Source organism: Pelobates fuscus, chromosome 9 (assembly GCF_036172605.1).
Source record: "Pelobates fuscus isolate aPelFus1 chromosome 9, aPelFus1.pri, whole genome shotgun sequence".
NCBI lineage: Eukaryota > Metazoa > Chordata > Amphibia > Anura > Pelobatidae > Pelobates > Pelobates fuscus.
In genome coordinates, this window is record NC_086325.1 from 171,155,940 (window position 1) to 171,444,297 (window position 288,358).

Here is a 288,358-nt window from a genome sequence, read left to right on the forward strand (position 1 = left end):
GGTTCAAGGCCCCGTCGTAATGTCAGGATATACAATTACCCAACACGCAGTGTCTAAGTAAAACTATATATAATGTAAACTCTAATATACATATTAACGAGCCTTAAAGTGACCGGACTTAACGCAAATATAGAATGGTCTAAAACCAGGCAAGGTCATGGATACAGAATGAGACAGGAACGTGTAGACATGTCAATAGATCAAGGATACCAGTAATACGAATAGTCAATAACAACCTGAAGCTGGTTTAGAAAGAGACAAAGGGGCTGGTGTAGAAAGAGAAAGGGGTTGGAGGGAGAAAGAGACACAATAGGAATAAATGGGGGATAACATATACTAAAGGGGAGGATAAGAAGCACAGGTGATTGACACCGTGGCCTGTTTTTCCAGAAATCCTTTGACCGGCCCTGTGTAATGTGTGCTGTGTCTGTCTCTACAGGGTGTTTTGTTGTCTCTCATACTTTCACTTTCGATCCTGCTGAACGAGTTGTTTCCACCCGCTGCTCTCTCTTTGCTCTCTGGATGTTGGTGAGTGTGGGTACATTGTGGGCTCTGTTTTCTCTGTAGGATCTGGACCTGTTACATTGTGTATAGACTGGGGCTTGTGTGAATATATAGCCCAGTACTTGGAATGAGTGAAATGTCAGATTCATTGAGCTGGCCATGCACTGTGAAGGTAGGTAGCCGGATGTTGGTGGGTGCACAGTGAAGGTAGATTGCAGGATGTTGTGGCTCCCCTGGGGCATCCAGCCTCTCTCTCCCTAGGGAAGATACAGCCCAAGCAGTTTTTGACTATCTGGGGTAGAAATACTAAGTTAGTACATAGTAAGTAAAGATTGCTTTGGATTTAATTATATTAATTACACGCATTTTACACTATTTTCAATATCCAGTGGTGTTCAGACCCTACTGAAGGTAGATTGCATGATGTTGGTGGGTGCACAGTGAAGGTAGGTAGCCAGATGTTGGTGGGTGCACAGTGAAGGTAGAGAGCAGGATGTTGGTGGGTGCACAGTGAAGGTAGATAGCCGGATGTTGGTGGGTGCACAGTGAAGGTAGAGAGCAGGATGTTGGTGGGTGCACAGTGAAGGTAGATAGCCGGATGTTGGTGGGTGCACAGTGAAGGTAGAGAGCAGGATGTTGGTGGGTGCACAGTGAAGGTAGATAGCCGGATGTTGGTGGGTGCACAGTGAAGGTAGGTAGCCGAATGTTGGTGAGTTCACAGTGAAGGTAGGTAGCCTGGATGTTGGTGGGTGCATAGTAAAGGTAGATAGCTGGATGTTGGTGGGTGCACAGTGAAGGTAGGTAGCCAGATGTTGGTGGGTGCACAGTGAAAGTAGATAGCTGGATGTTGGTGGGTGCACTGTGAAGGCAGATAGCCGGATGTTGGTGGGTGCACTGTGAAGGTAGATAGCTGGATGTTGGTGGGTGCACAGTGAAGGTAGATAGCCGGATGTTGGTGGGTGCACTGTGAAGGTAGATAGCTGGATGTTGGTGGGTGCACAGTGAAGGTAGATAGCCGGATGTTGGTGGGTGCACTGTGAAGGTAGATAGCTGGATGTTGGTGGCTGCAAATGGAAGGTAGGTAGCCTGGATGTTGGTGGTTGCACAGTGATGTAGGTAGCCAGATGTTGGTGAGTTCACAGTGAAGGTAGGTAGCCAGGTGTTGGTGGGGCACAGTGAAGGTAAGTGCTCTCTGTATTGGAAATGTTTTCCATTCTGTTCAGCCTTATGTAACCCCCTCCCATATCTCCTATCTCCAGGAGACATGAGTCCATCACACAATGTTTCCTCCCAAGCAGAATAGGATGGAGCCTGTGGAGGACGATGAGACAGTCAGTGCAGCTATGTTACCTATTGGGAGGTCACAGGAGGGAACCACAAACTGGGCTGCAGGGAACCGGTACCAGACAGAGATATCAGAACACACCAATGATTTCCACACCCTGCGATCCGACACAAATGAATTAATGTCCCAATCAGAACTGCAAATATCCTACTCAGCAACACTCCCATTCCAGAACTCCTCTCCGCCAGGTAAGTGCTTCCATGTAATACACACTCTCCCCATTTAATACACATCTCATTCCAGGTAACACACCCAGATAATATACCCACTGCCCTAGGTAACACACCTCCCCTCAGGTAATACACCCTCATCCCAGGTAATATACCCTCTCCCCAGTAAATGGATCCTCTCCCCCAGGTAATATGCCTTCTCTCCACATAGCACACCTCTCACCCCAGGTAATGCACCGCTCCCCCCATGTAAGACACCTCTCTCCAGGTAACACAACTCCCCCCAGGTAATACACTTTGCGCCTCCCAGGTAATACACTTTGCGCCTCCCAGGTAATACACCAGTCCCCAGGTAATACACCGCGCCTCCCAGGTAATACACCGTGCCTCGCAGGTAATACACCATGCCTCCCAGGTAATACACCAGTCCCCAGGTAATACAGTACATCTTCTGCTTTTTTTGTTTGTATTTTTTCTAGGATTTCCAGATATTCTCTGGTCACAGAATGTTCTTGCAGAATTCTCAAATCTAGCGGATTTCACTCATTCTGAGGCAGCTTCACTGTGCACCCTACTTGGGAACCCAGCGGTATGTTCTAGTCAACCGAATGTCTGGTTAATGGGGTGTCTGTCTGGTTACTCTTTCTCTGAATGTCTGTTTGGTTATTATGTCTGGTTAATGGGGTGCCTGGTATCTGTTTGGTTACTCTATCTGTGAATGGTCTGTGAATGTCTGGTTACTCGGTCTCTGCATGTCTGGTTAATGGGGTGTCTGGTTACTCTGTCTTTGAATGTCTGGTTAATAGGGTGCCTGGTGTCTGTCTGGTTACGATTGTGACGGGGCCGCTGCCTATTCGTGATTTGCTAGGAAATGTGAATTATGGGAAACCCTGAGGATGGGTGGTGGAAACAAGGGACAAAGGGATTAGAGTTCCGTTTCTGGCAGGGGACCCCTGGGAGTGGGAGGGAACACTGAGTGACGGGAACAGGGGATTTAAGGGACTGGGGTTCCGGTTCCGTTTTACGACCCTCGGGGAGGGGAGGAAGGATCCTGGGAGGGGACATTGAATCATGTGTGTTCCACCCCTTGCATGGGGAAAGTATAAAGCCGTCTGTGGCCATAAAGTGGTTGTTGTACACCTGGAACTGTGTGTGGTCCAGTTACTGGGGAAGATGGGTCTCCTAATTCATTTATAGCGGGGGTAACCAGTCAGGTTACCCAGGGCCCGCTACAACTGGTGGCAAGTGGCAGGATCCTACATCCCACCCAAACAGTCCACCCATGGACTATACGTCTCTAACAAGACCAACGTTACAAGATTTATGCAAAGCAAGAGGGATAACCCCTAGATCACCCAGCTCTTCATGCTGGAACAGTTATAATGGGCTCCCCAATGAAGTACAAGAATGGCTGAGAGACTGCCCAAGACCCTCACCGAGGCAGTGCAGCGGGCCGATGAATATGTCGATATCCTGTGGCCCCAGCACCCAGCTGCCCGTTACCCACTGACCCCCCCATGCCCCAGCCTATTACCCACCGTATCAAAGCACACCGGCAGCAGCCCCCCCCCCCTCCCCAGAGGAGGATGGCACAACCAGCCTACCCATGCTTCCGCTGCCGACAGCCTGGCCACTACAAGAAGGAATGCCCCCAGCTGAATAACACCCGCTGGCGTCGCTCCGTAGTTGGACAACCACCAAGGGCCGCAGCTCACTCTTACCAGGCGGTCCCCACTGCCCCCCCAGTGAGAATACCTACTCCGTCCTACACATGGCCAACCCCATCCAGGCTGCCAACGACAACAGGGCACACCATCGACATCCAGTCAAATCGAATGGACGTGAGGTCCAGAGGCTACGAGACACTGGGGCCACTCTGACTCTCATCTAAAGCCAGCTTATCCATGAAGCCGACCAGAATGGAGGAACAGTGGCTGTCCGAGTGGCCGGGGACCACGTTTACAACCTGCCCACAGCCTATGTCCACCCTGATTAGGGCGCCGGAGACCGGGAGGTAGAAGTGGGACTCATGGATCGGCTACCCGCCGAGGTGCTACTCGGCAATGACCTGGGACCCCTCATGTCAACTTTTTTTACCCACTCCACACCCTGCAGAGAGCTACCACGGGATGACCCGGCAGCAGGCTCGCATCACCTAGGGCGGCTCACACTTTGAGGCTCAGGTAGGCACACGTACCCCTTCCCACACCCCAAGGTCCCGTAGATGACCCCACAGATGAGCCCCCCCATGTCTGTCCCTCTCTCCCTGGGCGCCATTCCCGTCGCTACACTCAGGCCACCCGTACTAGTTACCTGGCTCCAAAGCCCCGGGATCCTACCCCTGCCCCGGTCCCCATAACCTGCAATACCCCAGTGGAATTCGAGAGGGAGGTAGCCTCCGAAACGACCCTACAGGGTTATAAAGACAAGGCAGCCATGGGGGAGGTAGGGAAGGAGGAAGAAAAGGAAACCAACTCCAGCTCCTATTACCACCAAGAAATTGGCGGTGCTTAAGAAATATCGGTACGAGCTGCTGAAGACAGCTTATGATATCCCCTTTGCAGGGCATTTGGGAAGGAGTCTTACGGCGTTTCGGCTTACCCAAAGTTTCTTCAGGCCAGGCATTTCCAAGGATCTGAAGCAGTACTGCCAAACCTGTGATGTCTGCCAGAGAGTGGAGAAGCAGGGCGACCGATACAAGGCCCTGCTCCATCCCCTACCCGTTATTGATGCAGAAGCAGAGTGGCTATCGATATCATAGGTCCCCTAGCTAAGCCTAGTCCCTCTGGGAAGAAGTGCATTCTGACCATCGTGGACTACGCGACTCGGAATCCAGAGGCAGTAGCCCTGAGCAATATTCAGACAGAGACCATGGCTGAAGCTCAGATGGGTTTTACCCGGGATATCCTCTCGGACCAGGGCACCCAATTTACTGCCGAAATGGCCCATCAACTGTGGAAGTTGGCATCAAACCGATTTTGAGTTCCCCTTACTACTTCCAAACCAATGGCCTGTGCAAGCGCTTCAATGGGACGTTGAAGCGAATGCTCCGTACCTTTGCAGTGACTCGCAAGGATTGGGAGAAATTCCTGCCCCATCTCCTTATCGGGATGTGCCCCAGGAATCTACTGGGTTTTCCCCGTTCAAACTGATCTTCGGGCGGAGAGTTATGGAGCTCCTAGACCTAGTCCGGGAACACTGAGAGGGAGCTGGGGATCAGGAAGGAACCCCCATCATCCTCTATGTGCTGGAGTTTAGAGCCCAACTAGGGGAACTCGCCCATCTGGTGTGGGAGAACCTCCAGGCGGCCCAGAAGCACCAGCGCACATGGTATGATCGGGGTGCCAGGAGCCGTAGCTTTCAAGTCGGGCAAAAGGTTTTGGTGCTGAAAGCTGTCCAGCATGATAGGCTGCAGGCTGCCTGGCAGGGCCAATACTGGGTAGTAGAACAGAAAGGGGACACTATCTATGTGATCAGCACGTGCTCAGGTACCGGAGTCCGACGCCTGTTACATGTAAACATCCTTAAGCCCTACCACGAGCAGACAGAGGATGTTGCCGCCATCTGTGCGCCAGCCTCGGAAGATTACGATAATCTTCCCCTGTCTGATCTCCTGGAGGATGGTGTCCGTTTAGGGGACCAACTAACTGAGAAAGCAGACAGGCACAGCAGATGCTGCCAGGGTATACCCTCCTGGCCACCCATAGAGTGGAAACCCCCAAGCAACAGCCTCTGCCGGGTACGGGAGGCTATGCGTGGAAGTATGCTGCAGGAAATCCAGGAGATGCTCAGCATAGGCGTCATCGAGCCGTCCATGACCCCTTTGACTGCTACCTTAGTTGTGGTCCCGAAAAAAGACGGGACTACTCAGTTCTGTGTGGACTACAGGAGGCTCAATGACAAGACGGTCTCAGACGTCCACCTACGTCACCCACTTTGGCCTGTACCACTTTAAGGTAATGCCATTCGGGATGAAGAATGCTCCGGCCACTTTCCAGAGGATGATGGACCGGCTGTTAGATCGCCTCCAGGACTATGCCTGTGCCTACCTGGACGACATCGCCACATACAGCGATACTTGGGAGAACATTTGGTATATGTGGGAGCTGTACTGGACAGGATTAGAGAGGCAGGATTGACCTTGAAGCCCAGTAAGTGCACCCTGTAGATGGCGGAGGTACAATACCTGGGACATCGGGTAGGGTGTGGGACACAGAAGCCCTAGCCAGTCAAGGTTGAAGCAGTAGCTAGCTGGCCCAGTCCCCTCACTAATACCCAGGTGCTGGCTTTCCTAGGGATGGATGGTTATTATAGGACATTTGTCCCCAACTACAGTGCCATAGCTAAGCCCCTCACGACCTGACCAAAAAGACCTTGCCCAGGCAAGTACTCTGGACCCCAGAGTGTGAGCATGTGTTCCAAGCTCTTAAGGATGGTCTTGGTAGATGCCCCATGTCCTGGCTGCTCCTAATCCCAGAAAACGTATTCTCGTCCACACAGATGCCTCCATGTTTGGGTTAGGGGCGGTGCTGAGCCAAGTTGGGGACGATGGCAGAGAACACGTGGCTTACCTCAGGAGGAAGCTGTAGCCCAGGGAGGTAAGCTACACCGCCATTGAGAAAGAATGCCTGGCGGTGGTGTAGGCTCAAGAAGCTGTAGCCTTACTTGTATGGACAGCAATTCACCCTGTTCACGGATCACAACCCGTTGTTATGGCTTAACCAGATCTCTGGGGACAATGCCAGGCTGCTATGGTGGAGCCTGGCCCTACAACCGTATGACTTAACTATTCACTACCAACCCCGTAAGCAGATCGGCAATGCTGATGGGTTATCCAGATAGCCGGCCCTAGATAAGTGATCCATGAGTACTTCCATGGACATCCCCAAGCCGATCCGTTGTGATCAGACTGTGTATGCCGGCATGTGATTAACCCCTTAAGGACCAAACTTCTGGAATAAAAGGGAATCATGACATGTCACACATGTCATGTGTCCTTAAGGGGTTAAGAGGGAGCTGTGTGGCAGGACCGCTGCCTATTCGTGAATTGCTAGGAAATGTTCCCTGTGTTTTCCCCTGTATTATGTTGTATTCATGTGTTTTACCTGCTCCCCCAAGAAACCTCATTTAGAATGTTGTCTTAGAACATTCACACCTCATAACGAGGTGTGAAAACCACTAACAGCAAGGGAAGCCTCGGCGTATGCCGACCCTGGGTAGCGGCCCATTCGTTAAACGAACGCCATCTAGTGGAGCATTAGTGGATTGCTTCCCACCCTGTTTGGTTCCCGAACGGGGACCTCCCCAGTGTCCCTTGGAGTGTTCACACCAATCAATTAGAACGTTGGCAACTTACAACATAAGTGTGAAACCGCAAGGGAAGTAATTAATGAGTACTTCCCTGGGTGGCCGCCATTCGTAAAGGCGGGCGGCGGCCAGGGGAAGCATTCGTGTTCCGAACAGAGACACTTCCCTTCCCTGGTTTCACCCAGGGACCCCACGAACAGAGGCGGTTACCATTCTGGGGGCCCCCTGAGATTGGTGGGGACAATGGTGGTTTGGCGGGCTTCCTGTGGATGGGATTCCCAGGTACAAAGGCTCATGGGATGGGAAACACTGAGGATAAGTAGCAGGAACAAGGGACAAAGGGATTGGAGTTCCGTTTCTGGCAGTGGACCCCTGGGAGTGCTAGGGCCCTGGGAAGGGAGACTGAGTGGTGGAAAAAGGGGACAAAGGGACTGGGGTTCCGGTTCCGTTATACGACCCCCGGTAGAGGGGGATCCTTGGAGGGGACATCATGTGTGTTCCACCCCTTGCATGTGTAAAGTATAAAGCCACCTGTGGCCAATAAAGTGGTTGTTGTACCCTTTGAACTGTGTGTCGTCCAGTTACTGGGGAAGATGGGTCTCTTAATTCATTTATAACGGGAGTAACCAGCCGAGTTACCCATGGCCCGCTACAACAATGTCTCTGAATGTCTGGTTATTGGGGTGCCGGGTTTCTCTCTGGTTACTCTGTCTCAGTGTCTGGTTAATGGGCTGCTTCAGGTCTGGTTAATGTAGTGTCTGTCTGGTTACTCTGTCTCTTAATGTCTGGTTAGTATGGGGTGTCTGTCTGGTTACTCTGTCTCTGAATGTCTGGTTAATGGGGTGTCTGTCTGGTTACTCTGTCTCTGAATGTCTGGCTACTCTGTCTCTGAATGTCTGGTTAATGGGGTGTCTGTCTGGTTACTCTGTCTCTGAATGTCTGGTTAATGGGGTGTCTGTCTGGTTACTCTGTCTTTGAATGACTGGTTAATGGGGTGCCTGGTATCTGTCTGGTTACTCTGTCCCTTAATGTCTGGTTAATGGGGTATCTGGTTACTCTGTCTTTGAATGACTGGTTAATGGGGTGCTGGGCTGGTTACTCTGTCTCTGAATGTTTGGTTAATGGGGTGCCTGGTGCCGAGCTGGTTATTCTGTCTCTGAATGTCTGATTAATGGGGTGTCTCTGAATGTCTGGTTAATAGGGTGCTGGACTGGTTACTCTGTCTCTGAATGAGGTGTTTCTATGGTTACTCTGTGTCTAAATATCTGGTTAATGGGTTGCCTGGTGACTGTCTGGTTACTCTGTCTCCTAATGACTGGTTAATGGGGTGTCTGTTTGCTTACTCTGTCTCTGAATGTCCAGTCATGTGGCTGGTTACTGGACCTGTGGTTATCATGGAACCATTCACATTGCTGGTTCCTGGACCTTTGGTTGTCATGGTGCCAGTCACATTGCGGGTTCCTGGACCTTTGGTTGTCATGGTGCCTGTCACATTGCTGGTTCCTGGACCTGTGGTTATCTTGGGGCCATTCACATGGCTGGTTACTGGACCTGTGGTTGTCATGGTGTCAGTCACATGGCTGGTTACTTGACCTGTGGTTATCGTGGTGCCAGTCACATGGCTGGTTCCTGGACCTGTGGTTGTCATGGTGCCAGTCACATGGCTGGTTATTGGACCTGTGGTTGTCGTGGTGCCAGTCACATGGCTGGTTACGGGACCTGTGGTTATGGTGGTGCCAGTCACGTGGCTGGTTACTGGACCTGTGGTTATGGTGATGCTAGTCACATGGCTAGTTACAAGACCTGTGGTTATCGTGCTGCCAGTCACATGGTTGTTTATGGGACCTGTGGTTATCGTGATACCAGTGATGAGGAAGATACAAAGCTGGGCAGTGGGATATTTTTTAGGGTTATTTTAAGTGATGACAAAAAGCTTTGAATTTAGCCCAACTTTGCTTAAAATGCTCACCCTGTGCCCACAATACTGCCAGTAACACTGTGTGCTCAGTGGGAGCCTTGCCAGTTTTATTTTCTGTTGCGGTTTGGCTCAGTCTGTGACTGTTTACAGTAACCGTGAAGAGGAACCAAGCGACTGTGAGCAACATTCATTGTTATTCTCCCACAATGACACAGTGTGCAACATTCATTGTTATTCTCTCACAATGACACAGTGTGGGACATTCATTGTTATTTTCTCACAATGACACAGTGTGGGACGTTCATTGTTATTCTCTCACAATGACACAGTGTGCGATGTTCATTGTTATTCTCCCACAATGACACACTCTACTCTACTACTACTCTGTCTCTGAATGTCTGGTTAATGGGGTGTCTGTCTGGTTACTCTGTCTCTGAATGTCTGGTTAATGGGGTGTCTGTCTGGTTACTCTGTCTCTGAATGTCTGGTTAATGGGGTGTCTGTCTGGTTACTCTGTCTTTGAATGACTGGTTAATGGGGTGCCTGGTATCTGTCTGGTTACTCTGTCCCTTAATGTCTGGTTAATGGGGTATCTGGTTACTCTGTCTTTGAATGACTGGTTAATGGGGTGCTGGGCTGGTTACTCTGTCTCTGAATGTTTGGTTAATGGGGTGCCTGGTGCCGAGCTGGTTATTCTGTCTCTGAATGTCTGATTAATGGGGTGTCTCTGAATGTCTGGTTAATAGGGTGCTGGACTGGTTACTCTGTCTCTGAATGAGGTGTTTCTATGGTTACTCTGTGTCTAAATATCTGGTTAATGGGTTGCCTGGTGACTGTCTGGTTACTCTGTCTCCTAATGACTGGTTAATGGGGTGTCTGTTTGCTTACTCTGTCTCTGAATGTCTGGTTAGTGGGGCCAGTCATGTGGCTGGTTACTGGACCTGTGGTTATCATGGAACCATTCACATTGCTGGTTCCTGGACCTTTGGTTGTCATGGTGCCAGTCACATTGCGGGTTCCTGGACCTTTGGTTGTCATGGTGCCTGTCACATTGCTGGTTGCTGGACCTGTGGTTATCTTGGGGCCATTCACATGGCTGGTTACTGGACCTGTGGTTGTCATGGTGTCAGTCACATGGCTGGTTACTTGACCTGTGGTTATCGTGGTGCCAGTCACATGGCTGGTTCCTGGACCTGTGGTTGTCATGGTGCCAGTCACATGGCTGGTTATTGGACCTGTGGTTGTCGTGGTGCCAGTCACATGGCTGGTTACGGGACCTGTGGTTATGGTGGTGCCAGTCACGTGGCTGGTTACTGGACCTGTGGTTATGGTGATGCTAGTCACATGGCTAGTTACAGGACCTGTGGTTATCATGCTGCCAGTCACATGGTTGTTTATGGGACCTGTGGTGGTTATCGTGATACCAGTGATGAGGAAGATACAAAGCTGGGCAGTGGGATATTTTTTAGGGTTATTTTAAGTGATGACAAAAAGCTTTGAATTTAGCCCAACTTTGCTTAAAATGCTCACCCTGTGCCCACAATACTGCCAGTAACACTGTGTGCTCAGTGGGAGCCTTGCCAGTTTTATTTTCTGTTGCGGTTTGGCTCAGTCTGTGACTGTTTACAGTAACCGTGAAGAGGAACCAAGCGACTGTGAGCAACATTCATTGTTATTCTCCCACAATGACACAGTGTGCAACATTCATTGTTATTCTCTCACAATGACACAGTGTGCGACGTTCGTTGTTATTCTCTCACAATGACACAGTGTGGGACATTCATTGTTATTCTCCCACAATGACACAGTGTGCGATGTTCATTGTTATTCTCCCACAATGACACAGTGTGCGACGTTCATTGTTATTCTCCCACAATGACACAGTGTGGGACATTCATTGTTATTCTCTCACAATGACACAGTGTGCGACGTTCATTGTTATTCTCCCACAATGACACAGTGTGCGACGTTCGTTGTTATTCTCTCACAATGACACAGTGTGCGACGTTCATTGTTATTCTCTCACAATGACACAGTGTGCGACGTTCGTTGTTATTCTCTCACAATGACACAGTGTGCGATGTTCGTTGTTATTCTCTCACAATGACACAGTGTGCGACGTTCAATGTTATTCTCTCACAATGACACAGTGTGCGATGTTCGTTGTTATTCTCTCACAATGACACAGTGTGCGATGTTCGTTGTTATTCTCTCACAATGACACAGTGTGCGACGTTCGTTGTTATTCTCTCACAATGACACAGTGTGCGACGTTCGTTGTTATTCTCCCACAATGACACAGTGTGCGACATTCATTGTTATTCTCCCACAATGACACAGTGTGCAACATTCATTGTTATTCTCCCACAATGACACAGTGTGCGACGTTCGTTGTTATTCTCCCACAATGACACAGTGTGCGATGTTCAATGTTATTCTCTCACAATGACACAGTGTGCGACGTTCATTGTTATTCTCTCACAATGACACAGTGTGCGACGTTCATTGTTATTCTCTCACAATGACACAGTGTGCGACGTTCATTGTTATTCTCTCACAATGACACAGTGTGCGACGTTCATTGTTATTCTCTCACAATGACACAGTGTGCGACGTTCATTGTTATTCTCTCACAATGACACAGTGTGCGACGTTCATTGTTATTCTCTCACAATGACACAGTGTGCGACGTTCATTGTTATTCTCTCACAATGACACAGTGTGCGACGTTCATTGTTATTCTCTCACAATGACACAGTGTGCGACGTTCATTGTTATTCTCTCACAATGACACAGTGTGCGACGTTCATTGTTATTCTCTCACAATGACACAGTGTGCGACGTTCATTGTTATTCTCTCACAATGACACAGTGTGCGACGTTCATTGTTATTCTCTCACAATGACACAGTGTGCGACGTTCATTGTTATTCTCTCACAATGACGCTGTGTGCGACGTTCATTGTTATTCTCTCACAATGACACAGTGTGCGACGTTCATTGTTATTCTCTCACAATGACACAGTGTGCGACGTTCATTGTTATTCTCTCACAATGACGCTGTGAGCGACGTTCATTGGTATTCTCTCACAATGACGCTGTGAGCGACGTTCATTGGTATTCTCTCACAATGACGCTGTGAGCAACGTTCTTTGTTATTCTCTCACAATGACACTGCGAGCGACGTTCTTTATTTTCCCACAATGACACAGTGTGCGACGTTCATTGTACCCTTTGCTGCCTTTAAAAGTTTTCACGAAACAGAAGGAGAAATAGATGGGTACCTTGCAGATTTCAAAAGACAATGCGCTTTACACCGGGTACCTACCAACGAATGGGTTACCATCTTGGCTGGGAAATTATCAGGGAGAGCTGCAGAGGCGTTCCGGGCTATCCCTAATGAGTAGATCCAGTTCTACACTGCTGTCAAGGAGGCTGTTACGGTTACCCTTAGGCTAGCTGAGAGCTGGACCGTTTAGTCGTCTGGACTCCTAGTTGCTGAAGAGGGGAGAGCCGATTTCCATAGTATTCCATACGAGTCCTGTAAGTGTAGAATCATCCCACTAGCTATAGCATAGCTAGGATACCTTTCTACCCACAAAACGAGTCAAAGCAGCGATTTGAGGGTCAAGTAAGAACTGAGGACTGGGCTGACCAGCCTGCTTTTTATTGTGGTTACATGCAAACAGGATACTCCCAGGGGGAGGCATAAAATCACCAATCACATATTGGGTACCTCCCACACATCTCCTCCCCTCAGATAAACAGTTAACCCAATTATACAGTACATATTTTTAACCAAGTTCTGGATGTACCCCAAAACCAGGGGGTACCCCTTTAAATCCTACACCGCTGTACAGATCTTGTTCAGGGGAGCAACATATCCGAAAACCAACCCGTTCGGATGAACGGTTCGGGAGTTAGGGGTTTTCAAAGTTTTGACCGACCGCACAGACTTTCTGGCCGAAAATAGTTCCACACGTTTAGGCCTTGCGGTCGGTCTCCGTTCGTACGGTAAAACTCCACGAACCCATTGCCATCCATAGTTATCCTGGGGGTCGCTGTACTCCCCATGCGAAGAGTAATCGTCCTACCGAACGGTGGGCCGTTCGGTAGGTCCAGCACGAAGTTATGCTATCCTGGAGGTCTCAGCGGTGTTCGCCTGTGTGCGTCTCCGTTTTTAGTTCCAGACGATTGCTGGCAAACACCGCTGTTCGTACGTAAGATGGCCGCGAACACGTGCAAAGTCCCGAAATGGCGGCCACCTATACGTTTACACAAAGGATTCGTGCTGAACCATACCAACGACTGCAAATAAGTCAGAAAGGCGAAAATAGCATTTAAAGGCACACCGTGCAATAAGGTTTTTGTAACAGTTTTTGTAACAGTGCTCCCTTTTTGTGGAACACTCTGGCAGACACCGTCTGACCCCTTTTCGGGGCAGACTAAGGCTGTCCAGACCGCTGGTTATGCTGGGCTGAGGTCCGTTTGTCTGGACAACCCGTCCGCATTGCCATTCTGTTTCCCGGGTCGGTAGGAAATGGTGAAATTGAAGGGTTGCAATGATAAGCTCCAACGTAATAACCTGCCGTTATCTCCAGAGACCCGGTTTAGCCACACCAACGGGTTATGGTCGGTGACCAGAGTGAACTCTTGTCCATATAAATAGGGAGTCAATTTCTTTAATGCCCATACCAAGGCCAAACACTCCTTTTCGATCGCTGCATAACTGACTTCACGGGGCAGGAGCTTCCGGCTGATGTAGGCCACTGGATGCTCCCCTCCATCTTCACCTACTTGGCTAAGGACGGCTCCCAGCCCGAACATGGAAGCGTCTGTATGGACGATAAAACGTTTATTAAGGGCTGGGGCCGCCAAGACAGGAGCATTAACCAAAGCATTTTTGAGGGCCTGGAAAGCCGTTTCACAGTGGGGAGACCACAGGACCTGTCGAGGTAAGTTTTTCTTGGTCAAGTCAGTCAGGGGTTTGGCAAGTGTGCTGTAGTCGGGTACAAATCGTCTGTAGTACCCTGCCGTGCCCAGAAAGGCTAAAACCTGGGTTTTAGTGATGGGGGTGGGCCAGTTGGCAACAGCTTCTATCTTGGCCGGCTCTGGTCGCTGTTTTCCGCACCCCACCCGATGACCCAGGTACTGTACCTCGGCCATCCCAAAGTGACATTTTTCTGGTTTCAGAGTCAGGCCAGCCGCCCGGATCTGATCCAGAACCATTCCTACATGAGCCAAGTGATCCTCCCAGGACTCACTGTGAATCGCTATGTCGTCCAGGTATGCACAGGCAAAACTCTGGAAGCCATCCAGGAGTCTATCCACCAAGCGCTGGAATGTAGCTGGGGCGTTCTTCATCCCAAACGGCATTACCTTAAACTGGTATAGGCCGAATGGGGTGACGAATGCCGACTTGGGGATAGCCTCCGGGGCCAGGGGAATCTGCCAGTAACCCTTACAGAGGTCGATAGTGGTCAGGTAATTTCCCCTGGCTATGCGATCAAGTAGCTCGTCTACCCTGGGCATAGGGTATGCGTCTGTCACTGTTTTTTCATTGAGTCTCCGATAGTCTACACAGAACCGGGTTGTCCCATCTTTCTTGGGTACCAGGACAACCGGGGAGGCCCAGGGACTATCGGAGGGCTCAATCACCCTGAGTTGGAGCATCTCATCTATCTCCTTCTTCATTCCGGTTCTAACTGCCTCGGGGATGCGATACGGGGGTTGGCGTAAGGGTGTTTGTCCGGGGGTATCGACCTGGTGGGTAGTTAAGGTGGTGTACCCTGGTTTCTGAGAGAACGTGAGGTGCTTGGACTGGAGGAGGGTATTGAGCTGCTCCCTTTCAGTGGGGCTAAGTCGGTCTGCTATCTGAACCTGGGTCACTACCCCTGTGGGTGGACTCTTTTCCAGTAAGTCGGGAATGGGTAGACTGTCGGGGTCTTCCTGGGGAGGACAACATACGGCGGTCACGTTCTCGGGTCGCTCCAAGTATTCCTTGAGCATGTTTACATGGAATGTCTTCCTAAGGTTGTTGTCGTGACAACTGGCTATAACATAAGTGGTGTCGCCCCTTTTTTCTACGATCTGGTATGGGCCCTGCCATGATGCTTGTAATTTGTCGGTCTTCACCGGCTTAAGTACTAACACCTTTTGTCCTACGGTAAAGATTCTCCTTCGGGCCCCCCTATCGTACCATACCTTCTGTCTTCTCTGGGCCGACTGGAGGTTAGCCTGCACTGATTTGGCTAGCTGCTCCATGCGGTCTCTGAGTTCCAATACGTATGGCACAATGGGGACACCGTCCGTTTCCGTCTCTCCTTCCCAGTGCTCCCGGATCAGGTTTAGGGGGCCCCGTACCTTTCGTCCGTAGAGCAACTCAAAGGGAGAGAACCCTGTCGTTTCCTGGGGCACCTCCCGATACGCAAATAGGAGATGCGGCAGGAAACGTTCCCAATCTCGGTACTCCTGTGTGAACGTTTTGAGCATTTGTTTGAGGGTTCCGTTAAACCTCTCACAAAGTCCGTTCGTTTGGGGGTGATAGGGTGAGCTCAGGAGGGATTTAATTTTGCAAACCTGCCAGAGTTGTTGGGTCAATTCTGCTGTGAATTGGGTGCCTCGGTCGGATAGAATTTCTTTTGGAAATCCTACCCGGGAGAACACTTGTACTAGGGCATTCGCTACCGTATCCGCTTGGATGTTGGATAGGGCGACCGCCTCGGGGTACCTGGTAGCGTAGTCTACTACGGTAAGGATGTAGCGCTTACCGGAGGGACTAGGGGTGGCCAGTGGTCCTACTAGGTCAATAGCAACCCTGCTAAAGGGTTCCTCTACAATGGGCATATTGACTAGATGGGCTTTAGGGTGATCGCCTCGCCTTCCCACTCGTTGACATACATCGCAAGTATTACAGTAATTCTTAACATCAGCGTGTACTCCTGGCCAAAAGAATGTGTGGGTAATGCGGTGTAGCGTACGTGTTATAGCTAAGTGACCTGCCAAGGGAATGTCGTGTCCTATTTTGAGGATTTCCCGACGGTATTTGTGGGGTACTACCAGCTGTCGCCTACGTTGTCCCTTTTTCTCTGTCAGGCGGTATAGTTTCCCTTTTTCCCATAGAAAAGTTTCGTTATCTGCCCCGCTCCCCCCGGTCTCTGCTCGTTCCCGGTATTTTTATAATGTCGGGTCAGTCCTAGACTCGGTCTCGAAAGTAACTGGGGTGTCCCAGGGTATGGGGTCTAACAGGTCAAGAGAAGTCGGGGTTGGTCTTACCTGGGTCTCCCGCACTGGTGAGGGTTCTCGGTCCGTCCGGGCTTGTGCTCGGGTAGTCACTGGGTTCGCTTCGTTGTTATATGCTGGCGCATAGGCAGAAGTCATGGGGCCCAAATCGTTGCCCAGTAGTACTTCAGCAGGTAAATGGTCCATTATACCCACGTTCACAGCTCCTTTCCCCGCTCCCCAATCAAGATGTACTTTAGCGGTCGGAACTTTGTACACATCCCCTCCCGCCACTCTAACGGCTACGGTCTGCCCTGACCGCTTGTGTTCTGGCACCAAATGACTCTGTACCAGTGTTATGGTAGCCCCTGTGTCTCTCAACCCCTCGGTAGATCGCCCTTCGAGCCATACCTTCTGCCGATGGTGCTGTCGGTTATCCGAAGCCGCATATACCGGGTCTGCCTCGTGAAGCGGCCCCAAATATTCCTCCATAGGGGCCTCCTGGTTAACACAGAGGGCTCGGGCAGGACGGTATGGCCCAGAGGGGTAATTGTAATTCCTGGGCGTCTGGTGCGGGCCAAGAGGGCAGTTAGCCATGAAATGCCCTGGTTGCTTGCATCGGTGGCAAGTGGGCCTAGAACGATCAAAATTGTTATTGGGTGACCCTGAGTGTCTGGGGGGCCCGGCGGGTACCGGGGCCCGGAACTCCGTACGAGGAGGTGCACGGTAAACCTCTCTGGGCTCAACCCGTGCTGGAGCCCGGTAGTTTGTTGACTCGTGAAGACGTGAGTCATAGTGTTCATCAGCTAATTTGGCCGCTTCGTGGGCCACTCTCTGGTGGGAATCTGGTGCAGGGCGCATTGCCTTTCGAAGTCTGCCAAGTACTCATCAATTCCTGTCTCGCTCTGCAGGAAGGATCGGAATGCCGCAAAGGGTATTTTGGGCTTCCCAGTAGTTTCAACAGGAACGATTACTTGTGGGGCTTCAGCAGTGCGCTGTGCGTTGGCCATTTCAATGTTGTAGGCTCTATTGGGTCTTTTGTAAATCCGCGTCTGCCTCCACCATCAATTGCTGTATCAGTTCTATAGATGGGTTTGGCCCGTATAAGGGAAGCCTCCCCCGAACAATTCTTGCCTTTGCATCATCATCCGTGATTGGTGTTTCCGCCATTGTGGAGCTTTGATCCAGTTCTGTCAATTCTGCGATCAGTTCCCTCTTTGGCCGGTTGCTGGCGTGCCTTCCTCTGCTTTCCAATAAATCTTTCAGGGTTGTACGTTTCAATTTCGTGTAGGTGCTCTCCATCCGTTCCGTGCCTCTCCTAGGATATCCAGAATCATCCCACCGCTGCCACCAAATGTTACGGTTACCCTTAGGCTAGCTGAGAGCTGGACCGTTTAGTCGTCTGGACTCCTAGTTGCTGAAGAGGGGAGAGCCGATTTCCATAGTATTCCATACGAGTCCTGTAAGTGTAGAATCATCCCACTAGCTATAGCATAGCTAGGATACCTTTCTACCCACAAAACGAGTCAAAGCAGCGATTTGAGGGTCAAGTAAGAACTGAGGACTGGGCTGACCAGCCTGCTTTTTATTGTGGTTACATGCAAACAGGAAACTCCCAGGGGAGGCATAAAATCACCAATCACATATTGGGTACCTCCCACACATCTCCTCCCCTCAGATAAACAGTTAACCCAATTATACAGTACATATTTTTAACCAAGTTCTGGATGTACCCCAAAACCAGGGGGTACCCCTTTAAATCCTACACCGCTGTACAGATCTTGTTCAGGGGAGCAACATATCCGAAAACCAACCCGTTCGGATGAACGGTTCGGGAGTTAGGGGTTTTCAAAGTTTTGACCGACCGCACAGACTTTCTGGCCGAAAATAGTTCCACACGTTTAGGCCTTGCGGTCGGTCTCCGTTCGTACGGTAAAACTCCACGAACCCATTGCCATCCATAGTTATCCTGGGGGTCGCTGTACTCCCCATGCGAAGAGTAATCGTCCTACCGAACGGTGGGCCGTTCGGTAGGTCCAGCACGAAGTTATGCTATCCTGGAGGTCTCAGCGGTGTTCGCCTGTGTGCGTCTCCGTTTTTAGTTCCAGACGATTGCTGGCAAACACCGCTGTTCGTACGTAAGATGGCCGCGAACACGTGCAAAGTCCCGAAATGGCGGCCACCTATACGTTTACACAAAGGATTCGTGCTGAACCATACCAACGACTGCAAATAAGTCAGAAAGGCGAAAATAGCATTTAAAGGCACACCGTGCAATAAGGTTTTTGTAACAGTTTTTGTAACAGAGGCATTGCTCGCCAAGTACGCTGTCACCCCCGAGGCGTACCGCCAGGCGATTCCGAGAGTTCAAGAAACAGGGGAACGACTTTTACACCGAATGTGCCTGCCACCTCCATCGAACAGCGTCCTACTGGGTTGCAAGGCTGTATCCGGAGAGGATGTCCTGCAATTATTTATCTTGGAGCATTTCTTCAGTACCCTGTCACCTGACCTCAGAGAATGGATGCGTGATCGGTGACCCCTTACCCTATCCGAGGCACCTTGCCTCACCAATGAGTATACAGATGCCTGAAAGACAACCACCCACAGTAAAACCAACTGCTCGGCCGGATATTCAAGCTATGGTACCCTCTCACCCTACCTCTTACAGGGGACCCCTCAAGCATCAGCCTGCCCCACCAAGAACCGGACCCCAATGCTACAGGTGCTAGCAGATAGGGCACCTCCACACCAACTGCCTTTGGAGCCTCCTCGACAGTTGTGGGGGCGTACCAACAGTGTGCCACCCCATCAGCCAACCCCAGCCGCTCACTGCCTAGAGACAGAGCCTCATTTGGATGAATACTGGAGGGTACTTCATGAGGCCGACCCTATCCAGGCAGCCACCCAGGACAACCGTCAGCAACATCAACAAATAGTACTGGTGAACGGGCAGGCTGACAAGGTCAGGGTAGCTCCAGTGTGGTTACAAGACACTGGAGCTACCCTGACTTTAGTAACACGCAATCTAGTACGAGAAAACGAACACACTGTGCAAACCGTGGCTGTCCGGGTAGCTGGGGGAGCTATTTACCGTTAACCTGAATTGGGGAGTCTGATCCAGCCAAGTGAACATGGGTATTGTAACGGACTGTTTTGCACCCAAGAGGTTAAAAACCGTTTAGGCGATATTCCCCTTTCAGATGCACAGGCAGCTACTGCAATCACCAATCTCCGGAACTGCAAACACACAAATTTTCCAACTCCCGAACTGGAACCATATGAATCCTCCAACTCCCGAACAGGAAACACACGAATGCTGTAAACAACAGGAAAAACCATACAAACAGCTTACACTCCTGGCAGTCACACTGTAACAGCATACAATCCAATTCCCCCCAAGAACGAGACGACACTTCGTTTGAGGATCAAGCAGAACTGATTTATTAGGGCTACCTGCCCAGCTTTTATGCAGGTCTCCCACCTGGTGGACAGATGGGAAACTGGGACACAAAGGGTAAAAGGACCAATCACAAGCTTACACCTTTAAACAAATCCCACAATGCATTATAATCCCTCCTCTCTGTCCTGAAGATAATTGGGAAGTAATCCAATTATCTCCAAGGACAGAGGCAAACTCCATTAGCCACATGTTAGTAAAAATATATAAAATTGCAGTGTTACAATTACTACATAAAACATATACATTCAACATATCCCCAGATACCTTAGATCTGAGCGCACATTATTACCGAATGGTGCTCAGATCACATACATACAGTTCAATTGCCATGGAGCCAAAGTCTTTCCCATAGTCTTTCGGTATACGAATGGGCTACATGGCATAGCTATCTGGGGTAACACTGCTCACATAGGAAAAATAAAAGGTTTTTAATGCAAGGCCATAGTCCAGCGGCAAGAGGTGGGCAACCAGGATCCTTTAGGAGCGGTTAGTTGGATTGGGAGCTGCCAATACAGGAGTGTTAACAAGTGCCTGTTTCAATTGTTGGAATGCCTGCTTACACTCCGAGGCCCAGAGTACTGTACGGGGAAAGTTTTTATGGGTCAAGGGGTTTGGCCAGGGCGCTATAATTGGGTACAAACTTCCTATAGTACCCTGTGGTCCCTAGAAATGTTAGTACTGTGTCTTCATCCTGGGGGTTGGCCACTGGGCCACTGCCTCAATCTTAGCAGGCTCAGGCTTCTGCTGCCTGCATCCAACTCTGTGAATGAGGTACTGTACCTCGGCCATACCTATATTACACTTGGCGGGCTTAAGGGTCAAGCCCGCTTCCTTAATCTTATCTAGGACCGCTCCTATTTGGGCCAAGTGCTCCTGCCAGGTATCGCTAAAAATGGCGATATCTTCGAGATATGCGCAGGCATAGGCTTGGAACCCATCTAGGAGAAGTCAGTCCACCATCCTCTGGAAGGTAGCCGGGGCGTTTTTCATCCCAAACGACATCACCTTAAATTGGTAAAAGCCAAATGGGGTGACAAACACTAAATTAGGGATGGCTTCCGGGGCTAGGGGGATCTGCAAATACCCCTTACAAAGATCAATTGTAGATCAAAGATCAATTGTAGTGAGGTATTGGCCCCTAGCCATCTGGTCTAACAGCTTGACCCTCAAAACTGAGCCTTGTCTCGTTCTCGGGGGGATTTATTGTATGCTGTTCCTGTTTGACTGCTAGGAGTGTAAACCTATTTGTATGGTTTTTCCAGCATTCATATGTTTGAGAGCATTCATATGCTTCTCCGGTTCGGTGGATTGGTGTCTACAGTAGCTGTGCCTGTGTCTCTGGAAGGGAAGATCTACTAAACGGCTTTTAACCCCTTTCTATGCCTGGGGGTGCCGTTACAATTGGTGGCAAGCGGTGGGATCGTTCCCACAGCCAGAAGGACAGCTACAGGAGACACCATTCCATGGATTTACAAGTTGGGGGCAACGCATGTCCCAGTACAGCAACCCTAAAAGCAACAGAATGGAACCAGCAGTGTTATACGAGGAGGAGGACCTGGATGGCCGGTATGCATTAAGTAAAGGAATCTGGTACCAGGCCCTGGATAATGTACAATACCAGCGGGGTGAGAGTCTCCCCAGTGAAGAGCAGCGGTTGCAGAAGTAAGTGGCCCTGCAGATGCCCTTCCTGGGAGAGCAGCCCCTGGAGGAATGGGTGAAGGAACTGGAGCACCGGGTATGGCAGGAGCTATGGCTGGAGGATGCCTACCAGGCGCTCTGGTGGTATATTGCACAGTATATACCCTGGACAGCCGAGCATTACAAGCCAGAGGGAGAGGAGTTTGATGGTCCTGGCTTGTTATGGGAGTCCTTTGCAGAGCCTGACTTCGGGAGCCCTGCGCAGACCAGACTTCAGGACATTTTCTACGAGAGGGAAGCTAGGCATGACTGGGTTGACCCCCATGAGCAAGACCTGGCTCACCTAGCAACCCTGGAGTGGGAACTGGAGCAAGACTACCGAGATCTCTTCCACTCCATTGGGAAGGCTCAGCAGGACAGCAAGGTGACAGACCCAGATCCAGACCCCTTCAGCTGGGAAGATACTGTAGAGCTTTACTGGGAGGAACCCCAGGCGGCAGGTGGAGATGGGACTGAGGTCTCTCCACCGGCCCTACAGGGATGCTGGGCGGTCAGCCCAGATCCCCAGCGGCAGATTGATTTGCAGGGAATAGAGAGCAGTGTCTCCATTCCCCAGCGGCAGTGTAATCTGCAGGGAATAGGGAGCCCAGTCTCCATTCCCTAGCGGCAGAGTGATTTATTAGGAATTGGGAGCCTAGTCTCCATTCCCCAGCGGCAGGCTGAGTTACAGGGGGCAGAGACAGCTGGTACTGTCCCCCAGCGGCAGAGTGAAATGCAGGGAATTGGGAGCCCAGTCTCCATTCCCCAGCAGCAGAGCAATGTACAGGGAATTGGGAGCCCAGTCTCCATTCCCCAGCGGCAGGGCAATGTACAGGGAATTGGGAGCCCAGTCTCCATTCCCCAGCGGCAGGGCAATGTACAGGGAATTGGGAGCCCAGTCTCCATTCCCCAGCGGCAGGGCAATGTACAGGGAATTGGGAGCCCAGTCTCCATTCCCCAGCAGCAGAGCAATGTACAGGGAATTGGGAGCCCAGTCTCCATTCCCCAGCGGCAGGCTGAGCTACCGGGGGCAGAGATGGTCGGTCCTGTCCTCCAGCAACAGAGCTGTTTAGCCAAAGGGGAGACAGTCGGTCTCCCCCTCCAACAACCAGGCTCCAACCAGGCTACTTCCGTGGTAGCGCTGGCACCAGGGCAGAGTACCGCTGGTCTCTACCCACTCAGCAACCCACCAAGGCAGCTTACCAGTACCCAGCACAGCCGTGGTGAGGCACCTGGACAAGTTTCTCCTCTACCCAGGTGTAGTAACCAGTTATTGTGGGTGGGCTGTATTGCTGATTGTGTTTTGTGGGTGGGCTGCTGGATTAACCAGGGCACTAACCGGCAGGAGGTCAGATACCCTGTTAGTCTGTTTGGAAAAGGGGAGAGATGTGACAAGACCAATCTCGCCACTGTGCATTGGAGGAGCCTGGTTGCCCGTCTGCTGCCTTTAGACTATGGCCCCATGTTGAAACGCTTGATTTTCCCCTGCAAAGACATGAAAGCCGGGTCCTTCGGTACTTGCCCTATTTGAATAGTGATACCCCAGATAGCTATGCTGTAACAGATATATTTTTATGTATTTTATTGTCTTTTGCTGCCATGTGTTCAATGGAGTTTTGCCTCTGTCCTTGGAGATAATTGGATTACTTCCCAATTATCTCCAGGATAGCAGACTCTGTGGAACTGGTTTTGGGCAGAAAAGCCATGCTTCATTTGGTCACAAAGGACTACGATCTATCTTTTGACCCACTGGACCAATTTGTATGATTTTGACGTATGTTTGTATTTGGAGTATGCCGAAAATGTAAGTTTTATGTAAATGTGATGCATACTTTTAAAGTTATGAATAATGTGGAAAAACTGTATTTCTCTGCTTGTGATAATTACATTACCCATTGTGTAAGGTAATTGTATCACAGGCAGAGGGGAGGATTTTGTGTGGGAGTGTCTGAGTGTATTTTACATGTTTATTGGTTGTTTTCCAAAACCCTGTGGGTGGTACTAATGTGTATATAAGAACAATAAACCCACAGCTCTAGCTGTTCCTGCTTGCCCCTCAAAACGGAGCCTTGTCTCGTTCTTGGGGGGATTTATTGTATGCTGTTCCAGTTTGACTGCTAGGAGTGTAAACCTATTCGTATGGTTTTTCCTATTCGGCTGTTTACAGCATTCGAATGTTTGAGAGCATTCATATGCTTCTCCGGTTCGGTGGATTGGTGTCTACAGTAGCTGTGCCTGTGTCTCTGGAAGGGAAGATCTACTAAACTGTTTTAACCCCTTTTTATTCCTGGGGGTGCCGTTACAGACGCTGTGTGCGACGTTCATTGTTATTCTCCCACAATGACGCAGTGTGCGACGTTCATTGTTATTCTCCCACAATGACGCTGTGTGCGACGTTCATGGCTATTCTCTCACAATGATGCTGTGTGCGACGTTCATGGTTATTCTCTCACAATGACGCTGTGTGCGACGTTCATAGTTATTCTCTCACAATGACGCTGTGTGCGACGTTCATTGTTATTCTCTCACAATGACGCTGTGTGCGACGTTCCTGGTTATTCTCTTACAATGACGCTGTGTGCGACGTTCATAGTTATTCTCTCACAATGACGCTGTGTGTCATTCATTGTTATTCTCCCACAATGACGCTGTGAGCGACAGTCATTGTTATTCTCCCACAATGACGCAGTGTGAGACGTTCATTGTTATTCTCCCACAATGACGCTGTGTGCGACGTTCATGGTTATTCTCTCACAATGATGCTGTGTGCGACGTTCATGGTTATTCTCTCACAATGACGCTGTGTGCGACGTTCATAGTTATTCTCCCACAATGACGCTGTGTGCGACGTTCATGGTTATTCTCTCACAATGATGCTGTGTGCGACGTTCATGGTTATTCTCTCACAATGACGCTGTGTGCGACGTTCATGGTTATTCTCTCACAATGACGCTGTGTGCGACGTTCATAGTTATTCTCTCACAATGACGCTGTGTGCAACGTTCCTGGTTATTCTCTCACAATGACGCTGTGTGCAACGTTCCTGGTTATTCTCTCACAATGACGCTGTGTGCGACGTTCATAGTTATTCTCTCACAATGACGCTGTGTGCAACTGTTACAAATTGCTATTTGTAACTGGCCCTTTAAATGAGAAATTGCCCTGCTTCCCCGGATTGTGGAGAAGCATGTTTGCCAGCCTCCTGCCTCATGACTATGGCCCCTGGAAGATTGTGCCCCTGAAAATGTGTTAACTTTTATTGTGTGTGTATGGCCCTTTAAGAACCGTCTGGGGACATATTGTGACTTTGGTGAACAATGCCCCTTTAAGACTATGTCCCCAGACCGGTAAAATAACTTGCCCCTGGCTTTCTCCCACTTGGTTCAGTAAATAGGGCTTACTGAACCAAGTACCACACAGGCGGACCACCCAGAAGTTAAAGTGTGCAGGCAATTTACCTCCCAGGCTGTGAGGTTACTGCAGGTTAATTGCCGAGCGCTGGGTGGCCGCCATTCGGCAGCCGAACACGTGGCGGCGGCCATTTTGGTCATTCGAATGCGGTCAGCGGTGTATGCTAAAGATTCTGTGGAACTGAAATCGGCTACACATTTTGCCGAACACCGCTGACCCTTACCTTCTTCCATACTGAACTTGCAGCTCCAGAGACTAAGTCCCGTTCGAAATGAGACTTAGTCGTTTTTTCGCATGAAATTGACCGACCGCACAGCCCAAATCTATGGAACTGTTTTGGGCAGGAAATTGTGCTTGCGGTCGGTCATAAAGGACTTCCAGCTAACTTTTGATCCACTGGAGGGATTTGGCTGATTTTTGGAAGGGTTTATGTTTGATGTATGCTGAGTCTGAATATGCAACTTTTATTGAAATTGAATGTATGGTTTTAAAGTTACAGTGTGTGTGTGAAAACTGTATTTTTTATTGTATGTAATAATTGGTTTAACTGTTTATCTGAGGGGAGGGAACCTGTGGGCTGTACTATGCTGTTATTGGTTAATTTCATCCTCCCCCTGGGAGTGTCCTGTGTGTACCTTATCCTAATAAAAAGCAGGCTGGGTGTTCCAGTCCTCAGACCTCTTCTGACCCTCAATACGTAGCCTTGTCTCGTTATTGGAGGGAACTGCTATATCACACTGGGGATTGCTATGCTCTGCATATTCCCCTGAGCTCTTAATCACTTAGCCCTTTTAAGAGCTTGTTCCAGATACGCTCTCCTGGAGGAGAGGTCTTCCCCACACGGTCCTGGAGGACAGAAGCCGATCCAGGGTGGAAGGAAGACGGCGCGGCTCCAGTTAAGCTACGGCGGTTGTGGAGTCTGCGGTGGTTGTGGTGTCGTCTGCAGTGCTTGGAGTCCTCTGAGAGCGCTAGGAGCATCCATCAACGGAGGGTACTCGGTCGGAGTACACGGAGCTCCGTTACAGCAACGTTCCTGGTTATTCTCTCACAATGACGCTGTGTGCGACATTCCTGGTTATTCTCTTACAATGACGCTGTGTGCGACGTTCATAGTTATTCTCTCACAATGACGCTGTGAGCGACAGTCATTGTTATTCTCTCACAATGACGCAGTGTGAGACGTTCATTGTTATTCTCCCACAATGACGCTGTGTGCGACGTTCATTTTTATTCTCCCACAATGACGCTGTGTGCGACGTTCATGGTTATTCTCTCACAATGATGCTGTGTGCGACGTTCATAGTTATTCTCTCACAATGACGCAGTGTGAGACGTTCATGGTTATTCTCTCACAATGACGCTGTGTGCGACGTTCATGGTTATTCTCTCACAATGACGCTGTGTGCGACGTTCCTGGTTATTCTCTCACAACGACGCTGTGTGCGACGTTCATGGTTATTCTCTCACAATGACGCTGTGTGCGACGTTCATGGTTATTCTCTCACAATGACGCAGTGTGAGACGTTCATGGTTATTCTCTCACAATGACGCTGTGTGCAACGTTCATGGTTATTCTCTCACAATGACGCTGTGTGCGACGTTCCTGGTTATTCTCTCACAATGACGCTGTGTGCGACGTTCCTGGTTATTCTCTCACAATGACACAGTGTGCGACGTTCATAGTTATTCTCTCACAATGACGCTGTGTGCAACGTTCCTGGTTATTCTCTCACAATGACGCTGTGTGCGACGTTCCTGGTTATTCTCTCACAATGACGCTGTGTGCGACGTTCCTGGTTATTCTCCCACAATGACGCTGTGTGCGACGTTCATTGTTATTCTCCCACAATGACGCTGTGTGCGATGTTCATAGTTATTCTCTTACAATGACGCAGTGTGAGACGTTCATTGTTATTCTCTCACAATGACGCTGTGTGCGACGTTCATAGTTATTCTCCCACAATGACGCTGTGTGCGATGTTCATAGTTATTCTCTCACAATGACGCTGTGTGCGACGTTCATTGTTATTCTCTCACAATGACGCTGTGTGCGACGTTCATTGTTATTCTCTCACAATGGCGCTGTGTGCGATGTTCATTGTTATTCTCTCACAAAGACACAGTGTGCGTGAAGGTTAACGACAAGATTCATTATGGGGAACGATTTGCTCGTAATGACGGTCAGGGTTCAGAATTCCACTATCTACCAGCTATTAGCAAGTGATGAGTCAGCCCTGGCCAGTAAGAGTTCATAGCTGGACCCAGAATGCGTGCAGTGGCGAGTAACGTTTAAGGCCTGGCTAGTAGCGTAGGATATTACTATCTGTCCATAGTACATACGTCATAGTCCCGGTTTGTTTTCCCTCCAGGATGACGGTTTAATGAAAGTGAAGCAGTTTCTCAGAGTATTCCAGAGCCAGCCTGCAGCTTATCTAAAGCTCCGAGAGTTAACACGGCTACTGAAGCACCTGAAGAGACAAGACGTACTTATGAAAATACGTGAACAGACAAACCTAAGGCGCTGGCTTGGTGAGAATCTTTAATGTGTTTTAACAGAACCCTACACTCCTAGAGGCTGCCTGCCCCGTAAAGAAAAAACACCATTTTTATTATGTAAAATAAGAGCTTGCTTTGTAGCCTGACTGAAGACACTTGTTCAATAATTCTGACATAAAGTGCCTTATAAAGGCCCTCCAGGATAGTGTCAGACTTCAGAGTGTTTAGCAGGTAAGTGGGGACACCTACCTAAGAGAAATTACGATGGCCACTTCCACAGAGCAAGTGATAGGCAGGAGTTTGTCTAAAGAGAATTATTCTAGATATGTATTGAGAGATAATGCTGTGTTACACGTAATAAGAGAAAGTAATGTTTAATAATTGAACCTTTGTGCAACACTGCGTTCCTGAGACTATAGAAACTACCAGGATTCATTGAGAAATAATTACTGTGTCCGTCACAGAGCATAAAGGAGAAATTGCTTGTTTACTAATCGATTCTCCGCCTTGCCCAGCTTAACCAATAATACATCTCTCAATGTATAATCCTTCACTAGGCTGGGAAATAAATTGAGCCAATGGGCAGGTGTTGTATAGACAGCGCAGGAGGCGGACATGCTCTCTTTAAGTGACAGTCCACACTGGAGTTTGTATTCTAGAAATCATGCAGTAAAACAGACATGCTTGTGTCCTCAGGTCCCGTTTTACCGGAGGAAATTCGAATTAAAGACATGACGGTTTCCCACAGGATCCAGTTCACAACTGCACTGAGCATCACGGATTCTGCCGGTGAGTGATCACTCCACGGTTATATTATCGTTAATATGTAGGAGGAAGATTTTAACCACTTGCTGTGTTTTCCTGGGTATTAACCCCACATGCCGCGGGGCCTGAATCCCACATACTGCAGAGCAGCACTTTTACAATAAGCCCATCAGTGATCTGCGTCCCGCAAGGTTAAATGGTGGCTCTGGTAGTCTGGATACATTACTTAGAAGGCTCCATGTTTCATATATATATATATTTTAATAATGAAACCAATTTACAAATCCTTGTGAGTGATTTAGTGGGGGGCAGAGCGGATTGTTAAAGTGATATTACCTCTGCAGCAGCCGCTGCGATTTACTCACCCATTTTCCATTCTGTAAAGAGCTTTTCTTGTTCAGGTAATGACTGGAGGCTCCTGGCACACATGTTGCATATCCCACGGACCCACGTGGAACTGTGGCAGGAACGGAGCAAAAACCCAGCGGAGATGGTGTTGAAATCCTGGGAGGTATTCAAATTTTATTCCTTAATGCCATTACTGCACTACTTGAACCTATTCTCTCAGTTAGGACTAAGAAACCTGTAACCTTTCTCTCCAATACTGTACTGAGCTGTGACATTTACATTCACAACATCCTAGATCACCTGGTCTCTTCTCCAGTGGACATCATTAAACCAGGGCTCAGGCGGGTCACGCCGGCGCCATGTCTGATAAATCATTAAACTGGGGCTCGGGCCTGGTCGCGCTGGGTGCCATTCTGTGGCGGGACCGCTGCATGTTCGTAAATTGCTATGTGTGTTATATTCCTGTGTTTTACCTGCTCCTCGTTCGGGAGAGCCAATACGAACAAGTTATAGATGTCCTCGCCCAGACAGACCAGAGAGAGGTCCCCAGAAGGTCCGACCATCCCTGCCCGAAAGCCCAAGTTGTCCTTTGCTGCCTTCAAAGAGTTCAAGGAGGCAGAAAAGGGCATCGACGACTTCCTGCAGGATTTAGAGCACCAGTGTCTATTGCAGGAAGTCGCCTCTGCAGAGTGGGTCACTAGTTTGGCTGGGACCTTAACGGGGAGGGCGGCGGAGGCCTACCGAGATGTACCCGCAGACAAGATCTGGGAGTACGAGGCTGTCAAGGAAGTCTTCCTAGCCCGGTATGCTATGGCCCCGGAGGCGTACCGCAGGAAGTTCAGGGGCACCAAGAAGGGGGAGAAGGACTCCCATGTGGAGTGACCATGCCGCATCGTCCGAGCCACCCAAAGCTGGATTGCCTCTCAACAAGCCAAGTCTCCCGAAGAGATTCTCCAGTTGTTCATGCTCTAACACTTTTATAATGGGCTCCCCACCGAGGTGCAGGAATGGATGAGAGACAGACGGGCCAAGACCGAGACAGAAGCAGCCAAATGGGCTGATGAGTATGCAGATACTCGCCGGTCCCAACACCCTGCTCCCTCTCCCCACAACCGACCCACCATCCCCAGACATCTGCTACAACCCAACCCCACCACCGCAGCCCCCTTTGTGGCTTCCTAGTCCGGTCACCCCCCCAGGGAGCATTCCCCAGGGCAGACCGGCGAGGTTTCCAATGCAACCAGCACAGCCACATCAAATTGAATTGTCCCCAAAACCAGGGCCGAACGCAGTGGGTCACCCCTGTAGTCCCTACTGGCCCGCGAGCAGCAGTCCTCTGCTACCAATGTGATCCCACAGATTTCCAGAGCCCCAACGAAGAAGACAGGACCATCCTGCATGAGGCGAAGCAAGGAAGCCCCCCAACGTAAGTCACCCCCCAGGCTAGTCCCCCCACACCAGATCTCAGTCACCATAAACCAGTCCCCAGTACTGCCCCACACCCCAGCACCCCTTCCCTGGGATACCCTGGCCGAGTATGAGAGGGAGGTAGCGTCCGACCTGACCCTCCAGGCATGTAGAGACAGGGCAGACACGGATCGGGTAGGGAAGGAGGGGGAGCGGGGACGACTGTACCGCATAGCGAAGAACAATAAGTCAGGTACAGCTGGAACTACCACCAAGCAGTTGGTGGCACCCAGGAAATATCGACTTGAGCAGCTGAAGATAGCTCACAATATTCCTCTGGCTGGGCATTTGTGAGTCGGCTCATCCAAAGCTTTTTCTGGCCAGGCATCTCTAAAGATCTGAGGCAGCATTGCCAGACCTGTCATGTCTGCCAGCGAGTGGGGAAGCAGGGTGACCGGCGCAAGGCCATGCTCCAACACCTCCCCATCATCAAAAACCCCTTCGGCAGAGTAGCTGTCGATATCATCAGCCCCCTGGCTAAGCTTAGTCCCTCTGGGAACAAATACATTCTGAACATTGTGGACTACGCGACTCGGTACCCTGAGGCAGTCGCCCTGAGCAACATTCAGGCAGAGACTGTGGCCGATCCCTGATGCAAGTGCTCTCCTGGATGGGTTTTCCTCGGGAGATAATTTTGGATCGGGGATCCCAGTTTACTGCAGAAATGACCGTCCAACTGTGGAAGTTATGCGGCATTAAACTGATCCCGAGCTTCCCTTACCACCCCCAGACCAATGGCCTGTGCGAGCGCTTCAATGGCATGTTGAAGTAAATGCTCCGTACCTTTGCAGCGACTCGCAAGAATTGTGAAAGATTCCTGTTGCATTTCCTGTTTGCCTATCGGGAGGTCCCCCAGGAATCTACAGGATTCTCCCCATTCAAGCTGATCTTGGGACGGAGAGTGAGGGGCCCCCTAGACCTGAGAACACTGGGAGGGAGCTGGGGATCAGGAAGGGACCCCCATCGTCCCATATATGCTGGAGTTTAGGGACCGGCTGGAGAATTTCACTCACTTGGTATGGGAGAACCTCTAGGCGGCCCAGAGGCGCCAGGAGCCGTAGATTTCGGTCGGTCAAAAGGTGACTTTTTCTGAAGCCCGTCCAACGTGATAGGCTGAAGGCTGCCTGGCAGGGCCCATACCAGGTGGTGGAACAGAAATGTGACACTACCTATGTGATAGGCCCACATTTGGGTATCGGAGTCCAACGCCTGTTGCATGTCAACATGCTGAAGCCCTACCATGACCAGACTGAGGACGTAGCCACCATCTGTGCTCCAGCCTCTGAAGATTTTGACAATATTCCCCTGGCCGACCTCCTAGCGGAGGAAACTCAGGTAGGGTCCATAGATGAGGTACACTTAGGGGACAGGCTAACTGAAGAACGCAGACAGGCTCAGAGGATGCTGTCGGCAAGGAAGGAGACGTTTTCCAACATGCCCGGGTATACCCCTCCAGCCACCCACTGGGTAGAGACTCCTGACCAACAACCCCTGTGGCAGACCCCCTACCGGAGGTATCGGAGGCTGTGCGGGGGAACATGCTGCAGGAGCTCCAAGGGGTGCTCCGGTTAGGGGTAATCGACCCTGTCGTGCTGGTCCTGAAACGAAACTACCAGATTCTGTGTGGACTACAGAAGGCTCAACGACAAGATGGTCTCCGACACATACCCCATGCCCCGTTCAGACGAGCTGCTAGATAGGATGGCTCGGGGCCGGTACCTCACCACTATAGACTTGTGCAAGGGGTCCTGGCAAATTCCTCTGGCGGCAGATGCTGTCCCCAAGTCGGCCTTTGTCACCCCATTCGGCTTGTACCAATTTAAGGTGATGACATTTGGGTTTAAGAACGCCCCAGCCACCTTCCAGAGGATGGTGGACCGGCTACTGGATGGCCTCCAAGAGTTTGCTTGTGCATACCTGGATGACCGCCATTTACAGCAATACTTGGGAAGAGCACCTAGTAATTGTGGGAGCTGTGCTAGACTGGATTAGGGAGGTAGGGTTGACCCTCAAGCCCAGCAAGTGCCACCTAGGATTGGCAGAGGGGCAGTACCTAGGACACCGGGTTGGGTGTGGATCCCAGAAGCACAACCCAGCAAAGATAAAGGCTGTAGCTAACTGGCCCCGTCTTCACACCAAGGTCCAAGTGATGGCCTTCCTGGAAACTGCGGGTTATTACAGGAAATTTGTCCCCAACTACAGTGCCCTAGTTAAGCCCCTCACCGATTTGACCCAAAAGACCTTACCCCGACAGGTAGATTGGGCCCCAGAGCCCTCAAGAACGCCTTGGTGAATGCCCCTATCCTGGCTGCTCCTAATCCCAGAAGACTTTCTCCTTCACACAAATGACTTCATGTTTGGGTTAGGAGCGGTACTAAGCCAGGTCGGCCATCGAAAAGGAATGCCTGGCGGTAGTGTGGGCCCTCTATCTTTCCCCTCCTCCCTCTTTTCCCTGCTTTGTATATCTTCTTTTCCGTCCTACTTGCTATGCCCTTGGTTTCCGGGGGTCTTATAAACAGACATTCAGGTATCTTGGATGTCTCCGGTTCTTTTTCTTATTTTTACTTTGGTTTTCTTTAATCTCTCTCTTATTCTTTCCTTACTCAATCAGGCCTGATCATATTGGAGGAGAATTGGGGGAGCCTAAATTACAAGCTTATAGGGTCAGCGTTTGGGCCCCCTCTTAGGTCACACGGCCTGGTCATAAAAAACAAAATCCCCGATAGGAGGCGTGTGATATAGATTCTAGAAAGTGGCTTGTCGTGGGGGCTGATGTAATTTATTATGTATACACAATTGTTTTTTGCTATTTAGGCTTATGCGCAAGCCTCACAGTTGTATTTTTCTTGCCTTACCTATCGTGCGCAACTATACAGAATAAAAATTCTAGGTGGGAGGCAAGTGATGTAGAATTTATAGCGAGGCTTGGCAAGTAGGCCGATGTCAAATTTTGGGTTTACGAAACTGTTCTTTTGCATTTTGGCTTCTGCGTAAGCCTCACAGTTGTATTGCTCTCGCTATGCCTATCGTGTGTTAAGCTTAGAATTTTAAAGGAACACATAATCCTCGATGGGGGCGAGTTATGTCGAATTCATACCGAGGCTTGTGATCTAGGCTACTGTCAATTATTGTGTTTACAAGACGGATTTTTTTGTATAACGGCTTCTGCGCAAGCCTACAAGTTGTACTGTTATTGCCTTACCTATCGTGTGCAAAAATAAAGAATTAAAAAAAATAAAAAATAATAAGATTATATGAATTGGAACTAATCAAAAAGGCAGAAGGAAAGAGAAAAAGGAGTAGATAGATAAAAACCCACAGAATGCAATACAAACCAAAGAAGCAAGAAAATTGTAAATTAAACAAAACTGTGAAGACATTGGCTAACATCGTAACTAATAAGAAGACAAAGCAAAATTAAACGAAGATTAAGATTAAAGGTTTAGTGGACACTTAATGAAGTGTATATATCTCTTCTGTATATTATAGAGATATTCTCATAACATTGGGAATCAAAATAACTTGAAAGGAGTTACAATGACTATAACACTAAATAAAGGGGGAAAGTAATTGTATTGAAAAGCAATAGGGGGATGTGGGAGGGACCAAGAGAGGGGTAGTGAATTTTATTTGTAACATTTTTTTAAATTAATTTTACATAACACACACACTATTATAGGCCCAACACTGTGCACAATTATGCCCAGACATACCAAATCTCATATCATTATCCCATTACACAACACTAATTACACAAGTTATACTTTATTCTGCTATTTATATTTATTTTGTTATTTACACATTAATTGGCACATTATATAATCACTTTTTTTCTTGCACAAATATTTGACACAGTTTACACTCACACATACACAACACAAATTTACATACATTTAGAGATCTGTTTTCTATTTCACCTCTATTATTTACACATTTTCCAATTGTATATTTTACACGTATTCTCTTTTTTTCTCCTCTCTCTCTTTCCTCCCTCCCCTTTCCCGAGGAATAAGAAGGCTTTTCCTTGCTTGTATATTATTTTTTTTTTTTTTTAGAAAGAATTGATAACTCTATCCAAGGGATCAGAATAGTGTATAACTATAAATATTAGCAGGTGTAGAAGGATTGTAAATTTTATTATTTTTTTCTTTTCACGTATTTTTTTTTCAATATATTGGCTCCACACTCCTTCATATGCCTTACAGAAGGTTTTAATATGTTTAAATGTATTTATGAAGAGAAATAGGTAAAAAAAAAGACCTACACGTACCAGGAGATCCCTAAACCAATAAAAAATAGAGTTTAAAAGACAAACTGATTAAATAAAATAGTGGGAAAATGAAACAATATCAAACATATGGATGAAGTGCAATTATAAAAATGGACACTAGATGTCAGCTAAATGCTAGGTGGTCTCCCATAAAAAAGGGGGATGTTCACTAAACCATCAATAATCTGTAAACATAAAATGTAAATGAAATAAATCCAAATAAATCACAATATTGGCCTGAATGGTCTATGGCTAGAATGCAGCTCTATGCAGTCTCATTAATAAAATGAATCCAAGTGTGTGATAGAACAGTAAACAGTCTGTGACTCGTGTTCTAGATGCCAACGTTCAGTTGATACAGGAATTTAACCTGGTATGAATTCATTTCGCTGTCACAGCTAGCACATTTAGTAACTATCCATTAAAAAAGATAACATGCATGTGCCAGACTGTAAATACAGTATAACCGATATTGGTAAAATGAATGCAGAATATGCTACATAGTTACATAGTTAGATAGCTGAAAAGAGACTTGCGTCCATCAAGTTCAGCTTTCCTCATATTTGTTTTTTGCTGTTGATCCAAAAGGCAAAAAAAAAAAAAAAATACCCAGTTTGAAGCACAATTTTGCAACAAGCTAGGACAAAAAAATTCCTTCTTGACCCCAGAATGGCAGTCAGATTTATCCTTGAATCAAGCAGTTATTACCCTACATTGAAAGATTATATCCTTGAATATTCTGTCTTTGCAAGTATGCATCTAGTAGCTGTTTGAACATCTGTATGGACTCTGATAAAACCACTTCTTCAGGCAGAGAATTCCACATCCTGATTGTTCTTACAGTTAAAAACCTTTCCTTTGCCTTAGACGAAATCTTCTTTCTTCCAGTCTAAACGCATGGCCTCGTGTCCTATGTAAAGTCCGGTTTGTGAATAGATTTCCACACAATGGTTTGTATTGGCCCCGAATATATTTGTATAATGTTATCATATCCCCTCTCAGGCGATGTTTTTCTAAACTAAATAGGTTTAAATTTGTTAAAGTGTTGCATAAACAATAATAATATTACTCACATACCACTGTATCAAGTATATGGTAAGTAACCAATCAGAGAGTTAGGAGTCAAATTACACAGCGTGGGAAAATTCCAAAGAACTTCCCCACGCTGTGTAAAATGACACAGAGCACTCTGATTGGTGGATTTCAAACCTGTCAGTCTCTTCACTTACCTGTCAGAGCACTCTGATTGGATGGCTTAAACCCACCAATCAGAGTGCTCTGAGCCCAATTGCAGGGCGGGGCAAGGCTTCCCCCGCCCTGCAGAGCTCAGTCTGCGCGGAGCCCTCGCCGGGTGAAGGATTTTTTGTTTGCGCTCTTTGTTTTTTTTTTCATTGCGTCGGTTATTATGGTTTTTTTATTTGCCCTTTTTTGGGGGCTGAAAAAATAAGATTTTAGAAGAAAGAAAACATTGAATGGTGTTATTTATTTTATTTTTTTACAGGTTCTTATTTAAAGGTCCCCCCCTCATTATTTTTAGGGTGAGGGGGATCATTTTTTTGGGGGGTGGGGGGGTGGGGGGAGGGGGTGACTAGGGGTTTGGGGACCCCTAGTCACCTTAGGGGGGACATTATTTTTAGGGACCCCACCAGCCGCTCAGGGGTGGGGGCTGGGGGGGGGGGGGGGAGGACAATAGGTCCCCCTCTATTTAGGGCCCCCACCCGCTGCTCAGGGGTGGGGGCCAGGGGCCAGGACATTAGGTCGTCCCCCCTTTATTAGTATTTAGGGCCCCCACCTGCCGCTCAGGGGTGGGGGCCAGGGGGGAGGACCTTAGGTCCCCCCCCTTTTTAGCATTTATCGGCCCCCACCCACCGCTCAGGGGTGGGGGCCGGGGAGGAGGACATTAGGTCCCCCCCCTTTATTAGTATTTAGGGCCCCCACCCGCCGCTCAGGGGTGGGGGCCAGGGAGGAGGACATTAGGTCCCCCCCCTTTATTAGTATTTAGGGCCCCCACCCGCCGCTCAGGGGTGGGGGCCAGGGAGGAGGACATTAGGTCCCCCCCCTTTTTTAGTATTTAGGGCCCCCACCCGCCGCTCAGGGGTGGGGGCCAGGGAGGAGGACATTAGGGCCCCCACCCGCCGCTCAGGGGTGGGGGCCGGGGGGGGGGAGGACAATAGGTCCCCCCCATCATTTTACTTAAGGGCCCCGGGCCTATTTTTTTTTTTATACAGTGAGCAGCCACTCACTGTATAAAAAGTGCCGAAGTCCCGAATTGCGAAAATTCAGAATTTCGGAATGCCGAACCAAATGAAAATTTACCCCATGCACATGCCTATTCCTCGGCAGTAATAACATTTTATTTTTGTTGGTAATGTTTTTGGCTATATGTTTTGATTTGTATTTGTGTATATTTATGTATGCCACGAAATTGGTACGTATTTTTGAAAAAATGAAAAACCCAAATAAAAAGAATTGAAATGAGAATGTTGGCAACTTGCAACATAAGTGTGAAACCGCAAGGGAATTAATGAGTGCTTCCCCATTTAGACGAACGGTGGCCTGGGGGAGCATTCGTGTCCCGTAAGGAGACACTTCCCTTGCCTGGTTTCACCCAGGGACCCCACGAGGGGAGGCGGTTACCATTCTGGGGTCCCCGAGATTGGTGGCGACACTCTTCGGGACAATGGTGGTTTGGTGGGCTTTCTGTAGCTGGGAATCACAGAGGCTGGAAACTTTCCCACACTGGGACTCCCAGCTACAGAAGCTCATGGGATAAAGAGCCCCAGGTCCCCGGAGGTGGGAAACCCTTAGGATGGGGGGCGGGAACTGGGGACAAAGGGACTGGAGTTCCTGTCACACGCACAGACCCCTGGGAGCGGGAGGAACCTGGGAGGGGGCATGGAGTGACGGGAACAGGGGACAAATGGATTGAGGTTCCGGTTAAGTTATGCAACCCCTGGGAGGGGATATTGTCATTGTGTGTGATCCACCCGCTGCATGGGGAAAGTATAAAGCAGAGTGTTGCCAATAAAGTTGTTGTTGTACCCCCAGGCCTGTGTGTTGTCCAGTTACTGGGTGGGAAATGGGTCTCTCTGTGTTATACCTAAGCAAGGACAACCGTTCGGGTTGTCGGCAGGCCCGCTAAACATGCCTGATACATCATTAAACCGGGGCTTGGGGTGGGTCACGCTGGGTGCCATGAATGATACATCATTAAACCGGGGCTCGGGCACGTCACACTGGGTGCCATGCCTGATACATCATTAAACCGGGGCTCGGGCACGTCACACTGGGTGCCATGCCTGATACATCATTAAACCGGGGCTCAGGCACGTCACGCTGGGTGCCATGCCTGATACATCATTAAACCGGGGCTTGGGGTGGGTCATGCTGGGTGCCATGCACGATACATCATTAAACCGGGGCTCGAGCGGGTCACGCTGGGTGCCATGAATGATACACCATTAAAACGGGGCTCGGGCACGTCATGCTGGGTGCCATGCCTGATACATCATTAAACCGGGGCTTGGGGTGGGTCATGCTGGGTGCCATGCCCGATACATCATTAAACCGGGGCTCGAGCGGGTCACGCTGGGTGCCATGAATGATACATCATTAAAACGGGGCTCGGGCACGTCACGCTGGCTGCCATGAATGATACATCATTAAACCAAGGCTCAGGGTGGGTCACGCCTGATATTAAACCGGGGCTCGGGGTGGTTCATGCTGGGTGCCATGCAAATAATACTAATAGCTGTTCTCATTGCACAGGTAAAAGTGACGGAAGCCACAGTGGGACGGCTCTTTGATCTAATGACAGAGATGAGACGAGAAGACCTGGCTGCCTTGTTATGAATGAGTATCTATATTTCAATCCTGCCAGTTAAACTACAAATCTAAGAATCCTTGGGTAGCTCTTAAGGCAGGGAGAGGATTGTGTGAATTGGGGTGACAGAATTTGCTACATTGCTGTGCTGTCTGATCAATACAACAGCAATAAGTGTTACAAGGGATAACGTGAACAATATAACCAAAATAAACAGTTCAGAACCAATAACTGGAACCATTTTATTTTAAGAAATTTAAACAGAACCTGTGTGAAAATAAGACTGGGTCATAATACTGACACCTTCTGCAAAGTTAGGGCTAAAGCAATCTGTCTGGGAGCCCTGAGCAGCATACAGTCCATGAGATAACCGGCTCTGCCATCGAGGATCCGCAGCCGGTCTGCATCTCAGAGCAGATTTATCCTGTCTCCATGACTGGGAGCTGTGCCGGCTGGTTATTATCCCTACACCAGCAGCCTTACTGGAAAGGGAATAAACTAAGTGCTTTGCTCTAGACTCCTGTGAGGAATCCATTCTGGAAACGTTCAGTCCGGTCTGCCCGCTGGGCCCTACCAGGCAGGGGAGTGGTAGAGTATTTTGGAGGGTAGCGAATGAAGAGCCGGTCTTCTTCTTTCTTTATCCAGCGCAAAAGCTTGGTTATCACGTTAATGGCACCCACCTTGGTCACCAATGAGCTGAATGCAGTGTATAGTTCAAATTTACTGGTCACCTGGGGAGGAGACAACAACAAGCAAATGCTGAAATCTAAGAGCCTTCTCAACACCTCACAGGTCAATTCACTCCAGTGTGACCTGCTGTCAATTCTTAGCCACTTTCAAACGTTAAGCTACAAACAGTAGAACTGAAAACCTGGTTGCAGGGCCGGACTGTGAAAAAAACTAGCCCCGGGCATTTTTTAATCAGAGCGGCCCCCTAAGAAGGGGGCGGGGCCAGAGAGGGCGTGTTTTGTCATCACTAACGACAAACACGCCCCCCTCAAAGTGAGCATGTTGGTTCAATGCTCAGAGCCGCGCTATAGAGCTCTAGCATTAGAAAAAGGCCCTGAATTCGTTCTGCGCAGCGCAAGCAAATTTAATAACATGCTTGCGCTGTGTTGGCTTTTAAATTGTCTCTGGTGTCTTCACAAGTGGGATACCAGAGGACAAAAGGGCCAGGAAAGTGTATGGTGCATGTGTTTGGAGCCTGCTTGTGGGATTGCGTGTGTGTAGAGTGTGGTGTGGTATTGTGTAAATAGGTCAATTTCATTTGTGTTTGTGGTGTAATATGTGTGGCTAGGGGCTGTAGAGAGTGTGTGTATAGGGGGCATAGTGTTACAGGGGATGTAGCGAGTGTGTGTGTGTATAGGTGACGTAGTGTGTGTAGGGGTTGTAGAGAATGTGTATTTAGAGAATGTTGTTTGCGGACAAGGAATGTAGTGTGTGTGTGTAGGTGGTGCAGTGTGTGTGTGTGTGTGTGTGTGTATAGAGGATTAAGAGTGCATATAGAGTAAGGGATCTAGCGTGTATCTGGAGTGTAATGTGTGTAGTGGTGCTGTTGTGTGTGTGTGTGTGTATAATATATATATATATATATATATATATATATATATATATGTATTGTATGTGTGAGGGGTGCAGTGTGTGTGTATGTAAGAGGGGTGCTGTGTGTGAGGGTGTTTTTATCTGCCGTCAAATTCTAAGTTTCTAATTTTCTTTGTTAACTCACTGAGGGTTATTATATATACACATGTGTGTGCGAGGGTGCTGTCTGTGTCTGGGGGTTGCGGTGTGTGTGTGTCTGGGGGTTGCGGTGTGTGTGTGTCTGGGGGTTGCGGTGTGTGTGTGTCTGGGGGTTGCGGTGTGTGTGTGTCTGGGGGTTGCGGTGTGTGTGTGTCTGGGGGTTGCGGTGTGTGTGTGTCTGGGGGTTGCGGTGTGTGTGTGTGTCTGGGGGTGAATGTATTAAAAAAAAAAAAAAAAAGTTATATTCCCCCCTCCCTTCTTACCTTAGCCTGGGAGGGAGGTGGGGAGCCATTCTGCCATGAGGAGGGGGACCATGCTCCCTTCCCTGGTGGTCCAGTGGTTAGAGCCTGCAGGCTAGAGTTCACTCTCGCGAGATCTGAGCGTTGCCATGGTTACCGCGGCAGCGCTCAGAATCCCGCGAGAGGACCCGGCGGAGCTGCTGGATAGAGCTCCGCCGGTCCTCTCTTCCCTCCCTCACACCCCAGCAAGCGGCCGCATCTGAGTGCCTGTGGGCCGTTGAGGGAGATCTTTGATCTACCCACCGGCCCATGATAGCACACAGCGGGGCTGGCGCTCGGATAGTGCTGGGCCTGCAGGGGCGGCCGCAGGGATCCTGTGTGCCCGATGGCCAGTCAAGGCCTGGCTGGTTGACTTGTACAATCTTTGAATAGTATGGGTTTATTCACTGAACTCGGAATTATAGTGGCTGGTCTGGAGCCATTCTCCGCCGTGACGGGTATCAGAGCCATGTCAGCCCCAATGTGACGCTATAATTCAGAGTTTAATGAATCCGTTCCTTCCAATTCCACTCACAGCTGTGGAATCGGATAACCACCTCGCTGTTAGCATACTCACCCAGGCCAGTAAAGTCTCTTTCTCAGCCACGTGATAGATGAGCCGGAGGGGCCGTGCAGAGTTGTGGATGCGACAGTGAAGATATCTGTATAAATCAAAAAGCCTCTGCCTCTCGCTTTCGCTGGAATAAGGACCATCTGCCAGAGGGCTGCAAGAATAGCAGGCACCATAGTCACAAATTAATAATTAATACACATAACCCCTCCTACAAACTACAGTGCATGTCAAATCAGAATAACAAACTTCATTACTAAACCAGTGGTTTTCAAGCAGTCTGGTGTATTCCAGAATTCAGACCTTATAATATCTCTAAATCAAAGGTCAACATCAAAATTGGGCTTACCACGTCAGTTAATCAAAAATTATAAATTTTGACTAGAACTCCTTTTACTAACCCGTGGTACGCTTACCCCCAAAGGAACAATCCAGTGTCAAATCTAAGTGCAGGCGGCCCTTGCAATTAGGACCACCTGATGGGCCATGGGGGGCCCTTTTGTGCAATAAGGACCACCTGATGGGCCATGGGGGGGGCCCTTTTGTGCAATTAGGACCACCTGATGGGCCATGGGGGGCCCTTTTGTGCAATTAGGACCACCTGATGGGCCATGGGGGGCCCTTTTGTGCGCTGCGGCACTTTAACAGCGCGCCTGTGCCCCTTCCGACAGGAAGTGAGAGTAAGCCAAGCACTTCCTCCCGGCTCAAACATACACACCTGCATTTGTGTGTCTCTTTGTGTGTATCAATGTGTCTGTGCGCCTGTATGTGTGACAGGGTTTGCATTTGTGTGTGTGTGTGTGTGTGTGTGTCTCAGCATGTGTGGCAGTGTGTGTGTCTGCCTGTACATCTATATGCATATGTGTATCTGTATCAGTCTGTCAGTATGTGTATCAATGTGTCTATGCAACTGCATGTGTTTTAGTGTGTGTGTGTGTGTCTGTATCGCTGTAAGTCTGTGTATCTGCATGTGTGTCACTGATTAATCTGTGTGTCAGTATGTTTGTGTGTCTGTGCAACTGTATGTGTGTCAGTCTTTGCGTCTGTATGTGTATCTGCATGTGTGGCAGTGTTTGCATCTGTGTGTCTGTACATCTGTATCAGTAGGTCTGTGTATGTGCAACTGTATTTGTGTTAGTGTTTTCATCTCTGTGTGTTTATCTGCATTTGTGGAAGTGTTTTTATCCGTGTTTGTAGATATGTATGGGCCAGTGTGTCTGTGCAACTGTATGCGTGTCGGTGTTTGCATCTGTGTCTGTGTATCATTATGTGTGGCACTGTTTGTGTCTGTCTGTACATCTCTATGCGTCAGTATGTGTGTGTCTGTGTGCCTATATCTGTATGTGTATCAGTGAGTCTGTGCAACTGCATGTGTCAGTATGTTAGTGTGTATGTCAGTTTGTATATCTATATGTCTGTATATGTCAGTGTGTGTATCTGCACAACTGTATATGTATCTGTGGCGAAACCAACCTCGCCGCTGTACACTGGAGAAGCCTGGTTGCTCGCCTGCTCCCTTTAGACTATGGCCTTGCAGTTCAAACCTTTATTTTCCCTGCAGAAAGGCTTATTCGTGCCTTTCTGCCGGGGTGTTCGGTAGATTCAATCTACCGGACAAAGTAGCGATCTAAGGACCACCTGGGAACTGGAGTGTGCCATCAATTGACCACCCAGCAGCTGCGGTTAACCGCAACTTAATTGACGAACGCTGGGTGGCCTTTGTTCGTCGAAACGAACACGTGGCGACGGCCATCTTAAACTCCCGAACAGCGGTGTTTTGCCGTCGAGTGTCTGGAACTAAAATCGGACACTCGACTAGGCAAACACCGCTGAGACCTCCAGACTTCCGTGGATTTGTGCCTCAACTACCGAACGAGCCGCCGTTCGGTAGAAAGACTAATGTTCACATGGGGAGTCTAACGAACACAAGGAAACCCAAGGATGGCAAGCCGTTCGGGACTTTTTAATACGTTAACAGAGACTGACCGCAAGGCCAAACCTCATGGAACTATTTTCGGTCACTTTGCCTGTGTGGTCGGTCAAAACTTTAAACCTCCATAGCTCCCGAACTCCTAGTCTGATCTGGGTGATTTTTGAGTATGTTGCTCACCCAGATCAGGGCTATCAGGGGATCCCCTATTTAGGACTGTACTCTAGGTATTTGGGGTACATCCAGAAAATGGGGAAGTAATGCACATGATTAAAGGGATTATGTGTCATGCTGAGGGGAGGAGATGTGTGGGAGGTAATTCATGTGTGATTGGTGCATCGGGTAATGACTGTAAATCCCTCTCTTGCATAGGAGAATCCTTTATAAGCCAGTTGTGTTAATAAACGTGAGTTCCTGCTTAACCCTCAAAGTGAAGTGTCGTCTCATTCTTGGGGGGATTTGATTGTATGCCGATTGCCAGGAGTGTAAGCTGTTCGTATGACTTTTCCTGTTCGGCTGCTTCCAGGGTTCGTGTGTCTCTTGTTCGGGAGTTGGTGAATTTGTGTAGTTTGCAGTTCGGGAGATTGGTGATTGCAGTAGCTGCTGGTCTATCTGGAAGGGGATGAGCGAAACGGTCCGTCACAGTATAAGTGTGTGTTTCTGTATGCGTCAGCTTGTGTATTTGTACATCTGCATGTGTGTCGGTGTTTGCATCTGTACCTGCATAGGTGTGTTTCTCGCCGCTATGAGAAGCAGGAGGGAGCCTGGGGCAGAAGGTAGGCAGGGGAGCCTGGGGCAGAGAAATATATATCAATTTGAAATAACAGTAACTAAATTCATCACAAATATTTTGCTAATTTGAGGGTCACAATTTATGGAAATGGAATGCCAACGAGTACTCAAGTGAAAAAAGGTTGGGAAGCACTGGACTAAAAGTATGAACGTCTCTCTAGTAACTAGGACATTTACAGTATGACTGATGAATGATAGAAAGAAGGAGGGGTGCGCCTTATTGAAGTGTGAATCGATGCAATTACCAAAAAAGGTACCGCCCTCTCCTGGATTCCAGGGTGCAACCGGGCCTGGGATTGGCCAATCCTCACAACGTAATTTGCATTAAATAAATGATGGTCCAGGTACTCAAGGTAAATCCAATGACAACGTTTATAGGAGCAGATGAAAAGCAACATGTCGAGCTTGACTAAGGCCCTGTTGTGCGCCGAAAATGTTGCTTTTCATCTGCTCCAGTAAACCTGCTCATTGGATTTACCTTGAGTACCTGGACCATCATTTATTTATTAAAGTGTGCAGGCTGGGTACCACTGTACTAAATCTCAAGCTGCTGGCTCACACAATGCCCATTATGATCGTACAACGCCAGGCATGATATTCTACAGTCTGTCCAATGCCCGGTGTGATATTCTACAGTCTGTCCAATGCCCGGTGTGATATTCTACAGTCTGTCCAATGCCCGGTGTGATATTCTACAGTCTGTCCAATGCCCGGTGTGATATTCTACAGTCTGTCCAATGCCCGGTGTGATATTCTACAGTCTGTCCAATGCCCGGTGTGATATTCTACAGTCTGTCCAATGCCCGGTGTGATATTCTACAGTCTGTACAACGCCAGGTGTGATATTCTACAGTCTGTACAACGCCAGGTGTGATATTCTACAGTCTGTACAACGCCAGGCGTGATATTCTACAGTCTGTACAACGCCAGGCGTGATATTCTACAGTCTGTACAACGCCAGGCGTGATATTCTACAGTCTGTACAACGCCAGGCGTGATATTCTACAGTCTGTACAACGCCCGGTGTGATATTCTACAGTCTGTACAATGCCTGATGTGATATTCTACAGTCTGTACAATGCCCGGTGTGATATTCTACAGTCTGTACAACGCCCGGTGTGATATTCTACAGTCTGTACAATGCCCGGTGTGATATTCTACAGTCTGTACAATGCCCGGTGTGATATTCTACAGTCTGTACAATGCCAGGTGTGATATTCTACAGTCTGTACAATGCCCGGTGTGATATTCTACAGTCTGTACAATGCCCGGTGTGATATTCTACAGTCTGTACAATGCCCGGTGTGATATTCTACAGTCTGTACAATGCCCGGTGTGATATTCTACAGTCTGTACAATGCCCGGTGTGATATTCTACAGTCTGTACAATGCCCGGTGTGATATTCTACAGTCTGTACAATGCCCGGTGTGATATTCTACAGTCTGTACAATGCCCGGTGTGATATTCTTCTCTATCTCAGCATTATCTGAAAGTTACTAATTCACCTTCTACATTAAAGTGCCAGAGCTCTGATCACAGAGAGTAATAACTCTGTCCGGGCAGATTCCGGCCCTGCTGGGGCTCGGCCATGAGAGATACTGAAGAAGCAATAATTAAGCTATGAATAAACCAACCTTGTAAACTGGGGGAGCTGGCGGTAAACATCTGGCACATCCATTGGCTTGTACACAAAGTGAAGCAACTCAGGAACTCCTAGTGAAGTCACACTGTACACAGAGGAGCGCATGGCAGAAGAAAGTGCAGACAGTGAGTTTTGGGCTTCCATGGCCAGTTGGATCTTTTTCTTGCAGCCAGACACAGCATAGAAAGACTCTTTATCGGTGGAGAGCAGTACCAGACACACGGTGCACTCAGGGTCCAGGTAGGAGATATAGGCGTAGAAGTAGCCATCTGGATTGAAGCGAGGAAGGCAGATAGGTGTCCAGATCTCCCCTGCCTGGAATGCAGAAGATGCCCCAATGAGGTTCAGAAGGAGATGCAGGTCAGTGGGGTCCAGGCGGCAATCCTCAATGACAGCCCGCTCCTGCACGACGGTAACCAGCTGCTGCTCCGCCACCAAGATTGAGAAGACTAGATTTGGAGTGATGGACTTTGTGAGAATGGAGCTGAGAGAGTCACGCAGGGGGCAAGGCAGAGCCACACAGCGGACAGCCCCTAACAAGAAACCTGGGTCTGAATCCAACAAGTCTAAGAGGCTGTCTAGGATCTTCTCAGAGCCAGCCAGCAGGCGACGCAAGTCATAGTTCTTTTTACGCTCAAAGATTCGAGCCACGCTGGCCTGGGTCAACATGCTAATAATCTGGAAATACACGTACTGCAGCTCCCTTCTCAGCTGCTCCTCAGTCTGCGGGGCGCGGGACACTGACACCAGCACCAGGGGCCCCTGTTGCAGGAAAACCACCTTCTGATTATCTATATTTAAAAAAATAATATAAATAAATAAACCATCACGGCTCGAACTGGCACATAGCGTCACGTGAAATACTAGGGACAAGCCGTACGAACACGTGCGGCATTTATCAAATCCCATTCATCACCTTCCAGTAATCCAGGATCAAAAGTCTGTAATAAAATTTGTAATAAATAGCAGCGAACACGTTTTGGCATTTAAGCCTTCTTCTACTGGAAGGTGGTGAGTGGTCCCTACTGTGCAATATATATTAAAAAATAAACCTCACTATGTTTTATTTGTTTTTTATTCTTTGTCAATAAACAGATCTGAGGTGGAACTAGTTGATGTCCTGTATCCTGTAGCCATGAGTGGCAACATTGAGCCTTTATTACAGAGCCTGATATGGCTCCGTGTCATGTGAGTGACATTTCAACCCCACCCTTATATGGTTTTACCATTCTCACCATGTTTGTTGTGTTTCTTTGTTTTATTTTAGACATCTTCTACTGATTTGTGATATCAATCATAGCAAGTAATTGTTTGGATTTTAGAATTTATCCCTGTGACATAAGGTTTTTTTACCGATGTATATATTGGTTTGTTTGATTATGAACAGAAATGAGCAATTAAATTCATATTCACATCGCTCTGCGTACTTCCGCACAGCCTCAACCCTCTAGACTTGGAGCAAACATCCACAAAATGAGTCAAGTAATAGGGATGGTATCGGCAAGCTTGTTAATAAAGACGTGCATAGAACAGAACCCCGATCAGAAATCTCATTCAATGCCACTACAAGGAATCTAGAACGATATACTATGAAAAGCTTAATAAAATATAGTCTATAGGCTGTAAGCTCGTTCCTATAGTCTGTAAGCTCGTTTCTATAGTCTGTAAGCTCGTTTCTATAGTCTGTAAGCTCGTTTCTATAGTCTGTAAGCTCGTTTGAGCAGGGTCCTCTTCAACCTATTGTTCCTGTAATTTTTCTCGTAATTGTCCTATTTATTGTTACATCCCCCCTCTCAAAATATTGTAAAGCGCTACGGAATCTGTTGGCGCTATATAAATGGCAATAATAATAATAATAATAAAATACAGCTCATCTATAAACTGCGGCAATACTCCAGGTCACACACGCACTGCGGTCTTCACCAATTTGGGAAGTGGAAGGAACGGACCAGCGAATTGGGAGAAATAGCAGCATAACCCAGAATGATTGGTAAACTATAACGTGAACTGTGGTGAAATAAAAAATACAAAAACAAATTGTGAAGTTTAGGCCAATATAACCATGTGGAAAAAATCTCCAGCTCAGATTACGGCCACAGCCAGGGGCTGCTCTGTTCACGCTCGTGGTGTCTGCCAAACCAGAAACTGACCAGGGAATATATAAGACAAAATAGTCACGTTTGACAAATTCTCAAAATCTGCAGTATTTTACACTCCTGACAGTATCACTGCTGCTTATTGAGGAATCTATGCTCCGTGTGCATTGCGTAATACCTGAATAGATGGAGCGGATGGAATTATTCCCACTCTGTACAAAGCTCACCAACGCCATCATGACACCCATGGTGGACGACAGAGCCTCTTCGTTACCATAACGAGAGTAGATGGGTTTTCCTGCCTCACTCAAGACAAATACATGTTTCCTCCGGGCACGCCAGCCGTCGGCAGTGATGTCCTCATCACGCTGAATCTGAGCTGGTGACATTTCTGATGGGACATTTACAACCACCGATGGCAGAGAGGGAAAATCTCCACAGTCTTCCAAAGTGGAATCGGACAGTTTAGAGCTGCCATCGTCATGTTTCTCGTCTGAAAGTCCAGTAGATTTCAGCTCTAAATTCAAGTCTAAAGGGAAGGTTGAATGTCCCTCTTTTAAGTCCCCATCAGCAGAAACCCCTTGAGTGGTCTTCTCAATGCTCTTTATTGCTTCATCGTCCACGTTATATCCAGAGTTCTCACATAAAGTGTCTGCACCAGATATCACATTAAAGGGCTTTCTCTGAGGATTTCCCCACAGCTTCTGCTGCAAACACTCCTCCGGTGCAGTGACTGAAGGTGTGTGGTCCCCATAGGTGCTAGAGTCTGAAAGCACTGGAGCTACCTCTGTTCTCACTACTTGTTCTGGGGATCGAGGGCTTTCAGAATGATCACAAACTGTTTTTTCCACCCAGCTGTCAGGGATCAGCCGAGCTACATCCACATTGATATTTAAGGCTTTAAGTGATTCTGGAACATCATCCCCCAGGACAAAGTCATGTGACCCACTCTGTGCTGATTCATCACACGGATAGATGGAGACATCAGTCTTCTCCTCAGGGGTCCCATCAGATGGACAAAACACAGCACTGCAGGATGGGCTCTCCTGGTCCTCTACAGCATCTGTTGGCATAGAACAGAGCACACTGGTGGATGCTAGTATAAAGATGCACAGGAAATGGCTTATATTACATAAAGGCCACTCTCAATCTTAACCTACACCCATCAGACCTTGCCGAATAGACAAGCCGGATCTTATCCCGGCAAGAGACCCGCTGGCCCTGACCTCGAAATAGACCCATTGGGCCTGGCCTCTGCTATCTCTAGAACCCCCTCCATTTAGTCACTGTTGCCCTCTCTAGAACCTTCCCATCTCCTACCTGTGGCTCTCTCTTAAACACCCTCTATCTTGTACCAATGTCTCTCTCTACAGCCACACCTCCATCCAGTACCCGTGTCTCTCTCTAGAACTCCCCTCCATTCAGTACCCGTCGCTCTTTCTAGAACTCCCCTCCATCCAGTACCCGTGGCTCTCTCTAGAACTCCCCTCCATCCAGTACCCGTGGCTCTCTCTAGAACTCCCCTCCATCCAGTACCCGTGGCTCTCTCTAGAACTCCCCTCCATCCAGTACCCGTGGCTCTCTCTAGAACTCCCCTCCATCCAGTACCCGTGGCTCTCTCTAGAACTCCCCTCCATCCAGTACCCGTGGCTCTCTCTAGAACTCCCCTCCATCCAGTACCCGTGGCTCTCTCTAGAACTCCCCTCCATCCAGTACCCGTGGCTCTCTCTAGAGCTCCCCTCCATTCAGTACCCGTGACTCTCTCTAGAACTCCCCTCCATCCAGTACCCGTGGCTCTCTCTAGAACTCCCCTCCATCCAGTACCCGTGGCTCTCTCTAGAGCTCCCCTCCATTCAGTACCCGTGGCTCTCTCTAGAACTCCCCTCCATCCAGTACCCGTGGCTCTCTCTAGAACTCCCCTCCATCCAGTACCCGTGGCTCTCTCTAGAGCTCCCCTCCATTCAGTACCCGTGGCTCTCTCTAGAACTCCCCTCCATTCAGTACCCGTGGCTCTCTCTAGAGCTCCCCTCCATTCAGTACCCGTGGCTCTCTCTAGAGCTCCCCTCCATTCAGTACCCGTGGCTCTCTCTAGAGCTCCCCCCCATTCAGTACCCGTGGCTCTCTCTAGAACTCCCCCCCCCCCATTCAGTACCCATGGCTCTCTCTAGAACTCCCCTCCATTCAGTACCCGTGGCTCTCTCTAGAACTCCCCTCCATTCAGTACCCGTGGCTCTCTCTAGAACTCCCCCCCCCCCCATTCAGTACCCGTGGCTCTCTCTAGAACTCCCCTCCATCCAGTACCCGTGGCTCTCTCTAGAACTCCCCTCCATTCAGTACCCTTGGCTCTCTCTAGAACTCCCCTCCATTCAGTACCCTTGGCTCTCTCTAGAACTCCCCTCCATCCAGTACCCGTGGCTCTCTCTAGAACTCCCCTCCATCCAGTACCCGTGGCTCTCTCTAGAACTCCCCTCCATCCAGTACCCGTGGCTCTCTCTAGAACTCCCCTCCATCCAGTACCCGTGGCTCTCTCTAGAACTCCCCTCCATCCAGTACCCGTGGCTCTCTCTAGAACTCCCCTCCATTCAGTACCCGTGGCTCTCTCTAGAACTCCCCTCCATCCAGTACCCGTGGCTCTCTCTAGAACTCCCCTCCATCCAGTACCCGTGGCTCTCTCTAGAACTCCCCTCCATCCAGTACCCGTGGCTCTCTCTAGAACTCCCCTCCATTCAGTACCCGTGGCTCTCTCTAGAACTCCCCTCCATTCAGTACCCGTGGCTCTCTCTAGAACTCCCCTCCATTCAGTACCCGTGGCTCTCTCTAGAACTCCCCTCCATTCAGTACCCGTGGCTCTCTCTAGAACTCCCCTCCATCCAGTACCCGTGGCTCTCTCTAGAACTCCCCTCCATCCAGTACCCGTGGCTCTCTCTAGAACTCCCCTCCATCCAGTACCCGTGGCTCTCTCTAGAACTCCCCTCCATCCAGTACCCGTGGCTCTCTCTAGAACTCCCCTCCATCCAGTACCCGTGGCTCTCTCTAGAACTCCCCTCCATTCAGTACCCGTGGCTCTCTCTAGAACTCCCCTCCATTCAGTACCCGTGGCTCTCTCTAGAGCCCCCCTCCATTCAGTACCCGTGGCTCTCTCTAGAGCCCCCCTCCATTCAGTACCCGTGGCTCTATCTAGAACTCCCCTCCATTCAGTACCCGTGGCTCTCTCTAGAACTCCCCTCCATTCAGTACCCGTGGCTCTCTCTAGAACTCCCCTCCATCCAGTACCCGTGGCTCTCTCTAGAACTCCCCTCCATCCAGTACCCGTGGCTCTCTCTAGAACTCCCCTCCATTCAGTACCCGTGGCTCTCTCTAGAACTCCCCTCCATTCAGTACCCGTGGCTCTCTCTAGAGCCCCCCTCCATTCAGTACCCGTGGCTCTCTCTAGAGCCCCCCTCCATTCAGTACCCGTGGCTCTCTCTAGAGCTCCCCCCCCCATTCAGTACCCGTGGCTCTCTAGAACTCCCCCCCGCCCCCATTCAGTACCCGTGGCTCTCTCTAGAACTCCCCTCCATTCAGTACCCGTGGCTCTCTCTAGAACTCCCCTCCATTCAGTACCCGTGGCTCTCTCTAGAACTCCCCCCCCCCCATTCAGTACCCGTGGCTCTCTCTAGAACTCCCCTCCATTCAGTACCTGTGGCTCTCTCTAGAACTCCCCCCCCCCCCATTCAGTACCCGTGGCTCTCTCTAGAGCCCCCCTCCATTCAGTACCCGTGGCCCTCGCTAGAACTCCCCTCCATTCAGTACCCGTGGCTCTCTCTAGAGCCCCCCTCCATCCAGTACCCGTGGCTCTCTCTAGAGCCCCCCTCCATTCAGTACCCGTGGCTCTCTCTAGAGCTCCCCTCCATTCAGTACCCGTGGCTCTCTCTAGAGCTCCCCTCCATTCAGTACCCGTGGCTCTCTCTAGAACTCCCCTCCATTCAGTACCCGTGGCTCTCTCTAGAACTCCCCTCCATTCAGTACCCGTGGCTCTCTCTAGAACTCCCCTCCATTCAGTACCCGTGGCTCTCTCTAGAGCTCCCCTCCATTCAGTACCCGTGGCTCTCTCTAGAACTCCCCTCCATTCAGTACCCGTGGCTCTCTCTAGAACTCCCCTCCATCCAGTACCCGTGGCTCTCTCTAGAACTCCCCTCCATCCAGTACCCGTGGCTCTCTCTAGAACTCCCCCCCATTCAGTACCCGTGTCTCTCTCTAGAACTCCCCCCCATTCAGTACCCGTGGCTCTCTCTAGAACTCCCCTCCATTCAGTACCCGTGGCTCTCTCTAGAACTCCCCTCCATTCAGTACCCGTGGCTCTCTCTAGAACTCCCCTCCATTCAGTACCCGTGGCTCTCTCTAGAACTCCCCTCCATCCAGTACCATTTGCGGTGTTTCTACATGGCCCCCACTTAGAACTACTGGCACGCTCTGGCCCTCCTCTACTCAGTAGTATAGTCTCTCTCCCTAGATCCCATCCATCTATTACTGTTGGTTTCGTTCTCTCTAGAACTGTCCTTCCCTCACGCCTAGCACTCTCTTCACAACCCTATTCCCATAAATCAGTAGAGATTCTCTAAGTCTAGATCCCCCCTCCATTCAGTATATATGCCCCAACTCATTACTCTGCTGGAGGGATTCCTGCTGCTCACCTCTGTCATTGTCCTCACTGGTCGCATCCTGACCGTCCATCACCACATCTCCGTTAATTCCTGGAGTCAAGAATAAAAGAAATGAAATATAAAATGAATCTCCTACGAGTAGATAATAAATGTCTCAAGATGCAGGATTATATGATAATACCCCACCCTGCACTGATCAAGACCCCACCAGCACACTGGACACATGATGTGACATCACATGGCTCGTTACGAGCCTGAATCCAAGAATCACATGGACTATCAGCACCTGATACTGATTTACACCGACAATCTTCGGCTAACACTGTACATGAATGGGTTATTTACTAAAGAATGTGATGTCAGGAATCCAAAGCCAATTTAACATTTTAGGTTAAACTTACTGGATGACAATGTGAAACTACTTTCAATAAAATAATCAATAATAATCAATATCAATTATAATCGCCAATATCAAAAATATCAATTAAATCAGTCTCTGAAATACCAGCATTACCTCCCCCCATATAAACAATACCTCCCCCTCCCCCCCATACAAACACTACCTCCCCCCACTACCTTCCTCCCCCCATAAAAAGACTACCTCCCCCCACTACCTTCCTCCCCCCATATATAAACACTACCTCCCCCCATATAAACACTACCTCCCCCCACTACCTTCCTCCCCCCATATAAACACTACCTCCCCCATATATAAACTCTACCTCCCCCATATATAAACTCTACCTCCCCCCCATATAAACACTACCTCCCCCCACTACCTTCCTCCCCCCCATATAAACACTACCTCCCCCCCATATAAACATGACCTCCCCCCCAATATAAACACTACCCCCCATATAAACACTACCTCTCCCCCCCATATAAACACTACCTCTCCCCCCCATATAAACACTACCTCTCCCCCCCATATAAACACTACCTCTCCCCCCCATATAAACACTAACACACACCCATATAAACACTACCTCTGCCCCCCATATAAACACTACCTCTCCCCCCATATAAACACTACCTCCCCCCATATAAACACTACATCCCCCCCATATAAACACTACCTCTCCCCACCATATAAACACTACATCCCCCCATATAAACACTACATCCCCCCATATAAACACTACCTACCCCCATATAAACACTACCTCCCCCCCATATAAAAACTACCTCCCCCCCATATAAAAACTACCTCCCCCCCATATAAAAACTACCTCCCCCCCCATATAAACACTACCTCCTCCCCCATATAAACACTACCTCCTCCCCCCATATAAACACTACCTTCTCCCCCCATATAAACACTACCTTCCCCCCATATAAACACTACCTTCCCCCCATATAAACACTACCTCCCCCCCATATAAACACTACCTCCCCCCCCCCATATAAACACTACCTCCCCCATATAACCTACCCCCCCCCCCATATAAACACTACACCTCCCCCCCCATATAAACACTACCTCCCCCCCCATATAAACACTACCTCCCCCCCATATAAACACTACCTCCCCCCCATATAAACACTACCTCCCCCCCCATATAAACACTACCTCCCCCCCCATATAAACACTACCTCCCCCCCCATATAAACACTACCTCCCCCCCATATATAAACACTACTCCCCCCCCATATAAACACTACCTCCCCCCCCATATAAACACTACCTCCCCCCCATATAAACACTACCTCCCCCCATATAAACACTACCTCCCCCCCATATAAACACTACCTCCCCCCCCATATAAACACTACCTCCCCCCCATATAAACACTACCTCCCCCCCCATATAAACACTACCTCCCCCCCATATAAACACTACCTCCCCCCCATATAAACACTACCTCCCCCCCATATAAACACTACCTCCCCCCCATATAAACACTACCTCCCCCCCCATATAAACACTACCTCCCCCCCCATATAAACACTACCTCCCCCCCCCATATAAACACTACCTCCCCCCCCCATATAAACACTACCTCCCCCCCCATATAAACACTACCTCCCCCCCCCATATAAACACTACCTCCCCCCCCATATAAACACTACCTCCCCCCCATATAAACACTACCTCCCCCTCCCATATAAACACTACCTCCCCCCTCCCATATAAACACTACCTCCCCCCATATAAACACTACCTCCTCCCCCCATATAAACACTACCTCCTCCCCCCATATAAACACTACCTCTCCCCCCATATAAACACTACCTCCCCCCCCATATAAACTACCTCCCCCCCCCATATAAACACTACCTCCCTCCCCCATATAAACACTACCTCCCTCCCCCCATATAAACACTACCTCCCTCCCATATAAACACTACCTCCCCTCCCATATAAACACTACCTCCCCCCCATATAAACACTACCTCCCCCCCATATAAACACTACCTCCCCCCCATATAAACACTACCTCCCCCCCATATAAACACTACCTCCCCCCCCATATAAACACTACCTCACCACCTCCCATATAAACACTACCTCCCCTCCCATATAAACACTACCTCCCCTCCCATATAAACACTACCTCCCCTCCCATATAAACACTACCTCCCCCCCATATAAACACTACCTCCCCCCCCATATAAACACTACCTCCCCTCCCATATAAACACTACCTCCCCCATATAACACTACCTCCCCTCCCATATAAACACTACCCCCATATAAACACTACCTCCCCCCCATATAAACACTACCTCCCCTCCCATATAAACACTACCTCTCCCCCCATATAAACACTACCCCCCATATAAACACTACCTCCCCCCCCATATAAACACTACCTCCCCCCCCATATAAACACTACCTCCCCTCCCATATAAACACTACCTCCCCTCCCATATAAACACTACCTCCCCCCCCATATAAACACTACCTCCCCCCATATAAACACTACCTCCCCCCCCCATATAAACACTACCTCCCCCCCCCATATAAACACTACCTCCCCCCCCCATATAAACACTACCTCCCCCCCCCATATAAACACCTCCCCCCCCCATATAAACACTACCTCCCCCCCCATATAAACACACCTCCCCCCCCTATAAAACACTACCTCCCCCCCCCATATAAACACTACCTCCCCCCCATATAAACACTACCTCCCTCCCATATAAACACTACCTCCCCTCCATATAAACACTACCTCCCCCCCCATATAAACACTACCTCCCCCCCATATAAACACTACCTCCCCTCCCTATAAACACTACCTCCCCCCCCCATATAAACACTACCTCCCCCCCATATAAACACTACCTCCCCCCCCATATAAACACTACCTCCCCCCATATAAACACTACCTCCCCCCCATATAAACACTACCTCCCCCCCATATAAACACTACCTCCCCCCCCATATAAACACTACTCCCCCCCCATATAAACACTACCTCCCCCCCCATATAAACACTACCTCCCCCCCATATAAACACTACCTCCCCCCCCCATATAAACACTACCTCCCCCCCATATAAACACTACCTCCCCCCCCATATAAACACTACCTCCCCCCCATATAAACACTACCTCCCCCCCCATATAAACACTACCTCCCCCCCCATATAAACACTACCTCCCCCCCCATATAAACACTACCTCCCCCCCATATAAACACTACCTCCCCCCCCATATAAACACTACCTCCCCCCCCATATAAACACTACCTCCCCCCCCATATAAACACTACCTCCCCCCCCCATATAAACACTACCTCCCCCCCATATAAACACTACCTCCCCCCCATATAAACACTACCTCCCCCCCCATATAAACACTACCTCCCCCACCCCCATATAAACACTACCTCCCCCCCCATATAAACACTACCTCCCCCCCATATAAACACTACCTTCCCCCCCATATAAACACTACCTCCCCCCCCCATATAAACACTACCTCCCCCCCCCCATATAAACACTACCTCCCCCCCATATAAACACTACCTCCCCCCATATAAACACTACCTCCCCCCCCCATATAAACACTACCTCCCCCCCTCCATATAAACACTACCTCCCCCCCCATATAAACACTACCTCCCCCCCCATATAAACACTACCTCCCCCCCATATAAACACTACCTCCCCCCCCATATAAACACTACCTCCCCCCCATATAAACACTACCTCCCCCCCCCATATAAACACTACCTCCCCCCATATAAACACTACCTCCCCCCATATAAACACTACCCCCCCCCCATATAAACACTACCTCCCCCCCATATAAACACTACCTCCCCCCCCCATATAAACACTACCTCCCCCCCATATAAACACTACCTCCCCCCCATATAACACTACCTCCCCCCCAATATAAACACTACCTCCCCCCCATATAAACACTACCTCCCCCCCATATAAACACTACCTCCCACCCCCCCACACATATATAAACACTACCTCCCCCCCCATAAAACACTACCTCCCCCCATATAAACACTACCTCCCCCCCCCATATAAACACTACCTCCCCCCCCCCATATAAACACTACCTCCCCCCATATAAACACTACCTCCCCCCATATAAACACTACCTCCCCCCCATATAAACACTACCTCCCCCCCCCCATATAAACACTACCTCCCCCCCCCATATATAAACACTACCTCCCCCCCCATATAAACACTACCTCCCCCCATATAAACACTACCTCCCCCCCCCCCATATAAACACTACCTCCCCCCCCCCCATATAAACACTACCTCCCCCCCCATATAAACACTACCTCCCCCCCCCATATAAACACTACCTCCCCCCCCATATAAACACTACCTCCCCCCCCATATAAACACTACCTCCCCCCATATATAAACACTACCTCCCCCCCATATAAACACTACCTCCCCCCCCCATATATAAACACTACTCCACCCCCATATAAACACTACCTCCCCCCCATATAAACACTACCTCCCCCCCATATAAACACTACCTCCCCCCCATATATAAACACTACCTCCCCCCATATAAACACTACCCCCCCCCATATAAAACACTACCTCCCCCCATATAAACACTACCTCCCCCCCATATATAAACACTACCTCCCCCCCCATATAAACACTACCTCCCCCCATATAAACACTACCTCCCCCCATATAAACACTACCTCCCCCCCCATATAAACACTACCTCCCCCCCATATAAACACTACCTCCCCCCCCCCCATATAAACACTACCTCCCCCCCCATATAAACACTACCTCCCCCCCCATATAAACACTACCTCCCCCCCCCCATATAAACACTACCTCCCCCCCCCATATAAACACTACCTCCCCCCCCCCATATAAACACTACCTCCCCCCCCCCATATAAACACTACCTCCCCCCCCCATATAAACACTACCTCCCCCCATATAAACACTACCTCCCCCCATATAAACACTACCTCCCCCCCATATAAACACTACCTCCCCCCCCCATATAAACACTACCTCCCCCCCCATATATAAACACTACCTCCCCCCCCATATAAACACTACCTCCCCCCATATAAACACTACCTCCCCCCCATATAAACACTACCTCACCCCCCATATAAACACTACCTCCCCCCCATATTAACACTACCTCCCCCCCCCCATATAAACACTACCTCCCCCCCCCCATATAAACACTACTCCCCCCCCATATAAACACTACCTCCCCCCCCATATAAACACTACCTCCCCCACCCCATATAAACACTACCCCCCCCCCATATATAAACACTACCTCCCCCCCATATAAACACACCTCCCCCCCATATAAACACTACCTCCCCCCCATATAAACACTACCTCCCCCCCCCCATAAAAACACTTACCCCCCCCCCATATATAAAACACTACCTCCCCCCCCATATAAACACTACCTCCCCCCCCATATAAACACTACCTCCCCCCCCCATATAAACACTACCTCCCCCCCATATAAACACTACCTCCCCCCCATATATAAACACTACCTCCCCCCCCATATATAAACACTACCTCCCCCCCATATAAACACTACCTCCCCCCACCCATATAAACACTACCTCCCCCCCATATATAAACACTACCTCCCCCCCCCCATATAAACACTACCTCCCCCCCTATATAAACACTACCTCCCCCCCCATATAAACACTACCTCCCCCCCATATAAACACTACCTCCCCCCCATATAAACACTACCTCCCATCCCATATAAACACTACCCCCCCCCCATATATAAACACTACCTCCCCCCATATAAACACTACCTCCCCCCCATATAACACTACCTCCCCCCCATATAAACACTACCTCCCCCATATAAACACTACCTCCCCTCCCATATAAACACTACCTCCCCCCCACCCATATAAACACTACCTCCCCCCATATAAACACTACCTCCCCCCCCATATAAACACTACCTCCCCCCCATATAAACACTACCTCCCCCCCATATAAACACTACCTCCCCCCCATATAAACACTACCTCCCCCCCCATATAAACACTACCTCCCCCCCCATATAAACACTACCCTCCCCCCCCATATAAACACTACCCTCCCCCCCCATATAAACACTACCTCCCCCCCCATATAAACACTACCTCCCCCCCATATAAACACTACCTCCCCCCCCATATAAACACTACCTCCCCCCCATATAAACACTACCTCCCCCCCATATAAACACTACCTCCCCCCCATATAAACCACTACCTCCCCCCCCATATAAACACTACCTCCCCCCCCCATATAAACACTACCTCCCCCCCATATAAACACTACCTCCCCCCCATATAAACACTACCTCCCCCCCCATATAAACACTACCTCCCCCCCATATAAACACTACCTCCCCCCATATAAACACTACCTCCCCCCCCATATAAACACTACCTCCCCCCCCCCATATAAACACTACCTCCCCCCCCCCATATAAACACTACCTCCCCCCATATAAACACTACCTTCCCCCCCATATAAACACTACCTCCCCCCCATATAAACACTACCTCCCCCCCCCATATAAACACTACCTCCCCCCATATAAACACTACCTCCCCCCCATATAAACACTACCTCCCCCCCCCCATATAAACACTACCTCCCCCCCCATATAAACACTACCTCCCCCCCCCATATAAACACTACCTCCCCCCCCATATATAAACACTACCTCCCCCCCCATATAAACACTACCTCCCCCCCCATATATAAACACTACCTCCCCCCCATATAAACACTACCTCCCCCCCCATATAAACACTACCTCCCCCCCCACATATAAACACTACCTCCCCCCCATATATAAACACTACCTCCCCCCCATATAAACACTACCCCCCCCCATATAAACACTACCTCCCCCCCATATAAACACTACCTCCCCCCCCATATAAACACTACCTCCCCCCCATATAAACACTACCTCCCCCCCATATAAACACTACCTCCCCCCCATATAAACACTACCTCCCCCCCATATATAAACACTACCTCCCCCCCCCATATAAACACTACCTCCCCCCCATATAAACACTACCTCCCCCCACCCATATATAAACACTACCTCCCCCCCATATAAACACTACCTCCCCCCCATATAAACACTACCTCCCCCCCCCCATATAAACACTACCTCCCCCCCCATATAAACACTACCTCCCCCCCCCCATATAAACACGACCTCCCCCCATATAAACACTACCTCCCCCCCATATAAACACTACCTCCCCCCCCCCATATAAACACTACCTCCCCCCCCATATATAAACACTACCTCCCCCCCATATATAAACACTACCTCCCCCCCCATATAAACACTACCTCCCCCATATAAACACTACCTCCCCCCCCCATATAAACACTACCTCCCCCCCCCCCCATATAAACACTACCTCCCCCCCCATATAAACACTACCTCCCCCCCCCATTATAAACACTACCTCCCCCCCCAAATAAACACTACCTCCCCCCCCCATATAAACCTACCTCCCCCCCATATATAAACACTACCTCCCCCCCATATAAACACTACCTCCCCCCCCATATATAAACACTACCTCCCCCCCATATAAACACTACCTCCCCCCCATATAAACACTACCTCCCCCCCCCATATAAACACTACCTCCCCCCCATATATAAACACTACCTCCCCCCCATATAAACACTACCCCCCCCATATAAACACTACCTCCCCCCCATATAAACACTACCCCCCCCCATATATAAACACTACCTCCCCCCCCATATAAACACTACCTCCCCCCCATATAAACACTACCTCCCCCCCATATAAACACTACCTCCCCCCCCCATATAAACACTACCTCCCCCCCATATAAACACTACCTCCCCCCCCCCATATATAAACACTACCTCCCCCCCCATATAAACACTACCTCCCCCCATATAAACACTACCTCCCCCCCCCCATATAAACACTACCTCCCCCCCCCATATAAACACTACCTCCCCCCCCCCATATAAACACTACCTCCCCCCCCCCATATAAACACTACCTCCCCCCCCCATATAAACACTACCTCCCCCCATATAAACACTACCTCCCCCCATATAAACACTACCTCCCCCCCATATAAACACTACCTCCCCCCCCATATTAACACTACCTCCCCCCCCATATATAAACACTACCTCCCCCCCCATATAAACACTACCTCCCCCCCATATAAACACTACCTCCCCCCCATATAAACACTACCTCCCCCCCCATATAAACACTACCTCCCCCCCATATAAACACTACCTCCCCCCCCCATATAAACACTACCTCCCCCCCCCCATATAAACACTACCTCCCCCCCCATATAAACACTACCTCCCCCCCCATATAAACACTACCTCCCCCCCCCCATATAAACACTACCTCCCCCCCCATATATAAACACTACCTCCCCCCCCATATAAACACTACCTCCCCCCCATATAAACACTACCTCCCCCCCATATAAACACTACCTCCCCCCCCACCCATATAAACACTACCCCCCCCCCATATATAAACACTACCTCCCCCCCCATATAAACACTACCTCCCCCCCATATAAACACTACCTCCCCCCCCCATATAAACACTACCTCCCCCCCCATATATAAACACTACCCCCACCCCCATATATAAACACTACCTCCCCCCCCATATATAAACACTACCTCCCCCCCCATATAAACACTACCTCCCCCCATATAAACACTACCTCCCCCCCATATATAAACACTACCTCCCCCCCCATATAAACACTACCTCCCCCCCCATATTATAAACACTACCTCCCCCCCCCATATAAACACTACCTCCCCCCCCATATAAACACTACCTCCCCACCCATATAAACACTACCTCCGCCCCCATATAAACACTACCTCCCCCCCCCATATAAACACTACCCCCCCCCCATATATAAACACTACCTCCCCCCCATATAAACACTACCTCCCCCCCCATATAAACACTACCTCCCCCCCATATAAACACTACCTCCCCCCCCCCATATAAACACTACCTCCCCCCCCCCCATATAAACACTACCTCCCCCCCCCCCATATAAACACTACCTCCCCCCCCCCCATATAAACACTACCTCCCCCCCCCATTACCGGACATGGGGGCTCCGTGCCCGCGCTCCGCCCGGCTCAGACTCGGGAACGCGCATTAAGACACTAACACAGCTGACAGTGGGCGGAGAGAAATCTTCAGCCAATCACATTTCGGGGGCGGGGCTCACTAGAGCGACAATCTTTTCGGCCGTTGTGAGTTCTAAACCTGGAAAATTTTGCGGCGCACGCGCAGTGGTTCAGCGTCATCGGAAATCCCGGGCTCCGGGAACATGGCGGCTACAGCAAGGAAGTGTCATGTATGTCTCTGGTATTTAGAGCTCACACTGCGGCCTGTGTTTGCGGATGGTAGAGGTGGAGTTTGGTTTATGTCGCCTTCATAGAGGGCGGCCATTTTATTGACAGGGCAAAACCCCATTCTGTATGGATGTCCTGTGTGCTGGATGGGCCCCTGGGAGCCTCAGTGGGCTACTGAACTTCTCATACATTTATATTTACTAAACAATCTGATAAATTCAAAACATTTAATCTGGTCTGTCTGAGCTAAATTAATAATAATAATAATAAATAATAATAATAAATTTATCTGTGAGCTAAATTAATAATAATAAATAGTAATCATAAATCTATCTGTGAGCTAAATTAATAATAATAAATAGTAATAATAAATCTATTGTGAGCTAAATTAATAATAATAATAAATCTATCTGTGAGCTAAATTAATAATAATAAATAGTAATAATAAATCTATCTGTGAGCTAAATTAATAATAATAAATAGTAATAATAAATCTATCTGTGAGCTAAATTAATAATAATAATAAATCTATCTGTGAGCTAAATTAATAATAATAAATAGTAATAATAAATCTATCTGTGAGCTAAATTAATAATAATAAATAATAATAATAAATATATTGTGAGCTAAATTAATAATAATAAATAATAATAATACATCTATATGTGAGCTAAATTAATATTAATAAATAGTAATAATAAATTAATACTAATAAATAATTAATCTATATGTGAGCTAAATAAATATTAATAAATAGGAAAAACAAATATACTGTGAGATAAATTAATAATAATAAATAATAATAATACATCTATATGTGAGCTAAATAAATATTAATAAATAGTAATAATAAATATACTGTGAGCTAAATTAATAATAATAAATAATTAATCTATATGTGATCTAAATTAATATTAATAAATAGTAATAATAAATATATTGTGAGCTAAATTAATAATAATAAATCTATATGTGAGCTAAATAAATATTAATAAATAGTAATAATAAATATATTGTGAGCTGAATTAATAATAATAAATGTATTTGTGAGCTAAATTAATATTAATAAATAGTAATAATAAATATACTGTGAGCTAAATAAATAATAATAATTAATCCATATGTGAGCTAAATTAATATTAATAAATAGTAATAATAAATATATTGTGAGCTAAATTAATAATAATAAATCTATATGTGAGCTAAATTAATATTAATAAATAGTAATAATAAATATACTGTGAGCTAAATAAATATTAAATAATTAATCTATATGTGAGCTAAATTAATATTAATAAATAGTAATAATAAATATATTGTGAGCTAAATTAATAATAATAAATCTATATGTGAGCTAAATAAATATTAATAAATAGTAATAATAAATATACTGTGAGCTAAATAAATAATAATAATTAATCCATATGTGAGCTAAATTAATATTAATAAATAGTAATAATAAATATATTGTGAGCTAAATTAATAATAATAAATCTATATGTGAGCTAAATTAATATTAATAAATAGTAATAATAAATATATTGTGAGCTAAATTAATAATAATAAATCTATTTGTGAGCTAAATTAATATTAATAAATATATTGTAAGCTAAATTAATAATAATAAATCTATATGTGAGCTAAATTAATATTAATAAATAGTAATAATAAATATATTGTGAGCTAAATTAATAATAATAAATCTATATGGTAGCTAAATTAATATTAATAAACAGTAATAATAAATATATTGTGAGCTAAATTAATAATAATAATAAATCTATATGTGAGCTAAATTAATATTAAGAAATAGTAATAATAAATATATTGTGAGCTAAATTAATAATAAATCTATATGTGAGCTAAATTAATATTAAGAAATAGTAATAAATAATTAATCTATCTGGGAGCTAAATTAATCATAATAAATCTGTCTGTGAGCTAAATTAATAATAATTATAATAACTCTATGTGATCTAAATTAATAATAGTAAAAAATATATCTGTGAGCTAAATTAATAATAAATAATAATAAATCTATATGTGAGCTACATTAATAATAATAAATAATGCTAATAAATCTATTTGTGAGCTAAATTAAAAATAATAATCTGTCTGTGAGCTAAATTAATAATAATAAATCTATCTGTGAGCTAAATTAATAATAATAAATCTATCTGTGAGCTAAATTAATAATAATAAATCTATCTGTGAGCTAAATTAATACTATAATGGTTTGTAATTGCCCCCGAATATATTTGTATAATGTTATCAGATCCCCTCTGAGGCACAGTTTTCCCAAACTAAAGAGATTTACATTGTGGCTGAACCAACCTCGCCACTGAGAACTGGAGAAGCCTGGTTGCTAGCCTCCTGCCCAGTGATTATGGTCCCTGGGAGATATTGCCCTTTAAGGGACTGAATTGGGGCTTATGGACTGCTACCATAATGTACTGACCCTTTAAGAACTACATTTGGGCATGTTTTAGTTTATATTGTTGCTGCTACTGGCCCTTTTAGAATCATCCGTGGACATATTGGGACGTTTGGGAATAATGTCCCTTTAAGACTTTGTAACATATCACAGTAATACTGTCTTAAATATTATGTAGGTATTTATGTGTTCAGTTAAACTGGGGATATGTAGAAATGTGTGTTTTATGTGTTAAATGTATCAGTATGTAATTTTATGTCTTTTACTGTCTTTTTGTCTGCCATGTGGGTAATGGAGTTTTGCCTCAGTCCTTGGAGATAATTAGATTCCTTCCCCAATTATCTCCAGGCCAGAGGGGAGGGATTGTGAGGCATTGTGGGAGGTAACCAGTCTGAGCTGGAAAGCTAGGGGTTTTAAAAGATACTATTACTAACTTTTGAACCCCTGGTCTGATCCATGCCATTTTTTAATATGTTGTTCCCCTGAATGGATTGATTGTGGATATGTAATTTTGTGTGAATGTGATGTATGATGTTTTGAAGTTATAAATATTGTGTAAAAAGTATATTTTAAACTGTATGAATAATGGGATTATGTGTCACACTAAGGGAAGGGGATGTGTGGGAGGTAACATCTAAGTCATTGGTTATTTTATGCCTCCCCCTGGGTGTGGCCTGTATGTGTGAGTTGGAAATAAAAGCCAGGCTGGATGAGCCAGTCCTCAGTTCCTGCTTAACCCTCAAAGCGATGTGTCGTCTCGTACTTTGGGGGAATTGGATTGTATGCTGACTGCCAGGAGTGTAAGCTGATGTCTGCTTTTCTTGTTCAGCTGTTCCAGTGTTCGTGTGGTTCCAGTCGGGAGAGTGGTGTTTGCAGTAGCTGCCTGTGCATCTGGAAAGGGGGATATCGCCTAAACTGGGTATTATCCTCCTGTAAGTGAAACGGTCCGTTACAATTACCACTAAGGGGGTGGGGGGTAAGGGAAGGTCTACTAAGGGGTTTCGGAGAGGGAGGACCACTAAGGGGGGAAGAGGGCAAGGACCACTAAGGAGAACTTGTTAAGACACTCACAGCTTAAATGGATGAAACCGCCGTTTAGCCGATCTTCCCCCTTTTCAGAGACACAGGCTCTATTATAGTAGACCGCCAAACTCCCGAACGGAGTGCAAGGGAACGCGGTAAATCCACGAACCAAGAATCTGGCGAACTCCTTCCACGGCTAAAACAGGCAAAATAAATATTTCCAAGTAGCAATCCCCCCAAACACGAGACCAAGCTCCGTCTTGAGGGTCAAGCAGTGGTCTGTTTAATGAGGGCTACCTGCCCGGTATTTATGCAGGTCTCCCACCTGGTGGACACTGCCCTAGGGGACCAGATGGAAGACTGGGACACATATCGTACAGTAGCCAATCACAGTGGCTCAGGTTTAAGCGCTCCCCTTTACATGCATAAATCCCTTCTCTCTATCCTGGAGATAATTGGTAAGAAACCTAATTATCTCCAGGGATAGAGGCAAATCGCCATTTTACATGGTATATTAAAAACATATAAAAATACATAACTATACAAATACCGAATACGTTGGATTTGTGTAACGTATCCCCAGATAGCCTGGATCTGAGTGCATATTTCTACCGAATAGCGCTCAGACCCAATGCACACAGTTCAATCACATGGAGTCAAAGTCTTTCACATGTCTTTCGGTATACGATTGACTCCATGGGATGGCTATCTGGGTTAAGTCCATTCGTATCATCCAAACTCCCGAACGGACTGGTGTTCGTATGCCTTGACGAAAAAGGAGGGCGATCGGCAGTTTCAGCGGTGTTCGGTAGGAAAAAGTGTCCGTTTATAGTTCCATGAGTTCTTTGTCGAACACCGCTGTTCATTTGCGTGTTTAAAATGGCCGCCACCTCGTGGTCGGCATACGAACGACGATCACCCTGCATACGGTTAGATTGAAGAGGTGTCTGCGGTTAAGCACAACGTTCTAATTGGGGCCAAAATGTTAACCAGGAGCACACTTCTCTTCTGGGTGGCCGTCCGTTCGGTAGTTTTGTTCGGTATAATCCTGCAATAAACGAACAAGGGCATACGGACAGGTAATTCCACGAATGGAGATAAAACAGACGAACCAGCAATAGTAGTTATACAGATGGATCTGTCACACGGCTCCCTCCTTGTGGGACACTCCGGCAGACCCGGCTTGACCCTTTGGCGGGTCAACTTGGGGATGACCGGACTAGGAGGTGGGAGGGATGTCAGTTTGCCAGGACAATCCATCAGCATTCCCGTTCTGCTTACCGGGTCGGTAGCTGATGGTGAAGTTATACAGTTGTAGGGCTAAACTCCACCGCAGCAGTCTACCATTGTCTCCTGGGAACCGGTTAAGCCAGACAAGGGGATTGTGGTCCGTTATAAGGGAAAATTCCTGTCCGTATAAATAGGGGCTCAACTTCTTCAATGCCCAGACCAGGGCTAAACACTCCTTCTCCACGGCCGCATAGCTCACCTCCCGAGGTAGTAACTTTCTGCTGAGATATGCGACAGGGTGCTCTCCTTCATCTTCCCCGACCTGGCTCAGCACAGCCCCCAGTCCATACATGGAAGCATCTGTGTGGACAAGAAAGCGTTTGTTAGGGACTGGGACAGCCAGCACAGGGGCATTCACAAGAGCCTGCTTTAGTTCCTGAAACGCGGCTTCACAAGCTGGAGACCACAGGACCTGCTTAGGCATATTCTTCTTAGTAAGGTCAGTCAGGGGCTTGGCGATAGTACTGTAGTCAGGGACAAAACGTCGGTAGTACCCTGCCGTCCCCAAGAAAGCTAACACTTGGGTCTTCGTGATAGGTGTGGGCCAGTTAGCCACTGCCTCTACCTTGGCTGGCTCTGGTCTCTGGCTCCCACACCCCACTCGGTGACCCAGGTACTGTACTTCAGCCATGCCTAGATGGTCTGGTTTCAAGGTCAGGCCAGCGGCCCGAATCTTGTCCAGAACCACCCCTACATGCACCAGGTGTTCCTCCCAGGACTCACTGTAGACCGCAATGTCATCCAGGTATGCACAAGCAAATTCCTGAAAGCCATCGAGAAGCCTATCCACCATACGCTGGAAGGTAGCCGGAGCATTTTTCATCCCAAATGGCATGACCTTAAACTGGTACAGGCCAAATGGGGTGACAAATGCCGACTTGGGGATAGCATCCTTGGCCAGGGGATTTTGCCAATAGCCCTTACACAGGTCTATGGTGGTCAGATAGCGTCCCCTGGCAATAGAGTCTAATAATTCGTCTACCCAGGGCATCGGGTAGGCGTCAGTGGTGGTCCTCTCGTTGAGCCGCCTGTAGTCCACACAGAACCGGGTGGTCCCATCTTTCTTAGGCACTAGGCACTTTCAGGCGAGGCCCAAGGGCTGTCAGAGTGTTCAATAACTCCAAGCCAAGTCATCTCCAGTATCTCCTTCCGCATTCCTTCCCGGACTGCTTCAGGGATACTGTTACGGCTGCTAATGTGGTCCAGCATGCAGAAACTATGTAAACATATACATAAGAAAGGAAAGGAAAGAAAAGGACCTTAGAATGGCCGGACTAATACGCTAGAGACAGAGAATGGTCAAAGGGAAAGCCGAGGTCAAGGAAGCCAGAAATACACAATACCGTTTACACAAGCCAAGTCAGGGAAACCAAAATTCGGAATAACCAGGGAAAAGCCAAGATCAGTATGCCAGGAAATCAGATTCACACAGATAAACGCACTCTCAGGAAACCAGGAACAGGAAACCACGACAGGGCAATGCACTGGGGTGAGTTAGGGATTTAAATATCCCTCTCTATGCTCTGATTGGTCAGAGGGCGACCTCTGACCCCAGAACGTGTGTGTGTTGACGTTGTGACGTCACGTGCACGCTAGTATAATTTTCGGGGGCGGAGCCCAGAAGACCTAGAGGAGCGGTTGCCGGATCGCCGACGAGCAGGTAAGCTCGGGATGTCGGCGGGGCCGTGCCGATCAGGCACGGCTGTGCCATGCGGCGGGCCAGTGACCGCAACAGTACCCCCCACTTGAAGACCGCTCACCGGGCAGGAAGGAGCGGGCTTAAGAGGTAAGCGGTTGTGAAGCAACCGGACAAGACGGGGCTCATGAACCCGGTCAGCAGGAACCCATCAACATTCCTCTGGACCATACCCAATATAGAACGAACTTAATATTCCTCCTGGTCACCCACTACCAAGGGCAGAGGAGGAGCAGTCACTCGATTGTATCGATTGCAAGTAAGAGGCTTGAGCAAAGATACATGAAAAGAACTGGCAATCCTCATATGGGAAGGGAGTGCCAAGGAATAGGTCACCGGGTTGATACGTCGGAAGACCCGAAAAGGATCTATGTACCGAGGGGCAAATTTCATGGAAGGAACCTTAAGTTTGACATGACGTCTGGTTTTACCACACCTTGTCTCCCGGTTGATAGACAGGATTGGCACCCAGTCTCTTGTCAGCTTGGACCTTCACACGTTTTGATGCCTTTTGCAGTGCTGAATGAACGGAATTCCAAGTGTCATGAATAGAATCCAAATGAGTGTTCAAAGCAGGAATGTCCGTGTCCGAAAATTCAGAAGGGAAAACCGTGGAGTGATAACCCTGATTTACAAAAAACCCTGATTTACAAAAAATGGACTATGATTAGAAGATTCATGAGTCGCATTATTCCTGGCGAACTCAGCCATGGGTAAGAGCTCATACCTGTTAGACTGATTGGCATCAATAAAACAGCGTATATACGATTCTAAAGACTGATTGTCTCTCTCTGCTGCGCCATTAGTTTGAGGGTGGTATGCTGAGAAAAATGAAAGTTCGATACCCAATTGCTTACAAAAGGTACGCCAAAACCTAGAAATAAATTGGGTACCTCTGTCAGATACTATGTTTTTAGGCACTCCGTGCAACCGAAAGATCTCTTTCAAGAATATTTGTACAAGATCTTGAGCAGATGGTAATTTTTTAAGAGGTACAAAATGTGCAATTTTTGAGAATCTATCGACGACCATAAGGATTGTATTAAACCCGTAAGGGTAAGTCCACAATGAAATCCATGGCTAAAGGGGTCCATGGAGCATTAGGTATGGGCAGTGGTTGTAACAGTCCAGGAGGTGATCTGTGGGAGACTTTAGAAACGGCACATATTTGACATGCCCCTACATAATCTTTGATGTCGTTCCTAAGTGTAGGCCACCAAAACCTTCTGGAGATAGCAGATAGAGTTTTATGGACTCCAGGATGACCTGCTGTTAGATTATCATGGAATAAATCAAGTACCTTTTTTCTTAATGGTGGTGAAACGTACAGTTTATCCAGAGGTTTCTCCACGGGTGCCTGAGTTTGATCTGCTATTATGGCACAGAAGAGTGGAGAAGAGACTTCGGAAACTGTAGTGGCAATAAGGCATTCTGGAGGTATGATAGGGATTACCTCTTGTTCAGGGGCTTCATCTGTCTCAAACTGTCTAGACAGCGCATCTGCCTTATTGTTTTTGGTCCCAGGCCTATATGTAATTACGAAATTGAATCGGGAAAGGAACAATGACCATCTAGCCTGACGAGAGGACAATCTCTTAGCGTCCCCAATGTAAGCCAAATTCTTGTGATCGGTAAAAATCAGAAGTGGCTCTTTGGAACCTTCCAAGAGATGCCTCCATTCCTTAAAGGACCACTCTAGTGCCAGGAAAACATACTTGTTTTCCTGGCACTAGAGTGTCCTGAGGGTGCCCCCACCCTCAGGGTCCCACTCCCGCCCGGCTCTGGAAAGGGGAAAAGGGGTAAAACTTACCTTTTCCAGCACTAGGCGGGGAGATCTCTGCCTCCGATCCTCCTCCGTTCCACCCCGTCGGCTGAATGCGCACGCGCGGCGAGAGCTGCGCGCGCATTCAGCAGGTCGCATAGGAAAGCATTTACAATGCTTTCCTATGGACGCTTGCGTGCTCTAACTGTGATTTTCACAGTGAGAATCACGCAAGTGCCTCTAGCGGCTGTCAGTGAGACAGCCACTAGAGAATTAGGGGGAAGGCTTAACCAATTTATAAACATAGCAGTTTCTCTGAAACTGCTATGTTTATGAAAAAATGGGTTAACCCTAGAAGGACCTGGCACCCAGACCACTTCATTAAGCTGAAGTGGTCTGGGTGCCTAGAGTGGTCCTTTAACCCCTTAAGGACACATGACATGTGTGACATGTCATGATTCCCTTTTACTCCAGAAGTTTGGTCCTTAAGGGGTTAAAGGTTTTTTTTGTTTTTTTTTATTCTTTATTTTATTTGTGCTTGGAATAACAGTAAGCGTGCAAAGCCACAACAGCTGCTGCAAGCGTAGTCGTAGCATTGTACATTGCGGCATTTTAAAACAGCACATTTTTTATAATAAGGAATTAACAAGTTCTGAGGTATCATCGCTTTCTAGTGATTAATAAACATGCTATAATACGAAGTAATCGAGCTAGGCAATCTTGGTAGTTAAAAGTAAGTAGCAAACACGCCAACATGCTAGACTAGGTATGTATACAATAAAAGTTGTTGCTCTTAGGATTATGCATCTGAGAAGGCCTTTCTATATATATAGAGGCCTAACTGGGTAGTCGGTAGTGCGTCAGCAGAGACAGTAGAGTCACGGAGTAAATATGCTCAGTCAGCTATGTCAGTAACTCTCCAATGTCGATCAGAGTCAGACCACAATATATCAGACTAGGTTAATTCTATCTATTTAGGCGGCAGTAGCGTTAGTAGTGAGTCCACTAGGCTGCGCGTATGGCTTTGTAGTTGCAAGAACTCTTAATGAATTTGCGGTAATAATTTGCAAAACCTATAAAGCGTTGTGTAGCTTTGAGACCCTTAGGCAATGGGCCATTGTAAGACTGCTTCCAACTTACGTGGGTCCATTTTGAAGCCTACAGCGGTTTTCTTATAAGAAAAAGTAACTCTTATAAGGAAACGGTTCTTAGTCAATTTAGGGGACATATACATCACACCTAAGGTCGGTCCCCGAACGTGCCTTAGGTGCGCAAGTTTTCCGGCCAGACTGGACATGAAAATCTTTGATGTCCTCTCTTGCCACAATATAAACACAACCCCTCATTGCGTCTGTGTTGTCTCTCTGCCTCAGTGAGTTTAGCTATGCCCAGATCCATGGGTTCAGGTTCTGGAGGTGGAGCATGGCTAGTAACCACTGGGTTAGAGAAGTGAGGGGCTATATAGATAAGTTAGGACGTCTAGTACGTTGTTTGTTTTTCTCTCTTTCTCTGAGCCGGTTAGCAATGTCTATCATGTACGCAATAAAGTCATTAAGGTTAACCGGAAGATCTGGCTGCGGTCTCGTCCTGTACATTCTCTGCTAAACCCTCGGAGAAAGCAGCCACCAAACCACTATTGGTCCAGTCAACCTCAGACGCCAATGTTCTGAACTCTATGGCGTAATCAGCTACCGAGCGGCTACCTTGCTTTATTCTCATTAGGGCTCTGGCAGCGTTCTTTTCTCTTCCTTTTGGCTCGAAAGTCGCTTTAAATGCTGTGAGGAACGCATTGTAATCACGGGCTACTGGGTTTCCACTTTCCCATAAGGGGTTAGCCCAGGTTAAAGCCTTGCCTGTTAATTGGTTCATTAAGTAGCCAATTCTCGATCTATCCGTAGGGAATGAACCAGGGGAAGTTTCGAAGTGGTTTTAAATTTGGTTTAAAAAACATCTAAATTCCTTAGAATCACCTCCAAAACGAGGGGGAGGTGAAAGGGTTATGGACGGTGGTTTGTGTGCCACAGGAGCCACTACAGGTGGCGGAGCCACAGCTGGTACAGGTGGTGCCTCTAAATAGGCAGTCCTCTGGAGCAAGGTCTGAAATGCCTGGGCAAATTGGTCTAACCTGTGGTCCATATCCTCCACCCTACTCTCACAGGCAAGCATATGTTTGCATAGTTCTGCAGGATCCATGGCCCTGTCGTAATGTCACGACTACTAGTGTGGTCCAGCACGCAGAAACTATGTAACCATATACATATATAAGGAAAGGGAAAGGAAAGGACAGAGCGTAAACCGGACCTTAGAATGGCCGGACTAATACGCTAGAGACAGAGAATGGTCAAAGGGAAAGCCGAGGTCAAGGAAGCCAGAAATACTCAATACCGTAAACACAAGCCAAGTCAGGGAAATTAGTGTGGCAAACCTAGCCACTTCTGTTAACTTAGGGTGAATATTTCGTTAACTGTTGCTATGCTCGTTTTATATGCAGTGTGTAGCATTCGTCTGAATATTATATCAGTTATGTATTTTTATATAAAACTGTATGTTTTGCTGTACGGAGAGATAATGTGATTGACAGTACATTCTTGCACAATTATCTCTCCTGTACAGCAAGGCATGCTGGGAAACAGCCTTGCGGGCTAAGTTCCCCACACAGTCCGCTGTAGTAAAACCCCTGCAATGTCATTCAGGAAACCCCTTGCATGGGGTCTTGCATAAATACGGTGACCGTGGAATAAAATGACAGTTGGCTCCCAGACTGTGTGTCGTCTAGTCCTTGGGGAAGGGGGATTATTATTACGCTGCCTGTGTTTTACCTGCTTTATCCTGACTACCAGCGGAGATACCGTGGACTATACTGCTACTCCGCCACAACCAGAATTCGGAATAACCAGGGAAAAGCCAAGATCAGTATGCCAGGAAATCAGATTCACACAGATAAACGCACTCTCAGGAAACCAGGAACAGGAAACCACGACAGGGCAATGCACTGGGGCGAGTTAGGGATTTAAATACCTCTCTCTATGCTCTGATTGGTCAGAGGGCGACCTCTGACCCCAGAACGTGCGCATGCGTTGACGTTGTGACGTCACGCGCACGTTAGTATTATTTTCGGGGGCGGAGCTAGAAATGGACGCGACCACGTGGTCAGCGCCATCTTTGATTTGAGCGCGACGCCCAGAAGACCTGGAGGAGTGGTTGCAGGCTCGCTGACGAGCAGGTAAGCTTGTGATGTCAGCGGGGCCGTGCCGGTCTGGCACGGCTGTGCCACGTGGCGGGCTGGTGACCGCAACAGATACGGTAGGGTGGCTGTCGTAAGGGGTTCTGTCCAGGGGTCTCTAGCTTATGTACAGCTAGGGTAGTGTAGCCTGGCTCTTGGGAGAACGTCGCCTGCTTCTCCCACAGAAGCTGCTTTGCCTGTACATGAGCACTTCCCTCTTTCTACTGCTAATACCTCTCCCTATACAACCAAGCATTCTGCTAGCATTTCCTGCTGCTCTATTACATTGTCTGCCTACCTTTAAGTCATCAGAAATAATCACCCCTAAATCCCTTTCCTCAGATGTTGAGGTTAGGACTCTATCAAATATTCTGTACTCTGCCCTTGGGTTTTTACGTCCAAGATGCATTATCTTGCACTTATCCACATTAAATGTCAGTTGCCACAACTCTGATGATTTGTGACAGATTTGTGATTTGTGACAGGCGCTCAGATGCAGACTATCCGGGGATATAATATTTGTGGGGGCCTCCAATATGTGCTATGTATTTTGGGGTATTTTATGCTTTATGATTTGTACCTCTAGTGCCTGGGAGATAATTAGTTTAAGTAAAGTACACTAAATTATCTCCCAGACAGACGCCTGGGAGTGTCTTGGGCTTGTTGTGGGAGTGTTCTACTATGTCTTTGCTTGAGACCCCATGCTCGGGGTCTGTGTATATAAGTGGGCCTCCTGGCCATAATAAAACATTCCTGTTGTACCCTTCATCAAGTCTCGACTGATGTTTTGGATAGGTGAATGACGAACTGCTTGAATTATTCTCATGACCAGCTTGTATCTCGGGAAAGTACGAATCAGCGTACTATGCGAACGGGCTATAATCACTACGTTTCTAGCATTTCGGGAGTGTGCGAACGAACGTACTTCACAAAGTACCTGAGGAATGTTAAAACAGGCACTAACCGACACACACACAGTGATACATACAATCAATGACACATCTACTCACCGACACACACACAGTGATACATACACATACAAACAATGACATGAGCATTCACTAATAAACACATTCACTGATATAGGCAATCACTAACACAGGTACTAACTGACACACTCACTGACACACACACACACTGACACACACACTCACTGACCCTTTATTCTTAAATGAGACACAGTGGTAGAGTATTAGTATTCGTGTTACACAGAGACCACAATTTGTGGTTTACTGAATTCAGAATTACAATAAAGGGAAGCAGGTTGTAAACTTATTGTCACCTTGGTCACTTCCCGTTTTACTGCATTGTCTGCACTTCCTGCGTCCTGTTTTTCGTTTTAAAGTCCAGATGAATGTATAGCAAACCGTGATATATTTACCAAAACCAAAACATTAACATATTCTTGTACATTCAGTATGGTGGGCTAACAGGAAGTCGTACAATCAGTATGGTGGGCTAACAGGAAGTCGTACAATCAGTATGGTGGGCTAACAGGAAGTCGTACAATCAGTATGGTGGGCTAACAGGAAGTCGTACAATCAGTATGGTGGGCTAACAGGAAGTCGTACAATCAGTATGGTGGGCTAACAGGAAGTCGTACAATCAGTATGGTGGGCTAACAGGAAGTCATACAATCAGTATGGTGGGCTAACAGGAAGTCATACAATCAGTATGGTGGGCTAATAGGAAGTCGTACAATCACTATGGTGGGCTACAATCAGTATGGAGAGCTAACAGGAAGTCGTACAATCACTATGGTGGGCTACAATCAGTATGGAGAGCTAACAGGAAGTCGAACAATCATTATGGTGGGCTAACTGGAAATCGTACAATCAGTATGGTGGGCTAACAGGAAGTCATCAATCACCATGGTGGGCTACAATCAGTATGGAGAGCTAACAGGAAGTCGAAAAATCAGTATGGTGGGCTAACAGGAAGTCATACAATCAGTATGGTGGGCTAACAGGAAGTCGTACAATCAGTATGGAGGGCTAACAGGAAGTCGAATAATCAGTATGGTGGGCTAACAGGAAGTCGAACAATCAGTATGGTGGGCTACAATCAGTATGGAGGGCTAACAGGAAGTCGAACAATCAGTATGGAGGGCTACAATCAGTATGGAGGGCTAACAGGAAGTCGAACAATCAGTATGGAGGGCTAACAGGAAGTCGTAAAATCAGTATGAAGGGCTACAATCAGTATGGAGGGCTAACAGGAAGTCGTACAATCAGTATGGTGGGCTACAATCAGTATGGAGGGCTAACAGGAAGTCGTACAATCAGTATGGAGGGCTAACAGGAAGTCGTAAAATCAGTATGGTGGGCTACAATCAGTATGGAGGGCTAACAGGAAGTCGTACAATCAGTATGGTGGGCTAACAGGAAGTCGTACAATCAGTATGGTGGGCTACAATCAGTATGGAGGGCTAACATGAAGTCGAACAATCAGTATGGAGGGCTAACAGGAAGTCGTACAATCAGTATGGTGGGCTAACAGGAAGTCGTACAATCAGTTTGGTGGGCTACAATCAGTATGGTGGGCTAACAGGAAGTCGTACAATCAGTATGGTGGGCTACAATCAGTATGGTGGGCTAACAGGAAGTCGTACAATCAGTATGGTGGGCTACAATCAGTATGGTGTGCTAAAAGGAAGTTGTACAATCAGTATGGTGGGCTAACAGGAAGTCGTACAATCAGTATGGTGGGCTACAATCAGTAAGGAGGGCTAACATTAAGTCAAACAATCAGTATGGAGGGCTAACAGGAAGTCGTACAATCAGTATGGTGTGCTAACAGGAAGTTGTACAATCAGTATGGTGGGCTAACAGGAAGTCGTACAATCAGTATGGAGGGCTAACAGGAAGTCATACAATCAGTATGGTGGGCTAACAGGAAGTCGTACAATCAGTATGGAGGGCTAACAGGAAGTCGTACAATCAGCATGGAGGGCTAACAGGAAGTCGTACAATCAGTATGGTGGGCTACAATCAGTATGGTGGGCTAACTCAGTATGGTGGGCTACAATCAGTATGGTGGGCTAACAGGAAGTCGTACAATCAGTATGGAGGGCTAACAGGAAGTCGTACAATCAGTATGGTGGGCTACAATCAGTATGGTGGGCTAACAGGAAGTCGTACAATCAGTATGGTGGGCTACAATCAGTATGGTGGGCTAACAGGAAGTCGTATAATCAGTATGGTGGGCTAACAGGAAGTCGTACAATCAGTATGGTGGGCTACAATCAGTATGGTGGGCTAACAGGAAGTCGTACAATCAGTATGGTGGGCTACAATCAGTATGGTGGGCTAACGGGAAGTCGTACAATCAGTATGGTGGGCTACAATCAGTATGGTGTGCTAACGGGAAGTCGTACAATCAGTATGGTGTGCTAACGGGAAGTCGTACAATCAGTATGGTGTGCTAACGGGAAGTCGTACAATCAGTATGGTGGGCTACAATCAGTATAGTGGGCTAACAGGTCTCTTCACATTTTGGAGTCAGAAAATCGTTTTCCCCAAATTATTATTTTTTGCAAAATAGAAAATTGCTTTAAATTGGGGTTTTCAACTTCTGTCGAATCAAAAGAAAAAACAGATGAAAAGTCTACAGTCTCTCTCTCTCTCCCATAGCAGTGAGTGCAGTCTCTCTCTAGGTGCAATCTCTCTCCAGGTGCTCAGCAGAGGTGCTCTCCCTCTCTTTCCCATAGCAGAGTGTGCCGGTTCTCCAGGTGCTCTCTCTCTCCCCTAGCAGAGTGTACTGTCTCTCCAGGTGCTGTCTGTCTCTCTTTCTCTCTAGTGAGTGTGCTGTCTCTCCAGGTGCTGTCTGTCTGTCTGTCTCTCTCTCCCCCTCTAGTAGTGAGTGCAGTCTCTCCAGGTGCCCTCTCTCTCTTTTTCTCTCTCCAGGTGCTCTCTCTCTCTTTTTATCTCTCTCTTTTTCTCTCTCCAGGTGCTCTCTCTCTCCCCTAGCAGAGTGTGCTGTCTCTCCAGGTGCTGTCTGTCTCTCTCTCCCCTCTAGTAGTGAGTGCAGTCTCTCCAGGTGCTGTCTGTGTGTGTGTGTCTCTCTCTCTCTCTCCCCCCTCTAGTAGTGAGTGCAGTCTCTCCAGGTGCTCTCTCTCTCTCTTTCTCTCTCTCCAGGTGCTGTTTCTCCCCCCCCTCCCCCTCCCCCAGGGGGAAGGTATGGAGCTGTCACATGAGGTGTCTTGCTGTAATATTCCCTGTTTGGACACTTCCTCATAGCACTCTGAGTGTGACGGTCCCTGATCGGTGACAGCGGGAGCTCAGTGTGCGAGAGGGGGGCTGTCACCATGAGCCTCATGGCCAACAATCTCAGGGCTTTCCTGGACAGAGTCAGCGCAGCCAAAGGCACCGACTACCAGGAGATTCTCACAAAGGAGTTCCAGGTGAACCCATAGCTGTACCGTCCGTCTGTCTGTCTGTGATACCCTCATACACACTGCACATTACTGTGAGTTTTATTACTATGGAGCTCTGTGATACCCTCATACACACTGCACATTACTGTGAGTTTTCTTACTGTGGAGCTCTGTGATACCCTCATACACACTGCACATTACTGGGAGTTTTATTACTGCGGAGCTCTGTGATACGCTCATACACACTGCACATTACTGTGAGTTTATTGCTGTGGAGCTCTGTGATACCCTCATACACACTGCACATTACTGTGAGCTTATTGCTGTGGAGCTCTGTGATACGCTCATACACTGCACATTACTGTGAGTTTTATTGATATGGAGCTCTGTGATACCCTCTTACACACTGCACATTACTGTGAGTTTTATTACTGTGGAGCTCTGTGATACCCTCATACACACTGCACATTACTGGGAGTTTTATTACTGCGGAGCTCTGTGATACGCTCATACACACTGCACATTACTGTGAGTTTATTGCTGTGGAGCTCTGTGATACCCTCATACACACTGCACATTACTGTGAGCTTATTGCTGTGGAGCTCTGTGATACGCTCATACACTGCACATTACTGTGAGTTTTATTACTGTGGAGCTCTGTGATACCCTAATACACTGCACATTACTGTGAGTTTTATTGCAGTGTGTATGAGTGTATCACAGAGCTCCACAGTAAAAAAACTCACAGTAATGTGCAGTGTGTATGAGTCTCACAGAGCTCCACAGCAATAAAACTCACAGTAATGTGCAGTGTGTATGAGACTCACAGAGCTCCACAGTAAAAAAAACTCACAGTAATGTGCAGTGTGAGTGTATCACAGAGCTCCACAGTAAAACAACTCACAGTAATGTGCAGTGTGTATGAGTCTCACAGAGCTCCACAGCAATAAAACTCACAGTAATGTGTATGAGTGTATCACAGAGCTCCACAGCTATAAAACTCACAGTAATGTGCAGTGTGTATGAGGGTATCACAGAGCTCCACAGTAATAAAACTCACAGTAATGTGCAGTGTGAGTGTATCACAGAGCTCCACATCAATAAAACTCACAGTAATGTGCAGTGTGTATGAGCGTATCACAGAGCTCCACAGTAATGTGCAGTGTGTATGAGTGTATCACAGAGCTCCACAGCAATAAAACTCACAGTTATGTGCAGTGTGTCTGAGGGTATCACAGAGCTCCGCAGGAATAGTCCTGGTGTAGTGCCCATGTTTATTTCTTACTGGAATTTATAAAGCACCAACATATTCCGCAGCGCTGTACAATTGGGAAAAAGACATTGACAATAATAACTGACCGATACAACAGGTAGAGGACCCTGCCCGTGAGCTTACAATCTGAAGGTTAAACTGGGGAGATGAGACAAGAGGTAGCAGAGGGATTTGTATGTGATGGCAGAGAGAGTTAAGATTCTAGCTGCAGCAGCTGATAGCATGTGAAGGGAACGAGGAGGTGATTGGCTGCTGGGAGAGCATGCTATATAGTTCGAAGGAACCAGGGGGATGATTTACCCCTTGGCTGTCTCCGTTACCCCTCCTGGCTGTCAATGTCTGTTATTTGTCTGTTATTTGTCTGTTATTTGTCTGTTATTTGTCTGTTATTTGTCTGTTATTTGTCTGTTATTTGTCTGTTATTTGTCTGTTATTTGTCTGTTATTTGTCTGTTATTTGTCTGTTATTTGTCTGTTATTTGTCTGTTATTTGTCTGTTAGTGATCGTGTTGGGATTTTGTCTGAGGATATTTTATGTTTTCAGGATATAAAGACTCAGGCTGCAGCATTCAAACAGAGCACTGATTATTCCACCAAAGTTGGAGAAAGTCTAGAAAACCTGAAGAAAAATCGATATAAAGATATTTTGCCATGTGAGTACCCGGTAGATGATGTGTAATAAAGGGTGCCATGGAGTGAGTGAAGGGTGAGGGTGCCACGGCGTTTGTGAGAGGTGGGGGTGGCACTGAGTGAGGGGTGAGGGTGCCAAGGTGAGAATGCAACAGCGTGAGTGAGAGTGCCACGGGGTGAGAGTGCCACGGAGTGAGTGAGGGGGTGAGGGTGCCACAGCATGAGTGAGGGGTGAAGGTGGCATGGCGTAAGGGGGGAGGGTGCCATGGCGTGAGGGTGCCACGGCGTGAGTGAGGGGTGAAGGTGGCACGGGGTGAGGGTGCCACGGCGTGAGTGAAGCGTGAGGGTGCCATGGCGTGAGGGTGCCACGGAGTGAGTGACGGGTGAGTGCCACGGGGTGAGGGTGCCATTGGGTGAGGGTGCCACAGCGTGAGTGAGGGGTGAAGGTGGCACAGGGTGAGGGTGAAACGGCGTGAGTGAAGCGTGAGGGTGCCATGGCGTGAGGGTGCCACGGAGTGAGTGAAGGGTGAGAATGCCACGGGGTGAGGGTGCCATTGGGTGAGGGTGCCACGGAGTGAGTGAAGGGTGAGGGTGCCACGGAGTGAGTGAGGGGTGAGAATACCATGGAGTGAGTGAAGGGTGAGGGTGTCACTCTGCCAATGATTGTGAGTGGAAACATGACAATATAAATGGAATGAATTTCAGGTGATTCCATCCAATCAGAGCACAGAGCCCGCTGGCTAGCACTGGAAAAACTGCACCAGCTCTGTGCTAACTGGTTTCTTTCTTCCCTTATATACGGGAAACTGCTTTCCTTATCAGTGGTTATAGTGCGCTCACATTTAGACAGGGTACCGTCCACTATTCTATAAACTCCTTTTAGTCATAAATTCTGACATTACGGAGCTCTCGCTGCTCCCCGTCCCTGCTTACCGAGCTCTCGCTGCTCCCCGTCCCTGCTTACCGAGCTCTCGCTGCTCCCCGTCCCTGCTTACCGAGCTCTCGCTGCTCCCCGTCCCTGCTTACCAAGCTCTCGCTGCTCCCCGTCCCTGCTTACCGAGCTCTCGCTGCTCCCCGTCCCTGCTTACCGAGCTCTCGCTGCTCCCCGTCCCTGCTTACCGAGCTCTCGCTGCTCCCCGTCCCTGCTTACCGAGCTCTCGCTGCTCCCCGTCCCTGCTTACCGAGCTCTCGCTGCTCCCCATCCCTGCTTACCGAGCTCTCGCTGCTCCCCGTCCCTGCTTACCGAGCTCTCGCTGCTCCCCGTCCCTGCTTACCGAGCTCTCGCTGCTCCCCGTCCCTGCTTACCGAGCTCTCGCTGCTCCCCGTCCCTGCTTACCGAGCTCTCGCTGCTCCCCGTCCCTGCTTACCGAGCTCTCGCTGCTCCCCGTCCCTGCTTACCGAGCTCTCGCTGCTCCCCGTCCCTGCTTACCGAGCTCTCGCTGCTCCCCGTCCCTGCTTACCGAGCTCTCGCTGCTCCCCGTCCCTGCTTACCGAGCTCTCGCTGCTCCCCGTCCCTGCTTACCGAGCTCTCGCTGCTCCCCGTCCCTGCTTACCGAGCTCTCGCTGCTCCCCGTCCCTGCTTACCGAGCTCTCGCTGCTCCCCGTCCCTGCTTACCGAGCTCTCGCTGCTCCCCGTCCCTGCTTACCGAGCTCTCGCTGCTCCCCGTCCCTGCTTACCGAGCTCTCGCTGCTCCCCGTCCCTGCTTACCGAGCTCTCGCTGCTCCCCGTCCCTGCTTACCGAGCTCTCGCTGCTCCCCGTCCCTGCTTACCGAGCTCTCGCTGCTCCCCGTCCCTGCTTACCGAGCTCTCGCTGCTCCCCGTCCCTGCTTACCGAGCTCTCGCTGCTCCCCGTCCCTGCTTACCGAGCTCTCGCTGCTCCCCGTCCCTGCTTACCGAGCTCTCGCTGCTCCCCGTCCCTGCTTACCGAGCTCTCGCTGCTCCCCGTCCCTGCTTACCGAGCTCTCGCTGCTCCCCGTCCCTGCTTACCGAGCTCTCGCTGCTCCCCGCCCCTGCTTACCGAGCTCTCGCTGCTCCCCGCTCCTGCTTACCGAGCTCTCGCTGCTCCCCGCCCCTGCTTACCGAGCTCTCGCTGCTCCCCGCCCCTGCTTACCGAGCTCTCGCTGCTCCCCGCCCCTGCTTACCGAGCTCTCGCTGCTCCCCGCCCCTGCTTACCGAGCTCTCGCTGCTCCCCGTCCCTGCTTACCGAGCTCTCGCTGCTCCCCGTCCCTGCTTACCGAGCTCTCGCTGCTCCCCGTCCCTGCTTACCGAGCTCTCGCTGCTCCCCGTCCCTGCTTACCGAGCTCTCGCTGCTCCCCGTCCCTGCTTACCGAGCTCTCGCTGCTCCCCGCCCCTGCTTACCGAGCTCTCGCTGCTCCCCGCCCCTGCTTACCGAGCTCTCGCTGCTCCCCGCCCCTGCTTACCGAGCTCTCTCTGCTCCCCGTCCCTGCTTACCGAGCTCTCGCTGCTCCCCGTCCCTGCTTACCGAGCTCTCGCTGCTCCCCGTCCCTGCTTACCGAGCTCTCGCTGCTCCCCGCCCCTGCTTACCGAGCTCTTGCTGCTCCCCGCCCCTGCTTACCGAGCTCTTGCTGCTCCCCGCCCCTGCTTACCGAGCTCTTGCTGCTCCCCGCCCCTGCTTACCGAGCTCTTGCTGCTCCCCGCCCCTGCTTACCAAGCTCTCGCTGCTCCCCGTCCTTGCTTACCGAGCTCTCGCTGCTCCCCGCCCCTGCTTACCGAGCTCTCGCTGCTCCCCGTCCCTGCTTACCGAGCTCTCGCTGCTCCCCGTCCCGGCTTACCGAGCTCTCGCTGCTCCCCGTCCCGGCTTACCGAGCTCTCGCTGCTCCCCGTCCCTGCTTACCGAGCTCTCGCTGCTCCCCGTCCCGGCTTACCGAGCTCTCGCTGCTCCCCGTCCCGGCTTACCGAGCTCTCGCTGCTCCCCGTCCCTGCTTACCGAGCTCTCGCTGCTCCCCGTCCCTGCTTACCGAGCTCTCGCTGCTCCCCGCCCCTGCTTACCGAGCTCTCGCTGCTCCCCGCCCCTGCTTACCGAGCTCTCGCTGCTCCCCGCCCCTGCTTACCGAGCTCTCGCTGCTCCCCGCCCCTGCTTACCGAGCTCTCGCTGCTCCCCGCCCCTGCTTACGGAGCTCTCGCTGCTCCCCGTCCCTGCTTACCGAGCTCTCGCTGCTCCCCGTCCCTGCTTACCGAGCTCTCGCTGCTCCCCGTCCCGGCTTACCGAGCTCTCGCTGCTCCCCGTCCCGGCTTACCGAGCTCTCGCTGCTCCCCGTCCCTGCTTACCGAGCTCTCGCTGCTCCCCGCCCCTGCTTACCGAGCTCTCGCTGCTCCCCGCCCGTGCTTACCGAGCTCTCGCTGCTCCCCGCCCCTGCTTACGGAGCTCTCGCTGCTCCCCGTCCCTGCTTACCGAGCTCTCGCTGCTCCCCGTCCCGGCTTACCGAGCTCTCGCTGCTCCCCGTCCCGGCTTACCGAGCTCTCGCTGCTCCCCGTCCCTGCTTACCGAGCTCTCGCTGCTCCCCGTCCCTGCTTACCGAGCTCTCGCTGCTCCCCGCCCCTGCTTACCGAGCTCTCGCTGCTCCCCGTCCCTGCTTACCGAGCTCTCGCTGCTCCCCGCCCCTGCTTACCGAGCTCTCGCTGCTCCCCGCCCGTGCTTACCGAGCTCTCGCTGCTCCCCGCCCCTGCTTACGGAGCTCTCGCTGCTCCCCGTCCCTGCTTACCGAGCTCTCGCTGCTTCCCGTCCCTGCTTACCGAGCTCTCGCTGCTCCCCGTCCCTGCTTACCGAGCTCTCGCTGCTCCCCGTCCCTGCTTACCGAGCTCTCGCTGCTCCCCGTCCCTGCTTACCGAGCTCTCGCTGCTCCCCGTCCCTGCTTACCGAGCTCTCGCTGCTCCCCGTCCCTGCTTACCGAGCTCTCGCTGCTCCCCGCCCCTGCTTACTGAGCTCTCGCTGCTCCCCGCCCCTTCTTACCGAGCTCTCGCTGCTCCCCGCCCCTGCTTACCGAGCTCTCGCTGCTCCCCGTCCCTGCTTACCGAGCTCTCGCTGCTCCCCGTCCCTGCTTACCGAGCTCTCGCTGCTCCCCGTCCCTGCTTACCGAGCTCTCGCTGCTCCCCGTCCCTGCTTACCGAGCTCTCGCTGCTCCCCGTCCCTGCTTACCGAGCTCTCGCTGCTCCCCGTCCCTGCTTACCGAGCTCTCGCTGCTCCCCGTCCCTGCTTACCGAGCTCTCGCTGCTCCCCGTCCCTGCTTACCGAGCTCTCGCTGCTCCCCGTCCCTGCTTACCGAGCTCTCGCTGCTCCCCGTCCCTGCTTACCGAGCTCTCGCTGCTCCCCGTCCCTGCTTACCGAGCTCTCGCTGCTCCCCGCCCCTGCTTACCGAGCTCTCGCTGCTCCCCGCCCCTGCTTACCGAGCTCTCGCTGCTCCCCGCCCCTGCTTACCGAGCTCTCGCTGCTCCCCGCCCCTGCTTACCGAGCTCTCGCTGCTCCCCGCCCCTGCTTACCGAGCTCTCGCTGCTCCCCGCCCCTGCTTACCGAGCTCTCGCTGCTCCCCGCCCCTGCTTACCGAGCTCTCGCTGCTCCCCGCCCCTGCTTACCGAGCTCTCGCTGCTCCCCGCCCCTGCTTACCGAGCTCTCGCTGCTCCCCGCCCCTGCTTACCGAGCTCTCGCTGCTCCCCGCCCCTGCTTACCGAGCTCTCGCTGCTCCCCGCCCCTGCTTACCGAGCTCTCGCTGCTCCCCGTCCCTGCTTACCGAGCTCTTGCTGCTCCCCGTCCCTGCTTACCGAGCTCTCGCTGCTCCCCGTCCCTGCTTACCGAGCTCTCGCTGCTCCCCGTCCCTGCTTACCGAGCTCTCGCTGCTCCCCGTCCCTGCTTACCGAGCTCTCGCTGCTCCCCGTCCCTGCTTACCGAGCTCTCGCTGCTCCCCGTCCCTGCTTACCGAGCTCTCGCTGCTCCCCGTCCCTGCTTACCGAGCTCTCGCTGCTCCCCGTCCCTGCTTACCGAGCTCTCGCTGCTCCCCGTCCCTGCTTACCGAGCTCTCGCTGCTCCCCGTCCCTGCTTACCGAGCTCTCGCTGCTCCCCGTCCCTGCTTACCGAGCTCTCGCTGCTCCCCGTCCCTGCTTACCGAGCTCTCGCTGCTCCCCGTCCCTGCTTACCGAGCTCTCGCTGCTCCCCGTCCCGGCTTACCGAGCTCTCGCTGCTCCCCGTCCCGGCTTACCGAGCTCTCGCTGCTCCCCGTCCCGGCTTACGGAGCTCTCGCTGCTCCCCGCCCCTGCTTACCGGGCTCTCGCTGCTCCCCGCCCCTGCTTACCGAGCTCTCGCTGCTCCCCGCCCCTGCTTACCGAGCTCTCGCTGCTCCCCGCCCCTGCTTACCGAGCTCTCGCTGCTCCCCGTCCCTGCTTACCGAGCTCTCGCTGCTCCCCGTCCCTGCTTACCGAGCTCTCGCTGCTATTTGTTTGTTGAGGAGCTCTCAGCGCTCGGTTTTGTTGCAGATGACCAGACTCGAGTCCCTGTGACGCTGTTGGCAGAAGATGTCGGATCGGATTATATAAACGCCAGCTTTATCCAGGTAGGTGCCTTCCCTGCATTATGGCCGCCCCATGCCTGCTGTGATATTGTGGCCTCAGGCGGCTCCGCAGAGTATTTACTAAATTACAGGAAGTGCTAAACGTGGAGCAGTCTCCATGGAAACCATTAGGATGTTCCTGTGATTGCTCCACGTTCAGATCCTCTGGATACAATGACCACATTGCTTCACCATGAGCACTTACTGAGAAACTCGCGGGAATGACGTTTGCTATCTAGTAACATCCTGCATTAAAAAAGGAAATTCTAACCGTTTATTTCCTCCCAATAAGGAACAGATTATCATTCTAACCTGAACGTTTCAGACTGGGAATGTATTCGAGAATATTCGGTTTTTATTTATTGTCCTCACTCATAACAAGATCCTATTTAAAGGACAAAATGTTACTCATTTCGCAATTTTCCAGTTACTTAAATAATGAAAAAAGCATTAATGACACGGAGTCTAACTACCACGAGCCCTCTTTATATTATATTTTGTTAAAGGTACATTTCAAGCAGCGATAATGCATTTGATAGAGTTGGCCTCGTGAACATGCTGGATTTTGAAATCTCTTTTTGTTATTAAAAATGTTTTGCAGAATACTGCACCATTAGCCAAGCCCCCTCACTCCAGAAAAACACCTACTTATCAATGTACGTACACAGCCACTGACAGTACTGAGTGGGCAGCTATTCATTCACAGCCTGGCTTTAGACAGTCAGATAAAGTACAAACCGGTCCGGATATCCTTCCGATAATGCCGGTTGTTTTGTTCAGATCACTCTGTACTGACCGTGACTGAGCTGTGTACGTACACCGATAAGGAAGTCATTATTTGCACCCTGAAGGGGTGTGGCTTAGGAGGCCGGGTTATGGTGCAGCATTCTACAAAACATTATTTTTTTGTACAAAATCTATAAAGATTTGAGCATGCAAAAAATAAAGCATATTAATGTGGCCAAACCTATTAAATGCATTTAAGTTGTATTGGTGCCCGGAGTGTCCCTCTTTAAGCACTAACATATTCTGTTGCGCTGCACAGAGGTCAGGATTTAGCATTGAATCCTACATTCTCATTTCCATCTTTTTTCATCCATGTCTTACTAAAAAACTATTTTAATTTCTGACTCTTCCTGCAGGGATGGGACAATAGGCCACGGTATATTGCCACCCAGGGACCTCTGGGTCACACGGTACTGGACTTTTGGAGAATGATTTGGCAATATAACGTCAAGGTGAGAGAATTACAATAATTGATTATTTACCCCATTAAATACAGCAGCTAACTAACCAGCCCTTTGTATATATCATATATTCCCAATTCCATGTACCCACTACCCATTAAATCCAGCACCCCTGTGTTGTGTGAGGGATGGAAGGACGGCCTGAGTGTTACCTGCGTGGTGTTAGGGATGGGAGGATGGCCTAAGTGTTACCTGCGTGGTGTGAGGGATGGAAGGACGGCCTGAGTGTTACCTGCGTGGTGTGAGGGATGGAAGGACGGCCTGAGTGTTACCTGCGTGGTGTGAGGGATGGAAGGACGGCCTGAGTGTTACCTGCGTGGTGTGAGGGATGGAAGGACGGCCTGAGTGTTACCTGCGTGGTGTGAGGGATGGAAGGACGGCCTGAGTGTTACCTGCGTGGTGTGAGGGATGGGAGGACGGGCTGAGTGTTACCTGCGTGGTGTGAGGGATGGGAGGACGGGCTGAGTGTTACCTGCGTGGTGTGAGGGATGGAAGGACGGCCTGAGTGTTACCTGCGTGGTGTGAGGGATGGAAGGACGGCCTGAGTGTTACCTGCGTGGTGTGAGGGATGGAAGGACGGCCTGAGTGTTACCTGCGTGGTGTGAGGGATGGGAGGACGGGCTGAGTGTTACCTGCGTGGTGTGAGGGATGGAAGGACGGCCTGAGTGTTACCTGCGTGGTGTGAGGGATGGAAGGACGGCCTGAGTGTTGTGAGGGATGGAAGGACGGCCTGAGTGTTACCTGCGTGGTGTGAGGGATGGAAGGACGGCCTGAGTGTTACCTGCGTGGTGTGAGGGATGGGATGGGAGGACGGGCTGAGTGTTACCTGCGTGGTGTGAGGGATGAGAGGACGGGCTGAGTGTTACCTGCGTGGTGTGAGGGATGGGAGGACGGGCTGAGTGTTACCTGCGGGGTGTGAGGGATGGAAGGACGACCTGAGTGTTACCTGCGTGGTGTGAGGGATGGAAGGACGGCCTGAGTGTTACCTGCGTGGTGTGAGGGATGGGAGGACGGGCTGAGTGTTACCTGCGTGGTGTGAGGGATGGAAGGACGACCTGAGTGTTACCTGCGTGGTGTGAGGGATGGAAGGACGGCCTGAGTGTTACCTGCGTGGTGTGAGGGATGGAAGGACGGCCTGAGTGTTACCTGTGTGGTGTGAGGGATGGAAGGACGGCCTGAGTGTTACCTGCGTGGTGTGAGGGATGGGAGGACGGGCTGAGTGTTACCTGCGTGGTGTGAGGGATGGAAGGACGGCCTGAGTGTTACCTGCGTGGTGTGAGGGATGGAAGGACGGCCTGAGTGTTACCTGCGTGGTGTGAGGGATGGAAGGACGGCCTGAGTGTTACCTGCGTGGTGTGAGGGATGGAAGGATGGCCTGAGTGTTACCTGCGTGGTGTGAGGGATGGGAGGACGGCCTGAGTGTTACCTGCGTGGTGTGAGGGATGGGAGGACGGGCTGAGTGTTACCTGCGTGGTGTGAGGGATGGGAGGACGGGCTGAGTGTTACCTGCGTGGTGTGAGGGATGGAAGGACGACCTGAGTGTTACCTGCGTGGTGTGAGGGATGGGAGGACGACCTGAGTGTTACCTGCGTGGTGTGAGGGATGGAAGGACGGCCTGAGTGTTACCTGCGTGGTGTGAGGGATGGGAGGACGGGCTGAGTGTTACCTGCGTGGTGTGAGGGATGGGAGGACGGGCTGAGTGTTACCTGCGTGGTGTGAGGGATGGGAGGACGACCTGAGTGTTACCTGCGTGGTGTGAGGGATGGAAGGACGGCCTGAGTGTTACCTGCGTGGTGTGAGGGATGGGAGGACGGGCTGAGTGTTACCTGCGTGGTGTGAGGGATGGGAGGACGGGCTGAGTGTTACCTGCGTGGTGTGAGGGATGGGAGGACGGGCTGAGTGTTACCTGCGGGGTGTGAGGGATGGAAGGACGGCCTGAGTGTTACCTGCGTGGTGTGAGGGATGGGAGGACGGCCTGAGTGTTACCTGCGTGGTGTGAGGGATGGGAGGACGGGCTGAGTGTTACCTGCGTGGTGTGAGGGATGGAAGGACGACCTGAGTGTTACCTGCGTGGTGTGAGGGATGGGAGGACGGGCTGAGTGTTACCTGCGTGGTGTGAGGGATGGGAGGACGACCTGAGTGTTACCTGCGTGGTGTGAGGGATGGAAGGACGGCCTGAGTGTTACCTGCGTGGTGTGAGGGATGGGAGGACGGGCTGAGTGTTACCTGCGTGGTGTGAGGGATGGGAGGACGGGCTGAGTGTTACCTGCGTGGTGTGAGGGATGGGAGGACGGGCTGAGTGTTACCTGCGTGGTGTGAGGGATGGGAGGACGGGCTGAGTGTTACCTGCGGGGTGTGAGGGATGGAAGGACGACCTGAGTGTTACCTGCGTGGTGTGAGGGATGGGAGGACGGGCTGAGTGTTACCTGCGGGGTGTGAGGGATGGAAGGACGACCTGAGTGTTACCTGCGTGGTGTGAGGGATGGAAGGACGGCCTGAGTGTTACCTGCGTGGTGTGAGGGATGGAAGGACGGCCTGAGTGTTACCTGCGTGGTGTGAGGGATGGAAGGACGGGCTGAGTGTTACCTGCGTGGTGTGAGGGATGGGAGGACGGGCTGAGTGTTACCTGCGTGGTGTGAGGGATGGAAGGACGGGCTGAGTGATACCTGCATGGTGTGAGGGATGGAAGGACGGCCTGAGTGTTACCTGCGTGGTGTGAGGGATGGGAGGACGGCCTGAGTGCTACCTGCGTGGTGTGAGGAATGGAAGGACGGGCTGAGTGTTACCTGCGTGGTGTGAGGGATGGAAGGACGACCTGAGTGTTACCTGCGTGGTGTGAGGGATGGAAGGATGGCTTGAGTGTTACCTGCGTGGTGTGAGGGATGGAAGGACGGGCTGAGTGTTACCTGCGTGGTGTGAGGGATGGAAGGACGGCCTGAGTGTTACCTGCGTGGTGTGAGGGATGGGAGGACGGCCTGAGTGTTACCTGCGTGGTGTGAGGGATGGAAGGACGGCCTGAGTGTTACCTGCGTGGTGTGAGGGATGGGAGGACGGCCTGAGTGCTACCTGCGTGGTGTGAGGGATGGAAGGACGGCCTGAGTGTTACCTGCGTGGTGTGAGGGATGGAAGGACGGCTTGAGTGTTACCTGCGTGGTGTGAGGGATGGAAGGACGGCCTGAGTGTTACCTGCGTGGTGTGAGGGATGGGAGGACGACCTGAGTGTTACCTGCGTGGTGTGAGGGAGGGAAGGACGGCCTGAGTGTAACCTGCGTGGTGTGAGGGATGGGAGGACAGGCTGAGTGTTACCTGCGTGGTGTGAGGGATGGAAGGACGGGCTGAGTGTTACCTGCGTGGTGTGAGGGATGGAAGGACGGGCTGAGTGTTACCTGCGTGGTGTGAGGGATGGAAGGACGGCCTGAGTGTTACCTGCGTGGTGTGAGGGATGGAAGGACGGCCTGAGTGTTACCTGCGTGGTGTGAGGGATGGAAGGACAGGCTGAGTGTTACCTGCGTGGTGTGAGGGATGGAAGGACGGCCTGAGTGTTACCTGCGTGGTGTGAGGGATGGAAGGACGGGCTGAGTGTTACCTGCGTGGTGTGAGGGATGGAAGGACGGGCTGAGTGTTACCTGCGTGGTGTGAGGGATGGAAGGACGGGCTGAGTGTTACCTGCGTGGTGTGAGGGATGGAAGGAGAGGCTGAGTGTTACCTGCGTGGTGTGAGGGATGGGAGGACAGCCTGAGTGCTACCTGTGTGGTGTGAGGGATGGAAGGACGGCCTGAGTGTTACCTGCGTGGTGTGAGGGATGGAAAGACAGCCTGAGTGTTACCTGCGTGGTGTGAGGGATGGAAGGACGGCCTGAGTGTTACCTGCGTGGTGTGAGGGATGGAAGGACGGCCTGAGTGTTACCTGCGTGGTGTGAGGGATGGAAGGACGGGCTGAGTGTTACCTGCGTGGTGTGAGGGATGGAAGGACGGCCTGAGTGTTACCTGCGTGGTGTGAGGGATGGAAGGACGAGCTGAGTGTTACCTGCGTGGTGTGAGGGATGGAAGGACGAGCTGAGTGTTACCTGCGTGGGGTGAGGGATGGAAGGACAGGCTGAGTGTAACCTGCGTGGTGTGAGGGATGGCAGGACGACCTGAGTGTGTTACCTGCGTGGTGTGAGGGATGGAAGGACGGGCTGAGTGTTACCTGCGTGGTGTGAGGGATGGAAGGACGGGCTGAGTGTTACCTGCGTGGTGTGAGGGATGGAAGGACGGGCTGAGTGTTACCTGCGTGGTGTGAGGGATGGAAGGACGGGCTGAGTGTTACCTGCGTGGTGTGAGGGATGGAAGGACGGGCTGAGTGTTACCTGCGTGGTGTGAGGGATGGAAGGACGGGCTGAGTGTTACCTGCGTGGTGTGAGGGATGGAAGGACGGCCTGAGTGTTACCTGCGTGGTGTGAGGGATGGAAGGACGGCCTGAGTGTTAACTGCGTGGTGTGAGGGATGGAAGGACGGCCTGAGTGTTACCTGCGTGGTGTGAGGGATGGAAGGACGGCCTGAGTGTTACCTGCGTGGTGTGAGGGATGGGAGGACGGCCTGAGTGTTACCTGCGTGGTGTGAGGGATGGAAGGACGGGCTGAGTGTTACCTGCGTGGTGTGAGGGATGGGAGGACGGGCTGAGTGTTACCTGCGTGGTGTGAGGGATGGGAGGACGGCCTGAGTGTTACCTGCGTGGTGTGAGGGATGGAAGGACGGCCTGAGTGTTACCTGCGTGGTGTGAGGGATGGAAGGGCGGCCTGAGTGTTACATGCGTGGTGTGAGGGATGGAAGGACGGCCTGAGTGTTACCTGCGTGGTGTGAGGGATGGGAGGACGGCCTGAGTGTTACCTGCGTGGTGTGAGGGATGGAAGGACGGCCTGAGTGTTACCTGCGTGGTGTGAGGGATGGAAGGACGGCCTGAGTGTTACCTGCGTGGTGTGAGGGATGGAAGGACGGGCTGAGTGTTACCTGCGTGGTGTGAGGGATGGGAGGACGGCCTGAGTGTTACCTGCGTGGTGTGAGGGATGGAAGGACGGCCTGAGTGTTACCTGCGTGGTGTGAGGGATGGAAGGACGGCCTGAGTGTTACCTGCGTGGTGTGAGGGATGGAAGGACGGCCTGAGTGTTACCTGCGTGGTGTGAGGGATGGAAGGACGGCCTGAGTGTTACCTGCGTGGTGTGAGGGATGGAAGGACGGCCTGAGTGTTACCTGCGTGGTGTGAGGGATGGAAGGACGGGCTGAGTGTTACCTGCGTGGTGTGAGGGATGGAAGGACGGCCTGAGTGTTACCTGCGTGGTGTGAGGGATGGGAGGACGGCCTGAGTGTTACCTGCGTGGTGTGAGGGATGGAAGGACGGCCTGAGTGTTACCTGCGTGGTGTGAGGGATGGAAGGATGGGCTGAGTGTTACCTGCGTGGTGTGAGGGATGGGAGGACGGCCTGAGTGTTACCTGCGTGGTGTGAGGGATGGAAGGATGGGCTGAGTGTTACCTGCGTGGTGTGAGGGATGGGAGGACGGCCTGAGTGTTACCTGCGTGGTGTGAGGGATGGGAGGACGGCCTGAGTGTTACCTGCGTGGTGTGAGGGATGGAAGGACGGCCTGAGTGTTACCTGCGTGGTGTGAGGGATGGAAGGACGGCCTGAGTGTTACCTGCGTGGTGTGAGGGATGGAAGGATGGGCTGAGTGTTACCTGCGTGGTGTGAGGGATGGAAGGATGGGCTGAGTGTTACCTGCGTGGTGTGAGGGATGGAAGGATGGGCTGAGTGTTACCTGCGTGGTGTGAGGGATGGAAGGACAGCCTGAGTGTTACCTGCGTGGTGTGAGGGATGGAAGGATGGGCTGAGTGTTACCTGCGTGGTGTGAGGGATGGGAGGACGGCCTGAGTGTTACCTGCTTACTCTGCCTGTCTTTTCCAGGTAATAGTGATGGCCTGCCGAGAGGTGGAGCATGGGAAGGTGAGTAAATATTGTATCATACATATTGTGCTTTGTTGATGGTTAGAGATTTTGGGTACTTCATGGTTGAAGCTGGGGTGTGCGATTATAATTGAGATCCTTGTTTAAAACTTGGTTTGCATTAGAGTTAGAGCCAGGGTTTGTGGGTAGGATCGTGGCTCCTGCTTAGGGCTTTGTCCTTAGAAACAAGGTTTGGTCTTTGTTCTGGGATTTAGTGAAAAATTAATCATCTTCTACTGTGTTCTAATTACTCTTCCATAGAAAAAGTGTGAGCGTTACTGGTCTCTGGACGAGGGGCCTGCACAGTTTGGGCCATTCTCCATCTGCACGGTAAGTGTCTCTTGTCTGCTACATAGCTCTTGGTGAATAGAACAGTGAGGCGCTAACAGTCACTCAGACAGCTGGGGTGGATTCTGTGTCTTCCTTCTCCACGAGCTGTAAAAAAATGAATACAGATTCAATGGCGCATTGATTTCAAATGTCTCGAATGACCATGTGACTTTGGCAGGATTTAATAACTATTCACTTGTTGTTATTAAATCTTGACCATGTAAAATCTCTGACCCGAGACTCTCCCAGCTCCATAATCAGATTCTCTGCTCTTTTAACAGGCAGAGACGATTCAAGTGAATGCAGAGGTTGTGTGCCGAAATCTCCATGTCACATTCCAGGATGTGAGTATAAGTTTAAATGGTAGAGGGACTGAGCTCCCCCATCCTTGTAGGAGGCCGGATACAGAGCTCCCCTGTAACCGCAGCTGGTTCCCCTATTTACCACTATAACGTCTTACGGCATTGAACTTGGCAGTGACGGACCGCCTTGCACCCCGACTGTGTGCCTCTGCCAATCACTGCTTCCTAGATGTCGCTGAGTACCATAAGCACCGTAGCCCCTTAGCCGCCGCAGCTTGGCTGGGGTCTCGCCGTCCCTTCTCACCCTGGATCCAGCTCCCAGTGAGAAGACCTCTCCTCCAAGAGAGTATTGCAGTGTAGCTCTTACAAGAGCTAGTGATTGGATCCAGCTCCCAGTGAGAAGACCTCTCCTCCAAGAGAGTATTGCAGTGTAGCTCTTACAAGAGCTAGTGATTGGATCCAGCTCCCAGTGAGAAGACCTCTCCTCCAAGAGAGTATTGCAGTGTAGCTCTTACAAGAGCTAGTGATTATAGAAATCCAAAGAACAATCCCAGGAGCAGGGATTATAGCTGGTATAGTGGTTTCCTACAAGCATGAGATGAGGCTCTGTGTTGAGGGTGAACTGTTTTTTTGGTAGCCACAACTGGCCTTCTATGCAGGTTCCCATGAAAGGCGTTTACTTTAACCTATTCCATGGGCATTCCCCACTGGACCTGAGAATAGACCATGACAAAGTACATACTGTATTTACATTGGCTCTCAGGTCCAGGACACGCCCACACAAAACAGGATAATCCCTCCTCTGTGCCTGGGAGATAATTGAGTCAAGCACTGTATTAACTCAATTATCTCCAGACACAGAAAACCCCACAAAAGTGACATCTCTGATAGCCCTGTTCTGGGTGACCAACATATCCAAAAATTACCCAGATCAGAGCAGGGGTTCTGGAATAACTCAATTATCTCCAGGCAGAAAAAACACATATTTTTTATAAAACACAAAATCCCCACAATTATTACATCCCCTGATAGCCCTGATCTGGGTGACCAACAGCCAAAAATCACCCAGATCAGTTCAGGAATTCTATGGAAGTCACATTTTGACCGACCGCACGCATGGTCCCATGCCCAAAACATTTCCAGAGTATCAGGGCTTGCGGTCGTTTTTAGTTCGGTAGTTTGAAAACGAATAGTCTTACCCCGGAGTGTGTTCTCCTCATCTAGACTAATGATCCCACCGAACATTGCCCTTCTAAGTTGTATAGAACCGAACGCAGGCAATGATGGAAGTCCAGTGGTGTTCGGGAGTTTCTGTATCCAATTTTTAGTTCCATGAGAGTCATGCCCAAACACCGCTGCCTGCGTTCATGCGAACAAGATGGCCGCCACCTTGTGGTTGTTCATAGGAATTGCGGTCACCCAGACGAACAATTAGAACACTGCGGTGAGAAACGTTCCAAGTGTTAACAAGCTCCAGGGTGGTCTCTGGTTCGTGCGGTTGTTCGAATGCTGCTTCGTGAGTTCAAAGTGTCACTGAGTAAGTAATGTCAGAAGTCCAAAAGACACAAACAGTGGTTTTAACCAGGTTTTATCACAGGGGCCATAGTCACAGGGCAGGAGGCTGGCAAACAGGCTCCTCCAAAAACCAGTGGTAAGGTTACTTACACCACTGAACTCGATGACCAAACACTGCTGCCTGCGTTCGTGGGAACAAGATGACCGCCACCTCGTGGTCGTTCATGCAAACAGCGCCCACCCAGACGAACACTTGGAACATAGAATGTGACGGCAGATAAGAACCATTCGGCCCATCTAGTCTGCCCAGTTTTCTAAATACTTTCATTAGTCCCTGGCCTTATCTTATAGTTAGGATAGCCTTATGCCTATCCCACGCATGCTTAAACCCCCTCACTGTGTTAACCTCTACCACTTCAGCTGGAAGGCTATTCCATGCATCCACTACCCTCTCAGTAAAGTAATACTTCCTGATATTATTTTTAAACCTTTGTCCCTCTAATTTAAGACTATGTCCTCTTGTTGTGGTAGTTTTTCTTCTTTTAAATATAGTCTCCTCCTTTACTGTGTTGATTCCCTTTATGTATTTAAATGTTTCTATCATATCCCCCCTGTCTCGTCTTTCCTCCAAGCTATACATGTTAAGATCCTTTAACCATTCCTGGTAAGTTTTATCCTGCAATCCATGAACCAGTTTAGTAGCCCTTCTCTGAACTCTCTCTAAAGTATCAATATCCTTCTGGAGATACGGTCTCCAGTACTGCGTACAGTACTCCAAGTGAGGTCTCACCAGTGTTCTGTACAATGGCATGAGCACTTCCCTCTTTCTACTGCTAATACCTCTCCCTATACAACCAAGCATTCTGCTAGCATTTCCTGCTGCTCTATTACATTGTCTGCCTACCTTTAAGTCAGTCCTCAAGTCCTCACACTGTGGTGGAAAGTGTTACAAACTGTCAACTAGGTTTACCAAGCTCCCGGGTGGTCTCTGGTTCGTGCGCCTGTTCAGTTCCCAGACCAAATATAAAATCCCACGAACCTCCTTGTAGGAGGCCAGGTACAGAGCTCCCTCTCCTTGTAGGAGGCCAGGGACAGAGCTCCCTCTCCTTGTAGGAGGCCAGGGACAGAGCTCCCTCTCCTTGTAGGAGGCCAGGGACAGAGCTCCCTCTCCTTGTAGGAGGCCAGGGACAGAGCTCCCTCTCCTTGTAGGAGGCCAGGGACAGAGCTCCCTCTCCTTGTAGGAGGCCAGGGACAGAGCTCCCTCTCCTTGTAGGAGGCCAGGGACAGAGCTCCCTCTCCTTGTAGGAGGCCAGGGACAGAGCTCCCTCTCCTTGTAGGAGGCCAGGGACAGAGCTCCCTCTCCTTGTAGGAGGCCAGGGACAGAGCTCCCTCTCCTTGTAGGAGGCCAGGGACAGAGCTCCCTCTCCTTGTAGGAGGCCAGGGACAGAGCTCCCTCTCCTTGTAGGAGGCCAGGGACAGAGCTCCCTCTCCTTGTAGGAGGCCAGGGACAGAGCTCCCTCTCCTTGTAGGAGGCCAGGGACAGAGCTCCCTCTCCTTGTAGGAGGCCAGGGACAGAGCTCCCTCTCCTTGTAGGAGGCCAGGGACAGAGCTCCCTCTCCTTGTAGGAGGCCAGGGACAGAGCTCCCTCTCCTTGTAGGAGGCCAGGGACAGAGCTCCCTCTCCTTGTAGGAGGCCAGGGACAGAGCTCCCTCTCCTTGTAGGAGGCCAGGGACAGAGCTCCCTCTCCTTGTAGGAGGTCAGGGACAGAGCTCCCTCTCCTTGTAGGAGGCCAGGGACAGAGCTCCCTCTCCTTGTAGGAGGCCAGGGACAGAGCTCCCTCTCCTTGTAGGAGGCCAGGTACAGAGCTCCCTCTCCTTGTAGGAGGCCAGGTACAGAGCTCCCTCTCCTTGTAGGAGGTCAGGTACAGAGCTTCCTGGCAGAATGATCTAAAGAGGCGGGAAGTTATGTTGTTAATGAAACTCAGAATTATCTTCTATCAAATGTAGGAGCTGCGGGAGCTCCAGCAGTTTCAGTACGTGGCATGGCCTGATCGTGGAATTCCAGACTCCTACACCTGTTTCCTAGAGATGATCCAACTGGTACGCCAGTATCAGGGAGAGACATGCGTGCCAATGTGTGTGCACTGCAGGTAAGTGATTGTGAGGTGGGTGAGTGCAAGAATCTCTATTCTATTTTGTAGTAATAGCTGGATAATAAGAATATTTTTCATTTCAAACTTCCATTTGTTTCAAGGCACGGAGTATGATGTAATTATTCTGTATGGCACAGAGTATGATGTAATTATTCTATATGGCACGGAGTATGATGTAATTATTCTGTATGGCACAGAGTATGATGTAATTGTTGTGTATGGCACGGAGTATGATGTAATTATTGTGTATGGCACAGAGTATGATGTAATTATTGTGTATGGCACAGAGTATGATGTAATTATTGTGTATGGCACAGAGTATGATGTAATTATTGTGTATGGCACGGAGTATGATGTAATTATTCTGTATGGCACAGAGTATGATGTAATTATTGTGTATGGCACAGAGTATGATGTAATTATTCTGTATGGCACAGAGTATGATGTAATCATTCTGTATGGCACAGAGTATGATGTAATTATTCTGTATGGCACGGAGTATGATGTAATTATTCTATATGGCACAGAGTATGATGTAATTATTCTATATGGCACGGAGTATGATGTAATTATTCTGTATGGCACGGAGTATGATGTAATTATTCTGTATGGCACGGAGTATGATGTAATTATTCTGTATGGCACGGAGTATGATGTAATTATTCTGTATGGCACGGAGTATGATGTAATTATTCTGTATGGCACGGAGTATGATGTAATTATTCTGTATGGCACGGAGCAGGATGTAATTATTGTGTATGGCACAGAGTATGATGTAATTATTCTGTATGGCACGGAGCAGGATGTAATTATTCTGTATGGCACGGAGTATGATGTAATTATTGTGTATGGCACAGAGTATGATGTAATTATTCTGTATGGCACGGAGTAGAATGGCTTTAAAGGGACACTATAGTCAGCTGAACAACTTTAGCTTAATGAAGCGGTGTTGGTGTATAGAACATGCCCCTGCAGCCTCACTGCTCAATCCTCTGCCATTTAGGAGTTAAATCCCTTTGTTTATGAACCCTAGTCACACCTCCCTGCATGTGACTTGCACAGCCTTCCATAAACACTTCCTGTAAAGAGGGCCCTATTTAGGCTTTCTTTATTGCAAGTTCTGTTTAATTAAGATTTACTTATCCCCTGCTATGTTAATAGCTTGCTAGACCCTGCAAGAGCCTCCTGTATGCGATTAAAGTTCAATTTAGAGATTGAGATACAACTATTTAAGGTAAATTACATCTGTTTGAAAGTGAAACCAGTTTTTTTTTCATGCAGGCTCTGTCATAGCCAGGGGAGGTGTGGCTAGGGCTGCATAAACAGAAACAAAGTGATTTAACTCCTAAATGACAGTGAATTGAGCAGTGAAATTGCAGGGGAATGATCTATACACTAAAACTGCTTTATTTAGCTAAAGTAATTTAGGTGACTATAGTGTTCATTTAAATTGGATGCATGCCAGTAACATGTGCTTGCTCCCCTTCTTGCAGTGCAGGGTGTGGACGCACCGGGGTGATCTGTACAGTTGAATATATCCAGAGTCTTCTGCAACAACAGGTAGGTGAAGATTAAGTTCTGGTAAAGAATTTGGCGTTGCTGCATTACTGGAGGGAGGCTCTCCTGCTCATCTTTGCGTTCTGATCCATACTAACTAGTACTCCTCTGTATTTGGTCTGAACCCGAGGGACTTGCTCTGTTTGCCATGGTTGGGCACAGGATTTTCAGGTGAGAGGCAGTGATCTAACAGAGGGATAGGAAGAGGTGTATTACCAGACCATAGTGTCCGGGCTAGCGTAAAGCAGGAATTCGGAAATAGTAGGATTAGAATAAGAGAAGGCTACAGGCCAGGAAAGGAGCACAGAGGAACGTAAACAGGCCGGGTTAAGTACACAAGGGCAGGAGAGCAGAAGGGAAGTCAAGGCAAGCCGGGTCAAAATAACACTCAATGAACACGTACAAAATAGCACGAAGTACTCGGGAACAAGAAAGGCCCGGAGCAGCACTTTAAATAGTGATTGAATAAGACGTAACTGTAGCAGGCCTACTGACCACTCGCCTGGTTGTCCTTGTTCAGTCACGTCAGTTATAGTATGGAGAGACCCATTTCCCACTCAGTTACCGGACGACACACCGTTCCAGGGGTACAACAACAACTTTATTGGCCACACTCAGCTTTATACTTTCCCCGTGCAAGGGGTGGATCACATATAACGACAATGTCCCCTCCCAGGGTCCTCCCCCTCCCAGGGGTCTCCAGTAACTTTGTACCCTGTTCCCGCCACCCATCCTCAGGGTTTCCCACATCCGGTGGGTCTTCATCTCATGAGCCTCTGTACCTGGGAGTCCCAGCGCGGGAAAGCTGCCCACCTCTGACTCCCTGCCACAGAATGCCAAACTGCCATTGTCCCCAAGAGTGTCCCCACCAACTTCAGGTACACCCAGAACGGTAACTGCCACAGGGTCCCTGGGTGCCTCCTCTCGTGTATGCGTGTATGCGAACGGCAGCTGACCACTTATTAATGACTTCCCTTGCGGTTTCACACTTATGTTGCCAAGGTGCAATGAGGAGGTCCTCGTTCGGGAACCAATCCACAAATACTACCCCTAGATGGCGTTCGTCTAACAAAGGGGCCGCCACCCAGGCTTTCCTTGCGGTTTGTGGTTTCGACACCTCGTTACAAGGTGTGAACGTTCTAAGACAACCTTCTAAATGAGGTTGCTTGGTGGTCCCCATTCGGGAGGTGAACGGAGCCTAACGGGGAGCAGGTAAAACACAGGAATACAATACCATACAGGGGAAAACACAGAGAATATCTCCTAGCAATTCACGAACAGGCAGCGGTCCCGTCACAGTAACGAGGAAACAATCTTGAAATCTTCCCAGAAGAGCAAGTTTCACAGTCGCACAGCATTGAAGGAAACCTATTGTAAAACCGTTTTAGAGGGCATATACCTCCTGTGCAGGAGTCATAGACTCCTATATCTTCCAGTGGAACTGTGGACTGTTCAGTGTGCAGAGGCAGAAACTGTCAGGACGGGGAAAGCTCCTCGCCAATATTGCCAAATTGCCCTATGGCCAATGCTATCCTGCATCTTTGCACCGCCAAACTTATTGCTCTGTATAAACTCTGGCTCCCCGGGGGCATTGCTCTGTATAAACTCAGGCTCCCCGGGGCCGTTGCTTTGTATAAGCTGTATTGGCTCTCCAGCATTGCATTGCTCTGTATTGGCTCTTTGGCGTTGCGTTGCTCTGTATAAGCTGTATTGGCTCTCTGGCGGGGTCGTTGCTCTGTATTGGCTCCCCGGGGGCATTGCTCTGTATAAGCTGTATTGGCTCTCTGGCGGGGTCGTTGCTCTGTATTGGCTCTCCGGGGGCATTGCTCTGTATAAGCTGTATTGGCTCCCCGGCGTTGCGTTGCTCTGTATAAGCTGTATTGGCTCCCCGGGGGGGCTGTTGCTCTGTATTGGCTCCCCGGCGGGGCCGTTGCTCTGTATTGGCTCCCCGGCGGGGTCGTTGCTCTGTATTGGCTCCCCGGCATTGCATTGCTCTGTATAAGCTGTATTGGCTCCCCGGCATTGCGTTGCTCTGTATTGGCTCCCCGGGGGCATTGCTCTGTATAAGCTGTATTGGCTCCCCGGCGGGGCCATTGCTCTGTATTGGCTCCCCGACGGGGCCGTTGCTCTGTATTGGCTCCCCGGCGTTGCGTTGCTCTGTATTGGCTCCCCGGGGGCATTGCTCTGTATAAGCTGTATTGGCTCCCCGGCGGGGCCGTTGCTCTGTATTGGCTCCCCGGCGGGGCCGTTGCTCTGTATTGGCTCCCCGGCGGGGCCGTTGCTCTGTATTGGCTCCCCGGCGGGGCCGTTGCTCTGTATTGGCTCCCCGGCGGGGCCGTTGCTCTGTATTGGCTCCCCGGCGGGGCCGTTGCTCTGTATTGGCTCCCCGGCGTTGCGTTGCTCTGTATTGGCTCCCCGGGGGCATTGCTCTGTATAAGCTGTATTGGCTCCCCGGCGGGGCCGTTGCTCTGTATTGGCTCCCCGGCGGGGCCGTTGCTCTGTATTGGCTCCCCGGCGGGGCCGTTGCTCTGTATAAGCTGTATTGGCTCCCCGGCAGGGCCGTTGCTCTGTATTGGCTCCCCGGCAGGGCTGTTGCTCTGTATTGGCTCCCCGGCGGGGCCGTTGCTCTGTATTGGCTCCCCGGCAGGGCTGTTGCTCTGTATTGGCTCTCCGGCGTTGCGTTGCTCTGTATTGGCTCCCCGGGGCCGTTGCTCTGTATAAGCTGTATTGGCTCCCCGGCGGGGCCGTTGCTCTGTATTGGCTCCCCGGCAGGGCTGTTGCTCTGTATTGGCTTACCCTGTGTGTTTTTCAGAGGGTTCCAAGTGATTTCAGTATTTATTCTGTTGTGATGGAAATAAGACGTCAGAGGCCATCAGCCGTGCAGACTAAGGTAATTCAATTTCTGTCACTGCACCCCGTGTGTGTGTGTGTGTACCCCTCCGTTATGACCAGTGTACGTGGTTCAAGTCTCTCACTATAATTCTCTCACAGGAACAGTATGACTTTCTGTATCACGCCATCACTGAAATGTTTGAAAAGCAGCTGAAGGTGAATCCGAATTATGAGAATCTGACCTCGGTGAGCTCCGTGAACAGAAATGTCACAATGGGCTCCGATAAAAGTGACAATAATAAAGAAAAGGGTTCATTTAATTTTCTTATATTCCAGGGTGTCCCACGCAGGGTTAATGTGACAGTATACTGATAGAGAGCGGGGTGTCCCACACAGGGTTAATGTGACAGTATACTGATAGAGAGCGGGATGTCCCACACAGGGTTAATGTGACAGTATACTGATAGAGAGCGGGGTGTCCCACGCAGGGTTAATGTGACACTATACTGATAGAGAGCAGGGTGTCCCACGCAGGGTTAATGTGACAGTATACTGATAGAGAGCACGTTGGGCCCACGCAGGGTTAATGTGACACTATACTGATAGAGAGCAGGGTGTCCCACACAGGGTTAATGTGACAGTATACTGATAGAGAGCAGGGTGTCCCACGCAGGGTTAATGTGACAGTATACTGATAGAGAGCACGTTGGACCCACGCAGTGTTAATGTGACACTATACTGATAGAGAGCAGGGTGTCCCACACAGGGTTAATGTGACAGTATACTGATAGAGAGCAGGGTGTCCCACGCAGGGTTAATGTGACAGTATACTGATGGAGAGCATGGTGTCCCACGCAGGGTTAATGTGACACTATACTGATAGAGAGTGGGGTGTCCCACACAGGGTTAATGTGACACTATACTGATAGAGAGCAGGGTGTCCCACGCAGGGTTAATGTGACAGTATACTGATAGAGAGCAGGGTGTCCCACGCAGGGTTAATGTGACAGTATAGTGATAGAGAGCAGGGTGTCCCACACAGGGTTAATGTGACAGTATACTGATGGAGAGCATGGTGTCCCACGCAGGGTTAATGTGACACTATACTGATAGAGAGTGGGGTGTCCCACACAGGGTTAATGTGACACTATACTGATAGAGAGCAGGGTGTCCCACACAGGGTTAATGTGACAGTATACTGATGGAGAGCATGGTGTCCCACGCAGGGTTAATGTGACACTATACTGATAGAGAGTGGGGTGTCCCACGCAGGGTTAATGTGACACTATACTGATAGAGAGCAGGGTGTCCCACACAGGGTTAATGTGACAGTATACTGATAGAGAGCAGGGTGTCCCACGCAGGGTTAATGTGACACTATACTGATAGAGAGTGGGGTGTCCCACGCAGGGTTAATGTGACACTATACTGATAGAGAGCAGGGTGTCCCACACAGGGTTAATGTGACAGTATACTGATAGAGAGCACGTTGGGCCCACGCAGGGTTAATGTGACAATATGCTGAAAGAGAGCACGTTGGGCCCACGCAGGGTTAATGTGACAGTAGACTGATAGAGAGCAGGGTGTCCCACGCAGGGTTAATGTGACAGTATACTGATAGAGAGCACGTTGGGCCCACACAGGGTTAACGTGACAGTATGCTGATAGAGAGCACGTTGGGCCCACGTAGGGTTAATGTGACAGTATACTGATAGAGAGCAGGGTGTCCCACACAGGGTTAATGTGACAGTATACTGATAGAGAGCAGGGTGTCCCACGCAGGGTTAATGTGACAGTATACTGATAGAGAGCAGGGTGTCCCACGCAGGGTTAATGTGACAGTATAGTGATAGAGAGTGGGGTGTCCCACACAGGGTTAATGTGACAGTATACTAATAGAGAGCGAGGTGACCCACACAGGGTTAATGTGACAGTATACTGATAGAGAGCAGGGTGTCCCACGCAGGGTTAATGTGATCGTATACTGATAGAGCGAGGTGTCCCACACAGGGTTAATGTGACAGTATGCTGATAGAAAGCACGTTGGGCCCACGCAGGGTTAATGTGACAGTATACTGATAGAGAGCAGGGTGTCCCACGCAGGGTTAATGTGACAGTATACTGATAGAGAGCAGGGTGTCCCACACAGGGTTAATGTGACAGTATACTGATAGAGAGCAGGGTGTCCCACGCAGGGTTAATGTGACAGTATGCTGATAGAGAGCAGGGTGTCCCACGCAGGGTTAATGTGACAGTATAGTGATAGAGAGCAGGGTGTCCCACACAGGGTTAATGTGACAGTATGCTGATAGAGAGCAGGGTGTCCCACGCAGGGTTAATGTGACAGTATAGTGATAGAGAGCAGGGTGTCCCACACAGGGTGAATGTGACAGTATGCTGATAGAGAGCAGGGTGTCCCACGCAGGGTTAATGTGACAGTATGCTGATAGAAAGCACGTTGGGCCCACACAGGGTTAATGTGACAGTATACTGATAGAGAGCAGGGTGTCCCACGCAGGGTTTATGTGACAGTATACTGATAGAGAGCAGGGTGTCCCACGCAGGGTTAATGTGACAGTATACTGATAGAGAGCAGGGTGTCCCACGCAGGGTTAATGTGACAGTATACTGATAGAGAGCACGTTGGGCCCACACAGGGTTAATGTGACAGTATACTGATAGAGAGCAGGGTGTCCCACGCAGAGTTAATGTGACAGTATACTGATAGAGAGCAGGGTGTCCCACGCAGGGTTAATGTGACAGTATACTGATAGAGAGCAGGGTGTCCCACGCAGGGTTAATGTGACAGTATACTGATAGAGAGCAGGGTGTCCCACGCAGGGTTAATGTGACAGTATACTGATAGAGAGCAGGGTGTCCCACGCAGAGTTAATGTGACAGTATACTGATAGAGAGCAGGGTGTCCCACGCAGGGTTAATGTGACCGTATACTGATAGAGAGCAGGGTGTCCCACGCAGAGTTAATGTGACAGTATACTGATAGAGAGCAGGGTGTCCCACGCAGGGTTAATGTGACAGTATACTGATAGAGAGCACGTTGGGCCCATAGGGTTAATTTGACAGTATACTGATAGAGAGCAGGGTGTCCCACGCAGAGTTAATGTGACAGTATACTGATAGAGAGCAGGGTGTCCCACGCAGGGTTAATGTGACAGTATACTGATAGAGAGCAGGGTGTCCCACGCAGAGTTAATGTGACAGTATACTGATAGAGAGCAGGGTGTCCCACGCAGAGTTAATGTGACAGTATACTGAAAGAGAGCAGGGTGTCCCACGCAGAGTTAATGTGACAGTATACTGATAGAGAGCAGGGTGTCCCACGCAGGGTTAATGTGACAGTATACTGATAGAGAGCAGGGTGTCCCACGCAGAGTTAATGTGACAGTATACTGATAGAGAGCAGGGTGTCCCACGCAGGGTTAATGTGACAGTATACTGATAGATCGCAGGGTGTCCCACGCAGGGTTAATGTGACAGTATACTGATAGAGAGCAGGGTGTCCCACGCAGGGTTAATGTGACAGTATACTGATAGAGAGCAGGGTGTCCCACGCAGAGTTAATGTGACAGTATACTGATAGAGAGCAGGGTGTCCCACGCAGGGTTAATGTGACAGTATACTGATAGAGAGCAGGGTGTCCCACGCAGAGTTAATGTGACAGTATACTGATAGAGAGCAGGGTGTCCCACGCAGAGTTAATGTGACAGTATACTGATAGAGAGCAGGGTGTCCCACGCAGAGTTAATGTGACAGTATACTGATAGAGAGCAGGGTGTCCCACGCAGGGTTAATGTGACAGTATACTGATAGAGAGCAGGGTGTCCCACGCAGGGTTAATGTGACAGTATACTGATAGAGAGCAGGGTGTCCCACGCAGGGTTAATGTGACAGTATACTGATAGAGAGCAGGGTGTCCCACGCAGAGTTAATGTGACAGTATACTGATAGAGAGCAGGGTGTCCCACGCAGGGTTAATGTGACAGTATACTGATAGAGAGCAGGGTGTCCCACGCAGGGTTAATGTGACAGTATACTGATAGAGAGCAGGGTGTCCCACGCAGGGTTAATGTGACAGTATACTGATAGAGAGCAGGGTGTCCCACGCAGAGTTAATGTGACAGTATACTGATAGAGAGCAGGGTGTCCCACGCAGGGTTAATGTGACAGTATACTGATAGAGAGCAGGGTGTCCCACGCAGAGTTAATGTGACAGTATACTGATAGAGAGCAGGGTGTCCCACGCAGGGTTAATGTGACAGTATACTGATAGATCGCAGGGTGTCCCACGCAGGGTTAATGTGACAGTATACTGATAGATCGCAGGGTGTCCCACGCAGGGTTAATGTGACAGTATACTGATAGAGAGCAGGGTGTCCCACGCAGGGTTAATGTGACAGTATACTGATAGAGAGCAGGGTGTCCCACGCAGGGTTAATGTGACAGTATACTGATAGAGAGCAGGGTGTCCCACGCAGGGTTAATGTGACAGTATACTGATAGAGAGCAGGGTGTCCCACGCAGGGTTAATGTGACAGTATACTGATAGAGAGCAGGGTGTCCCACGCAGGGTTAATGTGACAGTATACTGATAGAGAGCAGGGTGTCCCACGCAGGGTTAATGTGACAGTATACTGATAGAGAGCAGGGTGTCCCACGCAGGGTTAATGTGACAGTATACTGATAGAGAGCAGGGTGTCCCACGCAGAGTTAATGTGACAGTATACTGATAGAGAGCACGTTGGGCCCACGCAGGGTTAATGTGACAGTATACTAATAGAGAGCGAGGTGTCCCACGCAGGGTTAATGTGACAGTATACTGATAGAGAGCAGGGTGTCCCACGCAGGGTTAATGTGACAGTATACTGATAGAGAGCAGGGTGTCCCACGCAGGGTTAATGTGACAGTATACTGATAGAGAGCACGTTGGGCCCACGCAGGGTTAATGTGACAGTATACTAATAGAGAGCGAGGTGTCCCACGCAGGGTTAATGTGACAGTATACTGATAGAGAGCAGGGTGTCCCACGCAGGGTTAATGTGACAGTATACTGATAGAGAGCAGGGTGTCCCACGCAGGGTTAATGTGACAGTATACTGATAGAGAGCAGGGTGTCCCACGCAGGGTTAATGTGACAGTATACTGATAGAGAGCAGGGTGTCCCACGCAGAGTTAATGTGACAGTATACTGATAGAGAGCAGGGTGTCCCACGCAGGGTTAATGTGACAGTATACTGATAGAGAGCAGGGTGTCCCACGCAGGGTTAATGTGACAGTATACTGATAGAGAGCAGGGTGTCCCACGCAGGGTTAATGTGACAGTATACTGATAGAGAGCAGGGTGTCCCACGCAGGGTTAATGTGACAGTATACTGATAGAGAGCACGTTGGGCCCATAGGGTTAATTTGAAGTGTAAAAGAGGAAGAGAGATTTCCTGACGTTGCTCGATGATTTTGTGAGACGCCTCCCTCTCACCATTTCTCTTCCCACAGAATCGAGCTCCGTTCTATGACGATGCCTGCAGCTCAGTGAGCCAGCCACGCACAGTGACCAATCCACAGCAGGTGCTCAGATCAAGGTAGGACACGCTGCATGCTGTCACAGAGCTGGGCATTCGGCGTCATGGAGCACACACTGATAATTTGGGAATGTCTCTCTCTTGTGCTCTGGGGCCTCAGAACGTCACCAGCTATATTGGGCTGAATGTCGCAGTTCAGATTTGAATTAATGTTTTATTAACGTGTGTGTATAATGTTTCCCTATTTAAGCCCACTGCAGTGGTTATGGTGCCAGCCTATCCCTTGTGCAGTCCTCTCGTTTTGTTTTCAAGTAGTGGAACAAAAACTGAGGTTGTCTGGGCGTCCGCAGCCCCTTTTTCAGACTCTTGCTATATTTCTTTAATACTATAAATTTTGTGTGAATTTGTGTGTCGTTCATTGGCTGAGCATGTCAGGTGACCATCAACCATCAATGCCATTTAGCCCTGGACAAAATGGACACTGTAAGTAGAGCAATATACAGGGTGAGGCGTTCGGTGAGAAGTGGTTATGGTGATTAGTGTCCCTTTAAGGATGTTTTCGTATCATGGTAGGATCTTTTATCTCCATGTTGGGACTACGAGTCCTATTCATTGTTCTATTTAATGAATGTCTCCACTTGTCTCTACAGCTTCTCTCTGCCCCTGGACCATCAGTCTCCAGTACACCCTGTGCATTCGGCCATGAGCGAAACATACGCCGTGATACGCCGTCCCACAGCTGCTGTGAGCCCCCCTGTGCCCCAAGCCCCCCGTGCTGCCTTGACCACAGAATATGATAATATCAACCAGTGCATGACCCCCCCAGAACTGAGCAATCCTGTGTACAGCATTGTGGTGCCCAAGTCTAACCGGGCCTCAGCTCTTGTTTTGACTCCATCTACAGCGTCCATCTCATCGTCCTATGCGTATGCTGAAATGCCGAGTTCAGCAGAGGTTACTACAGCTGAATACACCCACGTGGCAACACCCAGCACAGGTAACAGGTCTCACCCCACTGCTAATGAGCTCATTGTGCTACTTTTTACCAGGGGAGGTGGAGTAAGACTAAGGATCAGGCTAGGTCTGTTTGGCATTAGTAGCTTTATTGAAGAATCGCTACGGTTACCAAGGAAACATGGCACCAGGATATCACGGCGTGGGGCCTATCTCCAACCCCTCCGTTATCAGCAAGGCAGCCAGTGTGTCCCCTCTGAAAATCCAGCATTCTCAGGGTTATGTTACTACACAGAGAATTCAAAGTCAATTTAAAGGGCAAAATAGCGAAAAAATGAAAACTGAAAAAATTATCTTTTTAGACTATATAACCGTGCGGGAGGAGACAAATCTGGTTATAATAAAACCGTGCAGGAGGAGACGAGTCGGGTTATAATAACACAAAGTGCGGGAGAATACAGGTAGGGATATAACGCACAATGTGGGAGGAGACAGGTAGGGATATAACGCACAATGTGGGAGGAGACAGGAAGGGATATAACGCACAATGTGGGAGGAGACGGGTCGGGTTATAATAACACACAGTGTGGGAGCAGACCGGTCAGGTTATAATAACACACAGTGCGGGAGAAGACAGGTAGGGATACAACGCACAATGTGGGAGGACACAGGAAGGGATATAACGCACAATGTGGGAGGAGACAGGAAGGGATATAACGCACAATGTGGGAGGACACAGGAAGGGATATAACGCACAATGTGGGAGGAGACAGGTAGGGATATAACGCACAATGTGGGAGGAGACGGGTAGGGATATAACGCACAATGTGGGAGGAGACGGGTAGGGATATAACGCACAATGTGGGAGGAGACAGGTAGGGATATAACGCACAATGTGGGAGGAGACGGGTAGGGATATAACGCACAATGTGGGAGGAGACGGGTAGGGATATAACGCACAATGTGGGAGGAGACAGGTAGGGATATAACGCACAATGTGGGAGGAGACGGGTAGGGATATAACGCACAATGTGGGAGGAGACGGGTAGGGATATAACGCACAATGTGGGAGGAGACGGGTAGGGATATAACGCACAATGTGGGAGGAGACAGGTAGGGATATAACGCACAATGTGGGAGGAGACGGGTAGGGATATAACGCACAATGTGGGAGGAGACGGGTAGGGATATAACGCACAATGTGGGAGGAGACGGGTAGGGATATAACGCACAATGTGGGAGGAGACAGGTAGGGATATAACGCACAATGTGGGAGGAGACGGGTAGGGATATAACACACAATGTGGGAGGAGACGGGTAGGGATATAACGCACAATGTGGGAGGAGACGGGTAGGGATATAACGCACAATGTGGGAGGAGACAGGTAGGGATATAACGCACAATGTGGGAGGAGACGGGTAGGGATATAACGCACAATGTGGGAGGAGACAGGAAGGGATATAACGCACAATGTGGGAGGAGACGGGTCGGGTTATGATAACACACAGTGCGGGAGGAGATGGGTTGGGTTATAATAACACACAGTGCAGGAGGAGACAGATCTGGATATAATAACGCACAGTGTGGGAGGAAACAGGTTGGGTTATAATAACACACAGTGCAGGAGGAGACAGATCTGGATATAATAACGCACAGTGTGGGAGGAAACAGGTTGGGTTATAATAAAACACAGTGCGGGAGGAGATGGTGTGACAAACTGCCATTTGCCACTGAGCATTGGAGAGGACTGATTGCTAGCCTCCTGCCCTGCGACTATGGCCCTGGTATGTATTGCCCTTTAAGAACTGTATTTGGGTATAATGGAGTTTTATAATGCTGTTCCTTGCCCTTTAATTACTTTGGAGCAGGTTTGCAACTTTTAAACTGGCACTTCAGATGCAGTCGAAGTGCCGAAGTTGTCGAAGTGGCCGCCATTCGACTAACGAACACGTGGCAGCGGCCATTTTAACTTATTCGAACGCAGTCAGCGGTGTGTGCAGCCAAATCTATGGAACTGTGTTTGGCTACCCAATTGCACGAACACCGCTGGCCCGTACCTTCTACGCTTCTTCAACACCGCGGCTGGAGACTAAATCCCGTTCGAAGATTCGAACGCTCGTTCAAATGGGACTTAGTCACTTTTGACCGTCGGTCTATTTTACTCCGAGAAAATTACTTATACCTATCTCCCAAACGGCTGAAGGGATTCGAATGATTTTTGGGTATGTTTGTATTTGGAATGTGCTGATTAATAATATGTAGTATTTATTAATATTGGATGTATGGTTTTAGAGTTATGAAAGTTGGGTAGAAAGTATGTTTTAAACTGTATGGATAATTGGGTTACCTCTCAGGCTAAGGGGAGGGAATCTGTGGGATGTAACCATTGTGTGATTGGGTAATGTATAATTGTATGTGGGTATGTGGGTGTTGCATAAAAGCAGAGTGTGTGCCATTAAACCTGAGTTCTTCTTGACCCTCAACACGTAGTCTTGTCTCGTGATTGGAGGGTACAGCTATATTCACACTGGGGATTGCTATGCTCTGCATGCTCCCTTGGGCTTTAATCACTTAGCTCTTTTGAGAGCTTGCTCCTGTTACGCTCTCCTTGGAGGAGAGGTCTTCCCCACACGGTCCTGGATGCTGGAGGTTCATACAGGGTGGAAGGAAGACGGCGAGACTCCAGTTAAGCTACTGCGGTTGCGGAGTCTGCAGTGGTTGTGGTGTCTGCTGCAGTGCTTGGAGTCCTCAGGAAGCGCTAGAAGCATCCGTCAACGGAAGGTGTCCGTTACAGATGGGTTGGGTTATAATAACACACAGTGTGGGAGGAGACAGGTCGGGTTATAACGCACAGTAAGAGGGGAGATAGGGGTTTTTAATATGAGGGTCAGTCAGTTTTTAGGGTACATTAATCAATACATGGTGGTTATGATAGTTATTACAGGTAAATGTGTAACTGCTGTATAACATTCTGTGACTGTCTCCCTCTTCCTGTAGTGGACACAAACACGTATTCCAATACCACGAATTCTAAAAATGAAAACAAATGGTGGCCGCATGCTCAGAACGTGAGTATCAGAGATTGAACCTACCTTCCTGACACACCAAAGCTTGTACATACCTGGAAGCAGTCTCACGTTAATAAAGGGAAACTCCAAACACCAAAACAACTTTAGCTTAATGAAGTGGTTTTGGTGTATAGAACATTCTCTGCCATTTAGGAGTTAAATAATCACCAACTTATTTACTAAAGTGAATTTCTAATTTAAGGGTATGTTTACAGTTCAGATATTTTGGTATAAAATGTAACATTCACTTTAGTAAATAATGCTGGTTATGCATTTATAGTCACACCTTTCTGGCGGAGACTCCTGACTTCCTGTAAAGAGAGATTCAATGTTCACACTTCCTTTATTGCAGTCTGCTTTACTTTAGAATTTATCTCCTGCTTTGTTAATAGCCTACTAGACCCTGCAGGAGCCTCCTGTGATTAAACTTCAATTTATAGAGCAGGATATAAAGGAAACTGTGGTGGGACTGCTGGCTGTCCATGAATTGCCCTCTTCTGTATTCGTAGATTTCCTATTATAAAATGTGTGTGTTTCCCCATGTAGTTTTATTTTAACTGTGTAACAGGTCTTTTGACCGCGCTGGGGCGCTCCGGTGCACGGAGTCCATGCGCTTCCCGAACGAGGACCATTCTGGTGCCCCATTACAACGTTCCTACCAATTAATCAGAACGTTCACACTTGCAAAATGAATGTGAAACCGCAAGGGAATTAATTAATTAGCGCTCCACTGGGTGACCACCAGGGGCAGCTTTCGGATCCCGAAGAGGGACGCTTCGCTTGCGGGGGCTTTGCACCGGGACTCCAGGGACGGGTCCCTGATGTTGGTGGGGATATTTTCTGGGGTACTGGTGGTCCGAGTCACTCTAACCTGCTCCTAGAGGGGCCAACATCACTGTTCCCCTACCTGGGGGCTGCGAGGCCAGGCTCGTAGCTGCCCAAAGAGTGCTCCCCCCGGGGTCTGCCGCAGTTGGGCTGCGAAACCCCTCTCCTCCCCAAGCGCCGATTGGTGCAACAGAGTTTCACGTCTTTCAGCTGATTGGTTGTTGCTTTGTTTAGGCGCAAAGTTTGAATGCACCGGACTAAACCAAGCAAATCCCTGGAACTAATTTCGGGGATGTACAGAGCCTCGAGCCCCAGATTTTGGTTTATGATGATTTCTCAGGGCTCTGTATATCCGATAGCCCTGTTATTTGCAGGGATCCCAGAGGGGACCCGGGGCTATCCAGTCATGTGTCGGATATGTGTGACCCTCTTCCCTTCCTGGGGTGCGGAGTCCCTAGGTGTTCCCCCTTGTATGTACTATGTTTTAATGTGTGCAGGGGTCTATGCATAAAAGAAGCCTGTTTTCAATAAAGACTGTCAGAGTTGTACCTCCAGAACTGTGTCTTGTCCAGTTACTGGGGGGAAATGGGTCTCTTTGTATTTTAAATGGTTCCTGATCGGCTGAAGGAAGGGAGTTAGTGGAGGTAACTGGTCGGTTTACCAGGTGGTCCAGAAACATTCTGTGCTGTAAACTCCGAACCAATATTTTTATATATGTATATATGTTTATGTTCTATTTTGTTTACTTGTGAGTCAGGGTTCTGGGGCTGCATAAACTAACAGGGTTATTCTCTAAGGTGAGACTTCAAAATTAATTTCAAAGATTAATAGCTCTAAATCAGCTTCTAGTTCGGAAACCCTGGCCTTAAAATAGAAATTCACTTTGAATTCTCCCTTTTGTGTGGTGTATATGAGAATACAACACAATATCGTGCAGTATATTCTGTATAAAATAGTTAAGAGTAAGAAGTGATGTTACGCAGTGTAAAGCTCAAGTAGTACCTACTATATAGCGTCTGGGCGGTATGCTCCCCACCACAAAATCATAAAACTGATAAAAGGAGTAATAAGTCAATCCACAGACGGTATGCTCCCCACCAAGGACAAGGGTATCCGGGCTCCAGCAGAAAGGATCGGGTTATTCCAGAAAATGTTTAAAAATAAACCACTAATTTATTTGACAAAATATGTCTATATTTACCACCTGGATCGATTTTTTTTTTTTTTTTTATTATATATTTATATTGTCAAAGCCTCTCTGTGACCACAGTCACATCACACCATCTCCTTCTCACCACGCGTGGCCCATCATAGTGACCAAGGTCAGATCACAGCATCTCCTTCTAACCACACGTGGCCCATAACAGTGACCAAGGTCAGATCACAGCATCTCCTTCTAACCACGCGTGGCCCATCACAGTGACCAAGGTCAGATCACAGCATCTCCTTCTCACCATGCGTGGCCCATCACAGTGACCAAGGTCAAGTCACACCATCTCCTTCTCACCACGCGTGGCCCATCACAGTGACCAAGGTCAAGTCACACCATCTCCTCACCACGCGTGGCCCATCACAGTGACCAAGGTCAGGTCACACCATCTCCTTCTCACCAGACGTGGCCCATCACAGTGACCAAGGTCAGATCACAGCATCTCCTTCTCACCACGCGTGGCCCATCACAGTGACCAAGGTCAAGTCACACCATCTCCTTCTCACCACGCGTGGCCCATCACAGTGACCAAGGTCAAGTCACACCATCTCCTCACCACGCGTGGCCCATCACAGTGACCAAGGTCAGATCACAGCATCTCCTTCTCACCACGCGTGGCCCATCACAGTGACCAAGGTCAAGTCACACCATCTCCTTCTCACCACGCGTGGCCCATCACAGTGACCAAGGTCAAGTCACACCATCTCCTTCTCACCACGCGTGGCCCATCACAGTGACCAAGGTCAAGTCACACCATCTCCTCACCACGCGTGGCCCATCAGAGTGACCAAGGTCAGGTCACACCATCTCCTTCTCACCAGACGTGGCCCATCACAGTGACCAAGGTCAGATCACAGCATCTCCTTCTCACCACGCGTGGCCCATCACAGTGACCAAGGTCAAGTCACACCATCTCCTTCTCACCACGCGTGGCCCATCACAGTGACCAAGGTCAAGTCACACCATCTCCTTCTCACCACGCGTGGCCCATCACAGTGACCAAGGTCAGATCACAGCATCTCCTTCTCACCACGCGTGGCCCATCACAGTGACCAAGGTCAAGTCACACCATCTCCTTCTCACCACGCGTGGCCCATCACAGTGACCAAGGTCAGGTCACACCATCTCCTTCTCACCACGCGTGGCCCATCACAGTGACCAAGGTCAGATCACAGCATCTCCTTCTAACCACGCGTGGCCTCTCACAGTGACCAAGGTCAGATCACACCATCTCCTTCTTTGAATCTCAGTTGTGACACGGCTGTTAGCCTTCACTAATTGAGTAAACCATATTGAGAGATATATAAATGTAATTGCTTGAATCATTTTAATTGCTTGAATCATTTTAATTGATTGTTAAGACACTCACAGCTCAAATAGATGAAACCGCCGTTTAGCCGATAATCCCCCTTTCCAGAGACACAGGCTCTGCACGGCCGACCGCCAAACTCCCGAACGGAGTGCAAGGGAATGCGGTAAATCCACGAACATAAAATCAGCCGAACTCCTTCCATGGCTAAAAAAGGCGAAATAAATCCTTCCAAGTAGCAATCCCCCCAAACACGAGACCAAGCTCCATCTTGAGGGTAAAACAGGAATCTGTTTAATGAGGGCTACCTGCCCGGTATTTATGCAGGTCTCCCACCTGGTGGACACTCCCCTAGGGGACCAGATGGGAGACTGGGACATATATCCCTCCTCTCTATCCTGGAGATAATTGGGAAGGAATCTAATTATCTCCAGGGATAGAGGCAAACCGCCATGTAATACAAGACAGTAAAAACACATAAAAATATATAACTACACAAATACCGAATACATGGGCTTCGTGTAACGTATCCCCAGATAGCCTGGATCTGAGTGCATATTTCTACCGAATAGCGCTCAGATCCAATGCACACAGTTCAATCGCCATGGAGTCAAAGTCTTTCACATGTCTTTCGGTATACGATTGACTCCATGGGATGGTTATCTGGGTTAAGTCCATGCGTATGATCCAAACTCCCGAACGGACCAGTGTTCGTATGCCTCGACGAAAAAGAAGGGCGATCGGTAGTTTCAGCGGTGTTCGGTAGGTAAAGTGTTCGTTTATAGTTCCATAGAATCTTCGCCGAACACCGCTTGTCTTTCGCGTGTTTAAAATGGCCGCCGCCTCATGGTCGGCATACGAACGACGACCACCCTGCATACGGTTAGAATGGAGAGGTATCTGCAGTTAACCACAACGTTCTAATTGGGGCTAAGAGGTTAACCAGCAGCACACTTCTCTCCTGGGTGGCTGACCGTTCGGTAGTTTCAATCGGTATCTCCTGGAACAAACTAACAGGGACATACGGACAGGCAAATAAACGAAAAGGGGCAAACAGACGAACCAGCAGTATCAGTTTATACAGATGGATCTGTCAAATTGTTTAATTTTGTTAATCACTTGTATTCCTATAAAAATGGATTTGCACATGCATTTGATAGCTTGACAAAGACACTGTAGGTCGAAACGTTGCAGTGGGTTCTAAAAATGTGCCCTTATGTATCCTGAGAGTGCCTGGACTTCTATTTTTTCTCAAGTGACCAAGGTCAGATCACACCATCTCCTTCTAACCACGCGTGGCCCATCACAGTGACCAAGGTCAAGTCACACCATCTCCTTCTAACCACGCGTGACCTCTCACCGTGACCAAGGTCAGATCACACTATCTCCTTCTAACCACGCGTGGCCCATCACAGTGACCAAGGTCAGATCCCAGCATCTCCTTCTAACCACGTGTGGCCCATCACAGTGACCAAGTTCAGATCACAGCATCTCCTTCTAACCATGTGTGGCCCATCACAGTGTCCAAGGTCAGATCACAGCATCTCCTTCTAACCACGCGTGGCCCATCACAGTGACCAAGGTCAGATCACAGCATCTCCTTCTAACCACGCGTGGCCCATCACAGTGACCAAGGTCAGATCACACCATCTCCTTCTAACCACGCGTGGCCCATCACAGTGACCAAGGTCAGATCACACTATCTCCTTCTAACCACGCGTGGCCCATCACAGTGTCCAAGGTCAGATCACAGCATCTCCTTCTAACCACGCGTGGCCCATCACAGTGACCAAGGTCAGATCACAGCATCTCCTTCTAACCATGTGTGGCCCATCACAGTGTCCAAGGTCAGATCACAGCATCTCCTTCTAACCACGCGTGGCCCATCACAGTGACCAAGGTCAGATCACACTATCTCCTTCTAACCACGCGTGGCCCATCACAGTGTCCAAGGTCAGATCACAGCATCTCCTTCTAACCACGCGTGGCCCATCACAGTGACCAAGGTCAGATCACAGCATCTCCTTCTAACCACGCGTGGCCCATCACAGTGACCAAGGCCAGATCACACCATCTACTCCTAACCACGCGTGGCCTCTCAGTTACCAAGGTGGGATCACACAGTACCCAAGCGCATAATCATTAACTTTGTGTTGTTGCTGCTTCGTGAGTTTTGAACTATTATTTTATTTACTAGGCAGACTGTGGGGAGCGCAGATTAAAGGACCACTATAGTGCCAGGAAAACATACTTTTTTTCCTGGCACTATAGTGCCCTGAGGGTGCCCCCACCCTCAGGGCCCCCCTCTCTAGAGGCTGGATTAACCCATAGGTAAACATAGCCGTCTCTCTGAAACTGCTATGTTTACAGCAGGCAGGGTTAATCCTAGGTGGACCTGGCACCCAGACCACTTCATTAAGCTAAAGTGGTCTGGGTGCCTATAGTGGTCCTCTAAAGCTGGGGGTTTGATTTTATTGAGGGAATGAAGCATTAGAACAGGTTTAGTATTTGGATTGCAAGGTTTTAACCAGCAGTAAATCAGGTAAAAAGCGAATGAATAACCAAATTCCTGGTAAATTTGTGTCTTTGTCATCCTGGTGACAGCCCTAGAGTTCCTTAATTCTGTATCTGGAATCCGCATGTTTCAGAAATTTCACCAAAACAGATTATTTTCTGTCTGTTTAAATTTTGTCTGTTTTTTTCCTATAGGAATTCCCTGCCGTTCCCGGTAAAAAACGTGAGTATTTGTTCTCGATGTAAATCAAACCATAGCACCCTTCAATTTAGTCATGTCCCCACCTACTTATATCCTGCTTCGCCCCTCCCATAGTAACCTGCCCCACCATGCCGTAACCTCTCACCATCCCATAACCTGCCCCACCATGCCGTAATCTCTCACCATCCCATAACCTGCCTCCGCCCTCCCCATTGTAACCTGACCCACCATGCCGTAACCTCTCACCATCCCACAACCTGCCTTCGCCCTCCCCATTGTAACCTGCCCCACCATGCCATAATCTCTCACCATCCCATAACCTGCCTCGCCCCTCCCTTCATAACCTGCCCCACCATGCCATAACCTCTAATCATCCCATAACCTGTCTCCGCCCTCCCCATTGTAACCTGCCCCACCATGCCATAATCTCTCACCATCCCATAACCTGCCTCGCCCCTCCCTTCATAATCTGCCCCACCATGCCATAATCTCTCACCATCCCATAACCTGCCTCGCCCCTCCCTTCATAATCTGCCCCACCATGCCGTTATCTCTTACCATCCCATAACCTGTCTCCGCCCTCCCCATTGTAACCTGCCCCATGCCATAATCTCTCATCATCCCATAACCTGCCCCACCATGCCGTAATCTCTAATCATCCCATAACCTGTCTCCGCCTTCCCCATTGTAACCTGCCCCACCATGCCATAATCTCTCACCATCCCATAACCTGCCCCACCATGCCGTAACCTCTAATCATCCCATAACCTGTCTCCGCCCTCCCCATTGTAACCTGCCCCACCATGCCATAATCTCTCACCATCCCATAACCTGCCTCGCCCCTCCCTTCATAATCTGCCCCACCATGCCGTAACCTCTAATCATCCCATAACCTGCCTCCGCCATCCCCTTGTAACCTGCCTCGCCCCTGCCACCATAACCTGCTTCAGCATGCCATAATCTCTCTTCATCCCCTAACCTGCTTCCGTCTCCCCCCCCCATGGTAACCTGCCCTTCAATGCCGTAATCTCTCATCATCCCATAACCTGCCCCGCCATGCCATAATCTCACATCCCATAACCTGCCTTGCCATGCCATAATCTCTCACATCCCATACCCTGCCCCGCCATACCATAATCTCTCATCATCTCATAACCTACCTCGCCATGCCACAATCTCTCATCCCATAACCTACCTCGCCATGCCATAATCTCTCATCCTCCCATAACCTACCTCACCATGCCATAATCTCTCATCCTCCCATAACCTACCTCACCATGCCATAATCTCTCATCATCCCATAACCTGCCCCACCATGCCGTAACCTCTAATCATCCCATAACCTGTCTCCGCCCTCCCCATTGTAACCTGCCCCACCATGCCATAATCTCTCACCATCCCATAACCTGCCCCACCATGCCGTAACCTCTAATCATCCCATAACCTGTCTCCGCCCTCCCCATTGTAACCTGCCCCACCATGCCATAATCTCTCACCATCCCATAACCTGCCTCGCCCCTCCCTTCATAATCTGCCCCACCATGCCGTAACCTCTAATCATCCCATAACCTGCCTCCGCCATCCCCTTGTAACCTGCATCGCCCCTGCCACCATAACCTGCTTCAGCATGCCATAATCTCTCTTCATCCCCTAACCTGCTTCCGTCTCCCCCCCATGGTAACCTGCCCTTCAATGCCGTAATCTCTCATCATCCCATAACCTGCCCCGCCATGCCATAATCTCACATCCCATAACCTGCCTTGCCATGCCATAATCTCTCACATCCCATACCCTGCCCCGCCATACCATAATCTCTCATCATCTCATAACCTACCTCGCCATGCCACAATCTCTCACATCCCATAACCTACCTCGCCATGCCATAATCTCTCATCCTCCCATAACCTACCTCACCATGCCATAATCTCTCATCCTCCCATAACCTGCCTTGCCATGCCATAATCTCTCATCCTCCCATAACCTACCTCACCATGCCATAATCTCTCATCATCCCATAACCTACCTCGCCATGCCATAATCTCTCACATACCATAACCTGCCTCGCCCATCTCGTGGTAACTTGCCCTGCCATGCCATAATCTCTCACATCCTATAACCTGCCCCACCATGCCATAATCTCTCACATCCTATAACCCGCCCCACCATGCCATAACCTACCTCGCCCCTCTTGTAGTAACCTACCCCATCATGCCGTAATCTCTCACATCCCATAACCTGCCTCGTCCCTCCCCATATCGTAACATGCCTCATTCCACCCATTGTAAATTGCCTCACTCATCATAATCTGCCCCTCCCATGTAGAGGGTTGAGACCCTGAATGTCAGTCACACAGTGCAGCACTGCCCCAGGAAGCACCTCTAGCAGCCATCTGTGGAATGGCCAGTGGATCCTCAGTGTCTCAGAAAAGACAGTGTTTACTCCAAAAAGCCTGAAGGGAATGATTATACTCACCAGAACAAATACATTAAGCTGTATACCGTACAATAAGCTGCCATTGTTCTGATGACTATAGTGTCCCTTTTAACTTTGAAATTCTCAGTTTAGTAAATCATCTTTTTGTGAATGGATGGCATTGTGTTCCCTGTGACGGAGGTATTTTATAGAATTAGGGAATTACACTCATAGAGGGTGTGAGAGCTAATAAGGTCTGCACAGTGAAGTAGAAATAATAATCCCTGTGGCCAAAACATTGACCTCACTGCTGCACGAACACAGGTGGAATGGATGTACACACAGAGCGATGGACCCTGCCATCACTTACCGGTCTGCATGTTGTAGGTTCTGTGACATGATCTCTTTTCATACAGCCTCTCGGGATGATTATGAGGACGTGAATGACCCGTCCAAGAGGATTCCGGCTGGGACATCTGGGGGACTAGGTAAGGGGCTGGGATACCGGGGGGACTAGGTAAGGGGCTGGGATACCTGGGGGACTAGGTAAGGGGCTGGGATACCTGGGGGACTAGGTAAGGGGCTGGGATACCTGGGGGGACTAGGTAAGGGGCTGGGATACCTGGGGGGACTAGGTAAGGGGCTGGGATACCTGGGGGGACTAGGTAAGGGGCTGGGATACCTGGGGGGACTAGGTAAGGGGCTGGGATACCTGGGGGGACTAGGTAAGGGGCTGGGATACCTGGGGGGACTAGGTAAGGGGCTGGGATACCTGGGGGGACTAGGTAAGGGGCTGGGATACCTGGGGGACTAGGTAAGGGGCTGGGATACCTGGGGGGACTAGGTAAGGGGCTGGGATACCTGGGGGGACTAGGTAAGGGGCTGGGATACCTGGGGGACTAGGTAAGGGGCTGGGATACCTGGGGGGACTAGGTAAGGGGCTGGGATACCTGGGGGGACTAGGTAAGGGGCTGGGATACCTGGGGGGACTAGGTAAGGGGCTGGGATACCTGGGGGGACTAGGTAAGGGGCTGGGATACCTGGGGGGACTAGGTAAGGGGCTGGGATACCTGGGGGGACTAGGTAAGGGGCTGGGATACCTGGGGGGACTAGGTAAGGGGCTGGGATACCTGGGGGGACTAGGTAAGGGGCTGGGATACCTGGGGGGACTAGGTAAGGGGCTGGGATACCTGGGGGGACTAGGTAAGGGGCTGGGATACCTGGGGGGACTAGGTAAGGGGCTGGGATACCTGGGGGGACTAGGTAAGGGGCTGGGATACCTGGGGGGACTAGGTAAGGGGCTGGGATACCTGGGGGGACTAGGTAAGGGGCTGGGATACCTGGGGGGACTAGGTAAGGGGCTGGGATACCTGGGGGACTAGGTAAGGGGCTGGGATACGGTGGGGGGACTAGGTAAGGGGCTGAGATACCTGGGGGACTAGGTAAGGGGCTGAGATACCTGGGGGACTAGGTAAGGGGCTGGGATATGGTGGGGGGCCTAGGTAAGGGGCTGGGATACCTGGGGGACTAGGTAAGGGGCTGGGATACCTGGGGGGACTAGGTAAGGGGCTGGGATACCTGGGGGGACTAGGTAAGGGGCTGGGATACCTGGGGGGACTAGGTAAGGGGCTGGGATACGGTGGGGGGCCTAGGTAAGGGGCTGGGATACGGTGGGGGGCCTAGGTAAGGGGCTGGGATACGGTGGGGGGCCTAGGTAAGGGGCTGGGATACCTGGGGGGACTAGGTAAGGGGCTGGGATACCTGGGGGGACTAGGTAAGGGGCTGGGATACCTGGGGGGACTAGGTAAGGGGCTGGGATACCTGGGGGGACTAGGTAAGGGGCTGGGATACCTGGGGGGACTAGGTAAGGGGCTGGGATACCTGGGGGGACTAGGTAAGGGGCTGGGATACCTGGGGGGACTAGGTAAGGGGCTGGGATACCTGGGGGACTAGGTAAGGGGCTGGGATACCTGGGGGACTAGGTAAGGGGCTGGGATACGGTGGGGGGCCTAGGTAAGGGGCTGGGATACCTGGGGGGACTAGGTAAGGGGCTGGGATACCTGGGGGGACTAGGTAAGGGGCTGGGATACCTGGGGGGACTAGGTAAGGGGCTGGGATACCTGGGGGGACTAGGTAAGGGGCTGGGATACCTGGGGGACTAGGTAAGGGGCTGGGATACGGTGGGGGGCCTAGGTAAGGGGCTGGGATACCTGGGGGACTAGGTAAGGGGCTGGGATACCTGGGGGGACTAGGTAAGGGGCTGGGATACCTGGGGGGACTAGGTAAGGGGCTGGGATACCTGGGGGGACTAGGTAAGGGGCTGGGATACCTGGGGGGACTAGGTAAGGGGCTGGGATACCTGGGGGGACTAGGTAAGGGGCTGGGATACCTGGGGGACTAGGTAAGGGGCTGGGATACCTGGGGGACTAGGTAAGGGGCTGGGATACCTGGGGGACTAGGTAAGGGGCTGGGATACCTGGGGGACTAGGTAAGGGGCTGGGATACGGTGGGGGGACTAGGTAAGGGGCTGGGATACGGTGGGGGGACTAGGTAAGGGGCTGGGATACGGTGGGGGGACTAGGTAAGGGGCTGGGATACGGTGGGGGGACTAGGTAAGGGGCTGGGATACCTGGGGGACTAGGTAAGGGGCTGGGATACCTGGGGGACTAGGTAGGGGCTGGGATACCTGGGGGACTAGGTAGGGGCTGGGATACCTGGGGGACTAGGTAAGGGGCTGGGATACCTGGGGGACTAGGTAAGGGGCTGAGATACTGGGGGGCTGAGATACTGGGGGAGAGGGTTGCAATATCTGGGGTCTAGGTAGAGGGCTGATATAACAGGGGCAGAGCGAGTAGGGGCATTCGGGGGATATCAATCTCCCTTATGCTATTATGGGGGTCATATGTGAGGGAGGACATGGGGGGGGGAGCACTGCTCTCTGACGCTTCTATTTTTACATTTTACAAGGGGGGAGCTGCGTGCTGGTAGCTCCCTCCTTGTAATAAACTGAACAAATTAATACCAATATTCAGTGTTTGTTTGTTCATCTGACATTTCTATTCATGCATTCGTCTTTCTGACGAATGAATGAATAGATGAAATTCCTGTTCGCATGCCCAAGTGTTTAACTAGGTCCAGGCAGAAAATAAAGATAAGAAAATAGGAAATATGGGGGCTTGTGGCCATTTGGAGTCGGGAGGGGGGCGTTAAAAAAAAAAAAAAAAATACAAGAAAACCGGGATTCGGCCAGGACAGTGCTGCTTTAAGATCCTTTAACCTTTCCTGGTAAGTTTTATCCTGCAATCCATGAACCAGTTTAGTAGCCATTCTCTGAACTCTCTCTAAGGTATCAATATCCTTCTGAAGATAGGGTCTCCAGTACTGCGTACAATACTCCAAGTGAGGTCTCACCAGTGTTCTGTACAATGGCATGAGCACTTCCCTCTTTCTTCTGCCAATACCTCTCCCTATACAACCAAGCATTCTGCTAGCATTTCCTGCTACTCTGTTACATTGTCTGCCTACCTTTAAGGCATCAGAAATAATCACCCCTAAATCCCTTTCCTCAGACGTTGAGGTTAGGACTCTATCAAATATTCTGTACTCTGCCCTTGGGTTTTTACGTCCAAGATGCATTATCTTGCACTTATCCACATTAAATGCCAGTTGCCACAACTCTGAACATTTTTCTAGTTTACCTAAATAATTTGCCATTTGGGTGGGGGGGCTAGGTAAGGGGCTGAGATACCCAGAGGGAGGGCTAGGTAAGATTGTTAAAGGTCTTGTATAAAGGGACATGGGCAATGGGCTGTATATTTGGAGCAAGGTAAAGAGCTGGGATATTTTGGGGAGCACAGTGTGGAGGTAGGATATTTTGGGGAGAACGGTGAGGAGCTGGGATAGTTCGGAGAGCAGGGTGAAGTTCACTAATGGCTTATAACCCATTTATCTCCTCTTCCTTGCACTATGGTGTTAATTACTAGACTTTTACTCTGCAGGATTTAACTGCCGCATTGCGAAGCCCAAGGGACCCAGAGACCCTCCTGCGGAGTGGAGCCGCTAGTTACCAGCAGATGGAAAACTGAATCGAAGAGCCCTGGAATCATCCAACTAACAAATTCGAGACCAGTCCCCATCCTGAACCACAGACAGTCCAACAGCCAACTACAAGCCGACCTTCAATAAGTCACAGATTGTTATTAAATAGGCACGCTAGGTACCATAACCACTACCGTGTGTTGTAGTTATGGAGTCACGGTTGCCATGGTTTGACAGTTAGCTTGATGTGTTGGGTGCTCAGTCATTCCAGTCTGAGCTGCTCTTATAAAGCCAAGTATTAACGACTTGACAGAATACTGGTGAATGGGAAAACCTGGCACTATAACCACTACAGCTCACGGCAGAAGATAAGGTGCCTTAAGTTTTTCTTTAAGGGTTATTTGAAGATGTACAGTGGATGTGGGTTGCCTGCACAATATAGATTGGGGATGTGCAGTGTGTAAATGACTTTTATTCACATTTATGTGAATAGAGCATGTTATATGTTACAAATTCTCTTTGTTAATAAAGATTGTCATTTACTGCTGATTGTCGGCTGAGCTTGGAAACTGCCCCAGTGCCCGTTACATCTGCCAAACTGGGAACCTGCCCCGTGCCCCCTCCATCCGCCAAACTGCCCATGTGCAGTTAAAGTTGGTCATAATTCAAGTAACAGAGCTGGAGATGAAAGCGTCTAAACTAAACACACTGTGCTGTAAGTGAAACTCCCCCCTCCCCCCAATCCAGGCTGTCTCAGTCACAGTCAGGAGTGGCAAGGGCTACAGCAACAAAATTGATTTAACTCCTCAATGGCAGAGAATTGAGCAGTGAGACTGCAGGGACATGATCTATACACCTAAACAGCTCCATTAAGATAAATATGGTTTAGTGTCGCGGCTGATAATAAAACCGGTCAAACAACTAAACTTAACAATGTAAAATATTTACAATTTCTAATTCTCATGTTACTGTTCCAATCCTATGCCATTAAAAGTCTCCATGTTACCGGACTCGTACGGTGTACTTTAACATGTGATTTGGTTGTAGCGGAGCACACTGATAGCTGGCCCCTCACTCCAGGAAATTCCACTGACGTCATTATTGGGTTATGTAAAGAAGCCAAGAAAGAAAAGAAGGTACTACTGCAGCCTATCTAAATCCAGGGTGACCTCACTACCCTCGGTACCCAGACTGTGCTCCGACATCGAGATAAAGGCTGTGTAACCGGCAGTCCTTCTATAGTGCCCTACATGCCCCATTTAAGTTCACGGTCATATTGTCAGCTGTAGGAAAAAACTCCAAGTTAGTTTGTGGATCAATTTGACATAAAATCACTAGTTTTATTCCCCGGCTGGGAATTACAAACTGTTGCCAAACTAACAGCGTTGGAGAGTCTTCTTCCATTTTGTTTTCGTTTTAAGCGACAATTTGTAAATCTCGATTTAGTTCTTCACAATTTCTAACTTGGAGAGAGATCTTTAATGAGGGAAGACGCGCTATTTAGAAATAAACCTTTTATTTACATGGCACGCACACATACACACACTATTCCACGCTGAGGAACTTCCTTTTCTTGGCCGTGTTTGTGTACGGATGCCAGCGCCACTCCACCTCAGCTGTGTTCTCGTTCTCCAAGGTGCCCAGTTTGATCATATACACTGGAAAACATTATTGAGTAAAGTGAGAATGTCTGGAGACGGAGGGATACAGACAGTAATAAATAACAAACACTTACACTTCATCTCAAAGCGAGGGCCCACTTCAGACAGCTCAATATTGCGATGATCAGTCTTTTTATATACATGGTGCCTGGAAAAAGAATGGGGATGTTCAGTTATACCCTACACACCCAAACCAAAGCCCCGAAGAGAACGGTGACTGGCAGATACCTAAATGAGATGTAGTCCTCTTGATTAGCAAAGGTGATCACTCTCTTGCTTTCCTCTTTGGGAACCGGAAACAAGTATTTCAAGATGTTGGATACCTGAAATGTAAACAGAGAGTCAGCACAGTAATATCCGACATCAGGTTACTGGAACAGTGGAATTTAGCACAGATTAACGCACCCTCTGTCCCAGCCTGGAGGTAAAGTTGTGGAAGATGAGGTGGGGGAATGCTTCGGACATGGTCCCAAGATCAGGAATATCATGTCTCATAACCACATTACAGAGCGTGAAGTATGCAGTGGGTCCGAAGGGAAGGTGACACACGATGAGCCCATCTGGGAAGCAAACATTTTCGATTAACAAGGGCCTAGCAGTCAGATAAAATCACCTGCGACAGAGACATAATTAAGCAATTCCTTAAATCAAGTGCGTTCCCCTGGGCTGAGAGGAAGAGGGAGCACTCAATAAGCAGAATATTTGATCTCGAAATAAAACCATATTTAAATTTGGTGCATCCTTGGCGCCGATGGATGTTTAAGGGGATTGGGTTATTAACGTAGAACTGACCTGGCATCCCTCTGTGTTCGTGCACAATTAAAAGGTCTGTGACGTCATTAGCCTTGCACGCTTGTACCAGGGCGCCAACCTCGTGCTTTCCTCTGTTCATGCGCTGTGCATTAGGAAAAGTCAGCTTTATTTCCTGATTGGGTAAGAAAAATCAATGAACACAAAGAAACCCAAACAGACAATCTGTCACATCCCGAATAGCACCAAGCTGCATCCACTAACAACCCTGTAAGGAATGAGCCATTACAGGACAGTAAGAACAGATCACCGCTCTATGGGTCCCATTGATTGTTAACCTGGGCACAGCCGTGAGCCATTTACACCACAGAAAATGCCATAGAACTTGTCTTAACCTTGAGATGTTCTGTTTTGGCTTAATAATGTAGCAAATGACCTCACAATCCAGTTCAGACAAGGCACGGCAAGGGCACACATTGTAAATGGAGAGAATAGAGACATTGTGTCATTTTCTCCGTATGCTCCCTCTAGGCCGAGTGCCAGGAGCTTATAACAATGTCTGACAGGGAGCCAAGATGGAGGGGGCCAGTTTCAAACATCTATAACATAAAGGGAGAAGGAAACCTTAAAAATCCAGTGTGTGACAGGGCGTGTAACCAGTTGGACAGCTGAAGATTAAGGGAAAACTAACCAGACACGTCCCGCGAAGGTCATACAACGACCGGGCAATACAGCTGGTTATGGTTCACTATAAGGCCTTTGAGGAATGGGTTGGATCTTGCGTGTGACGACTTATACAATGATTTATTAGAAAGGAGTTTATTTCTGGGGTTAGAGGTGAAGAGCTGGGGTAGCCCAGTGACTATGGAGCTGTACGGGGCCCATTAATACAGACAGCATTACAAAGGGATTCTGGGAGATAGTGGCCCGAAATGTACTTCAGCAACTCTTACAGTAAACGGTAAAATACTTCCTGCAGATACCGACTGTTAATAACGGGTTTATGGATTGCAGGAAAGGATATAGCCACCTTTGAAGTAAACGCTGTTTCTTACATTGAACACCAGGGAAAGTCTGGATAAATAGGGTGTAAGGACTTGGGATGATTTGTGTAGAAGTGAGAAGACGGTGGGTGTTATATTGAGAGGTTCAGTGACATTAACAGGGTGGAATAAGTGTCAGTACAGAGTCTGCAATCCGTACCTTGGCGAACATTTTCAGACGAGAACTTGGATCCCTGGATGTTGTAATCATGATTTTGGGGTCCTCCACGCCAGCCCACTTGTATTCATTGTCCACATGAGAGGAAATACCTAGAGGATTCACAAATGTTTGAAGCTGAGAACACGAACCTTTGTTTAAGGGTTACATTAATGCACTATTAAAGGGACGCACCACTGCCCAAATACAAAATCAGTATCGTTTAATAATGAGAAGTCTTTGCAAGCAGGTGCTCTGGGCAATTGTTGCCTCTTCAGTTTAAAATGTACTGAGCAAAACAAAGCAGGAAGTAACAGGACCGGGTGTCTCTACATTCAGCCACTCCAGTCTCAGCCCCAAATCTAATCTACGATAGCACCTGATAATATTCACCTTCCTGGCCTTCATCATCAAACTCTATCTGCTGCTGTAAGGAGAGAGCCTCTTTCCGGATCTCGGTGGGAATCAGACGGTTCTCTGGAACAAGAAACAGAACGGACAGGTCGGATTAGAATTATTGCCATTTATATAGCGCCAACGTATTCGGCAGCGCTATGTAGTATTATAAATTGAGAAATGATTCTACATTACCCCCAGTACGTTCTACCCAATCACTAACCTTCTAGAGCTCGCTTTAACCGCTGCTTCTTGTCCTCAATGCTGTGCAGCTTGGCCTCCTGGGCTTTCTTGTAGAGATACTCCCTGCGGAGCCGGGCTTCCCTGCGGAGCTGTACAAAGTTCACTTACATTACCCTTCCTGAAACACTCTGACTAGAGGTAAGTAGTATAGAGGAGTCCTGAAACACTCTGACTAGAGGTAAGTAGTATAGAGGAGTCCTGAAACACTCTGACTAGAGGTAAGTAGTATAGAGGAGTCCTGAAACACTCTGACTAGAGGTAAGTTGTATAGAGGAGTCCTGGGTTAGAGGTAAGTAGTATAGAGGGTCCTGGGTTAGAGGTAAGTAGTATAGAGGAGTCCTGAAACACTCTGACTAGAGGTAAGAAGTATAGAGGAGTCCTGGGTTAGAGGTAAGTAGTATAGAGGGTCCTGGGTTAGAGGTAAGTAGTATAGAGGGTCCTGGGTTAGAGGTAAGTAGTATAGAGGGTCCAGGGTTAGAGGTAAGTAGTAGAGGGTCCAGGGTTAGAGGTAAGTAGTATAGAGGGTCCAGGGTTAGAGGTAAGTAGTATAGAGGGTCCAGGGTTAGAGGTAAGTAGTATAGAGGGTCCAGGGTTAGAGGTAAGTAGTATAGAGGGTCCAGGGTTAGAGGTAAGTAGTATAGAAGGTCCAGGGTTGGAGGTAAGTAGTATAGAAGGTCCAGGGTTGGAGGTAAGTAATATAGAAGGTCCAGGATTAGAGGTAAGTCCAGTCAATATTTAATATATACAGTGATCATAGGGGGTCCAGTCAATATATAATAGGGGGGCTAGTAACCCCGATATATAGAATGATAATAGAAATCCCCTAACTCTCTCGCTTAGATGGGTTTAAGTGCCGTGTTATTTATAAAATTATCTACAAAATATTTCAGCAATTTGGCTATGAATAACATGAGAAGTAACAGATATGACGGATGCACCAGTTATTCATAGCCAAATTGCTGAAATATTTTGTAGATAATTTTATAAATAACACGGCACTTAAACCCATCTAAGCGAGAGAGTTAGGGGATTTCTATTATCATTCTATATATCGGGGTTACTAGCCCCCCTATTATATATTGACTGGACCCCCTATGATCACTGTATATATTATATCTGGGTTATTATCACTGTATATATTATATCTGGGTTATTATCACTGTATGTATTGTATATATATATGGGTCATTATCACTGTATATATTATATATCTGGGCTATTATCACTGTGTGTATTATATATCTGGGTTATTATCACTGTATGTGTATATATATATCTGGGTTATTATCACTGTATGTATTATATATATCTGGGTTATTATCAATGTATTTATTATATATCCGGGTTATCATCACTGTATATATTATATATCTGGGTTATTATCACTGTATGTATTATATATATCTGGGTTATTATCACTGTGTGTATTATATATATCTGGGTTATTATCACTGTGTATATTATATCTGGGTTATTATCACTGTATGTATTATATATATCTGGGTTATTATCACTGTGTATATTATATCTGGGTCATTATCACTGTGTGTATTATATATATCTGGGTTATCATCAATGTATATATTATATATCCGGGTTATCATCACTGTATATATTATATATCTGGGTTATTATCACTGTATATATTATATATCTGGGTTATTATCAATGTATATATTATATATCCAGGTTATCATCACTGTATATATTGTATATCTGGGTTATTATCACTGTATGTATTATATATATATATCTGGGTTATTATCACTGTGTATATTATATCTGGGTTATTATCACTGTGTATATTATATCTGGGTTATTATCACTGTATGTATTATATATATATATATGGGTTATTATCACTGTGTATATTATATATCTGGGTTATTATCACTGTGTGTATTATATATCCGGGTTATTATCACTGTGTATATTATATATGGGTTATTATCACTGTGTATATTATATATCTGGGTTATTATCACTGTGTGTATTATATATCCGGGTTATTATCACTGTGTATATTATATATGGGTTATTATCACTGTATATATTATATATCTGGGTTATTATCACTGTGTATATTATATATCTGGGTTATTATCACTGTGTATATTATATATGGGTTATTATCACTGTGTGTATTATATATCTGGGTTATTATCACTGTGTATATTATATATGGGTTATTATCACTGTGTATATTATATATCTGGGTTATTATCACTGTGTATATTATATATCTGGGTTATTATCACTGTGTATATTATATATCTGGGTTATTATCACTGTGTATATTATATATCTGGGTTATTATCACTGTGTATATTATATATGGGTTATTATCACTGTGTGTATTATATATCTGGGTTATTATCACTGTGTATATTATATATGGGTTATTATCACTGTGTATATTATATATCTGTATTATCACTGTGTATATTATATATCTGGGTTATTATCACTGTGTATATTATATATCTGGGTTATTATCACTGTGTGTATTATATATCTGGGTTATTATCACTGTGTATATTATATATGGGTTATTATCACTGTGTATATTATATATCTGTATTATCACTGTGTATATTATATATCTGGGTTATTATCACTGTGTATATTATATATCTGGGTTATTATCACTGTGTATATTATATATCTGGGTTATTATCACTGTGTATATTATATATCTGGGTTATTATCACTGTGTATATTATATATCTGGGTTATTATCACTGTGTATATTATATATGGGTTATTATCACTGTGTATATTATATATCTGGGTTATTATCACTGTGTATATTATATATGGGTTATTATCACTGTGTATATTATATATCTGGGTTATTATCACTGTGTATATTATATATCTGGGTTATTATCACTGTGTATATTATATATCTGGGTTATTATCACTGTGTGTATTATATATCTGGGTTATTATCACTGTGTATATTATATATGGGTTATTATCACTGTGTATATTATATATCTGGGTTATTATCACTGTGTATATTATATATCTGGGTTATTATCACTGTGTGTATTATATATCTGGGTTATTATCACTGTGTGTATTATATATCTGGGTTATTATCACTGTGTGTATTATATATCTGGGTTATTATCACTGTGTGTATATTATATCTGGGTTATTATCACTGTGTATATTATATATCTGGGTTATTATCACTGTATATATTATATATCTGGGTTATTATCACTGTGTATTATATATCTGGGTTATTATCACTGTGTGTATTATATATCTGGGTTATTATCACTGTGTGTATTATATCTGGGTTATTATCACTGTGTATATTATATATCTGGGTTATTATCACTGTGTGTATTATATATCTGGGTTATTATCACTGTATATATTATATATCTGGGTTATTATCACTGTGTGTATTATATATCTGGGTTATTATTACTGTGTATATTATATATCTGGGTTATTATCACTGTGTGTATTATATATCTGGGTTATTATCACTGTATATTATATATCTGGGTTATTATCACTGTGTATATTATATATCTGGGTTATTATCACGGTGTATATTATATATCTGGGTTATTATCACTGTGTATATTATATATCTGGGTTATTATCACTGTGTGTATTATATATCTGGGTTATTATCACTGTGTATATTATATATCTGGGTTATTATCACTGTGTATATTATATATCTGGGTTATTATCACTGTGTGTATTATATATCTGGGTTATTATCACTGTGTATATTATATATCTGGGTTATTATCACTGTGTGTATTATATATCTGGGTTATTATCACTGTGTGTATTATATATCTGGGTTATTATCACTGTGTGTATTATATATCTGGGTTATTATCACTGTGTATATTATATATCTGGGTTATTATCACTGTGTATATTATATATCTGGGTTATTATCACTGTGTGTATTATATATCTGGGTTATTATCACTGTGTGTATTATATATCTGGGTTATTATCACTGTGTATATTATATATCTGGGTTATTATCACTGTGTGTATTATATATCTGGGTTATTATCACTGTGTGTATTATATATCTGGGTTATTATCACTGTGTGTATTATATATCTGGGTTATTATCACTGTGTATTATATATCTGGGTTATTATCACTGTGTGTATTATATATCTGGGTTATTATCACTGTGTGTATTATATATCTGGGTTATTATCACTGTGTGTATTATATATCTGGGTTATTATCACTGTATATTATATATCTGGGTTATTATCACTGTGTATATTATATATCTGGGTTATTATCACGGTGTATATTATATATCTGGGTTATTATCACTGTGTATATTATATATCTGGGTTATTATCACTGTGTATATTATATATCTGGGTTATTATCACTGTGTGTATTATATATCTGGGTTATTATCACTGTGTATATTATATATCTGGGTTATTATCACTGTGTGTATTATATATCTGGGTTATTATCACTGTGTGTATTATATATCTGGGTTATTATCACTGTGTATATTATATATCTGGGTTATTATCACTGTGTGTATTATATATCTGGGTTATTATCACTGTGTGTATTATATATCTGGGTTATTATCACTGTGTATATTATATATCTGGGTTATTATCACTGTGTATATTATATATCTGGGTTATTATCACTGTGTGTATTATATATCTGGGTTATTATCACTGTGTGTATTATATATCTGGGTTATTATCACTGTGTATATTATATATCTGGGTTATTATCACTGTGTGTATTATATATCTGGGTTATTATCACTGTGTGTATTATATATCTGGGTTATTATCACTGTGTGTATTATATATCTGGGTTATTATCACTGTGTGTATTATATATCTGGGTTATTATCACTGTGTGTATTATATATCTGGGTTATTATCACTGTGTGTATTATATATCTGGGTTATTATCACTGTGTGTATTATATATCTGGGTTATTATCACTGTGTGTATTATATATCTGGGTTATTATCACTGTGTGTATTATATATCTGGGTTATTATCACTGTGTATATTATATATCTGGGTTATTATCACTGTGTGTATTATATATCTGGGTTATTATCACTGTGTGTATTATATATCTGGGTTATTATCACTGTGTGTATTATATATCTGGGTTATTATCACTGTGTGTATTATATATCTGGGTTATTATCACTGTGTATATTATATCTGGGTTATTATCACTGTGTATATTATATCTGGGTTATTATCACTGTGTGTATTATATATCTGGGTTATTATCACGGTGTATATTATATATCTGGGTTATTATCACGGTGTATATTATATATCTGGGTTATTATCACTGTGTATATTATATATCTGGGTTATTATCACTGTGTATATTATATATCTGGGTTATTATCACTGTGTGTATTATATATCTGGGTTATTATCACTGTGTATATTATATATCTGGGTTATTATCACTGTGTGTATTATATATCTGGGTTATTATCACTGTGTATATTATATATCTGGGTTATTATCACTGTGTGTATTATATATCTGGGTTATTATCACTGTGTGTATTATATATCTGGGTTATTATCACTGTGTATATTATATATCTGGGTTATTATCACTGTGTATATTATATATCTGGGTTATTATCACTGTGTGTATTATATATCTGGGTTATTATCACTGTGTGTATTATATATCTGGGTTATTATCACTGTGTGTATTATATATCTGGGTTATTATCACTGTGTGTATTATATATCTGGGTTATTATCACTGTGTGTATTATATATCTGGGTTATTATCACTGTGTGTATTATATATCTGGGTTATTATCACTGTGTGTATTATATATCTGGGTTATTATCACTGTGTGTATTATATATCTGGGTTATTATCACTGTGTGTATTATATATCTGGGTTATTATCACTGTGTGTATTATATATCTGGGTTATTATCACTGTGTATATTATATATCTGGGTTAATATCACTGTGTGTATTATATATCTGGGTTATTATCACTGTGTGTATTATATATCTGGGTTATTATCACTGTGTGTATTATATATCTGGGTTATTATCACTGTGTATATTATATCTGGGTTATTATCACTGTGTATATTATATCTGGGTTATTATCACTGTGTGTATTATATATCTGGGTTATTATCACTGTATATTATATATCTGGGTTATTATCACGGTGTATATTATATATCTGGGTTATTATCACTGTGTATATTATATATCTGGGTTATTATCACTGTGTGTATTATATATCTGGGTTATTATCACTGTGTATATTATATATCTGGGTTATTATCACTGTGTATATTATATATCTGGGTTATTATCACTGTGTGTATTATATATCTGGGTTATTATCACTGTGTATATTATATATCTGGGTTATTATCACTGTGTGTATTATATATCTGGGTTATTATCACTGTGTATATTATATATCTGGGTTATTATCACTGTGTATATTATATATCTGGGTTATTATCACTGTGTATATTATATATCTGGGTTATTATCACTGTGTGTATTATATATCTGGGTTATTATCACTGTGTATATTATATATCTGGGTTATTATCACTGTGTATATTATATATCTGGGTTATTATCACTGTGTGTATTATATATCTGGGTTATTATCACTGTGTGTATTATATATCTGGGTTATTATCACTGTGTATATTATATATCTGGGTTATTATCACTGTGTGTATTATATATCTGGGTTATTATCACTGTGTGTATTATATATCTGGGTTATTATCACTGTGTGTATTATATATCTGGGTTATTATCACTGTGTATATTATATATCTGGGTTATTATCACTGTGTGTATTATATATCTGGGTTATTATCACTGTGTGTATTATATATCTGGGTTATTATCACTGTGTATATTATATCTGGGTTATTATCACTGTGTATATTATATACCTGGGTTATTATCACGGTGTATATTATATATCTGGGTTATTATCACTGTGTATATTATATACCTGGGTTATTATCATGTGTATATTATATATCTGGGTTATTATCACTGTGTATATTATATCTGGGTTATTATCACTGTGTATATTATATATCTGGGTTATTATCACTGTGTATATTATATATCTGGGTTATTATCACTGTGTGTATTATATATCTGGGTTATTATCACTGTGTGTATTATATATCTGGGTTATTATCACTGTGTATATTATATCTGGGTTATTATCACTGTGTATATTATATACCTGGGTTATTATCACGGTGTATATTATATATCTGGGTTATTATCACTGTGTATATTATATACCTGGGTTATTATCACTGTGTATATTATATATCTGGGTTATTATCACTGTGTATATTATATCTGGGTTATTATCACTGTGTATATTATATATCTGGGTTATTATCACTGTGTATATTATATATCTGGGTTATTATCACTGTGTGTATTATATATCTGGGTTATTATCACTGTGTGTATTATATATCTGGGTTATTATCACTGTGTGTATTATATATCTGGGTTATTATCACTGTGTATATTATATATCTGGGTTATTATCACTGTGTATATTATATATCTGGGTTATTATCACTGTATATATTATATATCTGGGTTATTATCACTGTGTATATTATATATCTGGGTTATTATCACTGTGTGTATTATATATCTGGGTTATTATCACTGTGTATATTATATATCTGGGTTATTATCACTGTGTGTATTATATATCTGGGTTATTATCACTGTGTGTATTATATATCTGGGTTATTATCACTGTGTGTATTATATATCTGGGTTATTATCACTGTGTATATTATATATCTGGGCTATTATCACTGTGTATATTATATATCTGGGTTATTATCACTGTGTATATTATATACCTGGGTTATTATCACTGTGTGTATATTATATACCTGGGTTATTATCACTGTGTGTATTATATATCTGGGTTATTATCACTGTGTATATTATATATCTGGGTTATTATCACTGTGTGTATTATATATCTGGGTTATTATCACTGTGTATATTATATATCTGGGTTATTATCACTGTGTATATTATATATCTGGGCTATTATCACTGTGTATATTATATACCTGGGTTATTATCACTGTGTATATTATATACCTGGGTTATTATCACTGTGTGTATATTATATACCTGGGTTATTATCACTGTGTATATTATATATCTGGGTTATTATCACTGTGTATATTATATATCTGGGTTATTATCACTGTGTGTATTATATATCCGGGTTATTATCACTGTGTGTATTATATATCTGGGTTATTATCACTGTGTGTATTATATATCTGGGTTATTATCACTGTGTATATTATATATCTGGGTTATTATCACTGTGTATATTATATATCTGGGTTATTATCACTGTGTATATTATATATCTGGGTTATTATCACTGTGTGTATTATATATCTGGGTTATTATCACTGTGTATATTATATATCTGGGTTATTATCACTGTGTATATTATATATCTGGGTTATTATCACTGTGTATATTATATATCTGGGTTATTATCACTGTGTATATTACATATCTGGGTTATTATCACTGTGTGTATATTATATCTGGGTTATTATCACTGTGTATATTATATATCTGGGTTATTATCACTGTGTGTATTATATATCTGGGTTATTATCACTGTGTATATTATATATCTGGGTTATTATCACTGTGTATATTATATATCTGGGTTATTATCACTGTGTGTATTATATATCTGGGTTATTATCACTGTGTGTATTATATATCTGGGTTATTATCACTGTGTGTATTATATATCTGGGTTATTATCACTGTGTGTATTATATATCTGGGTTATTATCACTGTGTGTATTATATATCTGGGTTATTATCACTGTGTGTATTATATATCTGGGTTATTATCACTGTGTGTATTATATATCTGGGTTATTATCACTGTGTATATTATATATCTGGGTTATTATCACTGTGTGTATTATATATCTGGGTTATTATCACTGTGTATATTATATATCTGGGTTATTATCACTGTGTATATTATATATCTGGGTTATTATCACTGTGTATATTATATATCTGGGTTATTATCACTGTGTGTATTATATATCTGGGTTATTATCACTGTGTGTATTATATATCTGGGTTATTATCACTGTGTATATTATATATCTGGGTTATTATCACTGTGTGTATTATATATCTGGGTTATTATCACTGTGTGTATTATATATCTGGGTTATTATCACTGTATATTATATATCTGGGTTATTATCACTGTGTATATTATATATCTGGGTTATTATCACTGTGTGTATTATATATCTGGGTTATTATCACTGTGTGTATTATATATCTGGGTTATTATCACTGTGTATATTATATATCTGGGTTATTATCACGGTGTGTATTATATATCTGGGTTATTATCACGGTGTGTATTATATACCTGGGTTATTATCACTGTGTATATTATATATCTGGGTTATTATCACTGTGTATATTATATATCTGGGTTATTATCACTGTGTGTATTATATATCTGGGTTATTATCACTGTGTGTATTATATATCTGGGTTATTATCACTGTGTATATTATATATCTGGGTTATTATCACGGTGTGTATTATATATCTGGGTTATTATCACGGTGTGTATTATATACCTGGGTTATTATCACTGTGTATATTATATATCTGGGTTATTATCACTGTGTGTATTATATATCTGGGTTATTATCACTGTGTGTATTATATATCTGGGTTATTATCACTGTGTGTATTATATATCTGGGTTATTATCACTGTGTATATTATATCTGGGTTATTATCACTGTGTGTATTATATATCTGGGTTATTATCACTGTGTGTATTATATATCTGGGTTATTATCACTGTGTGTATTATATATCTGGGTTATTATCACTGTGTGTATTATATATCTGGGTTATTATCACTGTGTGTGTATTATATCTGGGTTATTATCACTGTATATATTATATATCTGGGTTATTATCACTGTGTATATTATATATCTGGGTTATTATCACGGTGTGTATTATATATCTGGGTTATTATCACTGTGTGTATATTATATACCTGGGTTATTATCACTGTGTGTATTATATCCGGGTTATTATATGACAGACACCCTCCTGCTCCCTCTCTGAGTATTTTCAATGTTTGATATTATTAGTAAATATCGCTCTATGCTCCGGTATGGACTCACCATTCTGGTTGCCGGTGGTCCTCACGTGGCTCTCCACCTTCCAGTAACACGCTCTCCTATTGGCTGCCCTTTCCCTTTCCCTTAGTTAAGATGGCGCCGGGAGAACACGTCATCACTGGGCAAACCCGGAACTGCTGGCAAAGTCATGTGACCCAAAGTCTGCTCACAGCACAGGAGGTCACAGGACCTGGGTGAGTGTCTGAGCTGTGTATTATTATTATTATTATTTATATAGAGTGTGATCTGTGTATTATTATTATTATTATTTATATAGTGTGATCTGTGTATTATTATTATTATTATTTATATAGAGTGTGTCATCTGTGTATTATTATTATTATTATTTATATAGTGTGTCCTGTGTATTATTATTATTATTATTATTATTTATATAGAGTGTGTCCTGTGTATTATTATTATTATTTATATAGAGTGTGATCTGTGTATTATTATTATTATTATTATTATTATTATTATTATTATTATTATTTATATAGTGTGATCTGTGTATTATTATTATTATTATTATTTATATAGTGTGATCTGTGTATTATTATTATTATTATTTATATAGTGTGATCTGTGTATTATTATTATTATTATTTATATAGAGTGTGTCATCTGTGTATTATTATTATTTTTATTTATATAGTGTGTCCTGTGTATTATTATTAATATTATTTATATAGAGTGTGATCTGTGTATTATTATTATTATTATTATTATTATTATTATTATTATAGAGTGTGTCCTGTGTATTATTATTATTATTATTATTATTATTATTATTATTTATATAGAGTGTGTCCTGTGTATTATTATTATTATTTATATAGAGTGTGATCTGTGTATTATTATTAATATTATAGAGTGTGATCTGTGTATTATTATTATTATTATTATTATTATTATTATTTATATAGTGTGATCTGTGTATTATTATTATTATTATTTATATAGTGTGATCTGTGTATTATTATTATTTATATAGTGTGATCTGTGTATTATTATTATTATTATTTATATAGAGTGTCATCTGTGTATTATTATTATTATTATTTATATAGAGTGTGTCATCTGTGTATTATTATTATTATTATTATTATTATTTATATAGTGTGATCTGTGTATTATTATTTATATAGAGTGTGTCATCTGTGTATTATTATTATTATTATTATTATTATTTATATAGTGTGATCTGTGTATTATTATTATTATTATTATTTATATAGTGTGATCTGTGTATTATTATTATTATTATTTATATAGTGTGATCTGTGTATTATTATTATTATTTATATATAGTGTGTCCTGTGTATTATTATTAATATTATTATTATTTATATATAGTGTGTCCTGTGTATTATTATTATTATTATTATTATTATTTATATAGGGTGTGAGGGCCCTGTGTATTATTATTATTATTTTTATTATTTTATTATTTATATAGAGTGTGAGCGCCCTGTGTATTATTATGTTATTATTTATATAGTGTGTCCTGTGTATTATTATTATTATTATTATTATAATAATAATTTATATAGGGTGTGAGGGCCCTGTGTATTATTATTATTTTATTATTTATATAGGGTGTCCTGTGTATTATTATTATTATTATTATTATTATTATTATTATTATTATTTTATTATTTATATAGAGTGTGAGGGCCCTGTGTATTAATATTATTATTATTTATATAGGGTGTCCTGTGTATTATTATTATTATTATTATTATTATTTATTTATATAGGGTGTGAGGGCCCTGTGTATTATTATTATTTTTATTATTTATATAGAGTGTGAGGGCCCTGTGTATTATTATTATTTATTATTTATATAGTGCAGGGGTAGGCAACCTTTTAGCAGCACTGGGCCGATATAGGAGGGTGATGTCCTGTAGCGTGCCAGTCCTATTTTTTTAAATTGAGGTGTGTATGCTGTCGTATTCTGCTTGTGTTATTTATACTGCAGTTGTTTTGTATCGTTGTATTTGTGTGTATATAAGCTATTATATTGTATATGTTCATTATGTTCATTCATGTGGTATCGTGTATGATACATATGAATGTGGGCGGTGTACAAGGGATGCTTGTGGAATTGTGTGTGTGTGTGGATGGATATGTCACATTGTGTGTTTGGTAGTGTATGTGTGGGGCTGTTTGGAGTATTGTGTGTGTGTGTGTGTGGATGGATATGTCAATGTGTGTTTGGTAGTGTGTGTGTGGGGGGGGGCTGTTTGGGGTATTGTGTGTGTGTGTGTGTGTGGATGGATATGTCACTGTGTGTTTGGTAGTGTGTGTGTGTGTGTGTGTGTGGATGGATATGTCACATTGTGTGTTTGGTAGTGTGTGTGTGGGGCTGTTTGGGGTATTGTGTGTGTGTGTGGATGGATATGTCACTGTGTTTGGTAGTGTGTGTGTGTGTGTGTGTGGGGCTGTTTGGGGTATTGTGTGTGGATGGATATGTCACTGTGTATTTGGTAGTGTGTGTGTGTGTGTGGGGCTGTTTGGGGTATTGTGTGTGTGGATGGATATGTCACATTGTGTGTTTGATAGTGTGTGTATGTGAGGGGCTGTTTGGGGTAGTGTGTGTGTGTGGATGGATATTTCACATTGTGCATTTGGTAGTGTGTGTGTATGTGTGGGGGCTGTTTGGGGTATTGCTTGTGAGAGGCTGCATCGGGGTTGTGGGCATGTATGTGGATTGTTAGTGGTGTTACGTTTGTGCGGATTGTGTGTTGTGTTTGTGTGTGGGCTGTTCATATTATTTGTATGAGGGGGGCTCAGTGTGGATTCACATTCACAAGTGCTGGAATGAAGTGATCTGAGATCACTTCCTCTATCTGCTGCAATGCATAAATTGAGGATTGTCCTTTACCACCTTTTCGTATTAGCAGATATCTGAAGTTTCACTGGGACTCCTGATAGGCCAGAGCCTGTTTGGCTCTAGCAGCCTTGAGTGCCGTGCAAAGACACCTTGAGTGCCGTGCATGGCACTAGTGCCGTAGGTTGCCTACCCCTGATATAGTGCGTGAGCGCCCTGTGTATTAATAATAATAATATTATAGAGTGAGTGTGACCTGTGTATTATTTTTATTTGTATAGAGTGTGAGGTGTGGGTGTCTTGTGTAGTGGTAGAGTATCAATCCTATATAGTGTTATATATATTTATATATATATATATATATATTAGTGTTATATAGCGGCCTATATATCCTGCTCCGTATAGTGTTAGCTGTATATATTGATATATTTTATGATAGGAGCCTGCTCCGTATAGTGTTAGCTGTATATATTGATATATTTTATGATGGGAGCCCGCTCCGTATAGTGTTAGCTGTATATATTGATATATTTTATGATGGAGGCCTGCTCCGTATAGCGTTAGCTGTATATATTGATATATTTTATGATGGGAGCCTGCTCCGTATAGTGTTAGCTGTATATATTGATATATTTTATGATGGGAGCCCGCTCCGTATAGTGTTAGCTGTATATATTGATATATTTTATGATGGGAGCCCGCTCCGTATAGTGTTAGCTGTATATATTGATATATTTTATGATGGGAGCCTGCTCCGTATAGCGTTAGCTGTATATATTGATATATTTTATGATGGGAGCCTGCTCCGTATAGCGTTAGCTGTATATATTGATATATTTTATGATGGGAGTCTGCTCCGTATAGCGTTAGCAGTATATATTGATATATTTTATGATGGGAGCTTGCTCCGTATAGTGTTAGCTGTATATATTGATATATTTTATGATGGGAGCCCGCTCCGTATAGTGTTAGCTGTATATATTGATATATTTTATGATAGGAGCCTGCTCCGTATAGTGTTAGCTGTATATATTGATATATTGTGTGATGGGAGCCTGCTCCGTATAGTGTTAGCTGTATATATTGATATATTTTATGATGGGAGCCTGCTCCGTATAGTGTTAGCTGTATATATTGATATATTTTGTGATGGGAGCCTGCTCCGTATAGTGTTAGCTGTATATATTGATATATTGTGTGATGGGAGCCTGCTCCGTATAGTGTTAGCTGTATATATTGATATATTTTGTGATGAGAGCCTGCTCCGTATAGTGTTAGCTGTATATATTGATATATTTTATGATGGGAGCCTGCTCCGTATAGCGTTAGCTGTATATATTGATATATTGTGTGATGAGAGCCTGCTCCGTATAGTGTTAGCTGTATATATTGATATATTTTATGATGGGAGCCCGCTCCGTATAGCGTTAGCTGTATATATTGATATATTGTGTGATGGGAGCCTGCTCCGTATAGTGTTAGCTGTATATATTGATATATTTTATGATGGGAGCCTGCTCCGTATAGTGTTAGCTGTATATATTGATATATTTTATGATGGGAGCCTGCTCCGTATAGTGTTAGCTGTATATATTGATATATTTTGTGATGGGAGCCTGCTCCGTATAGTGTTAGCTGTATATATTGATATATTGTGTGATGGGAGCCTGCTCCGTATAGTGTTAGCTGTATATATTGATATATTTTATGATGGGAGCCTGCTCCGTATAGTGTTAGCTGTATATATTGATATATTTTATGATGGGAGCCTGCTCCGTATAGTGTTAGCTGTATATATTGATATATTGTGTGATGGGAGCCTGCTCCGTATAGTGTTAGCTGTATATATTGATATATTTTGTGATGGGAGCCCGCTCCGTATAGTGTTAGCTGTATATATTGATATATTTTATGATGGGAGCCCGCTCAGTATAGTGTTAGCTGTATATATTGATATATTTTATGATGGGAGCCTGCTCCGTATAGTGTTAGCTGTATATATTGATATATTTTATGATGGGAGCCTGCTCCGTATAGTGTTAGCTGTATATATTGATATATTTTGTGATGGGAGCCCGCTCCGTATAGTGTTAGCTGTATATATTGATATATTTTATGATGGGAGCCCGCTCTGTATAGTGTTAGCTGTATATATTGATATATTTTATGATGGGAGCCCGCTCCGTATAGTGTTAGCTGTATATATTGATATATTGTGTGATGGGAGCCCGCTCCGTATAGCGTTAGCTGTATATATTGATATATTTTATGATGGGAGCCCGCTCTGTATAGTGTTAGCTGTATATATTGATATATTTTATGATGGGAGCCCGCTCTGTATAGTGTTAGCTGTATATATTGATATATTTTATGATGGGAGCCCGCTCCGTATAGTGTTAGCTGTATATATTGATATATTTTATGATGGGAGCCTGCTCCGTATAGTGTTAGCTGTATATATTGATATATTTTATGATGGGAGCCCGCTCCGTATAGCGTTAGCTGTATATATTGATATATTTTATGATGGGAGCCCGCTCCGTATAGTGTTAGCTGTATATATTGATATATTTTATGATGGGAGCCCGCTCCGTATAGTGTTAGCTGTATATATTGATATATTTTATGATGGGAGCCCGCTCCGTATAGTGTTAGCTGTATATATTGATATATTGTGTGATGGGAGCCTGCTCCGTATAGTGTTAGCTGTATATATTGATATATTTTATGATGGGAGCCCGCTCCGTATAGCGTTAGCTGTATATATTGATATATTTTATGATGGGAGCCCGCTCTGTATAGTGTTAGCTGTATATATTGATATATTTTATGATGGGAGCCTGCTCCGTATAGTGTTAGCTGTATATATTGATATATTTTATGATGGGAGCCCGCTCCGTATAGTGTTAGCTGTATATATTGATATATTGTGTGATGGGAGCCTGCTCCGTATAGTGTTAGCTGTATATATTGATATATTGTGTGATGGGAGCCCGCTCCGTATAGTGTTAGCTGTATATATTGATATATTTTATGATGGGAGCCCGCTCCGTATAGTGTTAGCTGTATATATTGATATATTTTATGATGGGAGCCTGCTCCGTATAGTGTTAGCTGTATATATTGATATATTTTATGATGGGAGCCTGCTCCGTATAGTGTTAGCTGTATATATTGATATATTGTGTGATGGGAGCCTGCTCCGTATAGTGTTAGCTGTATATATTGATATATTGTGTGATGGGAGCCCGCTCCGTATAGTGTTAGCTGTATATATTGATATATTTTATGATGGGGGCCTGCTCCGTATAGTGTTAGCTGTATATATTGATATATTTTATGATGGGAGCCTGCTCCGTATAGTGTTAGCTGTATATATTGATATATTTTATGATGGGAGCCTGCTCCGTATAGTGTTAGCTGTATATATTGATATATTGTGTGATGGGAGCCTGCTCCGTATAGTGTTAGCTGTATATATTGATATATTGTGTGATGGGAGCCCGCTCCGTATAGTGTTAGCTGTATATATTGATATATTTTATGATGGGAGCCCGCTCCGTATAGTGTTAGCTGTATATATTGATATATTTTATGATGGGAGCCTGCTCCGTATAGTGTTAGCTGTATATATTGATATATTTTATGATGGGAGCCCGCTCCGTATAGTGTTAGCTGTATATATTGATATATTTTATGATGGGAGCCCGCTCCGTATAGTGTTAGCTGTATATATTGATATATTTTATGATGGGAGCCCGCTCCGTATAGTGTTAGCTGTATATATTGATATATTTTATGATGGGAGCCTGCTCCGTATAGTGTTAGCTGTATATATTGATATATTTTATGATGGGAGCCTGCTCCGTATAGTGTTAGCTGTATATATTGATATATTGTGTGATGGGAGCCTGCTCCGTATAGTGTTAGCTGTATATATTGATATATTGTGTGATGGGAGCCCGCTCCGTATAGTGTTAGCTGTATATATTGATATATTTTATGATGGGAGCCCGCTCCGTATAGTGTTAGCTGTATATATTGATATATTTTATGATGGGAGCCCGCTCCGTATAGTGTTAGCTGTATATATTGATATATTTTATGATGGGAGCCTGCTCCGTATAGTGTTAGCTGTATATATTGATATATTTTATGATGGGAGCCTGCTCCGTATAGTGTTAGCTGTATATATTGATATATTTTATGATGGGAGCCCGCTCTGTATAGTGTTAGCTGTATATATTGATATATTTTATGATGGGAGCCTGCTCCGTATAGTGTTAGCTGTATATATTGATATATTTTATGATGGGAGCCTGCTCCGTATAGTGTTAGCTGTATATATTGATATATTTTATGATGGGAGCCCGCTCCGTATAGTGTTAGCTGTATATATTGATATATTTTATGATGGGAGCCCGCTCCGTATAGTGTTAGCTGTATATATTGATATATTTTATGATGGGAGCCCGCTCCGTATAGTGTTAGCTGTATATATTGATATATTTTATGATGGGAGCCCGCTCCGTATAGTGTTAGCTGTATATATTGATATATTTTATGATGGGAGCCTGCTCTGTATAGTGTTAGCTGTATATATTGATATATTTTATGATGGGAGCCTGCTCCGTATAGTGTTAGCTGTATATATTGATATATTTTATGATGGGAGCCTGCTCCGTATAGTGTTAGCTGTATATATTGATATATTTTATGATGGGAGCCTGCTCCGTATAGTGTTAGCTGTATATATTGATATATTTTATGATAGGAGCCCGCTCCGTATAGTGTTAGCTGTATATATTGATATATTTTATGATGGGAGCCTGCTCCGTATAGTGTTAGCTGTATATATTGATATATTTTATGATGGGAGCCTGCTCCGTATAGTGTTAGCTGTATATATTGATATATTTTATGATGGGAGCCTGCTCCGTATAGTGTTAGCTGTATATATTGATATATTTTATGATAGGAGCCCGCTCCGTATAGTGTTAGCTGTATATATTGATATATTTTATGATGGGAGCCCGCTCTGTATAGTGTTAGCTGTATATATTGATATATTTTATGATGGGAGCCTGCTCCGTATAGTGTTAGCTGTATATATTGATATATTTTATGATGGGAGCCTGCTCCGTATAGTGTTAGCTGTATATATTGATATATTTTATGATAGGAGCCCGCTCTGTATAGTGTTAGCTGTATATATTGATATATTTTATGATAGGAGCCCGCTCTGTATAGTGTTAGCTGTATATATTGATATATTTTATGATGGGAGCCTGCTCCGTATAGTGTTAGCTGTATATATTGATATATTTTATGATGGCAGCCTGCTCCGTATAGTGTTAGCTGTATATATTGATAGATTTTATGATGGGAGCCCGCTCCGTATAGTGTTAGCTGTATATTTTGATATATTTTATGATGGGAGCCTGCTCCGTATAGTGTTAGCTGTATATATTGATATATTTTATGATGGGAGCCTGCTCCGTATAGTGTTAGCTGTATATATTGATATATTTTATGATGGGAGCCCGCTCCGTATAGTGTTAGCTGTATATATTGATATATTTTATGATGGGAGCCCGCTCCGTATAGTGTTAGCTGTATATATTGATATATTTTATGATGGGAGCCTGCTCCGTATAGTGTTAGCTGTATATATTGATATATTTTATGATGGGAGCCTGCTCCGTATAGTGTTAGCTGTATATATTGATATATTTTATGATGGGAGCCCGCTCCGTATAGTGTTAGCTGTATATATTGATATATTTTATGATGGGAGCCTGCTCCGTATAGCGTTAGCTGTATATATTGATATATTTTATGATGGGAGCCTGCTCCGTATAGTGTTAGCTGTATATATTGATATATTTTATGATGGGAGCCTGCTCCGTATAGTGTTAGCTGTATATATTGATATATTGTGTGATGAGAGCCTGCTCCATACAATGTGAGGATTGCACAGTATGCCATTGTATGTTCCAGCTCTTCCTGGCAGTATGGCACCAGCCCCCGAGGAGAAGATGGCCACGGTGTGCCAGGAGCTTGATCTACTCACTCTCAGGCTCATGGACCAACTGGAACTACTCCGAAATAAGAGAACGTCCCTGAACCAGCTGATTGAGAAGGTGAGATGGCGCTGTCACTTTGCAGGTTATGGTTTTAATTACTCCATTTTGTCCCTCTATTTCTTGTTTTTATTTTTTTGAAATTCAACTTCGTGTTTTTAGATATAGATAGATATATATATTATGAAAAAGTATGGACTGCTATTTTTCATGGGGAGCGTGATGTTTCGCAATGGGCGGAGTCTAAGCAAAATTCAGTTTTAATTGCTAATTTACCCACAATCCATCAGTCACAGGAATCTAACTGAAGGCAAACCTACAGTCGCTATGCAGAGAGGAAAAGAAAATGGCAGCACCCCGTTAAGTAGAGATAGTAAGTAAAGGCAGAAGGTAAAGAGGGGAGTAAGTAAATGAAGACATGACAGGGTGTCTGTGACGGAGTCCCCTGTACCCCCACTGGGTTCCGCTGCCAGGGAACGGATAGGGGATTAGTTCTATGCGCTCCTAGGGGCTGGACGACACACATCCGCAGCGACCAATCGGCACTTGTGCCAACTTATCAGGAGAATGGTGCGAACCCAGTTTGAATGGGCGCTCCTTCTCCCATTGGTCGGCACTGACTTCCAAGCGGCCAGTGGGACGCCTGAGGCTGCAAAGCTGACTCACAGCTCCAGGAATTCTGCTTCTCTCTCCGGTCGATACCTCCACTTGGGTAGCACTCGAGAGAGCGCTCTTTGGGCAGCTACAAGCCTGGCCTCACAGCTCCCAGGTAGGGAGAGCATTGATTATAGCTCCGTTAGGAGCAGGTAGGGCTATCCGAACCGCCAGTACCCCAACAGTGTCCCCACCAACCCCAGGGACCCGTTCGTGGAGTCCTGTTGCGAAGATCCCGCAAGGGAAGCGTATCCTTTCGGGATACGAATGCTCCTCCTAGATGGCGTTCACCTATTCGAATGGCGGCCACCCAGGGGAGCCCTCATTAATTACTTCCATTGCGGTTTCACGCTTATGTTGCAGGTGCAAACATTCTGATTGGTGTGAACATTCTAATAGGGTACCGGGGTGGTCCACGTTTGGGAGACGAACGGGTTCCGATCACGTGAGCTCTCCTGAACGGTCAACAGGGTATACAACACAAAATACATGGGGAACCGTACATTACACAGGAGGCTAGTGGGCTAGTACAGCAAGGGTTATTCAAACCAAATCCTGGGCTTTATGAAAACACTTGCTTGTGATTGGAGTAACCTTTTAGCTTGCTCTACCAGTGGGCATACTTTGTGCATATGTGAAAACCCCAAGCTTGTGTTTTGTTAATGCAGATGGGTGTGAGTTGGTTCTGTTTTTGGCGGTTGCTATACTTTGAATTGGATTGCTGATTTGACACCAGACATCATATTTTAAAAGGTGAGATGTGTTAATATACATATCGTGCTGTATTCCTTGTCCCCTAGGGCTGGCTTTCCCTATCTCAGTCTCGATATTCAATGGGGAATAAGTTTGTGTCATCTCTCCAGTACAAGCAGGACATGGCGCCATCGGTTGTGGTTCTGGAAAGGTGAGTCCTCAGATGTGGCTCTAATACGCAGATAAAACAGGCAGTATATAGAATGGAGAGCAGGCGCACAGGGATGTGACGTTCTCTATTATTGTTAAATATATATTAGGTTTCCGTATGACAGACACGTTTCGCTGTCTGCTGGGAAAACACTTTATAAAATACTGCTGGTCCTGCAGTGGCGGATCCAGAGCCTGATCTCGGGAGGGGCACTTGTAGATTATTTAAAGAAATAATCCAGGCACAATTACCACTACAGCTCAGTGTAGTAGTTATGGCGCCCGTAGTGCCAGGATCCCATCCCAGAGTAAGTAGTCAAACCGTTTATGAACAGATTGACATCTTACCTGGGGTCTGCTGGGATATAGGGCATAGGAGCAGTGGTATGTTTTAGGGGTGAAGTGTGTGTGTGAAAGGTGCAGTGTGTGTGCGAGTGCGTGAGGGCGGCAGTGTATGTCAGGGTTGCAGTGTGTGTGTTAGGGGACAGTGTATGTGTGGGGCAGTGTGTGTGTGAGAGTTGCAGTGTGTGTGTGTATGGGGGGCAGTGTGTGTGTATGGGGGGCAGTGTGTGTGTATGGGGGTGCAGTGTGTGTGTGTAGAGGCAAAACTGCAACAAAGGGCACAAACAGTAAGAATGAGAACATTTTAGCCTGAAAACACATGGCTCCCCCCATTGTATCACATGGCTCCCCCCATTGTATCACATGGCTCCCCCCATTGTATCACATGGCTCCCCCCATTGTATCACATGGCTCCCCCCATTGTATCACATGGCTCCCCCCATTGTATCACATGGCTCCCCCCATTGTATGGCATGGCTCCCCCCATTGTATGGCATGGCTCCCCCCATTGTATGGCATGGCTCCCCCCATTGTATGGCATGGCTCCCCCCATTGTATCGCATGGCTCCCCCCATTGTATCGCATGGCTCCCCAATTGTATCGCATGGCTCCCCCCATTGTATGGCATGGCTCCCCCCATTGTATCACATGGCTCCCCCATTGTATCACATGGCTCCCCCATTGTATCACATGGCTCCCCCCTTTGTATCCCATGGCTCCCCCCATTGTATCACATGGCTCCCCCCATTGTATCACATGGCTCCCCCCATTGTATCACATGGCTCCCCCCATTGTATCACATGGCTCCCCCCATTGTATCACATGGCTCCCCCATTGTATCACATGGCTCCCCCCATTGTATCACATGGCTTCCCCCATTGTATCACATGGCTCCCCCCATTGTATCACATGGCTCCCCCCATTGTATCACATGGCTCCCCCCATTGTATCACATGGCTTCCCCCATTGTATCACATGGCTCCCCCCATTGTATCACATGGCTCCCCCCATTGTATCACATGGCTCCCCCCATTGTATCACTTGGCTCCCCCCATTGTATCACATGGCTCCCCCCATTGTATGGCATGGCTCCCCCCATTGTATGGCATGGCTCCCCCCATTGTATGGCATGGCTCCCCCCATTGTATGGCATGGCTCCCCCCATTGTATGGCATGGCTCCCCCCATTGTATGGCATGGCTCCCCCCATTGTATGGCATGGCTCCCCCCATTGTATGGCATGGCTCCAACCATTGTATCGCATGGCTCCCCCATTGTATCACATGGCTCCCCCCATTGTATCACATGGCTCCCCCCATTGTATCACATGGCTCCCCCCATTGTATCACATGGCTCCCCCCATTGTATCACATGGCTCCCCCCATTGTATCACATGGCTCCCCCCATTGTATCACATGGCTCCCCCATTGTATCACATGGCTCCCCCATTGTATCACATGGCTCCCCCATTGTATCACATGGCTCCCCCCATTGTATCACATTTCTCCCCCCATTGTATCACATGGCTTCCCCCATTGTATCACATGGCTCCCCCCATTGTATCACATGGCTCCCCCCATTGTATCACATGGCTCCCCCCATTGTATCACATGGCTCCCCCATTGTATCACACGGCTCCCCCATTGTATCACATGGCTCCCCCCATTGTATGACATGGCTCCCCCCATTGTATGACATGGCTCCCCCCATTGTATGACATGGCTCCCCCCATTGTATGACATGGCTCCCCCCATTGTATGACATGGCTCCCCCATTGTATGACATGGCTCCCCCCATTGAATCACATGGCTCCCCCCATTGTATGACATGGCTCCCCCCATTGTATCACATGGCTCCCCCAATTGTATCACATGGCTCCCCCCATTGTATCACATGGCTCCCCCAATTGTATCACATGGCTCCCCCAATTGTATCACATGGCTCTCCCCATTGTATCACATGGCTCTCCCCATTGTATCACATGGCTCCCCCATTGTATCACATGGCTCCCCCATTGTATCACATGGCTCCCCCATTGTATCACATGGCTCCCCTCATTGTATGACATGCCCCCCCATTGTATGACATGGCTCCCCCCCATTGTATGACATGGCTCCCCCCATTGTATGACATGGCTCCCCCCATTGTATGACATGGCTCCCCCCATTGTATGACATTGCTCCCCCATTGTATGACATGGCTCCCCCCATTGTATGACATGGCTCCCCCCATTGTATCACATGGCTCCCCCAATTGTATCACATGGCTCCCCCCATTGTATCACATGGCTCCCCCCATTGTATCACATGGCTCCCCCCATTGTATCACATGGCTCCCCCCATTGTATCACATGGCTCCCCCCATTGTATCACATGGCTCCCCCCATTGTATCACATGGCTCATGGCCGTCAATGCTTTGATATCCTACTAATCTGATTTCTCCATCTGTTCTTTATGACTTCCATTTGCCAGCTGTGCACCTGATGGGAATACGTCGTTTGAAGTGGAACGTGCTTCCCCTACAGCGCTAATGGCCACGAAGAGCGTGGATCACAGGGCAGTGGAGGAAATTGGCGCTACCGAACCAAGTATGTAACGTGACTTTCTATGTATTATTTAATGTCTGCACAAATTCCATATTACATATTATACCCTATTCGTGGAGCGTCTGTGTATAAAAGGTGGTTTCTTACCCTCTTGCAATCTATCTTGTAGGAGGTTCATAGTAGCAATATATGTCAAATATAAAACATAAACAGAACAATATATAGTGTGGATGGTAATCTAATCCTCCACAAAGCAAAGACAAATAGATACTCACATCAGGTAGAGACCAAAACCGCAATCCTAGATCACTTTGTGTGCGGCTATACATTAAGGTAACATAGGGGGAAAGTATCCAGACATTTATACATTAAGGTAACATAGGGGGAAAGTATCCAGACATTTATACATTAAGGTAACATAGGGGGAAAGGATCCAGACATTTATACATTAAGGTAACATAGGGGGAAAGGATCCAGACATTTATACATTAAGGTAACATAGGGGGAAAGGATCCAGACATTTATACATTAAGGTAACATAGGGGGAAAGGATCCAGACATTTATACATTAAGGTAACATAGGGGGAAAGGATCCAGACATTTATACATTAAGGTAACATAGGGGGAAAGGATCCAGACATTTATACATTAAGGTAACATAGGGGGAAAGGATCCAGACATTTATACATTAAGGTAACATAGGGGGAAAGGATCCAGACATGTAAACATTAAGGTAACATAGGGGGAAAGTATCCAGACATTTATACATTAAGGTAACATAGGGGGAAAGGATCCAGACATTTATACATTAAGGTAACATAGGGGGAAAGGATCCAGACATTTATACATTAAGGTAACATAGGGGGAAAGTATCCAGACATTTATACATTAAGGTAACATAGGGGGAAAGGATCCAGACATGTATACATTAAGGTAACATAGGGGGAAAGTATCCAGACATTTATACATTACGGTAACATAGGGGAAAGGATCCAGACATTTATACATTAAGGTAACATAGGGGGAAAGGATCCAGACATTTATACATTAAGGTAACATAGGGGGAAAGTATCCAGACATTTATACATTAAGGTAACATAGGGGGAAAGGATCCAGACATTTATACATTAAGGTAACATAGGGGAAAGTATCCAGACATTTATACATTAAGGTAACATAGGGGGAAAGGATCCAGACATTTATACATTACGGTAACATAGGGGGAAAGGATCCAGACATTTATACATTACGGTAACATAGGGGGAAAGGATCCAGACATTTATACATTAAGGTAACATAGGGGGAAAGGATCCAGACATTTATACATTAAGGTAACATAGGGGGAAAGTATCCAGACATTTATACATTAAGGTAACATAGGGGGAAAGTATCAAGACATTTATACATTACGGTAACATAGGGGGAAAGGATCCAGACATGTATACATTAAGGTAACATAGGGGGAAAGAATCAAGACATTTATACATTACGGTAACATAGGGGGAAAGGATCCAGACATGTATACATTAAGGTAACATAGGGGGAAAGTATCCAGACATTTATACATTAAGGTAACATAGGGGGAAAGGATCCAGACATTTATACATTAAGGTAACATAGGGGGAAAGTGTCCAGACATTTATACATTAAGGTAACATAGGGGGAAAGGATCCAGACATTTATACATTAAGGTAACATAGGGGGAAAGGATCCAGACATTTATACATTAAGGTAACATAGGGGGAAAGTATCCAGCCATTTATACATTACGGTAACATAGGGGGAAAGTATCCAGACATTTATACATTAAGGTAACATAGGGGGAAAGGATCCAGACATTTATACATTAAGGTAACATAGGGGGAAAGTATCCAGACATTTATACATTAAGGTAACATAGGGGGAAAGGATCCAGACATTTATACATTAAGGTAACATAGGGGGAAAGTATCCAGACATTTATACATTAAGGTAACATAGGGGGAAAGGATCCAGACATGTATACATTACGGTAACATAGGGGAAAGGATCCAGACATTTATACATTAAGGTAACATAGGGGGAAAGTATCCAGACATTTATACATTAAGGTAACATAGGGGGAAAGTATCCAGACATTTATACATTACGGTAACATAGGGGAAAGGATCCAGACATTTATACATTAAGGTAACATAGGGGGAAAGGATCCAGACATTTATACATTAAGGTAACATAGGGGGAAAGTATCCAGACATTTATACATTAAGGTAACATAGGGGGAAAGGATCCAGACATTTATACATTAAGGTAACATAGGGGAAAGTATCCAGACATTTATACATTAAGGTAACATAGGGGGAAAGGATCCAGACATTTATACATTACGGTAACATAGGGGGAAAGGATCCAGACATTTATACATTACGGTAACATAGGGGGAAAGGATCCAGACATTTATACATTAAGGTAACATAGGGGGAAAGTATCCAGACATTTATACATTAAGGTAACATAGGGGGGAAGTATCCAGACATGTATACATTAAGGTAACATAGGGGGAAAGGATCCAGACATTTATACATTAAGGTAACATAGGGGGAAAGTATCCAGACATTTATACATTAAGGTAACATAGGGGGAAAGTATCCAGACATTTATACATTAAGGTAACATAGGGGGAAAGGATCCAGACATTTATACATTAAGGTAACATAGGGGAAAGTATCCAGACATTTATACATTAAGGTAACATAGGGGGAAAGGATCCAGACATTTATACATTACGGTAACATAGGGGGAAAGGATCCAGACATTTATACATTACGGTAACATAGGGGGAAAGGATCCAGACATTTATACATTAAGGTAACATAGGGGGAAAGTATCCAGACATTTATACATTAAGGTAACATAGGGGGAAAGTATCCAGACATTTATACATTAAGGTAACATAGGGGGAAAGAATCAAGACATTTATACATTACGGTAACATAGGGGGAAAGGATCCAGACATTTATACATTAAGGTAACATAGGGGGAAAGTATCCAGACATTTATACATTAAGGTAACATAGGGGGAAAGGATCCAGACATTTATACATTAAGGTAACATAGGGGGAAAGTATCCAGACATTTATACATTAAGGTAACATAGGGGGAAAGGATCCAGACATTTATACATTAAGGTAACATAGGGGGAAAGGATCCAGACATTTATACATTAAGGTAACATAGGGGGAAAGGATCCAGACATTTATACATTAAGGTAACATAGGGGGGAAGTATCCAGACATTTATACATTACGGTAACATAGGGGGAAAGGATCCAGACATTTATACATTACGGTAACATAGGGGGAAAGGATCCAGACATTTATACATTAAGGTAACATAGGGGGAAAGTATCCAGACATTTATACATTAAGGTAACATAGGGGGAAAGTATCCAGACATTTATACATTAAGGTAACATAGGGGGAAAGGATCCAGACATTTATACATTAAGGTAACATAGGGGGAAAGTATCCAGACATTTATACATTAAGGTAACATAGGGGGAAAGGATCCAGACATTTATACATTAAGGTAACATAGGGGAAAGTATCCAGACATTTATACATTAAGGTAACATAGGGGGAAAGGATCCAGACATTTATACATTACGGTAACATAGGGGGAAAGGATCCAGACATTTATACATTACGGTAACATAGGGGGAAAGGATCCAGACATTTATACATTAAGGTAACATAGGGGGAAAGTATCCAGACATTTATACATTAAGGTAACATAGGGGGAAAGTATCCAGACATTTATACATTAAGGTAACATAGGGGGAAAGAATCAAGACATTTATACATTACGGTAACATAGGGGGAAAGGATCCAGACATTTATACATTAAGGTAACATAGGGGGAAAGTATCCAGACATTTATACATTAAGGTAACATAGGGGGAAAGGATCCAGACATTTATACATTAAGGTAACATAGGGGGAAAGGATCCAGACATTTATACATTAAGGTAACATAGGGGGAAAGGATCCAGACATTTATACATTAAGGTAACATAGGGGGAAAGGATCCAGACATTTATACATTACGGTAACATAGGGGGAAAGGATCCAGACATTTATACATTACGGTAACATAGGGGGAAAGGATCCAGACATTTATACATTAAGGTAACATAGGGTGAAAGTATCCAGACATTTATACATTACGGTAACATAGGGGGAAAGGATCCAGACATTTATATCTTATGGTAACATAGGGGGAAAGGATCCAGACATTTATACATTAAGGTAACATAGGGGGAAAGGATCCAGACATTTATACATTAAGGTAACATAGGGGGAAAGTATCCAGACATTTATACATTAAGGTAACATAGGGGGAAAGGATCCAGACATTTATACATTAAGGTAACATAGGGGGAAAGTATCCAGCCATTTATACATTACGGTAACATAGGGGGAAAGGATCCAGACATTTATATCTTATGGTAACATAGGGGCAAAGGATCCAGACATTTATACATTAAGGTAACATAGGGGGAAAGGATCCAGACATTTATACATTACGGTAACATAGGGGGAAAGGATCCAGACATTTATACATTAAGGTAACATAGGGGGAAAGGATCCAGACATTTATACATTAAGGTAACATAGGGGAAAGTATCCAGACATTTATACATTAAGGTAACATAGGGGGAAAGGATCCAGACATTTATACATTAAGGTAACATAGGGGGAAAGGATCCAGACATTTATACATTACGGTAACATAGGGGGAAAGGATCCAGACATTTATACATTAAGGTAACATAGGGGGAAAGGATCCAGACATTTATACATTAAGGTAACATAGGGGGAAAGTATCCAGACATTTATACATTAAGGTAACATAGGGGGAAAGGATCCAGACATTTATACATTAAGGTAACATAGGGGGAAAGGATCCAGACATTTATACATTAAGGTAACATAGGGGGAAAGGATCCAGACATTTATACATTAAGGTAACATAGGGGGAAAGGATCCAGACATTTATACATTAAGGTAACATAGGGGGAAAGTATCCAGACATTTATACATTAAGGTAACATAGGGGGAAAGGATCCAGACATTTATACATTAAGGTAACATAGGGGGAAAGTATCCAGACATTTATACATTAAGGTAACATAGGGGAAAGGATCCAGACATTTATACATTAAGGTAACATAGGGGGAAAGGATCCAGACATTTATACATTAAGGTAACATAGGGGGAAAGTATCCAGACATTTATACATTAAGGTAACATAGGGGGAAAGTATCCAGCCATTTATACATTACGGTAACATAGGGGGAAAGGATCCAGACATTTATATCTTATGGTAACATAGGGGGAAAGGATCCAGACATTTATACATTACGGTAACATAGGGGGAAATGATCCAGACATTTATACATTAAGGTAACATAGGGGGAAAGTATCCAGACATTTATACATTAAGGTAACATAGGGGGAAAGGATCCAGACATTTATACATTACGGTAACATAGGGGGAAAGGATCCAGACATTTATACATTAAGGTAACATAGGGGGAAAGGATCCAGACATTTATACATTAAGGTAACATAGGGGGAAAGGATCCAGACATTTATACATTACGGTAACATAGGGGGAAAGGATCCAGACATTTATACATTAAGGTAACATAGGGGGAAAGGATCCAGACATTTATACATTAAGGTAACATAGGGGGAAAGTATCCAGACATTTATACATTAAGGTAACATAGGGGGAAAGGATCCAGACATTTATACATTAAGGTAACATAGGGGGAAAGTATCCAGACATTTATACATTAAGGTAACATAGGGGGAAAGGATCCAGACATTTATACATTACGGTAACATAGGGGGAAAGGATCCAGACATTTATACATTACGGTAACATAGGGGGAAAGGATCCAGACATTTATACATTAAGGTAACATAGGGGGAAAGGATCCAGACATGTATACATTAAGGTAACATAGGGGGAAAGAATCAAGACATTTATACATTACGGTAACATGGGGGAAAGGATCCAGACATGTATACATTACGGTAACATAGGGGGAAAGGATCCAGACATTTATACATTACGGTAACATAGGGGGAAAGGATCCAGACATTTATACATTAAGGTAACATAGGGGGAAAGTATCCAGACATTTATACATTAAGGTAACATAGGGGGAAAGGATCCAGACATTTATACATTAAGGTAACATAGGGGGAAAGGATCCAGACATTTATACATTACGGTAACATAGGGGAAAGGATCCAGACATTTATACATTAAGGTAACATAGGGGGAAAGGATCCAGACATTTATACATTAAGGTAACATAGGGGGAAAGGATCCAGACATTTATACATTAAGGTAACATAGGGGAAAGTATCCAGACATTTATACATTAAGGTAACATAGGGGGAAAGGATCCAGACATTTATAAATTAAGGTAACGCTTTCCAATCTCCGAGGGAGAGACATTTAGAATGGTACAATGTGTCATACTGGCGGAATCCGCTTATAGCTACACTATCATTATATATATATATATATAAAATATTAAAGGGCCAGCCAGGCTGGAACTAGCACTGTCCTGGGAATGCATTAAATGGGAAGAAATAAAGTCTCTCTAGGGCAGCTCTGTGCACTTAGTGCGGAGGGGGGTGTGACACTGGGTGGGTGGGTGGGGGGTGCTATGACCCTGGGTTGCCCCCCCTCCCTCCCCCCATGGCAGTCAGGGTGCTCTCTCTCACACTAAGAGCAGCTGAACTTGCCGCACGGAAAGAAAGTAGGGGCGGGGCTAAGCAGAACCGGGGGCGGAGCCAAGCGTCGGCGGGGCTTGATACTGCCCTTACTGGCTGCTGTCACTGCTGCACATGGAGGTGCAGTAAGATGGAATCCCTGCCTCTCCACAGGCTTCAGGGAATCCACTCCTCCTCCAGCCCACTGTCTGTCAGTAACAGTGTGTGACTGTGTGTGTGTGTCTGTGTGACTGTGTGTGTGTGTCTCTGTGTAACTGTGTGCGTGTGTCTCTGTGTGACTGTGTGTGTGTGTCTCTGTGTGACTGTGTGTGTGTCTCTGTGTAACTGTGTGTGTCTGTGTGACTGTGTGTGTGTGTCTCTGTGTGACTGTGTGTGTGTCTCTGTGTAACTGTGTGCGTGTGTCTGTGTGACTGTGTGTGTGTGTCTCTGTGTAACTGTGTGTGTGTGTCTCTGTGTGACTGTGTGTGTGTCTCTGTGTAACTGTGTGTCTCTGTGTAACTGTGTGTGTGTGTCTCTGTGTAACTGTGTGCGTGTGTGTCTGTGTGACTGTGTGCGTGTCTCTGTGTAACTGTGTGCGTGTGTGTCTGTGTGACTATGTGTGTGTCTCTGTGTGACTGTGTGCGTGACTGTCTGTCTATGACTGTGTGTGACTACCTGTAACTGACTGTGTGTGTGTAACTGTCTGCCTATAACTGTGTGTGTGACTGCATGTGACTATGTATGTGTGACTATCTGCCTGTGACTGTTTGATGTTGCCTGTAACCGTGTGTATCTATCTGCATAGGCATGTGCACGGGGTGTGCCTGGACATACCCTTATCCCTGCGGCACGCGCTGTGTGCCTCCCTCCGTGGGCCGGTGAGGGAGATCAAAGATCTACCTCACCGGCCCACAGCAGCATGGTGGGAGGCAGGAGAGGATCCGGGGGGAGCTCTAGCCAGCAGCTCCGCCAGCTTCCTCTCGCAAGATCTGAGCATTGCCACGACAACGCTCAGATCTCGCAAGAGTCAACTCTAGCCCTGCAGGCTGCGGGGCTAACGTTCACTCACCACTGGACCACCAGGGATGGCAGCAGCACGGTTCACCCCTCCCTACATAAGGCAAGAAGGTGAGCGGGGATATTAACTAAACGGCCCACCCACCTCCACACAATACACACAAACAGCACCCACACACATACACACACACTCTAACAGCACCCTCACACATACACATATAGCCCCCTCACACTAACAGCACCCTCACACTAACAGCACCCTTACACACATAGTATGTGTGTGTATGTGTGTGAGGGTGCTGTGTGTGTGTGAGGGTGCTGTTAGTGTGTGTGTGTGTGTGTGTGTGTATGTGTAAGGGTGCTGTTACACACACACACTAACAGCACCCTCACACATACACACACAGCACCCTCACACTAACAGCACCCTTACACACACAGCACCCTTACACATACACACACAAACGCACACACTAACAGCACCCTCACACACACACACAGCACCCTCACAAACAAACACACACAGCACTCTTACACACACACTGCCTGCACACACACACAGCACCTACACACACACCTGTATTGTGTGTGTGTGTGTGTGTATGTATGTATATGTATGTGTGTGTGCATATATTATATATATATATATATTAAGCAGCGTGTGTTTGTGCTTTAGGGTGCAAGCCCTTATGCAATGGGCTGCACACGCCTATGACTTTCTGTCTGTGACTGTGTGCATGTGACTGTCTGCTGCTGCCTTTAACTGTGTGTGTGTGTGACTGTCTGCCTGTGACCGTGTGTGTGTGTGTGTGTGTGTCAATGTATATGTGACTGTCTGCCTGTAACTGTGTGCATGACAGTCTGTGACTGTGTGCGTGTGACTGTCTGCATGTAACTGTGTGTGACTGTATGCCTGTAACTGTGTGTGTGACTGCCTGCCTGTAAATGTGTGTGTGGGGCTGCAGGGATTTTGTCGAAGGGGCAGGGGTTTTGTATTGGGACAGGAGTGTTTATAAGGGGGGATAAGCAGGGGATTTGTGAACGGGAGACAGTACAGGATTTGTAGAAGGGTCAGGACAGGGGTTTTGTAGGAGGGGCTGACAGCATTTTTTGCAAAGTTTACAATTTGTAAAAAAAAAAGAAAACATTTTTTTTACAGGTTTTTCTTTTGGGAGGGGGGGGGGGTTGCCACGCAATGGATCCGCCCCGGGTGCCAAATGTTCTAGGTATGCCCCTGGTTAGTACAGACTCTGTTTGTTATCCTTTCACTTATGATAAAACTAATTAACAAATGTTTGGTGATTACTTGCCAAGTTTTTTTTATTCTTTTTTTTTTTTTTTTTTGTATTCTTTATTTTTATTGTGCAAAGATTGACATGCAGGCTTGAGATGCCATGACGGCAGCAACGAGCATAGTAGGAACATACATGAAGATTGTGTCATGGCATTTTATGGGTAGAATAAAACCGGCTTAACTGTCGATCTGAGAGAGAAGTAAGGTATTGCATGAAGCATGGTATATGCTAGGTAGGAGCTAAGGAAAACATAGTATGACATGCTAGGATTAACACTGGAGATATTATGCCACTGGCCCTTGTCACCATTATATGGGAATCCCCGCATTACAGCCTTGGCTAACTGTGGTGAAAGGAAAATACTATTAGCACAATGCCGGGTGGGTAACAAAATAAAACAATGGAGCATAATAATTGCACTGGGTGCCTGCTCAGCCAGATGTGTTAAATATCTGATTTTGGTGCTGCTGTGTGTGGCCTAGCGTGGGGGGAGGCCTGTGGCCGAGTAAGACCCTGCATTTGCAGCTAACCAATGCCCATCAGTGGCTGTACACAGTCCTGATCAGTGGAGTGTCCAGGCAGGCTAGAGAGCTGCGAGGCTTTGTCTGTCCCTGATGAACCCAGGTAAGTAATAGCTTGTGTTGTAGCATGAATCTTCACCTGGGACAGCGATCCTACTCCATGTTGCTTTTCCATACGACAGATATGATCCCTCCAAGGGTGTGAGTTGTGCCGTTGGCAGTAGATCACAGCAGGAACGTGTCGGCGGTGTCCAGCAGACCTCCTCGCTTTTAGCAACGTTGTAGTGGTTTACCTAGCGGGCTGTAGCTTGGCGTGGGTCCTAAGGTGAGTTGGCTTTGCTGCAACTGTTACCTTGGATCTCCTCCTTCGGCTTTCACAGCGTGGAATTGTTACATCAGGACAGCGGACCTTCCGCCACTTTTTAGTAGGAGCCAGAGCTTGTGTGTTCGCTGAGGAGCATGAGACCCATGTTGTTTGTGGGCCCCCGGTGGGCCCCTTGTCTATTAGGTTTGGGCTTGTTCCGACGCTTTGCATCAGGCATGGAGCCATCAGCCACAGGGGTGAGTAGCATTGCTTGCTGGCACTCATTTGTCTCTCCTCAAGCTTGCGCCAGAATTCCGTAAATATTGCATCCAGCCTTGTGAGAGTGGATTCCCTCAGGCCTTGTGGCATGGGGTGAGGACTTGCGCCCGCCATCTTGGATCCTGCCGATTTGGCCAGCAGGAACGTGTGGTGGGTCGCAGGGCTTGTGAGTAGGGTGTGAGTGCTGGGGCCGGAATAACCCCAACCGGCAAGAGGGGGGGGGGGGGAACGGGAGCCCTTGCTATGCCCACTTCTGTCAGTAATATAGCCAGCAGGAAGATCGGCCGCTTCTTCCACGCCAGCACCCACAAGTAGGCTGCAATTGTGTATCAAGTCCAGGCTGCTCATTGTGCGTCTGAGGTGGTGCAGAGGTAGATTCAGCCTTTTGCCAGCCTTCAGATGGCTGGGTTTGGTGAGACAAAAGTTCAGATTTAAGGCACTTCAGGAGTTTCTCACACAGAGCACACTCTGCATGCGGCCATTCAGGTTGGAAGCCAGGCCCCGCCCCTCATTTTACTTTCTTAACCCCTTCATCTCGGCCTTTAGCAATGTCAGTAAGTTTACAGGACAGCGGTACCAGCAGCTGCCATGCTGTGATCTTCAGACAGCAGAACACAGAGACTGACTGTAACTCAGTGTGTTCACCTTAGCGGGGAGTTGGGAGATCAGCCACCCGCCCTCACAGAGACAAAGGTAATCGGAGGGTGACTGGCAGACAAGGCCAGTGAACAGACAGTGTCTCACTCCACCACCAGGGGAAATGTGTGTGTCTTACAGATACCAAAATACACTGTAAGCGAGTATATGTTTCTGACATTGTCTATCGGTGTGTGTGTGTCTAAGTGAACTTAATATTCGTGTGTTTTTTTGTCTTTCTGGCAGTTATATCAGTGAGTGTTCCTGAAATATGTGTGCATGTGCTTGAAAGTATGTATCAGCGTCTGTGTGTGTATATATTTGTGTGTGTGTGTGTGTGTATATATATATATATATATATATATATATATATATAGTCAAAGATGAAGTAGGAGCACTCAAAAGGACTTTTTTCGGTGATTTTAATGTAGTGGAAAAAGGTTTACAACAAAGTGTAACGCATCTATTCAATCGACGTTTCGACCCCTAAGGGTCTTTTTCAAGATCAAACAACTAGTGACAAAACGGCATTTAAATATACAATACAGATGAATAACTCACCAATCGCGTGCGTGTGATTAGCCGAACCCGGAAGTGTCCCAACGCCTCACGTGGTGCTGGGCGTGCGTGGTGACGTGCATCGTGGTTGCTAAGCAGCGAAGCTATACCCGGAAGTGTCCGGTCCTCGCTCAAACTACTGGGCGTGTATAGTGACGTGCACCCCAGTTGCTAAGTGATGGAGTGTACGCTCCCAAGGCTAAGATACATGTAACAAACCCTCGTGAAAGAACTGCTGTAAGCAAAATTTAAGGGATCTCGAAAATGAGATCTAGATGTGGGATATTTGGAAGTGAAGAAGTACTTAATTCATATTCTATGAAAGAACATTTTTTCTTACTATTCATAATGTAAGAATGAGACAGCCGAGGGGTCAATAGTGCTCCCACTGTTAAACGTGTGAAAGTGTATCAATAGTGACAAAGTGACATATACAAAAAAAGTTACAATCTACTCGGCAACTATGTCTCTAAAAACATCAAGGGTCGATCTTCTCTAGCAAAGCATCATGAAAAAATTATGAAAAAATTAATTAAATGTCAATACTGTGACTAACTGACAACCATAATCCACGTCATATGGACGTGTGTAACTTATACTGGAATATCCACTCGGATCCAAAGGTATATCTATCGAGGATCAAGAATCGTATTTAGCTAAGGCATAGAAAATATATAAGAAGAATTTTTCAAAGGAACATCGTGAAGGAGATATATTAATTGAGTCCTTTTGGAGTGACAGTGTCAAGACGGTGTATCCAATAGGTTTCACGCTGCAATAGCATTTTGGACCTGTCTCCTCCTCTGGGGCTTAGTGGGACATGATCGATGGCTATGAACTTCAATGTAGGGAGTCTGTGATTCAATTGAAGAAAATGTTTGGCAACAGGCTTATCTGATTTCTGGTCTCTGAATGCGGTAGTGATGTTAGATCTGTGTCCGCGTATTCGTTCTCGGAGAGTGAGATCAGTTTTCCCCACGTATGAGAGGCCACAGGGACATGTAATTTATATCCACAGGGACATGTAATATATATCCTATAGACTGTAAGCTCGCTTAAGCAGGGTCCTCTCCAACCTATCGTTCCTGTAAGTTTTTTGTAATTGTCCTATTTATAGTTAAATCCCCCCTCTCATAATATTGTAAAGCGCTATGGAATCTGTTGGCGCTATATAAATGGCAATAATAATAATTATTATTATTATATATACGTGTGTGTGTGTATCAGTGTATAGAGCTATGTGCGTGTATTATTGTGTGCATCAGTGTATAGAGCTATGTGCGTGTATTATTGTGTGTATCAGTGTATAGATCCCTTACGATCTGCTGAAGACTTACGTCTATCTTCTGTCTGTAATCCCACCTCTGATGCTCGCCTTCAAGATTTCTCGAGGGCTGCACCGTTCCTGTGGAAGTCGCTTCCCTCCTCCGTTAGATGCTCACCCAGTCTCCACTCCTTCAAAAAAATTGTTAAAAACCCACTTCTTCATAAAAGCGTATCAATTAAACTGTTAATAGCTCCCGACTGATTCCTCTTCTGCAACTGTCACTAGTCTAATACTATCCTTACCTTTTGTGTCATTTTACCCCACTCCCTCTAGCATGTAAGCTCATTGAGCAGGGCCCTCAACCCCTCTGTTCCTGTGTGTCCAACTTGTCTGGTTACAACTACATGTCTGTTCGTCCACCCATTGTAAAGCGCTGTGGAATGTGACGGCGCTATATAAATATCATTATTATTATTATTATTATACAATATATTTATTTAAAACCCTCTTTTCCTATCTGTAACTTAATTATTTGGGAAATGATTTTTAATAGTTTTTCTGTCTAACCAAAATTTTAGTTTTTGCTTCCATTAAATAATGTGCTATTTATCCCTATTGAAACATTCCGTCCCAGGACACTCCTGCTAATTTCTTGGTAGTGAAGGGGTTACATTTTAATCCATATTTACTAATTTGCGTCCATTTAACCCCTCAGGAGTCCTGATACACTAATTTTGTCTTCTCTCACAGAGCTACGGCACAGGAAAGGCCCAGCAGAAACCATCCAGCCCACAACAACGGAACCTAGGGGGCCCGGGCCAGCGCCCGCTCAGGACCCCTTGCACTGGTTTGGAATCTTGGTACCACAGAGTTTGCGGCAAGCACAAACCACGTTTCGTGAGGGTGAGTTAATGATACTTGTGTGGCATGGAGAGATGTCCCAACTATTCCTCGTGGTCCATTACTGCCGGGGGCCTGATTATATACTTTATTTCACAGACTGTAGTAAGACACGGCTCATCACCCAGCACTTCTACTGTGTGCAAATTCACAATCCTGAGGGATTAACTGGCAGTATGTGATGTACAGTATTGGGAACCAACCCACTGTCACTATCGGCGTGTACCCACTGTCACTATCGGCGTGTACCCACTGTCACTATCGGCGTGTACCCACTGTCACTATCGGCGTGTTCCCACTGTCACTATCGGCGTGTTCCCACTGTCACTATCGGCGTGTACCCACTGTCACTATCGGCGTGTACCCACTGTCACTATTGGCGTGTACCCACTGTTACTATCCAGGTGGCGTGTACCCACTGTCACTATCGGCGTGTACCCACTGTCACTATCGGCGTGTACCCACTGTCACTATCGGCGTGTACCCACTGTCACTATCGGCGTGTACCCACTGTCACTATCGGCGTGTACCCACTGTCACTATCGGCGTGTACCCACTGTCACTATCGGCGTGTACCTACTGTCACTATCGGCGTGTACCTACTGTCACTATCGGCGTGTTCCCACTGTCACTATTGGCGTGTTCCCACTGTCACTATTGGCGTGTTCCCACTGTCACTATCGGCGTGTACCCACTGTTACTATCCAGGTGGCGTGTACCCACTGTCACTATCGGCGTGTACCCACTGTCACTATCGGCGTGTACCCACTGTCACTATCCAGGTGGCGTGTACCCACTGTCACTATCCAGGTGGCGTGTACCCACTGTCACTATCGGCGTGTACCCACTGTCACTAGCCAGGTGGCGTGTACCCACTGTCACTATCCAGGTGGCGTGTACCCACTGTCACTATTGGCGTGTACCCACTGTTACTATCGGCGTGTACACTATTGCCATTTTCCCACGGTCACTATTCAGGTAACGTGTACCCACTGTCACTGTCATCATGTACCCACTGTCACTGTCCGCATGTATACTATTGGGGTGTACCCACTGTCACTATTGGCATGTACACTATCGGCGTGTACACTATTGCCATTTACCCACGGTCACTATCCTGGTGGTGTGTACCCACTGTCACTATCCAGGTGGTGTGTACCCACGGTCACTATCCAGGTGGTGTGTACCCACTGTCACTATCCAGTTGGTGTGTACCCACTGTCACTGTTGGCGTGTACACTATTGCCATTTACCCACTGTCACTATCCAGGTGGTGTGTACCCACTGTCACTGTTGGCGTGTACACTATTGCCATTTACCCACTGTCACTATCCAGGTGGTGTGTACCCACGGTCACTATCCAGGTGGCGTGTTCCCACTGTCACTATCCAGGTGGTGTGTACCCACGGTCACTATCCAGGTGGTGTGTACCCACTGTCACTATCCAGGTGGTGTGTACCCACTGTCACTATCCAGGTGGTGTGTACCCACGGTCACTATCCAGGTGGTGTGTACCCACTGTCACTATCCAGGTGGTGTGTACCCACTGTCACTGTTGGCGTGTACACTATTGCCATTTACCCACTGTCACTATCCAGGTGGTGTGTACCCACTGTCACTATCCAGGTGGTGTGTACCCACTGTCACTATCTAGGTGGTGTGTACCCACGGTCACTATCCAGGTGGCGTTGCTGTGAGCTGTTCTGTTACCTGGAGTTGCAGGTGTTTTGCACTAAACTCTGGTGTTTAGGAGATTAGTCAATGACTGGTTAAGTATGTATACAAGAACAAGTAGAATATAGGCGCTAGTAATAAATGTCTAAAAAAGAGAATAAATATCAAAACCAAGGGATATCTCAAAAAATGACTGGTTAAGGGTTGTAGAATCCACCAACTGGACTGAAACCCTTAATGGATTAATTAGTGATGCATAAGAGGGAGGGAGGCACTGCCTGGAAGGGACATGTCCTGAGGAAGTGGGAGAGAGAACCCACGAAACATGAAGATTATTAATGCTCAAATGTGGATCACATCACAGGGGAAGATTAGATGGGCCAGATGGTTCTTATCTGCTGTCACATTCTATGTTTCTATGACTAGTGGACTGCAGACACTGAGATCGGTCCCAGACAAAGGAGCAATGATCCTGCAAGAGTGTGGTACTATTAGATAGACTGAGGCATTCGTTTTCAGACGACAGGCAAATGGACGAATGCTAATTACAACGAATGAAACGAAAAACGAATGGCCACGCATAGGAGCATGTATACTAAACAGTGAGCAAATAAGGAAATAGAAACAAGGTGTAATAAATAAAGAATAAATCAAATAGGCAGCTACATACATCCACAAGCGTCTGAGAGTGAGTGTAAGCTCATAAGTAAAAATAAGTATGTGCGCACAAAATCATAACGATAGAAAATTGATATAAATTTATTGAGATACAACTCATATAAAAACTAATTAAATTAACTCATGAAAGGATGACCACACTGATATAATAAAAAACTAGGCAGACAAAATCCACTATGGATACACAGCATGAAACAAAGTATCCAGTGAAAAGACTTAACAATAAAAATAAAATAAGATACAAAATACCTTGCCTCGGTGTGGGCCCCCACCGAGGTATAAATATGAAGGTAGATGATAAAAAACTTAGGAGAGACAGAATAGATGAGATGGTTAATCGATGGTTGATGATTCCCGATGACAGACCTCCAACCCGCTACAAACGATGGGGGGATCCACCATAGATGAATGGTATGCTGCACCGCGGTCGGAATCTTCAAAAAAGACCGCGGTGTAGTGGATATACACCCCCGGCGATAATAGCCAGTCGGCCGTAGATAGGCTAGAGGGTTGCTGGACCGCGGTCGGGATCTTCAAAAGAGACCGCGGTAAACAGGGGGCAGAATCACAATAGAGGTCGGCACTCTCTGGCAGAAAAACAGAGGGTCATGCAGTCAGCTGTAGCACGTCGACGCGTTTCGTCCCGCCCACGGAACTTTCTCAAGACTAAACAGTGAGCAGCCAATGACTCGCGGTCACAAAGACTAGCAACTGGGCAGCTATTGCTTCCTAACTGATACTCCAATAGGACATGGTACAAGTCCCCCATGCCCCCATGGTGGGGCACCTAATTAATAAAATGGAGGGCGGTATAGTGCCCACCCACCCTGAAGAATAGAGGGGTGGGAACCTATTGTCTCACCCAGCCACCACCCTTTTACAATAGGTCCACCCCCACTTTGATTTTTTAGAGCCCCTATGCGTCTGTCTCGAGATTTACCTTTCAGAACACTCTGACTCAAGTTGTCTTAATAAGTCTTATCCCTCCCTGCACTGAGCCGTAGAGGGGTGAAGATGGATATTTTTTTCGTCTGGAATGTTTTTACTATGCCCCCCACTTATAAATCTGTTAGGTGCCCCACCATGGGGGGGGGGGGGGCCTGTGCCAAGACACACGAGCTAAACATTCGCTAGTCCCTTTTATTATATAAAAAAAACAAGTCCCCTTATTTCCAGCGCCACGCAGGTCCACGGTGCTGGCTCCGCCCCCTTTGTGACATCATTAAAATGGCAGATTTTTATTTAATCCAATGCTTTCCCATAGGGAAAGCATTAGATTGGCTAAAATCGTCACAGGGGCGGCCAATCAGCACCTCCTCATAGAGATACATTGAGATACATTGAATTAATGCATCTCTATGAGGAACGTCAACGTCTCCATGAAGAGCGTGGAGACGCTGAACGGCAGTGCTGCCTACTGTGCAGCACTGAGCCAGGAAGCACCTCCAGTGGCCATCTGAGGAGTAGCCATCTGGAGGTGTCCCTAGGGGCAATGTAAACACTGCCTTCTCTCTGAAAATACAGTGTTTGCATGAAAATGCCTGAAGAAAGCTATTATACTCACCAGAACAACTACATTAAGCTGTATACCCTGCATTAAGCTATATACCCTACATTAAGCTGTATACCATGCATTAAGCTGAATACCGTACATTAACCTGTATATTATACATTAAGCTGCACACTGGGCTCTAGGGGGTGCAAGGGGTTAAATTTACCTATTTTTCCAGCACCGGGCGGGTATCTCTCCTCTCCTCCTCCTTGTCGTCGTCATCGGCTGAATGCGCATGTGCGGCACGAGCCGCGTGCACATTCAGCCAGTCCATATCCAATTGAGAATGCTTTCCTATGGACGCTGGCTTCTTCTCACTGGGAAAATCACAGTGGGAAGCGCCTCTAGCGGCTGTCAATGAGAGAGCCACTAGAGGCTGGATTAACCCATATGTAAACTGCTATGTTTACAGCAGGCAGGGTTAATCCTACCAGACCACTTCATTGAGCTGAAGTGGTCTGGGTGCCTATAGTGGTCCTTTAAGCTGTATACGTACATTAAGCTGTATACCGTACATTAAGCTGTATACCGTACATTAAGCTGTATACTGTACATTAAACTGTAGTTGTTCTGGTGACTATAGTGTCACTTTAAGAAAATTATTTTCTTGGTATTCCAGTAGATCATTTCCTAATCCTTACGTGAGATTGCCATAAGGATACCAAAAAACTGAGCAATCTACTAAACAGCTCCCTAACTTGGGAACCCTAAATATGGCAATCACACAAGGTACCAATTCAGGGAATCCTCCACTAACCGGCTGCAAGATGCGGCCACGGCATGGATTGCAGAATTCCTTTACTCTGTGTGAATGGATGAATGAACGTCAGGACAAAACGAACATTTCAGCAGCGCCCCAATCTACTATTAAATATGCTGCATTGATTTTGACTGTGGTGCGCTCGTTTTCCAATTTGCGTTTATGGGTAGAATTCTCTAATCAAGCCTTGAGAACACTTCCTGGGTGAGCAGCGAGGGAGGAAGGCGAGGAGTTTATTGCTTGAACCAGTATTGGCTCAATGCGAATGGTGTGCAGCCTTTAATAATACCCTGTGTGCGCAGGGCTGTAGTGATGGTTGTCTTTCTTCTCCTCCATCCAGGGATCCAGCTGGCAGCAGAGGTCGCTTCCCTGCAAAGCAGCGTTGACTGCATTCAAAGGCGGTACGGAACATTAATGGCTCAGAAACGGAAGCTGCAGGCGAGCTGATTGGACGTTGGAAAATGGCGAGCGCAAAGACTGCGTGCACTAACACTGTCTACATTAATATCTGCGTGATACGTGTATTACTGGGCTGAATAATAAAATGGATTTACTGCAGTCTCTGTCTGACCTATGTTACACACATTCTATTCACACAGTTAGTTTGACCGTCTGTGAGCCCTCCATCTGCAGAGTTACTGATCTAAATCCATGGCTACCAAATAGTAAGCCACAATAGCCAAATTAAAAACATGCAGAACTTTTCCAGTCTGGATACTTCGGTGTAAAATTCTAAAATGAATTTTGAATTCCCAGCAATTCACACTGCTGTGTAACGTCCAGGCGGTCGCTCTATGTGACTGATCCAATTGTAATTTATTCTAGAATTAAGGTGCCCCCTTCCCGGCACAGAGTATACTCGATGAAGGCACTCACGCTACACTGTGAGGTCTGCTGATAGGAGTGTATTTGGGACCAGCAGCCACGCCGGTCCCTGGACATTCCCTCCTGATTTCGTAAACTATAATTCTGAGCAACATTTGAGTACTGTGAACATTTCCTGGCAGAGCGACACTTTTTTTTTTTTTTAAAACCACAACCCTGTCATTGGTCTTTAATGAAAAAAATCCTGTAGTATGACAGAGAGGAACTGTGGCTGCAGTGAAAAATCTGAGTCAGTGGGGTTAGTCCGTAAACGGCAAATTGCAGTGAAAATGGTATGTTCTGGGTTACACGTTGCACTGTAAGTTGGTGTTTAGTGAGCTGATTGTGTTCAATGGTCTGCCTGTAATTGTATCACTGTACATGGACCCCCGGCGTGGCCTGCAGGGCCCTCTCTAGGTAGCCTTCCAGTGTGAGCGATGCACGTACAGGCGTGTCTCGTCCCCTTACCATCGCACAGAGTGACAGCTGCCTGTCACAGGAAGTCGTGGTCTGGGACGGAAATGTCACACAAGTCGCAGTCGAAGTATTGTCACAAACCGTGAGCAGGGACCCGGTGTACAATGGCACAATAACCATGGCAACCAGCTGCTTCTAATGATACTGTACGGATGGCACCCGGTGGCCACACCATGGACAGGGACGAAAAATCACACCTTGTGGAGGAGGGAGACGGCGATCTCTGGTAGGGGTTCAGACATCATTCCTGTGTATCCCAGGACAGAAACCACATTTGGCTGTAATAGAACACACAGGGCAAATCAATCCTTCCCCTAGCACAGCAAACCAGTGTCACTATACTTTAATCACTGTCCCTTTAAATGAGGGCAACAGAGGGGGACACTGTACCTTTAAATGGGGATTCAAGGTGAGATATGAACCCATTTAATGGAGGGGCAGTGTGCATCGTCCTATGACAGTTGTGACATGGAAGCCGTGCTGGATAGTGAACAGTGATATCTAAAGAGCTGTGGGGTGTACACATTATCAACGGTAACAGTGATATAGAAAGAGTAGTAGATACATGGAATAGCCTTCCAGTGGGAGCAGTAACAGTGATATAGAAAGGGTAGTAGATACCTGGAATAGCCTTCCAGTAGAAGCGGTAACAGTGATATAGAAAGGTTAGTAGATACATGGAATAGCCTTCCAGTGGGAGCAGTAACAGCGATATAGAAAGGGTAGTAGATACCTGGAATAGCCTTCCAGTGGGAGCAGTAACAGTGATATAGAAAGAGTAGTAGATACATGGAATAGCCTTCCAGTGGGAGCAGTAACAGCGATATAGAAAGGGTAGTAGATACCTGGAATAGCCTTCCAGTGGGAGCAGTAACAGTGATATAGAAAGGGTAGTAGATACATGGAATAGCCTTCCAGTGGGAGCAGTAACAGTGATATAGAAAGGGAAGTAGATACATGGAATAGCCATCCAGTGAGAGCAGTAACAGCGATATAGAAAGGGTAGTAGATACCTGGAATAGCCTTCCAGTGGGAGCAGTAACAGTGATATAGGAAGGGAAGTAGATACCTGGAATAGCCTTCAGTGGGAGCAGTAACAGCGATATAGAAAGGGTAGTAGATACCTGGAATAGCCTTCCAGTGGGAGCAGTAACAGTGATATAGAAAGGGTAGTAGATACATGGAATAGCCTTCCAGTGGGAGCAGTAACAGCGATATAGAAAGGGTAGTAGATACCTGGAATAGCCTTCCAGTGGGAGCAGTAACCGTGATATAGAAAGGGTAGTAGATACCTGGAATAGCCTTCCAGTGGGAGCAGTAACAGCGATATAGAAAGGGTAGTAGATACCTGGAATAGCCTTCCAGTGGGAGCAGTAACCGTGATATAGAAAGGGTAGTAGATACCTGGAATAGCCTTCCAGTGGGAGCAATAACAGTGATATATAAAGGGTAGTAGATACATGGAATAGCCTTCCAGTGGGAGCAGTAACAGTGATATAGAAAGAGTAGTAGATGCCTGGAATTTGGTGGTAGGTTGGGGTAAATCTTATGATTTCCTCAGACAGGCTGTTGTTGCCATATTTCATAAGAATTCTAGCAGTGAACCCATCATTTGCTTCTCCTGACCCTGGCCTCAGCCATTGAAACTCCTTTCCTTACACAGGCAGCCGGTGCAGAGAGAGCGTTCACACACCACCGGCTCCCAGTCAGAGAGCTCTGGAGTAAGTAAAATGTGTGCTTGTTACAGTGATGCTGTATGTCACTAACCGGTAGGTGTACCTGTCTGACCATGCTGTACGTCACTAACCGGTAGGTGTACCTGTCTGACCATGCTGTCTGTCACTAACCGGTAGGTGTAACTGTCTGACCATACTGTCTGTCACTAACCGGTAGGTGTAACTGTCTGACCATGTCTTTCATTAACCGGTAGGTGTACCTGTCTGACCAAACTGTGTGCCACAAACCGGTAGGTGTACCTGTATGACCATACTGTGTGTCACTGGCCGGTAGATGTACCTGTCTGACCATATTGTCATTCACTAACCGGTAGGTGTACATGTCTGACTATACTGTGTGTCTCTAATTTGTACCTCTATTACTTAGCTGAAGAGGAGAAAGCAGCCACAACCTCCCCCAAATCAGGTTCTAGAGGAGAAGGTGAGTAGCTATAGTGACTCCATGTGACTATCTAATCTCAGAACTCATATATTCTGCCTTCTCTGACCCTGGTCCCTCTCCCCTGGTTCTTTCTGACCCTGGCCCCTCACTCCTGGCACCTCTCTCCTATTCTTTCTGACCCATGGCACCTCTCTCTTGGTTCTCTCTAAGCACAGTCCCAATCCCCTGGTTCTCTCTGACCCAGCCCCATTCCCCTAGTTCTCTCTGAGTCCGGACCCTCTCTGCTGGTTCTCTCTAAACCCAGCACCACTCCTCTTGTTCACTCTGACCCCAACCCCATTTCACTGGTTCTCTCTGACCCCAACCCCATTCCTCTGGTTCTCTCTGAGTCCAGCCCCTCTCTCCTGGTTCTCTCTGACCCCAACCCCATTCCCCTAGTTCTCTCTGAGTCCGGACCCTCTCTCCTGGTTCTCTCTAAACCCAGCACCACTCTCCTGGTTCTCTCTGACCCCAACCCCATTCCCCTGGTTCTCTCTGACCCCAGCCCCACTCCCCTAGTTCTCTCTGAGTCCGGACCCTCTCTCCTGGTTCTCTCTAAACCCAGCACCACTCTCCTGGTTCTCTCTGACCCCAACCCCATTCCCCTGGTTCTCTCTGACCCCAGCCCCACTCCCCTAATTCTCTTTAGAAACAAACAATTACATATCATCAAAAATACAATATTTGGGGGGGCGTGGCCTGGACGCTGAAGAAGATGGCAGCATAGACCTAGAGCTCCCTGTAAGGCTCCGCTAAATCACCGCCTAAAGCACACTTTCACCCTGAAAATGGGCAAAACAAATAGACCCTCTCAACCCCCTAAACAAGCGGACACCCCCAGGAGGTCTCAAAACCCCTCCATGAGGCACTTCTTGACCGCACAAGCGGACGCAGACCCTCAGGCCTACACGAGCCAAACGGCCCCAGAGGACCCGCTCCCACTTACACCAAGCGGAGACGGGACCATGGCGGACAACCTGCCTACCGATCCAGCCGCCCACCACCCAGACTGGATGGAAATGCTACGCAACTTGCCCACAAAGGCCGACTTAAAAGCGGCCAACTCGGAACTCCGCACCTCCATCTCAACGGAGCTCCAAACGCTCAAGGAGGAAATCCGAGGCCTACACCAGCGGGTCGCCCAAGTGGAGGCGGATTGCGACCACATGTCAGCGGCGCAATCTGCGAACACGGACACGCTACGACTCCACACCCTCCAACTACAGCAAATGGCGGGCCACATGGAAGACCTAGACAATCGCGGCAGGAGGCAAAATATTAGAGTCCGGGGGATCCCGGAGGAAGCGGACAACTCCGCCCCAGTACAGACCACGCTGACCGGTCTTTTTAACTCCATACTAGGCCGCACACAACATGATCCCATTGACTTTATACGGGCACATAGGGCTCTACGGCCCAAAGGTCCGGAAGGGACCCCACCGCGCGACATCATATGCTGTTTGATGAGCTACCAACTCAAGGAGGACATACTCAGAAAGGCCAGGGACGCAGGAACGGTACACCTTGGTGATACCGAGGTACAACTCTTTCCCGACTTGGCACCAGCCACGCTGGCTTACAGGCGAGCATTACGCCCCTTCACCAAACAATTACAAGCAAATAAGCTGCGCTACCGCTGGTGCTTCCCCACGGGGCTACAAGTACAGACACCAAACGGCCCCTTCCTGATGAAGGACAGACAAGACCTAAATGCCCTAGCAGCAGAACTCCAAATCACGCCGGCACCCTTACAGTGGCCGGACCCGTTAGCACCATACACGCCTGCTCGAGGGGCTCCACCCCAACCACAGAGTACGCAGACCCGGAGAACTACGCGGCAACAGGCGCTGAGGCCCTCGGGGGCCCAACTTTGAAGGGATCGACGACACGCGCCAAGATGGCGGACGACACCGGCCGACCACCACCAGTAGAGACTCCCCTACCACAATAGCAGAACTCTAACCAGACACGGACTATCACAACTCACATGGGCTCCCCATACCTGGACACGAGGAATACCCACCTTGTAGATAATACCTAATGATCTGTCTAGAACTTTGACACCCCTCCTCCGGAGACACCCGCCTTCGGAACTACGAAACCCCGGGTGCGGCCCGGACTTTGCAAACCATTCGATATATCACAGGACTGCCGCCCCCGGCCACAACCGAGACGACGCCCATACCGAAGGACTCGCAAGTATATGCTGGACTCTTGGCAAGGGACTAGCTCAACCACTTGGGGAGGGAGCGAGGGTTGAAGGGTAGGAAGGTAAAGCCCGAAAGTAACAGACTACGCAAGGGCCGGGAGGGAGACGGGCACAAGATGGGGCCGACTGGGCTGGGCAAACGCTTCTCCTACACCGACCCGTGATGAACCCAGCAGGAGCGGGCGGGTGAGGAGAGGTGTGGGCCCGGCTCACTCGGGAACTGACAGGGCCGCTATCGACCCGTAGAGGAGGAGGATAGAGGAGGGAGGAGGGGGGGACATTCCGTAAAGCCTAGAGAGCAGATACACAGGAAAGGGGACCGCATGTCACCCCATGCGGACCACCTCACACATAGGCTCCAACACATGCCCAGACCACTCAAGATACCCCTTCAGAGCACGGAAGAGCTGACAGGGCACAGGGGCACCTCTCACCACGAGCTAGGGTCACTGGGAATAACTGGGGGCAGGGGGTGATTTATAACCAACTTTGTAGGTATTAGCAGCAGCAACACTATTGTATCACGGCACCACTATCTTACGGTGGAAGGGGAGGGTGAGCGGGGGGGACGGCCGGCCCATAAAGCCGCGCAGGAATAACTTGAATGTTTATGAAGGTTTACTTGTGTTATTTGTATTCTCCAATCATTTCAGAACGCGCCACCTCTCTGACCAAACTATAAAGCTCTGTATAGACATAATTCTATAGCGCGGCATTGGTTTTACTTATTGTATAGACATTGCACGCTTGAGGGTAAATAGAATCGTTTAATGTATGATTTATTGTTTCTTGTTCTTATGTTATTTGAAGATATGCCCAGGGTGACGATTCGACTACAGAGACGTCCAAAGGCGGAGACAGCCACATACGATCACGACTTGAGCCACTGAACAGGGAGGCATGGGAGGCAGACGTCCCCAGACCACCCAGACTAGGAAGAGATCGAGAACCGGACCACCTGGGGGAGGAGTTTCCCACGTGGTCACGACACTTCTCGGTGTTCCTCCCACACCCCGACGGGATAGGCGCCACATCCAGGTGAGTGGGGCACTGGGCGCGCAAAACGGCCCGGGCCCACACATACACCTCGACGCCATAACCCTAACGTCACCCAGGTGACGGTTATCTCCTACACCTACTTATCCCCTTACTTCCCGACACCCTCCCCACCTTCCCCACCCCCCCTCCCATCCTACGCCCCGAGACCGACCGACTGCAGACGTAGACACACACACTACCACACACCAAACATGTCACTCACACCAGCAAACCTCACATTAGTGTCCATCAATACCAAAGGGCTTAATAAACCTGAAAAGAGGTCGACTACACTACGCGAACTCCACACTCTAAAAGCGTCCATAGCATACATACAAGAGACCCACTTTAGAGAAGGGGCACGACCCCGCTTCCACGACCACAGATTCCCGAAAGGGTTTTATAGCGATTTCCAGGGGGGAAAGGCACGGGGGGTCGCGATCCTAATGCACAAAAGAGTCCCCTTCATAGAAGAAGAGATACTGACGGACAGGGAAGGCAGGTACTTATTCGTGAAAGGGAAGATTGTAGACCAAACTTACACTTTTGCCAACATCTACGCCCCCAACCAGAGACACTATAGGTTCCTATCCCACATGTTGCGCAAACTTCAGAAATTTGCGGAAGGAGTACTCATCCTAGGAGGTGATTTCAACGTAGCTATGGACCCAAGATGGGACACCTCATCGGGGACATCTCACATCCCGACCCAACACTTAACAGCACTTAAAACTCTCCTATCTAAACAAAAACTGATTGACTGCTGGAGGGCGCACCACCCAGATGAAAGAGATTATACTTTCTTCTCCCACCCCCACAACACCTACACCAGGATTGACTACTTCTTTATGACTCACTTCCACCTCCCCTTAGTGGAGCGAGCGGAGCTAGGCACAGTGACGTGGTCGGACCATGCACCTATCTCCATCACGATAACATCCCCGATGCACAGACCAAGGGTGACCAAATGGCGCCTGAATGAACACTTGCTAACACAACCGGACATTAAGGCGGACATTGGCACCACACTAAGAGAATACTTCACCTTAAACACACCCGAACAAACGACACCGACCATACTATGGGAGGCACACAAGAGTGTAGTGAGAGGCCACTTCCTCCAAAAAGGAGCCTTGCTGAAAAAGCGAAGGGAAGCGGAGATATCCGCAATACTCACCGAAATCCAGGAGATAGACACACAAAACAAGGGCACCCAAACACACGCACTACAAGACAAACTTCTTACACTCCGCAGGGCACTGACCCAACTCCTACTGAAGAGACATCTCAGGGACGCATTACGACACAAAGCGTTTTTTGCACTACATGGTGACAAGAGTGGCAAACTACTCGCTAGGATGCTAGCAAAACGCAGACAGCAGACATACATAGAGCACATTAGAGACGATAAAGGCACACTACACCGACTACCCATGAAGATCCAAGACATAATTAGAACATACTATGCCAACCTATACGATCTGCCCCGCCCACCGACACAGGCTGCCGACGAACGCCTGATGAACAAAATAAATGACTATCTCACTACACAAGACCTACCCTCACTAGACAAAAACACCGCAGACCTTCTAGAGGAGGAGATCACGCCAGAGGAATTGGCCCTCGCAATAAAACAGACGAAACCGGGCAAAAGCCCAGGCCCCGACGGCTTACCCCGGAGCTACTACAAAACATTTGCGGACATACTTTACACCCCACTAGTTGACACATACAACGCTATCAGGGCAGGTCACCACTTCCCCAAACAATCACTCGCAGCTCACATCACCATCCTCCCGAAAGAAGGTAGAGATGGGGACCACTGCGGAAACTACCGACCCATCTCTCTCATCAACTGTGACCTTAAATTTCTGGCCAAAATACTGGCCAACAGACTGCAACCACACGTGCCCCACCTGGTACACCCGGACCAGGTGGGATTCGTGTCAGGGAGAGAGGCACGGGACAACACTATGCGCACCCTCACTCTGATACACAGCCAGAAACACGCTCACGGGGGCCTCCTCCTGCTGTCCACGGACGCGGAGAAGGCCTTTGACCGAGTCGGATGGTCATACATGTTTCAAACACTAGCGAGAACTGGCATGGGCCCCAGAATCAGAGGCTGGATAGAGGCCCTATACACGCAACCATCCGCACAGGTAGTGGTGAACGGGGCACTGACAACGGCATTCGATATTCGAAATGGCACCCGCCAAGGATGCCCCCTATCCCCATTACTTTTTGTCCTTGCACTGGAACCACTCTTACAGGCCATCAGGACAAACCCAGACATCACAGGGGTGACGGTGGGAAAGACCCACCACAAAATCGCGGCATATGCAGACGACATGCTGTTTTATGTATCGAACCCGGAGGTCTCTCTTCCCAACATCTTGAAGGCACTACATGACTTCGGGGCCATATCTAATTTAAAAATCAACAACACAAAATCTTCCATACTTAACATCAGCATACCGGAACACAGGACAACACACATGCGACAAAGCTACACATTTAGGTGGGCAGCACACAAGATCCGCTATCTGGGCATCTGGCTAACCAGAAAGGCGGGGGACATGTACGGGGAGAATTTCACACCGATGCACGCCCAGCTACACGCAGACATGAGGGAATGGGCATACCCACACATATCCTGGCTGGGCAGAATACAGGTGGTCAAGATGAACTTCTTGCCACGCCTGCTGTACCTGTTCCAGACCATCCCCATAACAATTCCTCGCAAGTTCTTCACCACATTACGCTCCGCTCTGGGCAGATACGTGTGGGACGGGAAAAGACCCAGGATTAGCCACAACACACTTACCCTTCCCAAAAACAGAGGCGGTCTCGCTCTCCCGGATTTCCACTTATATTATAGAGCCTGCCATCTCCAGCGGATACTGGAATGGTCCAAGGAGGGGGTGCACAAGCTCTGGAAGCAGGCGGAGGAGGGGGAGGCAGGGATACCGACAGCGATAATACCATGGATACCACCAGGATCAGGGAGTAAGACGCTCACACAATCACAATACATGAGGGCCACCATCCAGGAATGGCAGAGGGCGAAGGGTAAACACAACCTGTCAACGCACCCCTCACCCATGCTACCTCTGACATACAACCCTGAGTTCCCCCCAGGTCAAGACCCGAAAGCTTTCAGGGACATAATTCCAAACCACATACCCAGGCTCAGACATATCTTTAGACACGACGGCATTAAAACCCTAAGGGAGCTTAGAGGAGAGACACCAATCACATTCCTGACGCAATTCAAATACCGACAGCTACGCCATTACATTGCCACACTCCCTCAGGGCACATCGCTCACGAGAACCCCCACAGCATTCGAAAGGGAATGCCTGGAACCCCAACCATTAGCACATGGCGTCTCTTTTCTATACAACCTACTACTGACTCACACACCAACGACCACACCAGGCTTCATGGGAAAATGGGAGGAGGCACTAGGGCACACACTGGACGAAGAGGCGAGGGGCACACACATGCACATTTGGTGGGAATGCAAGGGAATCATCCCGTTCTGGCAGGGAATCCATAAAATGCTGCAACTGTTCTCAGATGACCCACCCCCCCTTAAACCTGCAGAAATGCTCCTGCACCATACTAAGATACCAAGATCCGCATACAAAAAATCACTGTCCATACGAATACTGAACACGGCCAAATCCATTATCCCCAAATATTGGAAACAAACCACAACCCCACCACTGACCACCTGGTTCGCCCATATGGAAGACCTCCGAATCCTAGAGGAATTCCAACACACAGCAGCAAACACACAACAGACATACTTTAACACGTGGACACACTGGATATTACAGACCTCGAAACCAGACTTTATGGACCGCTTGAGACTGATAGACAGTAACGAACCATAAGGGACTACAGACGCACCCGACACCCCCCCCCTAATTCCATGACCCTAACCCTCTATCCTCGACCTCTTCCACTCACCCCGACCAAGAAGGACCAAGTCCACGACCTGGAAATAACAGACAGGCCTGACGGGAGTAGCGGACCGACCTAGAAGCTAGCACAGGTAACGGTTGCCATAGGCAGGCTGACGCTAACCGACACCTCTAACCAGACACTCTGAGAGAGCACAGATGGGACTGGGACAGGCACGGCCAAGCCGCGCGAGAATAGCTGTTCCACAAACATCATGGAACAGAGTGTTAACCAAACCAGGGGTAGTAAAGGTTTTCCTATGAGCTGCCGTTCCAGAGACTTGAAACGTCTAGATATGTTGAATATAATAGCATCCTACTGAGATCGGTCTGTCTCTCTATTAACATTTTACTTATGGAGATCACTTGAGGCCTGCGAGCCAAAATTAAGAACAGACGATAAACGGGCCTGCGTGCCCATGTATACATATGTGAGCTAGAGACCTGCGTGTCTCCATGTTAAATTTCTACGTTTGACAATACTTATTCCAAAAATAATAAAAATTATATTTACAAAAAAAAAAATACAATATTTGACGTCCAAAACACCCTAACAGTCTCAATGCTCTTATTATTCAAGTCAAACATTAGTCTATCTACTTTAAAAATCAATGGTTTCTGAGACATTGACAAACACGATGGTCTCTAGTCATTAGTAAAAACAGAGAAAAGCTTCAAAATATAGATCTTCATAATACATGCCATACATATAATCCATGTTACGGTACACCCAGGTATAAGAGGGGTTAACACCGCTAAGGACGTTCACCTTCTGAATGGAGAAGCAGCTAACGAAAGCTCCAATTAGCCAAACAGGAAACATGCAAAATAATCCACGAACCAAATAGCCGAACAGGAAATCATGCGAATATAAATCCCCCCAAGAACGAGACAAGGCTCCGTGTTGAGGGTCAAGCAGTGATCTGTTTAATCGGGGCTACCTGCCCGGTATTTATGTGGGTCTTCCACCAGGTGGACACTCCCCTAGTGGACCTGGTGGAAAACTGACAAATATAATGCAGTAGCCAATGGAAACACTTTGGCTATAAACACTCCCCTTTTACTGTACAGAACCCTCCTCTCTATCCTGGAGGTAATTGGGAAGTAATCCAATTATCTCCAAGGACAGAGGCAAAACTCCATTCTAGGCATGACAATAAAAATACATAAAAATATATAACTTGCAAACTACCGAACGCACTATACACATTTAACGTATCCCCAGATAGCTTAGATCTGAGCGCACATTATTACTGAATGGCGCTCAGATCACATACATACAGTTCAATCGCCATGGAGCCAAAGTCTTTCACATAGTCTTTCAGTATACAAATGGGCTCCATGGCGTAGCTATCCGGTGTAAGTACATTCGTGTAGACAAAGTACCGAACGGGCCGGCGTTCGTATGCGGGATGATCAGAAGACGGGAGGTCGGCGGCTTCAACGGTGTTCGTGAGAAATAGTGTCTGTTTTTAGTTCCATGGAATCGTCGACGAACACCGCTGAGCATTCATACGTCCAAGATGGCCGCCACCTCGTGGTCGACATACGAACGATGACCACCCAGCCGACATTCGACAATTAGGAAGTGTCTGCGGTTAACCACAACATTCTAATGAGGCTAATAGGTTAACCAGCAGCACACTTCCATGCTGTGTGGCCGGCCGTTTATTCGGGAAAGGGTAAATAAACTAAAAGGGCTGTACGGACAGTCAATTAGACGAACAAACAGACGAACCAAGGAGGAATAAAAGTATTTTAAAGACGGATGGATCTGTCACAATCCATATTTTATATTCTGACATTTTTAAAGCGAGACCTTATAGAGGAGAAAGATGGGGGGATGTCCTAAGTCATGAGGGAATATAGATATGGATTCATTCAGGGAATTCTCCAAATGTTATTTTAGATTGATATATAAAGCCTGAAGGGTTATACTGAATGCTTCTTGGATATCATTTTTCCAGATATTTTTCCAGGACTCCCTCTCCATTTTTAATTGAAAGGAGATTTGGGTTTTTAATATTCCCCACGTTGGAGGCTCACTCTGATTCAAAAGTTTTACAATGTTGTTATATATCTGTTTTTTCAGAGACAATTTGGGCCATTCAAGATGTAATAAAGCTGTTTGGGGAGAGAGAGACGGGAATACCCGTGAGATTCTCTAGAATGTTATCTGTTAATTTCAAAAAACCTTTCAATTTCTGACAGTTCCACCAGATGTGAGTGTAAGAACCGTCTGAATGGTCACAGAGCCAGCAGATTAATTCATATGTAGGGAACATCTTGTTAATTTTCTTTGGTACCAAATGCCATCTGGTTAATATCTTATATTGTAACTCTATAAGATTGAGACAGTGTATGAATTTCTTAGCTTCTGGTATAATCTTGTACCAATCCAAAATTCTGATCTGTTTCCCATTTATTTATTATATTAATACCTGGATCTGATATAGATGGTTCTTTTCATCAGGGTACTAACATTGTCTCCATGTTTTAATAACCATTCCAATCCCTCACCTTCGTTGTCGTTCGTACGTATAGGTTTTCGCAAATAGCTTTTAATTCTAAGATAACCAAAAACTTCTTTTGAGGGAATATGGAATTCAAAAACTATTTCTTGGAAAGATTTTATATAGAAACCATTAAAAATATCCGTTAAAACATTTATACCATTTGCTTTCCATGTACAAAGATTCATTTCCTCCACATTGTGGCGAAAGTAACCTCGCCACTGGTTTTTGGAGGGGCCTGTTTGCCAGCCTCCTGTGATCTTTGTTCACTCGAACGAGGTCAGCGGTATGTGTAGCCAAATTCATGGAACTGAAATCGGCTACACATTTCACCGAACACCGCTGACCCTTACCTTCTCCTGCACCGAGTTTTCAGCCACAGAGACTAAGTCCCGTTTGAAGAATCGAACGCACGTTCGAATGGGACTTAGTAATTTTTTCAGTGTGAAATTGACCGACCGCACAGCCCAAATCTATGGAACGGTCATAAAGGACTTCCAGCTAACTCTTTAACCCCTGGATGGAATTGGTTGAATTTTGGATATGTGTGTAAGTAAAGTGTGTTGAGTTCGATATGTAATTTTAATGAAGATTGAATGTATAGTTTTAGAGTTATGAAAGTTGGGTAAAAAGTATGTTTTAAACTGTACGGATAATTGTGTTAGCTCTCAGGCTAAGGGGAGGGGATGTGTGGGATGTAACCATTGTGTGATTGGCTTATGTCTAATTGTCTGTGGGCGTCTCCCTTGCAGGGGAGAATTGCATAAAAGCAGAGTGTGTGCCATTAAACCAGAGTTCTTCACCCTCAATCTAGAGTCCTGTCTCTTATTGGGGGAATTTCTATATCACTACAAGGGATTGCTATGCTCTGCATACTCCCTTGCTATAATCACTGAGCTCTTGTAAGAGCTTGTTCCTGTCTTGCTCTCTGAAGGAGTCTACGGTGGTTATGGTGTCGGCTGGAGTGCTTGGAGCCCGCAGAAAGCGCTAGGAGCATCCTTCAAAGGAGGTACCCAGTCAGGGTGCCAGGTGATCCGTTACACACATTATATTCCAGGAGGCTAATATTGCTCTTGGATCGAATAATGTTATGCCATGACAAATTATATTCTATCCTGAATTTAGACCAGAATTTTAGGATTCGATAGGTAAGGATATTTTTACCACCATTGTTTACTGCAGTCCTATCTATGCCCAATCTTTTAGGATCAATCCACAGCAGAAAGAAGAGATCCGATATTTCCAGCATTAATTTTTCGATATCATGCCAATAATCTTTGGATTCTATTTTAAACCAATATGCTTACGAATAGCAGCATCGTGATACTTTTTAATTTTAGGGATTGTTAACCCTCCTTTATCTAAACTTTTCTCTAATATCTTTCTCTTTATTCTTGACTTTTTACCTTTTCGATATATAATCAGAAAACATTCTCTGTATTTTAAGTAAATTCGATCTATGTAAACATGTGGAAATCGCCCCAAAGAGATAATTCCAGATTGGAAGTGTTATGGTTACTCCCAGGCTAGCTGGAAGCTGGACCGCTTGGATAGTCTGGATCCCCGATGTAGAGAGAGAGAAGAGCTGCTTCAGCTAGTATACCATAAGAATCCTGTAAATGTAGAACAATCCCACTAGCTATGGTACAGCTAGGATACCCTTTTGCCCACAAAACGAGTCGAGGCTGCGATTTGAAGGTCAAGCAAGAACTGGCTTTAATGGCACACAGGTATCGATATTTATGCGAAATCTCAGGTCCAGGGACAGCCCCCTCTGGACCTGATGGGATACAGGGAAAATACAAGTAGTTAACCAATAAGAACACAATGTATCTTGTGTTACCGCCCAGCTTGGAGATAATGAATCCAACGGTTATGACAATACAAGTATCTCCAAGCGCCCAAAATACCATGTTTTCTTGCAACATACAAAACAGGATAAAAATACATAACTTTAACAGTTTTATATATAATTCGGGCATTCTACCATTCATTATGTAGCCGCGGTCTGGGCGAAACAGTTAACCGAAGAGCGCTCAGAACCCACGAACTGTACGCTTAGTTTCCTCATTTTAAAGTCTGTTCGTGTCTTTTGTCCCGGGCTTGAGATGGCGGCCATGTTTTTAAGTGCGTTAATAGGCAGCGGGACCTCGACCTCAAAGCTAGGGGTTTGCACGAATCTCTTTTGATGGTTGTCCCAGCTGTTCGGGAGACGAACGTAGACCGCCGGGAAGGGGTACTTAACCTGCGCTTAACCGCAAAAAACAACGTTCTAATTGAGGCCACACGCCAGTCCGTAGGTGGTCCTTGTTCGTGAACCTTTCGGTAGTTTGAGTTCGGGACATAGGGCACGAACGTAAATGCCCTGAAGCCATCAATTAGGTTGCGGTTAACCGCAGACCGCAACTCTCTGGGTGATTAATTAGGGACGCGTTCCGCTCATAGGGTGGTCAGCCGTTCGGTTATTGGAAGGGTGACCGGGGTTAAGTGGCGGCACACGCCAGGGGCCGGGTGGTCCGTTGTTAGTATAACGAATGAGTAGCAGGCAATCAGTTCGGGAGTTGGGGTACAAAATTACCGTACCGAAGCAAGGTTCTGTGTGAAACATAGGGAAGAGCAATGTTGTAACTGTCTATAGCGGTTTCGTAACAGGAAGCACATAGGATTTTATAACGTTAATTCGTCCCAGCCATGAAAGTTCCAGAGGCTTCCAATCATTAAGTATTCTAAGGGTCTGATTCAACAATGCCTCCCAATTAGCCTTAATTAAATTTTTTGAATGAGAGATGGGAATTATACATAAATACTCGATACTATGTGTCCCACTTATAGGTATATTCTCCTTTAAGTCTATCTGTGGTTTCCATATCTAAATTTACGCTCATAATAGTTGATTTAGATGTACTGAGCTTATAGTTTGACATGTTTCAGAATATTTCCAATTCTTTAAGGAGAGGGTATATCGAGTTTTCAGGATCTGTTAATGTCATTATGACATCGTCGGCATATAGACTTAATTTTGCCTCCCTTAATATTTTTATTCATTCTGATGTATTGTGAAAGAGGCTCCAGAGTAAGAATATATAGCATAGGAGAGAGGGGGCAGCCCTGCCTAGTCCCATTTCAAACTTTAAACCAAGAAGAAGTAATACCCGAACCTATTATCCTAGCTTAGGGATTGGTATAGAGAGCAAAGATTGCCTGTAAGATTCAGCCTTTGAAACCCCTGTTTAATGTTTGGAACATAAAGTTGCAACTAACTTGGTAGAAAGCTTTATTCGCATCAAGTGAACGTAAGATACTCTGTTCAGTCCTTCTTTTAGATAGGTCAATGAGATCTGCTACTCTACAGATATTGTCAGAAGGACCTTTTTGCTCAGGATGGATTAGGAATGGGATTATAGATTTCATTCTGTCAGCTATAATAGCTGAATATATTTTTATATCACCATTGATGAGTGAGATAGGACGTTAATTTTCAATCTGAGAAGGATCTTTGTTGTTTTTCAGTATGGGTATTATATTTTCCTGAAGTAATTCAGCTGATATTTCGCTTCTGCCTGAAAAGAAATTAAATAATTTTGCAAGGTGTTTACATAAATCAACTTTCATAATTTTTTTTTTTTAATTCTTTATTTTGTTGTGCATAGGTTTTCAAACAAGCACTTTGCTGCCATTTCAGTGGTAACAAGCTTATATATATGTATACATATAATGTTAAACGAGATAAAACATGGCATACGGTTAAAAGCACATTTTCAGATAAGGCGTAACAGGAATGGGTAACAGTGAAGATTAGTCACAGTGGAGTTGGTCTAGCTGTGTGTGGTAGTCGGTTAAGCAGTCTGTGTGATACGTTGTAGTCTACTATGGGACTAGCTGTTTGTGGTGCGGCTTGCATGCTGGGCAGTCGGTGTGGTTTACAGGCCCTACAGTAGCTTCTGTCAGTGGTATAAGAAATATGATAGGTTCTAGCGTGTTAGGGCTTTGGATAATGTCGTGGTGGTGCGTTCTGCCTCGGCATGGGGAAAAGAAACCCCTAACCATGGGGGGTGGGGGGGGAGGGGGTTTATGCTTGTGTGGACTATGTGTCCAGTTGGGTGTTTTTAAGGCAACCAGTCTTAGTGGTAGTATAACTCAAGTAGCGTCAGCGGAGTAATCCGTCCTACAGGTAACGATATAGCAACTTAAAATAAAAGGCATAATAAACATAATAAACATAATAAAACATGAGACAGTGGTGGTAGCGTAATATTGGAGGCTTTTCCTCCATTGGGACGGGGATGGAGGGAAATATTAGTCCATCTTAATTAAATCTTGTGTTTTATCAACCGGTTAGTGTTCATGTGCCCAGTGCCCCCAGTTCACTTGTTCCCGGGGTATCAGGAGAGGCGGTCATGCGTTCCATGCGTTCTCCTTGGTGTGTCGGGGTCTGGTGCTGCAAGCCGGGGGTATTTCAAAAATTTGGAGGCTTCCTCAGGCGATGAGAGGACGTGTGTTGCTGTTGGACCATATGATTTGCGCCACAGTAGTGTGGCCCTAGATAAGTCCTGATAGAAGGTTAGCTCTGTGCCTTCGAAGGGCAGTGGCGTTCGGTCTTTAAGCGCTGCCATAATATGAAGCTTGTCCTGAACTGTGACGCACCTTAAGATGACGTCTCGTGCCTCCGGTGTTTTCAGATGAGTGTAGGTCGGGAGCCGGTAGATGCCGTCTATGGGGATTTTCTTTGCAGCTGCGTGGGGGAGTATGCTGGCTAGAAGACGCCTTACGTAATGAGGCAGTTCTTCTGCAGTGATTGCATTTGGAATTCCCCTGATTTTGATGTGTATTCTCCTTTGTCTGTCTTCTATGGTCGCCATTTTAAGTGCCATGAGTTTTTGGTGATGCTGTATAGTTAGAACCTGTTCATCCAGTGTTGTCAGGTGTGTTTTAACCTCCCCTACTTCTTGCTCTGTAGTAGTTACCCTATCTGTAACCAGTTGTACCTCTGTCTTGAGGAGGGCAGTGTCAGCTGCTAAAAGCTTGTGGATGTCAGCAAGCAGGAGTTTGAGGTCTCCCTTAGTGGCTGGTGCTGCATCTTCAGGGGAGTCAGGCTGCTGTACCTGCGCTGGCCGTGTAGCCTGGGGGGTCTCCTGTCCCCTCTGCTCCTGGTGGGGAGTGTGAGCTGGCTCCTGTTCTCCGCCCGCGGGCATGGGAGCGGGGCACGCCGCGCCGGGCGTTGCAGCAGCGCGCCGATATCCCCTCCATCAGGCGCTGTTTTTTGGGATCTGCGTCCCATTGCAGGTATGAGCGCCGGCGTTTCAGTGGGTGAGGGGGGTGGTGGAGGTCCTACCCTCTCTGCTCGCGGCCGGAACAGAAATTCCTCCAGGTCCCGGATCACTGGCGAGGTGTAGGCCCCGGTTTTGCGTTTCCGCTTGGGGAGTTTGTGGGGCTGCAAAAAAGGCATCTGCCGGTGCCTCTTGCCTTGCTGGTTCTGATTATGTGGGTTGTAGGGCTGGATGGGTGCCCGTTTAGCGGATTTTGCCTGGATTAAGTTGTAGGTTCGGGAGAGATGAAAAATGGCGTCTGGTGCCGTGTGCTAGCAGGCTCCGCCCCCCAACTTTCATAATGGTATAAAATATTCCAGAGAATCCACCTGGACCTGGGGCTTTATTTTTTTTAAATTTGATCCATCCCTAATCCCACATATTCTTCCGTTATGGGTTGGTTTAAAAGTCCCGGATTTGGTCCTCTGTGTTGGTAGACCACATTTCTCTAGGTACTCTTGGATCTCTAGATTTGTTTTAAGAGTTTTTTAATTGTACATATTCTGATTAAAAGATCCAAAGGCTTCATCGATTTCCGGGGGGTAATAGATACTTTTCCCTTTATTTGATATTTTGTAAATTCTTTGAGTGGCAGTCCGTTTTTTTAGCTTAGCCGTCAGAATTTTATCTGCCTTATTTCCTTTAGAGTAGTAGTTTCTGTAACAGATCCCTCCCAACCTCTGGTGGATGTGAAACAAACAAGGGAATTACAATTTACACATCCATTCGTTTCATTCCTCTGTTCGTCTGGTTCCGTGCGAATTTCGCGTGTAATACAGAGGTGGCCGCCATTTCGGGACTTTGCACGTGTTCGCGGCCATCTTGTGTGCGAACAGCGGTGTTTGCCTGTAACCGCATGGAACTGAAAACGGATACGCAAACAGGCGAACACCGCTGAGTCCTCCAGACCTCCATAAGTTCGTACGGAAACTACCGAACGTCCCCTCGTTCGGTAGTTATATGCAATCATCTATGGGGATTCCAGCGAACTCCGCGATTCGCATGGATGGCAAGAATATCATACCTTTTTACCGTGCGAACGGAGACCGACCGCAAGGCCAAAACTCATGGAACTAATTTCGGCTAGTTGGTCTGTGCGGTCGGTCAAAACTTTGGAACGTTGTATCTCCCGAACTATACATCCGAATGGGGTGATTTTTGGATATATTGTCCCCCTGAAGGAGAGCTATCCAGCGCTACCGGATTTAAAGCTGTACCCCCTGTTTTTGGGGTACATCCAGAACTGGTGGAAAAATGTGGACATTTTAATTGGGTTATGTAGTTATCTGAGGGGAGGAGACGTGGGGGTGTTACCATCTGTATTATTGGTTGTTTTCATCCTCCCCCTGGGAGTGTTCTGTGTGTATCTATTTCTAATAAAAAGCAGGCTGGGTGTTCCAGTCCTCAGTTCATCTTGACCCTTCAAAACGTAGCCTCGTCTCGTTCTTGGAAGGGGATTATTTGGGAATATTATTCTGCTCCTGTTTACAGCTGAACCTGCTCCTCACTCTGGATATCGTGGATGGGATTACATCAGCCTACTTCTCCACAGCAGCTTGCAGGGAAAAAGGACGTCTTCAACGGCAGAAACCCTCTCTCTATCTGGGTAGCCGTTACATTGGTTGGCAGCGGTGGGATGGTTCTTTTTGCCCAAGGAGCAAGTGCTGAATGGAGTCTCAGTATGCAAAGCTGAAAAGACCCACACTGAAAGATCTATTGGAAAATCGTGGTAGGAGTGCCAGTAACAGACCAAGGAGAGAGCTGATAGCTGACCTACTGGAGCTGGACGAAATGGATAGATCCATGGAGGTAACTGAACCTATTGCACCGGTCAGCGAGAACGATGTACTCACTGCTATTGTACAGCGAAGATTAGCATTATATCCAGAAAAGACCACGGAGCTATTAGACAGACTGTTCAAGAACGCAAAAGAGGAGATCGAGACTAAGAGGAGGCAAGACACGGAACATGTATTGGCGCAACAAGCTAGTACACATATAGTTCCTACTCCTCCTCCCGTTGCTGCAGGGAGGAAAATACCATTTACTGCATTTAAAGCGTTTGCAGAAAATGAGGAAGAAATTGATGGGTATTTGGCAGATTTTGAGCGGCAGTGCTCACTGCACCAGATACCCCCAGACCAATGGGTTACTATTCTGGCTGGAAAACTTTCAGGAAAAGCAAATGAGGCTTTTCGGGCACTCACGGCCGAAGATATCACACAATATCAGCGGGTGAAAGCTGCACTACTCACCCGATACGCAGTCACCCCAGAGGCGTATCGCCGTCGCTTCCGGGAGTCCAAAAAGAAGGCAGCGGACTCCCACATGGAATGGGCAAACAAGCTACAAAGGGTGGCATCACATTGGATGCAAGGGTGCAATGCTAACACCGGAGAAGAAGTGCTACAATTGTTCTTGATGGAACATTTCTTCCAAGATTTGGCGGCAGATACACAGGATTGGGTGAGAGATCGCCGCCCAGCCAACTTAAATGAGGCAGCACGACTAGCGGACGAATATGTGGAAACAAGAAAAGTGAGCCAAGGTACTACACGACCAGCACCTAGAACAGAGGCCCGCACCCCAACCTACGCTGCACGCACAGAATTCCGGGCCCCGGTACCCCCAGGACCTCCACGTCCTCAAGGGTCTAACAACCAGCCCCGGGAATCCTACAAAGTGACGTGTCATCGCTGCGGCAACCTGGGACATATTGCCCGTGTTTGCCCGTTGGGATCAGCCAATAATAACTGGAGGCGCACATCTAACACCGAAAGCCCATCTTCACGCCCCGCTGCTGCTCACTGCCTGGAAATTGAAGGGAGCCCTGAGGAATGTCTGGGAATATTATATGAGGCCAACCCCATACAAGCGGCTTCCCCAGATAATCGCCAGCACCACCGTCAGGAGGTGCGTGTAAATGGACAGATAGCACAAGGCCTAAGGGACACTGGCGCTACCATCACTTTAATACAAAAGCATCTGGTGAAACCAGAACTTGTGTCTAACCGTACTGTTGCTGTTCGGGTCGCAGGGGGGGCTGTCTTTCGCTTACCCACCGCCCGGGTACACTTGGATTGGGGAGTCGGGTCAGGAAAGACCACGGTGGGCATTATGGACAACCTACCCGCTGAGGTCGTGTTGGGCAATGATATTGGCCCTCTAGCCTCGGCCTTTTTACCCACTACTGCTGCGGCTTGCCCCGTGACCACCCGCTCACAGACCCGTATCGAGGACGATCCGCCAACAGGTCGGGAGACCCAGGTAAGCCACCGACAGACACCTAGCAATGACACTACAGATAGACCGCTAGCTTGGGACACCCCAGAGGAGTTTGGGAGGGAAACTAGACAGGACCCCACCCTCCGAAAGTACCGAGAACTAGCTGACAATAGAGGGGATGAGCGGGAACGTTTTATATGGGAGGGGGACCGATTATACAGATTAACCGAAGGCAGGAAGAGAGGCTGTGCTCCTTCGCAGAAGCGCCAATTAGTGGTACCTAGAAAGTACCGATTGGAGCTTCTCCGAATTGGCCACGACATTCCGTTAGCAGGACATCTAGGGGGTAACCGCACAACCTACAGAATCACTCAGACCTTCTTTTGGCCAGGAATCTCGAAGGACGTGCGCCGTTACTGTAGCACGTGTGATGTATGCCAGAGGGTGGGGAAGAGAGGGGATCATCCGAAAGCTCGACTGTCCCCTATGCCTGTGATCGAGGAACCATTTAGCAGGGTGGCAGTCGATCTAGTAGGACCCCTACCTAACCCCAGTCCCTCTGGTAAGAAATACATTCTTACCGTGGTGGACTATGCCACCCGCTACCCAGAAGCCGTCGCTCTGACGAATATCCAGGCTGACACTGTCGCCAGTGCGCTAGTCGGGATATTCACCAGAGTAGGATTTCCCCAGGAAATCTTGTCGGACAGAGGGACCCAGTTTACCGCAGACTTAACCCAGCAGTTGTGGAAGGTCTGTGGTATTAAGCCCCTACTTAGTTCACCGTACCACCCCCAGACTAACGGTCTCTGTGAACGCTTTAATGGTACCCTAAAGCAATTGCTACGGACCTTTACGGCGGAATACAGAGACTGGGAGCGATTTTTGCCACACCTCCTGTTTGCTTACCGGGAGGTACCGCAGGAGTCCACTGGGTTCTCTCCCTTTGAACTGCTCTATGGACGGAGGGTGCGAGGCCCCCTCGACCTCATCCGAGAGCACTGGGAGGGAGAGACGGAACACGAAGGTGTCCCCATCGTACCATATGTGCTAGAAATGCGGGACCGTATGGAACAGTTAGCCCGGATGGCCCGGGATCATCTCCATGCGGCCCAGGGTCGGCAGAAACATTGGTACGATCGGAACGCTAGGCTGAGAACATTCCAGGTAGGACAGAAAGTTCTAGTACTTAAACCCGTTCGAGGAAATAAATTGCAGACCTCCTGGCAAGGCCCCTACAAAGTAGTAGCCCAGGTCTGTGACACCACCTATATCATTGCCAGTAGCAAGGACGAAAAGATACAGAAGTCCTTTCATATAAACCTATTAAAGGAATACCAAGAACGGCCCGAAGACATAGCCGCCATATGCATCCCCGCCACTGAGGACCCTGACAGTCTCCCCATCCCTGATCTATTAGCCAACCCCGAGTCCAAAACTCTGCTTAATACAGTACAGCTAGGGGAGCGATTAACTCCCACAGAACGGGAACAACTCCAGCAACTACTAGTTGAAAAGAGATTAACCTTTTCCCAGGAGCCAGGTTACACACCTGTAGCGACCCATTACGTAGAAACCCCAGGACAAGCCCCGCTCCGACAAACTCCCTATAGAATTCCCGAAGCTGTAAAAGAAGAGATGAGGAAGGAGATTCAGGAGATGTTAAAACTAGGGGTTATAGAGCCATCCGACAGTCCCTGGGCATCTCCCGTCGTCCTAGTCCCCAAAAAGGATGGGACGACCCGGTTCTGTGTCGATTACCGACGCCTCAACGACCGAACTGTGACAGACGCATACCCCATGCCCCGAGTAGACGAGCTATTGGATCGCATTGCCAGGGGACGCTATCTGACCACCATTGACTTGTGCAAGGGGTACTGGCAGATTCCCCTGGCCAAGGACGCTATCCCTAAGTCGGCGTTTGTCACCCCGTTTGGCCTGTACCAGTTTAAGGTCATGCCCTTCGGGATGAAAAACGCCCCAGCTACTTTTCAGCGCTTAGTGGACCGCCTCCTTGATGGCTTCCAGGACTTCGCTTGCGCATACCTGGATGACATTGCGATCTATAGCGAGACTTGGGGGGAACACCTACAACACATAGAGACTGTGTTGGATCAGATTAGGGCCGCCGGCCTAACTCTGAAGCCGGAGAAGTGTAACTTTGGCATGGCTGAAGTTCAGTATTTGGGACACAGGGTGGGGTGTGGGAAACAACGACCAGAACCCGCTAAAGTAGAGGCCGTAGCCAATTGGCCCACACCCCACACTAAGACACAAGTGTTAGCATTTTTAGGGACAGCAGGGTACTACAGGAGATTTGTCCCTGACTACAGCGCCATCGCCAAACCCTTGACAGATTTAACAAAGAAGAACTTACCTAGGGTAGTCCTGTGGTCTCCCGCCTGTGAAACAGCATTCCAAACCTTGAAACAAGCCTTAATCAATGCACCTGTTTTGTCTGCCCCCGTCCCTAACAAAAGATTTGTCGTCCACACAGATGCGTCCATGTACGGACTGGGGGCAGTGCTAAGCCAGGTCGGCGAAGACGGGGGCGAACACCCTGTCGCGTATCTCAGCAGAAAACTGTTACCTAGAGAAGTGAGTTACGCGGCAGTGGAAAAAGAGTGCTTAGCCCTGGTCTGGGCCCTAAAGAAATTGACCCCATATCTGTATGGTCAAGAATTCACCTTAATTACTGATCATAACCCCCTTGTATGGCTGAACAGAGTAGCTGGAGATAATGGACGCTTACTGAGATGGAGTCTCGCACTACAGCCATACAATTTCTCCATCCAATACCGCCCTGGCAAGTTTAATGGGAACGCGGACGGTCTGTCCAGACAAACAGAACTATTGCCTTAACAAAGGACCGGACAGCCCCAAGTTGACCCGAAAAGGATCAATCCGGGTCTGCCGGAGTGTTCCACAAAAGGGGAGCAGTGTAACAGATCCCTCCCAACCTCTGGTGGATGTGAAACAAACAAGGGAATTACAATTTACACATCCATTCGTTTCATTCCTCTGTTCGTCTGGTTCCGTGCGAATTTCGCGTGTAATACAGAGGTGGCCGCCATTTCGGGACTTTGCACGTGTTCGCGGCCATCTTGTGTGCGAACAGCGGTGTTTGCCTGTAACCGCATGGAACTGAAAACGGATACGCAAACAGGCGAACACCGCTGAGTCCTCCAGACCTCCATAAGTTCGTACGGAAACTACCGAACGTCCCCTCGTTCGGTAGTTATATGCAATCATCTATGGGGATTCCAGCGAACTCCGCGATTCGCATGGATGGCAAGAATATCATACCTTTTTACCGTGCGAACGGAGACCGACCGCAAGGCCAAAACTCATGGAACTAATTTCGGCTAGTTGGTCTGTGCGGTCGGTCAAAACTTTGGAACGTTGTATCTCCCGAACTATACATCCGAATGGGGTGATTTTTGGATATATTGTCCCCCTGAAGGAGAGCTATCCAGCGCTACCGGATTTAAAGCTGTACCCCCTGTTTTTGGGGTACATCCAGAACTGGTGGAAAAATGTGGACATTTTAATTGGGTTATGTAGTTATCTGAGGGGAGGAGACGTGGGGGTGTTACCATCTGTATTATTGGTTGTTTTCATCCTCCCCCTGGGAGTGTTCTGTGTGTATCTATTTCTAATAAAAAGCAGGCTGGGTGTTCCAGTCCTCAGTTCATCTTGACCCTTCAAAACGTAGCCTCGTCTCGTTCTTGGAAGGGGATTATTTGGGAATATTATTCTGCTCCTGTTTACAGCTGAACCTGCTCCTCACTCTGGATATCGTGGATGGGATTACATCAGCCTACTTCTCCACAGCAGCTTGCAGGGAAAAAGGACGTCTTCAACGGCAGAAACCCTCTCTCTATCTGGGTAGCCGTTACAGTTTCTAATTGAGCTTTTGTTAAGCTGGCCTTTACGTTATCTAATAGTCTTTGATTTATTTCTTCTCTGAGGTTACCAATACGGAGAGCTGATATTTCACAGGGGTTTTCCGTATTTATCTCATTCTCTTTTGAAAGGGCTATATACATAGTTACATAGTTACATAGCTGAAAAGAGACTTGCGTCCATCAAGTTCAGCCTTCCTCACATATGTTTTTTTGCTGTTGATCCAAAAGAAGGCAAAAAACCCAGTCTGAAGCACTTCCAATTTTGCAACAAGCTAGGAAAACAATTCCCTCTTGACCCCAGAATGGCAGTCAGATTTATCCTTGGATCAAGCAGTTATTACCCTACATTGAAAGATTATATCCTTGAATATTCTGTTTTTGCAAGTATGCATCTAGTAGCTTTTTGAACATCTGTATGGACTCCACTTCTTCAGACAGAGAATTCCACATCCTGATTGTTCTTACAGTAAAAAACCTTTCCTTTGCCTTAGACGAAATCTTCTTTCTTCCAGTCTAAACGCATGGCCCCGTGTCCTATGTAAAGTCCGGTTTGTGAATAGATTTCCACACAATGGTTTGTATTGGCCCCGAATATATTTGTATAATGTTATCAAATCCCCTCTCAGGCGACATTTTGCTATACGAAATAGGTTTAAATTTGTTAACCTTTCTTAATAGCTGATATGTTCCATTCCTTTTATTAATTTTGTAGCCCACCTCTGCACTTTTTCTAGTGCCATTATATCCTTCTTTAGAACAGGTGCCCAAAATTGCACAGCATATTCAATATGTGGTCTTACCAGTGATTTATAAAGAGGCACATATTATATTAATGCCCTTTTTCATGCATGACAATACCCTACTGGCCTTGGCCACTGCTGATTGACATTGCACATTGTTGCATAGTTTGTTGTCTATAATAATTCCCAAGTCCTTTCGTGTGTTGTTATCCCTAATTCGCTTCCATTAAGGGTATACGTTGCTTGTGTATTCTTTACGCCGAAGTGCATAACCTCATCTCCACCTGATACTTTATAGCTCAGAAGATAGAGTTGTGATCTGACCATGTTATTTCAATAAGACCTTTTTTATCTTTTGTAAGAGTATAGATTCACACAGAACCAGATCTATATGGGAATATGAGTTATGTAGCCTTGACCAATGAGTGAAATCGCTTTTATCTGGATGGAAGATGTGCCATACGTCGTGGAGGCCATTTCTCTTGATAAATCTATTGAGACTTTGTGCTTGTTTGACTACCTCTCGAGATATAACCGAACCCCTTGGTAACATTTTATCTAGGCTAGGTTCTATTGCCATATTAAAATCTCCAGCCCAGATAACCGGTCCTTTTCTAACTTTATCTACCATCGCTATAATTTTATTCAGGGTACTTATCTGTTCTCTAGCAGGGGCATATACAACAAATTGTATGTATAAATTACCCTAAAAAAGGGAAGATAGTTGCCTTCCTATGTTTCCCTCTACAATTCATTTCTCATTGATCTACACTGTGTGCAGAATTATTAGGCAAATTAGTATTTTGACCACATCATCCTCTTTATGCATGTTGTCTTACTCCAAGCTGTATAGGCTCGAAAGCCTACTACCAATTAAGCATATTAGGTGATGTGCATCTCTGTAATGAGAAGGGGTGTGGTCTAATGACATCAACACCCTATATCAGGTGTGCATAATTATTAGGCAACTTCCTTTCCTTTGGCAAAATGGGTCAAAAGAAGGACTTGACAGGCTCAGAAAAGTCAAAAATAGTGAGATATCTTGCAGAGGGATGCAGCACTCTTAAAATTGCAAAGCTTCTGAAGCGTGATCATCGAACAATCAAGCGTTTCATTCAAAATAGTCAACAGGGTCGCAAGAAGCGTGTGGAGAAACCAAGGCGCAAAATAACTGCCCATGAACTGAGAAAAGTCAAGCGTGCAGCTGCCAAGATGCCACTTGCCACCAGTTTGGCCATATTTCAGAGCTGCAACATCACTGGAGTGCCCGAAAGCACAAGGTGTGCAATACCCAGAGACATGGCCAAGGTAAGAAAGGCTGAAAGACGACCACCACTGAACAAGACACACAAGCTGAAACGTCAAGACTGGGCCAAGAAATATCTCAAGACTGATTTTTCTAAGGTTTTATGGACTGATGAAATGAGTGAATCTTGATGGGCCAGATGGATGGATTGGTAAAGGGCAGAGAGCTGCAGTCCGACTCAGACGCCAGCAAGGTGGAGGTGGAGTACTGGTTTGGGCTGGTATCATCAAAGATGAGCTTGTGGGGCCTTTTCGGGTTGAGGATGGAGTCAAGCTCAACTCCCAGTTTCTGGAAGACACCTTCTTCAAGCAGTGGTACAGGAAGAAGTCTGCATCCTTCAAGAAAAACATGATTTTCATGCAGGACAATGCTCCATCACACGCGTCCAAGTACTCCACAGCGTGGCTGGCAAGAAAGGGTATAAAAGAAGAAAATCTAATGACATGGCCTCCTTGTTCACCTGATCTGAACCCCATTGAGAACCTGTGGTCCATCATCAAATGTGAGATTTACAAGGAGGGAAAACAGTACACCTCTCTGAACAGTGTCTGGGACTGGGAGGCTGTGGTTGCTGCTGCACGCAATGTTGATGGTGAACAGATCAAAACACTGACATAATCCATGGATGGCAGGCCTTTGAGTGCCCTTGCAAAGAAAGGTGGCTATATTGGTCACTGATTTGTTTTTGTTATGTTTTTGAATGTCAGAAATGTATATTTGTGAATGTTGAGATGTTATATTGGTTTCACTGGTAAAAATAAATAATTGAAATGGGTATGTATTTGTTTTTTGTTAAGTTGCCTAATAATTATGCACAGTAATAGTCACCTGCACACACAGATATCCCCCTAAAATAGCTATAACTAAAAACAAACTAAAAACTACTTCCAAAAATATTCAGCTTTGATATTAATGAGTTTTTTGGGTTCATTGAGAACATGGTTGTTGTTCAATAATAAAATTAATCCTCAAAAATACAACTTGCCTAATAATTCTGCACTCCCTGTATATATCGCCGGTCCGTCCCCTTTGCCATTTCGGTAATTAGCACCTGCCTCTGTGTATCATTTTTGTTTCTCCAGCCATTCTTTAGCTCTTTCTTGGTTTTTGAATACTGATCTGACGACATCCTTATAGACAATCAAACTAGTAGGAAACCCCCAACTATATTTAATGCCTTGTGTTCGCATTCCCTCTGCTTCTTTTTTAACCCCTTAAGGACACATGACATGTCTGACACGTCATGATTCCATTTTATTCCAGAAGTTTGGTCCTTAAGGGGTTAAAGGACCACTCTAGTGCCCGGAAAACATACTCGTTTTCCTGGCACTAGAGTGCCCTGAGGGTGCCCCCACCCTCAGGGACCCCCTCCCGCCCGGCTCTGGAAAGGGGAAAGGGGAAAAAACTTACCTTTTTCCAGCGCTGGGCGGAGAGCTCTCCTCCTCCGATCCTCCTCTTCTCCTCCCCGTCGGCTGAATGCGCACGCGCGGCAAGAGCTGCGCGCGAATTCAGCCGGTCACATAGGAAAGCATTCATAATGCTTTCCTATGGACGCTTGCGTGCTCTCACTGTGATTTTCACAGTGAGAATCACGCAAGCGCCTCTAGCGGCTGTCAGTGAGACAGCCACTAGAGGAAATAGGGGAAGGCTTAACCCATTCACAAACATAGCAGTTTCTCTGAAACTGCTATGTTTATGAAAAAATGGGTTAACCCTAGAAGGACCTGGCACCCAGACCACTTCATTAAGCTGAAGTGGTCTGGGTGCCTAGAGTGGTCCTTTAAAGTTTCTCCTAGCGAATCTAGTGGAGAAGTAGAGGTCCTGGAAGATTTTTAGGTCTTTACATTTTTCAGGTTTTTAATTCTATGAAGTCTTCATTAGTAGTGATTTGGTTCTATATGATGAGAAGGCCATAATTACATCTCTGGGAAGAGATTCCGATACTGATAATGGTTTATGTAATCTATGGAATCTTTCCATTGTTAATTGAGAGGATTCAGTTGTAATTCCCAGGGTTTCAAAGAATTCAAGCAGGTATTGCTCTAATTTATCTGTGGTGATGGATTCAGAAATATTTCTAATTCTTACATTATTCCTTCGGGACCGGTCTTCTAGGTCTACTACCCTGTTCCGCATTGATTCTACCTTGGATTCAAGTTGTGTTAGTTTGTCTCTGGTTTTGTATGAGGAAGCCTGTATAGATTCTATTTTCCCTTCTAAGGGCTGGACTCTATTCCCTAGATCAAGTAGATCGGATTTAATATCTTTCGTAATCTCCCGTATCTTTCTGGGGTAATTGTTGTTTGTTCTGGGTCGGTGGATAAATCTAATCGCTCTGCTGCCTGTGTCTTCCCAGATGATAGTCTATCCTTTGGAGCTAACAAAGAGCTTATTAAGATTTTTTTTATCTATCTTTTTGAGAATTGGGTGAAAATAACCTGATAGATTTTTCTCTTTTCTACTATTCAGTTCCATTTCCATTGTTTCTCTATCTTTCCTTGTTAGAGTTTTATCTTTGCTGGCCCTACTCTGGTATGTAGTTATATTGGCATTCAAAGTAAAGGAGAAAGGATAAAAAAATAAATAAGAACAGTTTGCGCTTTTGCTACAAATGTCCAAGTGCCTAGTTGATTTCCCATGTGGTTCATAAGCTACCCCAAATACTCAGTCCATAGAGTATATATATAAATAACAAAATTAATCTCAAATAGCCATAGGTACTTGTAACGGACCGTTTTGCACACAAGAGGTTAAAAACCGTTTAGGCGATATTCCCCTTTCCAGATGCAGAGGCAGCTACTGCAAGCACCAATCTCCCGAACTGCAAACTACACGAATCCGCCAACTCCCGAACAGGAAACACACGAACTCGGGAAACAGCCGAACAGGAAAAGCATACAATCAGCTTACACTCCTGGCAATCGGCATACAATCCAAATCCCCCAATAACGAGACGACACTTCGTTTTGAGGGTCAATCTCTTTTACTGGGGCTAACTGCCCGGCTTTTATGCAGGTCTCCCACCTGGTGGACACTCCCCTAGGAGACCAGATGGAAGACTGGGACACAAAGGGTAAAAGGACCAATCACAGACTTACACATTTCAACAATCACACAATGCATCACAATCCCTCCTCTCTGGCTTGGAGATAATTGGGTAGTAATCCAATTATCTCCAAGGACAGAGGGAAAACTCCATTACACACATTTTCAGTAAAAAGACATAAAATTACATACTGTTACATTTATCCCATAATTCATACACTTTCTACATATCCCCAGATAGCTTAGATCTGAGCGCACATTATTACCGAATGGCGCTCAGATCACATACATACAGTTCAATCGCCATGGAGCCAAAGTCTTTCCCATAGCCTTTCGTTACTCGAATAGGCTCCATGGCATGGCTATCTGGGGTGATGCTGTTCATACTGAATGCAGAGGTAAGGAGGCTGGCGGCTCAGCGGTGTATGCGCAAATAAGTGTCCGTTTTCAGTTCCATAGTTTGGGCGCTAAACACCGCTGGCCGTTCGGGAGTTAAAATGGCCGCTGCCACGTGTTCGGCAAACGAACAAAGGCCACCCAGCGTTCGTCAATTAAGCTGCAGTTAACCGCAGCTTCTGGGCGGTCAATTGACGGCACACTCCAGTTCCCAAGTGGTCGATTGTTCGGTACTTTGTTCGATAGATTGAATCTACAGAACACCCCGGCAGAAAGGCACGAATACGCCTTTCTGCAGGGAAAATAAAAGGTTTTAAATGCCGGGCCATAATCTAAAGCTGGCATAGGCAACCTTCGGCACTGCAGATGTTTTGGACTACACCTCCCATGATGCTTTGGGAGCATTATGGGTGTAAGAGCATTATGGGGGATGTAGTCCACAACATCTGGAGTGCCGAAGGTTGCCTACCCCTGGTCTAAAGGGAGCAGGCGAGCAACCAGGCTCCTCCAGTGGACAGTGGTGAGGCTGGTTCCACCACAGTACTTCCTTAAAAAGAGAAACACCCACATATAGACAAAAAAAAGTTTGGTATGTGTGTTTCTTCTTGTTAATATCGACAGATATTGGTTCTTTTATGCAGAATTCTTCCTACTCCCACATTTTTGTGCTGCTTCAAGACCTTCAGAGAATGTTGGATAACCACCCGACCAACGAGTCTGTTCTAATTACTTATGGCGTAACCACATGGCCACTGGAGTTGATCACCAAGACAAAAAAAATTGTTGTTAGGACCTGTTACTTTTGTATAATGCTGGATATCATCCAATTCTTTATCCTGTCCTCAGGCTGAAGCTGCATCAAATCTTTTGTGTAGGGATATCTGACTGGTTTAGGCGCCTCCTCTATTCGAAGGCCCACTCCAGGACGTACCCACTTTTCCACATGTCGCAAACCCAGAGCCAGCCGGCCAAACTGTTATTTTAGCTTGAGTGGTAGTAGACGGACTCACAGAGACTGCAGTAAAGCATAGGCCGGGCTAGGAGATGAGGTAAGGATAAAGCTTGCGGCGGAGGTTTCCTTATCGGCGTTTCATCAATCGGCTACTTTCACAGAACGGCTACAAGAGGCAGCTTGTTTCTTCCCTCAGACACCAGAAACATGGAGCGTTTTTCCCCATGAGACTTCCCTGCTTTGGAACACGCCTCTACGTGTATGCGTGCTTGTTTGCCCCCAAAGCTACCATTTTACATAATTGTGCAACCCTAGTTCTCTTTGAACACGGCCCCTCTCCCATTGTTCTCTCTGACCCCAACCCCATTCCCATGGTTCTCTCTGACTCCAACCCCACTCCCCTGGCTCTCTCTAACCCCAGCACCACTCCCGTGGGTCTCTCTGATCCCAACCCCATTCCCCTGGTTCTCTCTGACCCTAACCCCATTCCCCTGGTTCTCTCTGACCCTAACCCCATTCCCCTGGTTCTCTCTGACCCCAGCACCACTTCCCTGGTTCTTTCTGAACCTGGACACTCTCCCCTTGTACTCTCTGACCCCAATCCCACTCCCGTGCTTCTCTCTAACCCCGGACGCTCTCCCCTGGTTCTCTTTGACCCCGGGTCCACTCCCCTGTTTCTCTCTGACCCTGGACTCTCTCCCCTGGTTCTCTCTGACCCCGGCACCACTCCCCTAGTTCTCTCTTTCCCCGGACCCACTCCACTGGTTCTCATTGACCCTGGCACCACTTCCCTGGTTCTCTCTGACCCCGCCACCACTTTCCTGGTTCTCTCTGACCCCGCCACCACTTTCCTGGTTCTCTCTGACTCCGGACGCTCTCCCCTGGTTCTCTCTGACTCCGGACGCTCTCCCCTGGTTCTCTCTGTCCTCGGACGCTCTCCCCTGGTTCTCTCTGTCCTCGGACGCCCTCCCCTGGTTCTCTCTGTCCTCGGACGCCCTCCCCTGGTTCTCTCTGTCCTCGGACGCCCTCCCCTGGTTCTCTCTGTCCTCGGACGCCCTCCCCTGGTTCTCTCTGTCCTCGGACGCCCTCCCCTGGTTCTCTCTGTCCTCGTACGCAATCCCCTGGTTCTCTCTGTCCTCTGACGCTCTCCCCTGGTTCTCTCTGACCCCGGATGCTCTCCCCTTGTCCTCTCTCTCCCTGGACACTCTCACTTGGTTCTCTCTGAGCCTGGACGCTCTCCCCTGGTGCTCTATGACCCTGGACGCTCTCCCCTAGTTCTCTCTGACCCTGGATGCTCTCCCCTGGTTCTCTCTGACCCCAGCACCTCTCCCTTGTCCTCTCTCTCTCCCTGGACACTCTCACTTGGTTCTCTCTGATCCTGGACGCTCGCCCCTGGTTCTCTCTGTCCTCAGACGCTCGCCCCTGGTTCTCTCTGTCCTCGGACGCTCGCCCCTGGTTCTCTCTGTCCTCGGACGCTCGCCCCTGGTTCTCTCTGTCCTCGGACGCTCGCCCCTGGTTCTCTCTGTCCTCGGACGCTCGCCCCTGGTTCTCTCTGTCCTCGGACGCTCGCCCCTGGTTCTCTCTGTCCTCGGACGCTCGCCCCTGGTTCTCTCTGTCCTCGGACGCTCGCCCCTGGTTCTCTCTGTCCTCGGACGCTCGCCCCTGGTTCTCTCTGTCCTCGGACGCTCGCCCCTGGTTCTCTCTGTCCTCGGACGCTCGCCCCTGGTTCTCTCTGTCCTCGGACGCTCGCCCCTGGTTCTCTCTGTCCTCGGACGCTCGCCCCTGGTTCTCTCTGTCCTCGGACGCTTGCCCCTGGTTCTCTCTGTCCTCGGACGCTCGCCCCTGGTTCTCTCTGTCCTCGGACGCTCGCCCCTGGTTCTCTCTGTCCTCGGACGCTCCCCCTGGTTCTCTCTGTCCTCGGACGCTCGCCCCTGGTTCTCTCTGTCCTCGGACGCTCGCCCCTGGTTCTCTCTGTCCTCGGACGCTCTCCCCTGGTTCTCTCTGTCCTCGGATGCCCTCCCCTGGTTCTCTCTGTCCTCGGACGCACTCCCCTGGTTCTCTCTGTCCTCTGACGCTCTCCCCTGGTTCTCTCTGACCCCGGATGCTCTCCCCTGGTTCTCTCTGACCCCGGTGCCTCTCCCCTTGTCCTCTCTCTCCCTGGACACTCTCACTTGGTTCTCTCTGAGCCTGGACGCTCTCCCCTGGTGCTCTATGACCCTGGACACTCTCCCCTAGTTCTCTCTGACCCTGGATGCTCTCCCCTGGTTCTCTCTGACCCCAGCACCTCTCCCCTTGTCCTCTCTCTCCCTGGACACTCTCCCTTGGTTCTCTCTGATCCTGGACGCTCGCCCCTGGTTCTCTCTGTCCTCGGACGCTCGCCCCTGGTTCTCTCTGTCCTCGGACACTCGCCCCTGGTTCTCTCTGTCCTCGGACACTCGCCCCTGGTTCTCTCTGTCCTCGGACACTCGCCCTTGGTTCTCTCTGTCCTCGGACGCTCGCCCCTGGTTCTCTCTTTCCTCGGACGCTCGCCCCTGGTTCTCTCTTTCCTCGGACGCTCGCCCCTGGTTCTCTCTTTCCTCGGACGCTCGCCCCTGGTTCTCTCTGTCCTCGGATGCTCGCCCCTGGTTCTCTCTGTCCTCGGACGCTCGCCCCTGGTTCTCTCTGTCCTCGGACGCTCGCCGCTGGTTCTCTCTGTCCTCGGACGCTCGCGGCTGGTTCTCTCTGTCCTCGACGCTCGCCCGTGGTTCTCTCTGTCCTCGGACGCTCGCCCCTGGTTCTCTCTGTCCTCGGACGCTCGCCCCTGGTTCTCTCTGTCCTCGGACGCTCGCCCCTGGTTCTCTCTGTCCTCGGACGCTCGCCCCTGGTTCTCTCTGTCCTCGGACGCTCTCCCCTGGTTCTCTCTGTCCTCGGACGCTCTCCCCTGGTTCTCTCTGTCCTTGGACGCTCTCCCCTGGTTCTCTCTGTCCTTGGACGCTCTCCCCTGGTTCTCTCTGTCCTTGGACGCTCTCCCCTGGTTCTCTCTGTCCTTGGACGCTCTCCCCTGGTTCTCTCTGTCCTTGGACGCTCTCCCCTGGTTCTCTCTGTCCTTGGATGCTCTCCCCTGGTTCTCTCTGACCCCAGCGCCTCTCCGCTTCTCCTCTCTCTCCCTGGACACTCTCCCTTGGTTCTCTCTGACCCTGGACGCTCTCCCCTGGTTCTCTCTGTCCTCGGACGACCTCCCCTGGTTCTCTCTGACCCCGGACGCTCTCCCCTGGTTTTCTCTGACCCCGGATGCTCTCCCTTGGTTCTCTCTGACCCTGGACGCTCTCCCCTGGTTCTCTCTGTCCTCGGGTGCTCTCCCGTGGTTCTCTCTGACCCCGGCACCACTCCCCTGGTTATCTCTGACCCCAGACGCACACCCATGGTTCTCTCTGACCCTGGCCCCTCTCCCATGGTGCTCTCTGCCCCAAACCCCATCCCCCTGGTTTTCTCTGACCCCGTGCCCCTCTCGCCTGGTTTTCTGACTGCAGGCCCCTCTCCCTTGGTTCTCTCTGACCCAGAGACATTGATGAGTTCTCCATGTATAGCTGATATAGCCCGGGCAGACCCTGTCACAGTCCTCACTCAAAAAGTGATGACACTGATTTGTCTGTTTACTCACACAGGAGCCCAGCACCAAGAGGATTAAACCGGTCACCAAAGGGTTGTCAGCAGCTAGCAGTTCCCCACAACCCAAAGTCACTCCTCTCAAGAAACTCGGCCTCTCAATCCAGGTAATGGCAAATAGAATGGAGAGAGCAATTCATTCTAATGGCTGGTTATGGGGCAATTGGTGTTGAATGGCTGGGAATGGGGCAGTTAGTGTGCGAATGGCTGGGGCAGTTAGTGTGTGAATGGCTAGTTATGAGGCAGTTAGTGTGTGAATTGCTGTGGACGGGGCAGTTAGTGTGTGAATGGCTGGTCATAAAAACATAGAATGTGACGGCAGATAAGAACCATTCGGCCCATCTAGTCTGCCCAATTTTCTAAATACTTTTATTAGTCCCTGGCCTTATCTTATAGTTAGGATAGCCTTATGCCTATGCCATGCATGCTTAAACTCCTTTACTGTGTTAACCTCTACCACTTCAGCTGGAAGGCTATTCCATGCATCCACTACCATCTCAGTAAAGTAATACTTCCTGATATTATTTTTAAAACTTTGTCCCTCTAATTTAAGACTATGTCCTCTTGTTGTGTTAGTTTTTCTTCTTTTAAATATAGTCTCCTCCTTTACTGTGTTGATTCCCTTTATGAATTTAAATGTTTCTATCATATCCCCCCTGTCTCGTCTTTCCTCCAAGCTATACATGTTAAGATCCTTTAACCTTTCCTGGTAAGTTTTATCCTGCAATCCATGAACCAGTTTAGTAGCCCTTCTCTGAACTCTCTCTAAGGTATCAATATCCTTCTGAAGATACGGTCTCCAGTACTACCTACAATACTCCAAGTGAGGTCTCACCAGTGTTCTGTACAATGGCATGAGCACTTCCCTCTTTCTAATAAGTTAGTGTGTTAATGGCTGTTATGGGGCAGTTAGTGTGTGAATGGTTGGGGACGGGCAGTTAGTGCTTGAATGGCTGGGTATGGGGTGGCTACTGTGTGAATGGCTGGGGATGGGGCGGCTAGTGTGTGAATGGCTGGGGATGGGGCAGTTAGTGTGTGGCTGGGGATGGGGAAGTTAGATACTATCGGTTATTTAGTTAATTAAGTCTGAGATGGAACTGGAATAGAACTCTGTGATAGGAGTGAAATAGAGAAATGGAGCTCTGGGATGGCAGTGGAAGAGCGGATCTGAGCTCTGGGATAGGAGTGGAAGAGAGGAATGGAGCTCTGGGATGGAAGTGAAATAGCGGAATGGAGCTCTGAGCTTGGAGTAGAATAGAGGAATTGGGGTCTGGGATTGGAGTAGAATAGAGGAATTGGGGTCTGGGATTGGAGTAGAATAGAGGAATGGGGGTTTGGGATTGGAGTAGAATAGAGGAATTGGGGTCTGGGATTGGAGTAGAATAGAGGAATGGGGCTCTGGGATTGGAGTAGAATAGAGGAATGGGGGTTTGGGATTGGAGTAGAATAGAGGAATTGGGGTCTGGGATTGGAGTAGAATAGAGGAATGGGGCTCTGGGATTGGAGTAGAATAGAGGAATGGGGCTCTGGGATGGAAGTGAAATAGTGGAATGGAGCTCTGAGCTTGGAGTAGAATAGAGGAATGGGGCTCTGGGATTGGAGTAGAATAGAGGAATTGGGGTCTGGGATTGGAGTAGAATAGAGGAATTGGGGTCTGGGATTGGAGTAGAATAGAGGAATGGGGCTCTGGGATTGGAGTAGAATAGAGGAATGGGGCTCTGGGATTGGAGTAGAATAGAGGAATGGGGCTCTGGGATATAAGTGATTGGGGCTCCTAGTTGGAGCTATGTTCATTATGTAGGCCCTAATTGTGACTATGTTTGTGTAGCGTTCTATTGGCTCCAAGAATGACAGTCGCCTATTCAACTTCTCTCCGCGGACACGGAGCTGGGATCCAGGAGCCGGACCAAAGAAACGAAGCAGCAAGCTGTGGAGTGAGACTTTCAGCAACGCCAGGGAAGAACTGTCTTCACGAGAGATCAAAAGGCAGGAGGTGAGTCAATGGGCCAGATAGGGTACAATCCACTCAACGTTCGTCCTTGTACAGAGACAAGTATACACCAGGAATTGCAGTGAATTGAACATTGCAAGTTTTGTAACTAAGTAGCTGATATGAGGATATTTTCAATTTGCCCAGGTTTGTAGTTTGCGGTATATTGGGTGGGTATAAGGTATGTAGTTTGGGGTATATTTGGGGTCGGTATAAGGTTTGTAGTTTGCGGTATATTGGGTGGGTATAAGGTATGTAGTTTGGGGTATATTTGGGGTCGGTATAGGGTTTGTAGTTTGAGGTATATTGGGTGGGTATAAGGTATGTAGTTTGGGGTATATTTGGGGTCGGTATAAGGTTTGTAGTTTGCGGTATATTGGGTGGGTATAAGGTATGTAGTTTGGGGTATATTTGGGGTCGGTATAAGGTTTGTAGTTTGCGGTATATTGGGTGGGTATAAGGTATGTAGTTTGGGGTATATTTGGGGTCGGTATAAGGTTTGTAGTTTGCGGTATATTGGGTGGGTATAAGGTATGTAGTTTGGGGTATATTTGGGGTCGGTATAAGGTTTGTAGTTTGAGGTATATTGGGTGGGTATAAGGTATGTAGTTTGGGGTATATTTGGGGTCGGTATAAGGTTTGTAGTTTGCGGTATATTGGGTGGGTATAAGGTATGTAGTTTGGGGTATATTTAGGGTCGGTATAAGGTTTGTAGTTTGAGGTATATTGGGTGGGTATAAGGTATGTAGTTTGGGGTATATTTGGGGTCGGTATAAGGTTTGTAGTTTGCGGTATATTGGGTGGGTATAAGGTATGTAGTTTGGGGTATATTTAGGGTCGGTATAAGGTTTGTAGTTTGAGGTATATTGGGTGGGTATAAGGTATGTAGTTTGGGGTATATTTAGGGTCGGTATAAGGTTTGTAGTTTGCGGTATATTGGGTGGGTATAAGGTTTGTAGTTTGGGGTATATTTAGGGTCGGTATAAGGTTTGTAGTTTGAGGTATATTGGGTGGGTATAAGGTATGTAGTTTGGGGTATATTTAGGGTCGGTATAAGGTTTGTAGTTTGCGGTATATTGGGTGGGTATAAGGTATGTAGTTTGGGGTATATTTAGGGTCGGTATAAGGTTTGTAGTTTGAGGTATATTGGGTGGGTATAAGGTATGTAGTTTGGGGTATATTTAGGGTCGGTATAAGGTTTGTAGTTTGCGGTATATTGGGTGGGTATAAGGTTTGTAGTTTGGGGTATATTTAGGGTCGGTATAAGGTTTGTAGTTTGAGGTATATTGGGTGGGTATAAGGTATGTAGTTTGGGGTATATTTAGGGTCGGTATAAGGTTTGTAGTTTGAGGTATATTGGGTGGGTATAAGGTTTGTAGTTTGAGGTATATTGGGTGGGTATAAGGTATGTAGTTTGGGGTATATTTAGGGTCGGTATAAGGTTTGTAGTTTGAGGTATATTGGGTGGGTATAAGGTATGTAGTTTGGGGTATATTTAGGGTCGGTATAAGGTTTGTAGTTTGAGGTATATTGGGTGGGTATAAGGTATGTAGTTTGGGGTATATTTAGGGTCGGTGTAAGGTTTGTAGTTTGAGGTATATTGGGTGGGTATAAGGTATGTAGTTTGGGGTATATTTAGGGTCGGTATAAGGTTTGTAGTTTGAGGTATATTGGGTGGGTATAAGGTATGTAGTTTGGGGTATATTTAGGGTCGGTATAAGGTTTGTAGTTTGAGGTATATTGGGTGGGTATAAGGTATGTAGTTTGAGGTATATTGGGTGGGTATAAGGTATGTAGTTTGGGGTATATTTAGGGTCGGTATAAGGTTTGTAGTTTGAGGTATATTGGGTGGGTATAAGGTATGTAGTTTGGGGTATATTTAGGGTCGGTATAAGGTTTGTAGTTTGAGGTATATTGGGTGGGTATAAGGTATGTAGTTTGGGGTATATTTAGGGTCGGTATAAGGTTTGTAGTTTGAGGTATATTGGGTGGGTATAAGGTATGTAGTTTGGGGTATATTTAGGGTCGGTATAAGGTTTGTAGTTTGAGGTATATTGGGTGGGTATAAGGTATGTAGTTTGGGGTATATTTAGGGTCGGTATAAGGTTTGTAGTTTGAGGTATATTGGGTGGGTATAAGGTATGTAGTTTGAGGTATATTGGGTGGGTATAAGGTATGTAGTTTGGGGTATATTTAGGGTCGGTATAAGGTTTGTAGTTTGAGGTATATTGGGTGGGTATAAGGTATGTAGTTTGGGGTATATTTAGGGTCGGTATAAGGTTTGTAGTTTGAGGTATATTGGGTGGGTATAAGGTATGTAGTTTGGGGTATATTTAGGGTCGGTATAAGGTTTGTAGTTTGAGGTATATTGGGTGGGTATAAGGTATGTAGTTTGGGGTATATTTAGGGTCGGTATAAGGTTTGTAGTTTGAGGTATATTGGGTGGGTATAAGGTATGTAGTTTGGGGTATATTTAGGGTCGGTATAAGGTTTGTAGTTTGAGGTATATTGGGTGGGTATAAGGTATGTAGTTTGGGGTATATTTAGGGTCGGTATAAGGTTTGTAGTTTGAGGTATATTGGGTGGGTATAAGGTATGTAGTTTGGGGTATATTTAGGGTCGGTATAAGGTTTGTAGTTTGAGGTATATTGGGTGGGTATAAGGTATGTAGTTTGGGGTATATTTGGGGTCGGTATAAGGTTTGTAGTTTGAGGTATATTGGGTGGGTATAAGGTATGTAGTTTGGGGTATATTTAGGGTCGGTATAAGGTTTGTAGTTTGAGGTATATTGGGTGGGTATAAGGTATGTAGTTTGGGGTATATTTAGGGTCGGTATAAGGTTTGTAGTTTGAGGTATATTGGGTGGGTATAAGGTATGTAGTTTGGGGTATATTTAGGGTCGGTATAAGGTTTGTAGTTTGAGGTATATTGGGTGGGTATAAGGTATGTAGTTTGGGGTATATTTAGGGTCGGTATAAGGTTTGTAGTTTGAGGTATATTGGGTGGGTATAAGGTATGTAGTTTGGGGTATATTTAGGGTCGGTATAAGGTTTGTAGTTTGAGGTATATTGGGTGGGTATAAGGTATGTAGTTTGGGGTATATTTGGGGTCGGTATAAGGTTTGTAGTTTGAGGTATATTGGGTGGGTATAAGGTATGTAGTTTGGGGTATATTTAGGGTCGGTATAAGGTTTGTAGTTTGAGGTATATTGGGTGGGTATAAGGTATGTAGTTTGGGGTATATTTGGGTGGGTATAAGGTTTGTAGTTTGAGGTATATTGGGTGGGTATAAGGTATGTAGTTTGGGGTATATTTGGGGTCGGTATAAGGTTTGTAGTTTGAGGTATATTGGGTGGGTATAAGGTATGTAGTTTGGGGTATATTTGGGGTCGGTATAAGGTTTGTAGTTTGAGGTATATTGGGTGGGTATAAGGTATGTAGTTTGGGGTATATTTAGGGTTGGTATAAGGTTTGTAGTTTGAGGTATATTGGGTGGGTATAAGGTATGTAGTTTGAGGTATATTGGGTGGGTATAAGGTATGTAGTTTGCGGTATATTGGGTGGGTATAAGGTATGTAGTTTGGGGTATATTTGGGTGGGTATAAGGTATGTAGTTTGGGGTATATTTGGGGTCGGTATAAGGTTTGTAGTTTGCGGTATATTGGGTGGGTATAAGCTTTGCAGTTTGGGATATATACTTGCCCTAACTCTGCAACCTCACTCTACAACTCAGCTCTCTCCTCTTGTCACGGTTGGCGGTATGGAAACCGGGACCCCTGAGTGCCTGATGAGAAGTTGGGAGTCTCCAGTTGAGCACCAGCGTTTGTGCGGCCACATACCAGGGCCCTAATGCAGCTACAGCGGATCCCAGGAACTAGGAGCTAGGAAGTAAGCAGGCCTCCCAGGAGCTGAATAGGGAGGCTCTGCAGCAAGAATGTATCCAGTACAGAAACTAACCAAGACTAGGAAAGGCACCAAACAAGAAAACAAGACAGAACTAGTAGAACCCAGAACCAGAGATAGGAAGCTAAACCCAGAATATGTACACAATACATAAGGGAACATTAACTAAACAGGGGCAGGACAGGACTGTACATGGACTGGGATTACAAAATAAAACAAGACAAGATATGATAGGCAAAACAAGAGGAGAAATAACTAATCACTATATATGGAAATCATGGGGATTTAGTCACACTATATGATCATACATTGCATAAGCCTGCCAACAACGTCAATGTACCCCATATCTGGCAGGTCCTACACTGCCTAATGTATGCTAAACCATCCTAAGAAGACATATATAGCACTTACCTGCAAGAAAGGGTAGAGACTTGAAACACTGCTGCAGGTCCAGACTGAAACAAAAGGAAAATGGAAAACAAACGGCTGTGGCAACATAAAACAAACATATAAATGAATCCGGGAGACTGGGAATTCCAGGGACAGATTATAGGAACGAACCCAGAAAACCCAGCATAAAGAAAACCAGACATAGAATAGAAAACCAAAAAACCAACAAAAACTAAACAGGGATAGTAAAAAGAGTACTGGATACCAGAAGCCAAAGCCAGACATCTCCGCAGAACATGGCATGATGTGACACCTCTCAACTCGACATCATGGCACCTCCTACAATTAAACGCAGCAAGCGCCCCCTAATTACAAACCTTGCACACCAAGCTGACCCGTTACCTCCAATAATGTTCCAGAACTGCTGAACGCTGCTGGAGAAAGTCTCACTTTGCATCTGACTTTCTCCATTATAAATTTATGCTGAGCTCATACAGCTTGAAACTTTCCTCTGCAAAAGTAAATTACTTTAACACCCTCATAAGTATTTCACACTTTTTTTTTGTAAATATGTTTTTATTTAGTATTTTCAGTTTCAAATTGTTCCAGTAAACATAGTATTGTATAGACATGCAGTAGGTGGTGACACGCAGGTCGCCGTATGGCACTTGTGTAAGCAGTATTCAAGCAAGTAGGTAGAGGTGACTCGCAGGTCACGTCACGGCTTTATGGGAGAAATGTATGAGCAAACAAGTAATGGTGACTCGCAGGTCACAGCATAGTATTTCTGGAAGCATTTTATGGACATGTAATCGAAGTAGGTGCATAGATCACTACATAGTATGCGTATAGTTTCTCCACCTGCACAGTTCAACCTCGGCCCAGGGGAACGAGCGCAGCCCGAGCGGCGGCGGCTCTGGTCAGGGCACTCTAGGTTTGTATTGCATCTTATGTATGCCGACCTCCCCGGCTGCGCCCGTCCCCATGCGCCGAGTGGGTTTCGTGTACCGTGTCCGTTCGCATGGCTGTGGTGTGACGGTCAGGTATCCCTCCTGTGAGGTGGTCTGGTGTCGTGGCAGAGTGTTCTATCGGTCACAGTGGGGTTCGGTAGGACGTCCAACCCCCGTGATCAAGGGTCTGTTCGTGGAGGTGCAATTACTGTGGTCTCCCCTTGGGGAAGTGAGTATCGTCGCAGGAGCTGTTCATGTCCGCTCTGTTGTCGCTCCGGCTGTGAGCCATGCTAATGGTCGGTGTGTGTGTGCCAGAGGGTAGGGGGAAATCGGGAATGACTTGTCAGGGAGGGTGGGGGAAGGGTGCGTCTGCGTCCAAGTCCCTTCTGTCTGAGTCCGTCCTGTGGTTGTCCGGTCTTTTCGTCCCCTCAGTGTGTCATTATGGGTCGTATCGAAGTCTGGTCTCAAAGTCTGCCCTTGTGGTGGTCAGTATCCATTGGGTCCATATTTCCATGTACCTGGTCGTTGCGTTGGATGTAGTCATAATGAGTTCCTCTATGGCCCTAAGCTCCTCCATTTGGGAGAACCAAGATGTTAGCGGAGGTGTCATTTGCCGTTTCCAGAATTGGGGTATTACCTGCTTGGCAATATTTAGGATTCTGATGGTCAGTGAGTGTTTGTAGCGTGTTCTCGGGGTCTGTGTGTGGTGAAGGAGCATGTGTTCTGGAAGGAAGGGGGGTGGTATGTCGGTGAAGGTTTTCAGGATGCTGTGTATGCCCCGCCAGAAGGGCTGCACCAGTTCACAATCCCACCAGAGGTGGAGTGCAGTGCCGGTCTCCCTGTTGCACCTCCAACAGAGGTCTGTGTGTTCAGGGTCTATGGCATGCAGTACCATTGGGGTACGGTACCAGTTCGTTAGCAGCTTAAACGCTGTCTCTTGGGTTTTGCTGAAGACTGAACAGTGGTGTGTCAAGTAACACATCTGTTCCCATTCTTCCTCCGTGAAAGTCTTCCCTAATGTTCGTTCCCATTTCCCCATGAATTTAGGAGTCTCCGCTGGTGTTTCCCTTTGTAGCAGGGCGTATATGTGTGAGATCCCGTGAGGTTGCGGGTCTGGCTCCATACATAGCCTCTCAAATGTGGTGGGGTCGCGCTTCCTTGCCATGCCCTCAGGGAGGGTGTGCACATAACTCCGAAGCTGTCTGTGTTTAAGGTGGTGTAAAAGGGTGGGGGCGGTCCCTTCCAGTAAGGTCGGGAGTGTCTTGCATTACGTCCCCGCCAGAAGGTGATGTAGTCTGGGGACTTTATGTCTGATTAGGTCCCTGAACGCGTTGGGGTCAAGCCCCGGGGGGAAGCTGTTGTTGTGTGTGAGTGGGAGCAGGGGAGACGGGAATGGGGCCAGTCTACTTCTCTTCTCTACTCTCTCCCACACCCTCAGTGTTGCGGTCGTGTATGGCGTGCCCAGTCCTCCATAACCCCCTCTCCCCGTCCACGGGACAGTGGACAGTGGTGTCCCCGTGTCCGTTTCCTCCGCCTCCTTCCAGCGCTTGTGAACATTCTCTTTTGTCCACTCCATGACTCGTTGGAGATGACATGCGTCGTAGTACCAGGCGAAGTCCGGTATGGCTAAGCCCCCCCATCTTTTGGCAATGTCAGTGTAGATAGTTTGACCCTTGGCCGTTTGCGGTCCCATATGTATTTCCCGATGTCTTGTCTCAGGGTTCGGAAGAATGAGCTGGGGATGGTGACCGGTATGGCTTGCATAAGATATAGCAGGCGCGGGAGAAGGTTCATCTTTATAACTTGAACCCTGCCCAGCCATGAGATGTGCGGGTATGCCCATTCAGATAGGTCTTTCCGGAATCTGTCCAGTAGGGGTGTGAAGTTGTGTTTGAATAGGTCAGTGTCTTTCCTTGTTAACCAGGTGCCCAAGTACTGTATGCGGTGTTGTGCCCATTGGAAGGTATGGCTCTGTCGTAGAGGGGAGGCTCTATGTTCCGATAGGTTCATGTTCAGGATGTAGGATTTTGCGTAATTGATCTTAAGGTTAGCAATCTCCCTAAAGGTCTCAAAGGCCTTCAGGATATTCGGGAGTGAGACCTCCGGGTTGGAGACGAAAAAAAGGAGGTCGTCGGCATACGCCGCGATTTTGTGTTGCGTGTCTCCAGTTCCAATTCCCCTAAATGCCTCATTGTGTCGTATGTGCGTCAGGAAGGGTTCGAGCGTCAGCACGAAGAGCAGGGGGGATAGGGGGCATCCCTGCCGCGTTCCGTTGGTGATGGGGAAGGCGCTCGTCAGGGCTCCGTTCACTATGACGTGTGCGGTGGGCCCGTCGTACAACGCCCCGACCCACCCCCGGAAATGTGGGCCCAGTCCGATGTGTGTCAGTATGTGGAACATATATTGCCAGTCGACTCTGTCAAAGGCCTTCTCTGCGTCTGTCGACAGCAGCAGAACGCCCTCGGTCCCGCCATGTCGTCTGTGCATGAGCGTTAGCGCTCTGATCGTGTTATCTCTTGCTTCGCGTCCCCTGACAAAGCCTACCTGGTCTGGGTGTATGAGGGTGGGGATGTGTGTCTGGAGTCTTGTGGCTAGTATTTTAGCCAGCAGTTTGACATCGCAATTAATCAGTGAGATGGGCCTGTAGTTCCCGCAGTGTTCCCTATCCTTGCCTTCCTTGGGGATGAGCGCGATGTGTGCTGTTAGCGACTGTTTCGGTAGGTGGTGGCCCTCCCTGAGTGCGTTTAAGGCCTCTAGAAGGGGTGAGTATAGTAGGTCTGCGAACGTAGTGTAGTATTTGAGAGGTAGCCCGTCTGGGCCGGGGCTTTTGCCTTGTTTCATCATTTTAATGATGCGGGCCAGCTCTTCTATGGAGATCGGTTCGTCTAGCCTGTCCGCGATTTCCTGTGTCAGGGACGGGAGGGAATGTTCTGACAAATAGTCCTGTATTTTCGCATGCAGTACTTCCCCGGGTTTGTGTTGGTGGGGTCTGGGAAGGGCATATAGGTTCGCGTAGTAATCCCGTGTTATGTCAAGGATCTTGGAAGGCAGTTGGTGTAAGGTGCCCTTAGAGTCTCTCATCCTGTCAATATATGTCCCCTGTCGTCTTTTGGCTAGCATTCCAGCCAGTAGCTTTCCACTTTTGTTGCCGTGGAGCAGGAAGAAGGCCTTGTGTCTAAGTACGTCCCTGTGATGTTGTCTGTGTAGGAGGCCCGTCAGGTCGCGTCTAAGTTGCAGTAATGTCGCCTGATGTGTCGGTAGTTGTGCGGTTTTATTGAGTGTATTTCTGTTACCAGGTCTGCCATGCGACTATTGGTCTGTTTTTTGAGAGTGGACCCCTGGCGGATGAAGTGGCCGCGTATCACACTTTTGTGTGCCTCCCATCTGATGGTAGGTGAGGTGTGGTCAGTAGTGTTCGTCTCAAAATATTCCTTGAGTGTGCCTGAGATTTCGGACGTAAAGTCGGGTCTGGTCAGTAGGTAGTCATTAAGTCGCCATTTGTTGTGGCGGGGCCTGAACATGGGTGAGGAGAGTGTCAGGGTCACCGGCGCATGATCCGACCATGTCGGCACCCCGTGCTCCGCCGCGCTCGTGGTCGGTAGATTATAGTGAGAGGTGAAGATGTAATCTAGTCTGGTGTAGGTGTTGTGGACATGTGAAAAATATGTGTAATCCCTCTCGTCAGGGTGGTAGGCTCTCCAGCAATCTATCAGTTGAGATCGGGTCAGGAGGGTTTTGATTGCATTCAAGTGTTGCGACGGGACCCCCGACTTCCCGGTCGAGGAGTCCCACCTCGGGTTGAGCGCGACATTGAGGTCGCCCCCAACTATGAGGATCCCTTCCGAGAAGGGCTTAAGTATCCTAAGAGTGCGTGCCAGGAACCGGTATTGTCGAGTGTTTGGAGCATATACATTTGCGAATGTATAGGCCTGACCGGCTATCGTGCCCTTAAGGAAGAGGAATCTACCCTCTCTGTCTGTTAGCTGTCCCGTTACTACTAGTGGTATATTTTTCCCGATTAGAATAGCCGTCCCTCTGGACCTCCCCGCGTGGTAGTCACTATAATATCCAGTGGGATAATGTTGGTTCGTCAGTTTGGGCCTAGACCCTTCCCTGAAGTGCGTCTCCTGAATTAGCACTATCGAGGCTCTGTGGGTGTGGAAGTCTCGGAGCGCTCCTGAGCGCTTCTCCGGTTTATTAAGACCTCTGGCATTGATGGAGAGGACCGTGAGGCAGTCCGGCACGAGTGCCCTTGTGTCGGGGTGTGAGGGTGGCTGTGTCATTCCGTCCGTGGGTCTCAGTCCAGTCCAGGGGTCTGTGGTCGTCTGCGTCTGCTAGTTACGGGTCAGGTGGGGTATACAGGGAAGGAGGGGGGAGGGGAAAGGTGATGTGTGAAGTATATGAAGGTGTGTCCTCGCCTCTGTAAAGAGACGGTGAGGTGACAGCGACGGGGAACGGATTAGTCAGCGGCCACCTGTGGCCCGCTGATCCCGTTCACCTTGTCTTGGTCGCTGGGCCCTGTGGGGCAGAAGAAGGAAGTCGAGCGACTCCGGGTGGAACCAGTCCTCCCCGCGTCTGTGCATCTGTCTGTGGTAGACAAGTGAGTACCTGATTGTGTAGGTCGGTTTGTAGGGTCCGTGTAGTTTCTCTGTCGGCTGTGTCAGCTACAGTCGGGTTCGTGTTAGCGTCCTCCTCGGTTGAAGTCGTAAGTATTTGGCTCCGGGTCTTAGCACTGGTCGCTGTCTGGGGTGCCTGTCTTGTGCATGTGGAGAAGAAGCAAATAACATAACAGTTACAGAAACACTTTCCATATAACTCTCTCAACATTAAACATCAAACAATAAACTGTGTTGTGGTGTACATCCGCCTGCTGCGTAATTCAATTCTTGTCATAGTTACGTACCTAACTAACGTGCCCTCTCCTCCCCCTCCCGCCACCCGTGTCCCAGCCCAATCGCCATTTTCCCAGCCCTCCCAAAAGAGGTTCCTTTTCCCCCCCATGTTAGTTTTCTCCATGTTCGTGTCTCACCGCATGTGTGTGTTGAGGGAGCGGGAGTTCAGGCCGCTGTACAGTATGGCTCTTTTCTCCAACCCTTAAGCTATATGTGAGTGAGACCCCCCGGTGGAGCTCGCCCCCTGCTCGTTTAAGTCATCACAGGGCGGACAGGGCTCCAGCGGTGGGTCCCAGTCCTAGTAGAGCTCCGCTGTCGTAACTGCACAGGGCCTAGTGGGCGCCTCTCTCCCCCCTCCCACCCCCCCACCCTCCCCAGCGGTCGTCAGATGGCTTTTGTGGATAGCTATGAGTGCCAGTTGTATAGGAGCGGGTGGCTACCTCAATGGAGCGAGTTCTGTTCCTTTTACTCCTTACGTAACCCCCCAGTGTCTGCCTCCCTCCAAGTGTCCGGGCCGGGTGGGTCCCCCCTGTATCCCTAATCTCCCCTTGCGTAGAGCAGTGTGTTTTAGTGAGATAGTCTAAGAACCCCCAGTGTCTCGGGGGGGACTAAGCCCCGTTCAGGGGAGTGAGTCCCGTCAGTTGGTACTTGCGGTTATATGCTGCAGCAGTCGGTGGTGTTCACTTAAACCGCCATCCCGGAGGGTCGGATGGCCTGTTGTCTAGTCCCTCTGCTCCTGGGCTGCTGTGGCCGAGGCCCTGGAGTCATCTGTAGCGGTGCGTAGAAAGCGAGAGGATCCGGCCATTGCAGGGTGACAGGTGGGAGGTGTAGTTCCAAAGCTAGGTCGCTCAGGTCTTCCGGATTTCGGATTGCAAAAGGCCCTTGCTGGGTAATGACTTGGAGTCCGGTCGGGAAAGACCACCTGTATCTGAGTCTGTGACTTTGAAGGAGTCTTGTGAGGGGCTTCATAGCCCGCCGGTAGGCCAGGGTGGCCGGTGAGAGGTCCGGGTATAATTGTAGTTCCACGCCATTTAGCTGCACTTTTTCAGTGTTGCGTGCTTTCTGTAGGATTTCTTCCTTCAGCTTGAAGTCGGCTAGGCAGCAGATGGTGTCTCTTGGAGGAGCCTCAGGAGGGCCCCTTGGTCTCAGGGCTCTGTGGGCTCTAACGAGCTCTATCTCGGAATGCTCAGGGCGGCCCAGGATCTTGTTGAACAGGTTCATGAGGGTGTCAGCTATCGGCGTCGTCTGGTCAAGGTCTTCTGGGATGCCACGCACCCGAATGTTCTGGCGCCTGCCACGGTTGTCCAAATCTTCCATGTGCAGGGCCATTTGTCTCATTTGTGCCGTGTGGCGGCGTAATGCATCTGTGGTTGCAGATTGAGCAGAGGTTAAATGGTCAGCGTCTGCTTCTAGTTGGGCCACTTTGGTGTGTAGGCCCTGAATGTCCTCCCTGAGGGAGTGCAATTCAGCGGTGATAGAGGCTTTCAGCTCGGAGTTGGCCTCTTTCAGGTCTTGTCTGGTAGGCAGGGCTTTGATTATTTGGACCCAGTCCGGGTGTTGGTCCGGAGGGGTCTGGGCAGCAGTTGTTGGGCCCTCACCTCGTGGCGACGCTGGGCGGGAGGCGTCAGCAGGCTCTTCATTAGCGTAGGCCCGAGTGGCCGCGTCCGCGGGAGCCACGAGGAATTGCCGCAGCGATGCCGTTGCTGCGCCCTTCGGCGTGTCCGCCGGCTTGGTAGTGCTCGATGCCCGGTGGGATTTACCCATTTCTGCCCGCAATATCAGTGCTGTGAGGAGGATTAGTGCTCAGCCTGCAGAGGAGCTCCGGGTCTACGCCGCCATCTTCCTCGGCTTCCAAGCCATGCCGTATTTCACACTTTTGATGCTCTTCTTCACCCTTTTACTCCCCTTCCTTCTACCACCTTGTCCTCCACAAACTCTGCATCTCACTACACTAAGAAGATCTCTACAATCAGAGAAGAGATCTCTAATTTATCTCCTTCTCCTACAAATACATAACCCAACCCCATTCCTTCCACCATGCTACACTCATTCGCACCTGCTACAGCAGTCGAGGTTTCTGCTCTGCTCTGGTCCTCCCGCCCCACCACCTGTTCCCTCGATCCTATTCCTTTCTATCTCATCCACGCTATGTCTCCCTCTCTTGCTCTTCCTCTCACTAACATTTTCCATCTCTCCCTTTCCTCTGGCACATTTCCCTCACCCTTCAAAGATGCAACCTAACCCCGATTCTGAAAAAGCCCATCCTTGACCCCAAGTCCCCATCCAACTACCGCCCTATATCGCTACTGCCATTTGCCTCCAAGATCCTTGAGAGAGAGTTGTGTACATGAGATTGACTGACTTTCTCGAATCCAACTCTCTGCTTGACCCCCTTAAGTCTGGATTCCGCCAAGTCAACGGCACTACCATCACCTCTTACAAGGATATTCTTTTAGGGAATGTGTGACAAATAAGACACAAACACAAGTGTATAATAAAATGTATTGTAAATATTGATTTAGGATACTGTTACAGATTTTAGAAGGATATACACAATACACATTATAACCATATCCAGTACATAATCAATAGATACATAGTAAAAGGGCAATACGTAATCATTTAAATGAAGATCTTCCCCTTGCGCCTTCATCTTTGGTAGTCTGGGACAGTCTCCTGTGCTTGAGTCATTAACTACAAGTGCCAGAATCCCTTTTCCCTCCCAAAAGTGGTTTATCCAGTCCCCTTTTTCCAGAGAGTTCTGTCTTTAAACAAGTCTTTCCCTTTGATCTCTTCCCCCAGCTATACTGTAACATTGTGTAAGATGTGACTATGACAAACTGCCTTTTGTCACTGGCTTTTTATGTGACCAACTGCTTTTGGAGCAGCCTGATTGCCAGCCTCTTCCTTATGACTATGGCCCTGGGGTGTATGGCCCTTTAAAAACATTATTTGGGCATATTGGATTGTAACACACTTTTTTTACCACTTTAATTCCATGAGAACATGTGCCTTTTCCCCTCCCCCTTTTTCCGGTCTATTGTTTCTCCAGTAGGGCATTGTCCCAGGGACACTGCCAGACCAGTTTAAACTGGCTGCTTTGTCCCTCCTCAATCTCTCATCAGCCCTTGCTAAACTTTAACCCCATGGCGATTTTATTCTGTTCGTGGGATCTGAGCGCTGTTCGGATATATTGAGCGCTCAGATCCAAGCTATCTGGGGATAGGTTGAATGTGGGGGTTCTGTTCAGTATAATAGGAATTATGTATTTTTACTGTTGTTGTAAATGGAGATACTCCCTGTACCTGGAGATAATTGGGTTAAGTGGATGTGGTAACTTAATTATCTCCAGGATAGAGGAGAAGATAGACTGGCTGCACAGCCTAAATCGGTGGAACTGTTTTGGGCAGGAAAGCCATGCTTGCAGTTGGTCAAATCAAACATCCACCTAACGTTTGAACCACTGGACCAATTTGTATGATTTTGACATATGTTTGTATACTGCTTATGCTGGTTCAGATTATGTGTATTGTATGTATAGTTTGGAAGTTATAAATATTGTATAAAACTGTATATTTTCCTGCCTGTGATAATTAAGTTAGCCCATTATGTTCAGTAATTATATCACAGGCAGAGGGGAGGGTTTGTGTGCCTTGGCTGGGAGTGTCTGACTGTACTTGTGACGAGACCAATCTCGCCACATTGCATTGGAGGAGCCTGGTTGCCCGCCTGTTGCCTCTGGACTATGGCCCCATGTTAAAAAGCCTTCTTTTCCCCTGCAGAAATGGCTTGTTTGTGCCTTTCTGCCCGGCGGTCAGTAGATTCAATCTACCGAACTAACGCACGAATTACTGGACCACCTGGGAGCTGGAGTGTGTCGGCAATTTACCTCCCAGAAGCTGCGGTTAACCGCAGCTTAGTTGACGAATACTGGGTGGCCTTTGTTCGTTTGCCGAAAACGTGGCGGCGGCCATTTTAAAGTCCCGAACGGCCAGCGGTGTTCAGCGCCCATACTATGGAACTGGAAACGGACACTTATTTGCGCGAACACCGCTGAGCCGTCAGCCTCCATGCTTCTACAGTCGGTCATTTAACCGGATGCCTGTTCATTCGGTAGTTTAAATCGTATGAACAGCATTTCCCCAGATAGCCATCCCGTGGAGTATATTCGTATGAAGAACAGACTTTGTGAACACTTTAACTCCATGGCGATTGGACTGTGTGCATAGGATCTGAGCGCTATTCGGTACTTTTGTGCGCTCAGATCCCAGCTATCTGGGGATGGGTTACATGTATATATTTTTTGTGACAAATGTAATATTATGTATTTTATAGTATTTTAGTGTTTTACTGTAACCATGTGGTTAATGGAGTTTTGCCTCTGTCCTTGGAGATAATTGGATTACTTCCCAATTATCTCCAGGATAGAGGGGAGGGATTGTAATGTACTGTGGGAGTGTTTTAACCCTGTATGCCTGTGATTGGTTATTTTTCCATTTGTGTCCCAGTCTTCCATCTGGTCCCCTAGGGGAGTGTCCACCAGGTGGAAGACCTGCATAAATACCAGGCAGGTAGCCCACATTAAACCAGACCACTGCTTGACCCTCAACATGGACCCTCAACAAGGACATTAGGTTCCCCCCCTTATTAGTATTTAGGGCCCCCACCCACCGCTCAGGGGTGGGGGCCAGGGGGGAGGACATTAGCTCCCCCCCGTTATTTTACTGTAGGGCCCCCACCCACCGCTCAGGGGTGGGGGCCGGGGGGAGGACATTAGGTTCCCCCCTTATTAGTATTTAGGGCCCCTACCCCTGAGCGGTGGGTGGGGGCCAGGGGGGAGGACATCAGGTTCCCGCCCTTATTAGTATTTAGGGCCCCGTGGGGGGGTCCTTTAGTTCAAAAGCCCGCGTTGCGGGTGGGGGCTCGGGAGGGGGGACCCCCTTTTTTTTTTTTTTTAACAGTGAGCAGCTACAGGCTGTTCACTGTTTACTAGACACGCCCCTACTAACTGTATAGCGAACCAAAAATTTTCCCCATGCACATTCCTACTTTTCTAACAACCAACTTAATACCCCTACTTTTACCCTCTGTGTCGCTATACCCCACTCCTTCTAGAATGTAAGCTCATTGAGCAGGGCCCTCCACCTCTCTGTTCCTGTACGTCTAGCTGTCTGGTTACAATTACATGTCTGTTAGTCCACCCATTGTACAGCGCTACGGAATCTGATGGCGCTATATAAATAATAAAATAATAATATATTGGGTGGGTATAAGGCTGGTATGTTTGAAGTATATTGCGGTGACTATAGGGTGTGTAGTTTGGGGTATATTGTGGTGGGTATAAGATGTGTAGTTGGGGGTATATTGGGGTGGATGGACATTTACAGGATATGGTAGGGTTCTGAATCCCTCCTGGTGGTCTGATTTTAAGTCTCTTTGTCCTCAGGTGATATTTGAGCTGATGCAGGGGGAGAACATGCTGATTGAAGATCTCAATTTGGTGAAGAAGGTAAAGTAGCAGACCCTGCAGAGCATAATTCACCTTCTGCAGAGCATCATTATGTAATTGAATCTCTTCCTGCAGAGCGTTGCTGTGCCTCGGCAGAATATTCATATCTTGCATAGCTGGATGCCCATACCGCAGAGCATCACTGTATTTATTCCCGCAGAGCATCGCTGTGTTTGTTCCCGCAGAGCATTGCTTTCCCACAGCCTCTTACATCCTTCTCTCTTTCTCCCCAGAATTACTATGAGCCAATGTTAAAGCTGGAAATTCTGTCCCAGGACGAGTTAAATCAGATCTTCGGCATCATTGACACATTGCCTTCACTGCATCAGGGTGAGAATTTTCAATCAGTCCATCAGCATAGACCTGGACAACTGACTGACAAGGTGAGCAGGAGAACCCTCCTACAGACAGTGCTCCTGCTCTCCGGCACAGCAACCTTCTGCCATCTTTACCAAGCGTTCCTTGATGTGACCATGTTCCGAAGCTGGCATGGTGGCAATCAGTGGAGGCTGGGCATTGGAAAATTGATAGTTTCCATTGTGCCATGGATTGATGACTGGAGATGTAGTTAGTTTTGAACAGGGCATAGTATCTCATGGGGTTAAGTAGATAGACCCAACTAATCAGGGGTGGAGGCAGTGCACCAACATCTTCAAACTTCATCAGCTACCACTGGAGGAAACCAGCATGTCAATGCGTGAAAGAGGAGCGCCCTGTGTGGGGAGGGTTCCCCATGGTGGGCAAACCAAACTGGAGTCCAGGTAGAGTAGAGGTGGGTGTTACAGTAGTGCATCTGCATCATGGTGGAGCTAAACCAGAGGTGAGTTAACATCTCAGTATTTCAGATGATCTATTCCTAGTCTCTGGGGGAGTTCTGTCACCACACATCGGCTTTAGATATTTTCCCGTCTCCCGGTGGTAGTGAACACTCTCTAATCTTTCATCCCTTTATTTAAATAGTTTTCTGGTTTTATCCTGGTGTGCCCTCAGTCAGCACCATTTCACTTGTTGTGTCTCACATCGGGTTTCATACTTCTACATCCCGGGATTAGAAATGGTGGGCCATGTATTTCTTCGCACTGCTATTTATTTTCCCAGCTGGTTTATTTAAAGGGACACTATAGTCACCTGAACAACTTTAGCTTAACGAAGCAGTTTTGGTGTATAGAACATGCCCCTGCAGCCTCACTGCTCAATCCTCTGCCATTTAGGAGTTAAATCCCTTTGTTTATGAACCCTAGTCACACCTCCCTGCATGTGACTTGCACAGCCTTCCATAAACGCTTCCTGTAAAGAGAGCCCTATTTAGGCTTTCTTTATTGCAAGTTCTGTTTAATTAAGATTTTCTTATCCCCTGCTATGTTAATAGCTTGCTAGACCCTGCAAGAGCCTCCTGTATGTGATTAAAGTTCAATTTAGAGATTGAGATACAATTATTTAAGGTAAATTACATCTGTTTGAAAGTGAAACCAGTTTTTTGTTTCATGCAGGCTCTGTCAATCATAGCCAGGGGAGGTGTGGCTAGGGCTGCATAAACAGAAACAAAGTGATTTAACTCCTAAATGGCAGTGAATTGAGCAGTGAAATTGCAGGGGAATGATCTATACACTAAAACTGCTTTATTTAGCTAAAGTAATTTAGGTGACTATAGCGTTCCATTAACAGGATGATCGAGGACAATGGACGGTGGATTGCTACCCTTGTAGTGACAGAGTTTGCTTTACCATCTATCCGCACGCAGATTTGCTGGAGCGCTTGGCAAGATTACGGCATGATGACGGCAGAGTGCAGCAGATTGGACCTACCTTGATGGAGTGGGTAAGTTTGACCTGGGATCTTTACAGCGGGAAACCGGTGGTGACACAAGTATACTTGTAATTGTTATTATTCTGTTTCCAGCTGCCCTGCCTCAACTCCTATAGCACCTACTGCTGTAACCAAGTGGCGGCCAAAGCCCTACTGGACCACAAGAGGAATAGTGCCCCTGTGCAGAACTTTCTGCGTCTGTGCCAGGAATCTGCCTTCAGCCGGAAGCTGGATGTCTGGAGTTTCTTGGACCTGCCCCGGAGCCGGCTGGTGAAATACCCACTTCTGCTAAAGGAATTACTAAAACACACAGCGCTGGATCATCCAGATCACACTCCGCTCAGCCAGTCTGTGAGTTCATTACTGTGTTAGGCTTGGGTAGGCAATGCAGCACATTACTGTGCAAGGCTTCGGTAGGTAACAGGACCCATTACTGTGCCAGGCTTGGGAAGGTAACAGGACCCATTACTGTGCCAGGCTTGGGAAGGTAACAGGACCCATTACTGTGCCAGGCTTGGGAAGGTAACAGGACCCATTACTGTGCCAGGCTTGGGAAGGTAACAGAACCCATTACTGTGCCAGGCTTCGGTAGGTAACAGGACCCATTACTGTGTTAGGCTTGGGAAGGTAAGAGGACCCATTAATGTGCCAGGCTTCAGTAGGTAACAGGACCCATTACTCTGCCAGGGTTGGGAAGGTAAGAGGACCCATTACTGTGCCAGGGTTGGGTAGATAACAGGACCCATTACTGTGCAAGGCTTCGGTAGGTAACAGGACCCATTACTCTGCCAGGCTTGGGAAGGTAAAAGGACCCATTACTGTGCCAGGCTTGGGAAGGTAACACAGCCCATTTACATAATGTAGAAAAAGATTATTATTGGACCTGCAGCCATTACACTCATTGGCAGGGAAGCAAATTTATGATGGCATTATGCTAATATTTCTGATTATCATCCATAACCCCTGACCTGTGCTGCTAGGTGTGTATGATCCAGGAGATTGTCAGCTGGATTAACCGCAAGACGGGAGAAGCAGAGTGTGAATACTATCGAAAGCGGCTGTCCTATCTGTATGAAAATCAAGACGAGGGAGATGTGGCTCGCTCATGCCTGTTGCACTGCCATGGAGAGCTTAAGAACAACAAAGGGCAGGTGGGTGACTTGTTTCCTACCATAGCATCCTTTTCTCTGTGTACTGGCTGAGCTTTCTGTGCGACAAATATCTCAATTCCTGCAGGTATTCACTTCCCAAGAAGATACATAGAATGTGACGGCAGATAAGAACCATTCGGCCCATCTAGTCTGCCCAATTTTCTAAATACTTTCATTAGTCCCTGGGCTTATCTTATAGTTAGGATAGCCTTATGCCTATCCCACGCATGCTTAAACTCCTTTACTGTGTTAACCTCTACCACTTCAGCTGGAAGGCTATTCCATGCATCCACTACCCTCTCAGTAAAGTAATACTTCCTGATGTTATTTTTAAACCTTTGTCCCTCTAATTTAAGACTATGTCCTCTTGTTGTGGTAGTTTTTCTTCTTTTAAATATAGTCTCCTCCTTTACTGTGTTGATTCCCTTTATGTATTTAAATGTTTCTATCATATTCCCCCTGTCTCGTCTTTCCTCCATGCTATACATGTTAAGATCCTTTAACCTTTCCTGGTAAGTTTTATCCTGCAATCCATGAACCAGTTTAGTAGCCCTTCTCTGAACTCTCTCTAAGGTATCAATATCCTTCTGAAGATACGGTCTCCATTACTGCGTACAGTACTCCAAGTGAGGTCTCACCAGTGTTCTGTACAATGGCAATCAGCACTTCCCTCTTTCTACTGCTAATACCTCTCCCTATACAACCAAGCATTCTGCTAGCATTTCCTGCTGCTCTATTACATTGTCATCAGAAATAATCACCCCTAAATCCCTTTTCTCAGATAAATAAAGTATATTTCCTGTTACAGAGATATATGTGGGTGGATTGGCGCTATTAGTGCAACAAAAAAATGTGAACAGCAACTACCCCCAAGTGCCAAGTAATCACCAAAAGGCACTGTACAAATACAATAGGTGAAAAAGAAAGAAAAGGAGGGGGGTGCTATATAAACAAAAACACAATATTATACTTAGATCTGTACACGGGTAATTCTGTCAGTAATATACTGGATTAATCTAGATAAATAAACACAATGTACATAGCATAATACTGTATAAAAAACTGTATATAAACAGTATAAGGTATTGGGTCACTCACGATCTCCAGAGCCTATAATAGCAGGCTCTGACTGTATTTGCTCCTCAAATAGTAACCAGCAGGCTGTTAAATCCAATGGGATCAGCTTTTTCAGCTTCCAAATCCTCCCCCGATCACACCACGGCTCGAAGAGACCAAGTGGGTAAATATAAAGGGATTTATTTTAAGATACACATAAAATACAAAATAATATAAAAACATACAGGGCACAACGCGTTTCGACTTCCGTCTTCTTCCAAGGTGCATATAGTATGAACGATTCCACTCTCTTTAAATAAGTCCAAAAAATTACAAAGTTCCCGGGCAAAAGTCAGATTCTCTTCCGTGTTGTGACGTCATTTCCGGGTTCCGTCGACGTGGCTTGCGTCATTGACGTCATCACGGATGGATCCATATTCTGCTCTTTAACCCGGATATTATTATATTCGGACGCCATCTTTAAAGGTGGCATCTTATTTTAAAAAGTCCACTTGTTAGTAGGGAAAACAGACCAATTTCAATACTCATTAGTCCACATTTAATACATTCTGCAATGAGGTATATGATACAATAGATAATTTATTTAACAGCATAAGGAGAGAACACATAATAGGTAAGATAATTACCTATCCAGAAAATGTTAATTAAAAATGGCGAAATTCCTAAATTTTAATAAAGAATAAATGAAAATAAAAATAAAAAAAAATTAAAATTAAAAATAATAAAATAAAAAATAATAAAAAATAAAAATAGAAAAATAGAAAATAAAAAATAAAATAAAATAAAAATAAATAAAAAATGTATTTTAGAAAAAATATGAAAAATTCTAGTATAGGAATAATGTTATAAAAAAATCAAAAATTAAATTTAAATTAAATCTACTAAATGAGGGCTTTGTAATTATTGGACTTATTTAAAGAGAGTGGAATCGTTCATACTATATGCACCTTGGAAGAAGACGGAAGTCGAAACGCGTTGTGCCCTGTATGTTTTTATATTATTTTGTATTTTATGTGTATCTTAAAATAAATCCCTTTATATTTACCCACTTGGTCTCTTCGAGCCGTGGTGTGATCGGGGGAGGATTTGGAAGCTGAAAAAGCTGATCCCGTTGGATTTAACAGCCTGCTGGTTACTATTTGAGGAGCAAATACAGTCAGAGCCTGCTATTATAGGCTCTGGAGATCGTGAGTGACCCAATACCTGATACTGTTTATATACAGTTTTTTATACAGTATTATGCTATGTACATTGTGTTTATTTATCTAGATTAATCCAGTATATTACTGACAGAATTACCCGTGTACAGATCTAAGTATAATATTGTGTTTTTGTTTATATAGCACCCCCCTCCTTTTCTTTCTTTTTCACCCTTTTCTCAGATGTTGAGGTTAGGACTCTATCAAATATTCTGTACTCTGCCCTTGGGTTTTTACATCCAAGATGCATTATCTTGCACTTATCCACATTAAATGCCAGTTGCCACAACTCTGACCATATTTCTAGTTTACCTAAATCATTTGCCATTTGGCTTATCCCTCCTGGAACATCAACCCTGTTACATATCTTAGTATCATCAGTAAAAATACATACCTTGCCATCAAGACCTTCTGCAATATCACAATATTAAAGAGAATGGGTCCAAGTACAGATCCCTGAGGTACCCCACTGGTGACAAGCCCAAGCTTCGAATATACTCCAATGACTACAACCCTCTGTTGCCTGTCACTCAGCCACTGTCTTACCCATTCAACAATATTGGAATCCAAACTCAAAGATTGCAGTTTATTGATAAGCCTTCTATGTGCAACAGTGTCAAAAGCCTTACTGAAATCTAGGTAAGCAATGTCTACTGCACCACCCTGATCTATAATTTTAGTTACCCAATCAAAAAAAATCAATAAGATTAGTTTGGCATGATCTCCCTGAAGTAAACCCATGTTGTCTCTGATTTTGAAATTAATGTGATTTTAGATGTGCAACAATCCTATCTTTTAACATGGTTTCCATTTCTTTCCCCACTACGGAAGTAGGGCTTAATGGCCTATAGCTGCCCGACTCCTCCCTACTACCTTTCTTGTGAATGGGCACATCATTTGCTAACTTCCAATCTTCTGGGACTACTCCTGTTAACAATGATTGGTTCAATAAATATGTTAATGGTTTTGCTAGTACATCACTAAGGTCTTTTAATAATTGTGGGTGTATTCCATCAGGCCCCATTGACTTATTTGTCTTTACTTTTGACAGTTGAGCCGAGTGCTTCATCTTAGAGCTGTTAACGGAACACTATAGGGTCAGGATTGGGAACACAAACCTGTATTAAATCAAACACAAACATGTATTCCTGACCCTATAGTGTTAAAACCACCATCTAGCCACCCTGCAAAATTTTACTAAATATAGTAAAATCTTTCCTTTATTCCAGTCTGCTGCTGCTGGCTCTGCCTCTGATCTGCCTGCTTGGCAGGCATCATCAGAAGTTATTCTGTGAGCCAATCACAATGCTTTTCCATAAGATTAGCTGAGACTGTCAAGGAGGCAGATCAGGGGCAGAGCCAGCACAAGCCAAACACAGCCCTGGCCAATCAGCATCTCCTCATAGAGATAAATTGAATCAATGAATCTCCATGAGGAAAGTTCAGTGTCTGCATACAGAGGGAGGAGACACTGAATGTCAGTCACACTGTGCAGAACTGCCCCAGGAAGCATCTCTAGCAGCCATCCGAGGAGTGGCCAGTGAAGTTATCACTAGGCTGTAATGTAAACTCTACATTTTCTCTGAAACAAACAGTGTTTACTGCAAAAAGCCTGAAGGGAATGATTATACTCAACAGAACAAATACAAAAAGCTGTATACTGTACAATAAGCTGTAGTTGTTCTGGTAAATATAGTGTCCCTTTAATGGGCTGTTTGCTGGTTGAAGAGCTGTTAACAGACTGTTTATTGGTTGAGGAGCATTTTAATGGGCTGTTTGTTGTAGATATATGGAGGATATCACACTCACCAGGCAACCAAGTTGTACCGGATCCGAGGATGGACAAACCCCACTTCTAGATATGTAAAATAAAATAGTAGTCCAGGCACTCCGAGGTAATGGCCAAAAATAGCAGCTTTATTGGAGCAAAAACAGTAATGTTTCGACCCGGTCTGGTCTTTATAAGCTTGATAAAGACCCGACCGGATCGAAATGTTACTGTTTTTGCTCCAATAATGTTGCTATTTTGGCTGTTACCTTGACTGCCTGGACCGCTATTTTATTTTACATATAATGGGCTGTTTGTTGGCTGAGGAGCTGTTAGTGTGCTGTCTGTTGGTTGAGGAGCTGTTAATGGGCTGTCTGTTGGTTGAGGAGCTGTTAATGGGCTGTCTTTTGGTTGAGAAGCTGTTAATGGGCTGTTTGTTGGTTGAGGAAATGTCAATGGAATGTCTGTTGGTTGGGGAGCTGTTAATGGGCTGTCTGTTGGTTGAGGAGCTGTTAATGGGCTGCCTGTTGGTCGATGAGCTGTTAGTTGGCTGAGGAGCTGTTAATGGGTTGACTGTTGTTTGTGGAGCTGTTAACGGGCTGTCTGTTGGTTGAGGAGCTGTTATTGGGCTGTCTGTTGTTTGTGGAGCTGTTAATATGCTGTCTGTTAGTTGATGAGCTGTTAACGGGCTGTCTGTTGGTTGATGAGCTGTTAAAAGGCTGTTTGTTGGCTGAGGAGCTGTTAATGGGCTGTCTGTTTGTTGAGGAGCTGTTAATGGGCTGTCTGTTTGTTGAGGAGCTGTTAATGGGCTGCCTGTTGGTTGGGGAGCTGTTAATGAGCTGTTTGTTGGTTGAAGAGTTGTTAATGGGCTGTCTGTTGGTTGAAGAGTTGTTAATGGGCTGTTTGTTAGCTGAGGAGCTGTTATTGGGCTGCCTGTTGGTTGAGGAGCTGTTATTGGGCTGCCTGTTGGTTGAAGAGCTGTTAATGGGCTGTTTGTTAGCTGAGGAGCTGTTAATGGGCTGTCTGTTGGTTGAGGCTGTCTGTTAATGTGATGTCTATTGAATGAGGGGCTGTTGTGGGTCTGGTGCCTGTTAATTGTTTGATGGGTTTTTGGGGAGCTGCTAATGGGTTATTTGTTGGAAAGGAACAATGGTCAATGGTATGTTCTTTCTTTTTTTCTCTCTCCAGAAGCTACATGTGTTTCTGTTCGAGGCTGTCCTGGTCCTCACACGCCCTGTGTCTCATAATGATCAGTTGCAGTACCAAGTATACCGGCAGCCAATTCCTCTCAGGGAACTGGTGCTGGAGGATCTACCAGATGGAGAGGTGCGAGTAGGTGGGTCCATACGAGGGGCTTTCACCACAGCTAATGAGAAAGGTATCTAACCTGCTTATGGTCTACAAGAAACTTCAATGTTTAAGTCCAATGATTTAATTAATTCTACCCATCTATTTAATATCTATAAGTTATCTGTATATTCTATTGATCCATCCTGCTCTATACTATTTCATGTTTCTAACATATAATCATAACAACAACATAGGATAATATCTGCAGCATCTCTGTTGCTATGGCAACTTATGATAACCACTATCAGTATCGTCTATTAGTGACTACCTAATCCCGGAGATCATATACAGTTAGTTAAGTGTCATTCTGTTGAGGTTTGGGCATTGAAATGAAGTAAGAATGGTATTTGTTTTATATATGGGGGAATCGCGCAGTAGATACGTGTTTTTTTTTTTTTTTTTTTACCAAGCAGTAACATTAGTACTCGTTAGTTATTCGTACACAGCAGTCGGTGAGCAATATGAAGTTACCAATTCAGTGTACGCATAGAATCTCTATCTAAATCAACACATTTTACTCTTTTGCAGCCAAAAATTTTTTCCGGGTGAGTTTCCGGGACCGGTCGAGGGGACAGGCTCACACCTTGCAAGCCAATGACTCCTTTAACAAGCAGCAATGGATTAGCAGCATCCGGCAAGCCATGATATCCTGCCGAGAGCATGGCGCCAGTGAGGGACCCTCCCGTGAAACACCTTGTACCGTGATAGACATCTCTGACCTGAGTCTGAGCTGCCAAGAAGACTGCCAGGGCTAGATGTAATGACTGCTCCTTGCGGCTAAGCTTTCCACATGGAATTTTCTAGATATTTCTATGGTGTATGGTACAATATAATGGCTAAGCTCCATATTGCCAGCTTGATTAATGGTATAGTCTCCAGGATGCAGCTGCCGACACGTGTAAATAACATGAAGCACAGAAAGCACCCCAACCTCAGCCAACAAGACAGCTTCTCATCATCACCGCCATACACGAAGCGTGGAGCTTTATCCGTGGTTTACATTCACACCACGCAGCCACTGGATAGCGGGGGGCTGCCATCACATTTCCCACAACCAGCCAATACAGAGATAGTTCTGAATAAGGTTACATGTGGCAAATAAATCAGACACGGTCAATCAAACACAATATCAATAACCACTTTTATTTCTGATCATATTTCGTGAGACGCAATATGTCCAACTACTAGAACTCTATTCTATGTACCCACTGCTAGCTCGACCACCTCTACTGGAACTGTATTCTATGTACTGACTGCTGGCCGACCACCTCTACTGGAACTCTATTCTATGTACTGACTGCTAGCTCGACCACCTCTACTGGAACTCTATTCTATGTACTGACTGCTGGCCGACCACCTCTACTGGAACTGTATTCTATGTACTGACTGCTGGCCGACCACCTCTACTGGAACTGTATTCTATGTACTGACTGCTGGCCGACCACCTCTACTGGAACTCTATTCTATGTACTGACTGCTAGCTCGACCACCTCTACTGGAACTCTATTCTATGTACTGACTGCTGGCTCGACCACCTCTACTGGAACTCTATTCTATGTACTGACTGCTGGCCGACCACCTCTACTGGAACTCTATTCTATGTACTGACTGCTGGCTCGACCACCTCTACTGGAACTCTATTCTATGTACCCCGTGCTGGCTCGACCACCTCTACTGGAACTCTATTCTATGTACTGACTGCTGGCTCGACCACCTCTACTGGAACTCTATTCTATGTACTGACTGCTGGCTCGACCACCTCTACTGGAACTCTATTCTATGTACCCCGTGCTGGCTCGACCACCTCTACTGGAACTCTATTCTATGTACTGACTGCTAGCTCGACCACCTCTACTGGAACTCTATTCTATGTACTGACTGCTGGCCGACCACCTCTACTGGAACTCTATTCTATGTACTGACTGCTGGCCGACCACCTCTACTGGAACTCTATTCTATGTACTGACTGCTGGCCGACCACCTCTACTGGAACTGTATTCTATGTACTGACTGCTGGCCGACCACCTCTACTGGAACTGTATTCTATGTACTGACTGCTGGCTCGACCACCTCTACTGGAACTCTATTCTATGTACTGACTGCTGGCTCGACCACCTCTACTGGAACTCTATTCTATGTACCCCGTGCTGGCTCGACCACCTCTACTGGAACTCTATTCTATGTACTGACTGCTGGCCGACCACCTCTACTGGAACTGTATTCTATGTACTGACTGCTGGCCGACCACCTCTACTGGAACTCTATTCTATGTACTGACTGCTGGCCGACCACCTCTACTGGAACTGTATTCTATGTACTGACTGCTGGCCGACCACCTCTACTGGAACTCTATTCTATGTACTGACTGCTGGCCGACCACCTCTACTGGAACTCTATTCTATGTACTGACTGCTGGCCGACCACCTCTACTGGAAATGTATTCTATGTACTGACTGCTGGCTCGACCACCTCTACTGGAACTCTATTCTATGTACTGACTGCTGGCCGACCACCTCTACTGGAACTCTATTCTATGTACTGACTGCTGGCCGACCACCTCTACTGGAACTGTATTCTATGTACCCACTGCTAGCTCGACCACCTCTACTGGAACTCTATTCTATGTACTGACTGCTGGCCGACCACCTCTACTGGAACTCTATTCTATGTACTGACTGCTGGCTCGACCACCTCTACTGGAACTCTATTCTATGTACTGACTGCTGGCCGACCACCTCTACTGGAACTGTATTCTATGTACTGACTGCTGGCCGACCACCTCTACTGGAACTGTATTCTATGTACCCACTGCTAGCTCGACCACCTCTACTGGAACTCTATTCTATGTACTGACTGCTGGCCGACCACCTCTACTGGAACTCTATTCTATGTACTGACTGCTGGCTCGACCACCTCTACTGGAACTCTATTCTATGTACTGACTGCTGGCCGACCACCTCTACTGGAACTCTATTCTATGTACTGACTGCTGGCTCGACCACCTCTACTGGAACTCTATTCTATGTACTGACTGCTGGCCGACCACCTCTACTGGAACTGTATTCTATGTACTGACTGCTGGCCGACCACCTCTACTGGAACTCTATTCTATGTACTGACTGCTGGCTCGACCACCTCTACTGGAACTCTATTCTATGTACTGACTGCTGGCCGACCACCTCTACTGGAACTGTATTCTATGTACTGACTGCTGGCTCGACCACCTCTACTGGAACTCTATTCTATGTACTGACTGCTGGCTCGACCACCTCTACTGGAACTCTATTCTATGTACTGACTGCTGGCCGACCACCTCTACTGGAACTGTATTCTATGTACTGACTGCTGGCTCGACCACCTCTACTGGAACTCTATTCTATGTACTGACTGCTGGCTCGACCACCTCTACTGGAACTCTATTCTATGTACTGACTGCTGGCTTGACCACCTCTACTGGAACTCTATTCTATGTACTGACTGCTGGCTCGACCACCTCTACTGGAACTCTATTCTATGTACTGACTGCTGGCTCGACCACCTCTACTGGAACTCTATTCTATGTACTGACTGCTGGCCGACCACCTCTACTGGAACTGTATTCTATGTACTGACTGCTGGCTCGACCACCTCTACTGGAACTCTATTCTATGTACTGACTGCTGGCCGACCACCTCTACTGGAACTCTATTCTATGTACTGACTGCTAGCTCGACCACCTCTACTGGAACTCTATTCTATGTACTGACTGCTGGCCGACCACCTCTACTGGAACTCTATTCTATGTACTGACTGCTGGCTCGACCACCTCTACTGGAACTCTATTCTATGTACTGACTGCTGGCTCGACCACCTCTACTGGAACTCTATTCTATGTACTGACTGCTGGCCGACCACCTCTACTGGAACTGTATTCTATGTACCCACTGCTAGCTCGACCACCTCTACTGGAACTCTATTCTATGTACTGACTGCTGGCCGACCACCTCTACTGGAACTCTATTCTATGTACCCACTGCTAGCTCGACCACCTCTACTGGAACTCTATTCTATGTACTGACTGCTGGCCGACCACCTCTACTGGAACTGTATTCTATGTACTGACTGCTGGCCGACCACCTCTACTGGAACTCTATTCTATGTACTGACTGCTGGCTCGACCACCTCTACTGGAACTCTATTCTATGTACTGACTGCTAGCTCGACCACCTCTACTGGAACTCTATTCTATGTACTGACTGCTGGCCGACCACCTCTACTGGAACTGTATTCTATGTACTGACTGCTGGCCGACCACCTCTACTGGAACTGTATTCTATGTACTGACTGCTGGCTCGACCACCTCTACTGGAACTCTATTCTATGTACTGACTGCTGGCTCGACCACCTCTACTGGAACTCTATTCTATGTACCCCGTGCTGGCTCGACCACCTCTACTGGAACTCTATTCTATGTACTGACTGCTAGCTCGACCACCTCTACTGGAACTCTATTCTATGTACTGACTGCTGGCCGACCACCTCTACTGGAACTCTATTCTATGTACTGACTGCTGGCCGACCACCTCTACTGGAACTCTATTCTATGTACTGACTGCTGGCCGACCACCTCTACTGGAACTGTATTCTATGTACTGACTGCTGGCCGACCACCTCTACTGGAACTGTATTCTATGTACTGACTGCTGGCTCGACCACCTCTACTGGAACTCTATTCTATGTACTGACTGCTGGCTCGACCACCTCTACTGGAACTCTATTCTATGTACCCCGTGCTGGCTCGACCACCTCTACTGGAACTCTATTCTATGTACTGACTGCTGGCCGACCACCTCTACTGGAACTGTATTCTATGTACTGACTGCTGGCCGACCACCTCTACTGGAACTCTATTCTATGTACTGACTGCTGGCCGACCACCTCTACTGGAACTGTATTCTATGTACTGACTGCTGGCCGACCACCTCTACTGGAACTGTATTCTATGTACCCACTGCTAGCTCGACCACCTCTACTGGAACTCTATTCTATGTACTGACTGCTGGCCGACCACCTCTACTGGAAATGTATTCTATGTACTGACTGCTGGCTCGACCACCTCTACTGGAACTCTATTCTATGTACTGACTGCTGGCCGACCACCTCTACTGGAACTGTATTCTATGTACCCACTGCTAGCTCGACCACCTCTACTGGAACTCTATTCTATGTACTGACTGCTGGCCGACCACCTCTACTGGAACTCTATTCTATGTACTGACTGCTGGCTCGACCACCTCTACTGGAACTCTATTCTATGTACTGACTGCTGGCCGACCACCTCTACTGGAACTGTATTCTATGTACTGACTGCTGGCCGACCACCTCTACTGGAACTCTATTCTATGTACTGACTGCTAGCTCGACCACCTCTACTGGAACTCTATTCTATGTACTGACTGCTAGCTCGACCACCTCTACTGGAACTCTATTCTATGTACTGACTGCTGGCCGACCACCTCTACTGGAACTCTATTCTATGTACTGACTGCTGGCTCGACCACCTCTACTGGAACTCTATTCTATGTACTGACTGCTGGCTCGACCACCTCTACTGGAACTCTATTCTATGTACTGACTGCTGGCCGACCACCTCTACTGGAACTGTATTCTATGTACTGACTGCTGGCTCGACCACCTCTACTGGAACTCTATTCTATGTACTGACTGCTGGCTCGACCACCTCTACTGGAACTCTATTCTATGTACTGACTGCTGGCTTGACCACCTCTACTGGAACTCTATTCTATGTACCCCGTGCTGGCTCGACCACCTCTACTGGAACTCTATTCTATGTACTGACTGCTGGCCGACCACCTCTACTGGAACTGTATTCTATGTACTGACTGCTGGCTCGACCACCTCTACTGGAACTCTATTCTATGTACTGACTGCTGGCCGACCACCTCTACTGGAACTGTATTCTATGTACCCACTGCTAGCTCGACCACCTCTACTGGAACTGTATTCTATGTACTGACTGCTGGCCGACCACCTCTACTGGAACTGTATTCTATGTACTGACTGCTGGCCGACCACCTCTACTGGAACTGTATTCTATGTACTGACTGCTGGCCGACCACCTCTACTGGAACTGTATTCTATGTACTGACTGCTGGCTCGACCACCTCTACTGGAACTCTATTCTATGTACTGACTGCTGGCTCGACCACCTCTACTGGAACTGTATTCTATGTACTGACTGCTGGCTCGACCACCTCTACTGGAACTGTATTCTATGTACCCACTGCTAGCTCGACCACCTCTACTGGAACTCTATTCTATGTACTGACTGCTGGCCGACCACCTCTACTGGAACTCTATTCTATGTACTGACTGCTGGCTCGACCACCTCTACTGGAACTCTATTCTATGTACTGACTGCTGGCTCGACCACCTCTACTGGAAATGTATTCTATGTACTGACTGCTAGCTCGACCACCTCTACTGGAACTCTATTCTATGTACCCCGTGCTGGCTCGACCACCTCTACTGGAACTGTATTCTATGTACTGACTGCTGGCTCGACCACCTCTACTGGAACTCTATTCTATGTACCCCGTGCTGGCTCGACCACCTCTACTGGAACTGTATTCTATGTACTGACTGCTGGCTTGACCACCTCTACTGGAACTCTATTCTATGTACTGACTGCTGGCCGACCACCTCTACTGGAACTCTATTCTATGTACTGACTGCTGGCCGACCACCTCTACTGGAACTGTATTCTATGTACTGACTGCTGGCCGACCACCTCTACTGGAACTCTATTCTATGTACTGACTGCTGGCTCGACCACCTCTACTGGAACTGTATTCTATGTACTGACTGCTAGCTCGACCACCTCTACTGGAACTGTATTCTATGTACTGACTGCTAGCTCGACCACCTCTACTGGAACTCTATTCTATGTACTGACTGCTGGCTCGACCACCTCTACTGGAACTCTATTCTATGTACTGACTGCTAGCTCGACCACCTCTACTGGAAATGTATTCTATGTACTGACTGCTGGCTCGACCACCTCTACTGGAACTCTATTCTATGTACCCACTGCTAGCTCGACCACCTCTACTGGAACTCTATTCTATGTACCCCGTGCTGGCTCGACCACCTCTACTGGAACTGTATTCTATGTACTGACTGCTAGCTCGACCACCTCTACTGGAAATGTATTCTATGTACTGACTGCTGGCCGACCACCTCTACTGGAACTCTATTCTATGTACTGACTGCTGGCTCGACCACCTCTACTGGAACTCTATTCTATGTACCCCGTGCTGGCTCGACCACCTCTACTGGAAATGTATTCTATGTACTGACTGCTGGCTCGACCACCTCTACTGGAACTCTATTCTATGTACTGACTGCTGGCTCGACCACCTCTACTGGAACTGTATTCTATGTACTGACTGCTGGCCGACCACCTCTACTGGAACTCTATTCTATGTACTGACTGCTAGCTCGACCACCTCTACTGGAACTCTATTCTATGTACTGACTGCTGGCCGACCACCTCTACTGGAACTCTATTCTATGTACTGACTGCTGGCTCGACCACCTCTACTGGAACTGTATTCTATGTACTGACTGCTGACTCGGCCGACTCTACTGGAACTCTATTCTATGTACTGACTGCTGGCTCGACCACCTCTACTGGAACTCTATTCTATGTACTGACTGCTGGCCGACCACCTCTACTGGAACTCTATTCTATGTACTGACTGCTAGCTCGACCACCTCTACTGGAACTCTATTCTATGTACTGACTGCTGGCTCGACCACCTCTACTGGAACTCTATTCTATGTACTGACTGCTGGCCGACCACCTCTACTGGAACTCTATTCTATGTACTGACTGCTGACTCGGCCACCTCTACTGGAACTCTATTCTATGTACTGACTGCTAGCTCGACCACCTCTACTGGAACTCTATTCTATGTACTGACTGCTAGCTCGACCACCTCTACTGGAACTCTATTCTATGTACTGACTGCTGGCCGACCACCTCTACTGGAACTCTATTCTATGTACTGACTGCTGGCCGACCACCTCTACTGGAACTCTATTCTATGTACTGACTGCTGACTCGGCCACCTCTACTGGAACTCTATTCTATGTACTGACTGCTAGCTCGACCACCTCTACTGGAACTCTATTCTATGTACTGACTGCTAGCTCGACCACCTCTACTGGAACTCTATTCTATGTACTGACTGCTAGCTCGACCACCTCTACTGGAACTCTATTCTATGTACTGACTGCTGGCTCGACCACCTCTACTGGAACTCTATTCTATGTACTGACTGCTGGCCGACCACCTCTACTGGAACTCTATTCTATGTACCCACTGCTAGCTCGACCACCTCTACTGGAACTCTATTCTATGTACTGACTGCTAGCTCGACCACCTCTACTGGAACTCTATTCTATGTACTGACTGCTGGCCGACCACCTCTACTGGAACTCTATTCTATGTACTGACTGCTGACTCGACCACCTCTACTGGAACTCTATTCTATGTACTGACTGCTGGCCGACCACCTCTACTGGAACTCTATTCTATGTACTGACTGCTGACTCGGCCACCTCTACTGGAACTCTATTCTATGTACTGACTGCTGGCTCGACCACCTCTACTGGAACTCTATTCTATGTACTGACTGCTGGCCGACCACCTCTACTGGAACTCTATTCTATGTACTGACTGCTGACTCGACCACCTCTACTGGAACTCTATTCTATGTACTGACTGCTGGCTCGACCACCTCTACTGGAACTCTATTCTATGTACCCACTGCTAGCTCGACCACCTCTACTGGAACTGTATTCTATGTACTGACTGCTGGCTCGACCACCTCTACTGGAACTGTATTCTATGTACTGACTGCTGGCCGACCACCTCTACTGGAACTCTATTCTATGTACTGACTGCTGACTCGGCCACCTCTACTGGAACTCTATTCTATGTACTGACTGCTGGCTCGACCACCTCTACTGGAACTCTATTCTATGTACCCACTGCTAGCTCGACCACCTCTACTGGAACTGTATTCTATGTACTGACTGCTGGCTCGACCACCTCTACTGGAACTGTATTCTATGTACTGACTGCTGGCCGACCACCTCTACTGGAACTCTATTCTATGTACTGACTGCTGACTCGGCCACCTCTACTGGAACTCTATTCTATGTACTGACTGCTGGCTCGACCACCTCTACTGGAACTCTATTCTATGTACTGACTGCTGACTCGACCACCTCTACTGGAACTCTATTCTATGTACTGACTGCTGACTCGACCACCTCTACTGGAACTCTATTCTATGTACTGACTGCTGGCTCGACCACCTCTACTGGAACTCTATTCTATGTACCCACTGCTAGCTCGACCACCTCTACTGGAACTCTATTCTATGTACTGACTGCTGACTCGGCCGACTCTACTGTCACATAATAAGCCAACTGGCCATGAATAAAATCCAAGACATTGTGTGTCTGGCTGTTTGTCCATCTTTTTACATTTATTTTAGTAACGTTTTAGATGAGGGAGAACCCGCCGTAACGTCACTGACCAGACTCAGCGACTGCTGCACCTTCACTACTGAACTGGAACATTCTCCATTCACTGTTAGAGATACCTGCCCATCTATAGAGATATGGAGATCTGGAACCCACTAACCGTGCCGCTGTGAGCCAGGTCAATGGCGGAGTTAATTAGTTTGATAACCGTGCCACAGTCCTCACAGTGTGTGGTATGTATTAATGTATCACAGAGCTCCACAGCAATACAACTCACAGTAATGTGCAGTGTGTGTGAGTATCACAGAGCTCCACAGCAATACAACTCACAGTAATGTGCAGTGTGTGTGAGTATCACAGAGCTCCACAGCAATACAACTCACAGTAATGTGCAGTGGCGGATCCAAAGCCTGATCTTGGGAGGGGCACTTGTAGATTATTTAAAGAAATAATCCAGACACAATAACCACTACAGCTCAGTGTAGTGGTTATGGTGTCAATAGTGCCGGGACCCCCTCCCAGAGTAAGTAGTCAAACCAATTAAGAACAGTTTGACAACTTACCTGAGGTCTGCTGGGAAATGGGGCTGTAGTTGGGCATAGGAGCAGTGGTGTGGGTGACTGGTGCAATGTGTAAGAGGTGCAGTGTGTGTGTGTGTGTGAGGGGGACAGTGTGTGAGCAGTGTGTGTGTGAAGGTTGTAGTGTGTGAGTGAGGGCGGCAGTGTATGTGTGGGACAGTATGTGTGTGTAACAGTTGCAGTGTGTGTGTGTGATTATTGCAATGTGTGTGTATGGGGCGGCAGTGTATGGGGAGCAGTGTGTGTATATGGGGGTAGTGTATGTGTGTAGAGTGTGTGTGTATGGGGGCAGTGTGTGTGTATGGGGGGCAGTGTGTGTGTATGGGGAGCAGTGTGTGTGTATGGGGGCAGTGTGTGTGTATGGGGGCAGTGTGTGTGTATGGGGGGCAGTCAGGGCCGTCTTTAACGCAGGGCAAACGGGGCAGCTGTCCCGGGCCGTCCCTGCTGGGGGGCCCAAGACAGCTGCTCCGTTTGCCCTCTGCCCGCAAACTATGGGGGCCCATCGGGTGGCCCATGCACTTAGGGCCACCCGGTAGGCCTGTGTCAGCAGGGGCCCAGTCGGGCGCTGTGGCGCTTTAACAGCGCGACCGGGCCCTTGCTTTTCGGCAGCACTGGGAGGAAATGACCGCCGCGCGTCACTTCCTCCCACAGAAACAGGAGCCGCGCGGGAGGAAGGAGGACCAGCTGTTCAGGAGGGGGCCAGGCCGAGAGAGCTTAACTCCCAGCCACCCCACTGGACCCCAGGGAAGCCACCCTCCAGGAAAAGGTAAGAAAGTGGAGGGTGGTTATCAAATTTTGCATGAGTGTCTGAGTGTGTGTGTGTCAGTATATATGTATGTGTGTATGTGTGTTTCAGTATGGCTGTCTGTGAGTGTCAAAATGTCTGTATGTGTGTATGTCTGTCAGTGTGTATGTATGTGTGACAGAATGTCTATGTGTGAGTCTGTCAGTGTCCGTGTGGTTCTGTATGTCTGTGTTTGTCAATATGTCTGTCAGTGTATGTGTGTTTCAGTATGTTCATCTGTCTGTGTGTATATGTGCCAGTATGTTTGTCAGTGTATCTGTATGTCTGTGTGGTTCAGTATGTCTTTGTGTATGTGTGTTTCAGTATGGCTGTCTGTGTCAGTACGTCTGTCAGAATGTGTCTCTGTATCTGTATGTTGTCCATTTGTGTTTGTGTTTGTATCTGTATATCTGCATGTGTGTCAGGTTGTGTATCTGTGTGTCTGTATGTTTGTCAGTGTGTGTCGGTGTATCTATATGTAGTCAGTGTGTGTACCTTTGTATCTGCATGTATGTCAGTGTTTGTATCTGTGTGTGTCTATGTGTGTGTCAGTGTCTGTGTGTATCTGTATGTTCTTGTGTGTATCTATATGCGGTCAGTGTGTATCTGCATGTGTGTCAGGTAGTGTATTTGTGTGTATCTATATGTAGTCAGGGGGGCCCAAATAAATGCTTGCCCAGGGTCCAATCATAATAAAAGATGGCCCTGGGGGCAGTGTATGTGTATGGGGGGCAGTGTATGTGTATGGGGGGGCAGTGTGTGTGTATGGGGGGGCAGTGTGTGTATGGGGGGGCAGTGTGTGTGTATGGGGGGGCAGTGTGTGTGTATGGGGGGGCAGTGTGTGTGTATGGGGGGGCAGTGTGTGTGTATGGGGGGGCAGTGTGTGTGTATGGGGGGGCAGTGTGTGTGTATGGGGGGGCAGTGTGTGTGTATGGGGGGCAGTATGGGGGGCAATGTGTGTGTGTGTAGAGTGTGTGTATGGGGGGCACTGTATGTGTATGGGGGAAGCAGTGTGTGTGTATGGGGGGCAGTGTGTGTGTGTATGGGGGGCAGTGTGTGTGTGTATGGGGTGCAGTAAGGGGGGCAATGTGTGTGTGTAGAGTGTGTGTATGGGGGGCAGTATATGTGTGTAGAGTGTGTGTGTGTGATAAGGGTAGGAGGGCTTTTTTTTTTATAATATATATATATATATATTTCTATTTAATTAAAATACATATTGTAGTCCCCCCCGCCCTTCTTTCCTTTACTGGGAGGGGGAGGGGGGGGACATTTCTTAGTCCCTGGTGGTCCGATGGGGAATCCCTGGTGGTCCCAGTGGTGGTGAGGTGAACTCTCGCGAGATTTGGAGCGTTGCTGTGGTAACCGCGGCAACGCTCCGTGCTCGCGAGAGGAGGACATGGAGGAGCTGCAGGCAGAGCTCCCGGGTCCTCTCTCCTCCCTCTCCCCCCGCCGGCTGTCAGCTCTGTGCCTGCGGACCAGGGAGGGAGATCTCTGATCTCCCCTCCGGTCCACAGGCACATTGCAGGGCTATCACCTGCATGTCCTGGCAGGGGAGAGGGAGACCGTCTGTTTTCTCAGGGGGGGGGCAAAAAACCCCGGATCCGCCACTGGTAATGTGCAGTGTGTATGAGGGTATCACAGAGCTCCACAGTAATAAAACTCACAGTAATGTGCAGTTTGTATGAGTATCACAGAGCTCCACATCAATAAAACTCACAGTGTGTATGAGGATATCACAGAGCTCCACGGCAATAAAACTCACAGTAATGTGCGGTGTGTATGACAGAGCTCCACAGCAATAAAACTCACAGTAATGTGCAGTGTGTATGAGTATCACAGAGCTCCACAGCAATAATACTCACAGTAATGTGCAGTGTGTATGAGGGTATCACAGAGCTCCACAGTAATAAAACTCACAGTAATGTGCAGTGTGTGAGTGTATCACAGAGCTCCACAGTAATAAAACTCACAGTAATGTGCAGTGTGTATGAGGGTATCACAGAGCTCCACAGTAATAAAACACACAGTAATGTGCAGTGTGTATGAGAGTATCACAGAGCTCCACAGCAATAAAACTCACAGTAATGTGCAGTGTGTATGAGTATCACAGAGCTCCACAGCAATAAAACTCACAGTAATGTGCAGTGTGTATGAGGGTATCACAGAGCTCCACAGCAATAAAACTCATAGTAATGTGCAGTGTGTATGAGGGTATCACAGAGCTCCACAGTAATAAAACTCACAGTAATGTGCAGTGTGTGAGGGTATCACAGAGCTCCACAGTAATAAAACTCACAGTAATGTGCAGTGTGTATGAGGGTATCACAGAGCTCCACAGCAATAAACTCACAGTAATGTGCAGTGTGTATGAGGGTATCACAGAGCTCCACAGCAATAAAACTCACAGTGTGGTGGGTGCAGTAAGATGGCTGCCTCTCTGAGTGGAATCAGATGGATTGCTGTGTGGGTGCAGTAAGATGGCCGCCTCTCTGAGTGGAATCAGATGGATTGCTGTGTGGGTGCAGTAAGATGGCCGCCTCTCTGAGTGGAATCAGATGGATTGCTGTGTGGGTGCAGTAAGATGGCCGCCTCTCTGAGTGGAATCAGATGGATTGCTGTGTGGGTGCAGTAAGATGGCCGCCTCTCTGTGGGCGGAGTCCGATTTGACACAGGTTGAACTGGCATGCTGGAAGAGAAAGATGGCGGTAACTGGGTGGTCAGAGAGAATGTTACAGCTGGTGCTAAAAATGAATGGATTCCAGAGTGAGGGTATTACATCATATAGTGTTATTATATAGTGTTATTATATCATATAGTGTTATTATATAGTGTTATTATATAGTGTTATTATATCCTATAGTGTTATTATATAGTGTTATTATATCCGATAGTGTTATTATATAGTGTTATTATATAGTGTTATTATATAGTGTTATTATATAGTGTTATTATATCCTATAGTGTTATTATATAGTGTTATTATATAGTGTTATTATATCATATAGTGTTATTATATAGTGTTATTATATCCTATAGTGTTATTATATAGTGTTATTATATCCTATAGTGTTATTATATAGTGTTATTATATAGTGTTATTATATAGTGTTATTATATAGTGTTATTATATAGTGTTATTATATAGTGTTATTATATAGTGTTATTATATCATATAGTGTTATTATATAGTGTTATTATATAGTGTTATTATATCATATAGTGTTATTATATAGTGTTATTATATCCTATAGTGTTATTATATAGTGTTATTATATAGTGTTATTATATAGTGTTATTATATAGTGTTATTATATAGTGTTATTATATAGTGTTATTATATCATATAGTGTTATTATATTATATAGTGTTATTATATCCTATAGTGTTATTATATAGTGTTATTATATCATATAGTGTTATTATATAGTGTTATTATATTATATAGTGTTATTATATCCTATAGTGTTATTATATAGTGTTATTATATAGTGTTATTATATAGTGTTATTATATAGTGTTATTATATAGTGTTATTATATCATATAGTGTTATTATATAGTGTTATTATATCCTATAGTGTTATTATATTATATAGTGTTATTATATCCTATAGTGTTATTATATAGTGTTATTATATTATATAGTGTTATTATATCCTATAGTGTTATTATATAGTGTTATTATATCATATAGTGTTATTATATAGTGTTATTATATAGTGTTATTATATCCTATAGTGTTATTATATAGTGTTATTATATAGTGTTATTATATCCTATAGTGTTATTATATAGTGTTATTATATAGTGTTATTATATAGTGTTATTATATCATATAGTGTTATTATATTATATAGTGTTATTATATCATATAGTGTTATTATATAGTGTTATTATATTATATAGTGTTATTATATCCTATAGTGTTATTATATAGTGTTATTATATAGTGTTATTATATCATATAGTGTTATTATATAGTGTTATTATATCCTATAGTGTTATTATATTATATAGTGTTATTATATCCTATAGTGTTATTATATAGTGTTATTATATCATATAGTGTTATTATATAGTGTTATTATATTATATAGTGTTATTATATCCTATAGTGTTATTATATAGTGTTATTATATCATATAGTGTTATTATATAGTGTTATTATATAGTGTTATTATATTATATGGTGTTATTATATAGTGTTATTATATCCTATAGTGTTATTATATAGTGTTATTATATTATATGGTGTTATTATATAGTGTTATTATATCCTATAGTGTTATTATATTATATAGTGTTATTATATAGTGTTATAGTGTTATTATATTATATAGTGTTATTATATAGTGTTATAGTGTTATTATATTATATAGTGTTATTATATAGTGTTATAGTGTTATTATATAGTGTTATTATATCCTATAGTGTTATTATATCCTATAGTGTTATTATATCATATAGTGTTATTATATCATATAGTGTTATTATATCATATAGTGTTATATTATATGGTGTTATTATATTATGTAATATTATTGTATAGTGTTATTTTATCATATTCTATCAATATTAGTATATAGTGTTATATAAGTTGTGTATTTCTCATACTTTCCGATATTTAATTTTCCCGGTAATGGGCCATGGCTGCACTACCCCTAAGCAGGGTCTGCCCACCACTCCCACTGACAATGTTTCTAAGTACTTTCCCTCTAGGCCCCAGACCCAAGTTCATATAACACAAGATAAAATGTCGGTAAGTATTTCTGGGACATAGAGAAAGAAACCAACCAACATAATACTGCTGTGAACAAACAATACATTTATTCAAATTGGGATACTGAAAGCACGGCTCTGACACCCAGCTGGTAAGGACGGCTCTGACACCCAGCTGGTAAGGACGGCTCTGACACCCATCTGGTAAGGACGGCTCTGACACCCAGCTGGTAAGGACGGCTCTGACACCCAGCTGGTAAGGACGGCTCTGGCACCCAGCTGGTAAGGACGGCTCTGGCACCCAGCTGGTAAGGACGGCTCTGACACCCAGCTGGTAAGGACGGCTCTGGCACCCAGCTGGTAAGGACGGCTCTGACACCCAGCTGGTAAGGACGGCTCTGACACCCAGCTGGTAAGGACGGCTCTGACACCCAGCTGGTAAGGACGGCTCTGACACCCAGCTGGTAAGGACGGCTCTGGCACCCAGCTGGTAAGGACGGCTCTGGCACCCAGCTGGTAAGGACGGCTCTGGCACCCAGCTGGTAAGGACGGCTCTGGCACCCAGCTGGTAAGGACGGCTCTGGCACCCAGCTGGTAAGGACGGCTCTGGCACCCAGCTGGTAAGGACGGCTCTGGCACCCAGCTGGTAAGGACGGCTCTGGCACCCAGCTGGTAAGGACGGCTCTGGCACCCAGCTGGTAAGGACGGCTCTGGCACCCAGCTGGTAAGGACGGCTCTGGCACCCAGCTGGTAAGGACGGCTCTGGCACCCAGCTGGTAAGGACGGCTCTGGCACCCAGCTGGTAAGGACGGCTCTGTGTATTTGCACCTGTGTGCTATACAGTTCTACACTTGGCCCCTGCCCATTGTGCTTATATGGCTAGTCCATTTTCTTTAAGGTCATGGACTATCCCTAATCTCACGGCTGAACTCCATAAACAATGTATTCCATTCCCGGCTACTGCTAGGAAGGCGGAGCTCTTCAGACTTTTTATTATGAACACAGACAACTCGGGGGCAGGGGAGGGGCCTAGCGGATCCCAGTTACCGGATGTTCATGCTATGCTCACTGCATTAATGTCTTCCGTTGGACTGATTAGCGATAGACTGGAAAAATTGGAAGCCGTCTGTTCCTCTAATATGCCAGTGGGGCCCGCTATTCCAGTGTGTGGTGGTCCACCTGCCATGCCGGGTAACACACTCTTCCCAGAGAATATAAACCCAGTGAATATGGTCCCGGCCAATCTCAAGAAAGACATCCTGGAGGGCAAGGATGTTAACCTAGCCTTGCTCCTAATTGCCTCCCATGATGTCCTTGAGAATGGTGTGTAGTGGAACCCCTTTTTGGCTGTCCCATCTCTTATTTTACTGTTGGCACTGCAGAGGTTTTTCATGCCTGGATTACACAGATTTTCATTGCTCCATCTATGGCCATACTTTGTTCGGTATACGAACAAAGTACCGAACAACCGGACCACCCTGATGTACATTAATCATGTAATTTACCTCCCTGGTCGTTTCTCTTATTCCCTTTTGTTCATACGAACACGCTGCTGTATTCCCTGGGTGGCCGCCATTTCGGCAGCCGAACACGTGGCGGCGGCCATCTTAAACCCACGAACAGCGGTGTTTGGTCGTCGAGTGTCTGGAACTCGAAACGGACATTCGACTAGCCGAACACCGCTAAGACCTCCAGGACGGCAGAAACTACCGAAGGAAACTCACGAACTGCCCGTCATTCGGTAGGATGAATCCCACGAACTAGGGGATTCATCCGGTTACCGACTCCATTATGTGTGGCATAGCCTTTCAGGAGTTTTGGGGCACGAATAGAGACTGACCGCAGGGCCAGATTTCATGGAACTAATTTCGGCTTCTTTACCCATGCGGCAAACTTTACCTTCCTATAACTCCCGAACCCCTGGTCTGATCTGGGTGATTTTTTTGGATATTTTTCTCACCCAGATCAGGGCTACCAGGGGGTACCATATTTAAAGGTATATCACACATATTTGGGGTACATCTGGAAAGTGGTGAAAAGTATGTGCAGTATAATTGTATTATCTGTTAAGCTAAGGGGAGGAGATGTGTGTGAGGTAACGTCTATGTGATATGTGTAGTTAATGTGAATCCCTCCCTTGCCTGGGAGAATCTCATAAAAGAACGAATGTTGCCATTAAACTTCAGTTCTACTCCTGATACTGTGTGTCGTCCAGTGATTGGGGAAGGTGATGGGATACTATTGGATTTTATTGCTGACTGTGCTGGATATTCTCTGGGATTTATTACTTGTTCCTGCATCCTCTGGATACACTGGTGGAGTTAGGCTGTGAGAAATCAGCTCTCCGCTACATGGTGTATTGTGTATATCCGTGGTACTGAGGGATAGAGATCCTAGGTTAAATAAAAAATTGTCCATACCTGAATTTGTCTTAGGTTTGGCATATACAGGGATGTGTATACAGGGATGTGTACTGCTCAGTTTATCCAGAGAAAAGGGAAGAGTTGGATGAATTCTTGCACAAACTTGTGGATCTGGGGCATAAATATGGTTCAGTCTTCTATGACTACAACCGTTCCTTCTCTGCGAAGGTGGCTGCAGCTCTAGATCAGTTTAACTACAGCATCAACTGGATCAGATAAATTTCTTCTTTCGGCTCTAAAAATATTTGATATTTTTGCCGAAACCTTGTGTTGGTTACTGCTTAATGTCTGCAGATGTCCGACTGTAATTCACGAGTTGGATGATTTTCTCACTATAGAAAACAACTCACTTCCCCTTGTCAGCCTGACACAAATGCTGACTCTGTTCACAGGCAGGCAAGTCTTCCCCGGGATTGGGCACACCCTAGCGAGCATTGATTTACTTTCTCTATTCCCAAACCTCCCCTTGGGCAACTCACGCACCACGTTAGACACACGCGACGGCCCATTTACATATGTGGCACATTTTTCTCACCTCCTGGAACGGACACGCCATGTTCATACCCCCAATTTCAGACAGTTCTCATACACTCTAGACATATGCGGCAGTCAACACTGGTTTCGCTGCTGTCTGGGGGAACAAGTGGCTGTGGGGCCCATGGCCTAGAGAAATTGGTTCTCTTCCTTCTCCACTACATCTGCTTTATTTGAACTGTACCCAATCGTGGCAGCTGCTATCGTTTGGGGAACAGACTGGGCAGGCCAATCTGTCATGTTATTCTAAAAACCTGGCCACTTGCCATATCGTAATTAAAGGCCAGTCTTCCTCATAAGCTACTATGAGGTTTTTAAGGAGACTCACCAGGTGTCACGAATATAGCTGCTGATCACTTATCCCGTTCCTCCACACTCTTCCCACTGCTTCCAGTCAGGCTATCCCCCCTTTCCAGGACATGATTCTGGATTGAGCGTACTATTGACTCACGCACGTAACCTTTCCCACCAGGCACTTTCGGTTAGCTCTACGAAGTCCTATGATAGGGCCTTTCATGTTTTAACGAAGTTATTGGCAACATTTCACATACAGGACACTTTTGCTTTGGAGACCATGTTGGGGTTCACTTCCTTTTGCCACATTAATTTAGTTATTTTTCAACACTATCAAACTGTATTTAACAGGCATTCAACACCACATGTTAATACAACACCCCAACAAAACAGGATTCCTTTCAGCACACCAGATCAAAACACTACTGAAGGGAATCCAAAAATCATACACACGCCTACCCTATAAAAGACTACCCATTCACAACAAAATATTCCAGTCGTTTCTGACCTGTTAGATACGGCACCGTTCGAACATACCACCAATTTGGTGCTTAAAACAGCCATATATCTTGCTTTTTATGGATTCTTACGTCCAAGGGAATTTACCTCCATCAGTGTTACAACCACAGACTACCTTAAAATGGCCAATATCCACAAATCCATAGACATTACATTCTTTATCTTTACCATTCCAAAAGCAGCCAAAGAGGTATCACGATTGACATACCCCTTGTGGCGAAACAGACCTCGCCACTGGGCATTGGAGAAGACTGATTGCCAGCCTCCTGCCCTGCGACTATGGCCCAGGGGTGGGTGGCCCTTTAAGAACATTATTGGGGATTATGAACTTTCATTGGACTGGTGCAGGCCCTTTAAGCACATTTTTGGGACATGGGGAAAATTGGGACAATGCCCCTTTAAGACTGTGTCCCCTGACTTGGTTAAAGTACTTTATTCATGGCTTCTTTACACTTGGTTCAGTAAATAGGGCTTACTGAACCAAGTACCACACAGGCGGACCACCCAGAAGTGGAAGTGTGCAGGCAATTTACCTCCCAGGCTGGGAGCCTGCTGTAGGTAAATTGCTGACCGCTGGGTGGCCGCAGTTCGTGCAAACGAACACGTGGCGGACGCCATTTTTGTTCATTCGAACGAGGTCAGCGGTATGTGTAGCCAAATCCATGGAACTGAAATCGGCTACACAGTTCCACGAACACTGCTGACCCTTACCTTCTCCTGCACTGAACTTTCAAGTCCCGTTCGAAGATTCGAATGCTCGTTCGAATGGGACTTAGTCATTTTGTTCAGTGAGAAATAGACCGACCACACAGCCCAAGTCTATGGAACTGTTTTGGGCAGGAAAATGTGGTTGCGGTGGGTCATAAAGGACTTCCAGCTAACTTTTTAACCCCTGAATGGAATTGGCTGAATTTTGACTGTTTATAATTAAAGTGTGCTGAATAATATGTCATTTTTATGAAAATTGAATGTATATTTTGAATGTTATAGTACATGTGTAAAAACTGTATTTGAAGTGCCGTCTCTTATTGGGGGAATCTGCTACAAGGGATTGCTATGCTTGTCATACTCCCGTGCTAAATCAATACTAAGCTGTTGTAAGAGCTTGTTCCTGCCTTGCTTTCTGGAGGAGTCTACGGTGGTTATGGTGTCTGCTGGAGTGCTTGGAACCCTCAGGAAGTGCTAGGAGCATCCTTCAACGGAGGTACCCAGTCGGGGTGCCAGGTGATCCGTTACACCTCTTTTCCCTACCTCCAATAAATGGTGCCCGGTTAAAGTTTTGGACACCTATTTCAACACCTTTCACAAACTTCCACATCAACCACTCTTATAACGACACGGTTCCACTCTTAGCACCACTACATTTATGCTTTACGTATACTATTGGCAAGACTTGGCCTAAACACAAGTCATTACTCAGGACACTCTTTCCGCATAGGGGCAGCATCATCTCCTTCCTCCAACCAAATTCCAACTCATATTATCAAAACCATGGGACGCTGGAAATCTTCTACTTATACTTACCAAACCCAGTTAATGAGTTACAACAGGCATTTCGTGATTTGTCCAAATAATTGATGATGTAGGCATGAATACAATTTTGGCTGATACACTTTTCTTTTGCCCACTTTATTACTGGCCTACTGCATTGTCGGTTCCGGCACACCACAACCAACTGGTGTTATTATCTCTGTTCTGTTGTATCCGAATCATGTGTTATGCTACCACCACAGCAATATTGCCCTGACCACAAAATATATATTCCCCGTGGGCCCGAAACAATTCTGATAGAACAAAGTGTGCTGTCCAACTTGACATAATGGCAGAACACTTCATGCAGCGGGGTTACACTAGACAGAGCTTGATTAATGCGTTGGAGTGTGCGAATCAAAGATTTTATGATACCGGTGAACGAAAATCAAGTCTTAATAAGAGACGTATCTTTCCTCAAACATTTCATAGTAGATCTAACAAATTCCGATCTGCTATTTCCAACAACTGGCAAACTCTGTCTAAAGAGCCCACATTACCAGAACTTTTTAAACAACCACCTTTGATTAGTTACCGGAGAAAATATTGTGTAAAATATTCATTAATGTTATGTTTGTTTTAAAATAGAAATGTATGAACTGTTGTCAAATAACAGAGAGAAATAAGTGAAATACACATAAAAAATGATCGTTTTCTCTATATAAATGAGATAAGTAACGTATGTACAGAAGTGAAAATAAATCCAAAGAATAAGTTATAACATGGTGTGACAAACTCTCCTTTTCCTGTGAGTTTGCCACGAGTTCTTGGAGAGGCCTGCTTGCCAGCCTCCTGCCCACAGACTATGGACCCTGTAAACTGTGATATAAAAGTCTCCGTTTGTCTATTTGAATTATATGGTTCGGTAACTGAGCAGCCGCATGAACCGGAGACCACCCGGGAGCTGGATAAGCTTAATTGATACATTATTGCAATTTCCACCTCTGTGTTCGTCTGGGTGGCCGCAATTCCTATGGATGACCACAAGGTGGCGGCCATCTTGTTCGCATGGACCAAAACCGCAAATAGACTTCGGGGGGACTTAGCCGCGAATGCCCTGAAACTATTTTCAGCATGAAAACTTTGCGGTTCCAGGTTAGTCTATGTGACTTCCATACAATTTCTGAACCCCTGAACTGATCTGGGTGAGTTTTGGATATGTTGGTCACCCAGACTAGGGCTGTCAGGGGATGTTACATTTGTGGGGATACTATGTGTTTTTTTGTTTGTTTTGTTTTTAAGTATATTTTGTCTGTGCTTGGAGATAATTGGATTATAATTAGTACAGTTACTGATCCAATTATCTCCCAGGCAGAGGGGAGGGATTGTGTGCTGTATGTGGGAGTGTCGTGCCTTTTAACCTTATTGTTATTGGTCTGTGTCGTTGTAAATCAGTCCCCCCTGTGGGCGTACCCCTTGCATGGGGATTGTCGTATAAGGCCAAGTGTGGCTCCCATTAAACAGATTCGTTTACCCCTTCATGAAGTCTCGGCTCATGTTTGGGGGATTGGAGAACTACATTCACTCTGGGCATTGCTATATCACAATACTCCCCTGAGTATAATCACTAGCTCTTATATGAGCTGTTTCTGCTACTCTCTCTGGACTAGGAGAGGTCTACCCACTGGAAGCTGGATTTTGTACTTGGGCCAGGGTGGGTGGAGGACAGCGAGATCCCAACCAAGCTATGGCGATTTGTGGGGTCTACGGTGGTTATGGTGTGCCAATACAGTGCTTATGGTGCTTGCAAGTACTAGGAATCAGCAATTGACAGAGGTACCCGGTCGGGGTGCCACGTGGTCTGTCACACATGGTACCAAACAAAAAGTAGAACAAGCATTCAGTCAGGTGGGAACATGGTTAAAGTCCGTATTCCTTTTTCACACCATCTTCCCACGTGGACCATTCATGCTGCAGGATAGATGTGAAGGTAGATGGTTCACGGAAAGCTAATTCACGAAATCTAATCTAAACGATATATTTTGGTTCACACCGACCAGCTGTCGGAAATCCACCAATCAGAGTACCAGTAAAGAATTCCACAAATGCCTAAAACGCACTGCTTGCAATTCAATGAGTTCTGGCAAAACATTTAACCTCATACTGGCAAGACAAATCAAATTAGACATGGGATTACTTGCACGACATCCCATGTTATGTACAGAATAGTCTGTCGCTGTGGACTTTCTTATATTGGCAAAACGTCAATCGTCATCGCCATGCAATCAGGACATTTCATGGAACTACGCACTTCAATTTCTTCTATGAGATTTGCAGGCATAGACCACATACCCCCTTTGCCAAGAGGAGGGGATCGTGACCGACCGAGAAATACTTAATACATTTTGGATTTACATAAGGAGGACAGTATCACCTGGTGGACTGAATGAACAAAATGTATTATCTTGATGGTAAGAAACAATACAATACATTCATTTTGCTAATGGATATTTGGTTACCCATACATTAGTACAGTGACTCTCTATTAAAGGGTAATCTAAAATGTAATTATGTTTTTCTTTGTAATTTTTTCTGAGTTATTTATTTATTTATTTTGGATCTAGATTGTTTGGTAAACCAGGATTTGGTTTCATGTTATTATGGATAATGATTTTCCGTTGGAGAACTTAGAATTGGATTCTCAGTACTCAGCACATTGACCGATATACATTTACACCTAGTCAACGTGTACTGCAAATCACAACGTTTGTGTCGTACTACCGACCGCAGGGAGTTTAACCAACCGCAGGGAGCTCTATCCACTGCAGGGAGCTCTATCCACTGCAGGGAGCTCTACCCCCCACCAGGGAGCTCTATCCACAGCAGGGAGCTCTATCCACTGCAGGGAGCTCTACCCCCCACCAGGGAGCTCTACCCCCCACCAGGGAGCTCTACCCCCCACCAGGGAGCTCTACCCACTGCAGGGAGCTCTACCCACTGCAGGGAGCTCTATCCACTGCAGGGAGCTCTATCCACTGCAGGGAGCTCTATCCACTGCAGGGAGCTCTATCCACTGCAGGGAGCTCTATCCACCGCAGGGAGCTCTATCCACCGCAGGGAGCTCTATCCACCGCAGGGAGCTCTATCCACCGCAGGGAGCTCTATCCACTGCAGGGAGCTCTATCCCCCCACCAGGGAGCTCTATCCCCCCACCAGGGAGCTCTAACCACCGCAGGGAGCTCTATCCCCCCACCAGGGAGCTCAGCCGACCGCAGGGAGCTCTATCCCCCCACCAGGGAGCTCAGCCGACCGCAGGGAGCTCTATCCCCCCACCAGGGAGCTCTAACCACCGCATGGAGCTCTATCCCCCCACCAGGGAGCTCAGCCGACCGCAGGGAGCTCTATCCCCCCACCAGGGAGCTCTAACCACCGCATGGAGCTCTATCCCCCCACCAGGGAGCTCAGCCGACCGCAGGGAGCTCTATCCCCCCACCAGGGAGCTCAGCCGACCGCAGGGAGCTCTATCCCCCCACCAGGGAGCTCAGCCGACCGCAGGGAGCTCTATCCCCCCACCAGGGAGCTCAGCCGACCGCAGGGAGCTCTATCCACCGCAGGGAGCTCTATCCCCCCCAACCAGGGAGCTCTATCCACTGCAGGGAGCTCTATCCACTGCAGGGAGCTCTATCCACTGCAGGGAGCTCTATCCACCGCAGGGAGCTCTATATACCGCAGGGAGCTCTATCCCGCCACCAGGGAGCTCTATATACCGCAGGGAGCTCTATCCCCCCACCAGGGAGCTCTATCCCCCCACCAGGGAGCTCTATCCCCCCACCAGGGAGCTCTATCCCCCCACCAGGGAGCTCTATCCCCCCACCAAGGAGCTCTATCCCCCCACCAAGGAGCTCTATCCCCCCACCAGGGAGCTCTATCCCCCCACCAGGGAGCTCTATCCCCCCACCAGGGAGCTCTATCCCCCCACCAGGGAGCTCTATCCCCCCACCAAGGAGCTCTATCCCCCCACCAGGGAGCTCTATCCCCCGCAGGGAGCTCTATCCCCCCACCAGGGAGCTCTATCCCCCCACCAGGGAGCTCTATCCCCCCACCAGGGAGCTCTATCCCCCCACCAGGGAGCTCTATCCCCCCACCAGGGAGCTCTATCCCCCCACCAGGGAGCTCTATCCCCCCACCAGGGAGCTCTATCCCCCCACCAGGGAGCTCTATCCCCCCACCAGGGAGCTCTATCCCCCCACCAGGGAGCTCTATCCCCCCACCAGGGAGCTCTATCCCCCCACCAGGGAGCTCAGCCTACCGCAGGGAGCTCTAACCATGCCTGCCTGATCCACTGTAGAGGTATCCAGAAACCCGAAGTCCAGTTTGCATTACATCAGGGGTGCCCGAAAGGTAGATCCCCACATATTGCAGAACAAGAACTCCTATGATACTTTAGTTTAGTTGTAGTTTTAAAACTGGGGTCGGTCTATCTATCTATCTATCTATCTATCTATCTATGAATCTATCTATCTCTATCTGTCTGTCTATCTGTCACTGTGATAGAGATTTGGGATTTGTATCCGGGATGTTGTATGTGTAAATATAATATTCCCAATGATGATTAGATTTCCATTGATCTATTTCTCTTTATCCATTGAAGGCTGTTTACCCTTCGTTGTCTGTGGTCAGCGAGTAGGTTGGGTTGTGGAATCAGTTGCCCAGCACCTCGCTCAGTTCCCTGCTGTATTCACATGTCGTGGGGGAACGTCTGCTCGGCTGGAGCTAAATGAGGGTCTGCAGACCCCCCAAGAGAGAACTCTGGCTGTACAGAACTTGATGAGATCCCTGCGGACCCAGAAACGGTTTCCCTGTCTCCAAGAATGGCGCAATGAGGTATCAATAGAATTGCTCTGGGTTCTGACCCCCTACACGAGTCTGATCACATTAGCCGGCTGGCTAAAAGGCGAAATATCTGATCGCCAGCCTGGGAGATTCTGCTATTGTGGACAAAAATTGGAAATGCCTTTTAATTCATTCTGTGCACTTTGCTGAATAACCGAGTATTGTCGTCACACAGCAGCCGTAAATAGCAGAGGGTGTTTAACCCCTTAAGGACACATGACAAGTTTGGTCCTTAAGGGGTTAATAAATTGTGCATGGCTTTGGGGAGATGGGGGAACGTTGAAGGTACACTAACAGCACCTAAACCACTTTATTGTAATGCAGAGTGTCCAAAGATCCAATCTCTTTATTCTGACAGAGAATCGGCAATGGCTATTGCTTCTACTGGCTTTTAGAGTGACACTTAAAGGTTCTTTTTAACGAGAACACATGTTAATTTTTTAATGTTTTGCTGAACTGAAATTAAAGGAACAGTCCAAGCACCATCACCACTGTAGTGCGTTGTAGATAGTTACTAGATACTTATCTGGGGTCCCCTAGGTGGTGGTGTGAGTTTCAAGCATTGACTGAGCGCGCCAGTGGATCGTTTAGCCAATCCGCTAAGCCGCAGCACCAGGTCAGACCAATCAGAAATACCTGTAACATAACGACTCCTATACGCTTAATAACCAGCAGCACTATGGAAATAACGGTAAAAGCACTTTCCAAATTGTGTTACAAAGTTAATCTGCTGAATAAAAGACCCCAATATATAATGTGTGAGGGGAACTGAGATTTGTGTTTAATTGTAGTGAGTTGTTTAGTAGATCCACCCTATTGAATGCTGCATATTGTGAAACATGATCCCACTTCTATCTCTGTATTATTCCTCCCACTATGTACAATATATGCAGACCATACCGTGACTAAACCTCTGACTCCTCAGCTCTACGATGTCAAGAGTCAGTACTCGGATCTTCCCTTCCTCAGTATGGAGCGGGCAGCCACACGTGAGTATCTCCCCGCTGTCCCCTCGTACATGGGCTAGTGGGATTTATCTAACTGTGTACACGCATGCAGTGTTTATAGTCTGTAGGGTGTACGCGCACGCAGTGTTTATAGTCTGTAGGGTGTACGCGCACGCAGTGTTTATAGTCTGTAGGGTGTACGCGCACGCAGTGTTTATAGTCTGTAGGGTGTAAGCGCATGCAGTGTTTATAGTCTGTAGGGTGTACGCGCACGCAGTGTTTATAGTCTGGAGGGTGTACGCGCACGCAGTGTTTATAGTCTGGAGGGTGTACGCGCACGCAGTGTTTATAGTCTGTAGGGTGTATGCGCACGCAGTGTTTATAGTCAGTAGGGTGTACGCGCACACAGTGTTTATAGTCTGGAGGGTGTACGCGCACGCAGTGTTTATAGTCAGTAGGGTGTACGCGCACGCAGTGTTTATAGTCAGTAGGGTGTACGCGCATGCAGTGTTTATAGTCAGTAGGGTGTACGCGCATGCAGTGTTTATAGTCAGTAGGGTGTACGCGCACGCAGTGTTTATAGTCTGTAGGGTGTACGCGCATGCAGTGTTTATAGTCTGTAGGGTGTATGCGCACGCAGTGTTTATAGTCAGTAGGGTGTACCTGCACAGTGTGTTTATAGTCTGGAGGGTGTACGCGCACGCAGTGTTTATAGTCTGTAGGGTGTACCCGCACGCAGTGTTTATAGTCTGTAGGGTGTACGCGCATGCAGTGTTTATAGTCTGTAGGGTGTACGCGCATGCAGTGTTTATAGTCTGTAGGGTGTACGCGCATGCAGTGTTTATAGTCTGTAGGGTGTACGCGCACGCAGTGTTTATAGTCAGTAGGGTGTACGCGCATGCAGTGTTTATAGTCTGTAAGGTGTACGCGCACGCAGTGTTTATAGTCTGTAGGGTGTACGCGCACGCAGTGTTTACAGTCAGTAGGGTGTACGCGCATGCAGTGTTTATAGTCTGTAGGGTGTACGCGCACGCAGTGTTTATAGTCTGTAGGGTGTACGCGCACGCAGTGTTTATAGTCAGTAGGGTGTACGCGCATGCAGTGTTTATAGTCAGTAGGGTGTGCGCGCATGCAGTGTTTATAGTCTGTAGGGTGTACCTGCACATGGTGTTTATAATCACTGTAGTGGGCAGTTGTGGCTCTACTGAACCACAAGCGCCCCTGTAGTGATTATACAGCACAACTGCCCCCTGTAGTGATTATAGTGCTAGGACTGCCGCACACCAACCGCCCCCTGCAGTGATTATAGTGCTAGGACTGCCGCACACCAACCGCCCCCTGCAGTGATTATAGTGCTAGGACTGCCGCACACCAACCGCCCCCTGCAGTGATTATAGTGCTCGGTCTGCCGCACACCAACTGCCCCCTGCAGTGATTATAGTGCTAGGACTGCCGCACACCAACCGCCCCCTGCAGTGATTATAGTGCTAGGACTGCCGCACACCAACCGCCCCCTGCAGTGATTATAGTGCTAGGACTGCCGCACACCAACCGCCCCCTGTAGTGATTATAGTGCTAGGACTGCCGCACACCAACCGCCCCCTGTAGTGATTATAGTGCTAGGACTGCCGCACACCAACCGCCCCCTGCAGTGATTATAGTGCTAGGACTGCCGCACACCAACCGCCCCCTGCAGTGATTATAGTGCCAGGACTGCCGCACACCAACCGCCCCCTGCAGTGATTATAGTGCTAGGTCTGCCGCACACCAACCGCCCCCTGCAGTGATTATAGTGCTAGGACTGCCGCACACCAACCGCCCCCTGCAGTGATTATAGTGCTAGGACTGCCGCACACCAACCGCCCCCTGCAGTGATTATAGTGCTAGGACTGCCGCACACCAACCGCCCCCTGCAGTGATTACTCTGGAGGGCTGTCCTAGCACTATAATGTATCAAGCCATTTTTAGAATGCTTTGACTTACCTGAGCCCCAGTAGGTGCCCCCGCGGCTGCAGGCTTGCAGGGTCTTCATGTATCAGTCTGGCCTGTGCACTGTTAGCGCTTGTTATGTCTTCACAGCACTCCTGGGGGTGCCTCGTTATGGGGTGCACGTTAATGGCTACCTGCGTAAAGGAGCTGAAATGTTCATGTGGATTGGACGACGCTCTAAAACAAAACCTTCCTATCCCGGAATGCTGGACCATGTGGTGAGGCTGGGTGAGTGGATCAGACATGGGGGGAAGGCAGAAGCATTGTCCTAACTCTGTCTGTTAACAGGCAGCAGGGGGCATCGCCGCAGGGTCCGGAGTCTGGGAGACGCTGCTGAAGGAGTGCACTGAGGAGGCTTGTATCCCAGAACCCCTTGCAGCCAGTGCACGGCCTGTAGGCACAGTCAGGTATTGAACCTTCTCTAATCTGCACCACCTTCATATTTAACCCTCTGCCTTCCTGGGGCTGTTTAACTTTGTCTTTCCACCCCTGTAATCACTAGTTATGCATACAGACAGCAGGAGGCCGTGTTCCTGGAGTGTCAGTTTGTGTTTGATTTAGAGGTTCCAGAAACATTCAAGCCGAGCGTGGGAGATGGGGAGGTGCAGGACTTCTACTTGTGGCCTTTGGACAAGGTGAGATTGCACTTCTCTCCTGGGACCAAGCACATGTTTGGGTACCTTAAAGGGACACTATAGTCACCTGAACAACTTTAGCTTAATGAAGCAGTTTTGGTGTATAGAACATGCCCCTGCAGCCTCACTGCTCAATCCTCTGCCATTTAGGAGTTAAATCCCTTTGTTTATGAACCCTAGTCACACCTCCCTGCATGTGACTTGCACAGCCTTCCATAAACACTTCCTGTAAAGAGAGCCCTATTTAGACTTTCCTTATTGCAAGTTCTGTTTAATTAAGATTTACTTATCCCCTGCTATGTTAATAGCTTGCTAGACCCTGCAAGAGCCTCCTGTATGTGATTAAAGTTCAATTTAGAGATTGAGATACAATTATTTAAGGTAAATTACATCTGTTTGAAAGTGAAACCAGTTGTTTTTTTTCATGCAGGCTCTGTCAATCATAGCCAGGGGAGGTGTGGCTAGGGCTGCATAAACAGAAACAAAGTGATTTAACTCCTAAATGACAGTGAATTGAGCAGTTAAAATTGCAGGGGAATGATCTATACACTAAAACTGCTTTATTTAGCTAAAGTAATTTAGGTGACTATAGTGTTCCTTTAAATTTCACTGAAAACCTTTCCAATCACAGGTAAAAGACGCCATTGCTAGTGAGGTATTCAAGCCAAACTGTGCACTCGTGATTTTAGATTTTCTAATACGAAATGGATTTGTGGAGCCAGATAAAGGTACGTATTCTGTGCAGGGTGGGGGGTTCTGTTAGTGTGTAAGACATTGTGCTTGTAGATGATGTATTAGCAGGGGGGGGGGGGAGAGGGGGGGTGTTCTGTTAGTGTGTAAGACATTGTAAAAACCAAAGAAAAAATGTTACCTGCGCTCTTCCCAAATCACTATGTATATTTAAAGAAAGATGTAATTTAGTAACTCCAATGGCCACGTCAAGGCAAACCTCTTAGGTGGGTCCTACACTTACCATTCACCTTAATTCTTTGTGACAGAGATGGGTCTTTTTCTAAACCCCTACTTATTAACCCTTAATAGGGAACAAATGGGGTGGGCAGCAGCATTGTAACATAGCTGTGTGATACAAACGTGAAAGAGGTTTGTAGAGTATTAAGAGGGGGGTGTATTAGTGTGTAAGACATTGTGTCTGTAAATGATGTATTATAAGGGTGTGTAAGCAGTATGTAACATATTGTGTGTAGATGATGTATTATAAGGGTGTGTAAGCAGTATGTAATATATTGTTTGTAGATGTATTAGGAGGGTGTGTGTAATATATTGTTGGATATATTATGAGTGAGTGTGTTGACATTGTGATGTTTGTAGATGGTGTAAGGAAAGGGTGTGTTAAAATATATTACATAATGCTATGTTTGTAGATGTATTAGGAGTGAGTGTGTACAACATTGTGTTTGTAGATGATGTATTATAAGGGTGCGTTAGCCGTATGTAATATATTGTGTGTAGATGATGTATTATGAAGGTGTGTGTTGGTGTGTAAGACATTGTGTCTGTAGATGATGTATTAGGAGTGTGTATGACACTGATGTTTGTAGATGAGGTGTGCTCTGTTAGCAGTAATGTTTTTTGTAGATGACACGTTACAATGCTATAATCACTTTTTATAATCCAGAGAAGTTCTATCAGACCTTCGTTGAGAACCTCCATGGACACCTGTAAACACCAGCATGTATGCTCCTCCTAAGATGATGCGTACAAACCTATACATGCAGAAGCGTTCTTGGACAGATAATTACATAAGCTGAAAAGACATGCGTCTATTAATTCCTCTTACATATGTTTTTGCTGTTGATTCAAAAGAAGGCAAAACCCCCAGTTGAAAGCACTTTCCAATTTCCGATATCCCCTTGGAGCAAGAAGCTATTTATAGCCTTGTATATTATGTTTTTGCAAGCATGCATCCAGTTGCTGTTTAAACATCTGTATGGACTCTGTTTCATAGTAAAAATAAGGATGTGGTTTTATCAAAGTCAATAAACATCTTTCCTTTGCCTTAGATGAAATCGCCTTTCTTCCAGTCTAAACGCATGACCTCATGTCATATGTATACCCCTATTTGTGAATAGATTTCCAGATAATGGTTTGTACTGGCCCGAATATATTTGTATAATGTTTTTATAACCCCTTTTGAGGTGCCGTTTTTCCAAACTAAAGAGATTTAAATTTTTTAACCTTTCTTCGTAACTAAAATGCTCCATTCCTTTTATCAATTTTGTAGCTCGTCTCTGCACTTTTTCTAGTGCCATGATATCTTTCTTTAGAACAGGTGCCCAAAATTGCACAGCATATTCAAGGTGTGGTTTACCAGTGATTTATAAATAGGCAAAATGATATTCTCATCCCAATAATTAATGCCCCTATTTATACATGACAAAACCTTACTGGCCTTAGCAACGGCTGATTGTTATAGACTACAAACTATGCAACCATGTCAATGTTGTTAGCCCTAACTCGCTACCTCACTGTTCGTCTCACCTTCTGGGAATTAAACCGTAAGGAGGACCCGGACTCCAATTGTTAAAACATGAAGACCATGCATGGAGCCAAAGATCAGACTTCTGCACCAGGACCTTTCTTACACCTTGGACCCAACAACATTACTGCAAGTCCAATACGTTCATCCTCGGGGGGAATTAAACTTTTCCAGTTACCCCAACATTAATACTAAAAATATCCCCTGCCCCCATCTACAATGCTGTATAGGGCATAACAGGTTTCCCCCCTGTAAAAGGAGGTTTTAGGTTTTTTTTTTTTATCCAGCACAGTGCGAAGCTCCCGGGGCTGATCTTCCCCTCCCCGTCAGGACATCATCCAAAGCTCTCACTGTTCAAGCACAGGCTTCTCAAAGAGCAGCCTATGATTGGTCTGCTTAGCCGGCTCAGCACATGCTGGTGAGGGGGTGGGATTTTGGATGAACAAACAAAACTAGGAGTAACAGCAGGCGGGAGCACACAGTGGAAAGTAATTGTCCCCTTGCAGGAGCTCTGCTTGTAAGGGGAAGATTTAGGCATCGACAGCATGCAGTGCGCGCAGACACCACCTATTTTGAGCTCCATATGTCAGTTCTGGGCTGCCTACGTCACCTGTGCCAAGGGGATGCAACTAGCCTCTAATCCACAATAACTCTGGATGTGCCGTGTTTCAAGTAGCTCCTACCACCATGACCTCATCAAATCACTGAATTGGTCGTGTTTGGACCAACCCTTATTCTGACATCTGTTTTGCGGCTCCATCCGATGCCAGGATTTCCCAAAGCAGGGAGGGCTTCTTTGCAAATTTAGGAGGACACTGTTGGCTGGTGTTCAAGACCCCTTTGCTTACAGTGTTACAGAAATAATACAAATAGTCCTGCGCTTGCACAGCGCCTTGTTGGCTGCAAATCCCAGCCTGTTCTGAAGGGAGATTCCTCTGTCCAGGTCGGCTGTATTGGCCAGAAATCGACACGATCGTTACAGCTCGATTCACTCACACAATACCGAGCTAGTATATAACCTGAAACACTCCTATCTGTATGGAAACTGATGGCACCTTTGTATATACATTATGTGAAATACTAGCACTGTGGCAAACTTCGCGACTCCGGACTGTAAAAGGACTTTCTTACCGTAGACTGTGTTCGGGACTAACAATAGGAGATACGGCCATTTTATTCTATGGGGATACAGCATTCATTTCCTGAACAGTAATCTGCAACACTGCTCGGGAAACGACCTAACTACCGAATGAGAGACCACCCCGGTGAGGTCGTGTGTCTCTCATTAACCCAGTTGCAACATTGTTTCAAGCTGTTAATAGGTTCTGTGTGTGTGTGTGTGTGGTCGCCGTTCGCGTACAGAACACGTGGTGGCGGCCATCTTTGTTCGCTAAAAGTTCAGCGGTGTTTGGTCGTCGAGTGCCTGGAACTGAAATCGGTTACTTGATTTCCAAACACCGCTGGACTTCCATAGCGTTTAGGAAATTAACGCAATCTGTGAGTTCTCCCTTTCCAGACCCGGTTCACTAAAAACGTTTTTCTGTGTGGCGTTCGGCTATTTCTGCAGGGATCTGAGCGGTAATTCGTGAGATTGTACATTCAGATCCCTGCAATCTAATGAGGGGTCATTCGTGGAAATCTGTTGGAAATGACTTGTTATAGATTTTAATGTAAAATAAATTTTACTGTACCGACTGTTAATGCAATTATCTGTGCTTGATGATGTCATCATTGTCCTTGTAGAGCAGGGGATGCTGGGAAATGACCTTGCATGGTCAGTATCCCATAAAGTCCACCTGATTAGAACCCCTGCTATATCAGTCTGGTAACCCCTTGCAAGGGACACCGTATAAATTTGGTGATTTTCCAATAAAGCCCTCAGGGAGTTGACTCCCAGACTATGTGTTGTCTAGTCATTGGGAAAGGGGATTATACTGCGCTACCTGCCTCTTGTATGCTGAATCCTGACTACCAGCGGAGAGATTGTGCATTAACCCTTGCTACTCCGCTACCCGCACGGTTTACACATTAGAATGTGGTTCCGGCCCTACAAATCACCGAACGTTTAATCTACACAAGCATTTGTACAGTGTGGGCAGAGGCTAAAGCTAGTCTAGTTGTAGCAGAGAAAGGAAACTTTATGACAAGACGGTGTATGCAGTGAGTGTTACAAATTAAATTCCTTACATTGTTTAAACAAAGAACAAACAGCTGGGTAGAGGCTCCACGATGGCCAAAGCAGAGTCCCTACACATTAAATGCTTATTACAAGATTCAAATCCAAAATCCAGCAGCTCAGGAAGAGGGTGCACAGATCAAGATGGCCAATTGGATGCAGAATAAAAAATAACTGTAGGATTAGCCGTGTTTGTTGGAATTGGAAATGCTAGTGCAGCTCAGGAGACCCAATCCTTCCAGCAAAGCGCTGGCATTTTCACCCATTTTATTTCTTTGGTGATGCTGGGGTAGAACAAAGACACATTCAGTCTGGAAGTCAGACCTGCACGATTGATATTTAGTATTCATTGACACCCAGACCATTACATTGCAGGACTAAGACTGCCTCAACATGCACTTCCTGCTTGCCAGGTGACTTTTGGTTGCCCGACGCTGGAATCGGGTAAGTACAAAAAAGGTTTTTATTTTATTTTTTAACCCTTACAGTGCTGGATAGTATAGTGCCAGGAATACAGATTTGGCTGGCTGAGCCCCTTCTATTAAACTGCTTGAAAATGATTCCACACAAACCGTGGCAGAAGTCTCTCCAAAACTGCTGTTAACGTTAATCCAATAAAAGACACCTGCTCATTGTTTCCACAAAGCAAGAGGCACCGCTTACTAAACTTGGCTAGAAATTTTATTGTGGAATGGTGTGTGGCAGGAAAAGACAAATTCATTAATTGTTTTTTTTAAAATAAAACTGAGAAGAGAATAAACAATTTAAACAGAATAAAATTAGACAACTTAAAAAAAACATACATCCCTCACAAAGATAAAAAGACCTTAGTGAGACAAAGACAAGATAGAGAGATCTAGAAAGGCCCTAAAGAAGACCACGCTCTGCCTTTTGCTGAGCCCACGGCCAATCTTCCCAAATCTGCAGCACTCATCCCAATCCAAACAGCAGGGGGAATACAGGAAAAACTACAACATGACGCTTCCCTCCTAGAACAATCCCATCCACAGAGACAGTTCTGGAAGAAATACAAATCCCCCACCCTCAAATTCTGCAGATATTTAGCACCCAGTACACCTGTGGGGTACAGAAACACCTGTTAGAATTTAACCCCTACAATTCGAACCACTGACAAGGGTGGTAACACAGGAACACGATCCCATACACAGATGGTGGCGGCTTTGTGGGCAGAGGCTAACTGTTGTGCTTGTCTCCTGTATTTTGTCCCTCACATTCCTCAAAGTTCAAGGAAGTACCTGCCTCTCCCCTTAACCCAGAGTGAGGGCAGAAAGCAGAGGGAAGATGGGAGGGCTTGGCTTCCTTCTTAGAGTAGCTCGCATGTGTTTTTCTTGCGTCCTCGCTTGGCCTGAAGGGCAGCTCTAGTTGCCATTTCAAACACTTCCCTCACACCATCCTTGGTCTTGGCAGAGCATTCCAAATATCCAAAGGCGCTGATCCGGTTAGCCATGTCTCTCCCTTCTTCTGGCTTCACCGGTTCCTGCAAAAATCAAACACATTATATTATGTGTGTCTCTCACCAGCGGCACGCTGTGCACCGGCAGATACACGAGAGAGGACTAACCTGTTTCATTTTGGCCAGCTCTCTGCGGGTGTGCTCATCGTTCCTTAAATCCTTTTTGTTACCAACCAGTATTATGGGGACGTTGGGACAGAAGTGTTTGACTTCTGGAGTCCACTTTTCGGGAATGTTTTCTGGGGGTCAAAGAGAATAGGAAACAAACATTACACAGCCTGTCCACACAACTCCCAAGACTGCCAAATGGATTGAAAAGGCATTTCCTATGGGTTTTACGCCATTCTAGCTATAACAGGCTGTATTACAGGGCCCGTTTGTGGACATAAAACCAAAGCTAAATCTGTCGCGTGTGAAGTCCGCTTTGTATTCTATTTACTAAACACAAAAAATATATTCAGGTTTAAGGTGCATAACATAGTAGTGCTGACCAAACAGACAAATTAAAACCACACACGCACTAAAAATAAAAATTACAAAAAGCCCGAAAGTGGACCAAATAAAAAAAAAGAAAAAAAAAAAAAACTAAATCACATAAATGTCGCCTTTTGCTACATTTACAGAAACAGGGACAGTCTCGAATGATTTAAGATGAAGGGCGGTATCAAATGCTTATTGATATCATAGCTTTAATATAGAGAAGGAGTTTCACTGGATGCCCTCAATCTCGGATTTAAAAAAATGGCATCATATGTCGCAGAGTAGCAGGTGAAGCTTGGACTCCCTCAGTGCCATCCATCTAACCTGCCTATCTGGAGTGCTTTTACACAGGAGCAGCTGAATGTACACAGTAACCCCTGCACATTGTCACGCAGTGCAGAAACTATTTATCCTTACACCATAACCTCTACACTACCATCACACTATTACACTACTGCTTTACACCATAACCTCTACACTACCATCACACTATTACACTACTGCTTTACACCATAACCTCTACACTACCATCACACTATTACACTACTGCTTTACACCATAACCTCTACACTACCATCACACTATTACACTACTGCTTTACACCATAACCTCTACACTACCATCACACTATTACACTACTGCTTTACACCATAACCTCTACACTACCATCACACTATTACACTACTGCTTTACACCATAACCTCTACACTACCATCACACTATTACACTACTGCTTTACACCATAACCTCTACACTACCATCACACTATTACACTACTGCTTTACACAATAACCTCTACACTACCATCACACTATTACACTACTGCTTTACACAATAACCTCTACACTACCATCACACTATTACACTACTGCTTTACACAATAACCTCTACACTACCATCACACTATTACACTACTGCTTTACACAATAACCTCTACACTACCATCACACTATTACACTACTGCTTTACACAATAACCTCTACACTACCATCACACTATTACACTACTGCTTTACACAATAACCTCTACACTACCATCACACTATTACACTACTGCTTTACACAATAACCTCTACACTACCATCACACTATTACACTACTGCTTTACACAATAACCTCTACACTACCATCACACTATTACACTACTGCTTTACACAATAACCTCTACACTACCATCACGCTATTCTACGCACCAAAACAACTTTTGCTTTAAGGGACACTGTAGGCACCCAGACCACTTCAGCTCATTTCCTCTCTGTCTCTCTCTATTTAGACTGGTTACCATTAGTTTTTATTTTATTTTAAGTTTGGTGTATTTTTCTATTATAGAGAAGTCTGGATTGGAACACCCTTGAAGGTGTTTCCCAGGAGTATAGGGTTGGAACACTAAGGGTGACTACTTGTGGAGGAGTTTACTATATGTGGGGCTATATGAATGTGAGATTATGATCCACACATTCCATTACCCACTACTCTCCACCTAGCCTCTCCACCCATATGAGTGTTTCTATACCCTTAGCCCAAGCATCATTGAGTCATTATTATTTTTCTTTTCTTTTTAGAAGGATTATATACAGTAGGCTACTATTTAGCCACCTATCTCTATTTTTGATGGTGGGTTATTCCTCTTAACTGACTATCTATTTAGATTGGTATTTATGTATACATTGTATTATATACCTTAATAAAGTTATTTATTATTTTCTTTCCTGTTAACATTTACTATTGGAATTGGACTGGGTAATTGTCCTCATGGTTGTCTCTTAGTTAGACCACCTTTGGATTTATTTTCTTTGTTTCACTTCAGCTCATTGTTTTTATAAACTGCAATAATTATCCGCTAGTTCGTCTACCAGACAGCCACTAGAGGGACTTCCGGTCGCCTAAACGACGTTGGACGTCCTCACACTATGCATGAGGACTTCCACCATCACTGGAATTCCCATAGGAAATCATTGAATAATGCATTCGGTCCCTCAGCGCTGGACCCAGGTAAGTGACAGGAGTTAGTAACCCCTTCAATACCACGTTTGGTGGGCCTTGACAAAGGGGGAAGCTATAGTGCCAGGAAAACGAGTTTGTTTTCCTGGCCCTAAAGTTTACCTTTAATGAAGCAGTTTTGGTGTATAGAACATGCCCCTGCAGTCTGTCTGCTCAATCCTCTGCCATTTAGGAGTTAAATCCCTTTGTTTATGTAGCCCTAGTCACACCTCCCTGCATGTGACTTACAAAGCTTTCCTAAACACTTCCTGTAAAGAGAGATCTAATGTTTACACTTCCTTTAATGCACTGTTTAGCCCCTTAAGGACGGCGGGTGTGCTATGCCGTCCTTGGGGACCCGGCTCTAAACGCCTGGGGGGGCGGCATAGCACGTCCCAGCCGTCCTATTTACTTACCCGGTCGCCGGCGATCGAGCTGTGGGGGCCTCACCTGGCAGCCCAGGGAGTCCCCCTCCATCCGTTTCGGCCCCCCTGGGCCATGTGATCGCGAGGACCTTGCGATCACATGGACGGCATAGCAGTCAGTGCCAGCAGGGGGAGTGCCTGTAATGACAGGTACTCCCCCTGCTGCCGTAAAAAAATAAAAATAATTAAAGTTTAAAACATTATACTTGGATCACACATATACATAGACAGTGTATTTGTGTGTGATAGATTTTATATATGAATATATAAAATATGTGTGTATTTTAATATTAAGATATAATTATATATCAAAATACACGTAGAATGATATTGATTAAATATATAATCATTTATATATGTACATACGTTAAATATATGTAAATTCGTTCTAACGGTATGCAAATGGGGTATGTCCAGTCTTTTTTAGGAGCCACTTAGTCACAAACACTGGTGTTTAAATTAGTTTTTTTGCATTTTTCCACACACACAAAAACAAATATTAGCACTAACTTTGGCTAGTGTTTGTGACCAAGTGGCTACTAAAAAAAAAAAAAAAAAGACTGGATATACCACATTTGCAATACCTTGGGTTGTCTACTATTGCAAATGTTATGCCATCATGGGGGTAATTCTCATTCCTGGGCTACCATACGCTCTCAAAGGGAACGTTACCAATCTGGAGAATTTCAACGTGAAAAAAATGTAACACATTATATATCATTTTATTCGGGGGAAATATATAATAAGTGTGGGTGCACTTAATATGAAAGAGGCGAATTACGGTTGAACAGACATATAGTCAAATTCCAGGTTTGTTTACAACGTGTACATTTGGCTCAGTCCTTAACCCCTTAACGACCGCTGACGGTTCAGGACCGTCAGCGGTAAAACGTGCGTTTGGACCGCTGACGGTCCTGAACCGTCATAACGGTTTTGGGCTACTTACCTGATCGCCGTCGGTCCCACGGCGGCGATCAGTGCTCCACCCGGTCCAGGGGGGTTGCCTGTCTGCCCAGGCAGTCCCCCTTCGGCAGATCAGGACCCCACGGCCATGTGATCACTCGATCACATGACCGCAATAGGTGTCCATGTGTCTGCCTGCAGGGGGACTGTCTGTGCTGACAGGCAGTCTCCCTGCAAGTGAAAAATCCAAAATAAAGTGTAAAAAAAAAATCTGTGTAAAAAAAAAAAATAATATGTGTATATATATGCTATATATACATGTATTATATCTATATATACCTATATATAATATATGTATATATATCATATATATAATGTCACACTAAGTGTATTTTTATATTTATATATACGTATATAATTATAAAAATACACTTATATTTAAATTACACACGAATATATACAATATATATAATAACTATATATATGGTATATATATATTATTATAAAATACAAATAATATGTTAATAAAAATAAATAACAAAAAATAAAAATAATTTTTAATAATTAAAAAAAAATTATATATATATATTCAGTTTTATTCTAACAGTATTTTGATATTGATATATATATATTTATATCAAAATATACTTAGAATGTAATGATATATATATCTATGTATAAATAAATAAATAAAAATAATACGAAATATACATATGTCCACATACATAATTACATAAATAATTTCATAAATATACACGTAGACGTCAAATATATAAATATGTATATATATTAAAATTCTACGTGCATATTTATGTAATATTTTTACCTAATTAAGTAATTTTAATGATTGCAATTTGAGGGACCTGCCTGCCAACCCAGGCCAAAAGTCCAGATAATTTAATTTGCTAGCACTGTGTTTAACCCTGTAACTTTCTATGACACCCTAAATCCTGTACATGGGGGTACTGTTTTACTCGGGAGACTTCGCTGAACACAAATATTAGTGTTTCAAAACAGTAAAACATATCACAGCGATGATATTGTCAGTGAAAGTGAAGTTTTTTGCATTTTTCACACACAAACAGCTCTTTCACTGAGGATATTATTGCTGTGATATATTTTACTGTTCTGATACACTAATATTTGTGTTCAGCGAAGTCTCCTGAGTATAACAGTACCCCACATGTAGAGGTTTTATAGTGTTTGTGAAAGTTACAGGGTCAAATATAAGGCTTGATTTTACTTTTTTTTTTTTTATTGAAATTTGTCAGATTGGTTAGGTTGCCTTTGAGAGCGTATGGTAGCCAAGGAATGAGAATTAGCCCCATGATGGCATACCATTTGCGAAAGAAGACAACCCAAGGTATTGCAAATGGGGTATGTTCAGCTTTTTTTAGTAGCCACTTAGTCACAAACACCGGCCAAAGTTAGCGTTTTTTGCATTTTTAACACACAAACAAATATAAATGCTAACTTTGGCCAGTGTTTGTGACTAGGTGGCTACTAAAAAAAACTGGACATACCCCATTTTGAATACCCTGGGTTGTCTACTTTAAAAAATATGTACCGTATTTATCGGCGTATAACACGCACTTTTTCTCCCTGAAAATAGGGAGAAAATCATGGGTGCGTGTTATACGCCGATATCCTACATTTACTTACCTGTCTTGAAGCGTGGGCCGGCTTCACAGCGCGCACCGCGGAACTGGAACTTAAATTTCAGGTTCCGGTTTCCAGGGGGACTGAAAGGAAGTGTGCACACTATTGTGTGCACACTTCCTTTCAGTCCCGCCGGAAACCGGAACCTGAAATTTAAGTTCCAGTTCCGCGGTGCGCGCTGTGAAGCCGGCCCACGCTTCAAGACAGGTAAGTAAATATGGGACAGAGGGAAAGTGCACTAGGGGACACTATGGGAGGGGGGGGGGGACACACTATGGGGGGTGGAGAATACTATGGGAGGGGGGAGAGAATATTATGGGGGGGAATACTATGGGAGGGGGAAGAGAATACTATGGGAGGGGGGAGAGAATACTATGGGAGGGGGGGAGATTACTATGGAAAGGGGGGGGGAACACTATGGGATGAGGGGGGGGAATACTATGGGAGAGGTGGAAATTTCCTGGAATTTCCTTCTGGAAATGAGGTGCGTGTTATACGCCGGGGCGTGTTATACGCCGATAAATACGGTACATGTTAGGTGTGTTTCGGGGATTTATGACAGATAACGGTGTAACAATGTCACTATTGATACATTTAAAATATATATATATTGAAACAGCAATTTCCTACTTGTATTTATAGGCCTATAACTTGCAAAAAAAAGCAATAAAGCATGTAAACACTGGGTGTTTTTAAACTCGGGACAAAATTTTGAATCTATTTAGCAGTTTTTTTCATTAGCTTTTGTAGATAAGTAAAAGATTTTTCAAGTAAAAGTCCAAAAACATGTTTTTTTTTTTATTTTTCACCATATTTTATTATTTTTTTTAAATACAATATATGACATAATATATATACTGGTATGTAAAGAAAGCCCTTCTTGTCGTGAAAAAAACAGTATATAACTTGTATGGGAACCGTAAATGAGAGAGCGGAAAATTACAGCTAAACACAAACACCACAAAAGTGTTAAAACTGCTCTGGTCCTTAACGTACAAACATCGCAAAAACAGGCCGGTCCTGAAGGGGTTAAGGGATTAATTTAGAATTTCTCTTGCTCTGCTAATAGATTGCAAGACCTACACTAACCGGCCACTTCATGATAGAATAAAACTATTCCTACTCTCACTGGCCGCGTCACGGTAGAATAAGACGGTTCCTACTCTCACAGAGTCACAGAATGAAGTGGAGGTTGCTCACTTGCCATAACTATGAGAGGAGAATGTTACTTACCCAAACTGTCTGGACTGTCGATAGAGAAACACATAAGAATTACGTCTGTGTCGGGGTAAGAAAGAGGTCTAAGACGATCATAATCCTCCTGACCAGCTGTATCCCAGAGTGCGAGCTCTACCTGCAAAACCCAAAAGCATACACACATTATCCTCCCCCCTGAGGACCATAGCTCCCCCAACCCTCCCACCCGGGAAGGACATGACTCCCATCTCCTTCTTCACAACCTGCCAATCTGGAACCGTACGTCACTGACCACTCCCCTTCTCTCCACCCCCCCCAGCCACACGTCACTGACCACTCCCCTTCTCCCCCCCACAGCCTGCCACACGTCACTGACCACTCCCCTTCTCCCCCCACAGCCTGCCACACGTCACTGACCACTCCCCTTCTCCCCCCACAGCCTGCCACACGTCACTGACCACTCCCCTTCTCCCCCCACAGCCTGCCACACGTCACTGACCACTCCCCTTCTCCCCCCCACAGCCTGCCACACGTCACTGACCACTCCCCTTCTCCCCCCCACGTCACTGACCACTCCGCTTCTCCCCCCCACAGTCTGCCACACGTCACTGACCACTCCGCTTCTCCCCCCCACAGTCTGCCACACGTCACTGACCACTCCGCTTCTCCCCCCCACAGTCTGCCACACGTCACTGACCACTCCCCTTCTCCCCCCCACAGCCTGCCACACGTCACTGACCACTCCCCTTCTCCCCCCCCACAGCCTGCCACACGTCACTGACCACTCCCCTTCTCCCCCCCACAGCCTGCCACACGTCACTGACCACTCCCCTCCCCCCCCCCCCACAGCCTGCCACACGTCACTGACCACTCCGCTTCTCCCCCCCACAGTCTGCCACACGTCACTGGCCACTCCGCTTCTCCCCCCCACAGTCTGCCACACGTCACTGACCACTCCGCTTCTCCCCCCCACAGTCTGCCACACGTCACTGACCACTCCGCTTCTCCCCCCCACAGTCTGCCACACGTCACTGACCACTCCGCTTCTCCCCCCCACAGTCTGCCACACGTCACTGACCACTCCGCTTCTCCCCCCCACAGTCTGCCACACGTCACTGACCACTCCCCTTCTCCCCCCCACAGCCTGCCACACGTCACTGACCACTCCCCTTCTCCCCCCACAGCCTGCCACACGTCACTGACCACTCCCCTTCTCCCCCCCACTCCCCTTCTCCCCCCCACAGCCTGCCACATGTCACTGACCACTCCCCTTCTCCCCCCCCCAGTCTGCCACACGTCACTGACCACTCCCCTTCTCCCCCCCACAGCCTGCCACACGTCACTGACCACTCCCCTTCTCCCCCCCCACAGCCTGCCACATGTCACTGGCCACTCCCCTTCTCCCCCCCACAGTCTGCCACACGTCACTACTGACCACTCCCCTTCTCCCCCCCCACAGCCTGCCACACGTCACTACTGGCCACTCCCCTTCTCCCCCCCCACAGCCTGCCAATCTGTAACCGAGGGTGTGTCACTGTGTATGGGATCAGGGCTATACCCTCCTCTGATAAACACACACTTACCTGCTTCGAATCCACTTCAATATCTGCAACATAGTTTTCAAAGACAGTGGGTACATAGACTTCAGGGAACTGGTCTTTACTGAACACAATGAGAAGACAAGTCTTTCCACAGGCCCCATCACCAACAATGACAAGCTTCTTGCGTATGGCAGCCATTCCTGGGGTTAACGAGAAGGATGATAGTAAGAGAGATCTGTGCAATCCACAAACTGCAATGTGGGCATCAATATCACAGGGACTCAAGCAGCTCCCACGACTCCATATCACAGGGACCCCCAGCCCCCCCACCAGCAGATGCCTCGACTCCATATTACTATTACAGGCACACCTGACCCTAATATACTGCGGGGGGGTGGGGGTCGGAGCACACCTGACCCCTTATACACTGCGGGGGGGCACAGCTGACCCTAATATACTGTGGGGGGGGGCACAGCTGACCCCAATATACTGTGCGGGGGGGGGGCACAGCTGACCCCAATATACTGTGGGGGGGGCACAGCTGACCCCAATATACTGTGGGGGGGGGGGCACAGCTGACCCCAATATACTGTGGGGGGGGCACAGCTGACCCCAATATACTGTGGGGGGGGGCACAGCTGACCCTAATATACTGGGGGGGGGGGGCACAGCTGACCCCAATATACTGTGGGGGGGGGGGCACAGCTGACCCTAATATACTGTGGGGGGGGGGCACAGCTGACCCCAATATACTGTGGGGGGGGGCACAGCTGACCCCAATATACTGCGGGGGGTGGGGGTCAGAGCACACCTGACCCCTTATACACTGCGGGGGGGGGGGGCACAGCTGACCCTAATATACTGTGCGGGGGGGGGCACAGCTGACCCCAATATACTGTGCGGGGGGGGGCACAGCTGACCCCAATATACTGTGCGGGGGGGGGCACAGCTGACCCCAATATACTGTGGGGGGGGCACAGCTGACCCCAATATACTGTGGGGGGGGCACAGCTGACCCCAATATACTGTGGGGGGGGCACAGCTGACCCCAATATACTGTGGGGGGGCACAGCTGACCCTAATATACTGTGGGGGGGGCACAGCTGACCCCAATATACTGCGGGGGGGGGGGCACAGCTGACCCTAATATACTGTGGGGGGGGATATACTGTGCGGGGGGGGCACAGCTGACCCCAATATACTGTGCGGGGGGGGGCACAGCTGACCCTAATATACTGTGCGGGGGGGGGCACAGCTGACCCTAATATACTGTGGGGGGCACAGCTGACCCCAATATACTGTGGGGGGGGGCACAGCTGACCCTAATATACTGTGGGGGGGGGCACAGCTGACCCCAATATACTGTGGGGGGGGCACAGCTGACCCTAATATACTGCGGGGGGTGGGGGTCGGAGCACACGTGACCCCTTATACACTGCGGGGGGGGGGGGGGGCACAGCTGACCCTAATATACTGTGGGGGGGATATACTGTGGGGGGGGGCACAGCTGACCCTAATATACTGTGCGGGGGGGGGGGCACAGCTGACCCCAATATACTGTGGGGGGGGCACAGCTGTCCCCAATATACTGTGGGGGGGGGCACAGCTGACCCTAATATACTGTGGGGGGGGGCACAGCTGACCCTAATATACTGTGGGGGGGGGCACAGCTGACCCTAATATACTGTGGGGTGGGGGGCACAGCTGACCCTAATATACTGTGCGGGGGGGGGTGGGGGGCACAGCTGACCCCTTATACAATGCGGGGGGGGGGCACAGCTGACCCTAATATACTGTGGGGGGGGGCACAGCTGACCCCAATATACTGTGGGGGGGCACAGCTGACCCCAATATACTGTGGGGGGCACAGCTGACCCCAATATACTGTGGGGGGGCACAGCTGACCCCAATATACTGTGGGGGGGGGCACAGCTGACCCTAATATACTGTGGGGGGGGGCACAGCTGACCCTAATATACTGTGGGGGGGGGCACAGCTGACCCCAAAATACTGTGGGGGGGGCACAGCTGACCCCAAAATACTGTGGGGGGGGCACAGCTGACCCTAATATACTGTGGGGGGGGGCACAGCTGACCCTAATATACTGTGGGGGGGGGGCACAGCTGACCCCAATATACTGTGGGGGGGGCACAGCTGACCCCAATATACTGTGGGGGGGGGCACAGCTGACCCCAATATACTGTGGGGGGGGCACAGCTGACCCTAATATACTGTGGGGGGGGCACAGCTGACCCCAATATACTGTGGGGGGGGCACAGCTGACCCCAATATACTGTGGGGGGGGGCACAGCTGACCCCAATATACTGTGGGGGGGGCACAGCTGACCCCAATATACTGTGGGGGGGGCACAGCTGACCCCAATATACTGTGGGGGGGGCACAGCTGACCCTAATATACTGTGGGGGGGGGCACAGCTGACCCCAATATACTGTGGGGGGGGGGCACAGCTGACCCTAATATACTGTGGGGGGGGGCACAGCTGACCCCAATATACTGTGGGGGGGGGCACAGCTGACCCTAATATACTGTGGGGGGGGGCACAGCTGACCCCAAAATACTGTGGGGGGGGCACAGCTGACCCCAAAATACTGTGGGGGGGGCACAGCTGACCCTAATATACTGTGGGGGGGGGGCACAGCTGACCCTAATATACTGTGGGGGGGGGGCACAGCTGACCCCAATATACTGTGGGGGGGGCACAGCTGACCCCAATATACTGTGGGGGGGGCACAGCTGACCCCAATATACTGTGGGGGGGGCACAGCTGACCCCAATATACTGTGGGGGGGGCACAGCTGACCCCAATATACTGTGGGGGGGGCACAGCTGACCCCAATATACTGTGGGGGGGGGGCACAGCTGACCCCAATATACTGTGGGGGGGGGCACAGCTGACCCTAATATACTGTGGGGGGGGGCACAGCTGACCCCAAAATACTGTGGGGGGGGCACAGCTGACCCCAAAATACTGTGGGGGGGGCACAGCTGACCCTAATATACTGTGGGGGGGGGCACAGCTGACCCTAATATACTGTGGGGGGGGGGCACAGCTGACCCCAATATACTGTGGGGGGGGCACAGCTGACCCCAATATACTGTGGGGGGGGCACAGCTGACCCTAATATACTGTGGGGGGGGCACAGCTGACCCCAATATACTGTGGGGGGGGCACAGCTGACCCCAATATACTGTGGGGGGGGGGCACAGCTGACCCCAATATACTGTGGGGGGGGCACAGCTGACCCTAATATACTGTGGGGGGGGGGCACAGCTGACCCCAATATACTGTGGGGGGGGCACAGCTGACCCCAATATACTGTGGGGGGGGGGCACAGCTGACCCCAATATACTGTGGGGGGGGCACAGCTGACCCCAATATACTGTGGGGGGGGGGCACAGCTGACCCCAATATACTGTGGGGGGGGGGCACAGCTGACCCCAATATACTGTGGGGGGGGCACAGCTGACCCCAATATACTGTGGGGGGGGGGGCACAGCTGACCCCAATATACTGTGGGGGGGGGGCACAGCTGACCCTAATATACTGTGGGGGGGGGTCTAGGCCGCAGAGCTTGCAATCGTTGCCCCCCCTCTCTCTCCCCAGTGGGGGCCGGGCTGCCGGTCAGGGCGGAGAGGGGCCCCCGGGGGACACACACTCACCCTCCGCTCTCTCCCGCTCCGTCCAGACTCCCCTGTCTGGCGCCCTGACGTCAGCAGCCGAAGAACCAATTGGAACAGACCGACAGCTGCAGGGACCAATGGCAGCGCAGAGTGTCAGAGGGGGGCGGAACTTACCCGTAACTGACATATGGCGCCAGCCAATCAGCGACCGCTAGTGACAGGCAACAGGGAGAGGCTCCTAGAGTGCTAAACTGCCGAGAAAACTCCGACCCGGAAGTCCTTATCCGATGTGACGTATTCAACTGCTGCGTCATCAAACCGCGCCACATTTAAACCTGTCTCATATAAAGACAAACTGTATATAAACACAATGGTCTCAATAAAGTGACGTCACTAACCGCCCCCCCGCGCCCTCCGTGACATCACTAACCGTCCCCCCCGTGACATCACTAACCGCCCCCCCGCACCCTCCGTGACATCACTAACCGCCCCCCGTGCCCTCCGTGACATCACTAACCGCCCCCCCGCGCCCTCCGTGACATCACTAACCGCCCCCCCGCGCCCTCCGTGACATCACTAACCGCCCCCCGTGCCCTCCGTGACATCACTAACCGCCCCCCCGCGCCCTCCGTGACATCACTAACCGCCCCCCGCGCCCTCCGTGACATCACTAACCGCCCCCCCCGCGCCCTCCGTGACATCACTAACCGCCCCCCGCGACATCACTAACCGCCCCCCGCGCCCCCCGTGACATCACTAACCGTCCCCTTGCTACATATTGCCTGCCGCAGGTCCCGCGCCCTCCGTGACATTAATACAAGTTGTATTATATATAGCTGCAATTATTATTATTTTAATATTTATATAGCGACAGATTCCGTAGCGCTGTATGGCACCCACAGTGGGAACCTTGTCAGCGTGGTGACATAGCCAACGCTTCCTAACGGGGACCTCTACAGGTTGAAACACGTCAGTGCGTTACACCTTTTATTTGGTCACATTTGATAAATTAATACCCAATAAAGCTTGGTGTTGCATACAATATAGAGTACAATTGTCCCTTCCCAGGGACCGTACCCCTATATATATATATATATATATATATATAATATCTCTCCCTCATCACCGAGCACTCTCGGTGTCCAAATAGCGGCCTGAAAGAGAATCCATGCCCAAGTTGCAGTGTAGTTTACTGGGTGAGGAGTTCCAGATGTGCGGTAACTTAGTCCCAGTCTACTCCTCTGGGGAGGGGAGCACTCTCAAATTCCAGATATCCTCCCGCAAGTTCTGAGGTCCCATGTATTTAGGGCCACCCGATACATCTTTCATCAGGCACCGCTGCCATTTAAGAGTGACCAGGCCCTGCCCAGTATGAAGCAAGTCACTTCCTCCCAGCTTATCAATGAACTGTGAAAAGAGGGGAGAACCAGACACGAAGAAGAGTCTGACTCCTATCTCACTGAGACACAGGACCACCCTCCTGCCCTAAAAAAAAAAGGGTATGGAAGCAGGGGTGGCTTAAAATATGTAATGTGATAATTCTGTGTATGTGTATATATGTGTTACATGTTATCTATGTATTTATTACATGTCTGCATCTGTGTGTGACAAGTGTGTATGTGCATGGACCTTCATCCCAGCAAACACTAAACGCAAGTACACCACTGTTTTCAAATAGCAAGAGCACATGGAAACATACAACTGCATTCGAATGCCAACACTACACGTAAAAACATTCACACACAAAAACATAGCTCGCATCCGCCACTTTCTTGCACCAGATACTACCAAGGAGTTTGTCCATGCTCTAGTAATTTCCCGCATGGATTATTGTAACCCTCTCCTGATTGGTCTTCCCAATAGCCGTACTGCACCCTTACAGTCCGTAATGAATGCTGCTGCTAGATTGATTTTCCTCTCTAGTCGTTTCTCTCACACCTCACCCCTCTGCCAGTCCTTACATTGGCTTCCTGTATGCTATAGGAGTCAATTCAAGGTACTAACTCACACCTATAAAGCACTGAACAACTCTAGCCCCTCATATCTCCTCACAGATCCATAGGTATGTCCCTTCTCGGTCTCTCCGTTCTGCCCGTGACCACCTGCTGTCCGTTGTCCGCACTCGTACGGCCAACTCGCGCTTGCAGGACTTCTCACGGGCGGCTCCCTTCCTATGGAATAGCCTGCCTACCGCCATCAGACTCTCCCCTAGTCTTGCATCTTTTAAGAAGTGCCTTAAAACCCATCTCTTTAGGAAAGCTTATGGCCTCCAAGACTAACCCTTACCTCACATACCTGTCTCTTGCCCTCTCCTAAAGGGCAGCCCACCTTATTCGATTGTAAATTCCTGTCCTAATGTGTTTTACACCCCACCTCCTATAGAATGTAAGCTCGTTTGAGCAGGGTCCTCTTCAACCTATTGTTCCTGTAAGTTTATTTGTAATTGTCCTATTTATAGTTAAATCCCCCTCTCATAATATTGTAAAGCGCTACGGAATCTGTTGGCGCTATATAAATGGCAATAATAAATAAATAAATAATTATACAGCTCTGCGAGGGTGGGAGACTATAGATCCCCACCTGCACAAGCATTTTGGGATTTGTACAACAGATTGCAATTAACCTTTTGGCCAATCTTGAGTCCAGAGATCCACTCTAACTTTAATTGCAGGTTCTGGAGGTGCTTTTTGGGCCAGTGTTCAGCATGGAGGTGCTGCATGTTCCCCATAGAGATGCATTGATTTAAAGCATCTCTATGAGGAGATGCTGATTAGCGCATGCACAATATCCTCCTAATGCTTTCCAATTTTATTTTCCCAAATATCCAATTCAAATCAGTTTGCTTTTCTAAACAGATTTATTTTAATTTTTTTTAATTTTTAATAGAGTTAGCCAGAAAAGATGCCATCTCAAAAGGTCACAATTCCTTTGGTAACATACATTTCAAGATTGAAGGCGTTTATGACCGTAGAGGTGAGATTTTTAAAATCTGGTAAAAAAAAAAAAAAATAATGCACAGATAGACGTCAGAGTAGCTTACCTGACTGCTCAGAGTGATCAGGAATTTCAGCAGCTTCATTTTAATTAGGGGAGAAAATAGCTTTTCAGTTGCCTATCGTCCTTACTTCATCGTTGTGTTCAAAATTGATCACAATTTGGTATTTCTAGTAATAGTGTCCATACAGTACTACAATATCTGTGCATTACACTCCTGTTATAGGAAATTAAGTCAATTATTTATAAACAGGAAAAAGCTAATCTTGTTCTGGCAAAAAACAATTCATAGGATCTAATTTAAATTCAGAGACTTGAGTCGACCAAATTCTAAAAGTCCGTCAAAGAAGCTTGGCAAACCCTGAACTAATCACACATGCCATTGAGCAATTTGGGCCGATTAAGCAATCTTCTGTCAGCTTGCACCATGTGATATTTCCAAGACCGTTCCATAGAGCCCTATAATAGGGTAACATGTATTCACCTCGGTCCAGGTATTTCTGAAATGCTAATATAAGATCACGCAGCTTGAGAGGAACTTCATTAATGGTCAAAGAGAAAACGAAGATCCATCAGCAACGTTTCCAGACATTGATAGAACGAAGCCAAAATACCACCACTGGCAGATAGAGTAGCAAAACATTACATCTTTGGCACTTTGCATTTCTTCAGAGACCAGACTTTCATTTAGGGTTTCACATTAGACCTTCAAGCCTTCCGGTACAGTGCATGGGTCAAGGATTGTGTTAGTAACTCCTTATTATGGAATGACTCTAATATGTTCCAACCCAAGTAGAGCGGTGGATGAAGCCGTTATTATGGAGGACAGAAGTTAAGATTTCCATAAGACAAGGTCAGTGGTCTGTGTGGCCATGGAACAAAAGCTTTTCTATTTGGTTACATTATGATATCAGCAGATTGGTCCAGACAATGCATCATAAGTCGATGGAATATTTAGCTTTATAGGAGCCCCATGTGATAAATTTCAGCCTTTTACAGCAATTAACTTCTTACTGACATGGAGGTAACAAAGACAAAAGGGATTACTGATAAGAGCATTTATTCCGGGCTGTATCGATTTAATTACAATCTGAAATCAATCATTGTATCATAGTTTCCTAATAATTTTCATATCTTTACCAGTTCTCATCTTTTCAGCCTGAAATTTTCAAGAAGGAAGTTTTCTTCTTGTGCAGTGAGTATAGGCGTTCAAACAGCCTATGGTGATTACATACAGTTTAGGTTCCAGTTCTGATGGTTATTGAGCCCTTTTGATGTTGAGTAGTGTTATTTAGAGCCGATGCATTACCCAACATTATACCGTGTGTTTATTCATTCTATGCTATTAAAAACAGTAAAAAGAAACATATGAACCCTCTGTGTCATCCAACAATATCCAGACTCCGTAAAATCCTGGATTTCTACCATGTACCCGGTGGGGGGGGGGGGGAGCGGCGCTTAAGTAATTACTGGGAATGATATAACTTAGCAGGCAGGGAGGTTTAAGAATTTCTGCGTTTGATATATTCTAGCAGACGGGGAAGTTAAATAGCATCTGGGTTTGATATAACCTAGCGGGCAGGGAGGTTAAATGAATACTCCAGCCACCGTAATAGCTTTGCCTTATCTAACTTATGGTTCCAATAGCCAGTTTATGAACATTTAACGCTAGAGATGGGGCCCTTTGACCTCTCCTTTCAGCTCTGGTCCAATGCTTCAATGTGAAAACTTTAAACTGGACATTGCTGATGGGCTGAGTGTGTAAGCCGACATCCTTAAAGGGATCCTACAGTGCCAGGAAAACAGGTTAATAGGTACCCCCACCCCTGCAGGGCTGAAGGGGTTAAGACCCCTTCAGCCACTTGCCTGAATCCAGCTCTGATGTCTCCTGGCTTTGGGCTAGGCTCTGCCCACGCTCCTCCGCCGGCGGAGACGTAAGGCACATACGCGGCAATGGTTGCGCGCGCATTAGACCTCCCCGTAGGAAAGCATTATTCAATGCTTTTTGAATGGGGAAAATCTGACACCAAGTGGTCTGGGTGCCTAGTGTCTATTTAACCTACCTCCACATTCACATAACATTGCAAGAAAGGAATTATATAATCGTTTAAGAGTTCCAGGGAGTCATTTTTTTTACAAAATGTGCTTTAACCCCTTAAGGACCAAACTTCTAGAATAAAAGGGAATCATGACATGTCACACATGTCGTGTCCTTAAGGGGGTTAAATCACCTTGCAGGTTGAGTGACCTACAATATTGCCCCTTTAAAGACCCTAGGGATTGTAATCGGAGATGGGACAGGTTTAAGATTACACCTTGTATTATGTGGAGGGGAAAGGAGAGCTACATACCTGCAGGACAAATAACTAACTTGAGACAATGCCCAGCAGTCAATCCACCACACATCTCCATGTTCTTTCATTTTTATTATGTTTTGATTCAAACACAGTATAAAGAAACATTTCTACAAGGTGAGCAGTATTTTCATACCTTATCATTACACTAAAGCTATGTCTTGCCAGTCTCCAGCTCTCTGGTCAGCAAATTGCGGGCACTCCCAATAAGCACCATGCAGCTGGACACACAGGATGGAGGGTAAGTCCTTCCAGGCCACCCTCTGAAAGTAATTCACCTTTTTACTAGCAGGGGTTGTACACACACTGCTAATAGAAGGGTTATGCAGCCATGTGAAGCTGGACAGCCGAAGAGACTTACACGAAGCAGAAAGAAGGAGAGCCCAGACAACTTCTCTACAGTCATTAATAACCAGAGGTAAGAAGCCAAGTAGCACTGGGCAGATTGGAGTCAGACCGGAGATAAGGCAGGGAGTGATCTTAATTTAACAGAGTGCTCACAAAATCCACAAAACCAGACACGTGAACAAAAATCAAGTTACAGAGACTCCATGAGGTTTGTATCCCGGCCACGTCAGGGAAGGGGTGAGTATCTAGCAGGAGATGAGAGATCTATGGTTAGCCCTCGTCTCAGTGCTTTTCCAAGCTGCTCCTTTGCTACTCATGCTCAGCGGATGGTGTAACGCACATATGGAACCTCCACATCCTCTCCAGTCTCGTCATTGCAGCAGAGTTCAAACACCAACGCCTTTACATGCTTCCCGATCTTCTTCTTAGACACCTTGGTGACAATTTCAGTCATCCTAGAAGACAGGAGAGAAGTGATTTACACATACTAGCTTCCGTCACACATTAAGGGACACTGCCAGAGGGCACATATTTTAGGCATCCAGGTACAGATTTAAACTGTCCAGCCTATATCCAGACCTAAACTCAGTGTTTTGGTAATATTACTTTCATAGTTCAGTTTCCCAATATTAGAAGATACCCGCTAGATTGAGTAGGATTTTATCACAGGCTTATTGTGAGCCAATTCTGCAGTCAGAATGGCCCTGTACTACACGCAGAGGTTTTACTCCATTCAGTACGGAGCCATTTCAACAAAAACAAATAGACAATGACACAGTAAGAGCTCAGTCTGGCTGCAGGTCATACAAATGTTCGCCACCTAGAGAGACAGCCACACATTTATATCAAGGCTGCATAAACCAGTGATTTAACTCCTAAATGGCAGAACATTTTGCAGTGAGACTGCAGGGGCATGATCTATACACCAAAACTGCTTCATGAAGCTCAAGTTGTTTTGGTGCTAAAACAGTATCACTTTATATGAGAGTTAAACATATAGTGGTTCTGATAAAGACTGTTCCTACGGTCTGAGAAAAGGCAGTGTTTAACACTTCTAGTGGCTGTTACCCAGATGTGCTTCCTATTGTGGTGCTGCAGGACTGATGTTTGGTATCACCGCACTCTGCACCAAGACGCTGAATGCAAGTATTGGATTACGGTCACTGATTATTATAACAAGAACCGTGCGAGGGGTCACTGTAATATTACACAGGTTTGATTTCCAAGGTTAGAGTGCTCCCCTAAGTAACTACTTTACATGTGGGGACACTTTGCATCGGCAGGGTCTGTGTACATTAGATTCTCTAAAAGCGAACAGGAGGACCATACGTACGGTTGCTCGAGTCGTTCGTTCAGCTTGGCAGCAGGCATGAAAAACGAGTACAGCATTGAAACTCCCTGGGACAGCATTGTGATCTCCAGTTTGTGTTCATCCTGTAAGAAACACACAGGACTAAATTAGAGACCACTACATGAGCCGGAGGAAATTGAGAACAAGACAGATCAGTGAGAAAACAAACCTTGAAATAATTCAGAAACTGCTTTAATGTCATCTCTTCGCCATTAGTCTGAATGCCCTTAACTTCAAACCGGTCCCAGAGGGTCCAACTATTTTCATAGTACTGAGAGATGAAGCAAAACAGGAGTTAAGCAGGGCCTTGTGCAGGATGGCAAGATGCAGGCCTACACAGTTAACTCACCTTATTCTTGTGAGCTGCTATAGGCTCAGAAAAGCCAAAGAAAGGAAGCGCCAAATTGATGAAGCCATTCTTGTAAGACTCTAGTTTCTTGTGTCCCTGGATAATTTTGTAGAGTTCTAAACACACAAGTCCCACCACAGCTGCTGTAGTTGTAGCAATGGCTGGAATGATCTTTCCTGCTATGAGTTTGCTCTGCAGGGAGAGAAAGTGAGTTTAGAATGGACAGAGGTTCCTTACCAGCCAACGTTACTACGGATTTAAACTACCAATAATGTTTTTTACTGAAAAGGGTCAAATTCTCCATCTGCCACATCACCAGCCATTATTAGCCTTGTTTAGATCCCATATTGAGGGATTCCATTATTACCTTGTGACGGTCAGCAGGGGGGATATCATAGTTCTCTGCTCGCAGGTTTGAAGCAGCCACAATGAAGTCCATGTGGAAATTTGTGTCATCATCCTACAAAAAAGATAAAGTTAAACCATACAATCCAGTAAGAATGTAATTTCACGTGTACAAATGGTTTCTGGTTCTGGTAATTAGTTTGTCTGCATTTAGGGACTACATCACATAATGTACCGTTGTCTGTACTTGCAGCATTAACAGGCTGCGGAATGAACACATATGGTACAGAGCGAGCAGAACATGTAAAAAGACAATCACAAATTACACATGGTTTACCTTTTCAAACTCTATGGGAAACATCTTAAACCCAGACAAAGCGTCCACCGTGGGCAGCCCGTGTTTTAGTTCTTCAAGTCGGCTGTCATCTGAAATAGCAGGGAGTGGAATAAACACACAGACTAGCTCAGAGAGATGGACTCCCAGAGCATGCAGCTACTCTAAACATTACCAGACACACAGAGTGGAATAAACACACAGACCAGTTTAGAGAGATGGACTCCCAGAGCCAACATGCCGCTACTCTAACCACACACCAGATGCACATGCTGAGAGACTCTCAAACTGATCGGCTTCTTCAGAAACAAAGCAATAAAACACCCAGCAAGAACCCCCTCCATGGTAAACAACTGTCCCCATGAACCCAGGCAACAGCTATCTCAATAGGAAACAAGATAAATTTAGCACCCAAAGAAGCATGGGCGTTCTGCATCTCTTGGTCCGACACATGGATCTTCACTCCTGATTTTGGGGTGAACTCTGGCACTTTTATAGACTTCATAAGTTCTGCTACTGCAGCCCTGTCTGTGGATCCAGAAATGCCATAGGACTGCGCAAGCAGGTTAGCAGCCGCAGTGATATAATCCAAGTGCAGGGCCTGTAAGACAAGGACATGGATTAAGGCTTGGAATGTGTAAATATGCCCTTTTCTTAGAAAACATTACAGTTCATTAGAACAGACATTTGGCAGATCACCCACCCATAGAACAGTTTACAAGACACTTGTTATCACCAACTACTTGATCTCCCCCCAGACGGAGTAGAGAGTCTACGGATGGGCCAACGCCCCCCCCCCCCCCCCCTCCCTACTGCTGGGCCTCCCCACAATGAGTACAGAGTCTACTGCTGGGCCTCCCCACAATGAGTACAGAGTCTACTGCTGGGCCTCCCCACAATGAGTACAGAGTCTACTGCTGGGCCTCCCCACAGACCAATACTTACAATGCTCGTATTAAATGTTAAAGGATGAGGACACCTCTTTGGGCCGGACCAGAAAGGAGCTCCAGAAGAGGTCAGCTAAGGGAAGAAGAAAACCAGACATGAGATGCACCATATAAAACCAGTGAAAGGGCAATCAATGGAACAGTTATTTTATGTTTACCATTGCCCAGCAGTCTCTAGGAGGAAGCAAACTGCTGGGCGGTAAAGGCAATTTCATGGCAGTATGGAAAACCTCTAGCTGATTGGCTGGAATTACACAGTAATAGGCCGAATGTTTAAAAGACTTTGCTACAAGCACCAATTTGTGTGTTTTGAAGAGATGGTTCTAGGGCATTGATAAAAAGATTTTTAGTAACTTTCTTTTACTGATTACACGTTTACAGACTTGCAAAAAGCACAGTCCAATTTGAATAGAAATTGTGAGTTTTGGAGGGCAAGATGTATCCCATGTTTTAAGCGATTGATTTCCCGGCTACTGCTGAGAGGATGAGGGATGGTTTAGCCAGGCACCGGATCAAGGGGACAACCAAAAATTGTCAGCCCTGAAGATTTGGGCAAATAAAAATGTGAAGAATGAAGGGATTTCAGAAATCTTGGAATATGCTCAGTGATCGGGTTGACCTCCTCCCAGTTACATTCAGGCAATTAGAGGAGGTGTGCACTTTTCACATATTTAAAACATTTGTATTTACAGCAAGAACCTTCTGGATATTATTTTGAGGAATTAGGCTAAAGTGTTCTAAACTTATTTTTCAGACACAAAGTATATACATCAGAATATCGACATGGATAAAATAGAAGTAAGTTGCTAAAACAAGTTACAATGAATAAGACATGCAGTCACTAAGAACGGGGACCCATTTTTTGGTAAAGAATCAGATGTTAAAATAAAATGAAAAGCATTTCAGACTCTTTGGGTATCATTATGAGTAAAATGCATCTTGACTTAACCCTTGGTCCATGGCAGTAGCCCTCTTTGGTCAGAAGCCACACGTGCAATCTGATTGGCAAAAATAGCTCGGAACGTGTTTGAGATGCGCAGCATTCACGGACACATAAGCTCAGCCTCAAATCAAATAGGAATTTAAATGGGCGCACCCAAGGTGTGTAGAAAAGTCAGGATATTGCCTCTATGCACCTATAACAAATGTCCATGCCTTTCCGGTCCCTGGG

The 288,358-nt window shown here is 46.8% G+C and overlaps 9 protein-coding genes and 1 long non-coding RNA gene across 13 annotated transcripts in view; 6 read left to right on the forward strand and 4 right to left on the reverse strand.

Moving 5' to 3' along the window:
• The first annotated feature begins 603 nt into the window (after positions 1–603).
• LOC134573402 (uncharacterized) lies at positions 604–1,620 on the forward strand. The gene is made up of 3 exons (XR_010085322.1): positions 604–711; positions 916–1,230; positions 1,267–1,620. It is a non-coding gene; the product is annotated as an uncharacterized LOC134573402 (long non-coding RNA).
• Positions 1,621–1,750: 130 nt separating this feature from the next.
• Positions 1,751–38,415, forward strand: LOC134573401 (uncharacterized). Its single transcript, XM_063433148.1, has 6 exons — positions 1,751–2,037; positions 2,499–2,608; positions 27,385–27,544; positions 28,208–28,300; positions 28,678–28,787; positions 38,130–38,415. Exons 1-6 carry the CDS (start codon positions 1,785–1,787, stop codon positions 38,211–38,213), a joined length of 810 nt encoding a protein of 269 aa, XP_063289218.1. The 5' UTR covers positions 1,751–1,784; the 3' UTR covers positions 38,214–38,415.
• On the reverse strand, positions 38,397–61,588 carry LOC134573397 (vacuolar fusion protein MON1 homolog B-like). Its single transcript, XM_063433142.1, has 6 exons — positions 61,501–61,588; positions 51,908–51,967; positions 47,413–48,297; positions 45,131–45,929; positions 40,780–40,927; positions 38,397–38,915 (listed from the first exon to the last, which is right to left on the reverse strand). The coding sequence occupies exons 1-6, from the start codon at positions 61,505–61,507 to the stop codon at positions 38,697–38,699; spliced, it is 2,118 nt and encodes a 705-aa protein (XP_063289212.1). The 5' UTR covers positions 61,508–61,588; the 3' UTR covers positions 38,397–38,696.
• A 15,767-nt stretch (positions 61,589–77,355) lies between these two features.
• On the forward strand, positions 77,356–123,491 carry PTPN18 (protein tyrosine phosphatase non-receptor type 18). The gene is made up of 17 exons (XM_063433149.1): positions 77,356–77,585; positions 79,375–79,483; positions 84,946–85,022; positions 86,162–86,257; positions 92,201–92,239; positions 92,501–92,569; positions 92,851–92,913; positions 96,393–96,535; positions 98,032–98,098; positions 100,908–100,985; positions 101,087–101,173; positions 106,439–106,524; positions 107,115–107,461; positions 110,417–110,487; positions 116,541–116,568; positions 119,376–119,447; positions 122,958–123,491. Exons 1-17 carry the CDS (start codon positions 77,490–77,492, stop codon positions 123,020–123,022), a joined length of 1,593 nt encoding a protein of 530 aa, XP_063289219.1. The 5' UTR covers positions 77,356–77,489; the 3' UTR covers positions 123,023–123,491.
• Positions 123,492–124,496: 1,005 nt separating this feature from the next.
• Positions 124,497–137,626, reverse strand: IMP4 (IMP U3 small nucleolar ribonucleoprotein 4). Its single transcript, XM_063433150.1, has 9 exons — positions 137,543–137,626; positions 127,228–127,336; positions 127,002–127,085; positions 126,612–126,721; positions 125,451–125,583; positions 125,064–125,218; positions 124,887–124,981; positions 124,733–124,806; positions 124,497–124,655 (listed from the first exon to the last, which is right to left on the reverse strand). Exons 1-9 carry the CDS (start codon positions 137,543–137,545, stop codon positions 124,543–124,545), a joined length of 876 nt encoding a protein of 291 aa, XP_063289220.1. The 5' UTR covers positions 137,546–137,626; the 3' UTR covers positions 124,497–124,542.
• A 19-nt stretch (positions 137,627–137,645) lies between these two features.
• CCDC115 (coiled-coil domain containing 115) lies at positions 137,646–169,671 on the forward strand. The gene is made up of 6 exons (XM_063433151.1): positions 137,646–137,733; positions 146,373–146,515; positions 147,910–148,013; positions 150,826–150,941; positions 164,300–164,452; positions 169,454–169,671. The coding sequence occupies exons 2-6, from the start codon at positions 146,387–146,389 to the stop codon at positions 169,558–169,560; spliced, it is 609 nt and encodes a 202-aa protein (XP_063289221.1). The 5' UTR covers positions 137,646–137,733; positions 146,373–146,386; the 3' UTR covers positions 169,561–169,671.
• Positions 169,672–170,394: 723 nt separating this feature from the next.
• LOC134573416 (rho guanine nucleotide exchange factor 3-like) lies at positions 170,395–231,820 on the forward strand. Its single transcript, XM_063433170.1, has 12 exons — positions 170,395–170,680; positions 172,118–172,175; positions 172,558–172,611; positions 204,865–204,972; positions 206,694–206,858; positions 222,436–222,498; positions 222,732–222,828; positions 224,240–224,316; positions 224,398–224,655; positions 225,285–225,455; positions 230,688–230,877; positions 231,378–231,820. The coding sequence occupies exons 1-12, from the start codon at positions 170,607–170,609 to the stop codon at positions 231,602–231,604; spliced, it is 1,542 nt and encodes a 513-aa protein (XP_063289240.1). The 5' UTR covers positions 170,395–170,606; the 3' UTR covers positions 231,605–231,820.
• A 12,647-nt stretch (positions 231,821–244,467) lies between these two features.
• On the forward strand, positions 244,468–262,211 carry LOC134573417 (uncharacterized). 2 transcript variants are annotated; one of them, XM_063433171.1, is made up of 8 exons: positions 244,468–244,538; positions 256,379–256,611; positions 257,546–257,609; positions 259,647–259,774; positions 259,845–259,963; positions 260,059–260,191; positions 260,823–260,919; positions 261,828–262,211. In XM_063433171.1, the coding sequence occupies exons 1-8, from the start codon at positions 244,469–244,471 to the stop codon at positions 261,872–261,874; spliced, it is 891 nt and encodes a 296-aa protein (XP_063289241.1). In that variant the 5' UTR covers position 244,468; the 3' UTR covers positions 261,875–262,211. The 2 variants fall into 2 exon arrangements, with proteins under 2 accessions (XP_063289241.1, XP_063289242.1); XM_063433172.1 differs by lacking the exon at positions 261,828–262,211 and having other exon boundaries at positions 260,059–260,248; positions 260,802–260,895.
• A 3,312-nt stretch (positions 262,212–265,523) lies between these two features.
• Positions 265,524–288,358, reverse strand: part of LOC134573418 (transforming protein RhoA-like) — an 82,472-nt gene continuing 59,637 nt past the window's right edge. Inside the window, exons 1-5 of one of the 2 annotated variants that reach the window (XM_063433175.1) lie at positions 278,205–278,297; positions 274,565–274,722; positions 273,018–273,138; positions 266,447–266,577; positions 265,524–266,362 (exon numbers count right to left, since the gene is read on the reverse strand). In XM_063433175.1, the coding sequence (XP_063289245.1) occupies positions 266,189–266,362; positions 266,447–266,577; positions 273,018–273,138; positions 274,565–274,720 (582 nt within the window). In that variant the 5' untranslated portion in view covers positions 274,721–274,722; positions 278,205–278,297 and the 3' untranslated portion in view covers positions 265,524–266,188. Of the gene's footprint in view, positions 266,363–266,446; positions 266,578–273,017; positions 273,139–274,564; positions 274,723–278,204; positions 278,298–288,358 lie in introns of those variants that run through there. The other variant, XM_063433173.1, reaches the window with a different exon arrangement.
• UBA1 (ubiquitin like modifier activating enzyme 1) overlaps positions 283,567–288,358 on the reverse strand; it is a 23,291-nt gene continuing 18,499 nt past the window's right edge. For both annotated transcript variants that reach the window (XM_063433154.1, XM_063433153.1), the window contains exons 19-26: positions 287,186–287,260; positions 286,652–286,841; positions 286,244–286,332; positions 285,929–286,021; positions 285,562–285,753; positions 285,382–285,483; positions 285,195–285,295; positions 283,567–284,316 (exon numbers count right to left, since the gene is read on the reverse strand). In XM_063433154.1, coding sequence (XP_063289224.1) covers positions 284,181–284,316; positions 285,195–285,295; positions 285,382–285,483; positions 285,562–285,753; positions 285,929–286,021; positions 286,244–286,332; positions 286,652–286,841; positions 287,186–287,260 — 978 coding nt within the window. In that variant the 3' untranslated portion in view covers positions 283,567–284,180. The remainder of the gene's footprint in view (positions 284,317–285,194; positions 285,296–285,381; positions 285,484–285,561; positions 285,754–285,928; positions 286,022–286,243; positions 286,333–286,651; positions 286,842–287,185; positions 287,261–288,358) is intronic.

Bases quoted from the DNA above. Each gene is read 5' to 3' on its own strand.
- CCDC115 (XM_063433151.1), top strand. From the start codon at position 146,387: ATGGCACCAGCCCCCGAGGAGAAGATGGCCACGGTGTGCCAGGAGCTT. The intron at 146,516-147,909 runs GTGAGATGGCGC...CTTGTCCCCTAG, and splicing joins TGAACCAGCTGATTGAGAAG to GGCTGGCTTTCCCTATCTCA. The intron at 164,453-169,453 runs GTGAGTTAATGA...TCCTCCATCCAG, and splicing joins ACAAACCACGTTTCGTGAGG to GGATCCAGCTGGCAGCAGAG.
- PTPN18 (XM_063433149.1), top strand. From the start codon at position 77,490: ATGAGCCTCATGGCCAACAATCTCAGGGCTTTCCTGGACAGAGTCAGC. The intron at 85,023-86,161 runs GTAGGTGCCTTC...CTCTTCCTGCAG, and splicing joins TAAACGCCAGCTTTATCCAG to GGATGGGACAATAGGCCACG. The intron at 92,240-92,500 runs GTGAGTAAATAT...ACTCTTCCATAG, and splicing joins GAGAGGTGGAGCATGGGAAG to AAAAAGTGTGAGCGTTACTG.
- LOC134573397 (XM_063433142.1), bottom strand. The intron at 48,298-51,907 runs GTGAGCAGCAGG...CTATGCCAACAG, and splicing joins CAGTGAGGACAATGACAGAG to ATGCTGTAGAGGACCAGGAG. The intron at 38,916-40,779 runs GTGAGTATGCTA...TCTCCTCCCCAG, and splicing joins AAGAGACTTTACTGGCCTGG to GTGACCAGTAAATTTGAACT.
- IMP4 (XM_063433150.1), bottom strand. The intron at 124,982-125,063 runs GTGCGTTAATCT...TTTACATTTCAG, and splicing joins CCTCCAGGCTGGGACAGAGG to GTATCCAACATCTTGAAATA. The intron at 124,807-124,886 runs GTATCTGCCAGT...TTCTTTTTCCAG, and splicing joins GAGGACTACATCTCATTTAG to GCACCATGTATATAAAAAGA.
- LOC134573416 (XM_063433170.1), top strand. From the start codon at position 170,607: ATGGCACCCGGTGGCCACACCATGGACAGGGACGAAAAATCACACCTT. The intron at 206,859-222,435 runs GTGAGTCAATGG...CTTTGTCCTCAG, and splicing joins GAGAGATCAAAAGGCAGGAG to GTGATATTTGAGCTGATGCA. The intron at 230,878-231,377 runs GTATCTAACCTG...ACTCTTTTGCAG, and splicing joins CACCACAGCTAATGAGAAAG to CCAAAAATTTTTTCCGGGTG.
- LOC134573401 (XM_063433148.1), top strand. From the start codon at position 1,785: ATGTTTCCTCCCAAGCAGAATAGGATGGAGCCTGTGGAGGACGATGAG. The intron at 27,545-28,207 runs GTGAGAATCTTT...TTGTGTCCTCAG, and splicing joins AAACCTAAGGCGCTGGCTTG to GTCCCGTTTTACCGGAGGAA. The intron at 28,788-38,129 runs GTATTCAAATTT...CTCATTGCACAG, and splicing joins TGGTGTTGAAATCCTGGGAG to GTAAAAGTGACGGAAGCCAC.
- LOC134573417 (XM_063433171.1), top strand. From the start codon at position 244,469: ATGGCGGTAACTGGGTGGTCAGAGAGAATGTTACAGCTGGTGCTAAAA. The intron at 244,539-256,378 runs GTATTACATCAT...TATCCATTGAAG, and splicing joins GAATGGATTCCAGAGTGAGG to GCTGTTTACCCTTCGTTGTC. The intron at 256,612-257,545 runs GTATCAATAGAA...CTGACTCCTCAG, and splicing joins TCCAAGAATGGCGCAATGAG to CTCTACGATGTCAAGAGTCA.